Here is a 273126-nt window from a genome sequence, read left to right on the forward strand (position 1 = left end):
ACACCTCATCCAAGAAGATAAACAGATGGAAAATAAACCCTTGCACACAGTGTTTACAGAAAGCTTTATTCACAATTACCAAAATTTAAATCAACCAAGATGCCCTTCAATAGATTACAGATAAGTGTGGTACATCCATGTAACATCATATGTGTGTGGTTCAGTGCTAAAAAGAAATGAGCCCTGGAGCCATGAAAAGACATGGAGGAATCTTAAATGCATATTTCTAAGTGAAAGAAACCAATCTGAAAAGACCACATACTATATGATTTGAACTATATGACACTCTAGAAAAGCACAATGGAGACGGTAAAAAGAGCAGTGGGAAAGCAAGTGACTGCTGCCTGCGTAAGTGTATGAGCCCCCAGCATGGGCCAAGCTGTTTGGGTGGAAATGGAACAGTACGCAGGTCCCCGCAGGACAATCTGAGAGGAAGCTCAATCACTTCATTGCCAAGAAGCTGAAAAAGAAGTTTGCTATAAGGTACTGGGTCCATGTGGTCATGGGTAAGCCTGGCAACGGAGGGCCCAGCACTGCCCACCCACACGCTGCAGGCCTGGCCCTGGGCAAGTAACTTGTTTCAGAACTCAGTTTCCTCACTTTTACAAGGCAGTCCTTACCGCATATGGATGTTGGAAGAAATCGAAAGAGAAACTGGTTTTGAAAAAGGCCCTTGTAACCTCAAAGTGCTAGACTGCACACTTCCTAATGACTCTGCGATCCTGGGTGAGCATTTATCCACTCTGGACTTCAGTTTCCATTTGTAAAATTGAAATAGTAACTGCTGTCCAAAAAAAGAGCAGTAGTTGCCAGAGATTCAGGGACAGGGAGGGATGAATTAATAGACAGAGCTCAGAGGATTTTTAGGGCAGTGAAACTATTCTGCGTGACATTATAATGCTGGATACATGTCATTACATATTTGTCAAAACCTACAGAGTGTACAATACCAAGAGTGAATCCTAATGAAATCTATGGACTTTAGGTAAAATAGCAATATTGACTCATAAATTATAAAAGGTATACCACATTAACATAAGATGTTAATAAAAGGAGAAACTCCTGACTGGTGTTGCTCGGTGGATTGAGCACCAGCCTGTGACATGAAAGGTCGCCAGTTCAATTCCTAGTCATGGCACATGCCTGGGTTGTAGGCCAGATCCCCAGTTGGGGGCCTGTGAAAGACAACTGATGGATGTATCTCTCACACATTGATGTTTCTCTCCCTCTCTTTCTCCCTCTCTTCCCCTCTCTCTAGAAGTAAATAAAACCGTAAAAAAAATGAAGTATATTAATTAGAAACAAAACACATCAACAGAACAGTATAATTAATATGCTACCTTACAATAACCTATATTTTTATTTTGTAAATATGTATCAGTAAACTCTGGAAAGCTACACAAGAAAGTAATAACAATACTTGTGGAAGTTAGAGGAGAATTTAAATACACACCCAAATGTTTACTGAGTTCTTTGCATCACATTAATCTGATTAGAAAAATAAAATTCACACAACAAAAATCCCATTCTTCATTTGCACTGAAGAATGCTGTATGAAATAAACACAGACAAACTGATAACACTTTTAAACTTGGGTTGTCTCTGCAGATGCTGTCCAAAACACCAACTAAATGAAGGTCCATAAAATATATTCAGACCTAATGCTAGACAACCAAGATAATGGTGTTCATAACCAATGTAAGGCACTTAATTAGGCTGGTTTGCATTTCAGTTGCTGGTATTGATCAGTAATATTTACTGTGTTTTCCTTGAGTTTCACTCATTTATACTTTTGTTCCATATTCTGGATCCTTATAAACTTCCTCAAATGTAGCGAAAAAACAAAATTGGGAATAAACAACTCACCTGGGATTTGTTCATTTTCTGCAGCTGCTGGGTAAAGGCACAGATATGAAAGCAGACCTGGAATAAAGCAAAAAGGAAAGTATTGTTATTAAAGATCTGACCTGCCTCAGAATTACAAATCCCTGCATGTCACCTGGGAAAAAAACACCTCCTGGGACAGTCACTTTGCCTCTTCAAAAGGAGCAGAAAGGATCAGAATGACAGCCTTCACCTTCAATCCAATATGGTGAGACACCTGAAAAGGCACAAGTAAGACCTCCCACTACCAAGAAAAGAAGCAATCAAGAGAAGCCTCAACTAACGAAAATATCAGAGAGAGAATTTAAAACAACTATAATTTATATATTAAAGGCTTTAATGGGAAGGATGGACAACACAAGTAAATAGAGAATTTCAAAAGAGATGAATACTTTTGAAAAAATCAGATGGAAATATTGAGAAAGAAAAGCACAGTAACCAAGCTGAAAGAATACCTTCAATAGGCTCATTGTTAAACTCACAAAGCTGAGGAAATTTTCAGGAAACCTAAAGACAAGTCAAAAGAAAATTACCCAAACTGAAATAGAAATTGAAAGTGGAAGGAAAACAAACAAACAAAATCAAACACACAAACAAAAGGACAGAGTATCCAAGAGCTATGGCACAATATCAAATGACCTAACAAATACGCCACTGGAATCCCAAAAGGAAGGCCCAGCCAAGTAGCTCAGTTGGTTGGAATGTTGTCCAGACATGCCAAGGTTGTGGGTTCAATCCCTGGTCAGGGCACATACAAAAAGCAACCGATTAATAGAGAAATAAGTGGAACAACAAGTCAGTATTTCTCTCTCCCCGCAAGATCAATTTTTTTAAAAAAGAAGAAAAATGGGACGGAAATATTTAAAGACACAATGGCTGAGAATTTTTCCAAAGATAATGAATATCAAAGCACAGATCCAATAAGTTCGGACAATTTATCCAAACAAGCTGAACACTCCCCCCCCAAAGCAAAACAAAACAAAGATACATGTGGACACAAGGAAAGTCTTGAAAACAGCCAGAGGAAAAACAGACATCATATACAGAGGAATAAACAATCACAGCTAACTTCTCATCAGAAAACATGCATATACAGGTCAGAAGACAATGTACTGACATCTTTAAAGTGCTTTAGAAAAAGCAAAAAAAAAAAAAAGGCAAACAGAAAAAACCTACCAACCCAGAATTATATACCCAGCAAATATATCTTTCAAAATAAAAAATAAAAACCTTTCAAACAAAAACAGAAATCAATACCACAGACCCGTACTACAAGAAATATTCAGCTCTCTTCCGGCCAAGATGGAGGCGTAGGTGGAAACACTGTGCCTCCTTGCACAACCAAGTGTAAAGACAACAAAGTTTTAGTAACAAAAACGTAACCAAAACACAGAAAACTGAACTATATGGAAGTCTGACAACAACGAATCGTTCAGCCAGAACAGTAAGAGGGGCAGAGCCAGCGGTTGGCGGAGCAGGGTCAGGCAGGAAAAATCAGCCTGTTTGACCCAGGCGCACGCAGGTGGTGGTTGGCAGATCCCAGGCGTCGGGTGGCAACGGGCAGACCCAGTGAGGGATCAAGGCAGTAGGCTGACCGCGGTCACATATTCACACGCAGATAAACCAGGCGAAGGAGCAACCAGTAAGACAGACCACGCAGGCCCAAGTGGCGGGAAGCAGCAGAGGGGGCCGCCATTACTACTCTCTGACCCCACCTCCACAGTGTCACAACCCAGCAACGCTGGGTGAACACCTAAGGCTCTGCCCCTCATACGTAACAGGTGCGACCTGACCAAAACATTATGGTTCAAGAAGAACTCAAAGCCCCAGAGCTGATAACTCTAAGCGACCAAGAAATAGCCAACCTTTCAGATGCACAGTTCAAAACACTGGTGATCAGGATGCTCACAGAACTGGTCGATTTTAGTCACAAATTAGAGGAACAAATGAAGGCTAAACTAATTGAAATGAAGGGAAATGCACAGGAAACCAACAGTGATGGAAAGAAAACTGGGACTCAAATCAAGGGAGTGGACCAGAAGGAGGAAAGAAACATCCACCCAGAAAAAAATGAAGAAATGAGAATTCAAAAAAATGAGGAGAGGCTTAGGAACCTCCAGGACATCTTTAAACGTTCCAACATTTGAATTATAGGGGTACCAGAAGGGAAAGAGGAACAGCCATGAGTGGAAAACTTATTTGAACAAATAATAAAGGAGAACTTCCCCAGTCTGGCAAAGGAAACAGACTTCCAGGAAGTCCAGGAAGTTCGAAGAGTCCCAAAGAAGTTGGACCCAAGAAGGAACACACCAAGGCACATCATCATTACATTAGCCAAGATGAAAATGAAGGAGAGAATCCTAGAAGCAGCAAGAGATAAGGGGACAGTCACCTACAAAGGAGTACCCATCAGACTGTCAGCTGATTTCTCAAAAGAGACCTAATAGGCAAGAAGGGGCTGGAAAGAAGTATTCCAAGTCATGAAATCCAAACACCTACAGCCAAGATTGCTCTATCCAGCAAAGCTTTCATTTAGAATGGAAGGGCAGATAAAGTGCTTCTCAGATAAGGTCAAGTTCAAGGAGTCATCATCACCAAGCCCTTGTTAGCAATAGGGGAGTGGGAGGAGGAGAAGGGAGGAGAAGGTACAGAGAATAAGTAGCATAGATAGTAGGGAGAAAATAGATGGGGGAGGGCAAGAATAGCATGGGAAATACAGAATCTAAAGAACTTGAGACACGTGGTCATAAACTAAAGGGGGGAATTATGGGGGAGGGCGTGTGCAGGGTGGAGGGGAATGAAGGGGGGAAATAGGAGAACTGTAGTGGCATAATCAATAAAATATATTTTTAAAAAAAGAAATATTCAGCCCTGGCTGGCGTAGCTCAGTGGATTGAGCGCGGGCCTGCGAACCAGACGATCTCGGTTCCATTCCCAGTCAGGGCACATGCCTGGGTTGCAAGCCGGTTCCTTGCAGGCTAATTACCAGCAGGGGACGCACAAAAGGCAACCATACATTGATGTTTCTCTCTCTCTCTCCCTCCCCTCTAAAAATAAATAAATAAATAAATAAAATCTTAAAAAAAAAAAAACCCTATAAAAAAAAGAAATATTCAGCCCTGGCTGGTGCAGCTCAGTGGCTTGAGCACGGGCCTGCAAACCACATGATCGCGGTTCAATTCCCAGTCAGGACACATGCCTGGGTTGCAGGCCAGCTCCCAGCAGGGGACTCACGAGAGGCAACCATACATTAATACTTCTCTCCTTCCCTTCCCCTCTAAAGATAAATAAATAAATAAGAAATATTCAAAGGGACTTCCAGTCAAGATGGCAGTATTGGCAAACACAGCTCACCTCCTCGCACAACCGACATCAAAATTACAACTAAATTATAGAACAACCATCATTCAGAACCATCAGAAGCCCAGCTGACTGGAAGTCTAACAACTATGGAATTAAAGAAACCACGTCCATTGAGACTGGTAGAGGGGCAGAGATGCAGAATGGGCTGGTCCCACCCATGTATGGTGGATAAAAATTCAGAAGGGCTATCTTGGGAGGGAGGAGAACCAGCCCCACACCAGGCTCCCCAGTCCAGGGTTCCAGTGCCAGGAACTGGACAGATAAGTCCAGTTATGGCTGCAAAAACCAGTGGGGATTAAGTTGGTAGAAGAAACTTTTGAAGTCCCAAGCAGTTCCTATTAAAGAATCCACAAAGGAATTTATTCAGACTCACTCCCTCTAAGCTTCAGCACCAGGGTAGCAGTTTGAAAGGCACCAGTGGCATACAGGAAGGAATAGAAAGGCTGGTATCAAGGTGGGAGCTGGAGGACAGCCTTCTCCCAGACAGATGGGCAGGCAGAGGCCATTGTCCCTTTTCTGAGCCCTCCCTACAAAGAGCCACAGAACCAGCAATTGGGTGCCAAATCTGAGATATGTCCATCAACCTGGCTAACACTACTGCCCCAACCTGGAGATCCTCTGAGACTCCATCCCACCCAACTTATGGGCCCACCCAAAATGTTAACTATGAATTTTCCATATGGTCTTGGCTCATATTTCACAACTTCCTAAATTCTCTCAAACAAGCAACAGCTGACCCAAGTGAGCCCCCAGCCCCTGTACCTCTTGCTATTTGGCCCCAGGCCTGGCACTAGCAGCAACCAGCCTAGATTCACAGCTTGGCCTCACCTGGGAATCTCCAAGCCCAGCAGAAGTAGCAGCCATCTGAGATTGCTTTATCGTTCACGCAGGGTGGCCCCTGGCAGAACACATGTGGGGGCTGATCTTGGCCTGTACCACCTGGGAAACAATAGTGCCTATGACCCCAGTGGACAGCTACAGACCACCCCGACCACCCTGCCCCTGCATGGCTGATCCTCCAGAGGACAGAGGCTGGTGATCAGTGGTCACAGCCAGTCCTTGCAGCTGATTGGCCTGGAGAGATCCCTCCAAGTGACCTGCCAACAGCAATTAAGGCTCAACGACAAGAGGAGGTGAACTCGGCTCACATGGAGGGTACACCTTGAGTACCCAGCTTGGGTGATAGGGGCCACTGGGCCACTGGACCCTACAGGGCACCTACTACATTAGGCCATGTTACCAAGACAGGGGGGTCACAGCAGCTCTATCTAATACATAGAAACAAACACAGGGAGGCTGCCAAAATGAGGAGACAAAGAAACATGACCCAAACAAAAGAACAGATTAAAACAGAAAAAATAAACAAAATGGAGATAAACAATCTATCAGCTGCAGAGTTCAAACCACAGAGTTCAAGGAACTTAGTGAAGACATCAACAGTATAAAACAGATCCAGTCAGAAATGAAGGATATACTAATTAAAATAAAGAACAATTTACAAGGAAACTGTAAATTGTAGAGTGGATGAAGCCTAGAATCAAATGAATGATTTGGAACATAAGGAAGCAAAAAAAAAAAAATCCAATTAGAATAGCAAGAAGAAAAAAGAATAAAAAAAAAAAAACCCCAAGGATAATATAAGCAGCCTCTGGGACAACTTCAAACATTCCAACATTCACATCACAGGGGGACAAGAAGGAGACGAGAAAGAGCAAGCAATTGGAAATCTATTTGAAAAAATAATGGAAGAACACTTCCCTAATTTGGAAAAGGAAATAGACATGTAAGTCCAGGAAGCAGAGTCCCCAACAAGCTGGATACAAAGACACCTATTCTAAGACACATTAGAATTAAAATGCCAAAGGTTAAACAAAGAGAGACTTTTAAAAACAGCTAGAAAAAAGAAGTTAGTTACTTACAGTGGAGTTCCCATAAGACTGTTAGCTGATTTCTCAAAAGAAATTTTGCAGGCTAGAAGGGGCTGAAAAGAAGTATTCCAAATCATGAAAGGCAAGGACCTACACCCAAGATTGCTCTATCCAGCAAAGATATCATTTAGAATTGAAAGGCAGATAAAGAGCTTCCCAGACAAAAAAATAAAGGAGTTCATCGTCATCAAATCATTATTATATGAAATGTTAAAGAGACTCATTTAAGAAAAAGATAAAAACTATGAACAATAAAGTGTCAATAATACATATACCAACAACTGAATCTAAAAAACAAACTAAGCAAACAAGAAGAACAGAGACAGACTCACATGGATACAGACAGTGTTTTGATAGTTGCCAGATGGGAGGGGGCTGTGGAGGAATGGGTACAGAGGTGAGGGGATGAAGAAGTACAAACAGGTAATTTGTAGAATAGCCAAGGGGAGCCAAAGAACAAGAACTTATACTCACGACTCATGGACATGAACAAAGGTGTGGGGATTGCCTGAGTGAGTAAGGGTGCTGCGTGGGAAGGGCAATGAGGTAAAATTAGGACAACTGTGATAGCATATCAATAAAGTATAATTTTAAAAAAAGAAACACTTAAATACATTCTTCAGATAGCAGGAGTATGATACCAGACAGAAATCTGAATCTATACAAAGGAACAAAGACCTCCAGCATGGTTAAAAATGAAGATAAATAATAGCACAAAGAGTGAGGTAATGAAATTGGAAGTAAGCTGTTTTAAGGATCTTACATTACACAGCATAATATTTTTAAAGGTCTACTGTGATTAACTCAAGATGTTTACTATAAACTCTAGGGCGACCACAGAAAAAATTTTAAAGATGTATAAATGATAAGCCAACAGTGAGGGAAAAGTTGGAATCCTTAAAATTACTTACAAAATCCAAAAGTAGTCAGGAGAAGAGGAAAATAGGAACAAAGACCAGATGGGACATATAGAAAAAAACTAACAAGATGGTAAACTTTAATTAATAACTGGTAAAAACATATTAATTAATAACTGGTAAAGCTCTGTCAATTTAATGACAGAGCTTGTCAAATTGGATTTAAAAAAGCAATACCAAACTATATGCTATATGTATATAAGCAGTCTATTTTAATATAAAAAACATAGCTGGTCAAAAGTAAAGGGATGAAAAAAGATATACCTTGCAAACACTAATCAAAAGAATGCTGGAGTTATATATATATATTATATTTATACCGGAAGAGTAAATTTCATAAGAAATATTACCAGGTATGAAGAGTGATGATTCATAAAAGTAACTGTGTCACGTCACCAAGAAGACATAACAATCCTAAATACATAACAAAAGAACTTCAAAATACAAGAAGCAATGATAGAAAAAGAGATAAGCCCATAATTATAGTCGGAGACTTCAAGACTCTTTTTTCAGTGATAGAACAGATAGAAACCCACAAAGGATACGAAACAACTGAAGCACAGTATCAACTGCCCTGACCCACTTAGTATTTCTAGAAGAATGCCCCACCAACAGCACAATAGTCATTAAAGTATACAGGAAACATTCACCAAAACAAATCATACTCTTGACCATAAAACAAACGCCAGTAAGTTTTAAAGAACTGAAATTTGAGAACATATTCTTTGGAAAACAGAATTAAAGTAGAAATCAATAATAGAAAGAGATCTGGAAAATCCCCAAGTATCTGGAAATTAAACAACAGAATTCTAAATTAGTAATGGAAATAAATTAAACACAAAGCAAGTATAAGGAAGGAAGTAAAAAAGGTAAGAGCAAAACTTAATGACACTGAAAAGAAAAAATCAATACAGAGAAATTCATTGAAACCAAAAGCTGGTTATGTGAAAAGACTAATATCAACAAACCAGCCCTGGCTGGTGTAGCTCAGTGGATTGAGCGCGGGCCTGAGAACCACACGATCACGGTTCGATTCCCAGTCAGGGCACATGCCTGGGTTGCAGGCCAGTTCCCTGCAGGGGACTCACGAGAGGCAACCATACATTGATATTTCTCTCCTTCTCTCCTTCCCTTCTCCTCTAAAGATAAATAAATAAAATCTTTTAAAAAATATATCAACATCCCTGGCTGGCATAGCTCAGTGGATTGAGCACAGGCCTGTGAACCAGAGGATCTAGGTTCAATTCCCAGTCAGGGCACATGCCTGGGTTGCAGGCCAGTTCCCTGCAGGTCAACTTCCAGCAGGGGACGCATGAAAGGCAACCATACATTGATGTTTCTCTCCCTCTCTCCTTTCCCTCCAAAGATAAATAAATAAATAAAATCTTTAAATATATATATATATATATATATATATATATATCAACAAACTTGTAGTCAAAGTTGCCATGGTAAAAAAATAAGAACACAAATATCAAGAATGATCAAGGAGACAATACAGACATTTAAAAAAGTTACTTTGTAACAATAAACACAGATAACCATTAGCTATACTAATTAAGGGGGAAAAGGCAAATCTCAAATATACAAAATTTAAAAGTGGGAGATATCAAATACAAAAGAAAAAAGATAAAATAATGGAAACATTCCATCTTCAATAGCAGTAAAATACTATGTAAGAATGACGTTAAGGAAAATGAAATTCCTTTATGAAGATGATAAAATACTCCTGGTGGGGAGCAGAACAAAAGAGGACATGAACAAATGGGAAGGCCTATAGTATGACCCAACATCATAAGGGTGTACATTCCCCTAATTTAATGTAACCATTAATGGGATCACAATAAGAGTATCAGCAAATGTAACCATTAACAGGATCACAGTAAGAATATCAGCAAATTAAAAAAAAAAAGATTCTGAAGTACCACTGGGCATCATCAGGAAACTTGTATTGGGTTGGCCAAAAAGTCCATTTAGTTTTTGATAAAATAAAAAACACAGTTTTCATTTTCACCAATAACTTTACTGATCTGGATATTTTGAGTGTGCTGGCTGTCTCCTGCTATTGCCTTCTAGTGCGCAGAGGCCAGGGGTGCTGCTAAACATCTTCCAATGCATTAGACAGCTCCAAAGCAAAGAATTATTTGCCCCAAATGTCAATAGTACCAAGAAACTTTGCAAGCCACTTTTGATAGGTTGGATTAGTCACAGCACCTTCTCAATGCACTGCTCAAATTTTCTGCATTTCAGTTGAGCTTTTTAATTCTTGAAATAATACAGCACAATACACTGAAAATGCTGCATATCTTCTTCCATCTTCAATATTAAAATGGCTGCACAAAAATTCACCCAATTTTGATACGTTTTTTTAAAATGCACGCTGATATGACAGCTGTCAAAATACAATCTAACTAAATTGCTTCAAATAAAGTTCAAGACACCTAAGCACTACTAGAGCCATCTTAAGGAAAAAACTAAAAGAAACTTTTTGGTCAACCAATATAATCTCAAAGCGGTGAAGGCTTTGGGTGCCACAAAAGAGAAGACCCGGAGAAAATTCAACCGGAGAAATTCAAAATGCCTGCATGCCAAAAACTATCGGTGAGAACCATCAAAAGGCAAATGAAAAAAGGCTTGCCATTCACAAAACAAAGTACCAGCTGCCTGCGTGACCTGGGCAAATCACTTCACCTTTGTGACCATCCGTTTTCCTTCTCTTGAAACTGCTATACTAGCGAAGCCCACAAGGTAGGTGCGAGGATTAGGTGAACGCTTAACAGAAGAGGCTCTAGCGAGGAGGTCGGAACTTAATCATTCCGGACGTCGTGTGCATCAGAAAACTTGCTGGGCCTTTCAAGTCTCCCTCCACCCAGCGAGGCCCAGGACGCTGTACGCACGCAGCGCCGAGTGCAGCCAGGTGTGTCCGGCCCCGCCCCTGGCCTCGCCCAGCACTCGCCCGGCCTAGCCAGGCGCGCTCTCGGACGGACTTCCGGACTCCCTCCTGCGCTGCCGGACCCTCACCGTAGGTCGGAGGCACTTCTTTGGACAAAGGGAGGAAGGCGAGACTCGCAAAAGCCCGACCCCTCCGCCGTCCCCGCCCTCGCACGTCCGGCCTGGCGGGCCCCGCCAACCCCACGTCGAGAAGAGCGTAGACGGCCCCCCCGATACAGGCCCGAGGGTCACCGCCTCCAATGAGTCGCCGAAGTTTGGGATCCCACCCTGCGCGGGCACGAGCCCGTCCTGCATCTCCTTCCCCTCTGCCCCCCGGCCCTGCGGCGTTGCCTAGCAGCGCCCCTTCATACCTAGAAGGGCAGTCTCTATTCGTGCTTCAGTGTCAGGCAGGGTCACATCGCGGGACAGCGAAGAAGAACGAAAACCGGGGCCCAGTGACCCACTCACGGGTAACGGTGGGGGAAGGGCGGCCACTGGCGCGCTCGCAGCCTTGCACATGCGCAGATATAGGGACTGCTCCCTGTCCCAGGGTCCTCCGAGGAGTGGTCCATCAGATCTTCGAGACTACATTTCCCATAAGTCTGTGGGGCCATGCTGTGGTCGCTCTCAGGAAAGTCTTCGCCTTGTTTAGCGTTTCAGCTGAGCCCTGGCCGAGATATTCCTTTGGCTAAGAGTGTCCATTTCCCCCAGGTCAGTGTATAATTTCCAATCACTATCTCCCCCCAATACAAAAGCCTGTCTTTTAAAGATTACACAGGTAATCTATGATATCTGTATTTGAAGTAGACTATATCTATAAAACAAAGGAGAGCAAACACCCATAATCTCACTTTTCAAAGATAACTGTGTTAAATTCACACCCCCAAAATAAAATTGGCCATAAACGTATCATGTGCTGCAACTAGCTTTTTTTCCCTTTCTTTTTCTTTTTTAGAGCAGTTTTAGATTCACAGTCAAATTTGAGGTGGTACAGAGAGTTCACGAATCCCACCTGACTCCACCTATGTAGAGCCTCCTCCACTATGACCATCCCCTGCTAAAGTGGCACATTTGCTACAATTAAATGTATACTGGCACACCACCCAAAGTCTGTACTCTACATTAGGGTTCACTCTTGGCATTGTACATTCTATGAGTTTTGACAAATAATGTAATGGCATGTATCCATCACTATAATGTAGTACAGAATAGTTCGCTACCCTAAAAATCCCCTGTGCTCCATTTATTCTTTCTTCCCTCCTTCTCCCTGAGCCCTTGGCAACCACTGATCATTTTATTTTCTTCACAGTTTTTGCCTTTTCCAGAATATAAAAGAGTTGAAATCATACCATATGTAGTCTTTTCAGATTGGTTTCTTTCACTTAGTAATGTGCATTTAAGGTGTCTCCATGTCTTTTTCAGGGCTCATTTCTTTGTAGCACTGAAAAATATCCCACCCTGTGGCTCAGTGGATTGAGTGCTGGCCTGCAAACTGAAACTGGTTCGATTTCCCAGTCAAGGCACACGCCTGGGTTGCTGGCCAGGTCCCCAGTTGGGGGCATGTGAGAGGCAACTGAGCAATGTATCTCTTGCACACACACACAAAATCCCATTGTCCGGATGTACCACAATTTATCCATTCACCTGTCAGATATCTTGGTTACTTTCAAGTTTTTTTTTAATTTTTAAAAATTTATTTAAAACTGGCACATTTATTTATCTTTAGAGGGGAAGGGAAGGAGAGAGGGAGAGAAATATCAACATATGGTTGCCTCTCAGGCATCCCCTGCTAGGAACTGGCCTGCAACCCAGGCATGTGCCCTGACTGGGAATTGAACCTTGATCCTTTGGTTTGTGGGCCCACACTCAATCCACTGAGCTACACCAGCCAGGGCTACTTTCAAGTTTTGACAATTATGAATAAAGCTGCTATACGCATCCATGGACAGGGTTTTGTGTGAACATAAAATAAGTTACTCATTTGGGTAAATACCAAAATCATAATTGTTAGATCATACAATAAGAATATGTTTAGTTTTGCTTAAAAACAAAACACCAAACCGTCTTCCAATGTGTCCATACCATTCTGCCTTCCCCCAGCAAAGAATGAGTGTTTCTGTTGCTTCACATCCTTGTCAGCATTTGGTGGTGTCAATGTTGTGGATTTTGGCCATTCTAATAGGTGTGTAGTGGTAGCAACTAGCTTTCAGTTAAAACAATATACAGCTTTGGCTGGTGTGGCTCACTGGGTTGAGTGCCTGCCTGCAAACCAAAGGGTTGCCAGTTCAATTCCCAGTTAGCGCACATGCTTGCATTGCAGGGTCAGGTCCCCAGTAGGGGGCACGTGAGAGGCAAACACACAGTGGTGTTTCTCTCTGTCTCTTTCTCCCTTCTCCTCTCTCTGAAAAGAAATAAAGAGCCCTGGCTGGTGTGGCTCAATGGAATGAGTACTGGCCTGTGAACCAAAAGGTCACTGGTTCATTCCCAGTCCAGGGGCACACCTAGGTTGAGGGCCAGGTTCCCAGGAGACAGCACGAGAGGCAACCAGACATTGATGTTTCTCTCGTTCCCTTTCTCCCTCCCTTCCCTTCTGTCTAAAATAAATAAATGTTATTTAAAAAGAAATAAATAAAATCTTATCAAAAATGTAGTCTACTCTTCTTCACAGTGCTCCAGCCCCTAAGGCTGGCCTCACCACCGGAGATGGGGAGACATATAAGGAATTGGCATAAGACAGTCACACAAAATGGAGCTGGAGGAGCCCTTCTTGTGCACAGAGATACTCTGGAGAATAACTCAGATACTCCATTTGATCTCACACCAGGAAACTGGAAGAGGATAGAGGCAATTGTAAAAAGGTATCCCGAAGGGCATAAAGCAGCAGCTGTGCTTCTTGTCCTGGGTTAATCCAAAAGACAGAATGGATGGCTGCCCATTTCAGCTATGAGCGAGGTTGCAGAAATTTTATGAGTGCCTCCAATGAAGTATATGAAGTAGCGACTTTTTATACAATGCATAGTCAATCCAAAGCCAGTAGGAAAGTACCACCTTCGGGTCTGTACCACTCAACCTTGCATGCTGCAAAACTCTGACAGCATCCTGTAGGCCATTCAGAATCGTCTTGGAATAAAGGCTGGGGAGACTATACCTGACAAACTTTTCATTCTTACAGAGGCACAGTGTTTAGGGACGAGTGTAAATTCACCAATGGTTCAAATAAATGACAACTACTATGAGGACCTGAAGCCCAAGGAGATTGGAGAAATTATTGAGGAGCTCAAGGCTGATAAAATTACAAAACCTGGGCCAAAGAGTGGATACTTCTGTGCTGAGTCAGCTGAGCGTCTCACCTCTTTGACTGAATCACACTAAGGACTTAGTGTCAACGTGCAAATAGGCGTTTAGTTTATATTCACTTGTAAATATGTCACTGGAGAAATAAATATGACTTTCTTATCTAAAAAAGGGGGTACGTGTACACCAGTGTTCATAACATTATTCACAATAGCCAAAAGGTAGATCCAAGTGTCCACTGACAGAAACAATCCAAGTGTCCACTGACAGAAGAATGAATAGATGAATGTGATGTATATAACTCAGCCAAAAAAGAATGAAGTTCTGATACATGTTACAATATGGATGAACCTTGAGGATACACTGAGTGAAATAAGCAAGACACAAAAGGACAAATATTGTCTGATTCAATGTGCAGTAAGTTCATAGAAAGAGAAAGTAGAACAGAGACACCAGGGACTGGTGGGAGGGAGGCCTGGGATGATGAAAAATTCTGTCTGGGATGATGATGAAGTTCTGAAAAGAGACAGTGCTGATGGCTATACTGCACCGCTAATGCATTTAACGTCACTGAACTGCACACTTAAAAATGGTAAATTCCATGTCATGTGTATTTCACCAGAACTGTTTAAAACAATAAATTTTTAAAAAATATTTTATTTATTTATTTATTTTTAGAGGAGAAGGAGAGGGAGAGAAACATCAATGTGTGGTTGTCTTTCTTGCATCCCCTGCTGGGAGTTGGCCTGCAGGGAACCAACCTGCAACCCAGGCATGTGCCCTGACTGGGAATCAAACTGCGATTCTCTGGTTCGCAGGCCCGTGCTCAATCCACTGAGCTACACCAGCCAGTAAAACAATAAATTTGATTGAAGTGATAGTTGCATAATTCTGTAAATTAGTAAAAAATCAAAGTCTCAGCAAGATATTTTTGTTATTTATTGTTTGTACGGTTTTGATTTTTTTTTGTTTGATGAAGTAATTTCATACTTCATCAGAAAGGAAAACAGAACACTCAGGACATTTTTTAAAAAGAGAGACTAATAACCATAAGATACAAAAATGTATTACAAAGCTACAATAATGAAAACTTTTTAGTACTGGCTTTGGGAATACAGGAAGGAAGGAAGGAAGGAAAAGAAAGAAAGTAAAAAGAAAGAAAGACAGACAGACAGACTTAGGAGTATGGCTGCTGCTAGGTAGCTCAGTTGGTCACCCCAAAACACCCAGATTAAGAATCATCCAGTGAGAATCACCCCAAAACACCAAGATTGGGGGTTTGATCCCGGGTCAGGGCACAGACAAGAATTAACTAATGAATGTATAAATAAGTGGAACAACAAATCAGTATTTCTCTCTCTCAAAAAAAAATCAATAAGTTTTTTAAAAAGAAAGCTTTTTAAAAAAAGAACTTAGGAGTATGCATTAATTTTGTGTCTGTTTTCACAGCACTGGTGAAAGGCTAGCATATTCCACGACTGCTCTTGGGTAACTAACAGTTCGGAGGAAAAAAAGGTTGGATTCCGCAGACTGCACATTAGAACAATTAAGTTAAATTTTACAATGGAAATTGTCAAAATAGTTATAAATAAACAATAGGGGAATGTTTTTGATATTCTTTGAGTGGGAAGGCAGGACACCAATGACAGAATTCCTAAAGGAAATAACTGACAAATTCAACTACAGGGAAAATTAAATTTTGAAATAAATACTATAAACAAAGTTAAACTGGGAAAATATATGGGGTACATGTATGCAAGAAAAAGGACAGTCTTAATTTATAAACTCTTAAAAGTTAATTTAACCCCAATAAGAAAAATAAGCTAAAGTTGTAAATAGACAAATTAAAAAGCAATACATAGAATAATAAATTTATCAAAAATGTTTCTCTTTGCTAAAAATCAAAGAAGAGCAATATTATAACATATGTGATATCATTTTGACCTATAAATCTGGCAACATAATGATACCCAAAACTGGTACAATTTGGGAAAATATCTTCCGTGCAGTCCTGGTGGGGCTCTAACACACAAACCCTTTCTGAAGGCTTCCTTGCATCTAAACTTTAAATTATCATAACCTTTAATCCTGTACAAAGATGTGTGTGCATGATAGTCTCACACTGCAGCTTATATCTGCAAAACATTGGGGACAATCTGAAAATCTTTTAATAGATGTACATAAAACAAATTGTGTGGTATGTACATAGGAGGTGGAGAAAGACAATGAAAATGGTAGTGTGTATTAACCACGTGGAGTAGATATATAATACACTCAGAAATAAAAAATGTAGATCACACAAGAGTAGATAAAACATGACCTCATCTTTGTAAAAATTATATTTTGAAAGACTCCTGAGAAATACAAAAAATGTCACAGAAGACCCTGCAAAATTCAAAATTACGTTATTTTTTATTAACTTCCCCTAAAGAATGAAGAAAAGGTGGAGAGAATGTTTTTGAAAAAACTGCATAATTTTTTTCTGACTTTCCACTAAAGTTTCACAGAGTGCCTGCTTCTCAGTCAGCTACCCGGCAAAGCACCCCCCCACCCCCGCCTCGCCCCGCCCTGCCAGCCTGTGGTGAGGTCCACTCGCGTCCCAACAGGCACTCACACCAACACTGAGCACGTGCTCGGATGGCGCAGCTATAGGAGGTAAAGAGGCTTTAATTGTAATAATAGTAACTGTTGAAAGTGGAGCCCATGTCTCAAAGCATATTAATTACAGTGTGGCTTGTTCACGGATGCTGACAAAACTTTTCTGTTTTTGTTTATTTGCTCAAGTACCATTGCTATGGAACACAGTCCACACGTCACAACATGGGGCTTCATCAATGGACTTCTGTACTCTGATACACTAAAATGCATCACTCTCTCTCGTACTCTGAATGAATCATGTATCTTTGAGGGATCATGCATTGGTCATTTGAAAAATACTGGCTGACTCAGGGACATCTTTTAAATGTTGAGACATTTTACTACATAGTATCAAATGATGACAATAATATCACCATTGAGCTCAACAGAAAAGCTTTAAGTATTGGGAAGTAGATTTTGCCAAAATTCTACTTTTCATTTGAAGGTTCCTTTTATCATTGGGTGACAAATATAATCAGCTGTTTTCCTGGAAGTGACAGCTCACTTCATTCATTTTTGAGAAAATGTCTGCCCAACACTCATCCTTCATTTGATGGTCAGCCATTCGAGCAAAAAATGGGGTTCCGCGAGAAAAGCAGTCAATTCAGCTTGCGACTCAAACACATGACTTTCCTGGAGTCAACCTTCGCGCTTCTGTGTGTGGCCCAAGTACTTCGTGCACACTCTCCATTTCATCAGACAAAACACTAAAAAGACACGCACTCAAAGGTTGAGAGTTAATACAATGAATAATTCTGACGGCTCCACTAAGATCATTCTTAAACAAAAGAAACACTTCTTTTCTGTGGTTGCATGCAAGCACAGAATGCAGTGACCACTAGGTCAGCTGGGCGCCCTGTCTGGGATGCTGCTGTGGCACCAGCAGGCTCCCTGGCCAACTGCTCTGGCATCATTAATGCAAATGTCAAGTCAATGAAATTGGAAAATAGTGTCTAGGCATTGCTACCATTACTAAACAATACTGACCTCTGGGATCCCCTGCAAGTGTCTCGGAGAACACAGAGTTCTTCAGATCACACCTGAAGTGCAATCATAAATGTTACACATTGCTTCAAATTTTTATTTTTTAATTTTTATTATTATTATTTTTTAATTTATTTATTTATCTTTAGAAGGGAAGGGAAGGAGACAAGGAGAGAAATATCAATGTATGGTTGCTTTTTGGTGCATCCCCTGCTGGGACTGGCCCCTGCTGGGAACTGGCCTGCAACCCAGGCATGTGCCCTGACTGGGAATCGAACCTCGATCTTCTGGTTTGCAGGCCCGCGCTCAATCCACTGAGCTACACCAGCCAGGGCTGCTTCAAATTTTTAAAACTCAAGATCCAAAAGAGTCCGCATTCTGTGATTGATGTCTTTTAATGCAAGACAGCCTCCTGCGTTTCTTTTTTTTCCTTTGCCATTTATATGCTGAAAATATTGGGTTGTTTATTCTGAAGAATTTCTAGGCAGTTTGAACTTTCCCGATAATCTTTTTAAAAAAGATTTTTAAAATTTATTTTATAGAGGAGGTGGGAGGGAGAAAGAGAGGGAGAGGAACAACAGTGTGTGGTTGTCTCTCGTGCACCCCCTCCTGGGGACCTGGCCTGCAACCCAGGCATGTGCCCTGACTGGAAACAGAACCGGCAACCCTTTGGTTTGCAAGCCAGCACTCAATCCACTGAGCCACACCAGCCAGGGCAGATTTTCCTGATAATCTCACATTTTAATTGTGAATTTCTCTGTTTCTTCATCTGGACTCTGATCTCGAGAAGGTCAAAGGTTAAGAAGTTTGGCCAAATGTTAGCAGTGATTCCCCACTCCTTGCCAGGTCTTAAAATCAGTGGTGGGTTCCAGTTTCTTCTCCTGCCCTCTTTCTTTCATACTCTTTTTTAATTTCATTAATTTTTATTGATTCTAGAGAGACAGAGGAATGGGGGAGAGAGAGAGAGAGGGTAATATCAATTTGTTGTTCCAATTATTCGTGCATTCATTAATTGATTCTTATTTGTGCCATGACCGGGGATCTAACCCACAACCTTGGCATATCAAGATGGTGCTCTAACCAACTGAGCTACTGGCCAAGGCTATTTCCTACTCTTTTATTCAGCATTCAGGCGATCGAGATTTGTCAAGCCTTTTCTAGGTGGCAGGCACTATGCTAGGGTGCAGCTGTGAGCACACATTCTAATTGGGAGGCCAGGCAATAAGCACTAAGTGAAATCTACAGCATGTCAGGTGACATCCACCGCTAAGGAGTTCCTAATCGAGGGTGGTGGCAGTGAGATGGTGGCGGGTGGAGGTGGAGTTTTGAATGGAGCGGGTAGGGAGGTCTTTACTGAGCAGGTAAGGTTTGAGCTAAGACTCCTTCCTTAGTCAGTCAGACATTAGGATCCCTAATCAGATCTCTACTGGCAGATGTTCCTTCCGTGGATTACTTCCAGAGTCAGCTAACACCACTCCCTCCAATCACCAGTTCCTCCTAGCAGTTGATCTGCCTCCCTCTATTGTACCTGAGGTGATGGGAAAGCATGGCACCCAATGACGGCTTTCCCCTCCTCATTTGAGGCTCTAGTAAGTGGCCTCCAATCTATTTTTCTCATGGCAAAATTACAAAGTAGGAAGCCTGCAAACATTCTCCTGATATGGAGAAAAGTGAGTATCTCCTGTTCTCTTTTCCCTTATTTTTGACATAAATTAACTCTGGGGGAAAAACTTTTTTTAGGAAACTGGTTTTGTATTTTATTTTGTTTTGTTTTTCTAGAAAAGCAATAATGAAGAACACTGAGGTAGTATCTATCCTCCCCCTTATCATGTCTTTGTGGCCGGCTGTTGGCCACATTTGCCAAACAGCACGAAGGAAGCTTATTCCTGTCTCAGGAGAATTCAGCACCTCAGTGTGATTTGGAGGTCATTATGAAAGAGAAGTGGCCCCACTGAACAGCCCACCTGTGTCCACACCCCTTGCAACATGATTTTGCAGGTTTTCTTATCGGAAGGTGAAAACTATTTCCCCACCTCTTCAACTGAGGCTGACTGGGTGGGTTTTTTTTTTTTGGCCAGAGCCTTAAAGTCTGAAAGTATCTCCCTCAATATATGTATTAAATTCAAAGAGAAAAAGGCAACTTGACAGGGCAGAAACCCCACAGACACCACCTAGCCTAAGCAATCCAGGTTAATGTCAGAGTAACAAAACAGCGGTATGTTACACTGCTGACCTGACTTACTGGGAGGGGCACATCACCTCTTTGGTAGTCTTGCAAAAACATGTGACCTCAATCTCTTGAGAAAATGTTAGACAACCCAAATTGAGGAACATTCTACAAAGGAACTGATAGTGCTGTGAACGTTAAGGTCAGAAAGAGCAGGAAAGACTGGGGAATGGTCACAGACTGCAGGAGACAAAGACAGCTACATACAGTGGGTGATGTTGGATAAGGTCCTGGACGAAATAAACAAACCAGCGCTCTCCCCCAACGACACAAGAGGATGCCAGTGGAAAATCAGGTGAAATCCAACCTGTAGTTTAGTATTGTACCCAATTCTCTAACGGTACCAATTAGTATTTCACCAGTTCTTATTTTTGATCATTGTACTGTGGTTATCTATGATGTCAGCATTAGTGAAAACTAAATAAAGAGTATATAGGCTCTAGTATTTTTACATTTTCCTGTAAATGTAAAATCATTGCAAAATACAAAGTTGAAAATAACACAGACCCCCACCCTTTATTTGTTATTCATATAAAAAAAGCTTTCCTCTTCTGGCACTATGGTTGACTAGATGCATCTCTGAGCTGATGCCTTAGCTGCACCTTCCAAAGCCGTTCCTTCTATCTCTGTGAGGTTGGTGGCTCCACATGGTGAGGTGGATATTAGGGTGGCTATTGATATGGCTGTGAAAGAATTCACAAAGAGAGGAAAACGCGGAGAGCAAAGTTGTATTCACTTTCCAAGGGAGAAAAAGGGCTTGGCACAGAGAAATGCACCAGTCCTGGGGACTGGGGTCTTGAGCTTTTATTGGATTGTAAAGGGTTGGGGGACGGGGTTTACTGTGGTGTGGCTGGCTGCTGGGCTGTTAGAGGTGTCGCAACACAGGAGGTTTGGGTTATTTTTGCGTAAGCTGCAGTTTGCTCCAATGTTAACTTTTGCCTGCGACTGTGGAGGGTGGTTACTCGAGTTCTTTTCTTTCTTTTGCAGACATGTTCTAGTTCCGGGGACAGAAGCTCAGAAGAGTAAAACGGCAATTATGTATAACAAGGTCACAGGCCTGCTCAGCAGAGGGCACCATGACAGCAAATGGCACCGGCTCTGTCTTTTCAATAGACGATAGAATTCGTGAATGCCCTGGTCAGTGGTGAAGACCACTGGTGTACCTCCTTTGTGGAAAAGTGAGTCACTTTGCCTGAAGTGATGTTATGTCGTATACCATATGGTTGGATCAGACACTGGGAGCCTTCAGAGAGAAGGGCTAGCTGAGGCCATGCAGGCAAGAGAGGCAGACCAATACCCCTAATATGTGTTGTGCTGATGATTTCAGTCAAGATAAATTGCTCCCCTTCCCAAGTGGAATGTAATCAACTTGTTACCACGGGATGTGACTGGCTGGTCTCCCTGAAGAATGGTACCATGTCAGGAAGTCAGGGTTGCAGTAGGGTAGACCCTCAGCAGTGGCAGTAGCTAGATCGGCCTTAGTCAGCGGGTGCCCCTGCTGGTGGGTGCACTATTAGTCTGTATTGCTACTATTATTATGCCCTCATTGGGGTGGCTACTGACAGAGCCTGGCTGATGACAACTGGCTGATTCTTGCTGTCTACTCTATTTAGTCTCTCACATTGTAGATGTTCTTCTGGGTGTTAACATGTATCAGATTGGGTGACAAAGATCTCACTTTGTACCTACTTTTGTAGCTCCAACTACCCAAACCTCTTCCCAAAACCCCCCTGACCCTAATTTTCCAACCTTTCTCCTTACGGGCCCCTGACCAGCCAGCTAAGACATTCACCATTGCCCATGGGCCTGTATATATTCCTTGGTTGGGACACTTTCCTTTCTACAAAAGGGGATGACCAGGTGCACGACCGAGAGCTTTGCCAACTGGGAGGACTTCGGGGGGACCCCTAAGTGGAGCTGTAGGGCAGCATCAGTCCATTTTCAGCTTGCATGCTCATATTGAGCCAATTCATTCATGAATCAACTTGAACTTTTCCTTTCTATCAGCCAGTTATAAGAGTTTCCCTGGATGGCCACAGGTGTGAGCTGAGGGACAAGTGTTGGCCAAGCAATGGGGGGTGATATGGGGGCCTGGACTGCCTGCTCAGGCAGCTTGCTTTGCCCTCTGGCCCCGACTGCACCCCATTTTGTCTGTTCCCCTTTCGTCCAGGATGGCTTGTTTGGGGCCAGCCTGACTCTGTGACTTGGTAGGTCTGACCGAATGCAGCTCATGATGCTCAGCTTTGGCCACATGGTCACTTGAGGTCTTGGGGCCACAGTCACCACCTTAACCAGGACCTAGTAGTAGGCCAGTAGGCCAAGGGTGGCTTTTTATTTATTTTATTGTTTACATATTATTTTATCCTCACCCTGAGGGTATATTTTTTTAAAGAGAGGTGGTAGGGGAGGGAGGGAGGAGAGGAGAGAGAAACATTGATGTAAGAGAGAAACATCAATTAGTTGCCTTCTCATATGCACCCTGATTGAAGATCAAACTTGCAACCTGAGTATGTGCCCTGACTGAGAATCAAACCTGTGACCTTACAGTCTGTGGAACAATGCTCCAACAACTTAGCCACATCAGCTACGGCCAGGGTCAGTTTTTAAAATGCTATATATCTATTTGCATACACAATCTGGCTGCCAGTGTATGTACTGCACTGGTCCATGTACCTGTGCACTGTGTGTACACACTGTGTGCACATACTGTCATGGCTCTGCTCCAGAACCTTAGGGATCTACACGGTGGTTCATTTAGGGTTTGCCATGCTCTCTACCTGGTATCTACTCCCCAACCAGAGATAGATAGCTCTCATATTATTAGCCGCATGAGGCTAATGGCTACCATATTGGGAAACACAGACATAGAAGGTTTCCCTCAGCACAGAAAGTTGTACTGGAGAGCGCCACATGGAGACCCAGCAAATCGTAAGAAAGACAAGATTAGAGAAATATATAAAACAATTTTACAGGGATACAATCATCTGAAAATGGAATGTAGAAAATCCTGCAGAACAAGTGACCCAGTTTCTTTAACAAATAAATGGCACGGAAAAATGGGCAAGAGGGAAATGGTTGCAAATGGAAAGAGATTTATAAGGCATTAAATGAATACGTTTTGTCCAAATGCCTTTTGGACTTTCACTGGATTACGATTTGAACTAACCTTCTGTAAAAGAGGTGTGTTTAGGAGACAAGCCAGTTAAGCAACACAGTGAGAGTGGAAATGTGTACTCATTCAAATGTGGTTGCGGGGAAGGGCCTAAACAGGTGTTTGTATTCCTAATTCAGTTTGGAAGAAAAACAAAGATAGGAATAGCTTTATCTCAGTAATGTTAGCAACGTGCTCCTTCAAATTTGCTGTGGGAGGGAAACTGAGCTTGAAACGCCTTCAAGAGCAGCATCCACATCACTCCAGGGTGGTCCTCCGATCTGCCCAGGTGGGAGGGTGGAAATGAAAAAGATGCAATGGTCTTTTCCTTCACTTATCTGGTGAACTGCTGCACATCCTTAGCCCCCCTCTTCCAGGAAAGCTTCCTGGCTTACCTTACTGCCCCACTCTAACTCACCCCCTGCCCTTCCCCTCCTCACAGCCCTGATTTTGCCTGCTCTGTGACACTGGAGCTGAGACTTGCAGGGTGAGAAAGACAAGTGTGTGTGTCAAGGCCCTGAGCCTGGCTGGAGTTCCAGGTATACAGGAAGACAAAACGAAGCCAGAGCTTTGAGGCCGAGGAGATTGAAAGGAAGTGGGTTACATGGAGAGGTCCGCAGGGGTACACAGAGAGGTCAGCAGGAACTAGCAGGACCTTTAAGGCCATGACAAGGAGTCTGGCTCTGAAGAACCATGGGAAGCCCTGCTATTCTGTTTCCCTTTGTGTTAGGCAAGCCTCACCCTCCTTTGGAAGTACCGGCAGACATACCTAACTCAGCAGGTCTGGCAGGGCCACCTTAAGGAGTGCCACCTTAAGCAACCTCCACCCCGAGCACAGCCAATGAGGTGGTGCAGCTTAAATGTCCACAGTCCTCTAACCACTGCCCAGCCATGGCCTCTCTGCTCCGGGCTGCAGCAACCTGGGGGCTGTTTCCCTGGAGGGGCTACTGCTCCGGGGTAAGGCAGGTAGGCAGGGGAAGCCCCCTGCAGGGTGGGCCATCCCCATGCCAAGCTCCCACCAGGCTCTGTGGGGCCCCAGCACCGTATGACCTTGAGCAGAGGATCAGTGGGTTCACGGTGTGTCAAGTGTGGGTGTGGAGTGAGGTGGGCCGAGGTTCCCACAGCGCAGTGGAGCCCTGGGGTGCCAATGAAAGGTTCATGGGCAGCAGGGGGCCAGGTGTACACCTTTTGAATAAGTGCCTGGGAGGCAAGGACTTGGGTTCTTGGCCAGGCTTTCCTTAACTGATTGGTGTCCATTCCCCATCTGTAAAATTGGGAGAAATCCCTATAAGGGCCCCCAGAAGCTTACAAGCCCCCAGGCGAAGTGGAGTGGGGGGGGCACTGCAGGTGGTGGGCAATAGTTAGCCTGATAACTTTTGACTCCTGTCCTTCAGTTAGCAAGTTCTGTGTGTGCCTGGCTGGCCTCTGGGAAGGGACAGTGATGAGTAACTTTACCAGGTACCACAGGCAGGAATGGCTTCACCCCTGCTGATGCCCCTTTTTGTAGAGTGAATGTGGTTCGTATTTTCATCCAGGTAGCAGTTTTTCCTACGGGAAACACTGACTCCTGAGGCTGTGTTTGGGAAGGGGCATACCCGTAGAGTGGGTCTGCTCCTGGGGGGCCTTGGAGGTGGTGTCAGCTGACAAGGCCCAGAGGAGGCCAGGGGAGGCCAGAGATGTTGGCAGCCCCTCTCCCCCTCCAGCCACACCCCTGCCACCTGCCTACCCCTGTGGCCCCAGCTGGCAAGGTGTTTCTTACGCGCAGGGCAAATTTAGCAAGGACTTTGTGGAGGCCCTGAAGGCAATTGTGGGGAGCCCCCACGTGTCTACTGTTGCTGCTGTCCGGGAACAGCATGGGCATGATGAGTCGATGCACAGGTGTGGGGCCCCCACCTCTGGGAGTGAGGGCTCTGGGCTGGCTTCTTCCCCACCCTTCTGTTTCAGGGTCCTCTGGCACTCTCTCCCCCACACCCTGTCCCACTGTGCTGCCCCAGACCCTGTAACACCTTGAGGATCCTTGAAATGTGAGCAGGACCAGAGAGTCCTATGCCCCGTAAACTTCCGAGGGTCTGGTTCTAGGTGCCAGCCTCCGGATGCCGTGGTGTGGCCCCAGAACGTGGAGCAGGTCAGCCAGCTGGCAGCCCTGTGCTACCACCAAGGTGTTCCCATCATCCCCTTTGGCACTGGCACTGGGCTTGAGGGTGGAGTCTGTGCCATGCAGGTAGGCGGCCCCTCCCGGGCCAGGCTCTGGCCCCACCGCCCGCATCCTGTCTGTGGTGCTCCCTCTGCCACACACAGCATGGGTGCCCAGGTCCAATCCCTCTTACCTGCTTTTCCGAGGCTCTGGTCTGGCTGCTGGGAGGTCAGCTTCAAGGTTGGGGTCCTGGGGACTGTGGCATGGCAGAAAAACTAGGCCAGCGGGCCCCTTGGTGCCCTTCCCTCCAGGGTGGCGTCTGTGTCAACCTGACCCACATGGACCGCATCCTAGCGCTAAGTCCAGAAGACTTCTCTGTGGTGGTGCAACCCGGTGTCACCCGCAAAGCACTCAACACCCACCTGCGGGACTGTGGCCTCTGGTTTCCTGTGGGTAGGCTGGGACTTGTGGCCCTTCCTTGGGGCCCTGAAGACTCCCTGGAGGGAGGACTCTTTCTGGGGCTTGAGGAGACCCCTCTGTCCCTGGGCGCCTGCTCCAGGCAGCCTTCTGCCTGCCCTCTGCTCCGCAGACCCTGGTGCGGATGCCTCTCTCTGTGGCATGGTGGCCACTGCGGCCTCGGGCACCAACTCCATTCGCTACGGCACCACCAGGGAGAACGTGCTGAACCTGGAGGTGGTGCTGCCCACCGGGCAGGTGCTCCACACCGCAGGCCAGGGCCGCCACTTCCGGTGAGCAGCCTCTGCCCGCAGGGACTGGGGCCTCCTCCCCAGGTGGGCCAGGCTTCTGAAACAGTCACTCGGGACAAAGCTGGTGGTGCTGGGGTCTGTTCTTTCACGAGGCCCACGTGGGCTGTCCCGGGGAACACCTGCCTTGGTGGCCGTCTGGGTTGAGGGGCCTAGCTCAGGACTTGGGCTCAGCACCCCACCTGGCAGGGGTGGGGGGTGGGGTGGTGGACACAGTGCCCCAGCTTCTAGCTCCAGGCTTCTGATCGGAAACCCGCTGTCATGGCCTGGTCACTCATCTACCTTGTGTGTCCCTGGGGGCCCAGGAAGAGTGCAGCTGGCTACAACCTCACTGGGCTGTTTGTGGGCTCGGAGGGGACACTGGGTCTCATCACTGCTGCCACCCTGCGCCTGTACCCTGTCCCCGAGGCCATCGTGGCCGCCACCTGTGCATTCTCCAGTGTCCGGGCAGCTGTGGACACCACGGTGCACATCCTCCATGCTGCAATCCCCGTGGCCCGCATTGGTGAGATGGGAACTGGGCAGTCCAGGTGGGCTCCCCAGAAAAGGCTCCCTTTGAAGACTAGCCCTCACCTCACCTGCCCTCTCCTTGGCCCCAGAGCTCCTGGATGAGGTCATGATAGATGCTTGCAACAGGCACAGCAAACTGAACTGCCCCGTGGCACCCACACTCTTCCTGGAGTTCCACGGCTCCCAGCAGGCACTGGCAGAGCAGGTGCAGCGAGCAGGTATACCAGGTGCTGGGGGGCAGGGGGCACAGGTTGCCCAGAGCAGGGCCTGGCGTCAACTCCCCTGCCCCCACAGAGATGATCATCCAGGACCATGGAGCCTCCCACTTCTCCTGGGCCAAGGAGGCAGAGAAGCGCAGCCAGCTCTGGGCTGCCCGGCACAACGCCTGGTATGCAGCCCTGGCTCTGCGGCCGGGAAGCAAGGTGAGCTGGGCTGGGGGAGGTAGAACCCACAGCTGAGCCCACAGACTCTGTGCCCAGCCCACTGTGCTGGTGTGCAGATAGCAGGCCGAGGCCCAGAGTGGGCAGGACTGCTCCCACCTAGCTGTTCCTCACTACCTAGAGGAAAGCAGCCATCTGCCAAACCCTGGTGAGGGAGCCTCTGCACTGAGCCAGGTTGTGGACACAGGGAAGGTGGGGCATGGGAAATGGAGGGGATGGCACTGGCCGGTGGGGAGCAAGGACAGAGTTGTGGAAGTCTCTGCTGGCAGTGCCTGGAGAACATGCCCCAGCCATCATCTTGTGGCACAGGGGAAAGTGAGGCCTAGAGAGGGGCAGACAAGTTTATGCGCGAGAGGCCAAACCCTCTAAGACCTTGAGCCCAGGGACCCCTTACCTCTAGGCCAGGGATGAGGGAAGAACCTCGAGGGCCTGCTTTCTGTCTAGGGATATGCCACAGACATTTGTGTTCCCATCTCCCAGCTGCCGGAGATCCTGGTGCAGGCCAAAGAGGACCTGAAGGCCTCGGGGCTCACAGGTTCTGCCTGCCCACTGCTGGAGTTCGGGAGGAGAGGGTGGAAGGCTGGGTCAGGGGCAGCAGCTCTTTCCTCTGGGCCCCCCAGGAGGCATTGTGGGACACGTGGGCGACGGTAACTTCCACTGCATCCTGCTGCTAGACCCGGAGGATGCCGAGGAGCTCTGCAGGCTTAAAGCCTTCACACACCAACTGTGCAGGCAAGAGCAAGGCCTGGGCCAGGACGGGGGTACTGACAGGAGTGGGAGGAACACCCAGCTGATGGTCTCTTCTCTGCTTCCCAGGCGGGCACTGGCACTCCATGGGACGTGCACTGGGGAACACGGCATTGGGCTGGGCAAGAAGCAGCTGCTGCAGGATGAAGTAGGAGCTGTGGGCATAGAGACCATGCAACAGCTCAAGGCCATGCTGGATCCCCAAGGCCTCATGAACCCAGGCAAGGTGCTGTGAGGGGCTCCCAGCACATGGCCCACAGGCCCCGAGGCCAATGGAACAGCCTGTCTGGACTCTTGTCTTCCCACCACAGAACAGCTCTGCCTTCGCCTCCTATCTGAAGGCGACCAAGGCCAGAGGAGGGGAAAGAAGCCTGAGGCCTGGCTCCTCCCTGGCCCCCTGGCTGTCGTCAGGAGCCTTTTTGGTCCATTAAATGGCTCAGGGTCACTCCTGGTGAAGCCGTTGCCTCTCTGCTCTCTCACACATCCTGTTCTGCTGGTGTGGGTCACCCCAAGGACTAAGACGACTCCTCTCCATCCAGGCCTCCCCACTGCTGGGAGCCTGGACAAAGCCCGAGGAACTAAGCACCCTTTGCCCTACTCCACCTGCCTGCTGACACACTCCTTTCATGTGGGAAGGGACCTTGATAGTTCTCTTTGGGGCCCCCAAATAAACTGGAACCTCATTTGCGGCTGTCTACAGATGAGCAGGCAGTGCCTCCTCCTACTCCTCCCAGGTCATGTGGCCAGTGACACCCCCATCCCTCATTCCAGACCAGTCCTCTGACTTACTGAAGCCTGTGGAGGGTCTGGGGCTCGGGATACAAGTGAAGGTTACTTCCAGGAACCCAGGTCCCTGTCCCAGCTGCTTTGCTGGTAAGAGGAACCCCAGGGTCTAAGGATTTGACCATGGCCAACATCACCATGGCAGACTTGTCCACTGAGTCCCAACTGGGACTTAGACATTGCAAACATATTCTTTAAGCAGCTGCTACCAACCACGGGAAATGGAAGTGAAATTATTCTCATACCATACATCTCCAGGGTGTGATGTTATACGCCCAGATCTTTTGCCCTCAGTCAGAATCTATCCACCAGGTGGCGAGCCTCCTGTCCTGGGATCCCAGGCCAGAGTTACTGTCCGGGTTACCCAAGTTGTTCCCCCTAAACCCACAAGAGGGCGTCCCACACCATAAGCTCAGACACCACAGCACCTGCCGGGGCAGTGGTGCCCAGCAAGCCAATCTCCACCCTCCTACAGGTCTCAGAGTCCTATTGTGTGGGACCAACTCCCTCACCCTCTGGTCCCTTAAAAAAAGGGCTTGGCCCGCCAAGCAGGGGCACCCTCCTTCTAGCCTCACTCTCTGTCCCAAGCCACCTCTCAACTCCTTCCTTGCCTTCCCCCTCAACCCCTCCACCTCTTCCCATCAGCTGTTCACCCTGGGCAGAGGAAGCCCATTGTGACTCCTCACTCCTTGGTTTCAGGAACCCTTCCTCTGGGACTTTTCTGTCCCCCGGCTGCCCTGGATGGGAGCAGAAGCTATGCCAAGGGGCGGTGTGGGGCGAGTCTCTTAGCTCCCTCCCCAAACCACTCCATACAGATCAGCCTGGTGCATTCCACTCAAGACACAGCTCACTAGACCCCACCCCCATTCAGCAGGAGCAGGCTCTCCCCTGCGGGGCAGGGGTCTTCTGATACATCTCCCACTGCCTGGCAACTAGTAGGTGCTCAGCAAATGACCATTTCCCCATTTTTTATTAGGAAAAATTCCAAACATACAGAAGGGTTGAAAGAACAAGTACACTATTCACTAACATATCAGCCACTGAAGATTCAACAATGATTATTTTTGTCCTATTTGCTGTATTTTGGAGAAAGCTATTTGAAATCAACATATTTCTTGGTATCATTCACCTACATAATTCACCATCTTTCTCCTAAGAATAAGGACATTCTCCTAAAAACCTGAGCAATATTAAACGCCACCAGGTGATTTTATAGCAGATGCTCTGGTCCAGGAAGGCCCACAAAGGGAGTGAGTGGAGCCTACCTCCCAGCTCCTCACCATCCCCTCCCCTCCAAGGGGTGAGAGCTGGGCAGACAGAAGAGGACAGATACCAGTTCCACCTGGGACACCCAGGCACCCATCTCGCCCCCAGGAGCTGGCAGTGTAGGTCTGAATTTGGAGGACTGCAATGTGCCAGGTGGGAGTGAAAGTCGCTGGAGTGGGGGGCAGTTAACATCAGCCCCAGGAGCCTGGAATAGCACCTGGCATGGGCTCCAGCCCTTCTCCACCTGGCATACAACCACTCGGTTCACCCAGGATGCTGCCAAGGTCGCCAGGCCTAAGCAAGTGAGGTGGGCATACAGCCCTCTGCCGGCAGGCCCCGGGGTCAGACAAGGAGATCTTCAGGGCCAGCCTTGCTGGAGAAATTAAATATAGAACAGGGAGACACAGTTGCCAGGCAGAAGCAGGCGGTGCTGTGAATAGAACAATGCTCTTTGCAGTGACGAGGCTATGAGGGAGCCTGCTATGCGTGTGCCAGGGGCTTCTGGGCAGACTTCCTGACCCTCACAGTGACCTTTGAGCTGCATGGTTTGGTCCCCAGGCAAGGAATCTGAAGTTTAGACAAATGAAGCCATTCTGCCAAGAAGCAGGGGAGCCACATGCAGACAGTTTAGAGTCCACGTTCTGGCCATCACGGTGATCACTGGTCCCTGGGGTCTCCGCTTCAGATCTGACTCCAAGACCCAGATATTCTTCAGTGTTTCTCTGGACGCGCTGAACGTGCCTGTCCCTTAGCTCACATTCACCCACCAGCCTGCATCGCCCTTGCACAGTAGGTGCTTCAAAGAGCATCCGACAGAAGCTGGCTGCAGAACAGGGCCTGGCAGGGCCAGAGCCCACAGAGGCGACAGCACGTGGAGGCCTGAGACGCACAGAGAAGGTATGGAGTCACCTCCCTGCAGAGGCCGCCTTCGCAGGCTCCGCAGGAGGCTCTGGCACGCTGCTCCGGGAGCCTGCCTGGCACAGGGACAGAGGCCAGGTGTGCACTGTTACCCACTGCCCGGAGCTTCCTGCCCAGCACGAGCTGTGCCAGCTCCTGTGAGCCTCGTGTGCCTCTGGGTTGGCTTAGCCCCAAAACAGGGCCTGTTTCTGGGCTTCAGTGAAGCATGCCCATGAGTCAGCACTGAGCAGCAGGCAGGCAGGCGGGACCCAGGACCGGATGGAGAGCAGAGGATGAAGGGGGGCAGGAGGGTGGGGTGCTGGGCCAACACCCACTAGAACCCACACCCTTGCAGCTTCCAGTGGCTGAAGACCTTTGCCGCTGCATATCTCGCAGTTTCGTCACAACCGCTCCACAGGTGACGGCAGATCGGTTCTGTGCTGCGTGAGAGGGTTAGTAAACCTGGGGGCTGGGGTCTGACCTGCCACATTCCCTCTATCCAGGTATGACTGCTCTGAGAACCCCATCTCATACCTACAGCTCTGCACAGCCTCCCTGAAGGAAGGCTAAGGGGGGGGGGAGGCGAGTGGGAGTCAGGGTGTCTAGACCCCATTTCCTGATTGTGCAACACTATTAAAATAAAGTCACACAATGCATCTTTTATTAGACATGATTTTAATAACATATCAAAACATCTTGACTAATGAAGAAAGCTTTCCCCCAAGCTCTGAACAATTTTTAAACATTTTATAAGGTTTTTTTTGTATTTTAATATATAAATACAGAAATCTATCTTGCATGGGCTGATGCCACGTGTGAACATCAATGGCTAAAACGTTCTCAGAGTGCCTGAAAACGGGTAGCTGCACATATCCCTTTAATAAGTCTTCTGTTTGTCTGTGTTAAGTTTTCTGGGGGAAAAATCCACAAGGGTCTAAGAAAAATGTTCGGGCATTTTTGCAGGACACTTGTGATTGTTAAGTCCTCTGAACTGACCAGAACCAGGAGGAAGGGAGGGAGGAGACTTGGGAATGGGGGGGAGGTCTTCCACGGTTTTTTGTTTTTTGGCAAAGATGTCAAGATCTCAGGGTCCGGAGGGGAGAAAAGTGCAAAACGAAGCCAGAAAAAATGGACAAAGAAAACCAGGGCAGAGTGGTCGGTGGTGGACAGGGCCAACTGACGGGGCGCTGGGCACAGGAGGGCTGTGCGTGCGGGCTCCCGCGCCCCCAGAACGCGAACCTGGGAACCTGGCTCAGTCACTGAGCAGGCTCTGGCGGGGCAGCAGACGGCGATCTGTAAACATCACGGGGAAAAACACCAGTCGACACTAGACTTTTTTTATGATTTTTTTTTTTGTAAACACTTTAGAGACAGCCCACAGTGCCTTTCAAAGGTGAAAAAGAAAATGCCCTTTCCCTCCTGGGATGAGGGGTGAGGGGAGGGATGGCGGCCGATTCTTCTCTCTGACTCGTGGCGCGTCCAATTTGGTATCCTCAGGGAGAAAGGGAGGACCATTCTCTGGAAGCCAGTGCGCGAGGGGTGCCCCGCCCCCACCGGTGTCCCCAGCTCAGCTCTGCCCCAATGTCCGCAGCCTCCGCTCAGGAACAAGGCTGGCTGTCCCTGCATGGACCACAACACGTAAGTCGTGCTCCCATCGGGCTGGAGCCAGCACACGCGGCCGGCCGAGGCGGGGCAGGGGCGCCTGCGGTTGCGGTCCACCCGCCCGAGAGGCCCGACCGCGCTGTGATCCGGACTCGGACTCCAGGCTCCACTCCCTCCGCTCGGCCTCACTCTCACCCTCGCTGCTGCTTCTCCCAGGTCCTCAGTTTCTGAGGTGAGGGTAAAAAGGGCCAATGTCCCTGATTTGTCTGCCATCACCAGCTGTTCTGGGACTTTACTTGGAATAAATAAAATAAACCTAACAAAGAACAAAACAAAACAAAACAAAAACGAGAGCGAGAGCAAGAGAGAGAGCGAGAGAGAGAGTGAGAGAGAGAGAGAGAAAAGAAAAGAAAAAAGGCCCAAAACCTTTGGATGTAAGAGGAGGTGGAACCAGGGTTGGGGTTTCCCTGGGGCTTTTGTCTGCTTCTCAGAAAAAAGGAAGTGCCAGCCCAGAACTCGGAAGGGACAGGTAACTCGGGGGACAGGAGAGGACGGTGGGCAGTGAAGTAGGTGCCCCAGGGAGGAAATGGAAGGTTCCAGAGGGGGATTGGGTGTGCGCATTTTAGGGAGGAAGACGCCTGACTGGCCAGCTGTGGAACTGGGGATCGTGCTGGGGGCGGTGGGCTGAGTCTGGCCTGCACGAGGGAGGAGGGGCCTGAGGCCGGAAGAACCAGCAGGGGAACAATGGCTGACAGCAACCACAGGGGACAGCACACTGTCCCACAGACTGTCTCGTAGAATGAGTATGAAGTCTGTACGGGGGTGGGAGCAAGGACTGGCCCCACCTGCTCAGCAAGCAGGAACAGGTGGCAAGCCCAGGGTCCCGAGCTCCTGTGGCGTCTCCCACCCTGCACATTCCAAGGGGACCTTCTGGAACCTCCGTCAGGGAGATTTGCCCTGGATGTCTGGTACAGACTGGTCTTTCCCCAGAAAATCAACTGTACTGGGCAGGTTTCCTTCATGACCATGCAAGGTTGTGTCTTCCAGCCTCCCCAGAATCTGACCCCTGCCACAGAACCACTAACTGGTAAGGTGCTCCCTTTTCCCCGGGGTGTGTTGAGGGCAACTCAGCTTCCACCCCCAGACTCCAGAGTGATCTGACCTCCAAACCCCAAGCCCAGAGCACCCCCAACCACCAGCGCACCTTTGAGAGGAGTCAGCAAGCACGCCCAGCAGGGTCAGTCCGCAGGGTGTTCTGGACAAGACCTGTTCACTTCGAACCACGAGTCTATGCAGCTGAGGCGGGAGGTGGCAAGGGGAGACACGTTACTGCTGACCGGGGCTCCTTAGGGAACTCGCTCCAGGGGTCAGGTTTCTGAGCAGGGGTTTCCTAAATCTCGCCTGCGAGGACCCCAGGGGAAAACAAGCGTGTCCCCAGATACCCACTTTCTGAAGCAGGAAGAAGGCAAAACACCAAGGTTGATCTTGGCGCAGCCCAGGCAGCCAACATGGTATGGTGGGCACAGATGGGGTGGGTCTGGATGCTGGGCGGGGGGGCGGGGGGTGCACAGGGCAGGGTGTGTGTGGCCTTGAGAGGGACCAAGACCTCACCTGCACAGAACCCAGGGGGATGGTCGCAGCTACTAGCAGCTAGCAGAGTGCCGGGCGGCCTGTCAGCTAGTCCTAGGGCTTGAAGGGCAAGAAGTGGGACCCAGACCCGAAGGCAGCCCTTTACTCTGACTCTAGGGACCTGAGAGAGCCCTCTCTTGGGTCAAAGGAGCAGCTTTCAGGGTCACTCCCCAGGTAGTGACTTCTTATGGGACGCCCCCAAGCCAGCTGGTTCCGTTGGCTGTGTGTGGCAGCCAACTCCAAGCCATTCCCAGAGAAGGACAGCCCTCTGGCTTAGTGACACTGCCAAGCACAGCCAGACAGGAGACAGAGTGAAACCCTGGTCTCCAGTGTTACAGAAAGAGCTGTCTGAACCAGAAAGGGAACGGCGATTGCGCCGAGATGGCCTTCTGATTTGTAAACCAACATCTGGGCACTTTCAAAGGCAGGACCAAGAGAGGCAAAATTCTCCCCAGAGACAGAGACTCCCTTCTTCCGATTCTGGTCGGTGGCTGGTTCGGACACAGGCCCCTCCTCCAGGCCAACCTGGAGCCTCCCCTGCCTCAGCTACATCTGTGTGCCGGGTACCGTGGCTGCCCTGTGGCCAGCGGCTCTGTGAGTCAGGCCTTGGAAAAGCCCATGTGTCAGAATGAAGCTGAGGCTTGAGGAGCAGCCAAGTGCAGGTGGCAGCCTCAGGCAGCACAGAGTGCCCTCCCGTCCGGGGTGGGGAGGTGTCTTCTTTCCAGTTGGAAACAAGAACAAGGCCCCTGCTGGGGCCTGAGGACAAACCCCGGCCCTGCTAATCATAGCAGCTCCAGTGCGCGGCCCCACAGGTAGTGGTGGCCCCTGCCTCTTGGCTCTCTGAGGAGAAGGGGGCGTCTGCACGGGCAGCAAGCATGCCCCTCCCTGCTGCTCTCGCACACAAGCGAGGGGCCTCACCCCGTGGAGCAGCAGGGTCCACAGAGGAAAAAAGGCCTGGGGAGATGGATGAAGAATGAACCAGCCAAAGAAGGGAAACTTTGGCTCTGTGGGATCCTAAGAGCCTCCAATCTGTGCAGCCCCACAGGGCTCCCCATCATCGCCCACCATCCTCAGGGGCCATCAACTTGGAGCAAAACCTCCGGCAATTCGGCTCAGCCCTGTACTCAGCATGGCTGCTGGCCTCTGCCTCAACCCCACTCACGTCCCAGGGAGAGTGGGGAGTTGTCCCACAACCAAAGGAGACAGAATGGCTAGTGATGAGGGTTTGCCAGTCTCCCCTGCCCGTGTAGAAAGAAGGGGCCCCCTGGGAGCTGGGATGTGGCTGCGTGGCCCTGCCATCCTCTCGTACCTTTTGTGATAAATGCACAGGCAGGGCAGCCTGGCTATCGTGTCCCCCTGAAGCAGCTCTTCCAGGCAGATCACACACTCACCCGCGTCTTTAGTCAGCACGTCATCTGCAAAAGGGAACAGGGGAGATGGTCAGTCAGCAGCAGACAGGTGGCACAAAGCAAGCACAGGTCTGGAACGGGCTGGGACTGCCTGGGGCACTCAAAGTGTGCAAGGCACTGTAGGGGACACAGAAGCCCAAGATGGGCCTGGACCTGAAGGCCCTCACTGCAGACACAAGACATGCGTATCACACTGACAACTATGCAAAGACAAAAGGGAGTTAATCACTGAGAAGTCACCCAGGGTATAGTTAGAGGGCGTGCAGAGGGCAGATGTACAGCAGAGGCAGCATGAGACAAACCACGTCCCCGAAGAGTCTTTCCCCTGATCACACACAGACCACGTACACGGATTTCTGGTTTGGAAAAACATGGTGACAGCGAGCGTTGTACCGCAGGATGAGGTAGGGATGAACGGAAGGAAGTGCCCTTCCACTCACGTACAGGTGCTCTCCCAAACACTTGTACAGGCACGTCAATAGCAGCACTATTCACAACAGCCGAAAGGAGAAACAAATGTCCACCAACTAATGAATTGATAAACAAAAGTGGTCCCCCGGCTGGTGTTGGCTCAGTAGATTGAGTACCGGTTGCTGGTTCAATTCCCAGTTGAGGCACATGCCTGGGTTGCAGGCCAGGTCCTCAGTGGGGGACGCACGAGAGGTAACCACACATTGATAATTCTCTCCTTCTTTCTCCCTCCCTTCCACTCTGCCTAAAAACTAAATAAATAAATAAACAAATTGTTTAAAAAATGGTATACCGTTGCAATGGAATATTACTCAGCCATGAAAAGGAATGAAGAACCAATGCATGCTACAGTATGAAGGAACCTCAAAAACATTATGCTAAGTGGGGACCTCCGGCCAAGAAGGTGTAGGTGGAAACACTGCCTCCTCGCACAACCAAGTTTAAACACAACAAAGTTTTAGTAACAAAAATGCAACCAAAACAAAGAAAATTGAACTGTATGAATGCCTGACAACAACAAACCATTCATCTAGACCGGTAAGAGGGATGGTGTCAGCGGCTGGCAGTGCAAGGTTGCGCAGGAAAAAGTGGCCAGACCAATCCAGGTGCACAGGCGGCAGATGGCAGATCCCAGGTGAGGGGTGGCAATGGGCACACCCAGTGGGGGCGCAAGCGGAGGGCTGACTGTAGTCACACATTCACACTCAGATAAACCAGGCAAAGGAGCGAGCAGTGAGACAGACCATGCAAACCAGGGCCCCAGTGATGGGAATTAAGAGTCTAAAAGCACCGATTGGAAAAACTTTCGAGGTTGAGGTGCCGGGAGAAGCTCCCAGGCTCACAGAGAGTTTGTTGGAGAGACCCACAGGATCCCGGAGGGTGCACAGGCCCACATACCCAGGAGCCAGCACCAGGGGGGCCAGGTCTGCTTGCAGGAAGCAGCAGAGGGGACTGAAATCTAAGTGAGCAGAACAAAAGCAATTGCCCATCTCTGACCTCGCTCCCACATACAGCGTCACAACCCAGTGACTGGGTCACCGCACCTGGTGAACACCTAAGGCTCCGCCCCTCATACATAACAGGCGCGAACAGACCAAAACATCACAGTTCAAGAAGAACAGCTCAAAGCCCCAGAGCCAATACTTCTACGTGACCAAGAGATAGCCAACCTATCACATGCACAGTTCAAAACACTGGTGATCAGGATGCTCACTGAACTGGTTGATTTTAGTCACAAATTAGAGGAACAAATGAAGGCTAAACTAATTGAAATGAAGGGAAATGCACAGAAACCAACAATGATGGAAAGGAAACTGGGACTCAAATCAAGGGAGTGGACCAAAAGGAAGAAAAAAACAACCCAACGGAAGAGAATGAAGAAACAAGAATTCAAAATATGAGGAGAGGCTTAGGAACCTCCAGGACATCTTTAAACATTCCAACATCCGAATTATAGGGGTACCAGAAGGAAAAGAGGAACAGCCATGAGTGGAAAACTTATTTGAATAATAAAGGAGAACTTCCCCAATCTGGCAAAGGAAATAGACTTCCAGGAAGTCCAGGAAGTTCAGAGTCCCAAAGAAGGTGGACCCAAGAAAGAACATACCAAGACACATCATAATTACATTAGCCAAGATGAAAATGAAGGAGAGAATCCTGGAAGCAGCAAGAGATAAGGGGACAGTCACCTACAAAGGAGTGCCCATCAGACTGTCAGCAGATTTCTCAAAAGAGATCTTACGGGCAAGAACGGGTTGGAAAGAAGTATTTCAAGTCATGAAATCCAAAGACCTACAGCCAAGATTACTCTATCCAGCAAAGCTTTCATTTAGAATGGAAGGACAGATAAAGTGCTTCTCAGATAAGGTCAAGTTCAAGGAGTTCATCATCACCAAGCCCTTCTACATTTCTCACACTACCCTTGCCCTCCCCATTGTCTATGCTATTTATTCTCTGTACCTTCTCCCCACTTCTCCTCCTCTCACTCCCCTGTTGTTAACCTTCCCTGTGATCTCCATTTCTGTGGTTCTGCTCCCGATCTAGCTGTCCTCTTAGTTTGCTTTTGTTTTAGGTGTGGTTGTTAATAACTGTGAGTTTGCTGTCCTTTCACTGTTCACATTTTTAATCTTCTTTTTCTTAGATAAATCCCTTTAACATTTCATATAATAAGGGCTTGATGATGATGAACTCCTTGAACTTGATCTTATCTGAGAAGCACTTTATCTGTCCTTCCATTCTAAATGAAAACTTTGCTGGATAGAGCAATCTTGGTTGTAGGTGTTTGGATTTCATGACTTGAAATACTTCTTTCCAGCCCCTTCTTGCCTGTAAGGTCTCTTTTGAGAAGTCAGCTGACAGTCTGATGGGAACTCCTTTGTAGGTGACTGTCCCCTTATCTATTGCTTCTTCTAGAATTCTCTCCTTTGTTTTAATCTTTGGTAATGTAATTATGATGTGCCTTAGTGTGTTCCTCCTTGAGTCCACCTTCTTTGGGACTCTCTGAGCTTCCTGGATTTCCTGGAAGTCTATTTCCTTTGCCAGATTGGTGAAGCTCTCCTTTATTATTTGTCCAAATAAGTTTTCCACTTGTTGCTATTCCTCTTCCCCTTCTGATACCCCTATAATTTGGACGTTGGAACACTAAAAGGTGTCTCGGAGGTTCCTAAGCCTCTCTTCATTTTTTGGAATTCTTGTTTCTTCCTTCTTTTCTGTTTGGTTGTTTCTTTCTTCCTTCTGGTCCACTCCATTGATTTCAGTCTCAGTTTTCTTTCCATCACTATTGGTTCCCTGTGCATTTTCCTTCATTTCACTTAGTGTAGCCTTCATTTTTTCATCTAATTTTGACCAAAATCAACCAGTTCTGTGAGCATCCTGATCACCAGTACTTTGAACTGTGTATCTAATAGGTTGGCTATCTCTTGGTCACTTAAAAGTATTGGCTCTGGGGCTTTGATTTATTCTCCCACTGAGCACAGCACCCCCCCCTTTTTTGGTCTGGTTCTGCCAGTTACGTAGTAAAGGGCGGAGCCCTAGGTGCTCACCGGGACGGGGCAATCCAGTCACTGGGTTGTGATGCTGTATGTGGGGGCGGGATCAGAGAGGAAACAATGGCACTTGCTTCACTCTCTCCCATATTTCAGTCCCTTCTGCTGCTTCCCCCAAGCAAATCGGGCCCTTCTGGTGCTGGTTACCAAGTGGGTGGGCTTGTGTACATTCTAAGACCCTGTGCATCTCTCCCATGAACTCTCTTGTGAGGCTGGGTGCCACTTCCCGCACATCAGCCCCTACCAGTGTTTTCAATTGGTGCTTTTAGGCTTTATTTCCCATCGCTGGGGCCCTGGGTTGCACAGTCTGTCTTGCTGCCCATTTTCACCTGGTTTATGTGTGTGCGAATATGTGTCCACGGTCAGCCAGCACCTTGCATGCCTCACCGGATCTGCTTGTTTCCTCCCGGCACCCAGGTCCACCAGCCACCGCTTTTTCTTGCTGGACCCCTCTCCACAGGCTGCAGAGTACACCCCTTTTACCGGTCTGGATGAACTGTTGTCGGACTTCCGTACAGTTCAATTTTATGTCTGTTCTGGTTGTGCTTTTGTTTGTAAATCTGTTGCCCTTAATTTTGGTTGTGCGAGGAGGCACAGTGTTTCCACCTATGCCTCCATCTTGGCCGGAAGTCCAGAGTTTTTTCTTTTTGAGTTAAGAACACCTGACATGAGATCTGCTTTCTTAACAAACACTTAAGTTCACAGTACAGTCTTAATTAACTACAGGCACGATGTTGTACAACACCTCTAGAACTTACTCTTCCTGCATAAATGAAACTTGATACCTGCTGAGTAGCACCTCCCATTTCCCTCTCCCCTCAGCTCCATCAACCATCATCCTGCCCCTGGTTCTATGGGGTTGACTGAACTACCACAGAGAAGTAAAATCATGTGAGAAGTTTTCTTTTGGGGTGATGAAAATGTTTGTAACTAGATAGACATGGTAGTTGCATGACATTGTGAATGTTATAAATGCTACTAAATTGTAAAAATTTAAAAAAAGAAAAAGAGGCCTCCCACCCTCACACCAAAAAGAATGAATGGGAGGAAGCTACTCCATGCCATGGGTCCCAGCAAAGTTGTGACCAGAATAGCCGAGCAGAGCAGAAAGGACACCACAGTGAAGTCAGCAGTCCTTTACTACATTTCTATGACATTCTGGGCACTGGTGACTCAGTGAGTAAACCACTGACTCAGGATGCGAGAAGCTCACAGTCTAGTAGGAGAGGCTGAACAAGAAAAGGAAAATGAGGCCCTGGCTGGTGTAGCTCAGTGGATTGAGCGCGGGCCTGCGAACCAGAGGATCATGGTTCAATTCCCAGTCAGGGCACATGCCTGGGTTGCAGGCTGGTTCCCTGCAGGCCAACTCCCAGCAGGGGACGCACGAAAGGCAACCATACATTGACGTTTCTCTCCCTCTCTCCTTCCCCTCTAAAGATAAATAAATAAATAAAATCTTGAAAAAGAAAAGGAAAATGAACAGTACAGGAATTTCTAAGAAGTCTTATGATGCTTATAGGCTCAGTTATGAGAGGTATGAAAGATGCCTAGTCAGGGTGGGGACTGTTCAGGGAAGGATATACCAGGCAAAGGGAACCATATCTGTGTACCTGGGAAGAGCAGGAGGTTTGCAGATGCCTAGGGCCGTGGGGGCTGGGAGCATGAGACCAAACCCGAGTCCTTTGGTTTTATCTGGTTCACTGACAGGCCCTAGAGACCCACTCTGATCACATCAGGTCCCCAGGAACTGCTGGGGCAGGGACTGGAAGAGCCCACGGATGGGAGCCCATTCTGGAGGCCAGCATATTAATGCAGGGCAGGTGAACTCAGGCCTGCACTGGCAACGGGGCAAGGAAGGGAGGGAGGGTGCGCTTACAAGGGCAGCTGGGCAAATGACAGGCACTTGTCACTAAGAGAGGAAATGCAGGAGGAGGAAGAGAAGCACGGGAAGAAACAGTAACTTCAGAGCTGGGCGGAAGGTGCCAGCCAGCCATCTCCACCAGGACCCCCTGATGGAAATTTCTAGGAGTCTGTTCAAGTCTTCATCTGGGGTTTAGAAGAGAGATGTAGGTGACAGGTCACAGATGTGACGTGAAGCAACTGTTTGGGAAAAAAGTTTAGACTGAAATACAAAGGAGGCAGAATATGAACCTTAATATCCGGAAGGCCAGTGAAAAGGTGAAGTTAAGCTAAGGTTACCCACAAGGTCTCAAAGCCACAGGAGAAAAACCAAGAGAGCAGGGTTAAGGATGGGAAGAAAGGAAAGCTTAAAACAGGATCAATTCTCCACAACTAAGATTGCAACTGTTCGTGAATGTTGCCCATGAAACACGCCAAGATTCTGTGTGTGTGTGTGTGTTCATGTGAGCCTCACAATCTTAGGCGCTCAGCAGGGTACAGGGCAGTGTTTCCACTTTATAAATGAAGATGCAGAAACCAGACACCTTGCCTGAGGTAGAGGGCTCAGGAACCCTGTGCAGGCCTGGGGCCCTCTAACTGGTGTCCTCCTCCGGGACTGTTTCTCTGTGCCCTCTGATTACTCGGGTGGAGAGAGAAACATTTAGGGCCAATAGAATGAGGATTCTTCGCGGCCTAGAAGACAATGGTGACTCAAAGCCCCTCACCAGGAACTCTGAGGAAAAAGCCCAAGATAAAGCGGATTCAGTACGTCAGTTCCCACGCACATGAGTCACGCACACAGAGACGGGAGAGAAGTCACTCTCAGCTTCTTGGCCACTGGACAGGACAATCTGTGGTCATTTGCGGTCTGTTAACCCAAATGACCCAAAGGTGTCTGAGGCCCCTGGGATGGGCCTTGGAACCCAACCACAGAGGGAGGCCGGCAGCGCTCTCACCGAGTGTAGTGCCGGGGAGTAGCCCCTGCCCAGGGTGGGAGGTAGGAACTTGCCCCAGTGAGTCGAGTAGAACTGCCCGTCCTCATCCCTGGGGCCCCGAAAATCAGCAGCCCCCAGATGTCTCTGGGAGCCTGGCAGGGGAGAGGAAATAGCTGAAGCTGATGCTCGACTGTCAGCCAGTTCCTGCAGGAGTTCCACACTGTCAGGTGGGAGGGCCTCAGGGCACAAAGCCAAGGATGCTGGGCCTGACGCAGGTTGCAGCCATTTTGCAGATGGACTCACATGTCCCTCAGCATCCCTAGGTCCCCAGAGGAGGGGGCTCACCCAGTGCTTGTTATGAGAACACAGGAACAAAGTGGTGCTTTCTGCCTCCCTCTTACTGCCACCCAAACCCTTTCCGAGTATCCTGATGTCCTCAGGGAGGCCTATGTGACCGGCTAAGGGGGAGTCTGGAAGTGTTTGGCCAGGCTGGGCTGACACAAAATGGTGCCGATGCCTGTTCCTCCAACCAGACGAGAAAACCAAACCAGCGTGGTGGGCAAAGTTCTCTAGACCCAAATTGGGACCCCCCAGATATGCTGGTGGCAAGGAGAGGGTGGGAAAACCCCGAAAGCTACAGATACATTTCTGCCAGCAGCCAGGAGGGACAGCTGAGAGTGTGCAGCTCACAACCGGTAGCTAAGTGTGGGACTGGACATAATACATTTTCCCTTGTGCCTGACGGCAGCAAAACCCTCCCTGGTAGGAAGGGAGGTGGGGGCCAGAGGGAAAACCCCCAGGGAATGACTTGGGAATGACTTGGGAGGCACAGATGCCACCCCCTTGGCCTCATTCCCAGCCCAGGTGCAAAGGAGCCTGGCCGTACTGAGGTACTGGTCTGGCCTACCGGAAGGCAGGGAAGGGCAGTGCCCCAAACACCAGGACTTGCCAGCCCCATTCTCGGGAAATCCCTAGGCAAAGGGGGGTTTCTTTAAGCAGAGAGAGTTTCCCTACCCAACACCCCAGGATAGTGAGGTGTGACTCCATTGCTTTGGCTTGGTGAGGGGGGAGGAGTGAGCCAGTAAAACTCAGGCCTAAAGGGCTGCAATTACAGAGGGCCCCCCATAGCCACCCCATGCAGGCCCCTCCTTCGGCCTCCTTCCTTCCCGTCCACTCCCCATTCACCCAGCAGCCTGGCCTGCCAATCAGCAGCTGCTGGGAGCACTCTCCTCCCCAACCTCCTACAAGAGGGACACCAGGACAGACACCTCTGCAGCCAGACTCCACAGTTGCCACAGTATCTAACAACAGCTCCTGGCTCCTCCAGACCCAAGAAAAGGCATTTCCACCCCAAATACAGGGTCTCAGTAGACACAGGCCAAATAAGCACCAGTTCCCCACATCTGCTAGCTCAGCTGTGGGTAAACTAGCAGCAGGCATTCTTGCTTTTAGGGGAACCACATTCCCCATCCTTTAAACCTTGTGTGACATTCAGCATTTCAAGAGCCCTGAAGTTGGGGACAATGACCTCTGGCAGACAGGAGAGGAGGGCAGTTAGGACCTTGAAGCAGCAGGGCCTGGGGTCTGTGCCCCCAGAGAAAGCTGAGGAGAGATTTGAATCTTCTGACGCCCGCTGAGCATCCCCAGGCCCTCCTAACACCCTAGGAAAGGAACCTGCCCACGCGGGGATTTCCCAGGGTCAAGAGGCTCTGGCTGCTCTGGGAACCTGGGCTCCCCTATGCTTTCAGGGGCAGTTGGTCATTTGTTAGGCCCCTCCCCTCCCCTGTATTCACCTCTTCTGTTCACAGCAAAATCAGATCCTCCACCCCAAGGCTCACTCTGCCAGCTGAGCAACTTGTTGGTCAAAATTTGAGTGCATATTCTTGAGTTCCCCAGTCTCAGAACCACAAACAGATGTTGGAAAGGGAGGAACATTAAAGGGCCCATTTGAGCTGACCACATTTACCCACAAAAATGGGTCCCTCCAACTCCCTCCGTCTACCCTAGCAGTACGGGCTCCGGAGCTCTGCTGGAAGAGGACAGGAGGGATGTGACACCCAGTGCTCTGGGGTCTGGCGGCCCACCTCCCACCCCTCCAGCCGGGGTTCGCACCTGTCCCAGGAGCACAGGCTATGGTCCACACATTTCTCTCACGCTCTGGACAAACCAGTTGAACTAGTCTTGCCTTCCCTGAACGCCTCTCTGTGTGTGTGGTTTGTTTCTCTTAAGGCTGGCAGATGGTTACTGGAGGCCTTCCAACCGACGCTGAGGCCAACCCTTATAATAAGAAAAATACTACTTTCTATCCTGCCTCATTCAGGAGGTTTCTACTTCTTTTCCTTCGGTGGTTAACTAAATTTCATCTTACATAACCGCCGTAAGTTCTCTAAAAAATTCCCCAATTGGTGCCAGCAATTACAGAAAGAGTGTGTGTGTGTGTGTGTGTGTGTGTGAGAGAGAGAGAGAGAGAGAGAGAGACAGAGAATCTCCAGGGGGGTAACTCGGAGTTCTAGGGAACCTTCCTAAGAAACCAGCACTTCTTTCTCCACCTGCCAGGAAAGCCTCGTCCAGAAAGATTCTGAGAGCTCTGTATTTCACAGACTCTTTTCCCTTACAATTTTTTCTTAAACTAGAAAAGATAAAGTGAAGCCAGGAGGTTGGTATGATAAGAAATCATGGGTAAAGTATGTTACTGATAAAACGGAAATGAACACCGAGAGGTCCTGACAAGGGGCTCTGGCCCTCGGGCCCTGAACAGCCTGTGCTTCATCTGAGTAGGTACAGGACCCAGACTGGCCCTGCAGACTTCCATGCCACACACAAACCCCAGTGGCTGCCGCCTTCTGACCTGGAAGGTCTAGGAGTCTCCAGAAGAGAAAGACAGTGTGAGGAGTCCAACCACAGGCCTCCTTTTCGCATTAACAGTGCACACAGAGGGGCCAGACCACTGTTTCTGAAGCACCTCCGCCACCTTCTGACAAATCCCACAGAGAGGACCCATGCAGCATGCCCTCTCTTTGCTTCTGGTGGCAAAGGAGATCCTTGAGTTTAGTCTCTAGTTCTCACACACACACACACACACACACACACCCTAAGGAGGCGGCTTTTCACTTAGAGGAGGAAAAAAATGGGACCAGAATGAGAACAGGCACAGTAGTGTCTCAGGTTGCTTGGCCAACCTCCTGGTCCCCCAAGGGGACTCTCCCTCTGAGTGCAGGTGACCTGTGTTCAGCCTGGGCCACCAAGCCTGCTCTCCTAGGAGGGGATGGTGAAAGGAAAGGAGGACCCTTCCCCATGGCGTGGGCAGGCAGAGACCTGTGGGCAGCACCGGGCAGCATTCTGGGATAGAGCCTGAGCCCTTCCCCATTCCCTGAACAGGGCCAGTGGGGACTCTGTTCTCAGGAGGCCTCGAGGGCACTCTGCCCTCCACAGCTGCCCTTGCAAAGTCCTCCCTGATGACACCGAGAGCCCAGGCCTCCTGGGTGAGCCCACTCTGAGGCTGCTTTGTGTTCCCATGACACAGGCAGTGTCTACGGAGATCTCGCCCCGCAGCCCCGCAGCCCCGCAGCCCCGCAGCCCCCAGGACAAAAAGCGGTCTTCATGAGGGCGCTGCATGCCATGGGAAAGCAGCGGACCCAGTTCATGAGCCGGTGGTCGGGGAGAGATTCCTCTCTGCCCGCGGTCCCAGGCAGAGACAGGAACGGAACAAAGACGAGCCGGAGCAGCCTCCAAGGGATGCACGCTGACAAGGCTGCCGGGAAGTCCAGTGTGTGCGTGACAACAGATTCAGACAGGGAGGAGCTGTCCCCAGGGGAGAGGATGGCCTCCCGGACACCAGGAGAACATGAAGGGAGAGAAACGCTGGGGACGGAGACAGGGCCACAGTCCTCCCTGCGGCTGGCCCTCCCTGCGGCTGGCCCTCCCTGCTCAGCGAAGGCTACCAGACCGTGTGCAGCTGAGACGGGAGGTGACCGCCCGCCCGCAGGCATCCAGAGTCTTTTGGCTGAGCAAGTGAACAAGAGATGAGACAACAGTAAGATGTGTTTTCAGGAGAAGCGAGTGAATCAGAGTTGCCAGGTTCGTTTCACAGGAAAAATCTGGACTCCCCAGGCCTCCCCAGGCTAATGCTAGGTGTGGGGAGGAGTGTGTGGAGGTCTGACGGGGGAGGAGCCCCAGGACAGGGAGGAGCCTGTAAAAAGGCCACCCAGGAAACTTTCACCATCAGGATGGGGGCTGAGCAACCCAGGCGCACCTCCTGTCCAGGCCTCAGACACTCTGAGACATCACAGAACTCGCCTCCTAAGTACTGCTGTGACTTTAATCCCAGAGGGTGGGACCAGTGCCAGGGTCGGGGCGCACCCCATTAGATCCAGTGCCTGTTCTTGTAGAAGACACAGCTCTCTGATGCACGTGGTTTGGAGACCAGACTGAGTGAGTAAGAAGGGAAAACCCGGCTGCTGCCAGCAGCACAGGGCACACAGCACTAGAGAGGAGCCAGTCCGCTCTGCAAAAGGCCGAGGAGAGGCCACGGACGGTCTCACCTCTTTCAGGGCCACTGCAGCTTCCTGAGCACCGACCAGGCGCCAGGCTCTATGCGGAAGGGTTGTACATGTAACATTTACCTTACTTTATTATGACAAAAACCTTATGAACAGATACCGATACCCCCATTTTGTGGACCAGAAAACCAAGGCTTTGCTAACTAAGCAACTTGTCTAGGAGAATACAGTCAGTAAGTGGAAGAGGCAGGCTTCGAACTCAGATCTGCCAGGCTCCAAATCCTTACCCACACTGCACCACACAGATGTCGACACTCCTATTGTCCAGAAGTGCCACATTACAGGGATTTGGGCTTCACGGAATCCCTGGCCTGGTTTCCCACCCCCTGTGTACTCGGTGCTCAGCTCGGAGGCAGCCCTGGTGGAGCGACCAGGTGGCAGTTTGGTGATTTCACTCCATAAAGGGTGTCCACATACTGCACTCAGTCTGCCGCGGAGTCGGGGCTTGCACACTCCTTGCGACCACTGGCACAAGCTCCCTGTCCCCCAGGGAGAGGTGGCACACACCCTACTGTCAGGTGTGAGAATGGGCAGGAGCTGTGTCACTCAGTCAGGGGTCCAAGGAACCAAGGGGTTGGAAGAAAGGGCAGAGGGACTGAGTGACCCAAGAGACTTCCTGGTACCTTGGACCTGACCCCTGGGGCCTTCCTTTCTTGCCCCATTCCTCTTCCCCTCCGACTGGTGTAGCAAGACTTCCTGAGTAGGAAGGTCTCCTGTCACTGCTAAGGAATTCCTGCCGGAAGGCGGGTGGAAACGCTGCCCAGAGCCATGTGAGGTTGGGAAGACCTTCACTCAGAGGCTCCGGCCAAGCCCTTACCGTTGTAGGAGAGGCGAGGTTTGCTCAGACACATTATAAAGTGCATTTCCATCTCATCGGAAGCCACAGACTTGGAGCAAATGGGGCACTTGAAACCTGAAAAAGAGGAAAACAGGATGAAATGTTCTCCCCAAACCAAGTACGTTCATTACAGATGCGGACACTCTTAAATGACTACAGCCATGTGGGTGAGAGTCGACACGGAGAATTCACACCTAGATACATCCTAGACTTGATTTCTCCTTCATTAAGTCACCCCAAACTTTGTTATTTTATCACAGCTCCCAACTCACATTTTTTTCCCTAGTGCTCTCCCAGCCCTATACCCCTCGTGAAGTTTATCAGAAGTCGCTGACAGCTGACTGGAGTTCTGTTTTCTTCTGGGCCCTTTCACAGGAGGGCACTGGGAATAGGCAGGCACCGAATGCAGGCCACTGAGTAGTCTGGACGGCAGAGTGTCGGACACCCTTCTGCCTCTCAGCCCTCAGACCACTTGGCGGGGCATCCAGCGGGAGCAAGCCCTGTTGTCATCGGCGCCACCATCCTTCACTCGGAGCACCTTTGCCTCCCCCCTGTGGCTAAAGCAGCTGTCTTTGGATGGTGTACGAGCAGTGGGGTGGCCCGCCAGAGTGCTCCGAAATGCCATGCGTGCCTTGGCCATATGCCACCGAGGGTAACAGCTGTGTCACAACACCAGGCGAACATGGGGTTCCATTTCTGAGTGGGAACTGCTTACACAGCCAAGGGGTTTCATCAGATACTATCAGTGTTGGAGATTTCATTGCAGACTCATCTGAGCTGCACTTCATAGAGCAAACATGTTCCTTGATTTATTTATTTTTTAAAAAGATTTTATTTATATATCTTTAAAGGGGAAGGAAAGGAGAGAGGGAGAGAAATATCAATGTATGGTTGCCTTTTGTGTGTCCCCCATTGGGAAATGGCCTGCAGGGAACCGGCCTGCAACCCAGGCATGTGCCCTGACTGGGAATCGAACTGAGATCCTCTGGTTCGGAGGCCCTCGCTCAATCCACTGAGCTACACCAGCCAGGGCTCCTTGATTTATTTTTGATAAATAATTTGTAATGGATAAGCAGATAAACTATTTCCAATTTCCTCCATTTCACTTTTACTGAAATTATTTTCAAATGGATTCTTTTCCATTCTACCAAAAAGATCTGATACTGTTAAAGAGATATTGTTGTAAACCTCTGGCTCTTCTGTTAATTTTTAGCTAAAGTATTCCATACGCAGTTTTATTGGATGCTGGTAACACATATGAGCAACATTTCTTACAAAACCCTCACACCCTCAGCCTGTGTGTTGACTGTTCGCTGCTCCAGGGTGGAGAACTCCACCCCTGCACCGGGGTCTTCCCTCTCCCTGTGGCCTGGCCTGGCCTGGCGAGAGCTGCGTGGGAAGCCCTGGGCACCGACTATGGGCACTGCAGAGACGGGAAGCCAGCCCACTCCCACATTCCATGCAGATCACAAGCACTTTGCTTAAAGTCTTCTCCTAACCCTCCTCTCCTCAGTGACAACTCCGTGAACTACAGGACCAACCAGAAAATCCGTGGTCTGGTTTAACACGGACAGAGTGGGCTTTAGAATCTGTGGCACAGACTCGTACCCCCGACTCCCTTCCTCGGAGATCGTAGCAACTAAGCAACTCAGCTGAAAAGTCTGAGAAGTGCTATTGACCCCAGGACTCTGGCTGAGCTTTGAGAAAGTGCTGCGTTTTCTGATCTCTGTGTGGGTATGAACCCGTTAATAACAAAACTAGAAGACTGAAAAGAAACATGGTGGGAAGGACACACGCCCAATTTTCTGGCAAAATTGGATCTCAGATGTGCCAGGCTGGATTCTTTCCTAGTCCAGTTTGGAAATCTACAGGTGTGGTGGACAGGTGAGTAATAAACCGGAGTCTTGCAGAAGGAGGGTGTCCTCACATCCAACCTCATGCCTGTGCCCTGCAAATAAACCTATACTTATATGAAATACCTTCCACAGAATGACCAGCCATTACAAGATTGTCTCATTTTCTTCAGAGATTGGCTCACCGTTTTTTCTGACTAAAAATACCACAGTTTTGCAACAGTTTAAGTGACTACAGGATACTTTTACTTAAAACTTGCTAAGTCAGCACTGTCTGCTGGCTGAGTCACCAGGAGGTGTTAGAGCGATTTGTTCCTAATAAAAAGCCTTCCACCTCACACTTTCCTTACTTTCCTGGTAACTGACACAGATTCGTGGTTATCAGTGTAAGAGCCTCGGCCAATCCCTGCATCCCACGTGATTCCCTGGGTGAAGGAGAGGGGCCAAGTTACAGCTATGGTGCTGGGAAGTAAGCCACCGAACCAGATCTACAAGGGAATGTCACTGAACATTTATGTCCTAGAAGAAAACAAGTTGAGACTCAAAGGTCCCGCACTGCACAGGTAAAGAAAGAGAACCAGTGAGGCCATCGGGTCAAACTAAGGGAGTGGGGCTGAAACTAGAATCATACTTCTCAGCTCCCAGTCTGAAGTTCTTTCCATCAGAGGAGAGTTGTTCACAAGTGTGATACTACGATTCATAATAAGAAATATATACTTGTTCTTTGTCCTTCTTCTGACACAGAGCTTCTAAAACTCTTGGTATTTCCTAACATCCTAAGATGAATAACATTTGGACTTCTGTCATCGGTTCCTGAAATAGCTACAGAGCCATAGGTGATGTCATAAACAAGCCTTTTTCAACCACACCAGAGTTTATATGAATGAAGCGACTTTTGGGAAGTCCCTCAGTAAACTAAGGATAGGGGCTGGCTGCCAGGGGATCCCACTGCGGATCAGAGATTGGAACGTGGAGTTCCGCCCTACCCCCAACCGCTAGGGAGGGAAGAGGGGCTGGAGACTGAGCTCAGCCACCAATCGCCAATGATTCAAGCATGGCTGTGTAGTGAAGGCTCCATAAAAATCCAAAGGGACAGGGTTCAGACAGTTCTCCAGGCTGGTGAACACGGAGAGATTCGGAGAGAGTGGTACCCCTGGCAGGCTGCAAAAGCTCTGGGCCCTTTCCCCACACCCGGCCCTGTACATCTCTCCCACCTGGCTAGTCCTACCCCTTTATGATAAACTGGTAGTCCAGCAGTGAAATGTTTCTCTGAGATCTGTAAGCTGCTCTAATCAATTAAGTGAAAGTGAGGAGCGGATGGTGGGAACCTCTGGTTAACAAGTAGTTGGTCAGAAGCACAGGTGACAACATGGACTTGTGGTTGCTGTCTGAAGTGGCGGGAGGCGGTCTTGTGGGGCCGAGCCCTTGACCTGTGGGATGTGATGCTATCTCCAGGCAGGCAGTTTCGGAACTGAGTTAATTGCTAGGTGGTGCTGGGAAAACATACCTCGGAACAGGGTTTTAGGAAAGAGGAGGTTCTGGAGGGAGTGCCACTGTAGCAGGAAGAGATCACGACCTCTGGATTGGAGGGAGGGGTATGGCTCAAGACAGAACTCAAAGTCTATTATGTAAATGAGAAATGCCAAGACGTCATGGGTTTTCTGGCCCGAAGACCTTGGCAATAATTTACCCGCCCGGACCTCAGTTTCCTCATCTGAAAAACAGTCGCTTACTTTATTCCTGCCAGAAGCAAATGAGATCAGAAACATGAAAGCACGCTAAAAAGCAGCTAATCGAATGGATGTGGAACCCCATCATCACACATGGGAGCGCTTGACGAGGAGGAAGGAACAGCAGGGCTGGAGGAGGGCCCTGGCACTGAGGGAGGGGTGATGGGGCACTGGGCACACAGGCCACAACCATGCACACTGTGCTAGGGGCCCCAGCTGGTGGGGCTCGGTGGACTGAGTGTCCAACTGCAAACTGAAAGGTTGCTAGTTCAATTCTCCGTCAGGGCACAGGCCTGGATTGAGGGCCAAGTTCCTGGTTGGGGGCGTGAGAGCGGCAACTGACGATGTCTCCCTCATGCATTTTAATGTTTCTCTCCCTCTCTTTCTCCCTCCCTCCCCCCTCTCTCTAAAAATAAATAAAATCTTTGAAAAAATAAAAAGTGCGCCTGGGGTAGGCAGTGGCCACCCTTGCCAGTCCTACCTCTGTTTCCTTGAACTTCCAGAACACCTTGTGTGGCCCTTTCCATGCAGCCAATGTGGAACTGTGGTCCCTGTTTAACCTCTACGGCACCCACTGATGATACCAGGGCATGTTTATTGAGCCACTACTATGGGCAGCCACTGGGCCGTACATGTCTTCTCATTTACATAGTATGATGGGGATACTGAGGGTAACTTTATTTTGCAGGGGAGGACTCAAGGTATGTCACCTGCCCGAGGCAAAGAGCCACAGAGCCAGAGCTGACACGGAGCACCCAGGAAGTCTGGCCGCCTGGTGTGTACCTTGCACGCCAAGCTGTGAGACCATCGGATGAGAAGACACACAGTAGAAACCACCTAAACATGAGACACGAGGATGACGAAACACTAGTCTCAAGCCTCCCATGTTGCCCCAACTTCTCCTGACATACCCCGATCCTGGGTCATTCCATAAACTGAAACAATGAATAATTTTTTCCCGGGAATTCTGTTAGTACGGAAGGATGGAGTTCTGCTTTTCACTCGGCACATCAGACTACAACACTGCTTATAAGATGCCGACTTTGGAAATCACTTTTTAAATGGAAATTTAAAGGCAAAAGTTAAGGAAATGGAAAACTGTGGCGAGCTAAGGGGGAAAAACTGATGTCTTTCCCACATTCTCTCCTGAAAGGTCAGCAGGCGATGACAATGGGTCCCACCACTCTCCTGCCCAGTCTTCCCTCAGTTCGTACAGTCGCGGGTCAGCACCAACGGCCCTGCGGAATGGAAAATACTGTGATCTTTAGGAGCTATCCAAAGGTTAAGATACTTAAGGAAATTGATAGCATTTGGGAAAAAAGTCCAAATCAAATTAAATCAGCCCTGCAAAGATAAACCAAAGGTCTGCAGCACCATCCAAATGGCATGATTGTGTCATATTTCGTGAGACCTTCAGCAGCACTGAGGGAGAATGTGTGAGACACCTGATTTCCCCAAGAAAGTGGCAGGTAGAGTCTCCAGGACTCCCCGTAACTGCACCTGAGACCAGACCCTGCCTGTTGCTCCGGAAGCCAGGCGAACGCACAGTAAGAAGGTACACCCAGTTACACCCCTCTCTCCGATCTGATTTCCTTTCGGAGGCCATGCCCTGCACATGTTGTGTCTTCATTATTTTCAATGCAGGAAGTGAGGGGAGTGAACCAAAAGCCAAGCTCAAGGTTATACAGCTAGAAGAGCCAAGGACAGCTTGATCAGCCAAAACCCAGCTGCTTCCTGTCTTTCAACCATGTCCTGCCAAAGTGGAGAATCCTCGGCGGGACCAGAGACCAGGGAACAGAGCTCCCGAGAGACGATAAGCCTGCACTGGCTCCGCAGGGCAGAGTCTTGACCCATCTTTACTGCCAGGTCAAAGAGTAAGCCCCCCAGTGGGTAAAACCAACAGCGACCCCGGGAACCCGCACAGGGTCATGTGCGCACAGGGTCATGTGCATGAAGCATTTTCCTGGGTCCGGTTGACTGGGCCCCTTGGACTTCACAGAGGCCCTTCTATCCCACAGGGTAACAGGAAGCACAGGAGCAAGTGGCTCAAGTTACAACACTCCCAATACTCTTCAACATTTATCTTGCGAAAGAAATGAAAGTTTTTGTGCTCTGGGGACCATACACTTCTCATTTTGCAAAACTGCAACCTTGTCCTTTAAGACCTGATTTCTCGGGACCTGTGCTCAGCATGTTGCCCCAGTTCCCTCCCTGACCCTCCCTTCTATGCTGATGCGCTATTTTAACGCTGCCCCAGTTCTGCCTGTCTCTGGGATCACCTAAACCGAGAAGAATCAAAAGAAGCAACCAGGGAAAATGAAGCCATGACATCCAGACAGGCCCTCCTGCTCCGGGGAGGTGGAGTGCCTGTGGACCCCTCCAGCCTGGGGGCTCAGAGACCGCTACCCCCAGCACCGCATCCCGGCTGTCCAGTGCCTGGTTTCCAGCCTGGATCTTTCCCTCTCACATCCTGGCGGTGCTTAATGTCTATAAAATGAGACACGACTAAATAACCCGATTCAGTGGAATTTATTATACACGGTAGAGCTAGAAGTAACTCAGGATGACATTTTTTTTTTTTTTTTACTGCAGAGATACAATCCCAAGAGAAGAGGCTAAAGGAATCACATTCTCCTCCCCTACCCCTTTCTCTCTAAGAAATAACTAGGAACCACTGCAGCCTGTGACTTGGTGAGGTGTGGGCTAGTCTCTCCTGGGTAATATTCTGGACTACGGAAAGGCCCAGGAGTTCTGACTTCTGCTTCTTTCAACACTACTTTCCTGGACTCGGCCTCCAGACTTCTGTTCTAGGGCCTGGGGCTCACCTGTTTCCCAGGCACCAAGAACACGCTCATAAGCAGACATTAGAAATAAGCCACACTGGCAATTAAAAGCAATTTACTATATTAGAGAGAGAGAGAGAGAGAGTGTGTGTGTGTGTGTGTGCGTGTGAGAGAGGGAGAGGGGCGAACACCCCCCAAAAAACAGGAATTATCTTCTGGAGGCCAGACCCCTTGTAGTACAGGCTTCCCCCGCTAGGTGAGTGTTCTAGGAACCCATCTGTATCAGTGTACCAGCTGGCATTGCTGTGAGAGGCTGTGTTCAGTCTCAGTAATTTTCCCTGAAGACTCTTTCAGCGGGTTTGCCCAGGTCATGATAGGTGATTTACAAGTGAACACCCACACTGCACTGAGTGTTCAGGAGGTTTTGACCAAAAACAGCATGACCTCCATGCCCTGTCCTCTCTATTCACCTGATCTCACCCTGGGCAACTCTTTTTTTGTTTCCTTGGATGAAAAAAGTCCTCAAAGGGAAACATTTTGCTAATGTGGAAGAAGTTTAACGAAAAACAGCTGAAGCACTAAGAGGCATCAACATCGATGAGTTCAAAAACTGTTCTGAGCACTGGAAAAATGTCTCAGTAGGTGTATCACATCAAATGGAGAGTATTTTGAAGGTGACTGAAATTTAAACATGTAAGAATACAATTTTTTATAAATAAATTCCAGTTTGTGGGTTCCCCTCATATGTGTATATTTTTCTTAATCTATCTATTGGGAGTGAACTTGATGCATAAACTTGACGGGGTCATGGGGTGCCCTGATATTTGACTGAACATTATTTCTGGGTGTGTTTTTGTGGGTGTTTCGGTAGGAAATTAATATTTGAATTGGTAGACTGTGTAAAGCAGATTGGGGAGGGCACAGAGTGGGGAAGTGTTATCCAATCTATTGAAGACTTGAATAGAACAAGAAGGAGGAATAGAGATGTGGGGCTCTGTGCCAACTTGCGCTGGAACGCTGGTCTTCTCCAGCCCTTGGACTGGCACTTACACCATCAGTTCTGGTTCTCAAGCTTCAGACTTGGACTCAAACTAAAGGCAACGGACTCTCCTGGGTTTTCCAGCAGATTACAGGACTTCTCAGCTTCCTTGACTGCATGAGCCAATTCCTTACAGTAAATAATCTCTCTCTCTCTCTCCACACACACACAAACACACCATGGTTCTGTTTCTCTCAAGAACCCTAATATATGTTTATTAAAATGCCAAATAATAAAAATTTAAAAGACGGATAGCATCAAATGTTGGTGAAAATGTGGAGCAACCGAAACTTTCATTTTCTTGAAGGGAGTACAAAATGACAGTCACTTTAGGAAAAGATCTGGTAGTTCTTTACAAAACAAAACATACATCTAGCCTCAGCAAGCAATTCCTCATCTAAATATTTACCCCAAAGAAACTAAAACATGCGCCTACAAATAGATAAGCATAAAGATGTCCATCACAGCTTTATTCATAACAGGCAAAAAATGGAACAACCCAACTGTCCTTCAACAGAATGGATAAACAAACTGGCATAATCACGAGCACAAACACTACTTAGCAATTAAAAGCACTGATACGTGCAACAACACTGATGAATATTAAAGAACATGCTGGTGAAGGACACAAAAGAGCACAGATGGCCCTGGCTGGTGTGGTTCTGTGGGTTGAGTGCTGGCCTGTGAACCAAAGGGTCACCAGTTCTATTCCCAGTTGGGCACATGCCAAGGTTGCAAGCCAGGTCCCCAGCTGGAGGCATGGGAGAAGCAACCGATTGATGTTTCTCTCACATTGATGTCTCTCTCCCTCTCCTTTTCCCTCCCTTCCCTTATCTCTTAAAGTAAATCAACAAAATCTTTTTAAAAAAAGAGCACATTTTATGATTCGAATTATATGAAGTTCTAGAACCAGGAAAGCTGATCTACAGTGGGGAAAAAACAGACAATAGCAGAGATTGACTGAAAAAGGGATGAGAAAACTTCCCGGGGGGATGAAAATGTTCTGTATCACGGGAGGATCTGGGCTTCACATATGTATGCAGTTGTCAACATTCAATGAATGTACTATTAAGATTTGAGAATTCATTGATTGTAAATTGTACCTCAATCAGAGAAAAGTTTAAACAAATGCTAAACCGCAGTTAATGATAAACATGATGAAGCATTCAGAGGGAGGTGTACTAATGTCTGCATTAAAAATGAAATGCTTCAAAAATAAGATGCATTAGTTAAACTTCTTTCAATACTTTTGTATGTTTGAAATTTCCATACTAGAACACTGGAAAGTGCCAAGCAGGGAGATATGTGTGTGTGGTAGGGAAGGCCCCCCTGAAGCAGGGCAGGTATGCAGACACCTTGGCGTGCTAGAACAGCAAGGGCCAAGCCCCTAGGCACAGTGAGTATTATGGCAGTGGGCAGTCGTGGGCTCCCTGACTGTCTAATGCCCAGTATCTTTCTTCTATTCTGGCAGCTGAATGAGTATGTCTAACCTCAGAATTCTTTTTTTTTCTCTTCAGCTTTATTAAGGTAACATTGACAAATAAAATTATAAAGTGCACAGCATGATGATTTGATATAGGTATAAGTGGTGAAAGAATTCCCACAATCAAGTTCATTAACATATCCATCACCTCACAAAGTTACCCTTTTGGGGGGGGGCAGTCAGAATGCTTTAACATCTCTGTAAAGTTCAATGATATAATACAGGATTTTACGGTTTCAGGTTTTATGCTCAAGTCTTTAATCCATTGTGAACCGATTTTGTCTATGGTGTAAACTAGGGGGTCTGATTTCAGTCTTTTGTAGGTAGATATCCAGTTTTCTTAATACCATTTATTTGAGAGATTATCCTTTCCGCATTGTGTATTCTCAGTACCTTTGAAAAAATTAACTGACCATGTCTGGTTTTTTTTTCTGGACTCTATTCTGGTCCATTGGTCTGTGTGTCTGCTTTTATGCCACTGCCCTACTGTTCTGATTACAATAGTTTTGTGACGCAGTTTGAATTCAGGAGTATGATGCTTCCAGCTTCAGTCTTCTTTTTCAAGATGGCTTGGCTATTTCTAAACTTGGGTTCCCGAGGGGCAACGATGAGAACAAGTCCCCTACTCCTCGCCTGCCCTGGATACTGCAGGCCACATGAATTTTAAACTTGTTTTTTTTCTGTGAAAAATGTCCCTGGAATTTTGATAGGGATGGCACTGAATCTGTAGATCACTTTGGGTTTGGACACCTAACAATATTATTTCTTCCAACCCACGAGCACAGGAATATGTTTCCATTTATCTGTGTCTGCTTCAATTTCTTTCGATGTCTTACAGATTTCAGTGTACAGATCTTTCACCTTGGTTAAATTTATTCCTAAGTATTTTGTTCTTGTTGATGTCATTATAAATGGAATTGTCTTAACAGTTTATTGACTTCACCGACTTTGGTTTATTAGCTGTAACAGTTTTTGGTGATTCTTTTCCCTTTGTAAATAATATGTTCCTTTGGCCTGAAAGTCTGAAACACTGTCCCTTTCGTCCTTGGAGTTCAGTAATTTCCCCAGAATATGCTTAGATGTGTCTTAGTTATTCCCCACAGTGGCAAGTCATGAGTCCCATTCACTAAATCTCTCCAGCTTTCCTCCTTCCAGCTATACGGTAGGACTGCATTTGCCTGCTCCTTTTGAAGTTAAAAGTACATTTATAATTTGCTTTGGCCAGTGAAACGGGAACAGAAGTAATGTACATACTTCCAGGTGGACACTGAGCTCCAGTTCATGGTTCCCCACGGTACGTGTACTGCTGCAGTGAGATGAAGCTTCTGCCACCTTGGGTTCCCGAGTGACAACAATGAGAAGAGCCCCTACTCTTGGCCGGCCCTGGATACTGCAGCGTGAGGGGGGAAAATAAGTTGTTGAGTTTAACTACTGAGCTCACACGGCCACTTTGTTATTAGAGTTCTACCAGCCTGTACTGACTGATACTCCCTCCCTCCGCCTTTTCCTCCCTCTAGCACTCCTGCTCCTGATGTGTCGAATGTCTTGATCCCATCTTCCAGGTCTCTTATCTTCTTTACAACTTCTGCCCTGGCATTTTCTCAGGAGCTCAGCCTTTCTGACTCTTTCTAGGGCCTGGCTGCCTGCCCCTGGCTTGGCATTGGAAGAGATCAAAGAAATAAGACATGCATTCCAGCCACTACTTTCCCAGCGTCCTCTCTGCCTGGATAGTCATATTCTGCTCTTTAAGCATACATACTTCTTTGTATCAGCCACAATACACATACTTGTCATTTGCAATGTCTATGCATTCTATAGTGATAATACGTTGCACTTAGCTATTTTCTTCTGTGGACATTGGGATTTCCAATCTTTACCCACTAAAAAGACTCAGTAGTGATCTCCATTCTCTACTCTCAGCATGGTATATTCCACCCCCAACATATTTTTTGCTGTTTCTGGATTCTAGGCTGACTGGTTTGGAAGAAAGAAAATCATAGGAGTCAGAAGAAACAGGCTCTCCCAATCACTAGCCAGGTGACCTGGATCACTTGCACAAGTGACTTAAGCATATTTGCATAGTCCCTGCCTAATATCAGTATTGTTCTCATACAGAACAAAGCGTGTGAAGTGTGTGTGTGTGTGTGGGGGGGGCATTTTACCAGGGTAAGTACAAGTTTTTTGCATTCAGTACAGCTCAAATACACTGAGTCGTGTTGATAAAATTGCCTATTTGAGGAAATGCACATATTCTTCAGGCAAAGAAGAAAAATGAGCTGACCTTACATAATGTATTTTGTGGACTCTAAGATGCCACCAATTTTAAGAGACAGCATCATGAACCTCCAAGAGAGGAGGAAAAAGATGCCAGTGGCAATTTTAAGATGTGATGATATGATACAACCTGACTTCAGAGTCGTTAAACTGTGAAATGAATGTGGCCTCAGAATTAATGAATATGGGAAAAATACATATATGGATATTTAATAATAGAGGCTGAATCCCAATCACAAAACCAATCCATTTATTCCTGTTCATTCACTGCAAACGAGGACGGGCTCAGCGAAGACACCCGTAGCAGGAACAGAGGAAAGACGGGCAGGGTGTGCACACAGATGGGTGCCTGGCAACACCCAACCCATGCCGCTGGCACCACAGGTCCAGGCTGCAGCCCTGACAGGCGGAGCCGGCCCAACCACGGCATTCCAGCCAAGGGAAGAGTGGGGAACGCGCGTCTGCCAGGAGCAGAGACTACGGCCACTAATTGGTCCTGCTCCCTCTGCTTCTCTAGCCCATTTCTTTAGAGAGAGGAACGTTTAGGACGGTGATGGCGGGGAGAGGGGGATATAGGGACATGACGGTCTGATGACCAGAGCCTGAGCAGGCACCAGTACAAAAAAAAAATGGACGCCTCAGCACGTGATCAAGTGCCCAGCTGGCCAGGAAAGATGAATGCTGAATTCTAACCCCTCGTTACCTAGCTACCATGCTTGGGCAAGTTGAGGGGCATCCAAGTATGACTCAAAAAGTGTGGATGTAGTCTCCAGAGCAACATTTGGCTTTTATTTTAGAGATGTCTTATTTAAAAGATGGACCATCTGTTCAAAGAGGAAGATTGTCTAGTATCCAATGCCAGAATTTATTTAAATTCTTAGACATCAGGGATTACCTACAAGCTAGACAATGGGATAGACGGATCTGGCCAGGAAATGCCTAATAAATGAGCTGAATACCATGCTTTATCTCAAAGGCTGCCCCACCTTCCAATACCCTACACACCACACACCCATGCTCCTGGGCAAGGCTTGAGAACACTCCCAGGAAAGAGTGAAATTCCCTAGGTTTTTCTCACAAACTCAACAGTGAGGGATGGGGCCAAGGACCATCTCCCCCTAAAAAAGTCGAAGGGACAATAAAATCTGGTTCTTAGGCAAAGAAGGAAGTTAGCTCCCGACCCCCGTGGAGGATTTGTGGATCGCCTCCACAACAGCAACAGACGGAAGCCTCGCTTCTTCCAGTTCTGGGTGTGCGTGCGCTGGCTGAGCAGGACATCGGCCGTGCAGGTCTAGTCTCACTCTGCAAGTGCCCTCAGCAGGCTTTCCTAGGAAACAGGATGGCTTGTTTCTCCTCTGAATATATAATATTTTCCAAGTCCTGGCATCTTTATTAACATATTAAAAAATTCCAACCTTTAATTGACCGCTTTTTTCATTGTGTATGTGTGCATGCATATGAGTGCTTAGAGGTGGGGTTGGAGGAGAAACGGAAAGTTGGGGATGGGGAAAAGACAAAAAAGTTTCACATAAAATCTACACAGGACCAATAGTTTATGTCTGGGTTCCTGGAGGCACTGCCTACCCCAATGTCCATATGAATGATAGAGATTTTTCAGTGACAAGAAGGAAAATGCTTGAATACACACCTCGCTGCTGTTTGGCCAGCATCTGACTCAAGAGGCAAACAGATGTGGCATTCAAATCTAAGTGACTGCTCATACTGAAAAACACCACTTGCTCGGCACCATGGAGCCTGCACCTATTGATGCCGACAGCCCTGGCCTTCATGTCCCTGGCGTCTGCTAGAAGCTTCACAATATAAGCTCAGGATGCAGAACATGTATTGCTGTATTTGCGCCATAAAAACTGTCAGCTCCGGCTGGGGCCCTGGCATGCAGCAACAAACACTGCAGGCTGAGCTTGTCTGTTTGGCAGAACGGACATGGGCTGGCCCCTTCGTGGCAGGGCATACTCTGCTCAGCTGTACCTCCAACACGGAAGTAGGTGGAGGCGGAAGGCAGAGGACCTGGTCCTCTAGGCCACAACTGTGCTTTGGAATGTAACCTAGAGAGGAAGAAGCGAAAGGAGTAGAGTGGGATTGTTGAGAGCCCCATGGCAGTGGAGTGATGAGTTCTATCAAAGGGAACTAACGACTGTCACTGTGTGAGGAGGCTTTAGTGCTCCCTTTTTGTCACCCACAGCTGAGCACCATACAGAAAGAGACGGGAAGACCCCGGAGAGCAAGGCGCTACTGCTAGTGAATTCAAAAGGATTTCCCAGAGACCCTCCTGGAACAAAGCATGAGCCAAAAGGGTTGCTCACTAATTCTAAATTCCCTAGAAGACTGAAAGACCTCTATCAAGACACACAACGTATGCTACTTCACTGGTTTTCCTCCTTTCTGGTTCAGATTATTTCAAGTCTGGTAGACAAAAATGGGAGAGGAAGAAGGGGGAAAGCAAGAGGAAGAGACTCCAACAAGGGAGGGGGAACACGGATGGCAATACTTCAAAAACCTTTATTCATAATAATGGTTCCTAAGTTAAGAGAGCAAGGGTCCCCTAATGACAGACAAGAGGTAATCTGGCTGGCAAGCAAAACATGTGACACGGTGCAATGTTGAAATCAAGTGCATGTCAGTGGACAAAACAATCAGCCAGTAAGCAGTCTCTGTACTGGACTTATAAACATAAATTTGTATGAAATGGAAAAGCCGATAAACTGGGAATTCCTTCTTCACGCTAATATTTTGCCTTGACAACTATTCTTACAAAGATTTTGACATTTTCCCATTTTAAGCCAGCACACTGACTTCCCAGAATATTAGCATCAGCGACCTGCATATTCACAAATACCAATTATTGAAATCCATGGGCAATAAGAAAATTAAAAAATAAGCAGCCAATTAGTGGTCTGGGTGCCAGCTTGAGAACTGAAGCATTGTCAGTTCGATTCCCAGTCAGGGCACAGGCCTGGGTTGGGTCCAGGTCCCAAGTTGGGGACATGTGAGAGGCAACCAATTGATGTCTCTTTCAAACACTGACATTTCTCTCCCTTTCTCCCTCCCTTCCCCTGTCTCTAAAAAGAAATAAAATCTTTTAAAAAAATTTTAGATATAAGAATAAAGCATGCTACAACAGATGCTTTGAGAACAGTCCGAATGTTTAAAGCTTACTTTTAGTATGGAGAAGAGGGAACTCCAAGGGAGACAGAAAACTGATCTACGCCCTCAAGGGCCCTCCCTCCTGAGCAGGTCATTCAATATTTGCTGAAGCGCCCAGGGGTCATTCACAACAAGCTCCATTAAACACATTTTCCTCCTCTGAGTCAGCTCATCCCTGAGTGTGCCAGTCTCGACCTTACACAGCTTCCGAAACTGCTCCATTTACAATGAAAAGCCCCTTGCAAAGAGCCCTCTGCAATGGCTTCCTTTGCTTCCTCTTCTTCTATTCCCTCTTGAACTACCCCAATCCCCTAAATTGCCCTTTCCAAGGTTACCAGTGACCTCCACGTAGTCACATCCTAAAGTCAATTCTCCAACAATCAGCAGCATTTAAGAAAGATGACCCCTCTCCTCCTCCACCTGCTGCCTCCCCTCCATGTTGCACTTGCTTTTTGGCTCCCACAGTGCCCCTCTCTCACACCTGCTAGCTCCCTCTCACTTCCTTGCACAACCCATCTAAAAGAGCCGTACTCAACCCACCCCCGCCATAGCTCAATTTACTTTCTTCTGAGCACCTACCACCGCTGCACCTGCTCTCAACCCCATTACAATACAAGCTCCTTGAAGGCAGAGTCTTTTGCTTTTACTGTGTCCCCAAATCATGGCACATGATAGGCTGCTGTAAACATCTGTTGGATGAATAAATATCACTTGGTGCACTTGTGTGGAAAGGCCCAGCTGTACAACCGAAGAGAGATAACAAATGAGGGGGACACTAGATGGTTGTTTGAGTCCCTTTCATTCCAGTAGAGGCTGCCTTACACCATTCAACGGCTCCAGCAACTGCCACCCCACAGCGAGGGTTAAGTGGGGTGGCACAGCGTGTGAGGCAGAGTGTCAGTTAGAACCCCCTGTGGTCATGCTGCTTCCTGCGCAACCCATGACTCTGATTATGGGTGCAGATAATAATCACATGTGCACATGCATGTGTGCAGACTGCAGGCGCCCCTGCTACCAGCAATGCGGTGTATAGCAGATGTGAAGCAATCTGCTTTGGTTAACACCTGGGCAGCCCTTGAAAGTCCTGGAGGCAGGGAAAAAGTCAGCCTGGCTGGGTGCTCAACCTGCAAGAGCAGGCCGGGCCTCCCTCCTTCCCCCTCCCCACACTGTCCCATGCCCCAAGGTGGTGGAAGAGCAATACTGGGAGACTCGGGCTTCCTACTCCAGGCCTGGGATGCCTAGGGACCCAACAGCTATTCCTGCACAATGGGAACTTCTGAATACTTCAGCAGTCTGACAGATATAATTCCTTTAAAAAAAACACCTTTTTATGCCCTGGCTGGTATAGCTCAGTGGATTGAGCATGGGCCTGTGAAGCAAAGGGTCACCGGTTCGATTCCCAGTCAGGGCACATGCCTAGGTTGCAGGCCAGGTCCCTAGTAGGGGACACATGAGAGGCACCCACACACTGATGTTTCTCTCCTACTCTTTCTCCTTCCCTTCCCCTCTCTCTAAAAATAAACAAGATATTTTTTAAAATCCCTTTTTATTATGGAAATTTTCAAACAAAAAAGAGTTTGATGAGCCCCCAGTTATTCATCACCTAGCTTCAACAATGATGAACTCAGGACTGATTCCAAATGAGACAGAATCACCTCATTTCCTCCTGGGGTGTCCACATCTTGCTTTGCTTGGGCAATCTTGGCTTAAGCGTGTTGTTCTGGTATAATTAGCAGCCCCCTCTTTCCATCTCAAACATGCCTGGGATCGGACCATAAACTATATGGTCACCTGATCTTTGACCCCCACGCATTTTCCCTTGTGCCCAGATTATTTTGAAGCAAGTTTCAGACGTAAATCCATCCGTAAATATTTCCTGTTGTGATACCAAAGATTTTAATATGGTCCAACACCTTCAAGACACCAACTCACGTAGCACTGTGTTCCTCCCAGTAGTGTTACTGGGAGCTCTCATGTCTCATAAATGTGGCGCCGGGAAAGGGGGAGTCGGAGCGGCCCCAGACAGGCTCTGTGCTGTGCACCAGCTTGTGGGCCCCCCACACCCTCGGGTCAGCGGTGGGACCCCAGCTCATGGATGGACGTATGTGAAGATGCCCAGCGTATGCTGTGCCAGCTTCACTGCTCCACACCGTGGGCCTCCTTCCGCTACACTACACTGCCCCAGCCAGCAGTCCAGAATCAGTCGCCAACAAGAGGACACCAGACCAGACCACTGCAGTCGCCACTCATTGCCTTTGTGGACACAGAAGGAGCAGGCTGAGTTTGAACGATTCAACTCAAACTTCAAAGAGAATAAAACCCCAACTTCTGCCTCTGCTTTGCTGGATAGTATCACTGCAAGATTCCAGAGTCGGGGAAATGTAAGCAACCTACCTTCCTAGCACTTAGGATACAAAAATGGGATACGAAAGGTTGAGATGAAGACGCAATCTTTTGAATCTCCGGAAGTGATCCTAGAAAGTTCACTGGTCTATGATCCAGCAGGCCCACTGCTGGGTATGTTTCCCAGAGAAACTCTCCCACAGGCCAATCGGAAGGCAGTACGGGATCGAGAGGGGAAGCAGTGAGCGGCAGGCAGCCCAGATAACGAATGGGGATGGGTCGAGACCATGCAGAGCACGCACACTACGAAGTAGCAGGCAGCAGGCAGCAGCAACAGACTGACCACTGGGTAGACCTGAACACAGTGCCGAGTTAAAAATAAATGAGTGTCTGTGGCAGCAACCCACTTACTTAAGTGAAAACCGTATGCACATGATTAACTAAAGCCCAAATCTAAAACCATTAAAAAACCCTGCACATATCCACACAGGCAGCAATTTAAAATATTCGAATAGGAGAATAAAAGCACATTGACGTGGTTGGCTATAGGAAATAGGAATAAAAGGAAGTGTGCATACAAATGAACAAAACCAAGAACACAGCCTTGCCCAGGCCAATGATGATAGGCCACATATTGAGGAACAGTATTAACTCGACCTTCTACACCACAGCAAGGTCTGAGGGGAAAAAAGCTTACTTCTAATAAAAGCCAAGCAAATAATCAATGCTTATGAAAAGAAACCTGGCCTTGACTTTTTAGGTGCTTTCTTTCACCCAAAAGAGTAAGTGGTTGAGGAGCGGTCCAGGACCTGGGAGGGAGGGAGAGAGCGGGGAGACGGAGGGAGGGTGCCTCACTCCTTGCTGCTGACACACGGGAAGGGCGTGGTGAACAGCAGGATCCAGGCGTTATCACTGGTCTAGCACAGGCCTGTGACTCAGAGGTGAAGGTGGGGGGAGGGGCTCCCACCCACTGGAATGCAGCCCCTCACACTATGGGCCGAAGACCGTGGGCCCTGGAGGCACCTGCTTCCAACTCCTGTCATAGCTCTGCATTTGTTTCTCACCTGCAAAAGGAGGGGGTCTGATGGGACAACCTACACCTAAAATTGCTCCCTGTTCTAACACTTGGTGCTTGTCCCTAAGTGTGTATGTCCTACAACGCTGCTAATTCTATGTACCAAACTAGAATTGTATCTAGTATCAAAGTTGTATCTAGTTTCTATGTACCAAAACTGTGTGGATGCTCAGTTTTGGGCATATGTCACTGTCTCCAGTAAGTGGACACTGAAGGCTGAATCCATTTTCTCCATTTCTGAGGGTTACTAAGTGCCAGGCACTGATCAGCATACAAAGCAGAAAGAACTCTTTCATGGAGCTTAAACACTGTTGGGGCATACACACAAACATACAAGCACAGGCACTACCTCATAAGCACTGTTACGATAGGGACAGAAAACAGTGTCAAGCCCTGGCTGGTGTGGCTCAGCTGCTTACGAACCAAAGGGTCACAGGTTTGATTCCCAGTCAGGGCACATGTCTGGGTTGCAGGTTTGTTCAATGCCCAACTAGGGTGCGTGCAAGAAGCAACCAGACAAAAGCTTCATCTCTCCCTCTCTTTCTCCCTTCCTTCCCCTCTGTCTAGAATCAATTTTTTAAAAACCTTCTAAAAAGCACTAAAAAGAGTATCAGTGTGGCTGCACCAGAAAGGTAAACAACTACCACCAGCTGAATGGTGCCGCAGGCAGTATTTTTCAAAAAATGGCCTCAGGATTATTCCCCAGCCACAGGCCTTTCCAGAACCTATGGCTCTTTGTCATGTGCTGGGGTCTGTTTTCCCTTCCCTTAAACTTGGGTGGGCTTGGGACTGTTGTGACCAACTGCGTACAGCCAACATGCTCTGATTTGTGAGGCTGTCCTATGAAAAGATACCGCTGCTGCCTAGTTCTCTCTCAGACCTCGCTCTTGGACCAGTCAGCACACCCTGAGGAAGCCCCCAGAGCACAGGGAGCAGCCTCACATGCCAGCGCCTGGCTCACAGCCCGTGGTGGGGTCTTGGCCATACGTGTGCGTGAAAGGCCATCAAGAGACACAGTGCCTGGCCTTCCAGTTTCCCGGCTGAGGTCCCAAATATCATGCAGCAGAGACGAGCTGCTCCACAGACAACAAACAGCTGTTCTATGCCTCTGAGTTTTGCGGTATTTTGTTTTGCGGTCCTAGTTCAAGAACAAACGGATAGATAAGATAGTGTTTTCACATAATGGGGAACTATTACAGCAAAGTGAAAGGGACGCCTGCAGCTGCAACCAATGACCTGGACGCCTCTCACGACGTACAGCTGAGTGAAGGATTCAGCCATAAGGGCGTCTGCCAGAGGGGTCTGTCCACCTGAAGCACAAAGCTAAGACAAGTCTGTGGTGTCACATGTCAGGGCAGCTGTGACCTGCTACAGGGGCAGTAACTGGACAGGGCAGAAGGTGTGGGGGTCTCCGAGGATGCCAGTGACAGGGTTCAGTCTGTGAAAAATCAGTAAGATGTATATTTACGATGTAATATAAGCCCTTTTCTGTATATACATTAAAGTGCAATAAAAAGAAGTTTCCTTTTTTAAAATGTTGACAGAGTGACCAGAAAATGTGGAAGCTAAAGAAAGAGGTAAGTAGGGAAAACACACCAAGGACCTGGGAATGTCACTCCAGCTACAGTGTAAAGCCACTCAACAGTTCTGAGACGGGCCACATTCTAGAAATGCCACTCTGGGCCCAGTTCAGTGAACGGACTGGGGCAGTCTCAAGGCTTGCCAAGCAGTTAGGAGGATGCGAGAACAATCACCGAGGCCACAGGCGGTGTGAATGGAGAGAAACAGGCTACTCACTGCCCTGGTAAACATTAAGGTCCCCTATGTTGTTAAGGCCTCTAGACAGGCTGCCCAGTGGGCCATCTGACATACCCCACTCTGAATAATTATTTATCTTGATTACTGAGGTTTGGGGGGCACTCCTTTATACTGTTGTGCCCAACCCTGGTAGGGAAGTACATGGATTTAAAAGAAATTTAAAGTGTTCATTCTCAACCTGACCTGTGTGGCTCAGTGGGTTGGGCATTGTCCCTGAAAGTGAAAGGTTGACGATTCAATTTCCAGCCAGGGCATGCGCCTGGGTTGTGCGCTTGGTACCTGGCTGGGCTGTGTACCAGAGGCAACCGATTGATGTTTCTCTCTCACACATCAATGTTTCTCTTCCTCTCTCTCTCCCTCTCTAAAAATAAATTTAAAAATCTTTTTAAAAAGTGTTCATCCTCTTGGGCTTGTTATCTTAGAAGTCAGAGGATGGGTGCAGAAGAAGTTACCAGTGATGTTCACGTTTCTGGCCTCAGAAAGTGGGTAAACGGTGGTTTTCACGGACACACGGATTCCTAGAGTAAGGGTGCATTAGGGAAGGGAGCAGGAACAAAGGTAATGGTTCTGTTCAGGACAGATCCAGCTGGGAATCTGAGAGGCAAGCAGGCGGAGATATTTGGTGTGTCTGGTGTAAGAAGCTGAGGCCCAGAAGGGAAATCTGGACTGAAGACAGGAATTGGGCTAGAAACAATTTTTTTTAATCTTCACCCGAGGATATGTTTACTGGTTTGAGAGGGGGGTGGGGGAGAGGGGGAGAGGGGGAGAGAGGGAGAGATGGAGAGAGAGAGAGATTAGTTGCCTCTGGTACGAACCCCAAGCAGGGATCAAAGCCACAACCTTTTGGTGTATGGGACCACCTCCAACCATCTGAGCCACGGGCCAGGGCTTTAAACAGTTTTTATTTTTTTATATTTTATTTTTATTTTTATTTTTATTTTTATTTTCATTTCATTTCATTTCATTTCATTTCATTTCATTTCATTTCATTTCAATCTTTAGAGGGGAAGGGAAGGAGAGAGGGAGAGAAATATCAATGTATGGTTGCCTCTGGTGTGTCCCCTGCCGGGAACTGGTCTGCAACCCAGGCATGTGCCCTGACTGGGAATCGAACCGAGATACTCTGGTTCGCAGGCCCACGCTCAATCCATTGAGCTACACCAGCCAGGGTGGCTTTAAACAGTTTTTAAAACAAACACACACACACACATCATGGAAATAGGTGCGTCCACTGCAGGAGAACATGTAAGGATCCAAGTCTGGGCTCTGAGGGGAAGCCCCATTTCAGGACAACTTCAACAAGGTGCGCGGACGGCAGCCCCCAGTAAGTGCGAGGGAGCAGCTGAGAGTAACGTTTACAGCACACATCCCTGGGGCTCAGGGTGACCACAGCAAAAATGTCCCCAAACTACAGGAGTCTATCTGCAAAGCTACTTCCTGTCTTCCTTCTTTACTTTTGCTCCTTTTTTCCCCCCAAAGACCATAGCGTCATAACTTGTAAACTTCACTCAGATCTTTAAAGTGACATTCAGCCCTCTGGCTAAGAGCAGCTGAAAAGTACCACTTTTCTCCCTTTCTTTCGCCCCATTGGTTCTCCTCAGGCATCAGCTTGATTCCATCCATTTGCTGCATGAAACCAGGGAGGAGGGAATAAACCCTCGTGTTTACAAGCGCACGCAAAACAACTTGGAGAGATGGCTTCGGTTCTCTTACAGGAGAGGAAACGGCTCAGATAAGCAAGGAAACAGCGCAAAAAGGGATATGTTCAGCTCTGGCCACCAGGGTCAAATTTTGACTTGGATCAGGGAGATTAGGTTTCATGCCCTGGAGGGAAGTAGGGTACCTGGCCTGAGAGGCACCCTTGCTGCACAGGCTCCAGAAGCAGCCTCCACTCTGCAGGGCAGCAGCTGGGGTCAGAGGCCCTCGCACAAACCTGGGCAGTCTCCCTCCAGGGGTCACACTCCAAAACTAGACCACTGGGGCTTTGACTTTTGGACCGATTACCTGTTTCAGTTTGGCTTTAATGGGCAACACCAATCAGCTAGACAGTCCGTGGAACAGGAAGAGTGGGCGTGGACTAGAGCCCAACCGGGCCTCCTGAGAGAGGCATTTGTTTCATGCGTGCCACTGCTCAGCACACAGACCAAGACTCCCCCAGGCCCTGGCCCCGTGGTGGCACCTTCTCTCTGCTGGGGATGGTGTAACACTTGAGGGTTTTTCCCAATTGCTTCAGCACATTACAAAACGTCCGCCAACTCTGACCACCATCTTCCCCCAGCTCGAGGCCCTCCAGGTGTGCTGCACTCTTGAGAAACGCCAGGGCCGGGCTCTAAACTTTGAGGCCCTTTTTTATGTGAAAATTCTTTTCTCCACTGTATAAGAGAATTTTGCTTTAAAAATATATTTCTGGACTAAAATTCCTTCTTTTTACATTTATGCTTTTTATTTTCAGTGCTTTTAGAGAGAGAGGAAGGGAGAGAGACAAACGCTGACGCGAGAGAAGCTCCAATAGGCTACCTCCTGCACACACCCAGACAGGGAATTGACGCCCAAATGGGGTGCATGCACTGGGGCCGGGATCAAATATGCAACCTAGGTATGTGCCTGACTGGGAACCGAACCTGCAACCCTTTGGCTATGGGATGACGCACCAACCAGGGCTACATCTACACTATTTTGAAATCTGCCTTTTTTTCTTTTAAAAATTCATTTTCTTTACACAAAACAATGTAATAATCCTCATCTCTTTTACAAAACACTTATGTACTATTCTACTATATGGAGATGTAATTCATTTATCTAATGTCCTACAGACAGACATTTAGGTTTCCAGTTAGCATTAAATGCTACACTACATCTTGGCAGCTCTTGGACATTGTCCGGTCTCATCCCTAATGTCACAAAGTAAAACTCTTTAGTTAAGGCATAGATAGTCTACAGCTACTACTATGAAAGGGTGCAAGGAAAAAGTAAAGTCCCATGAAGTACACAGATATCTCCTTCGCTAGACAACCCTTTCATGGATTCTAGGTAGGTTTTCCTCTATCTTGGTTTACACCCTCATTAGGAGTGAGTACATCCTTCAGCAGCTATCTGGAGAATGGAAAGTTTTTTGCGACCCTGCAAATGACTTTATTTCAGGCTTCCACGTGTCTGTGGGTGGGGCTGGCCAACTGGTTTCATTGCAACCTGTCAGAGATATCTGGCTGCTGTTACCCTTTGTTTTTATCCTCCGGTCACAAGGGCTGATCTGTTCAGTCTCCCCAGTTCACTCCTTTCCTGCCTAGAGTCATTCTTTCCATTCTCCTCCCTGCAGACCTCCTTCTCCAGAAGCAAACATTTAAATGCACTTGGTGTGCATCCTCTGGATTATAGCTGTGCTTGCAAAACATGGGTTGTCACTTCGGCTGTGTGACTTCTTTGCTTTTTACTGGCTCGTTCCCAGCAGCAAACAAATATGCTGCTACGTCTACAATTTAGGAAAAATGCCTTCCCTTGACTCCCCTTTCTGACAGCTATCTCCCCATTTCTTTGCATTGTTTTACATCAAAACTCCTCCAACAGGTTGTCTATACTCGCTAACGCCTCTTCTCCTTCACCCCAAACCCACTTCGACCAGACTTTAGCCTTCATAATCCATCAAACTGCTCAGCATGGGCACCACCAGCCCCCATGCTGCTAAACCTGACAGTCCACTTTTGGTCCTCATCCACCTGATCCCTCACAGGGGCACAGGTCTGCTCATCAGTCCCTCCTCTTTGAGGTTCTGTCTTCACTCGGCTTTCATACTGTAGTACTCTCTTGGTTTTCCTCTTAAGCCACTGGTTGCTCCTCAGTTTCCTCTTCTGTTTCCTCCTCTTCCTCTCAACCACTTGATAACAGTCTGTGCCTTAGAGCTCAGACCTGGCCCTCTACTCTCCCTCCCTCCCTGCCTTCCTCTTTTTGAATCCTCACCCAAGGATACGTCCATTGATTTGAGAGAGAGAGAGGGAGAGACATGGATCAGCTGCCTCCCTGCCTGCCCAGGCCAGGCATCAAACCTGCAACCGTTAGGTGTACAGGATGACGCTCCAACCAACTGAGCACCCAGCCAGGGCTCTGCTATTCTCTTTTATATCCTCTCCCTTCCAACTCCGAGGCTTTAAATACCACCTGTGTGTTTCTGTCTTATTTGTGCTTCAAAAAGTCCTTCCCTGCTCTTGTGACACAAAGATATCTTGCATTTTTTCCTACGTGTTTATAACGTCTTGGCTGCAAATCCTGGGGCCAGGAGTTAAGAATGATTGTTCCAGACTTAAGAAAAGTGTGGCATGTAATACCCCTATTAACCTATAGGACAGCACCACACAATTTTACACATCAATAGCTCTGAAGTGACCCACCAAAGAAGTATTTGTTTCAGGCAAGTGCCATCACTGAATTTTAAAACCATTAGATTTTATCATTAGAATGCTAAAAATCATTTGGCTTTTGGAGAACTGAATATTAGCAAGTTACCAATGAATCACCCTCAAAGTAACTTGCTAACTACAAAGGGGGTTGAAGTACTTTTACAAGGGAAAGATCTGGCAGTCACCATCTTAACCAAATGATCAAACTTGATAGAACTAATGGTAGAAAAGCCTTGACATTCATTACATGTCTCCTCATATGATACAACATGAAGTATGGAGCAATAACACCTGCATCCTTGCCAAAAACATTTAAACTGAAACTAATCAAACCTTTAGACCTAGCCTTCAGTTTCTAGAGAGATGCAAGGGGCAATATAAACAGGTTAAATGACACCATGATGACACAGCCAGTCAAATCCAGAATGAAGGCCATTCTTTACAAGAAGTCATGTCACACACATGTGCGGGCATGTGTGTGTGCGCGCACACACACAACTCTAGATCAAGAGAAATGAAAGAAGCGTACCAACCAAATGCAATGTGTGAACCCCGACTAGATCTCAGCTCAATAAAGCTATCTCAAATACATATATTTTTGGTCTCTCTAAGGCCAAGTATCCCTCAAACTGGAGTCATTCTGAGGCCTGAGCAGAAAGGGAACTGGGTTAAGACTAGGCAGAGGAGGTGGCAGTTGCCTCAACACACTATAGCAGGAGGAGGAACCAACGATTTCCTGCCCTGTGTCCTCACAGAGCTTTGCTTCTACCAGCTAATGGAACTCACTGCGGTCTGTCTTGCACAGTATTTTGTGTGTTGGCAACTCCTATACTAGATTGTTCCTGAGGACACATCTCATTTTCTCTTCTTTCTAAATGTTGACTTTGTTACTTCAAGTGCATTTAAGAATTAAGGTTCTGTTTTTAAAAATCCAATTAAAATTCTGAATGGGACTGCATTTGTGGCAGACTGTATTTTCCCAAGATAGCTGCACCGAGATATGTCTCATCCCACATGCTCTTTTCCCAACGTGATGTTAACATTCCCCTATCGACAGATGGGGTCTGTGTTTCCTTTCCTTTTACCTAGAGTGACTCTCACCCCTGCCTCAACAGGTAATGTGCAAAGGGAACAACGAGCAACTTCCATAGCTGGATCAAAAAAAAAAGCCATATAGCCTTCTACTTGGTTCTCTCTGGGTCAAGGGCTGTGTGAGCCCTGGGCCAAGACATAATTATAATTAGTCCAGCTACTACCCTGAAGGAACCATGCTGAGCCCACATAGCAGCTTGCCTATAAGGAGAGATGCCCAGGGATCCCCAGCTGTCCCGGTCCCCAGTGGCTTGAGTCTTCCCAGACCAGGCACAGAGCACATGAGTGAAAAAGCCTGCGAGATGGTCTCATCCACAGCCCAATGCAACCTCGTGAGAGGCCAAGAAGCCAAAAGTGCCTGGGAAGACTGCTCCCGAATTACTGGCTCATGAAAACTGTGAGAAAGAATGATTATTGGTTTTGTAAGCTATTACGTTTTGGGGTAATTTGTTACTCCACTGTCAGCCATAGCACTGAACATATACGTCAATGTGAAAGGAAGATTATCATCTTTATAATATTCCATTTCACACAAGGATATCGAATGTCTTTCCATTTATTTGGATTTCCCACAGAGGTTCTACATATTCCTGTTTCAGTTAAATACCAGGAACTTGACAGTTTCTTCCGCTGTTGTTTCTTAATTTCTAGTCGATTATTGTTGGCATAGGAAAATATGATTTGATTTGATAGATTCATCTTGCATCTGATTACATCATGTGACAATAAAAAGTGTTATCTCTTCCTATGAAGATAGTTCTTACATTTCATTCATTTTTTCTTCCTTAACCTGTTGATCAAGACCTCTACCACCTGACATTTAATTGAATATACTGCTATAGATTTTTGTTACTTAACTCTGTCAAGTTAAAAAAGTACCTTTTATCATTATTTTACTAAAAATTTAAAACATAAAATGGCACTAAACTCATCAAATTCTTTGTATCAAATGACATCATATTTGCCCTCCTTTGGTCTATTGATATGATAGGTTTTCTGATGTTGAACCATCCTTGTATTCTGGGGGGAAATAGTACCTGTGATGTACAGGTTCTCAACACACTATTGCACTGGTCAGCTAATCTTTTTCTTGGAATTTCTGCAAAAGAGTGGGCCAGCGAGCTTTTTCATTTGTGACCAAATGGTATGTACCGGTCTTTTTCATGTAGCAGTTCAATTTCTTCCAAGAAAGATCCTCCAAACTCTTGTCCCTACTCCTGGAATTGAGCAGGAAAGGAATTGGGGGCTTCACAGAAGAAACGAGACTCCTGTCCGAACCTCCCGCCCCTGGTTTGGCACCTGACTCCCAACTTCCCTGCGTGGGTGCCTGGCGAGGGCCACAGACTCCCACTCTGTTTCTCCAGAGACGGCACCTCCCAACCACTGTGGGGCTGGGGAAAGAGACACACCCGACGGGGACGACACAGATGGGTCCTTGTTCAGACTTTCAAGCTACCCCCTTTTTTCAAAGTTACCAGGGGTCTGGCTAATAATCTGTGCAATCTATGTAATGAGCTATTATTGGACAGCCCAAATAGAAAGGTAAAACTTCTGCAGACTAGTCTGTCCACAAACTGGAATTTTTAATGACAGCTGCAGGACAATATGCAGAGTGTGACATCCTCAGAGAACACAAACCCACGTGTGCCTCCGGTGGCACACGCACAGACACACCTGTGTTTCGCACCGGCTGCCATGTTACCCATGGACAGGGAGGCTGAGCGGGAGGAGGGAAATAACCTTTTACTTTAAACACTCTGTTGCTTTTTTTTTCTTTTGATAATGAACTCAAATTACTTTCACAATTACAAGAACCAAAAGAGATATTTTCCTAAATCCTCCTACTCCCTAACTCCACCCCAATATTCCTGGGTCTTGACAAAAATCATGGCGGTTGGGACTGCTACTTACTAAGAAGGCAAAACCAAAGGTCCGGGCACAGGGGAGGGACGGGCTGAAAACCCTGGGGAGCCTGCCGTCAACAGCAGACTCTGGGGCCAGCCCCACAGGGGAGCTGCTGGACACAACCAGCACTGCGAAATCGTTGTCAGAGCCGCCTGGCCAGCCCCAGCACTAGGGCAGTGCAGAGCCTCTCCCAGCCCTTACCATTTTTGCTTCCCTCTTCTCCATTTTTAGCTCTGGCTGCCTGGTTTAGCACGTGCAATACTATAACCAGCACAGCAATGCGACTGGTGTGGACAAAGGCACATTCTGTTTCTCCCTATTTGGGGGTACTAAGCGAGGGCCACAGGGACATGGCCTATCCTTCACGGAAGTTAAGGTGAACCCCTAGGAAATGCAGCCTCATCAGTCTGAACGAACTGAACAGTACATTCCTGCGTGACCACGTCTGAGCCCAGCATGCCAGTTGCTGGTGTTCCACACTGCCCTTCACAGGGCCGTCTGAGGGCACAGGATAGACACATGTGCCACCGAGAAAGGGCATATGTGCCAAGGGCAGGCTCAGATGGTCAGTCCTTCTCAAAAGCCCTTCTGGTGCTCACCAGTATAAGACACACAGGTGCTAAATACAGCAGGAATCACCAAGAACAGCCAGAAAAAGTCTCAATTCTCCTGCCACAGCAGCCCTGAGCCTGCTGCTCATTTAGCTTTTCCAACTACCCAGGAGCACAGTGGGAGAGGGCAAGGTAGCCTGCATTTCAGGAGCCACTCCTATGTGCCAGGCATGGGTTCTGTGTGCTTTTTCGGCATTACTGCATTTGACCTCTTGAATCTTGTGCTAGGCACTGTTCTTACTTCTCCTTTACAGATGGGAAAATGAAGGCACAGGGAAGTGAAGGTCAGACAGTGATGAGTGATTTGGAGCCACGATCCCGACCCAGGCAGAGTGACCCCGGGACAACATGAAGAACCAGATGGAGAAGAGGGGTGGGGACGGGGCGGGGGCCGGGGGGGAGTCGTGGAATGAAACTAGCTGGCCAAAACTGGGACTTGCTCCTCCTTTTCAGCCAAGATAAGAGCAACTGAGTTTTGGTTTAAAATCAGGACCTTATCGCAAAGATTAGCTACCGTGAGACTCAAGGTAGGAGAGAAATTTCCCATAATAATGTTCCTATGCCCCTTTGGGTGATCTAGAAATATAAAGGGACTGGACCCCTGCATTTTAACAAAAACCACAAGCTGGGAGACAACCTACACTCCTTCACCAGTCCCACCTAGCGTGACGTGACGGAAGAGGGCACTTGCAGGAAGGGCATAGCCAACTCAAAGGAAAGTCACCTGCCCCTCACCTTCATTCCTTCATTCGTGAGGACAAAAGCAGTGACTGCTTTGTGCCTGGAGTGCTCTCCCCCCTCATTCCCATTCTGACAGGAACGGGTTCTTCTCTTAATCACCCGAGCCAGGTGACAGGGGCCACGTACCGTGTGCTCACAAGTGTTCACCTCCCTCACAGCTGCAGAGCCTCAGCCCTCACAGTAACTTCACAAACTTCATTGCTCACTCTCAAAAACACCAGCCCAGTATCTCCATTCATTTATTAATTCAAATACTTTCAAGAATAGATCAAGATCCTTGGGCCAAAATGTAAAGCACACAAAGGAAATGGTACCATCAATTTTTCAAACAAAGCTGCATAACATGAACACCTGTCCAAAGCAAATGCTGAACGGAGAAGGGGGATGGAGGTGGGGGTGTGGATGGGGCAGAGGGAGAGATAAGGGAGGTAACGTACAAGTAAGAACGGGCAGAGCCTGGCTGTCTGTACCCACCCCGGTCTAGGCCAGCGTCTGCCCCTGGACTGCGGGAATGCGAATCCCCACCCCTGCACCAGGCGGGGGCGCCCTTCCAGACCTCCCTGAAGGCACGCCTCCTCGCACAGGATCTGGCTCCGAGGGTCCAGCCTGGGGCAGGTTTGGTGTGGGGCAGGGTGGTAGAAAGAGGACTGAGCAGGGAGCTAAGACTATGTGCATCCTCAAGGGCTTGTCTCTAACCTTTGTGTGACCTGGGACAAAAAGTGTTTCTGAGTTTCCATTTTTCACCCCAAAGTGAGGAGACTGGCTATGCCTCTAAGACTCCTTCTAATTCTAAGGCTCACAGATTTAAAATTAGGGATTTCTGTGGTATGTTCCCCCTACTAGGGGTCCCTTACTGTGAGTTCTTCTGCCCCTTATGAAAATCAGTACTATTCCCAGGTGAACAAAATGAGTTAGGAACTCCCGCCTGGCTTCACACATGGCAAATGCTCTAAAATATTTTCATAATTGATACCCATTTTTAAAAGAGCCTAACAGAAATTAGGGAAGGCAAAGGGATACTTGCTATTCACACAGTGACTGTTAAACTCCAGAAGATACCCCCTTGCTCCTTGCCTGACACTTCCTGTGGACGACCTGTGTGGCATCCTAGCCCCAAGTCCCACGTGAAGCCACCATCACCCACAATGACCCGAAGGAGAGAGACTCGGGGGTTAAAGACTGAGAAGCACAGCAGTGACATCCACCTTGCTACAAGTACCAAGAGGAGAGGAGAGGAGACCGATATGGGAACAGACCAGACACTGGATGGCCCTGTTACCCACGCGCTGCTATGAACACAGATGGTGAAGGAAACGCAGGTGCATGTGGCCAACACTGCTATGAAAAGGTGAAGACGTACATATTTGCACTCCCTCTTACTTAACTCCCTCTCTAGTTTTTCATCCTCATCCGAGGACATGCTTATGATTTTAGGGAGAGGGGGAGGGAAGGACAGAGACATCGATTGTTGCCTCCACTTGTGCCCCAACCAGGTGAGAAGCTGTTACAGAGCTGATTCCTCAAATTGACACTTTAAACCAAGCTGGTGACCACCAGGGACCAAACCCGAAACCCTAGCATGCGCCCTGCCAGGAATCAAACCCGAGATCTTTCTGTTTAAGGTACGGCACTCCAACCAACCGAGCCACACCACGCAGGGCTACTTAGCTCTTAATAGACTCTTTCTAATAAATACAACTTTAGCAAAAGGTCAAAGCATTGGGAATGCAAATCCCCACCCCTACACCAGGCCAAAGGCGTCCTTCCCCACCTCCCTGAAGGCACTCTGTGGGTAGAAACACCTCCAGTGTCAAATAAGCCTTCAAACAGGACTTGAGGAGGTTTAAGGAGGGAGAAGTATTTCCCACGTGACTAAGAAATGCATTTTCTAAAGAGACCTGGGGTGCCCCTAGCCTCCCAGGGTTGGGCTTAGTAGAGCCTGCTAATGGGACAACTACAAAGCATTACCTTCTTCCGAGATGCTCTTAAACAAATAAAGTTCTAAGCATGTTATTATAAATGAAATATAACAGATCTGTCAAAGCAAGTTCTTTAAACTGTCTCGATTCTTTTGAAGTTGCTGAACAGCCATTTGCTTAGATCCTTCTAAGCGGCCTAACAGCGAGAACAGTGATACATTGTCAACTCAAAGTGTAACCTAATTTTAAGTTTCTGTCACAGATTGACTTGAGGGAAATACAATACAAGCCTGCCTTTCCACGGTCTCAGCAGTTAGGCTCCCAGGAAAGCGAACCTCTCAGTATTACTCCACTTGCGCCAATTTTCATTAAAAGGCCTCAGCCAGGTCAGAAGCTGTTACAAAGCTGATTCCTCAAACTGACACTTTAAACCAAGCTGGTGACAAGATGACTAATTCTGCTAAAAAACCTGGCGGAGTGAAAGTTACACCAGAGTATAGGGATCAATGGAGAAGTCTCGTTCTTTTTAAATCCTCTTTCCTGGGTCACTTCTGACTAAGCCATCACAAAACCTGCTGGCAAGAAAGTCCAAGCTTCACTGCAGGGTCTGAATCCACTGTGTCCCTGGAAGGGAAGTCGCCACTGGGCAGCCTTACCAAGACCTCTTGCCTCATTTTCTCGACTTCCTCGTGCAGTTAAGAAACTCCAGTGCCCTCTCAGTATTGAGGAGAAATAAAGAAATGATCTTGGAAGTCATCCCCCAAATCAAGGGTGTAGCCAAATTCAGAACTGAGGTTTCTAGACTTCTAACCTCTCCTTTGAGGCTGGTTTGCTAGAACAATTTCATAGTCTGGGTGCGCCAGTGTGTCGGCAGGACTTACTTCCCCACCACAGGCAAGGTCAGATCGCCCCAATTCAGCTAACAGCCCCATCCCCTTGGTTTAGCAGTGGCCAAATGTTTCTGAGTTTTCTACAGTTGAGAGGGGATCTTCACATCCTGGACTGTACCAAATAACCGAACCAGAGAATGTTATGTTGTAGAACCCAACCCAAACTCTACCCAGTCCTCCAGATTCTGTAAGTCCAAAGGAATGAAGGGAGAAATGGGAAAGGGGGAGAGGAAGGAATAGAAACATTACCATTTCCAAGGGTCCGATGAACGAAGTCAGCCTGAAAGAGAGAGATCAAATCTACCAGCCTAATACCTTTAGTCCACTTCTTACACTGATTTATGCAACTTCCAACCATCACGAGTAGAGTAGAAAAAGCACGTTTGCTTCCAATACTTCTCTGCTTACATCTAGAAGGATCAAACGGGATCCAATAAGACCTAAGGGCACACTTTAAGAGACTAGTCTCCTGAATGCAGAAAGACGGGGTCCTATGCCATCCAGCCATTTCACCACAAACAAAAAGAAAACAATTAGTTTTCTCTGATACCCTCACAGTATCGGAGATTTATTCAGCTTGGTCTTGATTTATTATGCTGCTCTTGTTTAAAGTGCACGGACATTTGATGACAGCATGCAGTGGGGAACGGTAACTAACGTCCAAGCATCCGTTAGAATGAGCCCTCTTATTTAATCTGAAGACAGCTCCGAAAGCAGGCTCTCCCAACTGGCAGGCAGGTCTGCAACACTTTGAGGCCTTCCTTCTCAGGTCCCAAATGCTCATGCAGCTGGAGATGAAGGCCAGTAACTAGTCATTTATATTCAAATATGAAAAGCCTAGCAGGTAGCAGCCCCTGAGATGGTGGTAAGCAGCTCAAAATCAGAACAAGAAAAAAAGAAAAAAAACTAATGTGGTTGAAAACTCCAACTAACTTGTAAAGGAAACCCAATGCATCTTCTGGGTGATGAGACTTGATTTATTTAAAGGAGAAAAGGAAGGACATCATGTCCTTCCAGGACAATAATTATAATAATTATTCTCCTTCCAGGAGAATAATTCTCCTGGACCCAACCAGCCAAAGCTGCACCCAAAGCAAGTGTAACTGCCACTCGCTGCTACCTAACCTCTTATCAACTTACCAAACTCAATCCAAACACTCAGTCTTTCCAAGGCAATGGGATGAGATGCGCTTACTTCCTGCTCCAGTGCGATGTGGGGGCTGGGGTCCCCACTGTGCATCAGGGCTCCAGCGCCTTCAAGCTGTCCCCATTTAAACCACTTCTCCCACTCTTTCTCAGGGCCTTGGCCACTTTTCCTCCTGTTACCTCTGCTGCCTGCAGGGGTGCTGGGCCAGCAGGTATGGGGAAATAACCCTGGATGCAACTAACTGTTGCCTGGTGTTATTCTCAGGGTGCCCCCTGCGACAATGCTACTGAAAGCCAAAAAGAAAAAAGCTGAATACCACTGAGAGGAGCCCACTTCATGGAACAGTCCCAGGCTCTCCTCAGAGAAACAGAAGGTGAAGTATCAGAGTGTTTCTAGGAACAGAGGGACAGGAAAGAGGTTGTCCTCTCTCAGTGCCCTCATTGGTTGAGGGGCTTACAATGGTCCCCACCCTCTCCACACACAGCTCACTGCTGAAAGGGCAGCTACCAAGGCAGACAGAACCAAGCCGGCTGACTTCCTGGCCGAGCAGCTGCTGCTGACGGTCCTGGGGCCAGGGCTGACTGCATTCCTTGGTTGTGTATGAAGTTTTCATTTTCTCCTGTGAAGTTATTTTCAATCCATATCCTAAGATCTCCCTGACTTTGTAAGTAGAACTAGAAGGTTCAAAAGTGATAGCAACCCAGAGAAAGCACGTGGAAGAAGAGAAGGAATCTGGTCACCTGGCTGCCCTAAGTCAGCCAGCCCTCGGCTGTGCGAAGGCTCCGGAATCCCTGCACTGAAGGGGCTTGTCTGCCTCAAACCCTTCTCAATCCAGCACAAATTAAACCACTTTAAAATCTCCAGGTTTTGATCAAACCTGGTGATTCTTGCTGAACAAATAAGAAAACAAAACTCTGTCGCCATCTCTATTTGTACTGGAATAACCTCACTGAAGTCTGTTTGGTCAGAAATCTGCTTGGCATGAGTAAGCGCAAAACAAGTATTTGAGTTACACAGGAGTCAAAGGAGCAGGGAACCGGAGGAGGAGGCTGGCAGGGCGGAGGTTTTCAATGAAGCCGGGGAGCCAACGGGTTCCAAAGGGTTCCGAATGCAGAAAAGCCCTCTGGAGACTGTGAACAAATCCAAAAGAAAATATAACAGCATGACTCTCTGAGGAGAAATGTCATCATAGCAAGAATCTTAAATCTTAAATTCCAACAACCCAAGAGACTGAACAGAAAGATGCCACGGGAATGAACGAACGCATCAAGGGGAGGTAAGTTTTCCTGAGAAAACTGAGAAGGTTCAACGAGAGCCAAGGGTCATCACCACCACCCTCAAGAAAACGCAGTCCCAGGGTGTCGGATGGAATGCCCCCTTGCCCTGCAAAGATTCGACACTGGACACACTCAGTGGCGTGTCGCTCTACGAATACCAGCCGGGAAACTTTACCTCTGGACAAATGGACGGATGTCAGTTGATCATCAAAGCAATAAACCAGGAGATGCTGATTCACTTTCACTTTGGTGAACTATAAAAACAAAGGGTGTCCGTGCACTGCAATCCTGTTCACCTTATTTTTCTGGCAATAAAACGGCCAAAGCCAGAGGACTCTTGAGTTTTCTGTTGCTTCTCTAGGGGAAGATTCCCACAATGGGTGGTTAGAACCTAGTGGTTTCAAAACTCTGGCAAGAGAATTCCATGAGAATCTGCTCTCCCACAAACGACTGGGGAACTTCAATATCTTTAAGTCTTGCATAAGCATACAGTTCCCATTTCTGCTAACAAGCGCCAACGCCAGATTTATTCTTCAACCAAGAAAGGTAAATACCAACATCAGACAGAACTCTACACCTGACTTTTGAACCTGTTCCAATCACGACAACTAGAATTTATGGGCAGTATCATCACTGAAAACAACGAAATCCTGAGCCCAAAATCCAACTGCCAGGGTGCATTGGCCAGAGCTGCCTGATGGAAATGCAAACACAGTCACTGTGACCTATGGGAGAAGATGGGTCCTTTTAGAGTCAAATTCCTTAAGCCTTGACCTCTGAAGAGGGAGATTCCAGCTCATCCTTAGAGATCCTTATATTTAAAAGTGTATGTGTGTGTGTGTTATGTGCATATGGTGACTTCTAAGGAGGTATGGGGAGAGGGACCTGTAGAAATAACCACTGGCCAGCTATGAATCGTAGCTAAGATGACCGCAGCTTTCAGAATACTCTCCAACAGCAAAGAGTCCCAATTACACGGAAATTATAAACTGCCAGATCAGCAAAGGAATGGATCTAAATTCCGAACAACTGAGTGATGGCTTTGGGTCACCGGCTAGCAAATGTCACTACTGAGGAACACTACTTGTTTTCAGAAATATTACTTGTTTTCTTTGAAGCTTGGGATGCAAGAGACACTCTCTTAATCCTTCAAGGATATGCCCCATTAGGGGCGGGGCTGACTGTCCGAGGGAAAGCTCATTTCACTCAGAAAGGCAACAATCACCCCCACAAGATGGCATGTGTAAGCTGTTTCTCTCCTTTAAAATCAAAGTCCTTGGTCTCCAAGCTCACCTGAAGAGGTCAACCATGTGGCTGTAAAAGAAAGGTGAAATTCTAAATCCTGGTGAGGGACTGGAAGAGAGGGGTGTGTGTGCACGAAGGCAGGGGTGGTTCTCCATTCCAATCAACTGGCGCTGCCACTTTATTTAAGTCAGAGAAAGAGTTCCTTTAGAAAACGCTAAAATGAGAGCAGGGGGAAAAGTCCAAATGATGTTCCCACACTTCTCAGTTCCCCTCCTGCCTCAGCGTGGCACAGGGTGGTGCCTGGCCCTGCCGGTTCTGTTGGGAGGGAAGCCCCCGCTCCACAAATGACATGGATCCACCCACCCGGTCTGCTACGAAGGGTCTTTCTGCATTTGCTCTGGGGAGCTGATAAGATCAAGGTAACAGGTTCATCCAGATGACCTCCTCCTTTAATTACCGCTGGAAAACAAGAGAGCTACATAGGAGAACAGACGAGGAAGAGAGTCAGACCCTCTTGTTTGGACTTGACCAGTATGAAAGACCAGGTGTGAGAGACAAGGAGGGGCTGAGACTGTTCAACAGACGGGCTCAGTGAAAACCACCTCCCCGGCGCGGTCTCACGCTCCACGTGAATAGGCAAGCCAACCTCCCGGTGGAATCAGTATCAGGAGAGAAATCACTGGAGATACAGTAATGCTGTCCCAGAACTCAGATGGAAGAGACGGTCAGGGAAGCACAGAACACTAGTATTACTGACTGGTAAATTATTAAACTGCTTCTTAAAGTAAAAAGCAATGATTCTAGATCCTTAATCATATGTGCCTGATGTGGGGACCAGAGTCAAGGCTGAAAAGCCAGCATGAGACCTGAGCTCCCAGTGATCTCCTTTTTGCCTGCTCCCATCCCTGGTACCCCCTATCCCCACCACACACACAGCCATTCTTTCCTCTCCCCCAGGCCCTATGGGGAAACCTGTCCAGGATCTCAGACTACAGACCCTTAGCCAGGGACTGGCTTGCCTCTTGACTCACAGGGGTCAGTGAGGCAGCAGAACCGTCAGGGTATCAGGAAAGCCAGGGAGTCCCAACAGCTCCCGGCAGGGCCACCTCACTCCCTGACTGGACTTCCAGGCCAGACTCCTGAGAGTGCCCAGCCCACATGGCAACAGTTACGGGGCTTTATTTGCCTTCTCCAAACCAGGAGCCACGTTTCTAGATCAACACAGTCGACAAGGCCTTCACTCTGGAAAACAAGAAGTGCAGGTAAAAACGCTACGCTGCTGCAGACACACGGAGCTGGCCAGTCATTCTCTCCACGGGCCCTGCCACTTCCACAGGAACCGAGAAACCAGGGGAAATGGAAGGGCCTTGCATGAGGGAGGGGGTGCACAGAGTGAACTGTCAACAAGGAGGGAAGAAGCAATTTGAAATGGAAGCAAACCTGCAAGTGGAAGGAAGAGACACAGTTAATTCACCAAAAGCGAAGTTTTGACCTAGGCTTGGGAAGACAATGACCACCAAAGGGAATACAGGGAAGAAGCTGAGTCACCAGGATGAGTCACACAAGCCAGTGGACACCACTGCAGGTGAGATCTGAACCAGGAACCAAGAACCGATAGGACTTACCCTAAAGGTTCTTTGCTGAAGTCTAGATTTCCTGGAAAATGTGACATGTCATACCCAAGGACAAACTGAAAAGATATAAACTGGACTTATGAGGAAAACTATTTACGTGAGTCAAGTTTGTTTATTTAACTTGTGAATTGCGTTTTGCAGTACGAGGCTCACCTATGGCGGGAATTACAGCTGCAAAGGGAAAGCCTCCAGGCCCACAAGGAGGCCTTGGCGGCTGCAGACACTGGGCACTGCACTTTTTATCTTCCCAGCTGGAGTCTCAGGTTGGAGAATAATTCTTTTCTTACCCTCTGTTCCCACCTGGTATGTATATTTTGAAAACTGGTGTTTAATGTGAAGATACTAACCACCTACCTGAACTAACTATATAAGGGAAGGGTGGGGAGTGAGCCACATTCCCTCTAGGCTCTACACACAGAGCTTGTGGAAGGCAGCCTGCCTACCCGGCACAGGACACCAAGAGAGAGTCCACTTCTTCAGGAGGCTTCTCCCTCACTTCCACTATAGGTGCCGCCTGGAGCTAAGCCACAGGACGTCTAGCTTTGGGAATACACATGTCATATCCCCAAAGGCAGCAAACAAAAATGTTTCTCACACCTGCGGTTCGGAATCTCCTCATTTCCACATGGGTCACCAGCTGTTTTAATTCTGTCAGTTTGTGCTGCAAAGGAGCAGAATCACAGAGAGGTTAAAACTGCATTCGGAGAGACGCATCGAAACAGCAGGATGGGTCAGTGCAGGATGGCGCAGAGGCATCTGTGCTAAAGCAAATACGGGAACATGTCGACTGTCGAGGCCGGGTGTTGGTCACATGAACGTGCACTGCACAGCTCTCCCAAAGTTACTGCCTCTGGCAGAACCGTCTGTCTGAGGAGGGAGGTGGCTTTGCAGGAGTATGGATGTAACTCACACCCTTGAGACAGAAACCCTGGCCTCAACTTCAACAAGCCTGCTGGGCTGAAGGAGGCTGCTTTTCAAGTGACCAAGGGTTCTTTACAAGGGCTTCAGAGGCCTTTACAAAGGCCTCCTCCAAATGAGGGGCCTTTCAGATGGCTACTAGGCTTACTGAGGTATAGCTGAGGTATATAAATGTCTAATCACTATGCTGTACACCTGGAACTAACATAATTGTCAACTATAATCGAAAAAATAAATTTTAAAAAGATGAGGGACCTTTTACAAACAACTCATGCTTGGTCCCCACTGTAAACCTAATGGCCTACAATCTAGGTTAACAGGGTGACATAATTTTTCCATCTTGACAGAACTGTCAGTCATACTTGTGTATGCATGTGCCAAAAGTCAGTGAATGTATACTTGAAATGTGTGCACTTCATTGGGCGTGAATTTCACACCAAGAGAAACTGTAAACAAATACTGAATTCCAGGTAATGCTGTACCCAGGGGTGGGCAAGAGCAGGTCCACAGTTCTATGTGAGACACGGAGTCCATCCTTGGGTTAGTCATTAATTATTGTACTATTTATTTATATAATAACTGTTCACCTACTCTTGCCCACCCCTGTATGTTGAAATACTTAGAGGGAAGTATAGATGTCTGCAATTTACTTTGAAATGAGCTGGAAAATCAGATTGATGAGTGGATAGGTGAAAAGATACGTGATGATAAAACGAACACAGTAAAAAGAAATGTATTTGGGATGGGTCATGGCGGAGGCGGCGCTACGATGGTCCCAACAGACAAGTATTTTATAAAAGTTCCTCAGTTAGGTTAAACAAACTGGTCCAGCCACACCATCGAATACAAAAATAGCAAAAAAGGTGGGGAGGGGGCAGAAGGAATGAACTACAGATATAAATAACTTGGAAAGAGAATTATGCTAAGTGCAAAAAGCCAATCCTGAAGCTTACATACGGTATGATTCCATTTATATAGCATTAACAAAGTGATAACATTGCAGACATAGAGAACGGACCAGTGGTACCCGGGGGCGGGGGTGGGGGGGCGGTGGGGGGGGGGGTGGCTACAAAGTGAAGCACCAGGGAGCTCGGTGGTGATGGAGCACTCTGCACCTGAGCTGCAGTGACGGGTGCTCCCACCTACACAGGGGATGAAGCTGCCTAAGCCACACACGAGAATGGGTGAACGGAACCAGTGACATCTGAGTAAGGCCCGTGGACCGCGCCCAGGTATCGTTCTGGACTTGCCTGTTGGATCTTGCACCGTGGCCAAGTAACGCATACCAGTGGGGGAACTGTGTGCAGGGCTGTGGGGCCCCTCTTTTTGCAATTTCCTGTGAATCTATAATTATTTCAAAGTAAAAAGTTAAACACAAGTTCTTCAGATGATGACAAAACATCTCCCTTGTTAATAAGAACTGCTAGTCTAGTCTAAGCACTTACTGTAGAAGGGGAAAAATAAAATCTCGAAGCCCATGGAAGTTTCTCAGTCACAGAAACTTTCATTTTCTAATTCAAAAACTAAAGGAAAGTTAAGTGCAAAAAATGTTCATTTAATATTTCTGAGCCCTTTATTCCCAGAGACATCATCTCTTCATTTTTGGGGATAGCAACCTTGGCGCTACATGAAATACTAGGATTGAGATCACCCAAATAGGTAATTTTTAGGGGGAAAAGGTAGATCAAATGGGCCAAAAGGAGGGGGGAGAAAAGATGATTTCTATAGTTACATTTGCTGTTGCAAATTTACAAACTGAAAATCATGGATAAGTATTTTTAAAAACAGAGTGTTTCACGCTCATCATACCCAAGTCTGGGTTTGTCAACATGGGGTTCTCTGGGCTCTGAGAGCTCCTGAACCCCTACTTGCTGGTAAACGTCACAAGCAACATGAAGGAACATGTTCTGGACAGCTGTTTCCATCTGTGTTGTTGAAAATAAGATCCTGTCTAAAAAAAGAAAATGTTAAAAAGTCATAAATCCTTCAAACTACAACCTCAGCAGGGGAGTGAACCACAATTCTTTTCATCTTTTAGAATGTAATAACTTTGCTCCAGCTTGACCATTTTGAAAAGGAAACCATTATGACACATTTCAATGCTAATATACTAATGCCCTTAAGAACTGAAAGATCAAGTAACACAAGAAACAGTAGCTTCTACAACTTAACAACTTCACTATCCTCCTTACTACTTCCCTCCACCCCATCTTTTCTCCAACCTCCCAGCATCAAAAAAAATGATAATTTGTAACATCACTGTAATCAGGATGAATAATAATTAGAGAAGCTAAGACTCCAGGACTTGTTACATTGTGAGGAAGACATCAACTTCAGTCACTTGTTGGAAGTTCACAGCAGATTGAAACCTAAGCCTTAAAAAGTCTTTGACGTGTCAACTCTCAATTCTGAAAATGAAAATCAGGGGAACTTCCAGTAACAGTAATATGACAACTTACATAGCCAGGAAACCCTACGGCTATAAAACAAAGAACTGGAAATCCCCAGTGCCAGAAACTGAGACAAAACTGAAAAAAAAAAAAAGAGAGAGAGAGAGTCAGGTAAGGAAAGGGGCTTCTCTTTGTGCTACATACACAGGAAAGAAAAGTTTTTCCTTGGAACTATAACCATGGGCTTGTACCGCCAGTGATAGGCTTGTTGTAGTCACAATTTACAACACACAGGGCAAATCCACTGCGGGCCAAGAATCTGGAAACAGAACAATCCAAAAAAACCTGCAGAATAAAAAGGTTAGTACATAAAAAGACTCATAATTCCAAAGAGTAAGATACTATGGAAGGGAGAGTGGGAGGGAGGGAGGGAGGGAAAAGGAAAAGATAAACAAGAAAAAGGACATTTTGGGGACAACTGGAAATTTGAATAAGGACATAATGTTACATAATAATAATTGGTAAATGTCACAATGTCTACAACTTACTTTTCAAATGGTTCAGAAGAAAATACATGAGGGAAGGGAAGTTCGAAACAACAAAATGCTAATTGGCTGAATCTAGGGGAGGGTATATACAAGCGTTGTCCTCTCGCATTCTCTGTAGGACTGAAATTTTTCTAGACAAGTGGAAGGAAAATACATCTTATACATTTATTAACGTAAAAATCTGCATGTGCATCAGGGCAATTAAATACGGCGACGAGTGTAGAGGTAAAAAGAAAGGATGAAATAATTGGAAGCACTTAATGACTTAATATGGTTCCAACCTAAGGAAATGTGATCAATAAGAAAGTCCCCAAGACAATAAGTAATGGAGAACTCATTCATTTATTTCAGGGAATTTCGGTCCCATGCCACTTAAAACAAAGCAGATAACACTTATGAAGTTGTACTGGATCATCTAAGGAAATACAACTGCCAATTTCACCAAAAGATCTAAAAATGATACTTTCACTATATATTCTACGGCCATGATTCCTGAATACTAAATTAACATAAGGCTTCTTATGTTAATATCAAAGTAATTTTTAGGGGGGGGGACAAGAAAAGGGGATGAAAAAGTAATTCTTCTATGATTAAAAAGAGCTTGTGGGATACAGCAAAGCAGAGCCTAGGGGAAATTTAAAATGCATGAAATAGAAGAGGCAATTTATACCGATAGGAAGCATACCGCCTAGTACTGGGAGACTTGGGGGGATGGGAGCCAGCTAGAGGCTGCAGATTTTCTTTCTGGGGCAATGAGAACGTTCTCAAACACTGACAGTGGTGATGACTGCACAACTGTAAATACATTTTAAAAACCCTGCACCATGTACTTCAAATGGGTGAAGTGTATGTGAATTACATCTCACTAACATTGTGCAAAATGCACCTAAGATAACAGAAAATCGTCAGTGTCCAACTCAACAATCCAGGAAAGACCTGGAGAGCATTCCCAAAGAGTGGAAGGGAGAATAACCCGGCCAGAAAAGGTTCCTTGAATCAACCAGCAAAAAAGAACCGGGGTGATTAGGCAGAAAAAAAAGGTTGATTAAAAGGATGGTGGCAGAGTAACATGGACTAGAAGAAGCTAAGCTTCCAGGGACAAGGCCAGAAACCGGAGCACAAAACAGGACTGACGAGGCGCAGTCTTCAGCCTTTCAGAAAAAGGCCACCATCACACCACCCCCGATGCCATTCACATGCTAGAGCTTGACCCTGTCAACACGCAGTCTCCACCACTCAGTTGCTCTTTCCAACTTAGCCTTTGGACTGAGCCCAGGCCATCTCTCTGCACCCTGCAGTGAGGAAGGCCAGGTGCCTGCTTTTCCTGAGCTTCAACTTGAGAAAGCGGGGTTCATGGGGTTGTAAAGTCCCCAGTGTTCATCCCTAACTGCAAACTAGGGACAGGAAGGAAAACTTTCTAAAATTGGTTTTAGAGAGATTGATGGGGCGGGGGGTGGGGGGGGGTGAGCACAGTGGACAGAGAGAGAGAAAGAGAAACATCAATTTCTTATTCCACTTATTTATACATTCACTGGTTGATTCTTCTATGTGCCCTGACAAAGGATCGAACCCACAACCTTGGCGTATCAGGACGACACTGTAACCACCTGAGCTACCTGGCCCGAGCCAGAAAGGAACTTTTTTAACCCAGTGCAAACTATCTACAAACCCACAGCAACAATCACTTTAGTGGTGGGACTTTAAGGATCATTTTTTCTGATCAGGAATGAACTGAGAGCGCACACCATCAGTGGTTTAATTCAGCAGTGAACTAAACAGCCGAGCTGTGAGCCCCACAAGTCCCAGGTTGAAGTCTTAACCCCCAGTCACCCAGAACGTGACTGTTTGGAGACAAGGCCTTAAAGAGGCATTTAAGGTTAAATGAGGTTAACACTGAGACCCTAATCCAAAATGATTAGGGTCCTTACCATGGGCCAGATCTGTATAGATACATTTCAAAAGTCTGAACCAAAAACAAAACAAAAAAACAAGTTACAAAGAGATACATTCTATTTTTCACTTTTTAAAATATTTTACTTATTTATTTTTTAGAGAGAGGGGAAGGGAAGGAGAAAGAGTGGGAGAGAAACATCAATGTGTGGTTGCCTCTCATGTGTCCCCCATTGGGGACCTGGCCCGTAACCCAGACATGTGCCCTGACTGGGAATTGAACCGACGACCCTGTGCTTCACAGGCCTGTGCTCAATCCACTGAGCTACACCAGCCAGGGCTATTTTTTTACTTTTAACACACACACACACACACACACACACACACACACAAAATCATGGGTATTAAGTGGTATAAGCACAGATTTAAAAAAAAACATGAGCATTTCATCTTGGTGATAGGCACAGAGACATTTGCCATATTATTTTCCATATTCTGTATATTTCAAATTCTTCATTTTGTGTAAAGACAAAAGCTCTTTGAGGTCTAGATGAATGTAAACATGACATTTCATGGGGCTCACAACTTTTCATGAGCCTCTCAGTGCTGTCCACCACCACCTGCACACGCCTGTCTTCCAGGGGCACTGCCTCCACCCGGCAGAAAGACGAAACCACAAGAACATGACTTAATTTCCAAGACACTTGTTTGGTTCTTTTTAACTTTTTCAAGTACAGTTTATGTTCAATATTATTTTGTATTAGTTTCAGGTAAGCAACATGATGGTTAGACAATCATACTTTTCAGAGTGTTCCCCCCAACAGTCCCAGTACCCAGATGGGTTTTCCATCTATTCCACTGGGTACGATGCCAGTACCCAGACACAGCTATTACAATATTAGTGATTATATTCCTTGTGCTGGACTTCATATCCCTGTGACTATTTTTTAACTTCCAATCTGTACTTCTCAATCCTTTTATCTTTTCACCCTTGCCCCTAAAACCGCTTCCACCCCATACCCCAGCAACTCCAAGGTGCTTACTTTTAAGTCAGAATAAAAATCAACTTTAGGTAGTGCCCTCCCTTAAAAATTTTTTTAATTCATTGATCTTAGAGAGAGAAGAAGAAAGAGAAAAAGAGAGAGAGAGAGAGAGAGACTTGGATTTGTTGTTCCATTAACTTGTGCATTCCTTGGTTGCTTCTTGTCGGTGCCCTGACCAGAGATGGAACCTGAAACCATGGCGTAGAAGGGCTGCGCTCTAACTGGGCTACCCGGCCAGGGATAGGTAGCGCCCCTTTTTCATGGCTTTTGTGATACCCTATAATCTGGAAAATGTCCACCAGGGAGTACTCAGTGAGATCATTAAAGAGAAGATTTAGCTGAGTCAAAAGAGCAAAGCAGGCTTACAGGCACCAGAGGAAATATGGCTCAAGTTCAAAGTCAAGTTAAGACGCTAATTGGGATCAGTTGGATAAAGCCAATGATTGATAATATCATGGAATCTCTATTGCTGGTTTAAAAAAATCTCAGATCCAGGAAAATATGCCCTGGCCCCACCCATGCTTATTAGCAGTTATCTTTCCCACTCATCCAGCCCCTCTCTATACCTAGAATAATGACTCAAACTTCTATTTCCCATCCTTTTCCTAAAGGGGAGAAAAACAGTCAATAATACCTAACAAAAACCCATAATGCAAAGGGCAGGCAGAGTTCATACATTTAATTTTAGGTCAGTTACCAGGTTTTTCTTGAGCCCTGGCCAGGGTTATTCTGGCACTGGCATGGGGAACCTGGTTTGCATGGGTGTGGGTCAGATTAAAAACAAACAAACAGACCAGGAACCCGTCCCTAACCCGGATCCATGAGGCCACCAGACAAGCGACGCCCACTGATCCAGCCAGGACACCTAAATGAGATTTCTGCTGAAAACAGCAAGGAATTGAAAGGGACGGGGGAGGCAGCTAACAGAATCATTATTTGAATCCTCTGCCATGTCCTTCTTCAGGCGGAAGTATCACACAATGTCAGAGAAAAGAATCCCACTTTCAAGAAGCTCTGTGGGTTTAAAAAAAAAGAAGCTCCGTGGGTGACAGACCCATATACTAAGCTCCCCTTGGGGAATAATATATCAACTAACAGGTGAGATACTTAAAATATTATGTTACTCCATTTAAGTACCTCGCTCTGGTTCATTTGTTACACAAGGGGAGACCCCCAGAAACCCATAATTTGTTTATTAAAAAATTGTGTATTCATTCTTTTTTTATAAGAGTTTATTTCTGAGTGTATTTCTGAGTGCTCTATTGTATATCTGCCTTTTTTTAATGCTAGTAACACACTATTTTGATTATTTTAGTTTTTTTTAATCTTTTTTAAATCTTTTTAAAAAGATTTTATTTATTTATCTTTAGAGGAGAAGGGAAAGAGAGAGGGAAAGAAATATCAATGTATGGTTGCCTCTTGTGAGTCCCCTGCCAGGAACTGGCCCGCAACCCAGGCATGTGCCCTGACTGGGAATCAACCAAGATCGTGTGGTTCGCAGGCCCGCGCTCAATCCACTGAGCTATACCAGCCAGGGCTTTGTATTCATTCTTATATGTTTAAACTTCAGTCACTTTCAAAGTACTCTCTATTTGATGAAATATACCTATCGAGACATTTTTTTCACTGCCCAAAAGTTTTTGAACTCATCGATTTTGATACTTTTTAGTGCTTCTGGCGGTTTTTTTGTGTTTGTTTGCTTCACCTCTTCCACACCGGCAAAATGTTTCCCTTTGAGAACTTTTTTCACCCAGGGAAACATAAAAAAGTCACTTGGGGAGAGATCAGGTGAGTAGAGAGGGTAGGTCATGGGGGTCATGATGTTTTGGTCAAAAACTGCTGAATATTCAGTGCAGTGTGGGCAGGTGTGAATCACCCATCATAAAGTAGGCAAACACCATTGAAAAAGTCTTCAAAAAAATTCATTGAAGCTGAACACAGACTCACGATGCCAGCTAGTACACTGATACAGATGGGTTCCTAGAACACTCACCTAGTGGGGGAAGCCTGTACTACAAAGGACCTGCCCTCCAGAAGATAATTCTGGGTGTTTTTTTTTGAGGGGGGGTGTCTGCCTTGTATATACAACCCTGTTTCCCAAGGGAACAACAATGCCCATCAAACAACTTAATTAAAAGTATATCCTAAGGCTCAGTGGATTGAGTGCCAGCCAGAGAATGGAAAGGTCACAGATTCGATTCCCAGTCGGGGCACATGCCTGGGTTGTGCGCCAGGTCCCCAGTTGGGGTGGGGGTGTGCAAGAGGCAACCAATCAATGTATCTCTCACACACTGATGTTTCTCTCCCTCTCTTCCCCTCTCTTTAAAAGTAAATAAATAAAATCTTTTGAAAAAGTATATCCTAGAGCCTTGTAAAATTGGTGGCAGGAAAGTGTGTTAACAGGAAGAAGAGGGCTGAAATTCAAGCACTCCATCTGTCCTACACTCAGCAAGGCTAATAGCTAAAGCACCACAAGAGGTTTGCAAGGATTAAATCCGGAAAGTCAGGAGCATAGTTTCAAAACATGAAGCAAAAGCAGCCCGGATTCACAGCAGTTTCCTTGGAAAGCCAGCACCCCATCCAACCCTGAGATCCTCCTAGTCTCTTACACACTTCCTCCTATAGCCATTTGTGTACTCACACTACCGGTCTCTGACAACAGTGTAAGTCCCACAAGGACAAGAACCATCTTTTATCCATTTTTGCACATCTATTAGGGCCTAAAATGATAGTGTGCATATAGTCAAACACTCAGAAAGTACTAGTTGGGTTTAAGTGAATTCAGCACAAAAAGGCCTGGGCAAGTGGAAGGAAGATAAGAACTACACAGTTTGGAAGGCAGCCTGTTCAAAAGACATACATATTTAAAACGTGAAAAGATGAAGAGCCAACCTTTGCAAGGAGATAAAATGTTCCTCTAAGTAAAACTGAGGAAGGGAAGCACCAGAGTTGCCTCTCATAAGCTTCTGGGAAGATAAAAGCACATCTGGCTTGAGTGATAATGTGTTACAGGCTTAAGCAAGAGCAGGTGAAAAAATCTGATAAAAGCAATGAACCACGAAGATGCCCTCAGTGAGGAAGAAACCAGACTTGGCCTGGCTGCTTCAAAAGTCACTGATACAAAGGTGGCTTTAAAATAACGAAGGGTCAAAAAGAGAAAGAGAAGATAAACACATCATCCTCCACTTATTCTTTACGGTAGATGCTCTTTCACTCCTATTAAGTATTTATGGTGTGCCAACTACCAGGGTGCCGCTTGGAAACACCCCAGTCCATTGCTGCTCTGGAGTTGGCCTTGGCCTGAGCTCTCTAGCTGCTAAATGTAACATGGCTAAACTGGAGAAAGGCCAACAGATCTGGTCTCTCAGGAACCCTTTACTACAGCCTCTCAAAGGGCAGTGAGTCAGTTTCAGTTCCTCTGAGAAGTCACAAACACTCCTGAGTGAAAAGTATCAGGATTCAAAAAGAGGTAAGAGTCTTGTAGAAACCAAGAAGTTAATCCTAAACTTTAGAGAGAAATACAAAGGACCTAAGTATAGCCAAAACAATTTTGAAAAAGAAGAACCACATGGACAACAGGGTGGTGACTGTGGGGGTGAAGGAGTGCGGGGAGGTAGAAGAGGGAGTAAGATAAATGGTAGTGGAAAAAATACAATAAAAACTATTAAGAAAGAAAGAAAAAGAAGAGCCAACACTATCAGATTTCTAACTTACTATAAACCTGTAAGTAACCAAGATAGCGATAAACATGTACATCAATGGAACTAGACTAAGTCAAGAAATAATCCTTTACATTTATGGCCAATCGATTTTGCCAAGAGAATTTAGTGGGAAAGGATGGTCTTTTTTGGCACTAAGTCAACTGAATGTATCTGAGTAAAGAAATAAAATAAAAATAAAAGGAACTTAGACCCTTACCTCACACCATACCCCCAAATTAACACAAAATGGTACACAGACATGTTAGGAGCTAAAACTATAAAACTTTTAAATGGAAACATAGGAGAAGATCTTTGTGACTTTGAGTTGGTAAAAATTTTTTCCTATATAACACTAAAAACATGACTAAACAAATGATAATTGAATTTAATAAAAATTAAAAATGTTTACTCTTCAAAAGACAACATACAAAAAAATGAAGAGACAAGCCACACACTGGCAGAAAATATTTGCAAATCACATATTAGATGAAACACTGGTCTCCAGAACACATAAGGAACTTACAACTTAGTAAGAGACAACGAATAAAAAACAAATGGGCAAAGATTTGAACAGACACTTCACCTAAGATAAGATATGAATTGCTAATAACAAGTCAATGAAAAGAGGCTCAACAACATTAGCCGTTAGGGAAAAGCACATTAAAACCACAACGAGATACCACTACATTCCTACTAGAATGGCTGTAATCCACAGGACGGACACAAAACCAGGCGGTGGGAGGGTGGCAAGAGTGGGATCCTCACACATGACTGAAACGCACAGCCACTTCGGAAACATCTGCTGATTTCTTAAAAGGCTAGACACAGACCTACCACATGGAAACACATTTCCACACAAAAACTTGTATGTGAATGTTCACGGCAACAACATTTGTCATTGCTGCCAACTAAAAACAATCCCAATGTCTAACCCCTGGTGAATGCACAGACAAAAACCCGGTAAATTCATACGATGAGATACTATTTAGCAACAATAAGGAACAACAAGCTCGACGTGGATGAACCTAAGTGAAGAAAGCCAGAGGAGAAGGACCACGTGTTCAGTATGCATTTACAGCAATCTCCGGAAAATGTAAATCCAGAAGCAGCAGATCGGTGGTCACCTGGGGCGGAGGGTAGGGGCAGGGACTGACCACACAGACGCAACGGCACTTGGGGGTGTGAGAGTGTTATCAAATGGGGTTTTAGTAATAGTTGCACAACTATATGTTTAATAAAAATCACTGAATTATACACAATGGATACATTTTATGGCATGTAAATTATACTCCAGCTTAAAAATATCTTGGGGTAGGGGGGAGTGGGGGGGGGGAGAAAATGCAAACAACTGTAACAGAACAACAATATAGTAATTTCAAAATAAAAGATCACCGCCCCCGCCCAAAAAATCCCTCCCATTATCTGGAGGGTGCCTGACCACACATTTGTACACAGTGAGAACTTTTGGGGGGACACTTTCTAATAGAAATGGAGTTTTCAGGCAGAAAACTAAAAAATGGATTTCTTTCTAATAGCGTTTCTCCAATTTTAACGCATGTATGAATCACTGAAAAAACAGTTACACACAGACACCCCAGACACCCCTCATCCCGATGTGAGTTCAGTAGGCCTGGGATGAGGCTCATTAATTTGCACTTCTAAAAAGCTCCAGAAACACTCAGCAAAAACACAGGCTGCGAAGTCCCACCAGAGACCTGTTACACGGAATCTTTAGAAAAGGAGGGCCTGAGAATCCATACTTCATACAGGCACAGGAGAGTTTCATGATTCCTTTCTCATGGCCTAGCCACGCCATGAGCTACGTAACACTCACATAGACCATTAACTCCAATGATTTTGTAAGTAGTTTCAAGAGTAAAACTCATGTGTCCTATGCTGACAATGACAAGATAAATGTCCTATATTTGAAATGGTTCAAAGTCAGAAGGGTTCTGCCTTAGGCCTTTCTGAATAAAGCAGTTTGCAGGGAAGTAAATGATATTTATTCAAGGTATTTTAAATATGCTTCCACATTTAAAAAAATGTTTTCTCCTTTAAAAATGTTTAGGCCACTTTGCAAGTTGAATCTAATTTTAAATCTGTTAAGTGCAAGGTTGCATGTTTTTCTCAGTTCTCAGCAGGGACATGTGACTGACTGGTCCACAGGATCCCAGTTCTGACAAGCACTGGGTAACACCCAGCCACAGTGCCGTTTTCAAGGGTTCAATTCAACGGTTTCCCGTACCCCTGCTGGGGTCCGCTGTTGTGCTATTACAGAAGAGGGCCTAGTCCTTACGAGGAGTTCACTCTACATTTGACCATCCCACAAACAACAGTGTTCAACATCAGTGTATGCAGGAGCAGGAGGGGGAAAATTTTATCGAAGCAGGACTGTGTCCTAGGAAAAAATGCAACAGCACTTAAATTATTTTCAGTTTCTCTTAACAATATGGTGGCGGGGGGCATGGTTTCACACACTGCAGTGCCATGTTGGCATGAGCCAGAAAGAGCCAGACCGAGGACCTCAACGGGAACATGCTCAGAAGGGCACACACACAGGACTTCCCTAAGAGCACCCCAGTTTCTTCAGATTTTGACTGAAATGGCCTGGGGTGGGGCCCAAGCTCTCCAGGGAAAGGATTCTCTTTCACATTAATGTGCCTCTCTCTCTTTCTCTATCCCTTCCTCTCTAATTTTTTTTTAAACTTAAAGTTAGTTGCAACAATATTTTCCATCCCACGGGTTCCTCTGCCCTGCCCCTCCCCTCATCACAGGGCAGCCCCGGGTTCTATTCTGGCCCACAGAATGTGGAGGGAGCGACAGCATGTGACTTCTGAGAGAATGTCAGCTCTGCCTTTATCACCTGGAATCCAGCTCCCATAAAGTGAAACCTAAGCTGCAAGGGGTGAGAGAGCCTCCTAGCCTTTCCCACCAAGGTGCCAGATGTGTGAGTAAAGCCATCTCAGATGCCCCACCTCCCATTTCTGACTACAGTTAACCTGAGATGTCCTGTTGTGGCCACACAGAGAATGACCAGCTGGGCCCTACCTTAATTCCTGAGTCATAGAATTATGAGCAAATGTATAAATGGCTGTGGTCCACTAACTTTTGAAATAGGTTTTATGACATAACAACAGACAACAAAAATAGGTTTCAAGTCTCTTCTTGAACATTTTCTAGGTAAACGATAAGCAGATTGCAGTCAACTTGTATAAACTTGGTCTCTGCATCTCAAGGGTAGGAGAAGCCTGAAGTTTAGCTACCAGAGGGAAGTAAGTAAGTGTTCACAAGACCCAATCTACTTTCTTATTATAGACTTTTCCAGGTCTGTTGGCAAACGTTTGGTTACTTTCCAAATTTTATGTGAAAAAAGCAATTTAATGAATGTTTTATGTCCTTTCTGAAGGCCACATGAGGCACAGGACAGCCATTACACACCACCTATCCGTGTGGTTCCGCCCTTTGGAGTTTTCCAAAAGGAGAGGAACAAAAGATCCTGAAGATGTAGATTTCTTTTTTTTTTTAAGATTTATTTATTTATCTTTAGAAGGGAAGAGAAGGAGAAAGGGAGAGAAATATCAATGTATGGTTGCTTCTCATGCATCCCCTGCTGGGAACTGGCCCCTGTTGGGAACTGGCCTGCAACCCAGGCATGTGCCTTGACTGGGAATCGAACCGTGATCCTCTGCTTCACAGGCCCCTGCTCAGTCCACTGAGCTACACCAGCCAGGGCTGAAGATGTAGATTTCAATCGCATCCTCTGTTCCGCTCTTCCCTCTCCATGGCAGCACCTCTTGTCAATTTTATAATAGGAGTGAGATGTTTAAACCCAATCACATCTAAAATGCCACCCATCACTAAAGCTGCAAAAGATGATGCTGGAGTCAGGCAGATTGAAACTCTGTCTCTGTCATTTCCCATCTTATTGATGAAAAGCCTGGCACCGAAAAGGCATACAAGAAATGCCAAGTTCATGTTTCCCATCGCTCTTCCTCCCGAATCAATGCAACTGCACCTATAAAGTGTTGCACAGCCCAGGGATTTTCTTGAATGTACTCCTGGCAAACACAATGAATAAACTGAATTACATGTAGCTTAGTTCACAGGACTCGGGGGAATTAAACATATGTTGTACATAAACACATATCCCCCAGGTGCACTGGACAAATCCTACTCATCCAAGTACCATACAGGCATTACTATCCCTTTAATGTGTTTAAAATTCCAACATCTGGGAAAGAAAATGAATCCAGCTACTCCTGTACTTCTGGACAGGTTGTTCAAAGGTCTCTGGATGAGAGAGCAGACACCTTCACTGCCAGAGAACAGGCTGTGCTTGTCTAGAGATGGGTCCTTAAAAGGAGAACTGCTGAGACGAGCTCTCAGCCCAAAGCAGCCACGCACGTCTTAGCGATCTCAACTCACAACCGGGAGCTGGCTAGCGAACACTTGAGCACTGGGGAAATAAGGCGTCCTTGGGTCCGCAGCTGGAGAGAGAGGAAAGCTCTGGTTGAAACATGGAAAGCAGTCTTCATGTTCAAAAGGATGCTGACAGAGGAGCTCCGTCCTGCTAGGGTTTAGGAAACCTAAAATGCTCAGGGTGATCCTTCTTGGTTCTTACATAAGGTAGTTTGAATCTTCTACCCTATCTGGCATTAAACTGATAATTAGGAGTAATGATAATATACTCCTAATTATAGCTCAGTCCTCACCTGTTTCTGTTATACTGCAATTTCCCTCGCTCTTTTAGCCATTGGAACCAGCAAAAAATGAGATTATATGAGCTTCTCAGATCTCAGCTTCTTAGGATTTGCTCGGGGTCTTACAATGCCTGCTACATGAACTGTGAACTCTGAATGCTATTATTTAGGGCCTACTCATTCACCATCCTCTCAGGTATGGTGGTTGAACTTGGGGCAGTGATAAAGGACTTAAGACATCTTCCGTGAAAGGCAAATAAATGAAAACACTGTTGCAAGGTTCTTACTGTACACATGAAATGATGGAATAATGCTAACTGAAGGTACACTGTGATAAGTTAAAGATGTATAAATTGTAAAACCTAGAACAACCCCTTAAAAATAAGTCAGAGAGGTAAAAAGTTAATAAGTCTGTAGTGGAAATAAAATGAAGTAATCAAAAAAAATTCTCTTAGTCTAAATGAAGTCAGGAAGAGAGAAAAAAAGAGACAGAAAGATAAGCAAGATGGTCAACTTAAACTCACTTACATTACTAACTGAATTAAATACAAGCATTTCAGTTAAAAGCATATAAAATGTTATGCTTTCTCTAAAAAACCCACTTTAAATAGGAAGCCACAGCCCTGACCAGTGAGTGTGGCTCAACTGGTGGGGTGCGGTCCCTCAAAGCAGAAAGTCACTGGCTTGATGCCTGGGTCGTGGGTTTGGTCCCAGGTGGGGGCACCTGCAAGAGGCAACCAGCTGATGTTTCTCACATTGGTATTTCTCTCCTTCCCTTTCCCTCTGTCTAAAAATAATAAAATCCTTTTTAAAAAGTAAAATAAAAAGTAAATAGGAAGACACAGATAGGTTAAAAGTAAAAGGATAAAAAATAACCGTGCAAACACTAATCAAAAGAAAACTGGAATGGCTATAATTATTGCTAAAGATTTTAACACTGCCTCTGTGATTAATAAAACAAGTAGGTAGAAAATCAGTATAGTTCTAGAAGACTTAAAAAACACCATCAACCAAACTGACCTAAGTGACAATGACAGGAAATCCACTCAAGAGCAGCAGAAAACTCTTTCTTCCCAAATGCATGTGGAACCTAGACTAGAACACATTCTGAGCCACAAGACAAGTATCAAAAAAATTAAGCCCTGACCAGGTAGCTCAGCTGGTTGGAGCATTGTCCTGATAGCCAAGGTTTTGGGTTGGATCCCTGGTCAGGGCACATATAAGAATCAACCAATGAATGCATCAATAAGTCAAACAACAAATTGATGTTTCTCTCTCTCTCTCTCAAATCAATAAAATTATTTTTAAAGAGCAAATTGAACTAAAAAGGTGAAATAAAAAGCAGAAATCAACAAAACAGAAGGCAGAAAAGCAACAGATTAAATCAATGAAACCAGAAGCTGTTTCACTGAAACAATTTATAAAATTAATAAATCTCTAGTCAGACTAAGCAGAAAAAAAGAGAAGGCACAAATCATCAATGTCACGAATGAAAAATGGGCCATCCCTAAACCTCCTTACAGCTACTAAAAGGATAATCAGGAAATATTACAAATAGTTTTTTGCTAATATACTTAACAACCTAGATGAAATGGACAAGTTACATGAAAAAGACAAACTACGAAAGCTTACTTGACACAAAATAACCTGAATGGTCCTATATCTTTAAAGAAATTAAATTTTTAGTTAAACTTTCCACAAAGAAAATTCAGACCCAGAAGACTTTACTGGTGAAATCTATCAAACATTAAGAAAGAAAAAAAAGCCCTGGCTGGTGTAGCTCAGTGGATTGAGCGTGGGCCGAGAACCAAAGGGTGGCAGGTTCAATTCCCAGTCAGGGCACATGCCGGGGTTGCAGGCCAGGTCCCCAGTGTGGGCCATGTGAGAGGCAACCACACACTGATGTTTCTCTCTCTTTCTCCCCCCTTCCCCTCTCTCTAAAAATAAATAAATAAATAAAATTTAAAAGAAAGAAAAAAAAATACTACACAACATCTTCATCTTCCAGGAAACAGACAAGAAACACTTCCCAAATCCTTGTATGAGGCCAGCATTACTGATACCAAAACAAGAAAAATATTTCATGAAAATTATGAATACTCCTCATGAACATAAAAGCAAAAATCCCTAAAAAAACTTTAACAAACTGATGTGAATGACATGTAGAAAGAATAACACATCACATTCTCTTCTTCCTCCAGGACTCCTGGGTGATCATGTGGCAGCGGCTGGCACTTCCCAGTGGACGGGATTTCGGGTGGGAGGGACCCTCAACAGCCCCAGGTCAGGCTGGCCTGGCAGAGGGTGGCAGGGCTATTCTCTGAGTGGTCTGGAGGGGACCGGCTCTGAGGCGGAAGCCTGACATTCTTCCAAAACTGTGCAGCTTTTGTGTCTTACGTTGTTTTAGTTTGTAAACCAATCCTATAGAAATAAGATAATTAAAAACTAATAGCAGGAATGGCAAAAGAACTGAGGTGTTAAGAGGTTAGCCTTAATAGAAATGCTTAAGCAATTAGAGCTGTAACCAGAGTTAAAGATTTTAGCCTTAACTGATAGTCTTAAGTGACCAATGCGTATGGGAAAGCTGTTTTTCCAAAACTGTGTAGCTTTGAATAAAGACTCCTTTCCTTTATCACACAAAAAATAATACATCTTGACCAACTGAACTAGTTTACACTCGGAAATCAATGTAATTCATCATAGCAACAGAACAAGTGAGGAAAAACTCCCATGATCATCTCAACAGAGGTTGACAAGATTCAACAGCCACTGATAACCAGAAATAGAAGGAAACTGGACAAAATACCGACAGCTAGCATCACACTTAATAACGGAAGTGCTTCCCCCGGGATTGGGAGTACTCCAAGGAGATCCGTCTTACTACCAGTCAACACTGTACTGGAGATCTCAGCCAGGGCAATAAAGTAAGGAATTCAGGTTTGAAAAGAAGTAAGGCTGCCTTGATTTGCAGATGATGGAATTACGTAGGAAGAGTTCTATGGACTACACAAAAGCTACTGAACCAGTTAAATTAATTTAGCAAGATCACAGGATACAAGATAAATATATATACATCGATTGTATTTATACAAACTAGCAGCAAACTATAGGAAAAAGAAGTTTTTAAAATGCCATCAACAGATATGATAAGAAAAAAGAAAATACAGGCAACAAAAGCAAAAACAGGTGAATTGAACCACAGCAGAGTTAAAAACATCTGTGCATCAAAGGGGCCCGACAGGGTAGAAAGCAACATATGAAATAGGAGAAAATGTTTTTGAATCATACATCTGATAAAGAGTTAATATCCAGTATACATACAGAGCCTGTACAATTTAACAATTCAATTTTAAAATGAACAAAGGCCCTGGCTAGTGTGGCTCAGTGGACTGAGTGCTGGCCTGTGGACTGAAAGGTTGCCAGCTGGATTCCCATTCAGGGCTCGTGCCTGGGTTGCAGGCCAGGTCCCCAGCTGGGGGACGTGCGAGAGGTAATGACGGATATTTCTCTCACATATCTATGTTTCTGTCCCTGTCTTTCTCCCTCTCTAAAAATAAATAAATAAATAAATAAAATCTTTTAAAAAATGAACAAAGGCCATGAACGGACATTTCTCCAAAGAAGACATACAAACAGCCAACAAGCACATGAAAAGATGCTCAACACCACTGATCCCCGGGGAAGTTCAAGGACAGTGCCTCACACCTGTTAGGATGCCCAGTATCCAAAGGACAAGGGCTAACAAACGCCAGTGAGGATGTGCACTGCCGGTGGGAATATCAACTACACAGCAACTGTGGAAAACAGGATGGCAGCTCCTTGAAAAGTTAAAAATAGAATCACCATATGAGTCAGCAATACCACTTCTGAGCATGTACACAAAAGAACTGGAAACGAGGCCTCAGAGAAACAGCCGTACACCCACATTCACAGCAGCGTTATTATTCGCAGTAGCCAAAAGACGGAAGCAGCCCAAGTGTCTGTCGATGAGTGAACAACGTGTGGTGCGCACGCATGTGGAGGAATATTAGTCAGTCTTAAAAACGAAAGCAGCTCAAACACTTGCTACTGCATGGATAAACCCTGAGGATATTCCGCTGAGTATCCTTGAGGATGTTCAGCCAGTTACAAGATGACAAACGCCATGTGATCTTAACATGAGGCAGGCAGAAAGAGCAGTCAAACTCACAGGAACAAAGTAGAATGGTGGTCGCCGGAGGTGGGGGAGGGAGACATGAGGAGCTGAGTTGTTTGATGAGAACAGAGCTTCAGTTTTGCAAGATGGAAAAGCTCTGGAGGTTGGTTTCGCACAACAGCGTGAATATCGTTAAGTTTTGCTATATGAACTTTATCACAATTAATTTTAAATAATTAAAAAAAACAAACAGGAAATACTGTGCTTAGAGGTAAATGTTTTAAAATGTGTGAAAGGCTTTTATTATAGAACTATGAAACATTGCTGAGTTTATTAAAGTTCACTTAAATAAATGTAGAGAAATACCACTTTCATGGATTGGAAGTTGCAATATTAAGTTGTTAGCTCTCCCCAAATTTATTCATAAATTTCACTGAGTCACAAATGAAGAGTGAGACCAGTGAACATGCTGGGTGTTTCCTGCAGCCCCAGAGCTCGCCCACAGCATTGGCGGTCTGGGATTTAACCGGGGCTGTGGTTTGGCTGAGCAAGTGTGACAAAGCAAAAGAGGGGAGGGAGAATGACAGGGTATTACATGAGGCAGTGATTATAATGACTGACTCTGGAATTTAAGCTATTTGAAGAAAAAAAAAATAAGGGCACAAGGGGGAAAGAGCCAGGAAGAAGGGAACAGGGTCAATGGACCCAGGGTCCCGCTGGAATCAAAGATTGTCCAGAAGGCCGATGTTACAATAAAGAGCAGAAAAATGCCATCGAGGGCAACACTTCTCATGGCTGAGATAATAACATGTATTTCATTTCTCCACCATTTTTATAAAACTGCAAAGAATGCTATAAGCTCTTAACCGGTAGGAAGGACGTAGGGCTGAAGATCCCTACAATTTAATTTTTCTGGGGCATGACCAAACTGATTGCAGTCTCGTGACTGTACAGATACCATTTATTAGAGCCACACCACTTTCTAGCTGTGGAATGTTGAGTGAGTTCCCTCACCGCTGGGGCTCAGCTGGCTAATCCTAAAACGGGGATGATAACAAATACCCAGCTCACACGGTGAGAACTGAAAGGGTTAATACAGGTGAAGCATTTATATAAGCTGTGCCTGGCACTGAGTAAGCAATAAATACATGTCTGTTATTAAAATACTGTTATTTAGGCTGTTTTAAGAGTGTGCATGTTTCTTACTTCTAAAAGGAACTGACAGTTAAAAAGAAAGAGTCTCAATAGGGAAGAGTTCAAAGACTCAAGTATTAAGCCTGGCTGAAGTTCAAATCGTTACAGAATTTTTCCAAGTACTTGTGCCACTCTGTTTCTGCTTCCCCACTTTCTGGGGCACAGGAGAAATGACACATGCCATCCAGAAGGGCCGTGAGCTCCCAGGAACTCTATCACCATCCACCTTGCGGCCGGATAATGGTTCAACTTCATCATGAACTCAATTTGCAGCTTCAGGGCCAGCACCTTCACTTCCTGCCCACAGCTGGCTCTGACGGTCACACAGAACAACGACATCTCTAAAAAAACACCTGGGAGAATGCTTTTTCTTATTTCGGAATATTTCACATGTTCATTTAGGAACAGGCTATGACTTCTTGTACACTTCAAGTAAGATGCTTGGTTATTAGTAGTTTTATTACTGCACAGATCACAGGAGGAGGAGAGGAGAATCAGACAGTGCCGGCCAGTCCCCTGACGGCCGCTCGGACTATGAGGCTGTGGGACTTGAGCCCACGAACAACTCCCTTGTGGGGTGTAATCTCAGACAGTGTCTGGGTCCCAGTGGATTGCTGAGGGCCCCACTTTGCTGCGGCCACTGGCTTTTCGTTTCTGTCTGCAGCACCCAAGGGAGCAAGAGCCCCTGGCTGAGAGCAGAGCCATGACTGCCTGGCTTGGAACATCTCCACCCCCACTCCTAGCCCCGGGGTCTCTACCCAGTATTTCCTTTTACAGTAGCTCAGACTGTGGGTCCAAGATAAAAATTTCCAGGCCCTGGCTGGTGTAGCTCAGTGGATTGAGCGCGGGCCTGCGACTCAGACAATCGCGGTTCGATTCCCAGTCAGGGCACATGCCTGGGTTGCAGGCCAGTTCCCTGCAGGCCAGTTCCCAGCAGGGGACGCACAAAAGGCAACCGCACATTGTTGTTTCTCTCCCTCTCTCCTTCCCTTCTCCTCTAAAGATAAATAAATAAAATCTTAAAAAAAAAAAAAAAGATAAAAATTTCCAGCTCTAAGTCTAGCTATGGCAGAAGCAATCATCCCATCAAGAAGAAAAATGGGACAGAGCTGTGAACTCTAGAGCAAGTTAGACATTTGCATTGCTTCAGAAATTAAGGCAGGGAGAGACCTAACCAAGGGCTCCTATGAATCCTGCTGCCTGGTGTAATTCATTTGCCAAATGCCCTCTACAGTTGGGGCTGAGCTCCAGGCTCTTTCCTACTGGATCATTTAATTACTCTATGATAACAGACTACATTTCCAGGAGGGGACTTTGTGATCTTTCTCTATAGTCTTCCTATCACAACTTACAGAGACGTTTCGAACAAATAGTAGATATGGTCTCTCTGGCAAAGAGATATACAGATAAGAGCATTTCTGGGCAAACTTTGTGGACAACCTATTACCATTTTATCATGACTTCTTCACCTAAATGGGCACCTAAATGGCTGGGGATGGGTAGGACGTATTTGCTGTGAATAGCACCACTTTCAAGTACAATTAGTTTCTAGAAATTACAGGGGACCCCCTCCAAAAAACAACACAACATAAGATCCAGAGGCAACTGATAGATGTCTCTCTCAAATACCAATGTTTCTCTCCCTCTCTTTTCTCCCTTCCTCTCTCTCTAAAAATAAATAAATAAAATCTTAAAAACAAAACAAAACAAAAACAGAGTGAAATTTTAGTGATGTCTGTCCTGGGCGAAGAACAAGGTCACGGTCAGTGGCTCTTCCCTCTCTGCATGGCCTGCTGGGGCAGGGCTGGTGTGACCCACATTGCTCCTATTCTCAGTCTATCTGGAGCCCAGTCCCTGTGAAACGTTGCTATACTTGAAGAAGGTGTGGGTGCGTGTATGCTGCAGGGGAAGGAAGAAGGCCTCTCTTCTTGAGAATCTTTAACTGTTCTATAGCAACTCCGAGGAGAATGAGATGGCAATTTAAGGGGGAGGAGAAAGATGATTTCATCACAAGGAATTTCCAGCCTGAGTCAATTTTCAAGTAATAAGACCTTGGGCTGGTTTTCTCGTCACCTCACAAACCCATCCTCCCAGTTCTCCGTTTAATTACAACTGCATAAAATCAGTACCCCAGGCAGTAATGCTTCTTCATGGTCCTACCGGAAGTTCATTCACCTTTCTACTTAACCGGCTTCCTCTCTTCCCATGGCACCAAATTCTAGGTAATACAAGGACGCTTGGGACCAGCATTTCATCCAATAAGTCGTTTTCAGAATGCGACGTCCTCTCAGAATGAGGACGTCTTCCTACAATTAGACGGCTCAGAGCGGCGGTAACTCTAAAGGGAGCCTTCTAGATTTGGGGTATCAACAGGTTCACTCCACCCACTTTTTGGAACCACACGTTTATCCATTCTCTACGTACTGTCAAGAATACTGGGGGCATGGGAGGGAGGGGAAGAATACTGTGGAAGAGTTAGTTAACAGAACTTTCTGCAATGACAGAAATGCTCTTCCTCTATGCTGTCCAATCAGAGTGGTCCCTAGCAATTTGCAGCTATTAAATGAAATGTGGCTACTGTGACTCAGAAACTAAATTTTAAATTTTAATTCATTGTAATTTAAATATCCACATGTGGCTAGCTGCTACTGTGTTAGTGCAGTCTAGAAGAGAATAAATCCAGCCTTCTGAGAAATTGGAAGGTTTATCCTGTAACTTCCCTCTGCATATCCTGAGTACAGAAAAAGATTAAGCCTCCTGTTGCCATAGAAACAGATCCTTGCCACAGCTGTGATCTCCCAAGAGGTACAGTGCTGAAAGGTTTCCCTACATGACTCAGGAGCAGCTCTTCCTCTGGGAGTAGAGAACAACATGATGGGCTTCCAGCTTCCTGCCTCCCCACACTGCTTGTGTGCTCAATGGTAGAATGCCAGTGATACAGATTCATGGAATTTTTGAACAGGAGGAAAAAGAAAGCAACTAACCAACCCCACCTAACTTTCCCAAAGAGGAAAACTAGAACCACAGAAACAAGTGGTTTACTCATTTTTGTTTGTTTGTTTGTTCTTACACAACTAAAGGCAATAAGTAAACATCCACCAGGTTGTTCCAAGAATATCAAAATGTAGTTCAATAAAATTTTAAATTCAGTGGGTGGGCTACAGAGCAGGCCAAAAACTAGTGTAATGAAAGGTGGAGATAGGAAATTGCCCAGCGTGGGGCATACAGAGACAAAGAATTGGAAAGTACAAGAGTTTAAGAAATGTAAAGGATGTAACAAGAAGGTGTAACATCAAAGATTTCCAGAAGGAAAGATGGGAGAGAATAAAGAAAAAATGAGAAGAGATGAGTGGCTGGGAGTTTCTCAGACGCTTTGAAAGACACGAACTCTCAGATTCAAGGACAAATAGCAAGCAGGATAAATAAATCAAACCCTGAACACACAGACAGTAAATTTGCAAAACATAAAGAGAAGATTAAAAAAACAGGTAGAATTTTAAAAATCCAGTTGTGGCTGGTGTGGCTCAGTGGATTGAGCACCGGCCTGTGAACCGAAAGGTTGCCAATTGGATTCCCCATCAGGGCACAAGCCCAGGTTGTGGGCCAAGTGCTGAGTTGGGGGCATGCAAGAGGTCAATACATCTCTCACACATCATGTTTCTCTCCCTCTCTCCCTCCTTTCCCCTCTCTCTAAAAATAAATAAATGAAATCTTAAAAAAAAATAAGATACAATTGGAACCATACTTTTACAGTGGACCAAACTTGGGAATTAAGAGAGTCTCAGGTTAGGGTGGAAAAAATCCGACTGTCATTTATAGAAAACACACGTAAGACATCAATATATAAAGACTGAAAGTAAAAAGATATGAAAAGATACCAGGCAAATATTTACAAAAAGAAAGTTGGCCTCATTACCAAACAAAAGAGACCCAGGGAAAGTAGTATTAGGGATAGAGATGCTCTCTACAAATAAATCCTCCAGAAAGATATAAGAAATTCCAAAAAACTATGCACTTGAAAGAACCCCAAATCATATATAGCAAAATTTGACAGAACTATAAAGTGAGATTGGCAAATCCAGTCATAGAGAGATTTTCAGGAATTTGGTAGATTCGAGTACACTAAAACTTACTAAGATAAAGATTTGGACAACAAAACTGATAAGCTTGACTTGGCTGGTGTAGCTCAGTGGATTGAGCACAGGCCTGCGAACCACACGATCGTGGTTTGATTCCCAGTCAGGGCACATGCCTGGGTTGCAGGCCAGTTCCCAACAGGGGACTTACCAGAAGCAACCATACATTGATATTTCTCTCCTTCTCTCCTTCCCTTCCTCTCTAAACATAAATAAATAAAATCTTAAAAAAAATAAAATGTCTTTAAAAATATATAAAAAAATTTAAAAAAAAACAACTGATAAGTTTGACCTGAGTGAACTCTCACTCAACATTTAGAACAAAATCTTAAACACAAATACAATATAAGATCCAAAAAGTATCCAGCCATGTAATATGAAAAATAGACATTTATTGAAAAAGATACAAGAAAAATTGCACATAGGACAATGATGCCTCAGTCCCCTTCGAAGTAAGCACTTTGAGACCTCATACAGTTCTCCCAAACACCATCAGCTACCCCGTCATATTTTCCTGAATCTCACTGAGGGGTCTGAAATCCCTTCCCTTTCAAAGAAGATTTGAGTTTTAGGAAAAGCCAGAAGTTGCAGGACATGAAATCTAGGTGATCCTAGGTAATCTGATGTTTTGACAAAAAACTCTGCATGAGATATGATGCATGAGCAGCCTTCTGAATCATCCAAATAGTTTCCATGGAGGAATGTTCAAGCTTAACACAAAATCTAATGCAAGTTCATTGCTATACTTGCTCAGTCATTTTGAATGCTACAGCCACACAGTACACATGCTCATTCAACAGTGTCTACCGCTCCCACTGACTAGTACAGTGAAGTCATTACTGTTCATGCATGCACATTCCAGTCTACTCTCCTTGGCTGCCAGGTTCTGTGTCATTAAAACCATTTTTGTTATATTAACAATGGCTGGCACTGGCTGGTGTGGCTCAGTGGATTGAGTGCCTGCCTGAGAACCAAAAGGTTGCCAGTTCAATTCCTAGTCAAGGCACATGCCTGGATTGCTGGCCAAGTACTCAATTAGGGGTGAGAAATAGATAACCAATCAATTTCTCTTGCACATCAGTGTTCCTCTTCCTCTCTTTTTCCTCACCTCCCTTCTCTCTAAAAATAAATAAATAAAATATTTTTGTTAAAAAAAAAGGCTGGACTTTTTCCAGACAGACATTATATATGGAAACTGACCATGTAGTAATATGCCACAAATTGACTATCAATAAAAACCCCCAAATCACTATCCTACAGACTGCTCTGTGACTATAATGCAATTAAGCTGGAAGCCAACTTAAAAGATGTTTGAAAATTTAAAAATATACTTGTAAATAACTCATGAATCAAAAAATATTAGAAATTATAAAATACCTAGAACTAAATGATAAACACAAATATCAAAAATCATGGAATTCGGTTGAAGAAATATTCAAAGGAAAATTCTAGAGCCTTAAAGGCCTTCATTAGAAAAGGAGGTTGAAAAGTCAGTAACATAGGGTCTATCTCAAGGAGTTAGAAAAAGCCCTGGCCGGCCCTGACTGGTGTACCTCTCTGTTGCAGTATCATCCCCTTATACCAGTAAGTTGGGGGTTCAACTCCCAGTCAGGGCACTCATGAAAACCTAAACTGCAGCTCAGATCCCCAGTTCAGGCGTAATGGGAGGCAACCCACTGATGTCTCTTGCTTACATCCTTATTTATTTCTCTCTCTCTCAAATCAATAGCCATATCCTTGGGTGAATAAAAAATATCTACCAAAACAAACATAACATTTCTTCTTAATTTTTGTTTATTGATTTTTGAGCGAGAGAGGAGATCGATTTGTTTTTCTACCTATTTGTGCTCACTGGTTGATTCCCAAATGTGCCCTGACAGGGCACTGAACCTGCAACCTTGGTGTATGGGGACAACACTCTAGCCAACTGAGCTACACGGCCAGGGCTCTTATATATCTGTAAGTCCACTTTCCTCAAGGTCATGGGTAGACTCAATTTCAGAGCTGACAGTTAATAAATTCAATAAATATATTAATTAATTAATTAATAATTAATTCCAATAATTAATTCCAATAAATATACAAACGGGTTTCCCCCAGAGAAGCTGACAAAGCTGTTTCTAAAATTTATATTGATGCAAAACATGCCCAAAATAGCTAACCAGTGTTTGTTGCTTTTATTGTTGTTGTCTGTGACATACAAAACTGTTTATTCTGCTGTTTGCAATACAAAGAAATAGGGAAATGTTATTGTTTGTGCACTATAGTAAGGGAAAAAATCTGAAACTGCCCATTAGGGTAGGTTTGCCAGATGTCCTGTCATTAGGAATCCCAGCTATAAACAAGGCAGTTAGTTCCCAGCACTTTGTACTTCATTTTGTTGATTCTCTCCGGATTCCGTATTTGTCCCCTAGAAAGCTTCACTTAGACAACAGAGCTTTGAAAAAGAATGAACAGATGAAAGGATTTGCCCTTCTATACAGCAAGACAAGACTCTAGTAATTAAGTATTAGCACAAGGATAGGCAAGTTGACTGGCAGAACAGAATGAAAAGCCCAGGAATGAGTCCATCCTGGAAAGAAGCTTGGTTGTTGGTGGAGGTGGCTTTGCAAATCCACAGAAAAAGTCCTCACTGATCCTTCCCCACTTGTGGCTGAGAGAGCTGGTAATTCATATGGAAAAGAAGAAGATATATCCTTATATTACAATCTAATTCTCTATGGATTAATGACTTAAATAAAAAAGGCAAAATTTAAAACCTTTTAGAATAAAATACAAGATTATATCTTTATAACCTCAGGAAAAAAATCTTCCTTAAGACACAAAATATACAGGTCACAAGGGAAAACACTGGAATATTCAATTACATTAAAATTGTTAACCATAAGAAATGCCAAAAGAGATAATCCACAGATGGGGAGAAATGCATCTGAATTACACATGACAAAGAATTATCCCAAAACAAAACAAAGCACAAATTCCTATAAACCTGTAAGTAAAGGACGAACCATCTGATGTAAACATGGGTAGAAGACCTGAATAAGCATTTCACAGAAGAAGAAACATGATGATTAAATATACAATATTAATATATTAACTTATGGAAATACTCATCATCAAATATATGAATAACATCAAAACAATGTATCATTTCACACTTATCACAGCTTGACAAGAATTAAACTATGACAATATCAAGTTTTGGCAAGAAAATAAAACAAGTGAAAATATGCTATTTGGAGAGTGTAAATTGATACAAGCACACTGGAGACCTACTGGTCAATATTAAATTAAGAGTTAAAGATGTATATACCCTATGACCCAGTTGTTTCCTGACTAAGGCTGTACCCTAGAAAAACTCTCATTCAAGTATATTAGGAAACAGAAAGACAGTCTCAAAGCAATTGAAAATAACTTCAATATTCATTGATAGATAATGGATCCATAAATAGTAACATTTGTGGCATATTAATATAATAGAGTACAACAGTGAAAATACGTGTAGTAGAACAGTAAGCAGCACAATTGATTTACAGATTGCAGATCTCTTTCGAGGTAAATACACACAGGGACATGAAAGGACAGAGACATTACAAGAGTTTATGTATTACATAAACGCTGTTTTGGACAGTGACATGCAATGCAACTATGAACACAGGCAGGATGACAGACAGGAGAGTCAGCACAGTGGCTACCTTTGGGGAGGGAAGGAGAGAAACGAGAATGGGGGGTACATTCAATTGCCTCTGTAATGTTTTATTTATTAATCTGCTTGGCAGATAAAGTACACTGTCCCTTTTGAATGCCTGAAATAGTTCATTTTTTGAAAAGATTCCAAGAGACCCCATTACCCCAGAGCTCCCACTCAGAGTCACGCCACTATTTGATGTCCTGAAATGTGCCCATGAAACCAAGTTTGAAGTGGCACAAATCCGTGTGACTTCCCCTTTTCTGCCACCACAGCACTGAACCACTTTACAGTCCAACTCATAAAAGTGAGTGGACAGGAAAAGGAAGGGTCAGGCTCCAGCCCGGTCCCGTGACAGGATGTACCCTGAGGCCCACACAGAACACAGAGGCAGGGAAGTCATTCCTGCTATTTTGTGAAAGATAATTTTTTTTAAGTGTTTGAACTGCCTAGGCAAGATAGTTTGTAATTATACCACCAGTTAAAAATCTGGAGCCTCTACTATACAACCTAAGAAAATCAATCCTCTCAAAGCAGAGATTCCTATTGCTTTTTCCCTTGTTTGAAAGAGTTGGTTAAAGTCATCTTTGAAAGATGTCTGCATCCTGCAGGCCTCATGCCTCCAGACCCAGAACCACCCTCCCAGTTCTGTGAGTGCGTGCGTGCGTGTGTCCTTTTCTCTATTAGTTATTGCTGGCTCTTAGGCACCAAACACCAACTTCCTGTTCCCCTTTATTGAACTCCAGAGGCTTAGAACTGGTAAGCGGCTTTGAAGAAAAGTACAAAGCCAGGAAAACACGGAGTGGAGATGGCTATGACTTTCCAAAGGAAAGCAAATCTTAACACAGTTGTAACAACCTTTCAGACTCTCTGTCTGTAGCTTACATAAGACAGTGGTTCAGACATGAGGATGTACAACTATAAGTCACTGAAGTTGGCAACAGTCAAAAGTCAGGTTTGGGTGGGCCGAGAAGTTGAGGACAGGCATTCTAGATGTTGATATTATAATCCTGGCTTGTTCTAAACTCTTAATATCTCTAGTATTTCCTTTTCACAATCCTACAAAGAGACTGACTGGGTGATGATCACTTTGGGTGTCATTCTAAGTGATTTATTAACCTGAAGTCTTTTAAGACTTTATTTATTTACTTTTAAAGAGAGGAGAAGGGAGGGAGAAAGAGAGGGGGAGACATCAGTGTTCGAGAGATACATGGATCGGTTGCCTCCCGCACACCTGAAACTGGGGACCTGGCCTGCAACCCAGGCATGTGCTCTGACTGGGAATCAAACCAGCGACCTTTTGGTTCCCAGGTGGGCACTCAATTCACTGAACCACACCAGCCAGGGTTTAGAACTAAAATCTTAAGAGCACAGATGACCTTGAATGAATCCTCTCTTTGTAAAAAGTCCCACGGCCAGTGCCAAGCACAGTGCCACTATTTCACAATATGAAAAAGAAGGCACATGTGTAATTCTTAAATTCTCATCATTAGGTCCACAGCCATCCCTTAATCCAGAAATATGATCCTTTTCCTGCAAATGGCCTCAGGTCCTCTGACCCAAGGCCTACTTTCATGATCCTATTATACTACTATGGTGTTTTAATGAACTGAGTTTGATTGTTAAAACTCCAATCTCATTGGTCATGCTGCGGTGGCAATTCCCTGAGCACAGGCCTCCCATTCTATTCTGTGGTCCTGCACTGTGAATTCAGGGCTCACAGTCAGCATGGAAAGCACCAGAGTTCTGATATGGCAGCCTCTGGTTATGTTCCACTGAGGGATTTATCATCTACAACCTACTCAAATCCCTCCCCCAACAGCTACCAAAAATTCCCTGGTGAGAAATGCTATTATGAGGAGTGCCTACTTTGTGACTCACACTGTTTCATTAAGAGGATATTTTTTTTCAAACAGATTTTCAGTAGAAGAATCCAAAGGTTTTCCAAAGGCACAGCAAACACAGAACAGCTCATAATACTATTCCTCAAAGGTCTGCTACTTCATAGGAGATCCCTACACCTCAAAATATGGGATATGCCTAGATTCACTATCTTTTTATGTTGCGCTTGGCCTCTGAGCTGAGAGATGAGGTAGCAAATGGATCAATTTAACAGAGCCAACATGACTGGGCTCGTCAGATATTAAGATAGGAGGCAGTCCTGGTTGGTGTGGCCCAGTTTTCTGGAGCTGCATCCCATAACTGAAGGGCTGTGGGTTCAATTCCCAGTCAGGGCACATGCCTAGGTTGCAAGTTCAATTCCCGGCTCAGGCATGTATGATCTCCTATCTGGGCATGTACAGAAGGCAACAGATCAATGCTTCTCTCTTGCACTGATGTTTCTCTCTCTCTTTCTCTCTGAAAGCAATGAAAAAATGTCCTCAGGTGAGGATTTAAAAAAAGAAAAGAAAAAAAAGATGGAAGGCAGCTGGCCTGCAAGCCAGTCCTCATCATAGGCCTTAGGCTTCCATAGTTCAAGAACAAATGGCTGCAATGGCATGACTGGTTCAGCCATGGCTGACCAGGACAGAGGAAATCTGGTAACATGTGGTATACACGGGTATTTGTTGATGCTCACTACAGTAATGGGCAGTGTTATAAAAGTTTCTTTTGAAAAGCCGACTTACATGGCATATACCTTAGAGGGCATTAAAGGTGTAAATGATCTAAAGAGAACAGAACAATATCACAGAAAGCCAATTTGAATTTACGGTAGTCCAAGTACTTGACTGGTTTAGGTTGGACTCACTCAAATCTTCACAGGACTCCCAGAGAATCTGGGCAGGCCTCAGCATAAAAGAATCTTAATAGCTTTCACTAAGGAAAAACACCCTTTCAACAGGACGAAGGAAAAAAAGATTTTTAGGGATGGAAACAAATCAAAGCTCTCCAAAGAGCTGAGAAATGTGGGCAAAATGACCAAGCCAGCTGGGGTCTAGGGTCTCTGTCCCAGATCATCTGGGTGACCCCAGACCTAAGTTTCTCCTACGTGCAAACCAATCAACTTTAACCTTAAAAGATAATGTAATATCACCTGGCTGGCGTAGCTCAGTGGATTGAGCGCAGGCCTGCGAACCACACGATCACGGTTCCATTCCCAGTCAGGGCACATGCCTGGGTTGCAGGCCAGTTCCCAGCAGGGGACTCACAAGAGGCAACCATACATTGATATGGCTGCCTTCTCCTTCCCTTCCCCTCTAAAGATAAATAAATAAAATCTTTAAAAAAAAAGATAATGTAGTATATATTTTTTAAAGACATTACAGAACAACCCTTTAGTATTCTCATCGAGAAGACAAAGGACCACCTGTACTGGGACATATGAGGAATTTCTTAGTAGGCACTTGACTGGAACCAAAAAGAAAAGGCCACCTGCCCAACTCACAACTAGGGTTTAAGAAAGAATGAATAGTGTGAGTGAAGAGTAGAGAAGAAATCATCCATATAGCAGTCTCATGGACAAAACCCTGCTTTTCTGTTTACTCAACGGAGGAACTGAAGAAGAAGGTAAAATCTTACCACAAGCTGCAATATTCAGACTATCTAATCCTACCTGGGCCCTCATGGCGGCGGTCAGGCCCCAGGCACATTATACCTTCTTTAGTAAAAGGCTTATCTCTGCCTTCAGCAAGCCCTGCCCATTGTTTCTGTGCATCCAGGTTAACACTCCCTTAAAGTGGCTCTTTTCAGACCCCTCCTTCTAAAACCACTCTTGCAGCGCACAGCACACATTCTTGTTAACTATCCTGTAATCTGATTCCCATATCTGCTTTTACCACCTTCAGGTAATCTTAAATTTCCTCAATTCTAAAGGCATAAAAGCTGCAAACTGTCATTTCTTGGAAGCATTCATCTCAGTAGGAGAGATCTTGCTTCCAGGGGTATCTTCCATTTGGCTCAAACAAATTTTATAAAGATTCCCCATGGGTTTGGACATTCTTGTGTGGACGAAAAGAACAAAGTAATGTTAATCACCCTGCTAATACAAATATATTCCCCGCATCTAGCACAGGTCCCAGAATACTGGAGACACTCAATAAGTACCAGCTGAATAAATGCCTTAGCACAACAGATCACACACATACACAAAAAAGTCTCATACTGTTGCCCTGGCTGGTGTGGCTCAGTGGATTGAGCACTGGCCTGCAGACTGAAAGGTCACTGGTTGGATTCCCGGTCAGGGCACATGCCTGGTTTGCAGGCCAGGTCCTCACACATTGATGTTCTCTCCCTCTCCTTCTCCCTCCCTTCCCCTCCCTCTAAAAACAAATAAAAAAAAATTAAAAAGAAAAGAATAGACTATGTGCTAATGAGAACATAAGAGTCAGAAGTTAAACCAGGTGAGTCTAGCCCTGACTGGGTGGCTCAGTTGACTGGCGCATCCTCCCGTGCACCAAAGAGGTTGCAGGCTCAATCTGGTTGGGGCACTGACGGGTAGCAACCTATCATTGTTTCCCTCTCCCATCTGCTCTCTCTAAAAATCAATAAAAATATCCTCTGGTAAGGATTTCAAAAAACAAACTGCTGAATCTATTAAGTTCTTTCTCCTAGTCAAACCTATATCCATGGTAATCACTAGGAACATTTGATTCAGACTAGACCATGAAAAAGCCTGGAAAAGAAACAGATGGAAGTGTGTTAATTTATACTGATCCATCATTTTAAAAAACTGGGATTAGGATTTAGGTTTTGGGTTAACTTCAAGATTCTAGTACCACAACCTCAGCGACCCTCTGTCATTAAAACAACCTCCCTTAAGGCTTAGCAGGTTCAGAACCCATTTAAGTTACCACCACTTCCCTATAAAGGTGTTTCAATTTTGAAACTGTCAAAGAAGTTTAGTTTTAGAATTGGGTTTACTGAAATGCTAGGGTCCAATAAGCTTCGGTGGAGTATCACATTTGTAAAATACAAAGCACATTCCTTTTCCCAAAAGGAATTAAGAGATGGGTTGCTTCAGTTAATAGCGGTCTGGCTGGTCTGGCTCAGAGCACTCCTTGTGACTGACTCGGGGTGTGTCTTTGTACAGTAGCAAAATGCACACATCCCATTNTGAAACTGTCAAAGAAGTTTAGTTTTAGAATTGGGTTTACTGAAATGCTAGGGTCCAATAAGCTTCGGTGGAGTATCACATTTGTAAAATACAAAGCACATTCCTTTTCCCAAAAGGAATTAGAGATGGGTTGCTTCAGTTAATAGCGGTCTGGCTGGTCTGGCTCAGAGCACTCCTTGTGACTGACTCGGGGTGTGTCTTTGTACAGTAGCAAAATGCACACATCCCATTAAACAAATACTTTTAGGGTGAAACCTGTTTCTTGCAACACCCTTTCTCAAACCCCAACAAGTAAGAGTTAACTTGACCTCCAAGAAATCACCTTGCCCTGGCTGATGCAGCAGTGGATTGAGCACCCATCGGCAAGGTTCGATTCCCAGTCAGGGCACATGCCTGGGTTGCCTGCCCAGTCCCTTGTTGGGGATGTGCAAGAGGCAAGCTACTGATGTTTCTCTCATACATCAAGAGTTCTCTCCCTCTCTTTCTCCCTCCCTTTCCCTTTCTCTAAAGATAAATAAATAAGATCTTTAAAAAATGATCTTCTCCTCGAGGGAACTTCTTTTATTTTATAGAAACCAAGCCCTCATGGTTAATAGAGAACTGAAAACTCTGCTAAAAAAAAAAAAACTTCATTAAAAATAGAACTTTTGCGGGGCAGGAGAGACCCATCATGCTCCTTGGAGACCACTGGATGCATTTTGTCCTCCGGAAACCATGTAAAGGCCCATTACCTCTAGCACATCTATGGCAAGGCACAAAACGGCTTTCTGATCCACCCCAATGGAGTTGGCAACTCTCCCTAATTATTTAAGAATCCAGAAAATCAAGCCCTGGCTGGCGGCGTAGCTCAGTGGATTGAGCGTGGGCCTGCGAACCACATAATCGCAGTTCAATTCCCAGTCAGGGCACATGCCTGGGTTGCAGGCTAGTTCCCAGCAGGGGACTCACTGGTCCCCTTGAGAGGCAACCGTAAACTGATATTTCTCTCCTTCTCTCCTTCCCTTCCCCTCTAAAGATAAATAAATAAAATCTTAAAAAAAGAATACAGAAAATCAAATCACTTGAGAACCGAGAACCCTAGAATGGCAGCAAAACTGAACCCATGAGACACCCTGCTAGCTTATTTAAAGACTTATGAAAAGTCACCTTTCCAGTAGCCCCAGTTGATGGCTTCTTGACATCAGAGCATGGTTCAGATTTTTCTGCATGTGCATGTGTATACATACACATGACTAACAAGTTGGAGTGAAACCCTCAAGCCATTTCACGCCATTTTATAGTAGGACTCAGAAAACAGGCAACCTCTTCCTTCCAACATGGTGGATCCTCTATTGTGTGCCCCCCCCACTCCACACACCTAGAATTCCATATTCTGAGATAAACAGGATACAATTAGGAGTTAAGCACCTTACAGCAAAACTTACGTTTCAATGTGGAAAGGAATGGACTCTCTAAGTCTGACCCTCTAAAGCAGCTCTTCTCAATGGCAGTCATTACCATGAACGGCCTATCCGTGTAGGCTGGATCTCAGTAGAAAGCGCTCAATTCCATTTTGGGGAACCAGCTCTAAATCTCAATGCCGAGGAAACTCTAAGATGAAAGAAGGCCAAGATCTATAGGAGAAATGCCCCCAAAGGAACATCACTCTCTTTATGTTACATGGCTGTTCTAAACACTACTGTTGGGTCAGGAGACCCAACACGGTAAACAGGAGACATATACAGAGAAAGATATAAATTTATTGATGTATGAGAGAGAGAGAGACATCGATTTGTTGTTCCACTTATTTATGCATTCACTGGTTGATTCCTGTATGTGCCCTGACCAGGAGTTGAACCTGTAACCCTGGCATATCAAGACGGTGCTCTAACCAAATGAGCTACAGGGCAGAGTTACATTTTCTTCACCTGCAAGATGGAGATAATATCTATCCTGTACCCTGGCCAAATAGCTCGGTTTGTTAGAGCACAATCCTGATATGCCAGGGTTAGGGTTCAATTCCCGGTCAGGGCACATACAGGAATCAACCAGTGAATGCATAAATAAGTAGAACAACAAATTGATGTCTCTAAAAAATCCATTAAAAAAAAGAAAAAAAAAGAAATGGTGACCCTGCAGCTAAATGACCTACTCGCCTAAGGCCACAAGTAGGCAGTCAGTTAGAAACCCAACCAGGATAAGCACAGTCCTCTGACTCACGACCAGTGCAACTTCCAAGACCCTGTCAGCTTCCTTGTTGTGGGATGAGGAGCAGTCAAGTGTAATCGTTAAGAGCCCAGGTTCTGACTGTGGCTAGACCTGAATTCTAATCCCAGCTCCACCACCTGTTAGCTATCTGTTCCTGTGGAGGTTCTTTAACCTTCCCCTACACCTCAGTTTCCTCACCTGTAAAATGGGAATAAAAGTCTTATCTCACAGAGTTATTGTGATGATTACATAAGATGATGGTCACAAGGAACTCCGTTCACTCAACCAATATTTGTGCTGAGCACACACAGTACAAGAGTTACAACACAGATCAAGAGGCACAGTTCTGTTCCTATGGAGCTTAAAATTTAGTCAAACTAAACAGGAAAGTAAACAGGTAAATAAATACTTATAAAGTATAAATTCTAAAAAGGTAACAGGTGAGTGACTGAAGAGAGACAGGAGGGAGCCAGTTTTTCAGACCAGTCTCTGACAGAAATTTAAGTTGAACCCTAAGTGATCAGAAAGAGATATCCATCTACAGAATGAAAGGAAAAGCACTCCAGGCATAGGGAACAGGGTGAACGAGGGTCACAGCCCAAGAAAGTGTAGGAACAAAGAGAAGACAAATGTGACTGCTATGAATCCTTACACAGTTTGAGAAACAGCCTTATGAGGCTGGCAGTCCAGGATTATACATCTATTTTTAAAATAACAAAGATGAGGCTCAAGAGAGATGTGTCTCACCGGAGGTCACAGCTACTCCTAGGAGCTGGGACCCCCTGATTCTACCCCAATACAACATCAGCTCACTCCCTTTGAGGAAGCCTCCTGCACACTGAACTCCCCTGCTTATCTGACTGCCACGAAGTGTTCCAAAGCACCTTGAAAACACAAGCAAGAGCATCACATTGACTTCCAGGCATCCAGTCAACTGTGCACCAAAATCCTTACCCTTCTGCTTTTACAACACAAGCATAAAAACTGCTCAGACCTTACTCACAGGCTCCAGAATAGAAATGAGTGTCTTCTTACAACACTGAACAAGAGAGGAAAGGGATGTCTTGGAAGATCCCTTGGCATGTCCCAGAAAGGAAGACAGAACCACCACTGCAGAACAGCGGAAGCATGAAGGTTCATCTCAAATAAACTGCACAGGATAAACTAATTACTTTATTTGAATTAAAAGAATAAGTTCTTTTTTTTAATTTTTAGTTATTGATTTGAGAGAGAGAGGGAGAAGGGGGAGANACAAGAGAGGAAAGGGATGTCTTGGAAGATCCCTTGGCATGTCCCAGAAAGGAAGACAGAACCACCACTGCAGAACAGCGGAAGCATGAAGGTTCATCTCAAATAAACTGCACAGGATAAACTAATTACTTTATTTGAATTAAAAGAATAAGTTCTTTTTTTAATTTTTAGTTATTGATTTGAGAGAGAGAGGGAGAAGGGGGAGAGAGAAAAACAACCATTTGTTGTTCATTCATTGGTTGCTTCTTGTATGTGCCCTGACTGGGGACTGGGTAGCCATCCAACAACTTCGATGTAACATGTGGTTCTTGGTCTGGGTGGTACCCTCCCCTGCACCCCATGCTTCTATCAAGGGCATCTGGAAATTCCTGGGGGCATGTAGTGGGCAGAACCAGATATGCTCAATGTCATTCAAAAGGAGAGAATGGTCCCATCAAGAGAGTTATTACCCAAAATGTTAATAGCAGCCCCCAATGCATGCTTTAATATTACTCCCTTAAGGGATTAATATACTCCAACTTTTCCTGTATTCCCATGGTTCAGTGGCTCTTCCTGCCCTCACCACAACTGAATGGAAAAAAAAAACCCTAAGATTTCACAGCTGAGGAATCTGAAATTTTGGAATCCAATTGTAAGCTCACGACTCTAGCATGAAACTTGGTGGAAAAATAATTTTCTAGTAAAAGACATACAAGGAATTTTAGCAAACTGGGAACTCCTTCCCCAGACAAGCCTCTGACTGCATTTGTTTTACAACACATGAAATTCTGTGATTTTAGAGAACTTTCTTACAGTGCTTTCCAATTTAAAATCTGATACTTACGACAGTTCTTTTAAACACTTAACCACATCATCTCACAAATACAGCTAACTCTGGACCAAATTTTATGAAAAAGATGATCAATTTCAAGACGTCCACCTAAAGCCAATCACACATCTCTCTACAAGTGCCACAGGCAGTCCTGCCTTGCGTCTCATTCAGGGAAGAGTCTGATGCAAGTCCAAGAAGCTTCAATGGTATCTAGAGACCTCTACATATAACAAAATGCCATCCTAGCAACTCAAAAGACATTTTCAAGTGTCACTACTCTCCCCCCTAAATTTTTTTTTCACAGATTAAAGTTTATAGAATTGAAAATTTAAAATCCGACCTATTCCCCCAAGTAAAGAGCAATTAGTAAACAGTGGCTACACACCTCTTTTGACCAATTTTCTAGAAGCCTAACCTGGCTTCTCAGATTAGCTGAGCAGACAGACCTGTTTTCCTCCAGAAGCTCCTCCTGCCAGACAAAGCCTGGGAAATCCTCCTCCAGCTTTTCCCTGGCCAGTCACCAGAAGTTCACAACATGAATTCATCCAGATTCTTTGAATCCTCCTCTTCCCCTGTCATGTACCAACCACCTGGCAATAAAATCCCACCTCTCCATACAAAAAGATGCAGATTACCTGGAAGACCAGCACTTAGCATGGAGGGGAAGAAAAAAAGATGGAGGGATGTGAGAGTCATTAAGTCAAACCTACTGCATGCAGCACAGGTGACCACAGCCCTAGTCCTGCAAAGCCTGGAAGGAGGCTCCCTGGCTGGGCCTCCATTCGGCAGGCCACACCTGTCTATGCCAGCAGCCTGCTAGCTGCTCCATTTTAAACGATTCAAAGAGATCTCCAGTATGGTGGCAAAACTGAGCACCCCTCTCTCCCAGCTAGAGTGAGAGCCCTAATCCAACCACCACTTGGCCCCAATTTTATTTCTTTTCACACTCTGTTTTGGGGGACACCGCCCAGCTCGGTCAAATTGGTAATTCTGTCTGTCTGGTAATGGTGAGGTCGGCACGATGCTGCAGAAAGCACCGAGGCTGACTGTATATAAGCAAGACCTTTTCTCTGAGGCTGAGGCTGTCAATAAGTGGGACTTAAATAGGCAGGTTTCACTCTGCCCATCCACAAGTGAACCAACACCTTAAATCCAAAAACGCTCGGCTCCATAGCCTCACAGAAAACCTCTTTTCTAGAGGGTCGGTATCCCATTCGTCCCTGGCTTCTGGAACCAACGGGACAACAGACAGATCCAGGTCGTGCACTCTACGTCGAAACCTCCGCACGCGCGCCCTCCTTTGCACTCCACCCTCCGAGGCCTCCACCACCCGCGGACTCACCACTGTGCGAGCTGAACCACCTGGGTGCGATGTGCAGAGGTAGAGCATCCGCCAGCGAGGCTCGGGAACCTAGGTACAGCATCCCGTCTCTATGGTGACCGCCGCCCGTCTCCTGGTAACCATTGCCTTGGGCATAAGTGGATTCGGACGCGGACCCTCCGCCGCCCGGCGCCCTGTCGGAATCGCCGGTCCCGCGGGAGGCGGATGTGTACAGGCCAAAGGGCACTCCCCCGGCCGTGCTGGGGTCCATACCCATGCCCGCCACTGAACTGACCGAGCGGCTGCGCAGCCCCATGGCCCCGCCGCCTGCCCGGTAGTGCCCAAAGTGGGGCGCCCCTCCTGGCGGGGGCACGGCACTGTCATCAGTGGAGACCCCCGGGAAGGGAGCCCGGGAGCGGGCCGCCGTGCTCTGCTTGCCCCCCATGCTCGCCCGAGCCCCGATGGGGCGGGAACCTGGAGGCCAAGACCCTCCCCCACTTCTCAGCAGCAGGGGGAGGACTGGGCGAGCATAAAGGGGTTGGGAGTCAAAAAAGAGATCGGGAGGGGAAAAAAAGAAAAAAGAAGAGAAAACCCACGGGGCGAAAGAGGCAGGCGGGCGGGGATCCCAAACTAAGAATTTAAAACGATCCAAGCCAAGCGCATGTTTCCCCTCAAGGTCCAAAGAGGCGCAGTCCGGCGCAGGCTCGGAACGCCACAGGCCGCCTCCGGGCTCCCCAAAGCAGAGGGAGCCGCAGGGAAGAAGGGAGGGAGGCGCCAGGCGGGCGCGGGGAGACGCCGGAGGAGGCCGCCGGCCCGAAAGGAGGAGGCAAGGAGGCTAGGGGCTCCGGGCGCGTCCCCCGCCTGAGGACGCCGCAACTATGGACGGCGACCCGGACCCCTCCAGGCCTTGGGCTGGCTGCGGCGCTGGGCGGCCAAGCGGAGCTCGGGAAGCTGCGGTCGCGTCACGTCGCGCTCTCGCTCCAGCTGCTGCCGGCCCGACCAGCCGCACCACCCCGCTTGGTCGCGGGTTGCGCTCGCCGGCGCTGCTCGCAGCCGTGGAGACAATGGAGGGCGGCAGAGCGCAGGCGCGGCCCGCGCCCCCTCCCCTTCCCCCCCGCCGGCTTAACCCCTTCGCGGCCCCTGCAGCGCTTCGCCGCTGACGCCCAAGAGGCCCCCACCCAACCACCCAGCCCCTGCGGGCCTGTGGCTTGAGTGGCCTGAAGTATCAGGCGTCAGAAACAGGAGCTAGGCGTCTTTCCAAAGAGAACACTCTTTAAGTCCCTGAAAGTGGTTAATTATGCAGGGGGAACCACCTATGGGGGAAGGGCGGCGATGGCTCTAGGGGGTGGAAAGGAAATACAAGAAAGACTCAAGATTACTCAAGACGCCTACCTGGCGCTGAGGGTCACTGGTCAAGCTCCCCTCGGGGCTCACATTTGCCCCCACAGCACCCTCTGCTGGGCACTGTGTTCGTTCTTTACGAGGTTCTCCATCCGAGCACCCCTAAGATCAGGAAGCTTAACATTTGGGGGATTTTTTGCTGTTTAGAGATAAACGGGCTCTGGCACATTGTCCATAATTTGCTGACAGCAGATAAAAACGTCTTTTGGACTTAAATAAATGAGTAGGTACCTTAGCTAAAATGTGATCCTGAAAATCATTAGTTGTGTGATAAAAGATACAGACATAGAAAGGGAATAATACAATAAAAAGTAATGCTTTTAGAAACTTCTTAGTCCAAGGAGAGTTTCCTGTTTCGTTACCTTTCATCCGGCATGGACCAAAGGGCCTGGGACACAATGTGTTTCAATAAATTGGAACAAGCCTGCATTCTGTTCACCAAGCCTGCATTTTGCTCTCACATACACACCCGTATGCTCATTCCTTCATTCACTCACTATTTTTCAAGTACTGAATGCTAAAAAAAAGCATCACTCAACCCCTGGTCTGACTTCCAAATCAAGGAGCTGAAATAGTGTGGTCAAAAAAGAGGTGCTGTGATAAATCTAACTGCAAGTAACCTCACAGGGTGATCCAACCATAAATTCCTAACTGGGCAGTCACCCCAGGCATATCATTTCATTAGTAAAAGTTTTACCTTTCCCTGGGTGGAGGTGGGGAAAGGGAGAGAAAGTGAAAACAACTGTAATTGCATAAGCAATAAAAATAATCGTTTTTAAAAGTTTTATCTTTCTCTTAAGCAAGCCCCGCCCATTGTTTCTGTGCATCTGGGTTAACACGTTTTGAAATGCCTCTTTTTCAGACCACTTGAAGGAAGGTGTAACCATCCTCAAGGGAGCACATAATGTTTACTATCCTGTACATTATTTCCTCCCACCTTCATGTAATCTTTTCTATGTTCCTCCCTTAATTCCAAATGTATAAAAAGAAACTGGGAAACTTATTCTCTGGAGTATTTGAGATCTTGCTCCCTGGTAACTGTCATCAGTTTGGCCTAAATAAACTCTCATAAAAATTCTCTACGGGTTTGGATGTTTCTTATGTCAACAAGGGTATAGAGAAATATTGAAAGAAAACAAACAAACAAACATGGCTGGTCTGTCATAGGTACTGATTGTCCCAGTGTGACCAGCTTGGAAGGAAACAGGAAGAAGGCTATTTGCAAGCATGGAGTGCTTGGGAGTCAGCAAAAAGCCCTGCTGAAAGAAGTGAAGAGTTCTGTAGGAGATACGAACACAGGGAAAAATAAAACATTCCAATACCCAAGAAATTATCTTTAAGTGTGCCTAAATGAGAAGATCTTAATAACCGATGTGAAGAAGAAAAAAAAAGAAGGCTTAAATTTAAACCAAATTTGTCCCTGAAGAAAGTCTGTGCTAACAGCAGGGGGAAGGGGAACAAGGGAGATGAATGGTAATGAGGAAAAAAGATACAACAAAAAGAAAGAAAGAAAAAGAGAGCAGGAGGCCGGGGGTGGGGGAGAGCAAAAGAAAGAAAGAAAGAAAGAGGAAAAAAGGAAGGAATGAAGGAAGAAAGAGAAAGTTCTACTGTAACAGGAAAAAAAGATTACCAGATCCCCTGACAGAACTCTATGGGGGAGATAAATAGAGATCTCTATGGGGAGATAAAAGCTTTCTTATTTTTCTTCAGATCATTTGTTAGGATCTAAGTGTGCATAAATTTCTCATTTAGGCACTTAAAGATAATTTCTTGTGTATTGGAACATTTTGTTTTTTCCTACATTCCTACAATCAATAAGTATTGTAGCCATCTAACTAGCTTTCGATTTACCTATTCATTCAACACTTTTCAGTATATAGAACAAAACGTGAATATGTAATAAGTGCCAGGTACTGCATCAAGTTCTGGGATATGGTGGTGAGCCAGACAGATGAAGGAGTCCTTGTTCTCACGGAGCTTCAGAGGAACCTGTTCACACCCATGAGGATGGCTAAATCAAAGAGGACAATAATGTGTGTTGGTAAGATGTAAAGAAATTGGAACCCTCATACCTTGCTGATAGAATATAAAATGGTATATCTGCCATGAAAAATAGTCTGGTAGTTTCTCAAAAAGATTAAACGTAGGCCTTGGCCAGGAGCTCAGCTAGTCAGTGCATCAACCCCATACACCAAGGTTGCACATTGGATCCCTGGTCAGGGCACATATAAGATGCAACCAATGAATGCATAAATTTATAAAAGTGCATAATGCATAAATTTGTTGTTTTGGAACAACAAATTGATATCAGTTTCTCATTCTCAAGTCAGTAAATAAAGTCAATAAAAAATAATTTTTTAAAGACTTTATATATTTATTTTTATAGATAGGGTAAGGGAGGGAGAAAGAAGCATCGATGTACGAGAGAAGCATTGATTTGTTGTCTCTCACACAACCCCAACAGGGCACCTGGCCTGCAACCCAGGCAAGTGCCCTGAGCAGGAATCTATCTGGGGACCTTTTGTTTCGCAGAACAATGCCCAACCCACTGAGCCATACCAGTCAGGGCAAAAAAAAGATTAAACATGGAGTTATCATATGACCCAGCAATACCACTCCTAGGTATATTTCCAAAAGAAATGAAAACATATGCCCCCAGGAAAACTTGTATGTGATTATTCACAGCAGAATTATTCAAAATAGCCAAAAAGTGGAAACAACCCAAATGATCATCAGCTGAGGCATAAAACAAATATGCTATAGTCATATAATGGACTATTATTCAGCCATAAAAAGAAAGAAAGTGCCTGGCTGGTGTAGCTCAGTGGATTGAGCACGGGCTTGTGAACCAGACAATCACGGTTCAATTCCCAGTCAGGGCACATTCCTGGGTTGCAGGCCAGTTCCCGGCAGGGGCCAGTTCCCGGCAGGGGCCAGTTCCCAGCCAGGGATGCACAAGAAGCAACCATACATTGATGTTTCTCTTCCTCTCTCCTTCCCTTCCCCTCTAAAGATAAATGAATAAAATATTTAAAAAAAAAGAAAGTGCTGATACATGCACTTTCTTTACACTATACAACATGGATGAACCTTGAAAACATTATACTTTGTAAAGACAAAAGACCACATATTGTGTCATTCCAGTTATATGAAATATCCAAAATAGGCAAATTTATTGAGATAGAAAGCTTAATGGTTGCCAGATCCTGGGGGGAGAGGAGAATACTAATGATTTTCTTTTTGCAGTGGTGAAAAAGTTCTGGAATTAAGTAACAGTGATGGTTGCCAAACTTTGTGAGTATACCAAAAACCACTGAATTATATACACTTAAAAGGGCAAATTTTGTAGTATGTGAATTACAGTGCAATACACACACACACAATTTATTGAAGCAGGCAGTGACAATACAGTGTAATAGATAAGCCTACAACAGTGCTTAGCATGTAGATGGCACTCAGTAAGTATTTGTCAAACGAATGAATGAGTAAATGCTATGAGAGTGAAAGGGCATGGTGCTGCTGGAAGCAGACAGACCCAAACACAGTGATTCTAAGCCCAAACCTTGTTAAAAAACATAATTCAGCCCTGGCCTGGCTGGGGTGGCTCATTAGGTTGGTTCATCACCCCATAACTGAAAAATTACAGGTTTGATTTCCTGTCAGGACACAAACTTAGGTTGCAGGTTCCATCCCCTGTCCTAGAATGTATTGAAGGCAACCCATTGATGTTTCTCTCTCTCCCTTCTTATCTCTGAAAACAGTGAAGAATGTCCTCAGGTGAGGTTTAAAGAAAAGAAAAGCACATAATTCAGCTCTGGCTGGGTAGCTCAGCTGGTTAGAGCTTGATCAAATAGTCCAAACCCTGGTCAGGGCATATGTAAAAATCAAACAAGCCCTGGCTGGTGTAGCTCAAGGGATTAAGTGCAGGCCTGTGAACTAAAGGGTCGCTGGTTCAATTCCCAGTCCAGGGCATATGCCTAGGTTGTAGGCCATGTCTCCAGTAGTGGGGGCATGTAAAAAGCAACTGCACACTGATATTTCTCTCCCTCTCTTTCTCCTTCCCTTCCCCCCTCTCTAAAAATAGATAAATTAAATATTTTTAAAAGATTTATCTATTTTTAGAGAGGGGGGAAGGGAAGGAGAAAGAGAGGGAGAGAAGGGAAAAAGAAAGAGGGAGACAAACACCAATGTGTGGTTGCCTGTTGAGCACCCGCAACTGGGGACCTGGCCCACAACCCAGGCATGTGCCCTGACTGGGAATCCAACTGGCGACCCTTTGGTTTGCAGGCTGGCACTTAGTCCCCTGAGCCACACCAGCCAGGGCTAAATAAATAAAATCTTAATTTAAAAAAAAGAATCAAGCCCTGGCTGGTGTAGCTCAGTGGACTGAGCGCGGGCCTGCAAATCACACGATCGCAGTTCGATTCCCAGTCAGGGCACATGCCTGGGTTGCAGGCCAGTTCCCAGCAGGGGACACAGGATACATTGTGTGTCCTCGGCAGAGGCAACCATACATTGATATTTCTCTCCCTCTCTCCTTCCCCTCTAAAGATAAATAAATAAAATATTTTTTAAAAAGTTAAAACATACTTGAACAACAATAAAAATGTAATTAAAAAAAGAAGTTAAAACAAATGGATGAGAGTAGGACTAAGAAAAGGGTGGATTATTTCAGGCAAGGACACCTTTTTGAGGAAAAGGTAGGGGTCTGCTCAGGCAGAATACCTCGTTAGTATTGATCAGAAAATTCCAGACTGGTGGATTAACATTATCCTTCTGGGAGAGGTTGAAACTGCAGTTGGAATCAGGTATTAAATCTAGATTTGGTATCATGGGTTTTGAGCAAGAGTGATGTCATTTTAGGACTGCGGTTTTCTGTTTAACAACCTGAAAAATGAGTTGGTGATTAGCTGGAGAATGAGGTGGGAGGGGAGAACAGTATTTCAGGAAGACTATTCCAAGCAGAGGAAACAGCATGGCCAAAGGCCTAAAGAACACGGCATCTTCAAGGAACTGAATGATGCCAAAGAGCTATGAAGAAAGGAAGTGGGGGCCGAAGATGAAGATGGTCTTCAGGGCAGACAACAGTGTCCTGTAAGCCATGGATCACATTCTGAGGGGATGGAAAGTGGTAAAAAGATTTATCAACATCACTATCATTAAAAATAATAATGACCAACCCTGGTTGATGTGGCTCAGTGGATTGAGGGCCAGCCTGCAAACAAAAGGGTCGCCGGTTCAATTCCCGGTCAGAGCACATGCTTGGGTGGCAGGCAGAGTGCCCCCTACTGCTGGGGGCATATGAGGGGCAACCAATCAATATTTCTCTCACACACTGATGTTTCTCTCCCTCTCTTTCTCCCTCCCTTCCCATCTCTCTAAAAAAATCAATCAATAAAATATTTTTAAAATAACCATGACCAATGATTAATGAGCACCGACGATGCCGCCTTTCCAAATGAAGGTCTACATTTTATTAGCTCATATATTCATGAAGATACTGGATGGGAACATGAAACAACATAATGTAGTCCCCTTGGGGGTGAGCAGCAGGTACTGGAGAATTGGGACGGATGAGAATAACATCCTTTCATTATATACCTTCTTGTATTTGTGTTTGAGCCATGTAAATTTGGAGAGAGGCACAGCGATAGAGGTATATATGGAGTATATATCACATGAACACTAAAAAGTCACATGGCTGGGAAGAGCAGAGTCAGACTGCTCAGCTATACAATGAACATATATGTGCTCATCAAGGAATTTCGGGGTGACGATTTCATTTTCTCTGTAGGGAAAATGAAAGTCATATGTGGATCTCAGTCACATGTGGATCTCAGAGGTACACAGCAATGAAGCAAGGGGGTGAAAAAGAACAGATCTGCGTAACAGCTATATTTCTTTTTGTAAATTAACAGTTTGCCCTTCAAGTTTATATTCCAGTCTAAGGCTGTCATAAGCCAGTCTCTCTCACACCTGGCACCAGCGAACAGCTGAGAGCCTGAACTGTCAAGGTGAAGCCTCTACTCTCTGCCAGCTGATGACACTAAACTTAGGAGCCCTGTGGGACGGTGAATGGCAGCTTCTCTCAGACAATGCCCTTGTTATCTCCTTGTGCGCTTTTTCAAATGATAATTTCCCTCTGAAATGAAAATATTGAGATACAGAGTTCTCCATTCAGGAGCTTGATTCTACCCTTCACCCCTTAGAGTGAGCGACTCAAGGTGGAGCAACAAGCACCCACTGGGACCTGCAGCTTCAGATTAGTTTCAATTTGTCATATGTTACGTCAAGAGTCCGATATGTGTTTTGCTCCAAATTTCTCCTGTGTGTTCTGTGTTCTTGGTTTAAAATGAATGGGTCTGGAGAGGTATCAAGTCATTTTTGGATGCTCTCAGTGCACGGATATCAGATACAGAAGTGGCCCCAGCTGGATTTGGGACTCTCTCTATTTTTTTTTACCTTCATATCTTCATCCTCTCGCTGACCCTGGGTGAGCTGCTGCTTGGCTCTTCTTTGGCTATGAAACAGGGTTAATAAAGCACTGACTCCACCTACCAGAATAGTCAGGAGAAAGACCTGGTAAGAGTGTTGCCAGAACCTGTAAAGAGGAGCGCATAACGATGCTGCAGAGCCCAGTTTTAAGCACCTCTGGAAGAATGCAAGTCTAGGACATAAAGGGTTCAGAAAATTAGGGAAATTACTTGTTAGCGCTGCTCCTGGGGAGCCTTGGGAATCCCTCACCCACCCCATCCCCTCTCTGTCTCCATAAGCCAGGGGGTGGGGAGGGCTTCCTACAGCTTCAGAGGGAGCACCCAGCACCTTCTCTGGGGGTAGGCAAATATTTCCCAGTAAGAAACTTCCTCCCAAATCTCTCAGAGCCCTTTTACATTGTCATTGTTTTGCTTGAAAAGAGAAAACTTAAACAGAGAAGCCAGGGTACTGGGCAAATGAGTGCACCTAGAAAGGAGCCTGAGCTGGTGGGTATGTCCAAATCTTTGTTGACTAATGAAGAGAGGGAAATTACAGCTGGGGCTCAAGGCAGGATTCCAATGTTCCCTCCCAGATGCAAACAGATGGAAGGGTCAGCTAACTCCACATTCTGCAGAAGAGGAAACAGAGGACTAGAAAGATAAAGGATCCTGTTCAAATGTGCAAGGCCAGTTTCTGATAAGAGACTGCCAAAGCCCTGGATTTGTAGTTGGCCACAAATCCTGCCTTCCTAGCAAGTGGCCTTCTGGAAAGACATTGTTTGGTGATAAGGGCCCTGTGACTAGGTCAACAAGTTGAAGTCTGCTTAACAAGGGACTCCCAGGGGTCCCCCGTCTCTGATTCAGATAGGATAGTCACATGTGGATCTCAGAGGTACACAGCAATGAAGCAGTAGCCAGAGAGCTCTGCAGGAAGTTCCAGAGTCCCCACTCTTCTATGAAGGCAGTGTGGGTGGGAGATGGAAAGGTAGGGTGCTAAGCAGTGTGAAAGGTGCTCATGTTCCCCTTCTCAAAAATTCTACCAGGCCTGGCTGGTGTAGCTCAGTGGATTGAGCGCGGACCTGCGAACCAGACAATCGAGGTTCGATTCCCAGTCAGGGCACATGCCTGGGTTGCAGGCCAGTTCCCTGCAGGCCAACTCCCAGCAGGGGACGCATGAAAGGCAACCATACATTGATGTTTCTCTCCCTCTCTCCTTCCCTTCCCCTCTAAAGATAAATAAATAAAATATTTAAAAAAAATTCTACCAGGCTCTTTTCACATTTAAGAAAAAAATCACTGAGAAAACACAGAGCACCATGTATTTGAAACCCAAAGTACTTTCTGTGCCTATGGACTATGACAAGCCGATTTTGCCAACTAGATAAACATGAACTAGAGAGGTGGGAGTGGGGGAGGGTTGCAGAAATTCTCAAAGGCAATTGCACTGGTTTAAGTGGAAATCAGATTACTAAAATCTATATATGTATATATACATATATATATATACACACACACACATACACACACATATATATGTATTCCAAAGACAAGAACTTTGGAATATATTTATATCTACATCTATATCTACAAAAATAAAACAAACCTCAAGTGACTAAGCAAGGTCACTCTTAATTAGCTTTCTCCTATTTTTCTAGCTGTACTTCTTGCTACACCTGCCATATACCCTGTTTGCTAATCACTCATTCAGTGGATATTTATTGAGCACCCAGGATATCCCAGGCAGTAGGCAAATAAACAAATAAGACTGTGGTGTGTTAGATGAATTAATTAATTCATATTGAGGGCCATAAAGGGATTCTATGGAAAGATCACAAGGTGATCTGATCATAAATTTCTAACTGGGCAGATTATGATGAGTAGTCACAACACAGGCATATCACCTTTTTAGTAAAAAGTTTATCTTTGCCTTGAGCAAGCTCTGTCTATTGGTTTTGGGCATCTAGGTTAACACATCTTTGACATAAGGGTAATGACCCTCAAGAAATAATCTTGTTAACTATCCTATAATTTATTTCCTGCCTTGTTTTTCTCTCACCTTTATGTAATCTTTCTTACCTTCCCTCCTTTATCTCAAATTCACACACACACAAAATAAATAAATAAAATAAAAACAACCTGTCAAACTGCCATTCCCCTGAGCATTTGTGTTTGGCTCAAATAAAATCTTACAGAAATTCTTTACAGGTTGGGCTGTTTCTTAAGTCGACAATCTATGTCTACATGGTGGCATTAGCATGCATAGAAAGTACTTTTATTTTTTAAAATATATTTTATTGATTATACCATTACAGTTGTTCTATTCCCCCCTTCATTCCCCTCCACCCTGCACACCCCCTCCCCCACCATTCCCCCCTTTAGTTTATGACCATGTGTCTCAAGCTCTTTAGATTCTATATTTCCCCTACTATTCTTGCCCTCCCCCCTATCTATTTTCTACCTACCATCTATGCTATTTTCTGCACCTTCTCCCCCCTTCTCCTCCTCCCACTCCCCTGTTGCTAACCCTCCATATGTTCTTCATTTCTATGGTTCCACTCCTGATCTAGCTGTCCTCTTGGTTTGCTTTTGTTTTAGGTGTGGTTGTTAATAACTGTGAGTTTGCTGTCCTTTCACTGTTAATATTTTTCATCTTCTTTTTCTTATATAAGTCCCTTTAACATTTTCTATAATAAGGGCTTGGTGATGATGAACTCCTTCAACTTGACCTTATCTGAGAAGCACTTTATCTGTCCTTCCATTCTAAATGAAAGTTTTGCTGGATAAAGCAATCTTGGCTGTAGGTCTTTGGATTTCATGACTTGGAATACTTCTTTCCAGCCCCTTCTTGCCTGTAAGGTCTCTTTTGAGAAATCCGCTGACAGTCTGATGGGTACTCCTTTGTAGGTGACTGTCCCCTTATCTCTTGCTGCTTCTAGGATTCTCTCCTTCATTTTAGTCTTGGCTAATGTNCTCATGGCTGTTTCTTTTCCCCTTCTGGTACCCCTATAATCCGGATGTTGGAATGTTTAAAGATGTCCTGAAGGTTCCTAAGTCTCTCCTCATTATTTTGAATTCTTCTTCCTTCTTTCTTTTCAGGTTGGATGTTTTGTTCTTCCTTCTGGTCCACTCCCTTTATTTGAGTCCCAGTTTCCTTTCCATCACTATTGGTTTCCTGTGCATTTCCCTTCATTTCAATTAGTTTAGCCTTCATTTGTTCCTCTAATTTGTGACTATAATCAACCAGTTCTGTTAGCATCCTGATCACCAGTGTTTTGAACTGTGCATCTGATAGGCTGGCTATTTCTTTTTCACTTAGAGTTATCGGCTCTGGGTTCTTCTTGAGCCATATTTTGGACTGTCTGTGCCTGTTACGTATGAGGAGCGAGCCCTAGGTGTTCACCAGGGCGGGGCCACTCAGTCGCTGGGTTGTGATGGTGTATGCGGGGTTGGGGTCAAAGGAAAGCAGTGGAGGTCCCCTCTTCTGCCTCCCGCCGCCGGGGCCGTGTGGTCCATCTCACTGCTCATTTCTCTACTGGTTTATCTGCGTGTTAATGTTTGACCATGGCCAGCCAGTCCTGCACCCTCACTGGGTCCGCGCTGCTACCCCGGCTGCCTGCGTGCCTGGGGTCGGGGGATCTTTCCCGCCAGACCCTGCTCCGCTGCTGGCTCCACCCTTCTTACTGGTAGGTTGAATGGTTCATTGTTGTCGGACTTCCGTATAGTTCAATTTTCTATTCTTTGGCTGTGTCTTTGTTTACTAAAGCTTTGTTGTATTCAAACTTGGTTGTGGGAGAAGGCACAGTGTTTCCACCTATGCCTCCATCTTGGCGGAAGTTCTCTTTTTTCAGAAAGTATTCTTTATCTTTCCTTCTTCCTGCTCTTGAACCTGGCTTGCAGTTTTTCAGAGTAATCTTTGACCTTTTGTGTTGGAGAATTCGGAGGAAACTGGGAGACTGAAAGGAAAGCCAATGCAGGAGGGTGGAGGCCAGGGCCAGAAGAGTTTTTTTAAGGAATGTAGTTTGTGAGATTAACTGACAGATGGATGGGAAACAAAGCAAAGAAATTTTAACGGGAATGATTGGTGATTCTATATGCCCTTCTGGGTGTAAACAATTACAAGTAAAGACTGTGGACAGTTTTAAAATTACTTTTTGGTTCCACGGAAGGCATCCTTATTATTTTGTTGAATACAGCACTCTGGGGACATGACTTTATACATGACTACGTTTTCCACATCCATTCATTGGACAAATATTAATGGAGTGCCTCGTATAAGCAGTTGCCATATAGGGCTGAACAAGACAGACCTGGTCCCTGTCCTCCTGAAGCTTAAAAATATGAAATCAACAAATAAATATTGAATTACAAATTGTGATGAATTTTGAAGGAAAGAAAGAAGCACCATGCCATGAGTATTAATTGAGGAACTGCTTTATGTTCCCCATAAATGCATCCTGTTCTTCACACTTCAGGGTCTTTGTTCACACTTTTAATGCTGAAGTACTTTTTTGATAGTGCACTCTATCAAAATCCTAATATGCTGAAAAACTTACATGTTACCTTTATGCTATGTCAGGTCCTCTCAGGCCCTCCATTTACTCTGTCCTCTGTTGACTTATTGCTTGCAAGTCTTTTATGAAACCAAATTCATTTTGCAGTTTGTGTTGAGTGAAGGATTTCCTGGAATGGGTTGGTCACCCTAACTGTTGCTAAGGCTGTCTTTCCTATTATACCCAACACTCCAATACATCCAACACTCTAGAAGGGGAGAGAAGCCCCTTTTTTAAAAAGATTTTATTTTTTCAGAGAGAGGAGAAGGGAGGGAGAAAGAAAGGGAGAGAAACATTGGCATGTTAGAGAAACATCAGTTGGCTGCCTCTTGCTTGCCCCAACTGGGGACCTGGCCCACAACCCAAGCATGTGGCCTGACTGGGAATCGAACTGGAAACATTACAGTTTGCAGGCCGTTGCTCAATCCACTGAGCCACACCAGCCAGGGCTGGGAAGAAAAGCCTTTTTATCTCTATTCATTCTATGACTTTCACATAGAAATAGTGATAATATTGACAACAACAATAATAGTTCACACTTCAGTATTGTTTACATTCCAGGTCATGTGCTCACTTACCTTGGTACAACAACTGAATGAATGGAGTAGGTCTTTTCCTCGTTCTATAAAAAAATTGAAGCTGAGCAGTTAAGCCAGTATTTGAGAGGGCAAAAGAGAAGAAAACACACCACTCATCATGTTATCATGGCAATTCTCAAACTTTTCGATCTCAGGACCTTTTACACTCTAAAGAATTATTAAAGACTTCTTCCCCACTCCAGCCAAATTTTTAGGTGGGCTACTTAGATAGTAATTATTAGAAATTAAAACAGAACTTAGAACATTTACTTATTATTTTACTTAAACATTAATGCATATTAAAATTAATAATACATTTTATAAATGGAAAAGAACTATATTTTCCAAAACAAAAACATTTCAGTGGGGCCCTGGTGGGATAGCTCAGTTGGTTAGAGCATCATCCCCATATTCCAAGGGTGAAGGTTTGATCCTTGGTCAGGGTACATTCAAGAATCAAATACATAAATAATTGGAACAACAAGTTGATGTTGCACTCTCTCTCTCATCAGTCAATTAAAAAAGAAAGATTTCAGCGGGAAAATTGGCAAATCTCTTTAAAATCTGGCTTAATTAAGAAAAACTGGATAAGCATTTGAGATCTTTCTCCCTGGTGTATGTCATCAGTCTGACTCAAATAAACTCCTATAAAACTTAAAAAACAAAACAAAACAAAAAACAACCCTCTGGATTCTCACATCTGCTTCTACCATTCAATCTATTACAAATGTGTAGCCTCTAGAAAGCTCCACTGTACACTGGTGAGAGAAAGTGAGAAGTCAAATAAAGTCTTAGTATGATTATCAAAACCGTTTTGCCTCCGGAAAAGCCTTGAAAGGGTCATGGAGATCCCCTGGGGTCCCTAAACACTTTGGCAGGTGCCGCTGTACTGTATGGTACAGTAAATCGCACATTCAATGCCTTTATGGCAGACGTCAGGGGAAGAGGTAACTTCAGGTTTGTAAGAATGTTGGGTTTTGGTTTGAAAACATCCTAGACCTTGCCCGGGACACGAGCGAGGAGACTGAGAGGACAACGCCCCCCGCACCGCCCCCCCCCCCCCCCCCCCCCCCCCCCCCCCCCCCCCCCCCCCCCCCCCCCCGCCAAACCTTATTCTACCCAGGTTACCCATGCGCAACTCGACCTTGGACTACAACTCCCAGCAGATCTTGCCCTAGGGGGGCGTGTGACCGCAATCTCCCGTTTGGGTGACTTTAGCTGGGTGACGGTAGTGGAGGGGCGTGCCTGTTCGGGTAGGCGTGGTGCCGCAATTGGAGGAACGGGGAGGAGGGGCGGAGCCAGTATTTGGGTCAGCCAATGGTTTGTAGTCCGATGGAGGTGGGGCGTGGCGTGGCAGGGTTCTCTAGCAGGCTGCGTGGGGCCCGCAGAGGCCAGGAACGTGGGTTTGGGTGGTAGGAACGCGCAGTCGTGGGGGCCAGGCTGACTCCAGCGGGAGATGGCGGCGCGATGGAGCAGCGAGAACGTGGTGGTGGAGTTCCGAGACTCACAGGTGGGCCGGAGACCAAATGGAGCCTTCTGGGCATGCGCCCTCCCGGATTCCCCTCCCCCATGCTGCCGGGTCTGTCTCAGGGCGGCGGGGTGACCCCCCACAGCCTCCTCGGTGTTGGGGTAATGGAAAAGAGGGTGTCCCTGAGTGATCTGACCCGAGAGTGTGAGGGGAATCTTGATGGCTGTTGGTGATTGAGCCAGACACGAGCAGGGGTTCGGGCTTACGTGTCGGGGTACGGGGAGTGGGGTCTGCCTTGGGACACCGAAGCTCAGGGGTGGTGCGCGAGTGGGCAGGGGTGCTCTTCCCAAGGCCAGGGTGGGGAGTGAGGGAGTGTTTGCTCTTCGAGGCCGGGGCCGTACTAGTGACTTTGGTCATGTCGCAGAACTTCTCTGAACTTCGGCAATGGGACTTAACCCTGCCTCACAAAATTTCAGGGTGAAGTTGATAGAGAACTGAATGAAAAGTGCCTGTTTCAGCAGCTAAACTTTAAGTGGTTGCTGATACTAGAATAGTGGAAAATACTGTATAGTGAGTGAATAGAAGTGTGCGCTGCACATATTTCCCAGGTTCGAATCTCGGCTTTAGTCTCTGGCCTGTCATCACCCACTGTGCATAACTTTTTTCTTGCCTGTGAGAAGGTGTGAGTCGTACCTACCTGAGGGTTGGCGTGAGAATTTTGAGGTCGTACATTTAGAATGTGTGACACAGTGGTAGGCACATAGTAAGCCTCAGTGAACGTTAGCGCTTACTAGGGATTTTTACCATTTTTCTATTTCCTGCGTTTCATATGCTGTACTGCCATTTATCTGCATTTTCTTTTTCTAATTCATGAAAGAATCAACCAAGATAAGTGGATGCTATCCCTTTTTTCCAAACAGCAAAGCTGATGCTGGTTTTGCTGATCCTGTGACCTGACCAAGGCCTCCCATTGTGTGGTGGCCTGGGGATATGAACTCAGGCATCTGGCCCCAGGACTTATGCTGGCCGCATTACACTGCCCTGCTTCCTACTGTATGAGCCTATACAGTTGTTCCTCAATACATACTCTACTCAGCCACCCCTTCCCCAGCACCTAAGACACTGGGTGATTTTCTTTTCTTTATTTTTTAAATTATAAGAAAAAGTTTATTTAGAAAGTTACAGAGGTACTAGAAGTGAGCCAGCTGGGCTGTGTAGGCTCAAGAAACAAGTCACAGAAGCAAAAGAAGGGCCCTTGGAGCCTAGGAGAGGGAAAGGAAAAGGTAACGAGCCTGGAGGAAGAAGAGTAGGAAGGGAAAAGCGCAGGCATGCTTCTGAGAAGAGAGCATGCTGGGCGATTCTCTTTTTATTCAACAGGTATTTCTGGAATGCCTTTTGTGTGCCAGGTTTTCTACTCATTTATTCAACAAGATTATTGAGCTCTTTTGTAAGGTGCACACTGTGCCTGGCATTGTGTCGATTCTCATGTGATTTATTCTGAAGAGACATCTGAATTATAACAAAGTGATATGCTTTCTTCTTTCTAAGACCCCATCCTGTTTTTCCCATAAAGACAGTGTGTGGTGGATTCACTGACCAGTTTGCCCTGTGGTGCTCTCTGATACAGTTCCCACAGAGAATTTGAGTAACAGCATTCTGATTAAAGGACCCTGAAGCACTTTGTACTGTCAGCATGGTGTCTCTGGGAGGCCAGCTCTCCCAAGGGAGGTGCCAGACTCTTAGGGAAAAAGATCCACATTCCTGTTATCCTTGTTAATTGCTTTCAGTGGGGACTAAGAACAAAGTCATATATGGTACCTCTGAGCCTGCTAATTTGGAAGCTACTAATCTGTAAAGCCTTTAATTCTCATAGAAACCCAGCCAGTCTCACCTGTACTTCTCAATGGAAATATAATTGAACAGACCTGCAGAGAAGGTGCTGACACATGTTTTAGGATGCTATGAAGTAGTGTCAGATAAGTAAACCAAAACAGCAGTTGTCAGAGTTAAAGAGGACAAAGTAAATTGGGTAATTTAACTGCCTTGTGGGAGTTTCTGTTCTTTTTGATTTTTGTATTCATTTGGAAGGGTACATCTTAGCATAAATTAGCATGGTTTTGTGGTTGAATTTGGTGCTAATTAGGAGAGGGTGGGAACCATTTTATTAGCTGTTTCATTTATGTAGAAACAAAAAGTTGAAACTCTTAATATTGTCTTTCTGAAAAAAAAAAAGGTCAAACAATAAACTTTTCAAACACTCTTCTTTTAGAAATCATTTAAGAAAATTTACACTTTTAGGTGTTTTAGTGAAAACCCCAGCCTGAAAAGTAAAACTCTTTTTCTTAACAGTTTATACAAGCATCATTCACTTTATAAAACAGTGCCTTGTATTAGTGAAGAACCTGTGCTTCTTGGCAACTACTCTGAAGTGGTCCCTGGAATCAATGAGTGGTAACACTGTAAAACTTAGAGATAATCTTCTCAGGCAACATCATCCAGTAGAATTTTCTGTAATGATGGACATGTGGCCACTGAACACTTGCAAGGGTGCTAGTGCAACTAAGATACTGTATTTTAAAATAAATTTTAGCCCTGGTGGTGTGGCTCAGTGGATTAAGTGCTGGCCTGTGAACCAAACAGTCGCCAGTTCGATTCCCAATCAGGGCACATGCCTGGTTGTGGGCCAGGTCTCTGGTAGGGAGCATGTGAGAGGCAACCAGGTATTAATGTTTCCCTACAGCTCTTTCTCCCTCCCTTCCTCTGTCTCTAAAAATAAATAAAATCTTTTAAATTAAAAAAAATTAATTGCCATTTAAAGAACCATTTATGGCTATTGTCTGTAGTATTTGAAAATGTAGTAGAAATTGAGTAGTTTGAATTCGCAAAGAGTGGTAAGGTGGCAGAATGTGCAGCTAACAGGTCTCTAACTCAAGAATAAGTGCAAAAATACTACAGGATATGATTATTGTGATGATGATAGGAACTTTAGAGTCATAGCAACTCTCTGCTGAATGTCTCTACTTCAGCATCTGTGAGATGGCTGAAACTCTATATATCCAAAGTAGCTGGAAGAATAGAGGTTCTGGCCAAAATGGAGGTGTAGGTAGAAACCCTTTGCTTCCCCTCACAACCAAAAGGAGGATAACGACCAATCTCAAATCAATAAACAACCAGAATCACCAGAAAGTCAAACTGCATGGAACTCCAACAACCAAGAAATTAAAGAAAAAAATCAGCCCTGGCTGGTGTAGCTCAGTGGATTGAGCACAGGCCTGCGAACCAGAGGATCGCGGTTCGAGTCCCAGTCAGGGTACATGCCTGGGTTGCAGGCTGGTTCCCTGCAGGCCAACTCCCAGCAGGGGATGCATGAAAGGCAACCATACATTGATGTTTCTCTCCCTCTCTCCTTCCCCTCTAAAGATAAATAAATTAGTAAATAAAATCTAAAAAAAAAGAAAAAAGAACAACCAGACCAGTAAATTGGACCCTACGATGCGGGCAGACTCAGAAAAACCACCATGAGGAGGCTGAGGGGCAGAGCTGTGCAGGAGAGACTGACTGAAGGGGGAAACTGAGACTCAGAACTGACTGTGGGCTACAGCTGGAGTTGCTGCGGTGGAAGATACTTCCAGTCTGACTCAAGGATCTGTTGGACGGTGTGCTAGGAGGAGCAGGCAAGCTGCTTTGCTCCCTCTCTGGCCCCTCCCCCACAGGCAGCACCTAAGGCCCCGCCCTTTACAACTTATCAGGTGCACCAAGACAAAAAAATATGGCCCAAATGAAAGAACAGAGCAAAACCTCAGAACTAAGCGATGAGATTACCAACCTAATTGATGGAGAATTTAAAGCCCCGGTAATCAAAATGCTCACAGAGCTGATTGAGCTTGGTTAAAAAATGGAAGAACAAATGAAAGATACCCAAAATGAGAGAAGGCAAAATATTTAGGGAACCAGCAGTGACAAGAAGGAAACCAGGATTCAAAGCAACAATTTGGAACAAAAGAAAGAAATAAACATCCAAGTTGATCAGAACAAAGAAACAAGAATCCAAAAAACTGAAGAAAGGCTGAGGATTCTCTGGGACAACCTGAAACGTTCCAATATCCAAATTACAGGGGTGCCAGAAGGAGAAAAGCAACAGGAAGAAATTGAAAACTTATTTGAACAAATAATGAAGGAAAACTTCCAATCTGGTGAAGAAAATAGACTTCTAGGAAGTCCGGGAAGCCCAGAGAGTCCCAAAGAAGTTGGACACAAAGGAATACACCAAGGCACGTCATCATTAAGTTACCAAAGAATAAACACGAAGAGAAAATCCTAAGAGCAGGAGGAGAAAAGGAGACAATTACCTAGAAAGGAATTCTCATAAGGCTATCAGCTGATTTCTCAAAAGAAACCTTACAGGCAAGAAGGGGCTGGAAAGAAGTATTTGAAGATGTGAAAGGCAGGGACCTACATCCAAGATTGCTCTATCCAGCAAAGCTTTTATTTAGAATGGAAGGGCAGATAAAGTGCTTCCCAGATAAGGTCAAGTTTAAGGAGTTCATCATTACCAAGCCCTTACTATATAAAACTTTAAAGGGACTTATCTGAGAAAAAAGAGGATAAAAAATATGAAAAATAAAATGACAACCAACTCATAACTATCAACAAATGAACCTAAAAGAAAAGAAAAATGATGAAAACAAAAACTAATCAAACAGCCAGAACAGAAACAAAATCAGAGAAATGGACATCACACAGAGGGAGTTCAGTGGGGAGGGGGAAGGGAGGAATTGGGAGACAAGGTACGGGGAAGAACAAGCATAAATAGTAGGCATAAAGTAGACAGGGAAAGATAAAAAAATGGTATAGGAAACAAAGGACTCGAAGAACTTACATGTACAACCCATGGACATGAACTAAGGGTAGGGAATGCTGGAGGGTGTGGGAGCAGGGTGGAGGGGGGATAAATGGGGAAAAATTGGGAAAACTAATAGTATAATCAATAAAAATACTTTAAAAAACAGAGTAGCTGGACATACTCTGGGCCTTATCGCCCTGCACCCCAGCTTTTTGCCCCCTTCCAGTATACCCTCCACATAGAATGATTTTTAAAAAACTCCAGGTTTATTGAGGTATAATTAATGTACAATAAAATTTACCCTTTTGTGTGTATAATTGGTTGAATTTTGACAAATGTATGTAGCCCTATAGCTACCGCCATGATTAAAATGCAGAACATTTCCATTACTCTAAAACACTCCTTTGTGCCCCTGTGTAGCCAGCCTTCTTCCCTCACTCCCATCCTCTGGCAGAGGCTGATGTGATTTCTGTAACGCAGTGTGTCACCTTTTGAGTCTGATTTCTTTCACTGAACCTGTGCTTTTGAGATTCATTCATGTTGTTGAACATATCTGTTAGTCCATTCCTTTTCACTGCCCAGTAGTATTCCATTGTATAGATCACAATTTGTAATTACATTCACCTGTTTATGGGCATTTAAGTAGTTTTCACTTTTGGGTAATTATGAGTAAAGCTGTGATAAATAATCAAGGCGATTTTTTTTCTGTTCTTTTTTTTGGGGTTTTCTTCAAGGTGATTTTTTTAAAGATTTTATTTATTTATCTTTAGAGGGTAAGGGAAGGAGAGAGGGAGAGAAATATCAATGTATGGTTGCCTCTCTTGTGTCCCCCACCGGGAACTGGCCCGCTGCACCAGCCAGGGCTCAAGGTGATTTTTTTAAAACAGATTTCTTTGTATCTCTTCTTTGGTGAAAATCCTTCAGTAGCTTCCTGTTGCACCTAGAATAGAATATGAGTTCCTTATTTTAGATTGTTTTGTGTGCTGGTCTCTGCCTCCTTCTCAGATCACATCTTGTACCACTTTCCCCTCACTCACTATTTGTTTATTTTCATCTTTCTCCCTTACTGTAGTGTAAGTTCCCCGAGGGTGAAGACTGTTTTGTTGACTGCCGTAACCTTAGTGCCTAGAATAGCGCTTGGTATACAATAACACTCAACAAATGTTTGTTGAATGGTTAAATTTTTAATTTTTTAAAAAGATTTTATTTATTCATTTTTAGACATGGGGAAGGGAGGAAGAGAAACATCAATGTGTGGCTACCTCTCACGTGCCCCTCACTGGGGACCTGGCTCATGATACAGATACGTGCCCTGCCTGGGAATCGAACTGGTCACCCTTTGGTTCGTAGGCTGGTGCTCAGTCCACTGAACTACACCAGTCAGATGAATAAATTTTAAAAGTCAGTTAAATTAAAAGCCCTGGCCAGGTAGCTCTGTTGGCCAGGGCGTCATCCCTGTACATCAAGGTTATGGGCTCAATCCCTGATTAGGGCACATACAAGAAGTAACCAGTGAGTGTATAAATAAGTGGAACAATCAATTGATGTTTCTCTCTCTCTTCCTCCAACCTCCTTCCTTCCCCTTTCTCTCTAAAATAAAAAAAAAAGCAACCAATGAATGCATAAATAAGCAGAACACAAATTGATCCCTCTCTCTTGCTCCCCTTCTTTTTTCTCTTTAAAATTCATAAGTACAAAATTTAGGGACTTCTAGACAAGATGGAGGTGTAGGTAGACACACTGTGCCTCCTCCCACAACCAAAAGAAGGATGACAACAATTTAAAAACAAAAAACAACTGGAACCGACAGAAAACTAAACTGTAAGGAAGTCTGACAACCAAGGAATTAAAGAAGACACACTCATCCAGACCAGCAGGAGGGGTGGAGTTAGGCAGCCAGGCAGAGTGGACTTGTGGCAAGGTGGTGGCTGGAGGACCCAACAAGGCGGCGGATTGTGGAGCGGGGTGTGAAAGTCTGCAGCTGGCTGGCAAGGCAGCAGGTGGTGGAGCGGGTAGCTCCACATTTGTGCGCAGATAAACCGGGAGAAACAACTGGGGAGTGGGATGGACTACATGATGCAGGGCCCCAGGGAGGGGAAATAAAGCCTCAAACCTCTGATTGAAAACCTCTGTGGGGGTTGAGGCGGCAGCGGGAGAAACTCCCAGCCTCACAGGAAAGTTTGCTGGAGAGACTCACAGGCCCCAAGAATGTACACAAGCCCACCCACACAGGAGTCAGCACCAGAAGGGCCCAATTTGCTGGTGGGAAGTGGGGGAAGTGACTGAAATCCACCAGAGAGTGGAGCGAGCGCCATTGTTCCCTCTTGGACCCCTGCCCCACATACAGCATCACAGCACAGTGATGTGAGTTACCTGCCCAGATGAACATCTAAGGCTCTGCCCCTCACTACTTAACAGGTGCGACAAGACAAAAAAAAATGGCCCAAATGAAAGAACAGATCAAAGCTCCAGAAAAAATACAACTAAGCAATGAGATAGCTTATCAGATGCACAGTTCAAAACACTGGCAATCAGGATGCTCTCAGAATTGGTTGTGTTTGGTTGTAAATTAGATGGAAAAATGAAGGCTATGCTAAGTGAAATAAAGGAAAATGCACAGGGAACCAATAGTGATAGGAAGGAAAATGGGACTCAAATCAACAGTGTGGACCAGAAGGAAGAAAGAAACACCCAACCAGAAAAGAATGAAGAAAGAAGAATTCAAAAAAATGAGAGGCTTAGGAACCTCCAGGACATCTTTAAATGTTCCAACATCCGAATTCTAGGGGTACCAGAAGGGGAAAAGAAACAGCCACGAGTGGAAACTTATTTGAACAAATAATAAAGGAGAAATTCCCTAATCTGGCAAAGGAAATAGACTTCCAGGAAGTCCAGGAAGCTCAGAGAATCTCAAAGAAGTTGGACCCAAGGAGGAATACACCAAGGCACATCATAATTACGTTACCCAAAATTAAAGTTAAAGAGAGAATCCTAGAAGCAGCAAGAGAAAAGGAGACAGTTACTTACAAAGGAGTTCCCATAAGATTGTCAGCGGATTTCTCAAAAGAGACCTTACAGGCAAGAAGGGGCTGAAAAGAAGTATTCCAAGTCATGAAAGGCAAGGACCTACAGCCAAAATTGCTCTATCCAGCAAAGCTTTCATTTAGAATGGAAGGGCAGATAAAGTGCTTCTCAGATAAGGTCAAGTTAAAGGAGTTCACTTTTAACTAAGTCCTTATTATATGAAATGTTAAAGGGACTTATCTAAGAAAAAGAAGATAAAAAATATGAACAGTAAAATGACAGCAAACTCACAGTTATTAACAACCACACCTAAAACAAAAACAAATTAAGATAACAACTAGAACAGGAACAGAACCACAGAAATGGAGATCACACGGAGGGTTAGCAACAGGGGAGTGGGAGGATGAGAGGGGGGGGAAAAAGTACAAAGAATAAGTAGCATAGATGGTAGGTAGAAAATAGACAGGGAGAGGGCAAGAATAGTATGGGAAATGTAGAAGCCAAAGAACTTATATGTATGACCCATGGACGTGAACTAAAGGAGGGGAATGTGGGTGGGAGGGGGTGTGCAGGGAGGAGGGGAGTGAAGGGGCGGAATGGGACAACTATAATAGCATAATCAATAAAGTATATTTAAAACAATAAAATTGATAAATACAAAATTTTTAAAAATTGGCCCTGGCTTTGGTTGCTGTGGATTGAGTGCGGCCTGTGCATCAAAGGCCACCAGTTCAGTTCCCAATCAGGGCATATGCCTGGGTTGTGGGGCCAGGTATTTCCAGTTAGGAGCTTGCGAGAGGCAACCATTCAATGTACTGTATATCTCTTGCATATTGATGTTTCTCTCCCTCTCCTCCTTCTCTTCTCTATAAAAATAAATAAAAATTTTTTGAAAAGATTTTACTTATTTATTTCTAGAGAGAGGAGAGGAAGATAGAGAGGGAGAGAAACACCGATGTGTGGGTTGCCTCTCACGCACCCCCAACTGGGGACCTGGTCCACAACCCAGGCAGGTGGGTGCCCTGACTGGGAATGCAACCAGCAAAGTTTTGGTTCACTGGCTGGCACTCAATCTGCTGAGACACACCAGCCAGGACAATAAAATCTTTTTTTAAAAATTTAAAAATCAATTATATTGATTAATAAGAGTAATTAGAAAAAAGTTCAGATTTTCATGGTCTTCAAATTAATTTTTATTTTAGAATAGTTTTAGCTCTATAGAAAACTTGGGAGCACAGTACAGAGGATTTCTGTACACCTGTACTCAGTTTCCCCTATTAGTAACATCTTACCTCGTATGGTATATTTTCTGCAATTAATCAGTATTGATAGATCGTCCTTGATTAAAATCCATACTTTACTGAGCACTTCTTAGTTCTTACCTAGTGTCCTTTTCCCTGTTTGGGGACTCCGTGCAGAACACGACATTGTATTTAGTTGTCATGTTTCCTCTCACTCCGCAGGGGACCCACAAGAGGCAACCATACATTGATATGTATATTTCTCTCCCCCTCTCCTTCCCTCTAAAGATAAATAAATAAATAAATCTTTTAAAAAATAATTTATCAAATTAAAAAAAAGACTAGACCACAATATAGAGAAATGAGAAAGCTTGCTTAAAAATGGTGAAAGTGGCCCTGGGTGGTGTAGCTCAGTGGATTGAGCTTTGTCCTGCAAACCAAAGGATCATGGTTCAATTCCCAGTCAGGGCACATGCCTGGGTTGCAAGCCAGTCCCCAGCAGGGGCTAGTTCCCAGCAGGGGACACTCGAGAAGCAACCATACATTGATATTTCTCTCCGTCTCTCTTTCCCTTCCCTTCTAAAGATAAATAAAATCTAAAAAATAAATTTAAAAAATGGTGAAAGCGTTAGTAGAATCTGTAAGACTAAAGAGAAAAGAAACTGTATATAAGCACAGTACTCTAGCTGATAAACTAGTTTCCTTCAAGGGTACAAGATAACAATTCTGAAACCGGAATTGAACAATTAAGTAAATGGATAAAAGATGGCAGGAGCCAGATTTCTGTTAAAGTGGGAAGTTAATGATAAGCAAAGGGTAGGGGTCAGTATGACCTGTGTGAAAATGGATTAGGGTTAAAAATATAAGTATAAACTCATATATGCACATAAGGTATATATACAGACAAAGTATGCAGATAAAAGAGATATATATATACAGGTAAAATATAAGTATAAATACAGGTAAAGATGGCTACATACAGAAATATTTAGATATATGTATATACATGGGTTAGTACACCCATGTATATTTCTTATTTTATCAGTTGAGGGGGCCTAGAGGCAATGACACCCCCAAAGCTATGAGCGCATCTAGTACCAGGTCTTGGTTTCTAATATAATTCTCCAACTGAAAAAAATAGAGCTCCTTGGAGAAATGGCTAATTTAAGGCCTGGGGCAAGAAACATAATGAGAGTTGAGCATCTTATAGTACCAGAAAGTATTTTAAAAATTAAAAAACAAAACAAAACATGGGGTTATGCCAAAGAACCACCTGAAAGCGATCCCAGCGGTGAAAGGTAGAACAATTTGGGCAACAAAATAATGAGATTACAATGCAAAGCATAAAATAAATATCTAGGAGTTCATACTGATATAAACAAATAATTCAATAAATAAATAAATTGGGGAGAATAACTCCCGTCTCCTTAAGTATGGGCTGTATACAGAGAGTATTTTCCTAAGAGTATAGCTGTCCCCTACTTATCCATGGGGAGGTGAATGTTCTAGATCGCCAGTGCATGACTGAAACTATGTGTAGTACAAACCCTCTACATACTATGCTTTTCCTTATACACACATACCTATGACAAAATACTTAATTTCTAAATTAGGCATAGTAAGAGATTACAACACTAATAATAAAAAAGAACAATTATTACAATACACTTTAATCAAAGTTACGTGAATGTGGTCTCTCACAAAATATCTTACTGTACTGTACTCATCTTCTATGGGATGCTACAATGTCTACACGACGAGATGGAATGAGGTAAACGACCTAGCATTTATAGTGGCCTAATGCTACCATAAGGGTTACTTGAAAATAGGCACTGTGATACTCCACAGTCGGATAACAATTGCTACTAAATGACTAACAGGCAGGTAGCATATCCAGCCTGAATACGCTGAACAAGGAATGATTCACGCCCCAGGCAAGATGGAGAGGGACAGTGCAAAATTTAAACATGCTATTCAGAAAGGCACAAACTGTAAAACTTATATATTGTTTACTTCTGGAACCTTCTGGCTAATATTTATGGCCCCCACTTGACCACAGATAACTGAAACTGTATTAAGTGAAACTGCTGATGAGGGGGTGGGAGCTACTCAGTAGTCCAGAAAAGGGTGAAAAGAGTATGTTTACAGTAGGGAAACCTGGCAAGCCCTGATGGGGCCAACATCAGCAGTGGTGCGACAGGTTCACAGCATGGCACCTGATATGATGTGATGAGAACACCTTGTAAACCCTGGGGTATTCCTCTAAATAAAAAACCATAATCCCAGTCTGATCATGAGAAAGACATAAGACAAATCCCAACTGAGGGACATTCTATGGATGGTCAAGATCATGAAAGACAAAGAAAGTCTGAGAAATGATCACGGCCAAGCGGAGTGAGAGGAAATGTGACAACTAAATACAATGGGAACCTGCCCGCAACCCAGGTATGTGCCCTGACTGGGAATCGAACCGCAATCCTCTGGTTTGCAGGCCTGCACTCAGTCCACTGAGCTACACCAGCCAGGGCATATTGTGGTCTAGTCTTTATAAGGCATTTTAAATATTTTAAAATGTTTGCCCATAAAAATGATCTATTATGGAATATATCAGTGATATTATACTATGTAAAGAAAAATAATAAAATGTACCTTCCACACACCTTAAGGAATAGGCCATTTTAGTTATTCTTTAAAGCATGAATACATTTTCTCCAGAACATGTCTCTATCTTAATGCCTTTAGAGGAAGTGACTGCCCTGTATTTTGGATTATTTCTTTGCTTTTTTACTGCACATATGTAAATGTAAATGACATTTTGTTTTATTTTGATAGTTTTGACTTCAAAATTTTGGCTTACTAATTTTGCTATGATGTCCGGTTCCTTTGTATGAATGTGCCGCAGTCAATTCATCCCTCGGTCCATGAAACACTTGGTTGTTTCCAGTGTTTTGTTTTTTGTAGGTGGTGATAAGTAACCATGGTATTTACATAGGGGTAGAATTGCTGGCCAGTGGGATATGCATATTCGTCAGCCTTATTAGCAAATGCCACGTTGTTTTCCAAAGTGGTTGAGATTTGGTACTCCCTGTAGCAGTGCTTCAGAAATTCCTGTTGGGCCGTATCCTAATCAACACTTGGGGTTACCACATATTTAAATTTCTCATCCTTTCAGCAGTTCTTTATTGAGAGTCAATTGTATAATAGATCCCTGGGACCTACTGTGGGTATAGCAGTGCAGTGCTCTGTGCTCTGTATGCCCCCACAAATCAGATGTTGAAACCTAAACCCCAAGGTTTTGGATTAGGAGGTGGGGCCTGTGGGAGGGTCAAGAGGGTGGAGCCCTCCTGAGCGGGATTAGTGCTCTTTGCCAGGAGAAAGCTCCCTGCCCTTCTGCCCTGTAGGGTTACAGGCAGGCAGTCTAGGAAGAGAGTCCTCACCAGACACCAAATCTGCCAGCACCTTGATCTTGGACTTCCCAACCTCCATGAATGTGAGAAGTAAATTTCTGTAGTTTATAAACCACCAAGTCTATGATATTTTGTTTTAGCAGCCTGAAAGGATTTCGATAAACCATGCACAAAACAGACAAAAATTTCTGTCCACATCAAGTTCTTCTCCTTACATCTAACAGATTTCCACTTATCTAGTGCCTATGAAGTGGTCTATCATATTTGCTTTAGTTTGTATTTCCCTGATACTGTTAAAGATCAATATCTTTTCATATGTTTAACTGGCAATTTGATTATTCTATGAAATTCTAGTTTCTATCTTACACCTTTTAAAATTTAAAAATTTTCATTTTTAAAACAATTTTATTGATTGATTTTTTTTTTTAGGGAGAGAGAGGAAGGGAGAGAGAAAGAAGTGAAAGAGAGGGAGAGATTGAGGGAGAGATTGGGAGAGATCAAAACATCAATTTGTTGTTCTACTTATTTATGCGTTCATGGGTTGATTCTTACATGTGTCCAGACTGAGGATTGAACCTGTAACCTTGGTGCGTTGGGACAGCGTGTAACCTTGGTGCGTTGGGACAGCGTTCTCACCAACTGAGCTTCCTGGCCAGGGCTTAAATGTGACATTTGGATGAAACCTAGAAAGGGGTAGAAGTATCCACTGTTGAGAACTGATGATACCTGGAAGCTGGAACTACCATGGCCATGGGAAGAGGAGGACCCAACCACGACGGACTACCTGCCTGTCACCTCCAGCCTGTGCCTGCCTCGCTAGCAGAACTGAATCTGTTTTCTCTCTCACAGGCCACTGCAATGTCCGTGGACTGTCTGGGGCAGTATGCAGTGCTTTCTGGGTAAGTGCGTTTGCTATTTGTCTGTCATGATTGCTGGGAACAAATAGCAAATTAAGAGGTTTCTGGGAAATTGGAAAATACTCTTACATTTAAGGGTTACGGTCATAGGGTTGAGTTCTGCTACCCTAGTGATCTCAGGGATACTTCTAGGGATTATTTGCTGTTATTTTTGTCTTTGCCCTGATAGGTGAGCAATAAAATTCCTTTGAAAAAAATTAAAAAAAATTTTTTAAAAAAGATTTTATTTATTTATCTTTAGAGGGGAAGGGAAGGAGAGAGGGAGAGAAATATCAATGTATGGTTGCCTCTGGTGTGTCCCCTGCTGGGAACTGGCAGGCAACCCAGTCATGTGCCCTGACTGGGAATCGAATTGTGATCCTCTGGTTCACAGGCTCATGCTCAATCCACTGAGCTACACCAGCCAGGGCAAATTCCTTTGAAATTTTAGTGACTGGCAGTTTGGTCTTGAAGTTACAGTTTTCTCTTTACCGCATGCACTCTTTACAAGGATGCCGGCTGGTCTGGGCTGACATGTGAAAGGGATCTTGGCTCTCATTTGGCAGAGCCATTGATTGATCCCTTGGACATTGACCTCTTTGGACTTGGCTTTCTCATGAAGGAATTCGATTTCATTGTGAATAAATTGGACTACCTAATTTCTGTAGTGTATTCTGGCTCAAAAAATGTAAGATTCCCTGAATTTGCTAATTACCCTAACATCGTGCCAGTGTGGGAGCATTTTGTGGGCTCTTTTGTGGGCTCTTCTCTTTTTTTCATAGCTCTCTGGATTAACACCCTACCTCTCAAATACGGCTGTATTTTTGTTAACTTGGTTATGAGCCCATTTATAGATTGATGAAGTATTTTCTGTTAACCTCATTATTTTATTTTGAAATCATGTTTTAATTTACCTTAAAAAAGCACATAGCAAACATTTAAATAATTAAAAAGAAAATGCAATGAAAAATTTTCCCTCTTCCCTCTGACTTCCCTTCCCAGCGACAGTGATCAGTACCATTTTCCTGTGTCACATTGGGTGCATAGGAAAGGAAAAATTGGTATGTCTCTTTTCTGCCCCCTCTCTACTTACTTAAATAATTTTTTTTAATCCTCATCTGAGGACATTATTGATTTCAGAGGGAGGGAGAGAGACAGGGAGAACAAGGTTGATGTGAGAGAGGAACATTGATGGGAGAGAGAGACGTCAGTTGGTTGCCTATCATACATGCCCTACAGGGACCAAACCCACAATCTGGGCGTGTGCCCGGACTGGGAAATGAACCCATGACCTTTCAGTTTATGGGACAGTGCTCCAGCCAACTGAGCCACACTGACCAGGGCCTTACTCACTTTATTAAAAACAGCTTCATTGAGCTATAATTCCCATACCATACAATTCACCCACTTAAAGCGTACAGTTCAGTGGTATGTGTTATTAATCTCCTATCCAGTTTTTAAGCTTTTTTAAAAAATTGAGTTTAAAAAGACAACTGGCATTACAAGGCTTATATTGTCGGACAGTAGAATCCAACCTCACCGTTTCACTACTCCTGATCCTATTTACCAGTAGCAACTACTTGAGACGTTTTTAGCTGTTTCTTTTAGATTGCCTCCAGTTTTCCAAGTAGTGTACATATATTGCTCTATCTTGATTTGTCTGTTGTAGACATTACAAATTGACGTATTACAACAGAAGATGAAGATTTAGCACTTGTACTTTGCTCTGGGTCCCTTTTGTATGTACTTGCCCTCCCCCTCTCTTCTAATGTAGTCATGTAACCGTTGTTGGGTTGAATTGTATTTGGGCGTTCCTTTTCTAAGTTATTGTTGAGGTTTTATGCCATTCTGATTCCAGACTCTGTGTGTGATCTGTTTCTCTCTTGGAAGCTTTCAAATCCTCTCTTTGTCTCTAGTATTCTTTATTTCCAGTGGGTGTGAAATTTTCATTGTGATTACTTTTGTGTGTGGCTGTTTTTATTCATGTGTGGGCATTTACAGGCTCCCCACTTTCTTTACTTTATTACTTGTTTTATCTAAACAATAGAATCATAACTTACACCCTGGCTGGTGTGGCTCAATGGATTGAGCACTAGCCTGTGAACCAAAATTCACTGCTTCAACTCCCAGTTGGGGCACATGCCCGGGTTGTGGGCCAAACATTTGGGGATGTGTGAGAGGCAACTGATCAGTATTTCTTGTGCACATCAATGTTTCTCTTTCTTTCTTCCCTCCTTTCTCCTCTCTCAAATAAATAAATAAAATCTTTAAAAAATTATAGCATACATCATGTCGCTGTGTCAACATTTCATAAAATACTCTCAGATGTCCTGGACTATCTGTGTCTCGAATATTAGAATTCTCAACGTTCACTAATGTGGATGTAGCATGTAGCATTCTAGCAGAGAATGGGGTTATGTAAATGGATATTATGTAAATGGGATTATGTAAGTGTTCCTGTTATGTGTACAGCCATATTATTTTCAACGTGAGCTTGAAGTTCACCATTTCATTTTCTTTCTTTCTTTTTTTAAAAATTGATTTGATAAAGAGAGAAACAGAGACAGACAGACAGAAACACGAATTTGTTGTTCCACTTGTTTGTGCATTCTTTGGTTGTTTCTTGTATGTGCCCTGACTGAAGATTGAACCCGCAACCATGGTGCATTGGGATGATGCTCTAACCAACTAAGCTACCCAGCCAGAACCTCATTTTCTTATATGGAACTTTAAAGTATGTATAGTAAAGGGGATAAAGTGAAAAGCTCAAATAAGTTTACAAATATATATGCCCATGCGATCAACATTCCAATTAAGTTACAAAATAATTTTTAGCACCTTGGAATACCATTTCAGTCTGAAAATCTGTATTTTATTTTATTATTTTATTTTTTTCTTGGTGTGGTGGTGATGGTTGTGGTGGGTGTGAAAATCTGTGTGCTTTAGTTTGAGTAAATTTTTCTGCATTATGTCTTCAATATTTCCCCCCCTCCTTTATTTCCTCTTCTCATGCTTTGTGGAGCTACTGTTAGGTGAATATCCTATATGGATTCTCTTTCTGTTTTGCATTCTGGGAGTTTTCTTTAACTTCCAACCTTGCTATCAGATTTCTCCATTTCAGTTATTATTTTAATTTCCAAGAGTTCTTTCTTGGTCTTTGTTCTTTACATTGTCTTCCTTTACCTCTCCGAGAATGTTAAATCCAGGTTTTTTTTCTCTTCTCTGTGCTAACCTCCTTTCCTTTTTCTTTCTTTTGATCATGTTGGTCTCTGTCTTTGAGGTTTCCTCTGGTGCCTGATGCTCCTGGGCTCGCTGTTAGTATTAGAGTGTCGGAATCTCCGTTCAGGTGGGTGGCGATGGGGTTCACTGGAGGGACATCAGGTGGAGCCCAGGTCCTTTTGTTGGAGGGTGCCCTGAGTGTCACTATCTCCAAGGTTTTGTTGTTGTTATTTGTTTGTTTGCTGTTTCTTGGGCTGGTCATTTCCTCCTGAGAAGAATCCTGTGGCTAGTCACTGAAGACTAAAAGCCAAGCAGTGTGAGTGCTGAGTAGGGGGACAGGCCTTCACATCCTGTTCAGAGCACAGCCCCTCTCACTTACTCTCTGCTCTGCCTCTTGTCCCAGGCCTGGGCTCCTCAGAAGCAATCTCTCTAAGCACCCACCCTCCAGGCAGGAGGAGGAGAGGTGGAGATGCCAGCTCTGTGGGGCGCTCTTAAACTGCTCTCCTTAGTTCCTTCAGGTGGTTCTTGTTTGGTTTGGTTCTGCTTTTGGTTCTCCAGTCCCTCTCTCCTTTCCCTGTCCTATAGCCTGAAGCCTCCAGCTCCTGAGCAGTCCTGGCAGTGTGAGCCAGCTGGTTCTTAGCGCTCTTTTCTGCAGGCACTTGGGTGTTAGCTTTCTTTACTCTAACTCAGTTACTGCTTGCCCATCCGTTTCATCTCTCATTTTCATTGTCTTTGTGGGCTTCTGTCTTTTATGTTCTTACTCCTATTTTAGTGGTTCTTTAGAGGGGAATGAAGATAAACAAGCATGTTCAGTCGGGCATGTTTTTCCTAAAGTGCCCACTTTCTTTTTTGTATTTGCTCTGCAGTGTCTCTGAACTCCCCTGATGACACGCACCTCTATGTTTAGCTCTTAGCCTTTTTTTCTCATTTTGTTCCGATGGCAAGATGCAAGCCAGCCAGACGATCTAGATCTTAGTTCTGCAACAACTTTTTTTTTTAAATTTTATTTATTTATCTTTAGAGGGGAAGGGAAGGAGAGAGGAGGGAAATATCAATGTATGGTTGCTTCTCGTGCATCCCCTGCAGAGAACTGGCCCCTGCTGGAAACTGGCCTGCAACCCANAAGCATGTTCAGTCGGGCATGTTTTTCCTAAAGTGCCCACTTTCTTTTTTGTATTTGCTCTGCAGTGTCTCTGAACTCCCCTGATGACACGCACCTCTATGTTTAGCTCTTAGCCTTTTTTTCTCATTTTGTTCCGATGGCAAGATGCAAGCCAGCCAGACGATCTAGATCTTAGTTCTGCAACAACTTTTTTTTTAAAATTTTATTTATTTATCTTTAGAGGGGAAGGGAAGGAGAGAGGAGGGAAATATCAATGTATGGTTGCTTCTCGTGCATCCCCTGCAGAGAACTGGCCCTTGCTGGAAACTGGCCTGCAACCCAAGCATGTGCCCTGACTGGGAATTGAACCTCGATTGTCTGGTTCACAGGCCCGTGCTCAATCCACTGAGCTACACCAGCCAGGGCCCTGCAACAACTTTTTAGAAGTTTCAGAGTTCAGTGAATTTGAGTCTTACCTATGTATTCCTTCTTCTCCCTTAATCATCCTTTTTCAGATTTCTGCTAGAGTTTTCCAGGCATTTTGACTTTTCATTTCCTGTCTTTTCTGAGCAGTAACTATATTAACCTTTTTCTTCATGTTTGAGCTTACCTACCTTCACTGATATCCAGGGGCAGGGAGTGCTCTCTAACAATGAATTGATAGCTGATGGCAGTTGAGATGTTAATTCATACACCAAGGATTTTTTAAATTGTATTCTATTGATCATGCCATTACAGTTGTCCTGATTTTTCTCCCTTTGCCCCTCCTGCACCCAGCACCCTCTGCTCCCTCAGGCAATGCCCCCTCACCCTGTTCATGTCCATGGGTCATGCATATAAGTTCTTTGGCTACTTCATTTCTTATACTGTTACTTTACATGCCCATGGCTATTCTGTAACTACCCATTTGTACTTCTTAATCCTCATCATTTCCCCACAACCCCTCCCATCTTGCTTTCTGTATCCATGATTCTGTCTGTTCTTGTTTGTTTTTTAGACTCAATTATTGATAGATTGACCTTTTGAGTAGACAGCCTGCAAGGGAATTTAAGATTTTCTACAGGATATTTAGTTAAGTGATAAGTGATGTGTTTAATTTAACATGCATTTGTTGAATACAAAGCATTGTGCCTAGTGATTCTGAACATACAAAGGTATTCGAGACTTGGTCCCTGCTCCAAACAATCAGTGGGGTCAGGACAAGAGCCTAGCAGTTCTGCTGCAGAGACAGGTGCTGCAGTCTAAGTGCAAAGCGTTGTGTTGGGAGTACTGGAGAAGCAGTTCCTGTCCTAGCTGGGCCATCGGGAAAGGCTGAGAGAAGGGCAGTGATGGAGCCGAGTGCAGGGGCAGCGGGTGGAGGTGGGGGTCAGAGTTGCATGGATGTGGTAGAGAAGACTCTCACAGGGGTGTGGCTTCTGCTTGTCCAGCAGCCACCTTGAGTTACTCTTATCACTTGCATGCCTTTCTTTTTTTTTAAAGATTTTATTTTTATTTTTTAGAGAGAGGGGAAGGGAGGGAGAAAGAGAAGGAGAGAAACATCAGTGTGTGGTTGCCTCTCACGTGGCCCCCAGTGGGAACCTGGCCTGCAACCCAGACATGTGCCTGACTGGGAATCGAACCAGTGATCCTTTGGCTTGCAGCCCACGCTCAATCCACCGAGCTACACCAGGCAGGGCACTTGCATGCCTTTCAGAGTAGATGAATGGTCAAATGCATGTGCAGGTATTCTGAGCACTGTGTGCAAATCATAGGTAATTCTAAATGTGCTTTTCTGTCTTAATGCTAATGCTACTATATTGTCACTGTGTTGATGTTGTTCTCCTAGCCGCCGGTTCCTATACATCGTTAATCTAGATGCCCCTTTCGAAGGTCACCGGAAGATCTCTCGCCAGAGCAAATGGGACATTGGAGCCGTGCAGTGGAACCCTCACGACAGCTTTGCGCACTACTTTGCAGCTTCAGTGAGTTTGTTTAAGGACTACAGAAAAAGGCTTTTAAATGTGTGCTCTGGGGCTGCAAAGTACATGTCCTGTGTGGAGAAGAGAATGTTTCCACCCTCATTTGTCAGGTAGAAAGAGGTGTGGCTGGTTCTAGGAGGAAGATACACAGATTAAAAAAAAATGTATGAAAAGGTTTTATTGGTACTGTGGGTGCCAGACCTTGTGTTTCTAGGGACTAAGTCCAGATTTTGCAAGGGAAGCGGGCAGGTGCCTCTGTTTCTGTGTGTGATGGGAACCTGTTTTCATCAGCAGCAGTGTAACCAGCCAGTGACTCTGAAACACGTCCTGAGGGAGGGCTGGTGAGCTCGTCCGTGGCTAACCCTCATTGCTCTCAGATGGACCGGACGATTCCATACACCCTTCACAAAAGGAAGGGGTTCTTTCCTGATTGGGACCCATTAGATTGGTTAGCCCCAGGAAATTTTATGTGCCTGGTTTACCTGTAAGTTTTTCCAGGGAAAAGATACATACATTTTATTAGGTTTTTCCTAGGAGCCCACGACTGTGAAAAGATTCTGCCATGTGCCCTCTATCACTTAGGGATCTCAGCCTTTGGCTCCTTTTATACCAGGCTGGAAGGGCAATATTGAAAGGAACGCTTCTTACTGTCCAGGGGATGTGACCGTTCACAGTGCTGTCTGGGGCTTTTCTTACCGGAAATGACAGTTTGTGAGAAGAGAGCATCTGAGAAGAGAAAGAAGGGTGGTTAGCTTCAGAGGGAACCAAAGCTGCTCTTCCCCATCATCTCTAAAATAAGGATCTGACTACCTGACTGGAGCCAGAGAGGCGTGTTAGGGAGGGTGCTCTTCTGTTGGCTTACACCCTGAGGCCCTGAGGCCCCCCTGTCACCCCCAGTCCCTGATCATTTGGCCCAGGTTTCTCAGCCTTGGCACGATTGACCTGTGGTGCCAGGTCATTCTTTATGGCGGGGTCTGTCCTGTGAATTGTTGGAGATTTAGCAGCACCCCTCTCGTCATGACAACCCAAAATATCTCTAGACATTGTTAAACGTCTCCCAGGAAGCAAAATCGCCCCTGACGGAGCAACACTGGTGGAAGCCGACCCTTCCAGGTAGTTTAACTGCATTTGCTTAGGAGTGGCAAGGGTTGGTGAGCAAGACAGCCCCTCCTTTGTTCTTTAGAGTCATTTTAAAGTGAAAATTCAGTGTCATTTACTTCATTTACAGTGTTGTACAACCACCACCTTTATCATGCTTACAAATATCCATCACTCCATAGTCAAATCCCTCACAATTAAGCTGTTTCTCCCCATTCTTCCTCACAGACCCTGGCAGCTACCAGTCTGTGCTCTGTCTCTATGGACTTATCTGTTCTGGATATTTCATATGCATGGAATCACATAGTGTACGACCTTTTGTGTCTGGCCTCTTTGTCCATGTTGTATCAGTACTCCACTCTTGTATGGCTGAATAACAATCCATTTTGTGGATAGACCACATTTCGTTTATACATTCGTTCACTGATGGACTCTTGGGCTGGCTTTTGTGAGTAGTCTGATATGAACATGTGTGCACCCACACGTTTTTTGAGTACTTGTTTCCAGTTCTTCTTGGTATGTACCTAACAACCAGAGTCGCAGGGTCATGTGGTAAGTACGGTTAATTTTCTGAGGATCCATGAAGCAAACGGGTTGTTACCGTGACTGAACTGTTTGCAGTCCTGCCAGCAGGGCACAAGGGTCCCAGTTTCCCCACACTGTTACCAAAATTTGCTATTTGCTGTTTTATTTTTTTTAATTAAATTATAGCCATCCTCGTGGGTCAAGTAGTGCCTCACTGTGGTTTTGACGTGCATTTCTCTAAAGCCTGAGCATCTTTTCACGCACTTGTCGCCCATTTGCATATCTTTTATTTTCTCCCCTCCTTTATATCTGTCAGTCTGTCTATAGCTAGAGATCTATCTATCTCTCTAGATATATTCTTAGAAATGTCTATTCTAGTCTTCTGCCCATTTTTGCATTCGGTTGTTTATGTTTTTTTGCTTTTGAGTTGTAATAGTTTTTTTATATGCTTTTGATACTAGATGCTCATCAGATATATGATTTGCATATAATTTTCTCTAGTTCTGCAGGTTGTCTTTTCACTTTCTTGGTTATGCCCTTTGATACATATTTAATTTTAGTGCAGTTCAACTTATTGCCTCATTCATGTGAGATGTGGATGGTGACATCCACTGTATTGTGTGGTGGGAAAGTGCAGAGGAGTTTGTTACGGTGCCTAGTTCAGAGACCGCCACTAGCAAACCCTTTGGGAATGTTATAAATGAGGGTGATTTCTTATTTTGAACTTCTGATTTTAATTATTTACTTATAGAGAGAGGGGAAGGAAGAAGAAACATCAAAGTGCCAGAGAAACATCTATAAGTTGCCTCTTGCATGCTCCTAACTGGAGATCTGGTCAGTATACTGCCCAGGCATGTGCCCTGACTAGGAATCGAACCAGTGACCTTTCAGTTCTCAGGCCAGTGCTCAATCCACTGAGCTACACCAGCCAGGGCTGGAAGCTATTTTGAATCCTAATCCTTTCACAAGAATCCTACTGATTTAGAATTAGAATCAGGCATTTTAGGCTAAAAATCTCAAAATGTTGTACATCCATCTGATTCTGAGCTAACTTGAAAATTAGTCATATACCTATCAGTATGGAAATTATTAAACAGACTTGTCTTTTAGTAATCTTTATTCACTGTCAATATGTTTCATAAACTTGTGATAGTAAAGGAGTCTTTGCTGATTTTTATTTTTAAGTGAAATACAGTTTGATCAAAGCTTTTTTTCCCTTTCCTTTTTCCTACTGTAGTTTTTCTTTCTTCTGGCCCATTTTCTCTGTGACCTCCTGCTTAAGTCTTTACGAAATTTGCAATAGGCCTATTTTAAGGAGTCTTGTGTAATTTTGCTTTCTAGGGCACCCTTTGGGTGGTGTTTCTGTTTCCTTCTTTGTGCATCTGTGTTTTTAAAGCGTGGTAGATCCACTTTAGGCACTTGATAATGGGAAGAGTGAGCTAAAAAAATCTGGTGTGACAGCAGCTGGAGAGAGAGGTGTGTGACCTTCAGAAGGCAGAGCAGGTTCCTCTTGAGGTCTGGGGACAGCTCCATTACCAGTTACTCGCATGCTCAGTCTGTAGGATCTTTGCCCTGCAGCTTGGTTTCTACATGGCTTCCCTCTCTGGGCCTTTAGCAGAGTGTGGGGAGAGCATGTCTTCTGATGTACCGCCTGCTGCCTTCTTTCCCTTGTTTCTTTTCAGAGTAACCAGCGGGTCGACCTCTATAAGTGGAAAGATGGCAGTGGGGAAGTTGGCACAACCTTACAAGGCCACACACGGGTAATCAGGTAGGCACCAGCCCTCCACAGCTCCCTGGGTGGTCTCACTTTGCCATAGTCCTTTGGGGAGTGAAATGGAAACACCACTTCCTCCCACAGCTTAACTCTCCATGTTGTGTTGGCCCTGGGTGGCTCTTAGGTCGTTAGCTTGTATGGAGGTGACGCCTTTCACAGTGAAGGACAGCTGGCATTTAGGAACCAGCAGCCATGCAGTGTTAACCCTGATCCCAGAAAATACTTGGACAGGTACAGAGTAAGGATTAGGGCCCATTTTTGCCACAGGAGGGAGATGAAATTATGCCAGCAGAACCCCTCAGGTCACAGTCGACGGGCCCAGGAGTGGACATCAGGGGGCAGCCCTGGGCCCTTTCTCTGCAGCAGAGTCACCACACAGAGCTCCTGAGTTACAGTCCCTAATCCAGCTACATGGTTGCCTTTCACGCGTGGCCCTCCAGTTGGTTCCTGGAGTGTTCTTTGATCTACTGGTTCCCTGAGTCCCCGTTTCTGGGTGGGGAAAACTTGTTCTGGGAAGTAGCAGCAGGGAGTGCAGGGTGGTAAAGGGGGACCTAGGGAATGATGGGGAAAGTTAGACCCCCTGCCTGTGCCAACTGTTCATGGAGTAACTGCCTTTCTGGGAAGGAGGGCATGAGCACGGGAATCGGGGGCCTGCTTGCCTTCCTTGAAAGCTGTGTGGCAACACGGCAGTTTGCCACTGCTTTAAGGGGTGTTGGGTTTACTCAGTGTACCTGTGGTTGAGTCTGATCTAGAAAGTGAAAAGTCAAAATTTTTGTTTTGTCCATACAGTTTGTGCCTGCATGTGTGTGCGCATGCCCATGTGTGCGTGTTTTAAGTCGAAATGCTTCATTTCTTTTTGGGGAGCACACGTAATGTAGCTGGAGATGACAAAGGGAAGGACCTAAAAGTTTCTTTCGGAGCTCAGTTGGCTCTTGTTCATTCCCAAAGAACTTTGGAGATTCCCAGTGTAAATATGTTAAGAGGCCCATTAACAGTGTCTTTCTCTTTTTGTGTAAGCTGCAGATTTGCCTTGTCTGGCCCTCCCAGCCCTGGGGTGCTACCCAATTTTGTCATTTTACCATTAGTAGGGAGAGCCTCTCCCAGAGTCTTCGGTGTATCCAGGAGTAGGTTTATTTATTTAAAGATTTTATTTATTTATTTTTAGAGAGAGGGGAAGGGAGGTAGAAGAAGAGGGAGAGAAACATTGATCAGTGGTTTTTCGTATGCCCCCAGCAGGAGACCTAGCCTGCAGCCCAGGCATGTGCCCCAACTGGGAATCGAAGCCACACAGGGGTGTCCAACCTGCGGCCAATGGGCCACATGCAGCCTAAGGTGCTGTGGATGCGGCCCAACACAAAATCATAAGTTTACTTACAACATTTTAATTTTTTTTTGTGATTACATGTCACGATGTATTTAATGTGTGGCCCAAGACAGCTCTTCTTCCAGTGTGGCCCAGAGGCACAAAAGGTTGGACACCCCTGCCCAGAGATTAAACCAGCTAATGCTTTGGAGCGAGACTCTGAATTTTTTTCTCTGCATTGTCTGTTCATTTCTGTGTTCCCAGCGACTTGGACTGGGCAGTGTTTGAACCAGATCTCCTTGTTACCAGCTCTGTGGACACCTACATCTACATTTGGGATATCAAGTAAGAACAGTTAAGAGGTATAACCACATGGCTGTGGGATGGTTTGCTGCCTTTGTTTTAGAGATCAGGTGTCTTAGAGGCAGACCCTGAGACAAGGACAGTTTGCAGAAACATTAGGAGGTGAGAGAAACGCCATAGGGGTGGGAAGAGATGGGACGGGGAAGGCCTCAAATAGAGGGCGCATTGTCTGTGTGTACTACTGTGTACACTACCGTGTATATTACCATGTATACTACTGTGAGCAGATGAGTCTTACCGGGGACTGCTAGGTGCTACTGGAAATCTTCCCCCTCAGAGGTGTCCCACCCTGAGGGCTAACAGAGTGGGGGTGCTGTTCACTGTCAGTCATTGGTTGTCCCCGGGGGCCTTAATGCTCTGGCACTTCAGTCCTGTCATGATGGTTTGCAAAATGGGCTTCAGCAGCCAGGGAGAGTCCTTCAGCAAAGAACGTAGGTGCTGGCATTCAGAAGTCAGGCTGAAGTTTACTGAGGTGGCACGAGATGGTGGGGGAATTATGATGGGCACAGACACACACGTGTCCCAGCAGGCAGTGCTACGAGACACATCTGCTCAGCTCTCAGCTGCTTGGTGAGGCTTCAGTTTCCCATCGTAAGAGGGGGCTGGGTGGTAGCGTTACTCTTCATGGGGCGAAGAGCACCAGCCCAGGGTCCGGTACCTTGTAAATTCCTTTTTTTAAAATTTAAGTTTAAATTTAAAACATTTGTTACTGTCTTTTTTCCATTACCATTTATTCCCCCCATACCCACTCCTGCCTCCACCCCCCGCCCCCACAATCACCACCTGGTTGTCCATGTCCATGTCCATGAGTTCTTTCTCTTTTTTTTTTCATTTTTGCTTCATCCCTCCCACCCCCTACCCTCTGTCCAGAGCTGTCAGCCTGCTCTCTATCTGTGAGTCTCTTGTAAATTCTTAATAAACGTCTATTCCCTTCTCCCTCTGTAGAACAAAATTCCCTTTACCATAAGAGTTAGGGGGGACTGACTAGTGGGTATCATAGAGTCCCCCAATGGGACACGTTTTCTCCTCACAAGGCTGCTGTGCTTCCGAATGGCAGTGGTTTTGTACTGAAAGGTGGACTGTAGGCAGGAGACAAGCCAGGTGTTGAGGTGTGACAAATCTGACAGACGGTGAGAGTAAGGGTGTACATAGCTGATTTCCCCTGCCTTCCGTGGAGATCAGTGCAGCACCAGAGGGAGGAGAGGAGCACAAATCCAGGCAAACGGAAGAGAGAAGCTCTTAAAGAAACAGAACCCCCAGGATTACTACCTAGTATCCCTCTATCTAACCCTGAAACAATTGTTTGCATAACTCAAAGATTAAAAGATTAAAAATGAGATTCCTTTTCAGGTTTTCTAAATAGTAAGTGTAAGCTGCAGATTTGCCTTGTCTGGCCCTCCCAGCCCTGGGGTGCTACCCAGTTTTGTCATTTTACCATTAGTAGGGAGAGCCTCTCCCAGAGTCTTCGGTGTATCCAGGAGTAGGTTTATTTATTTAAAAATTTTATTTATTTATTTTTAGAGAGAGGAGAAGGGAGGTAGAAGAAGAGGGAGAGAAACATTGATCGGTGGTTTTTCGTATGCCCCCAGCGGGAGACCTAGCCTGCAGCCCAGGCATGTGCCCCAACTGGGAATCGAACTGGTGACCCTTTGGTTTGCAGGCCTGCACTCAGTTTGCTGAGCCACGGCAGCCAGGGCCAGAGTAGTTTTTTATTCTACCTTTGAAATGCTGTTAGAAAGGTTCTTGCATAGTTATGCATCCAAGGCTGTCCCCGTGTTCCATTAGGAGAAATGACGGCAGGAAGGTATTCCTTTGGCTTTTCTGCTCCTACATTGGGGTCACCCAAGCCATGCTGAATCATGTAATTCATTTTCTGTGGACACAGCTGTATGATTTGAAATTCATACTCAGCCTCGATTGAAGTGACTAACAGTTTATCTACCTAGAGGGAGACAAGCTTCTTCCCTTTCTCCCTCTTTCCTTCCTTTTCTTTTTTCCTTCCATCTATGGAGGGAGACAAGCTTCCTTTCTTTCTCCCTCCCTTCCTTTTCTTTTTTCCTTTCTTCCTTTCTCCCCTTCTCTCCCCGCCCTTTCCATTTCTTTCTTTGTATGTATGTATTCCTTACCTGAGGACATTTTTTCCATTGCTTTTAGAGAAAAAGAAAGGGAGAGAGAGAAACACTGACATGAGAGAGAAACTTTGATTGGTTGCCTTTTTGTATGCATGTCCACCAGGCATTGAATCTGCAACCTGGGTATGTGCCCTGACCAGGAATGGAACCCACGACCTTTCGGTCTATGGGACAGTGCAGGAGAGAAGCTTCCCTTTATGCTCTTTTTAAGGCCCTCACATTCCCACTGAAGTCCAGGTACCTGCTGAAAGGAAAGTGCAGAGGGTGAAAAGCACTGGGTGGATGTAGCATTTGAATCGGACATTTGACTTCGGACTTTTATATTTCAGAGACACAAGGAAACCTACCATTGCACTGTCTGCTGTAGGTGAGTGTGTTCTCCCCCCAGGTTGTCTTTATTCTTTCCCTTCCATTCTTGCTCTCACACTGACTGCCCTGTGCCCCATGGTTCATCAGGGCTAAGTGAAATTGTCAACCCCATATTGCAAGGGGCTTGCTTGCTTTAGGCTGCTCTTAAAGGTTAGAGTGTTGTTGAGTTAAGGTCAGGAACTTACTTCACAATGCAAGGACAAAAACCAAATTGATTTGTTTTTAAACTCTTTACTGGGAAAATTTCAAATGTATATAAAAATAGAATTAAATGAAGTGTCCTATGCTCATCATCCAGCACCAACAGTCGTCAACATACTACCAGTCTTGTTTTGTCTTTATCTCCATCCCCTGTCCTCTTTGGGATTATTTTGAAGCAAATCCCAGGTATCCTATTATTTCATCAACAAATATTTTAGTAAGTATTTTTTTTGCAAGAGAAGAATTATTTTAAAAAATACTATTAACATATCTAAAAATATTAATAATAGCTCTTTATTATCATCATATATTTAAGCAGTATTCAGATTTCCACAGTAGTCTCTCTCTGTTTTCTTTTTTTTTTTAACAATTATTTGAATCAGAATCCAAGTAAAGTCTGCACTTGGAAGTGGTTGATATATTTCCCATCTTTTTTAATCGGCAGGGTTCTTCTCCCTCTCCTTTTTTGGTTTGTTTCTTTTTCTGCAGTTTGTTTATTGAAGAAACCAGGTGGTTTGTCTTGTGGTTTCCCCACAATCTAGTGATGCTGATTGCGTCTCCACAGTGTCATTTTATATGGACACACTGAATCTTTGAAATTCCTTTCTGGGCTTCCTGTTTTCACCACTCAGTTGGAAGGGACTGCTGTTGGGATTCTGCACCGGGGCTGTTGCGGAGTGTGCCCACTAGTTCCTGAGACTTGGAACTGGGTGTGGAACTGGTGTGCCTTACTCACAGTGGTGGGGTCCAGTCATCAGTATGCATTTTGGCATCCTTGATAAAACATGTATTATCTGTCTCTTAAATCCTGCCTTGATGCCTTGGTTACATTGATCCTGTAAATGCCTTCATTACATTCCTCTGACTTTGTAATTTCCATTTAATAAATTTCTAAGTTAGATTGGTCATCGAGGAACCTTGAAAACAAAGATAGTTCTTTTTTTCAGCCCACTTGTTTGAATTGTCTTCTTTCCTGTTATAGGTCCTTCTGAAAGATAAAAGTGGGAGACTTCTTTCGTTTTTGCACCTAAGTGAGGTGGCAGGGCTGCTTTTGGCGGAAGGAGGCACCTGAGAGGCTTGGAGACCTTTGTTAGCTGCCCCATCCAGTAAATGTGTCCTGCGAGTTGCAGCCTCGGATGCTGCTGCTCCCCACTTCTGTGACCCCCAACTCTCTGGGAGCTCTCTTCAGAGCGGGGAGTCAGTAAGGACACGTCTGTGTGTGCTCCCGAGTGCTGTCTGTGTCTGAGGACTCATAGTTGGGACCTGAGTGACCCTGTGTGACCCTGGCATCCCGATCCTAGTACAGCAGGGTGGATGAGGGGGCTCCCTGGCCTGACAGATCCCCCACTGGGAAAAGTATTTTCTTAGAACTTTAAAAAAAATCCTCACCCAAGGATATGTTTACTGATTTTGGAGAGAAAGGAAAGGAGAGGGGGGTTATCGATCAGTTTCCTCCCATATGCACCCTGCAACCTAGGTACGTGCCCTAACCTAGGATCACCCCGCAACCTTTTGTGTATGGGATGACGGTCTGACCAACCGGGCTACCTGGCCGGAGCTTTTCTTGGGACTCTTTGAGTTACTGTCATGTGGAGATGAAGCAATTTCTTGTTACTCATTCTCTAGCTGATACTGCTTTCTTACAAAAACAAAACCACCCTGGGTCTACTAAGTAATACGCTGCCTTTCTTCATTGTAAGGGGTCTCTACCACTTATTCTTAGATGACTTATGATGCCCTGTGTCTCTAGGGGGGAAAAACACAACAAAAGACAAATACCTTCACCAAAACAAAGCAGAGATGAGTCTTGGGCCTTGGCTCTGTGTCCTGTTAGACTCTGGGTGTTTGTTTTATCTGTCATGCTCCCCAGGCTTCTTGGATCACGTTGCTCTGCCAAGCGCAGATCTGCTGTCACCACAGCAGTTTATTGTTGTCCTCAATAGTAACCACCCACCCAGAGGGAGAGCTGTCAAAGCAGAGACGGCATGTTATCTGAGCCAGAATAGCAACAGGTGGGAAAGAGGACCGTGCTTTGGTTCTGGTGTAACCCAACTTGATCGTTTTTAAGAGTCAGCTATAGTTGCTCTTATATCCCAGTTTTCCACATTTCTAAGCCTCTTCTCTCATCTTGCATTGTGCCTCCTCTCTTGATTAGTAACTCTTTTGTCACTGTTTTCTTTGTGTTTGCAGAGTGGGAAAGGCCTGGGTGTTTCCTATGCCTGATTCAATACAGGGCCAGCGGCTGAGTCTGTCCACGGATGGGGAGGCGGGGAGGGGTGCACATAACCCTCCGAGGGCAGAATTGGGCAACACTGGGGCTTATTTTTCATCAGAGCTTCAACTGTGGACTTTGTTTTTCAAGACTGTTTCTCAAACAAAACAAAACAAAACAAAACAAAACAAAACAAAAAAAGGTAAGGAGCAGGCGTTGAGCTGAGGCTCCTCTGGTGGAAGTTCAATTGTGGTCATTGGACATGATGAGGGCCAGGTTGTGTGATGAGTCAGTTACCAAGCAGCCACGTTCAGCTTCTCTCTAAGAAGCTGCATTTTCTTCTCATGCTGTTTGAAAGTAACCTATGGATTTTTTACCAAGGGAAGTTACTTCCTCAATTAGCTGACTCTGATCCTGTTCCCAGGTGTTATTTAAGTCATTGATTTTGTTGGCTTTATTTGCACTTCATGGTAGAATTGGTGCAGTTACAGAAACTTGAGGGGTTCTGTGCTTATTTCAGCCAGAGCTCATTATCCAGCACCTCTGGAGGTGCTGCCCTCTGGTTCTGAAGGTGTTGAGAGCAGCAGCTTTCTCCCCCTGATCTTTCTTTGCAGCGGGTGCCTCACAGGTCAAATGGAATAAAAAAAATGCTAACTGCCTTGCCACCAGTCACGATGGGGATGTACGGATATGGGACAAGCGGGTGAGTAGTCTCTCTTTCCCCCCAGTTGGCCTTTAATTGCTCCCAGAGGGTATGAAGAGGTGTTGTGAGCAGCAGGACCTGTCTTGAGTCTAGGGTGCCCTATGCAGCGTGGCAAATTGCCATGTTAAGATCACAGTCCCAGATGACATTTGCTTCCTGACCAAACTGGTGTTGAAGGAAGATAGGGAAGTGAGGCGTTACGATCAGTGGGTAAGAAAGTGAGCTTGGCCTCACTGAAGCTAGTCCCATTTTGCTGCCTCCTAGGTGTGGTATCAGGTGAGTCACTACACTTCTCCATGCCTCTGTTTTCTTATTTTTAAAGATGATGATAGTGAGTGTATCATTGAGGAGGGCAAGCCTGGGGGACCTGGCACTATGCTAGGATGCTCAGCTGCCCCACACTGCAAAGTGAAAACTAGTTGTTCTAGGGCATACGCCATCCTGAATATCTCCGGTATAAATCACTGAGGCACCGAGTACTCAGCTGCATAAATAAATCCTCCCTTAGAAGCCTAGCTGTCCTACTAGCCTCGAACGAGCCTGCAGACCACGGATTCTCCCTGCAGCAGCTCATGTGCATGAAAGAGGTGGGGGCCCTAGATGGCCGTTGTAATGCAAAGTGTGTTGACATCAGTGACAGTAATGATGTAGGGAAGGGGCCACCGCCAAATCTAACTGCCAGGTGATTGGGTAATAGTGCGGGAGAGCAGTGGGCTTCTGTAAGATCTGGGGTCTAACTACCACTTCCTGCTTTGTGAAACCCCAGCGCTGGAGATCCTCAACTGGGCATCCTAAGCTGTTGTGGGGAGACTCTACTTTGGGGTTTTCCTGAAACTTGTTCAGGGACTGTCCCAACTCAGGTGTTGACTGGAAAGTCTCAGTTCTGTTTCTGGCTGCCCTGCTCCCTTTCCCTGCTAGCAGGGAATGAAGTCTTTCCGTTGTAGAGCAGACAGGGAAGTGAAGCGGAGACGGGGTCTGCTGCACTGGGTGCCAGCACCTGCTGGGGAAGTGGTGTGCTGGCTGAAGCTTGCACTAAGGTAGCTTTCACTAAGCCTCGGGTAGCTCTTAGTGAGAAGGTAATTTTATAGTCAAACTGGTAACCCTTCTTTGGTTCACAGGCCAACACTCAATCCACTGAGCCATACCAGCCAGGGCTGTAATATCCATTCTTCTGTCCTCTTTATTTCTTAAATTGGCAATTGGTTTTATTCCTTTTCCTATAGTATTCCTATAGGAAAAGGAGTACTAGCATAGCATTTAAATACAGTATTGGTATTTAAGTGGTACAATGGTAGTATACCAAATACAATGGTAGTATACCATTTAAATATAGTGAATGGTTTAAATAAAACGTGTGGTCAGTTGCAGTGCATCCCTATTTGCTACAGACCGTGTTCAGAGTCATAGGCAAAGGAACTCTGTCAGTACGTGTTTTTCAGAGCGGTACCTGTCTTCCTTATCTTGTGGTACGTACCACCAGACTCTTCCCTCCCACTCTTCTCATTGGTCCACCCTGACCCTGGGCAGCTCACCCTGGCTGCCCTCAGCAAGCCTTTTATCTATTTTGTTTAAAAGGCTTTAACTTCATTTTTGGCTGTTAAAACCTAGGACGTCTGCTCAGACGGATTGTAAACCCCGTCAGTTTTACTTCTCCAGCACTTTGTAGAGTCAAAGCAGCACCGACAGCAGCAAGCCTCAGAGGCTCTGAGAAGTGCAATGTCGGTGGTACTGCTGGATTCTAGCCAGGCTCCTATGTGACTGATAGTACTGACGCTCACTAAGCACTTATTAGGCACAGGCATTGTTTTAAGAACTTTGTGTGTGTTGGCTTATTTCTCTCTATAACTAGTCTTTAAAGTGGGGACTATTTTTATCCATGTTATAAAGATGAGTAAACTGAGGCACAGTTTGTTGCTAGGATTTAACTCAGGGAGGCTGGTTCTGGAGACTGTACCCTTTAACCTCAGAGATTAATTTTTTTCCTCAGAGACTAATGTTAATTATAGAAGTGATACATGCTCTTTGTAGCAAATATGAAAGAGAAAATAATAACTATTCATAGTTCTATTGCCCAGAGACAAATGGTAACATTTTCCTTTTTAGATTTTATTTATTTATTTTTCAAAAGAGGGAAAGGAAAGGAGGTAAAGAGGGAGAGAAACATTGATGTGTGAGAAACAGCCATTGTTTGCCTCTCGCATGCCCCCAGCCAGGCTCTTGGCCTGCAACCCAAGCATGTGCCCTGAATGGGAATCTAATTGGTGACCTCTCAGTTCCCAGGCTGGCACTCAATTCACTGAGCCACACCAGCCAGGGCCAAATGCTAACATTTTGATATTTTATTTTATTCTGCCTTTTTTTTAAAACATGGTTTATCCTATCACACACATAGTTATATATACTTTTTCATTTAACATTATAAGATGCATTTCCTCATGCTATAATCAATCTCTAAGTATAACTGTTTTTTCATTTTTCTAAGTATAACCTTTTTTTAAGATTTTATTTATTTATCTTTAGAGGGGAAGGGAAGGAGAGAGGAGAGAAACATCAATGTATGGTTGCCTCTGGTGTGTCCCCTGCCGGGAACTGGCCTGCAACCCAGGCATGTGCCCTGACTGGGAATCACCGAGATCGTGTGGTTCTCAGGCCCGCGCTCAGTCCACTGAGCTATACCAGCCAGGGCTTTCTAAGTATAACTTTTAATGACTATATCATATTGTAATAGATAGCTGTGTTATAATTGATTTTAAAATTTTAATTATTCTCCACATACTATTTGTATTGTTTCTGGTTTTGTGGTGTTCCATATAACACCAAGATGAGCATCTTTTGTGTCTAAAACTTTTTGTGAATTTGTACTATTCCCTTAAAAAAGGAAAATTTTAAGTCTCTTGATAGAAATTGTCAAATTTTATTCCCAAAAAGATTGTGGTATTTTATATGTACACTCTCAGTGATAAATGCAGACTCACTGCATTATTATCTATAGATATCTTCTAATTTGATAACTTAAAATATCTTTTAACTTTTTAAAAGATTTTATTTAATACTTTTAGAGAGGGGAAGGGAGGAAGAAAGGGAGAGAAACATCAATGTGTGGTTGCCTCTTGTGTGCCCCTACTGAGGACCTGGCTTACAACCCAGGCATGTGTCTGACTGGGTATTGAACCAGTGAACCTTTTGTTTGCAGGCTGGCACTCAATCCACTGAGCCACACAAGCCAGGGCTCTTTTAATGTTTTAATACCTTTTTCTGAGGTTTTCTTTTGAGTTTGTTTATTTTATATATGCTTATTAATCGTGTATTATTTTCTTTTGAGATGGGTGTTCATTCTCCTTCGGGGCTTGGTCTCATTAATATTGGCACTTTTAGCCATAGGATTGAGGTTGCATCTGTTTGGATGTCACAATCCCTCTTCTTAGGTGATTGTGAGGAAGGGAAGCAAGCATTACGGACTGAGATACTGAAGGGCAAAAGCACCCATTATCTCTTATCCTTCATTGAAGCCATGCAGGGGCTGGAGCAGAGAGAAGTCAGGCTCCCAGGCCCATATACAGAGCATGTGTGAAGGAGAGCTGGATAAGTATTGTTGTTTGTTGTAAACAAAAACAGTGGCTTTTTAAAAATAGAGGCAGTATCTGTAGTAGTTTTGTATTTCTACTTAGCACCCAGCAGACTGTCATATGGTAGACATTCAATGAATTTTTTCTAACTCACCAACACTCTGTGCTGATCCTTTACAGAAACCCAGTACGGCAGTGGAATATCTGGCAGCCCACCTCTCCAAAATCCATGGCCTGGACTGGCACCCAGACAGCGAGCACATTCTTGCTACCTCCAGTCAAGACAATTCTGTCAAGGTGAGTGGTTGGAGAAGTTGGGGAGCTGTCTTGGGGAGATAGCACTGGCCTCTGGAGGAAAGCTATAGGATGTCAGCATTATGTGTGTGTTTCAGGGGTTCATGTGCATCTTGGGGAGCTGAGCAAGTAAACCTGGCTAAGTAGACCAGCAGGAGTGAGGTAGTAGCATATATCTGATGTAGCTCCTGGACTTTGTTCCTTTCCCATTGTGAAAGGAAGTCAGAAACAAAAGCTTTTAAAGGAAAAGATGTTTACTGGCAAAGCAGTTGCCAGGAAGTCAGATTTCAGAAGGACTGGCTCAGCAAAAAAACAAAACAAAAACAAAAAAATCCCCCCAAACCCCACAACAGATATGTATGTAAAGGAGAAAAGCCCACAGACTTGTTAAGGTTACCAAGTTTACCATTAGTCTCTTGGGGGTGGGAAACCAGCAGTTTTCTCCACATGATTATTGTGTTGGCAAAATTATGACATCTTCAGACATCAGCATTGCAGAAGCCAGGAAGAGAGTTGTTTCATTAGAGTCTCTAACTTACAGGGAATGTTGAAGGTTTTGGAGACCCTATTATTTTTGGTTTATTTCAGAGTGTAGTGTTTCTTGCTGTTTGTGTTTCTTTTGATGGGGCGGGGGGCAGATGTGATGTGCCTCCGTGTCCAAAAGGATGCAGGGCCCAGAGTCAGCCTTGCTCTACATTCCTCCTTGTGGTCAGGTCTGTGCCTGGAAGGACAAGAGATTGGACCACAGAGATTTGCTTAGCAATTTTGTGATTCAGCATCATTAATTTACTGCTTTGTTTTATTAAAATAGACACGTACCTTTTGGTCTGGTTATATAGAATCCTATACTACGGCTTAGAAGTTAGCTTCTGTTTTGAGGTGTATAAATCTCCTAGGATTGCAATTTACATTTATGTGCCAGAAGTGTTTTTTTGTTTGTTTTGGATTTGGTTTTGTCCCCATTCCCCTAACCTTTAAAAACTAAGGATTAATTTTTGCCAATTGTCATGCCAGTCTTTGTAAATGACCATAGATGTACTTCTTTCTAACCTGAAAAGTCAACAACTGAAATGCATTCACAGTAATACTACTGTACTTGTAGATAATTAACTAGGGGAGGTTGAACTTCGCTTTTATTTGCTAGTTTTTCACATATGGACTTGATAGTAGGAAAGCATTGTAATGAACTAATTAAAAATCTGGAGAGTGCCAAGCATACCTAATTATTTCTCATTTCCCTTCTTTTGTAAGTTGAAGGAGCAAGTTACAGTTTACCCTGTAGCCATCTGGGAAACCCAAAAGTAATATAGAGGGAAAAGACATCTTTTAACAATTTTTTAACTTTGAACATGGGACCTGAATTTGGCAAAAAGGAGTTGTCAGATGAACCAGAATTATCGCATGCCACCCTTTATAGTCGCTCTCTCCCCCAACCCTGACTTCTGCCAACCATGGTCTGTTCTCCATCTCTGTAGTTTTTGTTCTTTTGAGAATGTCATTAAAGTGGGATTGTGCAGTATGTAGCTTTTTGAGGTTGACTTTTTTCATTCAGCCTAGCATCTTTAAGATTTGTCCAAGTCATCTTAAGAATCAGTGGTTCTTATACCTTTTATACTACACTTTATTACCTATCTGTTGACCCGCTGGGTGACATTTGGGCTGTTTCCAGTGTTTGGTGGTTGTGAATAGAGCTGCTGTAACCATGCATGTGTAGACTTTTTCATGAGTAGAAATTTTCTGTTTTCTTGGACAAATGTGTAGGAGTGGGATTGCTGGGTCTTGGAGTAGGTGTGTGTTTAACTTTTAAAGAAACTACCAAACTTTTCCAAATTTAGAGATGGGGGAAGGGAGGGAGAGAAACATCAATGTGCAACAGAGATACATTGATCAGTTGCCTGTCATGTGCTCCCAACTGGCGACCTGGCCCACAACCCAGGCATGCACCCTGACTGGGAATCGAACCGGCAACCTTTCAGTCTGTAAGCCCGTGCTCAGTCCACTGAACCATGCCAACCAGGGCAATGTTTTTGAAAATAATTTTTAAAAACTCGATTTGAGAGAGAGGGAAATTGATTTGTTCCACTTATTGATGCATTCATTGTTTGATTTTTTAAAAAGATTTTATTTATCTGCCCTGGCTCAGTGGATTGAGCACGGGCCTGTGAAGCAAAGGGTCGCTGGTTTGATTCCCAGTGAGGGCACATGCCTGGGTTGCAGGCCAGGTCCATAGTAGGGGACACATGAGAGGCAACCACACATTGATGTTTCTCTCTCCCTCTTTCTCCTTCCCTTAAAAAAATAAAATAAATAAAATATTTTTAAAAAGATTTTATTTATCTTTAGAGGGTAAGGGAAGGAGAGAGGGAGAGAAATATCAATGTATGGTTGCCTGTCGTGCATCTCCTGCTGGGAACTGGCCTGCAACCCAGGCATGTACCCTGACTGGGAGTTGAACTGCAATCGTGTGGTTCACAGGCCTGTGCTCAGTCCACTGAGCTACACCAGCCAGGGCCATTGGTTGATTCTTGTATGTGTCCTGACCATGGATTGTATGTGCCCAAAACCCATAGCTTGGCACTCAGGGGTGATGCTCTAACCAACTGAGCTCACCAGCCAGGGTGAAAACAATTTCTTAATACCTTAATAGTTCAGAGTTCCAGCCTTGGCCCTCCTGCCTTCAGTGCTCTGCCACCTTGGGCTTTCATGACAAGTACTCGAACTCTAAGTGTATTTATCTCTGCATTGAGAGCATAGGCACCTCTAAGGTAGAGTTGTACCTGGCTCACCTTTGTGTAACTGCAACTTCAAGTTCTACAACTTTCATGTAGGAGTGGGTGAATGAGTGTGTGTGTGGGAATGGGTTGGTGGGCATGCAGGCTGTCACATAGCCACCTTTTTCCTGTGTGACCTTGGGAAAATTACGTGGTTTAGTAATTTAGCTTCTCCACTTGCAAAAAAGATTCATAACACCCGTTATAGGATTGCTGTAATGATTTAATGGGATAAAAAACTTTAAACTCTAAACATTTGTCTGAAGTGCAGTAAGTAGTCAGTACATTTCAGCTGTTGTTATTGGTTAAATTACCCTACTTGGTGTAAAAGTGATACAGGTTGAAAACATGTCACTCTCACCTTTCAGCTAGAATCTTGTTGAACAGCAGACTGGCAGGGAGCTGCCCCAAGGGTGGTCCTCTTGAAGTCCAGAAGTTCTCCTGTAAAGTTTATCGATGGGAGATGGAGCTTTTCTTTGTCTCTGTCACAGTACTAAGGCCTGGTGGCTAACTAAAATGCTCTGCTGAAATGCACCTTTAGGGCAGCGCTCCCCAAACTCTTTGGTACCAGGGACCTGTTCCTTAGCTCACTCACCCGCCACTCACCTCCTGCTGTATGGCCCAGTTCCTAACAGGTCACAGACTGGTACCGGTCTGCGGACAAGGGCTTGGGGACCCCTGCCTAAGAGGACAAAACACATTGAGTTCTTATTTCAATAGTTGAGTTTATTTTTTAATAGATTTTATTTATTTATTTATAGAGAGAGGGGGAAGGAGGGAGAGAAGCATCGATGTGAGAGAGAAACATTGATCAGCTAGTTCTTGTATGTACCCTACCTGGAAACCAAACCTGAACCCAGACACGTGCCCCGACTGGGAATCAGACTGGTGACCTTTTGCCTTGTGGAATGATGCCCATCAAACTGAGGGAGCCACACCAGTCAGGGCAGCGGTTGAGCTTTTTGATGACATTTATTTCACAATTATCCTGCTTTCTTTCTTCCAGTTCTGGGATTACCGCCAGCCTCGGAAATACCTCAGTATTCTCCCTTGCCAGGTGCCTGTCTGGAAGGCCAGATACACTGTGAGTGTGACCCCGTCTCATGCTGGGGGACTTCCATCTAGGCTCAAGGGTCCAAGGGCCATTTCTAACCTACTTTATGAGGCTGTTTTCTCTTTCTTTCTTGATTTAGGGGTGGGACCAAAGGTGGTCATGGTGGCATAAAAGGTGTTATCTATTTGTAGTTAAAAATTTGCCCTTGGAATGTTGGGTAGGAACCTGTACTAGCATTGCTAATCATAGCTAAACTGGGAAGCTAGGCGGTGTGAGGGTGGTCCCTAACAGCAAGGGAGGAGGGCGAGATGGAAGCAGAGGGCTGAGGGCTTGGGGTCAGTGGGTTGCGGTGGGAAGAGCTTTGGCTTTAGATTCAGAAGACCTGGGTTCGGGGCCCAGCAATGCCACTTAATTTTTCCCCCCAGCTTTCCCAAGCTATGATTGACATGTGGCGTTGTGTAAGTTCCAAATATATATGTTGATCAAAACAACCACTGCCTTAGCATTAGCTAACACCTCTATCACATCATTATTTTACAAGGAGATGCATGCATCTTTTTACCAAAAATTACTTTAAACAGAGGTCGTGATGCATTTAAAACAATTCATTTTACAAAAATGGTATTCATCCCCGGCTCCTCTGTTCCTCATCACTTTCAGGTATATAATACAATGTTGGTGTGTTTAGTCACTATACTGTGCATTAGAGCCCCTGAACTTGATCATGTAACTGGAAGTTTGTACCCTCTTGCTAACATCCCCTCTTCTTTCTCACCCCTCAGCCCTGCTAACTGCTATTCCACTTGCTGTTTCTATGAGTTCAACTTTAAAAAAATTTTTTTTATTTATCCATTTTAGAAAAAGAGAGGAGGGAGGGAGGGAGAGGGAGAGAGAGAGAGAAACATCATCAATTTGTTGTCCCACACATTTGTGCATCACTTGGTTGATTTTTGTGTGTGCCCTGACGGGAATTGAACCTGCTGCAACCTTGGCAGGTCAGGACAGTGCTCTAAGTGCTTGAGCTCTGCTCCGCCAGCGCTGAGTTCAGCTTTTTTAGATTCTACGTGTAAGTGACACAGCACAGTATTTGTCTTTTTGTCTGACTTTTGTCTGTCAATTTTTGGTAATTGGAAAAAATTTTCCCCATTTGGATTGGGACCTTCCTTCCATCATCCAGTTTGTTCTAGGAAAGAATTCCAACTTAGTTACTGACACAGTATTCCCTGGAATAATCATCTGCTTTTCCCTTTCTTGCCACAGCCTTTCAGCAATGGATTAGTGACCGTGATGGTTCCCCAGCTGCGGAGGGAGAACAGTCTTCTCTTGTGGAATATCTTTGACTTGAACAGCCCGGTCCATACCTTTGTGGGGCACGATGATGTGGTTCTGGAGTTCCAGTGGAGGAAGCAGAAGGAAGGTGAGTGCGAGCTAGGACCGCCAGCTGATGTCCTTCTGAGCCCTGTTCAGCAGCGCTCGGTGAGGGCTGGCTCTGTGATCCAGTGTGGAGGGCGTCAAAACAGGGCTGGGTTTTAGGAATGAGAGAATCAAGGGTCTGCTGCCTTTAATCACAGGTGAATAAAGGGGTGTGTGGGCTGTGATTCTTCTGAGTTTCCTCTTCTCTTAGGTACAGTGTAGTCTTTCCCCCATGTGGAACTGGTTTATACAGAATTGATAGACTTGCTGTTGGATCATTTCTAGGGCTGAACACTCTGGGGTCACTACCCTCAGAAGCTTCTAGCAGTAGCCCTTTGGCACTCTGTTGGCAGGGGAGACCAGAGGTCATCACTGCTCACCACGTAGTCCTGGTCTCATCACAGATACATTGTAGTATATTACCTCCCATTTCCTTGAAGATAGACTTTTCTTTCTTTCTTTCTTTCTTTCTTTCTTTCTTTCTTTCTTTCTTTCTTTCTATCTATCTATCTATCTATCTATCTTTCTTTCATGGTCAAATGACATGCTTTGAACATGAAACATGAAACATCATGTGGTCTCTTCTGGGTTGAAGTATTAACAGCCAGTGTGCAATTACATGCTCTCTTGCCTCTGCTGTGGCAGCTGGTGAAACTCCAGGCGGAAATGCTCTGGTCAGGAGTGAGGATGAGGTAGATGGTAGAGATACAGAGTGAGCATGAAATCCTCGCTGTAAAGCTACTGAGATGTGGGGTTGTTTGTTATTGCAGCTTAATCAGCCAGCCCTCACTAATGCCGGGTCAGAAGTCCAGTGGGAGTTAGAAAGCCCCCTGCTTCAGTTTCTCCACCAGCTCACCTTATGGTTTTAGTTGCAGCCTCTCTTTTCTTGAGATCTTCCTGCTATGCTCTCTAAATGTTTTACAGAAGTCTATTTCTTCGTCTTTCCATATTGTAGGAAAGCCAGGCAGTGGAGTGGTGTGACTTGTCCAGAGTCCAGGAGAGGTCTCTGGTAGACCTGGGCTTAGAGCAGCTATCTTCTTACCCTAGCTTGTTTGTGACGCTCACAAACCTCTTCCAAGATTTTTTTTTAACAATAGCCATTAAGTCTTTTTTTTTTAAATTGTTGGCACCCAGGGTTGTTTTTTGAAAGGACTCTTGATCATCCTCTTAGTTTTCCTTTCTTTATTTCTGTAATCTCTCTTGCTTCTAGAAACATGAGTCTACTTGGTCTTTACCCCATTAGTTTGCATGCTTGACTTTGTCTTTCAACTTACTCTCGTGCATTTTGCCCTAGTGGACAGATGATGTTGTTGCCCACTGTCTGGCAGGGAGAGGTTGGACTGTAGCTTTGGATAGAAATAAAGTGTTTAGTAACCAATTTTCAGTTATCTGTATCTATATGCCAGTGGGATGAATTGTGGAAATTGGGACTGTCTAGCCAGTAGTGAAGTTTTGAGTACAAGTTATAGGTGTTTTATTAAATTCCTTTTTATTGTGAAATACATCATCCATCTAGAAAATTGCATAAAACACATAGAATTAAAAGAAAATTATAATGTGAAAATCTCTGTAACCACAGCCAAGGTCAGGAAAAAGAACATTGTTGGAACTCCAAAAGCTTTCTGATTACAGTCCCCTCTCCTTCTCCAGAAGTAAACACTACCCTAATGCTTATTGTGTAGTGATTTATTTTTATCTTTTTAGCTTTACCACCCATTTTTGCATTCCTCAAAATTGTTTAGGTTTGCTTGTTTTTTAACCTTTGTGAATGTAATCATCCTTCATGTATTCTTGTATTTTACTTTTTATGTTTATGGCCATATCTTCTTTGTTTTTACTGGACCGCCTAAAGCTTTGACTTTGGTTCTCACTGTGGTGCAGGAGCTCACAGGGTGGTGGAAGGGAATCAGAACGTTGTGGCCAAGGGAAGAGGGAGCCTCGTGAGGGAGGTGGCAGCCCTTGGCTTCAGGTATTGCTGAAGGATTAACATGCAGAATCGGGAATGGCCCTTAATTGTGCACAGGGGAAGCCACAAAACCATTAAGAGAGGAGTTCCAAAGCCAGATTGAGGATAGAAGCTAGATTGTAAGTAGCTTAACAGAGGCAGCAGGACTGGTTTTGTGAATGAAGGAGCCTCCAGAGGCAAGGAGTAGGCTGGGCCGACTGGCAGAGGCTGTTGCCCTCTCTGTTTGAAGGCAGGGAGAAGACAGCGGGAAGGGAGTATGTGGCACAGCAAGGGCCGTTGGGAATGAGAGGGGATTGGGCAAAGGCACAAGTAGAGGCGTTGGGTTTAGAAAGGACTTAGGTGCAACTTTTCTTCAAAGTCAGGGACATGAAAAGAGGCCAGATGGGCAATGAGAAAATTGTTGCCATGAACCTGAGTCTAGATGGTGGAACTCGTAACAGGCAGTAGCTCAGAGTCATTTCTGTCTTGCTTGGTTTGCACAGGGGCATGGTAAAACGCTGACTGAAGGCAATGACAGAGAAGGAAAGGGACTTTTGTCCCTCATTCACCCCGTTTACCTTGGATAGACCATGGTCTCTGTTTCCTCAGTTTCCCATCTGTAAAATGAGGGGATTGGGGGTGGGAGGAGGGAGAGGGAATTGGGTGAAATTGGTTCTAAATTCTTTACTTCCTGAAGATGCGTGGAGATTCTAGATAATTACCTGACATGTCCTGATCCTTCATAAAGCACTCTGAGCCTTTCAGAATAACGTCCCTTTGACCAGACCTGATATGTGAAAATATAATTTGGTCAGCTCAGAACATTAAAGATTTATTTTACAAGGAGATGCATGCATCTTTTTACCAAAAATTACTTTAAACAGATGTCGTGATGCATTTAAAACAATTCATTTTACAAAAATGGTATTCATCCCCGGCTCCTCTGGAGCATATGAAAGAACATTTGGGGAGGTGAAAGTTTAATGTGATATTAAACCCCAGCATCACTCTTCACCTGCTAATCAGCCAGTTATTATTTCACTTCATTTAAGGTTCTGCTCACATGTGACTTCCTCAGGGAGTCCTGTCTAAAAATAGCTCCCCCATCAGTCTTATGCTGTTTTTTTATAATAACACTGTCACCAGAAATTTTATTATATATTTATTTCTTTGTTTCTTTCTACAATTGGAATGCGAGATCTATAAAGACAGAGATTATTGTATCCCTGCTATACTCCTAGTGGCTAGAACAGTGCCTGGCATATATATTCAATAAATATTTGTTGAATGGATGGATGAATGAGTAACTCTCACTCCATTGCAACTGGCAGCAAAATTGGTGTTGAATCCAGAAAAATTTCCAGGATTTTTATTTGGTGATTTCTAGGGTCCAAGGACTACCAACTGGTTACATGGTCCCGAGATCAGACCTTGAGAATGTGGCGGGTGGATTCTCAGATGCAGAGGGTATGTATTCATTGCTGTTGTGGAGGAATGTAACTGGATACAGTGCAGCCTTAAAAAAATACAGAATGTGGTATTTGTGGAAGTTAGAGGATACTGGATAGGTATTTAATACATACTTGCCGGTTGGCCCAGTGGCTTGTGCATGCCACACTAAGGCTTTGAGGTCTTCAAGAGCCAACTTCAGTATTCAGCACTTAAGGGCTGAAAAACCTGAATGTCTTTTCTTCTTGTGTTCTGGTGTAAGACACTGTGGGTAGCATATGGAGCAAATGACCTGTGGGCTTCATTTCTTTGTGTTCTAAATGGGCTGGGAAGTTCACCCAGTGTTTAGAGCCTTCTGTGTCCATCAGTGACACCTGTTCTATGAAGCCTTTTCCAGTTTTTGCCCTGTGGGTAGTATCTGTTTTATGAACCACAGGGTACCTGGTATGAACTGCTTTGCTCTGCCTCATATCCAGGTCTGTCTTCTCATTTGGTGGCTGCTTTTCTGAAGGCAGGACCCATGAGTCACTTGTATTGCCTTCCCCACAGCAGTCTGTATAGAATGGATAGAAAATGCTGGGTAAAATTTGCACTTCATACGAATTTGCAAATTTGCCCTGCTTAGTGTGAAGCCATTCGTGAGCATTTTGGTCGATTATCCTCACCCTATTGCCTTTTAAATTTATTTGCTCCAAGAAGTACCATTTGCTCTAAATGCTCTGAAGGTTATGATATTTTTGGGGTTCACTGAATAACTCCAGCAAGGCTTAGAATTTAAAATAATGTTTTCTGAGGCTTGCATAAATGATGAACAGGATAAAAAATTCCAGGGTAGAATAACAGAGTCTATTCTTCTGTATATTTAACCAGAGAGAGTTGGCGATGGGTGAAAGCTGTATTGATTGTATCAGTTTTTGTCTGATGAATCTATCCTTTGCGATTCCCATTTTTAAGTCAGAACTCTAACCACATGTGATAATCGTTTCCACTGGCTTCTCTAGACCTAGGTCTTCTACCCTTTGTTGCAGCTTTGTGCGAATGACATACTAGATGGTGTTGATGAGTTCATTGAGGGCATCTCTCTTCTGCCGGAACCAGAGAAGATCCTTCACACTCAAGACACAGAGCACCAGCACAGCTCAAGCCACGGAGAGGAAGAAGGTAATTGGTCACACTGATGTTCTGGAGGCGGCGCCCTCTACGCAGTTCAGAGCTGTAGGAGATACCTGAGAGCTGCTCTCTGACTCAGTATTAAAGATGCTTGCCAACAATTGAACCCCTCTCTCTTGCTAGTCTTAAAGGAAGACCCCCTGAGCAGTCTTCTGGAAGAGAAGAAATCCGATCAACCAGGACTGCCTCAGACTCTGCAGCAGGAGTTCTCCCTGATCAATGTACAGATCCGGAATGTCAACGTGGAGGTACTCCAAGCTTAATGTGTGGGTTGTGTGGGTGGCAGTTGTTGGGAGAAGGGACTATTTCAGCTATGATTTCGGCTAGCAAATAGCTTTGCTTCTCTAACAGAGAAGTCTCTCTTTATTTTTTTATTTTTAGATTTTCTAAAGCAACTGATGTTTTACAAATGCAGATTTTTTTTCTAACCATATTACTTTCTCGTAAGATGAACTAAAGGATTAACTGATGGGCATGTGTCTTTAAATCTCAGATGCTCCAACACCCCCTTTTACTGTATATGAAGATACTTAGATCCAGGAGGGCTTAGTGATTTGGCAGGGGACTGGTGAAGTTAATGGCAGGGCTGAGTTTGGAAGCCAAGCCTCCTGGCTCATCGGGGCTTTTTGTGCTTTGTTGTCCAATCTTCCCTTGAAGCTGATTATGTCTTTGATGATTTAGATTCATAGTAAGAATCGGTAGTAAGTGGCCAAACCTCTTTGTTCATTTCACACATGGAGAGGTTTACTCTTTTCCTTTTGGGCAGATATTGAAATTCTTTGCTTTGGAGAATTGTCTCTCTCTCTCTATAAAGGAGTTTGAAAACTCAATTATTTTTTCTTTTGCCCAGATTCAATGAACAGTAGTTGTAGATATGTACACTTACAAATCATCTCATTCGGCCTTTAAAACAACTCTTCAATAAGTGTTTTTTACCCCCACTTTACTGATGAGGACGTGGAGACACTACAAGGTGAAATGACTTGTCCAGTGTCAGCAGCTGTTTGGTGGAGGAGGTAACATTTGGACCCAGGTCTCCAGATTTGCCACACATGTGGCTCTTTTCACTGTGCCGTGTGTGTCTTCTCTAGTTGGCAGCACAAGAAATCGAAAGAGATAAAGGATTCTTAGATTAATTGGTTATCTACATCAACCCAGTTTATATACCCTTGTCCCAGTGAAAATAGTGCAGGTATCTGGCGATCTAGTTTAAGAAGGAAACCTTGATCCCTTTCCCTGGAGTGCTTTTAAAAAATTACTGTGATATAATTCATGTACTATAATTTACCCTTTTAAAGTGTATAGTTTAGTGGTTCTCAGTGCATTCACAAGGTGTGCAGTTACCACCACTGTCTAATTCCAGAGCATCTTCATCATCCCAGAGGAAACCCTATGTCCTTTCGCAGCTGTTCCCCACCCTCCACTCTCTCCAGCCCCGGCAGCCACTAATCCAGCTATTTCTGTGGATTTTCCAAGGAGTTCTTTTTAAATCGAGTCAGGTGTTTAACTTCTTGCTTTCTTTTTCTTTTTCAAAATAATATGTTTCAGTCTACCTCACAACTTCAGGATGAAGCTTTAAGTCATAATTTTTTGAACTTACTAATTTGGTGCTGTGGGGGCTGGGTGGCAGTGGCAAAGGATATGGGACAAGAAATGGAAATAGGAAAAACATAATAAAAAAATAAATGAATTTTTAAAAAGAGGAAAATAAATCAGTGCTGAAATTAATGAGTCATCCAAATCTTCTAAATTAATTTGTTTTTAGAGATTCCGCTTTCATCTTTGGAGATTTCAGGAACTAAGAGCATTCATTAGTGAATTTAAATCCATTTGTATCTGAAGACCCTTTCCGGCACGTCTCCAGAATGGTTGTCGATTTGTCCTTTGCAGATGGACGCAGCGGACAGGAGCTGCACGGTGTCTGTGCACTGTGGCAACCATCATGTCAAGGTGCTGGTCAAGTTCCCCGCACAGTACCCAAACAATGCCGCCCCTTCCTTCCAGTTTATCCATCCCACCACCATCACATCCACGATGAAGGCCAAGCTACTAAAGGTGGGGATCCTCATTTGCTTACTCTCCTTGCTGTTTGTGAGAGAGCTCTGCTCGTGAGCATGAGTACCTGAGTAGAGTAGCAGAGTCGAACGAAAACGCTGTTAGATAAGATCTGGAAGTCCTGACACACTGCAGTGTTAACACTTGCTGTTCATTTTGTGTGGAACACATTAGAGCATTTGACCTTTTTGGGTCATGGGCACTCTTTGAATGTCTAGTGAAAACTATGGACCCTTCCCAGAAACATCTGCACAATGTTGCACATAATTTTGGAAATATTAGATATGAATGATATGCAGTTCTATAATTGTATACAAACTGTTCAGAGATCTCATTAAAACTAAATATCAATCCCAGGTTAAGAGCCTTGTAATACAATTTCATTTACCTGGAAACAACATGCAAAGCGTATTCTGAAGATAAAAGTTATTTTATTATTATTATTTTTATCCTCACCTGAGGATATTTTCATTTGCTTTTTTTAGAGAGAGAGAGGGAGATAGAGAGGAAGGGAGAGAGAAAAACAGTGAGAGAGAAGCATTGATTGGTTGCCTTCATACGCTCCCATACCAGGGATCCATGCTGGGATGGGGGATTGTACACTTCGGACTGGGGGTCACACATGCCTTTATCTGGACCAGGAATAAACCTGCAACCCAGGTGTATGCCCTGACCAGGAATCAAACCCACAACCTCTTGGTTATGGGACTGTGCTCCGTCCACTCAGCCACACTGGCTGGGGGTAGAAAAGATATTTTATAATCAGGGGGAAAAAAGCATAAGGTCATTTTAAAAAATCCAGCCCATAAAAAGAGATAATGCTAGCCTCAAGGGACCCTGAGTGTGTGAAAGGATGGCAGTGCTGAGTGGAGAAGGTGCAGCCCAGCATCTGGTCTGTACCCTGCAGGTTCAGAAAGCCAACTTGTCAGTTCATGCAGAGTGCACCAGGCAGAATTCCGGAGAAAGCCCCATAGCTGGGGATGACACACCCTCTTAATTGCGAGTAGCATCTTGAGTGAAGTAACTGAGATGTCCTGACAAAACCAAGTTCGCCTGGAAGCTGTTCACCTTTGGCCTGATTTGTCTCGTATGCACTTTATCTTCTTGGAGTATGATCTGCAATAAAATTTTTATTTTATTTTTCAATTAAATTTTACATTCAATGTTGTTTTTAGTTTCAGGTATATAGCATAATGGTTATACAGTCACACACTTTACAGAGTGTTCCCCCTGGAATTTCAACTATACGTCTGGCACTGTACCTAGTTATGTAGCCAAGAAATTTTTCAGCTATCGTAAGAATCTCTGAAATGCTAAATATTCAGGTTTTGTGGTGTTTGACATTTTGTATTTGGAATTTGAGTATTTCATTGTCTTGTTTAGATATACAAAAACCAGATTTTTCTTTTGGTTATAAAAATGGTAGGATTAGGAGTGTCTTTAAAGTAGGATTTGGCAGGTTGGAGTTGGCTCAGTTGATTGAAGCATCGTCCCATAACCCGGAAGGTCTCGGCCCAGTCACGGCACATGCTTAGGCTGTAGGCTCAGACACCAGCTGGGTGTACCAGAGGCAACCGATCCATGTTTCTCTCTCTTATTGATGTTACTCTCCCTCTCTCCCTCCCTTCCCCTCTCTAAAATCAATAAGCATGTCCTCAGGTAAGGATAAAAATAAATAAATTTTTTAAATGTTTAAAAGTTGAATTCAGTGCTATCTAATAGAAATATAATGCATGCCACATGTAATTTCAAAATTTCTAGTAGCCACACAGAAAATTTTTTAAGTAGGAGGTTAATTTCAATAGTATTTTTACTTAATCTAATATACCCAAAGTATTAGTGTATCAACATGCAATCAACATGAAAATTAACATTATTGAGAGAGTATACACTTTTTTATGAAGTCTTCCACATTGGTGTGAATTTCACACTTAACAGCACACCTCAGTCCCGACAGCTCGCAGGCTCGGCGTGCCCATGCGAGTGATGATGTCCGTGTTGGGCAGCATGTGTCCAATCTGCATGTCTGTCTTCATATGTGTATGTCAATTTGTATGTACAGCATGTGCCTTAAAAGGGTGGGGTTTGTATTGTTAAGCAACCGAGAAAAGGATACATTACTCCTTTCACTGATGTGAAGTCTGCTCCCTCGGCTTATATGAGTATGTGTCACTCAGAGCACTTTGCAGTTCGGCCCAGAGGGTGTTACTTCTACGGTACTGAGGTTTCTCACGGAGCAGGGGAGGAGGAAGGGAGTGGAAGTCACTACAAACAGAGTATTCATTCCATTGCTAGCACTGTGCCCTCTCAGAACCAGCGTGTGTGCCTGCCCTGGCTGGGAAAGGGGCTTCTCGAAGTGGACTCAGAATCGAACCTCCCCTCTGAGCCTCTGGAGGTGGAAAGTAGGATGTTTGGGAAGCCTCAGGCATGGCCGTGTTCCAGTCTGCCGGTGTCTTCAGTGCTTCTGACTGCTTCGAAGAGTAGAAGTGAATCAGGAGAAAGCATGTTTGCTGTTCTTGACCTGGTTTTGTGCCTTTTCCAGATTCTGAAAGACACCTCCCTACAGAAAGTGAAACGCAACCAGAGTTGTCTGGAGCCCTGCCTGCGCCAGCTCGTCTCCTGTCTTGAGTCTTTCGTGGTGAGGTTCTTATGCCAGCCTAGGCTTTGGTGTTTTGTTTTGTCTCTTCCTCCGTTAGCTCCTGGGCACTCTGGTTTGTGATAATGGGAGTCAGTTTGTTTATTTTGTAATTCAGCTCTGAGACAGGTTGTGGTTTTTAGTCTGTTGATTTTTAAATTTCAGAATCAAGAAGACAGTGCTTCCAGCAACCCCTTTGCACTCCCAAACTCTGTCACACCGCCCTTACCCACGTTTGCCCGGGTAACCACTGCCTATGGGTCATACCAGGATGCCAATATTCCCTTTCCTAGGACTTCGGGGGCCAGGTTCTGTGGAGCAGGTTGGTCTCTTTGTGGTTCTCTGATTCTAGACTGTTTAGAGAAGATTTTATTTATTCATTTTTAGAGAGTGGGGAAGGGAGGGAGAAGGAAAGGGAGAGAAACTTCAACATGCAAAAGATATTGTTTGCCTCTCGCACGCCCCTGAGTGCGTGTGCCCTGGCATGTGCCCTGACTGGGATTGAACTGGTGACCCTTTGGTTCACAGGCCACACTCAGTCCACTGAGCCACACCAGCCAGGACTCTGATTCTAGGTTTTGAGAGAGAACAATTTTTCTTCATTTTTTATTTCCTGAGGACTCAAAAGACTTGTGCAGTAGTGTTACATGGTTCAGCACCAGCTGGTGTCTGTGAACATGTCCAGTGAATGTTTGCCAGAATTACTGTCTTGATAAGTGAGAATCTGAGTCTTACTCAGAGTCCTGATTCTCAGGAGGGAACAGGCCCCCTAGCTGGGGGATGTAAAGTGCTTGTGAAGACCCTTCACACCCCATACATCCCATCTCTCCTGGGTCCTGGAGATTCTGACCTTTGTCCTTGTTAAGTATGGCTGCAGTCATGGGCCTCTGCACCTCACAGAAATGTGTCTGTCCTTCAGGTATATTGAAATAGACAAAAGATTGACCAGTGCTGCCTTAGGATACCCCACATCTAGCTCACTGACCATGTGCACATGTGATGTCTTCTTTGTCAGGGTACCTGGTGTATTTCACAAGGCCTGTGACGATGCATCGAGCAGTGTCTCCGACAGAACCTACTCCGAGGTGAGTCTGGGGATGCAGATGTAAGCTATATTCATTCATAAAGCGGATGGACACCTGGGAATGACCACTGAGTTTGTCTTTGGACAACTTATTTTGTCTTTAAGTATTAGGTATTTTACTAAATACCTCTTAGATTTATTTGGAAAAGATAAGATTCATTAAGTTGCAACTAAGCTTTCTACTGTGAAGTTATGACCAAACCACTAGAAGGAATAGCTTGATAAAAGCTGTCAAAATAAGGCAAGTTTATTTTTCATGTGCTTTCCCCTGTTGCTAAAGTATTAGTTGAGCATTAAATACAATGAAGAAAATAGTAAGTGATCGTCTGGAGCCCCCAACAGTAACATGCCACTGCTGACTGCAGTGTGTTCACATTCTTTTTAACTATGTGGGTCGTATGTGGGAAAAACCTAAACAATAAGGGAGTTTTAAATGAAATAAGAAAGTTTTTTTTTTTTCAAACTCATCCCAGGGAAAGCCACTGTTAATAGATTAATGTGTGTGTTTTCTGTTTAGTCTTCATTACTTTTCTTCTTTTTTTTGAGAGGCAATCTAGTGTAGCCAGTGGGAATATAGACTTTAGAGAGAGGGAGAGAGGGAAATATTAGCGTGAGAGAGAAACATCAATTGGTTGCCTCCTGTGCGCACCCTGACTGGGGACTGAACCCACAACCTAGGTATGTGCCCTGACTGAGAATGAAACGCATGGCCTTTTGGTGTACAGGATGACACTCCAACCAGCTGACCCACCTGGCCAGGGCATCTCTGTAGTTTTATGACCTGAGGACTGTGCTTGATTTTCCTCAACAATAATTAGGGATGATAATGGCACCTACCTCCTTTACTTTGAAGATTAAACGAGTAACTGCATTTCTTCTTATTACTACTTTTTGAAAAAAGTTTTTATTAATAGTCTTATTGATATGTAATTCACAGAGTATACAATTGACCCATGTATTTATTTTATTTTTATCTTATTTATTTTTTAAAAGATTTTATTTCTTTATCTTTAGAGGGGAAGGGAGGGAGAGAGGGAGAGAAATATCAATGCATGATTGCCTCTCAAGCATCCCCTGCCGGGAACTGGCCTGCAACCCAGGCATGTGCCCTGACTGGGAACTGAACTGCAATCCTTTGGTTCATAGGTCAACGCTCAATCCACTGAGCTACACCAGCCAGGGCCAGTTGACCCCTTTAAAGTGTGTAATTTAGTGGCTTTTAGTAAGTTCACAGATATGTGCAGCCATCACTACAGGCAAATTCTAGAACATTTTCATTATTCCAGAAAGGAGCTTTGTGTCCCTTAGCTGTCACTCCTCCCCCCAAATCCCCTATTCTTTCAGCCCCGAGCGCACGCTGTTCTACTTTCGGTCTATAAATGTGCCCATTCCAGACATTTCATATAAATGAAATCATACAGGATGTGGTCCTTTGTGGCTGGCTTCTTTTATCCAGTATAATGTTTTAAGGATCATACATATTATAGCATGTATCAGTACTTTATTTTTTGCCACATATTCATATATCTATGTATCACATTTTATTCATTCATTAGTCTGGACATTTGGGTTATTTCTACTATTTGGGTATTATGAATAATGCTGCTATGAACATTTGTATATGAGCTTTTGTGTAGATGCACATTTTTGTTTTTCTTGGGCATTACCTAGGAGTGGAATTGCTGGATCATATGGTAAAGTTTTATTTTTTAAAATTTAATAAACTTTATTATTTAGAGCACTTTTACATTCATAATAAAATTGACTGGGAAGTGTAGAAAGTACCCATATATCCCCGTTCCCCTCACCGCCCCCACACAGCATCCCTCATAGTACTGGTTTTTAAAATTTAAATATGGTGAGTCATATACCATAGACTTCCTGTTCTACAATATGGTGACCATGATAACTTCTAACCCTCCTGCTACAAACACCTGGAGGTATTGGTGTGATATTTTAGGACACTTACGAATGAATAGCTGAGCTAACAAGAAAGGAGATTGAGTCAAGTGCATGAGCGCTGCTGTCCTGGGAGTTTGTCAGTCTCTGCAGTAACCCAGGCAGATGAGACCTTGGCCCTGCAAGAACTAGGAGTTAAGTGCTGGACACCCCTTACATTACACTGGCCTCCTTATTTGAAAGATCGGACTGGAAAACAATCACTCTCAAAGAAAACAAATATATATTTATGTCTGAACTTTAGATCAGGGGGGAAAATGTTCCTGTTAGAAGGTTTTTCATGCTAACAGTGTTTTTTGAAAGATTTTGTTTACTTAATTTTAGAGAGGGGAAGGGAAGGAGAAAGAGAGGGAGGGGAACATTGTATGGTTGCTTCTCACGTGGCCCCTACTGGAGACCTGGCCCGCAACCCAGGCATGTGCCCTGACTGGCAATCGAACTGTTGACCCTTTGGTTTGCAGCCTGTACTCAATCCACTGAGCTATACCAGCCAGGGCCTAACAGTGTTTTATTGAGTTATAATTTATAGCACAAAATTGTGAAGTGTGTATCTTGGTGACCAAGCACCCAGATCAAGACACAGAGTATTGCCTTCACCCTGAAACTTCCCTGGTCACTTTGCCCAGAGGAAACTGCTACTGTGTCTTCCATCATGGCCATTTACTTTGCCTATGCTTGAATTTCATCTAAATAGGCTATGCAGCATGTGCTATTTTGATTTTATTTTTATTGTTTGAGCTGTTATAGTTCCCACTTTTTCCCTGTCCTCACCTCTATCCAGCCCCACCTTTTCCCCTCCCTAAGCCAGTCCCCGTATTGTTGTTCGTGTCCACCTGTTGTGCATGAATGTTCCTTGGTTAATCCCTCTACCATCTTTTATTTCGTGTGCCCTCTTCCTCAACCCCACCCAGCGTGTACCATTTTATGTCTGGCTTATTTTGCTCAACTTCACGTTTTGGAAATTAATCCTCATTGTCGCAGGTACCCATAGGTTCATTGAATGAAAATAATACAGTTTGTTTATTCACACACATATTTTCTGTGGACCTACAAATATAAGTCCCTTTATGGATGTGTGTATTAATTTCTGTACCTAAGGAGTCACATCCCTGGGTCATAGGATAGTTGTATGTTTAATTTTATTAGAATTGCCAAGCACAAGTCTGCGCCCAGCAGTGTATTGTACCATTTTACACTCCACCAGCAGTGTTCTAGAGTTTTGGTGACTCCACATCCTCTCCAAAACTTGGTATTTTCAATTGTTTTAACTTTAGCCATTGTGGTAGGTGTATAGGGTTATCTCCTTGTGGCTTTAATTTGCATTGCCTGTGATGATGACTAGTGGTGTTGCGCCAGGATTGTGTGCTGACTGAGCATCTGGGTGTCTTTTGAAAATGTGCCTGTTCAACTATTTTGCCCATTTTTTGGACTATTTCTTATTATTCATTAATTTTAAGTTTTTAAAAAAGATTTCATTTATTTATTTTTAGAGGGGGGAAGGGAGGGGGAAAGAGAGAGAGAGAAATATCCATGTGTGAGAGAAACATCGGCCAGTTGCCTCTCACTCCCCCAACCAGGGAACTGCTCTGCAACCCAGGCATGTGCACTGACTGGGAATCAAACCGTGACCTTTTGGTTTACTAGCTGATGCTCAGTCCACTGAGCCACACCAGTCAGGGTTTATTATTTATTTATGGTAGTTTTTCATTTTGGTCGAGTCCTTAGCTATGTGTATGTATTGATTTTCTTTTAATCTGTGGCTTGTCTTTCTCTCTCCTTAGTGATTTTTGATGAATAGCATTTTTAATTTTTATAAAATCCAATTCATAAGTTTTTAAATCTTATGGTTCATGCTTTTGTGGTCTGTCAAAAAAAATATTTGCCTTCCCCAAGGTCATGAAACTCTTCTTCCGTATTTCCTTTCAAAAGGTTATAGTTTTAAATTTCTTATTAAAAATCTAGAATTAATCTCAAATTAATTTTGATATGAGCCAGAAGTCAAAGTTTACTTTTTCTTCAGAAGAGGTGTATCACTGATCCAGCACCATTTGCAGAAAAGATTTTTCCTTTCTCGTTATGCGTTGCTATGCTTGTTGGAAATTAGTTGCTCATGTTTGTGGATTTATTTCTGGATCTTTTTTCTTTAATCAGTTGGTCTCTTCTGATGCTAATACTACTCTTACTGTAGCTTTATATACTAGGTCTTCCAATCTGTCTAAGTCCTCCAAGTTTATTGTTTTTATTTAGGATTGTGTTGGCTATTCTAGGTCCTTTACATTTCTATAAAAGATGCGATCAGCTCATTGGTTTCTATGATAAAGCTCAAATTTTGATTGGAATTGTTTTGACTCTGTAGATCAGTTTGGAGAAAATCGAGATCTAAACAATATGTAATTTTCCAGTCCACTAACATGGAGTACTTTTCTGTTGTCTTGGGTCTTCTTTAATTTCTCTCAGCAATATCTTTTATTTTGTATTTTCAATGCATATTTTTAAATTAAATTTATTTCTAGGTATTTGATGTGTTTTGATGCTACTGTAAATTAAAATTTTAAAATGTGTATTTTCCAAATGTTTGCTTCTAATATACAGAAATGCAGTAGGTTTTTGTAGCTTGACCTTGTGTGTAAACTCATGTACTAGTTTTAGTAGTTTGTAGATTCCTTTGAATTTTTTATGTATGTATATATAATCGGGGAAACATTCTCTGCTTCTGCAGATAAAATGTTTTTCAGTTCTGAAAGTTCTCTTTGGTTCTTTTTTGAAGTTTCCATTTTTCCCCATTTTATCCATCTTTTCTTCTTGGTTTCATCAAGCACTAAGAACAGCACTACTTAGAAATGTGGAGAGATTGAAGCCAGTGTGGATAATGTTGCATTTTCAACCACAGATCTCTCTCGGCCTTGTCTGCTTATCATACTGGCTTGATTGCGCCAATGAAGATCCGCACAGAGGCCCCTGGGAACCTTCGTTTATACAGTGGGAGCCCCACTCGCAGTGAGAAAGAGCAGGTCTCCATCAGCTCCTTCTACTACAAGGAGCGGGTAAGCAGCAGAGCCACAGCCCTTGATTCTTATTCATTCCCTGATGCTTCTTTGTCTTCCTGCCTGCCATGCTCAGCAGCTAAATTAGTAGTCTTCTCTCACCTTTCACTTTCATAAATAGTTTGTTAAAGAAAGACCATTGTTTGGTGCCTTTTCATTGGTTTTAACTGCTGTAAATTGTTTGTGTGTGTGTCGGGGGGAATGTTAGTTCTTATAATCCGGAGTCTTCTCTTCTCTCCATTTAACCCTGTTTTTGTCATTCCCATTCATTAAGTTGATTCTCATGCTTTCAGACAGAATAATTTAGCTTCAGGTCTTCCTTGGTATTCTGATCTTCATCAACAAGTTAAGGGGTATTTCTGAAGGCTTAGGATCTTGATATACTTGGAACTTCATATCTGTGAGAAATTTTAAAGTTGGTCTCTAAGAAGTTTTATAATTTTCCTAAGTCTACACTGAAGTACCCATTTGAATGAACCATTTCATGTAAAAATCACCTGAACCTGTCCTTTCGCTCCTGGGTTCTCAAAGAACCCATCATCCCTCAAGCATATGAAGAGCCAGAAGCCTTTAGTGACAGCAGTGGAGATGTTGGCACAGCGTGGGAAGGACTCTGAGACCCTTTCTCATGAGATGGAGAGTCTGGCTTAAACGGGCTTTTAACTGACATGGGGTTTGAGCTACTCACAAACTCATTTCTTAGGGATTCTTTGTTGTTTTCCTCCACTAATGAAGAAATGATGGATTGACTTCCATTAAAATTTTTTAATTGAATTAGTTTAAATAAACCAGTTTCTAGTAAGTGTTGGAGATGTCTTCACTTTGTTTGCACTTACTGTCTAATCTTCTTGGTTCACACTGATAATCTGCCCTCTCTGACGTTGTCATCTGAAATGGGTGGCAGTAGCTGATGCTTAAGACAGGATCAGAGTTGGGCAAAATCATTCAGTCAAACATGGACAGTGATTTTTTTTATTGCCTTTCTGGCCAGCTTTCTATAGTCCCTTCCACACATCTCTGCTGAAATGACTTCCACTCCTCTGGCTGTACAGACCTTCTTGGAATAAAAAAAAATTTTCTTTAATGCCAGCTAGACACTAACTGGTTAGATGATTTGATAAACTGGTGGGAACTAAGGCATTTTTTAGTTGACATGCATGCTAGCCACAGAAACTCATGGTTGGGTAACTGGGGATTTTCTTTAGTGTCACAGCCAGGTTGTGGAAATCTTTTAGTCAAAGAGGCAGTTCTGAATTCCCTTAAGTCATGTCATGTGCCGCTTGTGCTTGGATTCAGATTGGGCACAATGCCTGGACTAGCACTTTTGACTCTGTGACAATGTGTAGAGGCCATGTTCAGTCAAAATAACTCAGGTTCCAACTTGGGACTTCTCCTAATGCAGAAGTGTTTGTAATTCCTACCCGCATGGTTTTGGTGGTCTGGCCTATTTCACTGCAAACAGCATAGTCACAAAGAGGGACCCAGGAAGGAGTGTGGTGTTTCAGTTTGGCGTAGGTCCCACTGTACTGCTTCTCTGCAGAAAATGGGCTATGACCCCCTCTAGAATGACATAGAGTGGTCTTTAGGTTTTACTTCAGATAATGAGAAGTAAAATGGGGGAGACACTTTTATTATAATTTTGTATGAAACTTTTATATGGCTATATAACATACAAACAGGAAAGATCACAAATCATAAGCATGTAATTCAGTGAATTAACAATCATACTGGCCAGGAAATAAAACATTACAAGAACCCTAGAAGCCCTGGGGGAAAGAAGGCACGTTTCAATGGATGACATAATAATTTTTAGGTGAAATCAAATGAAATTGGTGATACTTGACTATTCTCAGTCTTTTTTTTAAAAGAAGAGTATTTACTTTATTTTATTTACCTTTAGAGGGGAAGGGTTAGGGAGAGACATATCAACGTATGGTTGCCTCTCCTTCGTTCCATGCTGGGAACTGGCCTGCGAACCAAGCATGTGCCCTGACTGGGAATTGAACTGCAGTCCTTTGGTTCACAGGCCTGTGCTCAATCCACTGAGCTACACCAGCCAGAGCTATTCTCAGTCTTAAAGAAAAGTTTCAGTTGGTTCAACCTAATAAAACATTAAAATGAGCGATTCAGTTATTTTGTGATGAATTTGAAATAAATTCATCTCTCCTGGAAGTTGTTCATGCCCATCCCATTTGCATGGGGTGAGGAGGGAGGACTAAAGCAGGGCACACAGCCATGACGCTGCACAGAGGCCCTCTTCTCTTCCTTGTGGACGGTGGTACGGTTTTGTGCCTTAAGGAGTCTAGTTTCACAGGTCAAATAATACCACTTTCATTACTTTTGTTCTGGAAATGATTCCAGTTTACTAAATTTCCATGTCTTTATTTTCAGCCTAGATTTTTGTCCTACACATCTCTATTCTCTCTTAGATCTCTATCCCTGAGATCTTTGAATAACATAAAGGAAACTAATACAACTGCCTGAAAGTGTAGCAAGGACGGTATTGTAGCATATTTTGGCAGTTACAAAAAAAATGTGGAGCCATTGTGCATCATTGTCTCTTGCTTTTGTTTTTGTGTTTTTAACCTGCCCTGCTTAGGTTATGTTATTATATTAAGCTAAATGTTCTCCAGATGTAATTCCATGGTTGCTTCCAAAATTTTTTAAAAACATGAGACACCTTTTATAGGAAGTTAGGAAACAGAGAGATGCTAGCATTCATTTGGTAACTGGACTAACTATTAAAAGTTGATGAAGTATTGCTTATTCTAAGGGTGAATTGGAAGGCCCAGAACTTCAGAGAAACATTCGGCATTACCCTATAAACATTTAAAATTTTTTCTTTTTAAAGTTTTTTATTGAGAGATTTTTTGTATTTTAACATTTTTAATTAAAAATTTTAAATTATATTTTTCCATTACTATCTATCCCCCCACAGCCCCTTTCCCCTACACCCACCCATCCCTGCAATCACCACACTGTTCAACATTTACAAAATTTTGCAACCTCCCACATTTACTTCAGTTTATGTTATTAAAATAGCTGTAATATAAATAACTGGGGAGGTCTCGAAGTTGCTAGAATAACTTGATTTCCATAAACAGTGCCTGCGTTCCCAGTCTCATACCAATTGTCACGTTGTTAGCAAGAGTGACCTTAAGTCCTTCACCATAGCTCCTTCTTCCCCGCATTTCTCTGGGGCTCTTGCTTCCCCATGGCTTCATTCTAAAAATAGTCCTGCCATCCCAAGGTCAAGATTTCCAGTTTCTCCAATGTCCTTTAGCCACACACTAAAACAGTGTGGTACTGAGTGTACGGAAGAACTTCTTCCTTCTCAGGAATGAGACCCTTCTCACGCATACCCACTCCACTGTCAATCCCCTGTCACTCCACTTGCCCGGTGGCCCTGATCCTCGTTAGAGAACCACGGACCCTGATCACAGTTCCTGTGTCAGAGCAGTGTGGGCGTCAGCCTCCTTATACCCTGAGAAGTGTTTTGGGCTGAAGAACAAGGACGTTGGAGCTGGGTTTGGAGTGTGACGGGTTGAGAGGGAGGTGAGGGAATCCACCTATCGCTGTTTTACATTCAGATTTGGTAGTCATTTCAATCCCAGTTTTGCAGTATGTTATGGTGCCTTTTAATCCGTCAGATGTATGGGAAGCTTTCATTTCATTCTATATTTTTCCCTTTTAATTTTCTTGGTGTTTTTCTTCCCTCCTCCTGGGTGTAACGTTTTCACGCACAGATGTCTCCTCGCTCTGCCCGGCGACGTTGGTCCATACAAGCAATTAACGACTTCCCGGTACTGTGCGCTGTGCAAATGCTCTCCTTGACTAATTCTGTCTCTGCCCAAAGGCCCAAGAATAAAATGCCACCTGCCTGGCTTTGAGGAACCTGAAATGACGAGCTGGCTGGGCTTCAGGACCAGCAACAGTAAATTTCCATTCTCGGGAGTCATGTGCCAACGACTGCCTCCCCGACAGTTTCAGACGGGTGAATACTGGTCCCATTAAGGATCGTGAATGGACTTCTGAAAATGAAGCTCAGTACTGGGTTTCTTGGGAAGAAACCAGTTGTAAACCTTGAGCTCACCTGATTTCGTTTGGAGAATTTGTATAATTTCATAGAGCTTTTGAAAGCCCACCTTTGGCATTGGGGAAGCAGAGGAAGATATAAGAGAGTTTCGGTTTAGAAACTCTGAACTGAATGGTGGGCTTCCACCATTCAGTCTGTTTTTATCATCTTGGTCTAATTCAAAGAAGGAAGTGCCCGCCTGTTTCATTGGCATGACACATAAGCTAGTGTTTCTCCTTTGGCAATTACCTGTAACAGATTTTTTCCCCTTACCATCAGTATTTTGCACTGGCAGTAAAACCGTGCTATGGACATCCTCTCTTCCTGTTCTACCTTTCCTGTCCTATTGGCCATCTCCCCTCTTCTGTCTTCCTCTCCCGCCCCCTTTACATGCCAGCAGTGCCACGGTGACCTCAGGCTGTGCAAGGCAGCCTTGAGGCTTTAGAGTAAATTTCATTTGGTTTAAAAAAATACTTAGGGGAATAGTTACAGCCTTTTCGTATAAGAACCAGTTGAAATCAGGAGCCCTAATTAGCAAGTACCACTGCTGCCAACAGTGTGCAGGTGGAGCTGCCAGTGTGGCCGCCTTTCCTCAAAACGGCTGCCCAGCCAAGCCGGCTGCTGAATTTCCACAGATTTTTCCCGCAGTCCTGCTCCTGCTGCCATTTCAGCAGGAACTCCTAGACCCACTGCCCACTCTGCTGATTATCCATTGTTGACGGGGTTGCTGCAAAGCAGTTGGTTACTTATTCTTGGGCTGTTTTTGCATTTAACCCATTTATCGGCATTGATGTTGCCTCCAATTGTAGCAGTAACACTGGTGGTACAGTCGCAAGCTGGCTGTTGGTTGTCATTCAGTGCTATTTGCACCAATGCTTCCCTCGCTGTCCGTCCCACCTGACTCGTTTCTTTCCTGTCCTCTTTCCCGTAATTCCATGAACCCCTTCTTGGTATGTTCAGAGGAGCATCCCAGTGCTCATTATGTGATAACTGTCTGTGTTGCTTTGTCTCTTTTCTCAATCTTTGCTTATAATCTGTGGGGAAGGGCATTTTTTCTTGACGGGGCATTGAGAAGACCTAAGAGAAATGCAGAATCCTTTGCTTCCCAGAGATAACGGATTTTACTGTGCAGAAAAGCATCTGTGTTTTAGCCCGTCAGAGTGAGACTGGAGCAAGGCAGTAGGATGAGGGGACGTTTGGGCCCGAGTGCCCTCCCCACATGCAGACTGGTGTGTCATTGTTCTCTCCCTGTCATCACCTGACAGTTGCACAGATGAGAGGGACTCCTAAAATCACACAAGATTTTAGGGGGAAAGGAAGTCTTGGGGAAGTGTGGATGGAATACAAACCCTTTTTATCGCCAAAGCTCTAGAAAAACACCCTGAAAAGTTGTCCATGCTCATTAGGGAGCATCAGTGATTTGAGATTTAGCATATCTTCATTCAGGCAGCCTTGTTTTATTTGAATCCCTAGAGTAATCAGCCACTAGACAGGATCACTGAGTGACCCCTGTAGACTGAAGGGGAGGTATTTCATATTTTAAGACCACCAACCAACAGATTGAAAAAGAAACTATTTTGTGACTGTTTAAAGATGTTTGATAAAGTATTTCTTGCTGGGTTAAATGAATGAACACTGGTGTCCCATAATTGCTTTTATAGTTTGATTTTTGGTGACAGCTATAATTAGGTGTTTGGGGGAAACTTCTATTATAGGCTGGAAGGCAGCCTTTCATAAAACAGGTTTCATAAAAAATCAGCTATGCATCAAACAGATCAAACAGAGAAGCACCTAGAAGCCTGGTATGTCTCAGGAAGTTGACAAGGAAGTCCCAGGGAATACAGACTCTGCTTCCCATAATCCCGTGAAGGATAATCATAGATAGTTGTCCAAGACCACTATCTTTACAGTTTCATCAAGTGCTTGTTAATGACTCATATTGATTTGTTTCTACTGATCTCTGTAAACCAGGACTGCAGGTGGGGGCAGAGTCCTAATACATCTCACTGGACTCCGAGACTTCTCTATGAATGCACCTAATCCCAACAAATCCATAAAGGTGATTAAACAGAGTGAGGTGCAGGCTCTTGAACCTGGCCTGAGATGCAGCACCTGGGGCTGAGTGTGGTGTGCCCTATGTGAAGCCATAGCTGCAGGAGCTGCTGGCCTCTGCTCATCTGCAGCACACTGCTCTGGCTCAGTGTGACCAGTTACAGTGCCTGGCAGAGAAGTGACCGTAGAAGTGAGTCATTGTAGAGGATAGGCCTCATTAGAATCAGATGCTGTCCTCCTTCTCTGCAGAGATGGATCCATTTAAAAATGGACCAAGCTATTTCCATATTGACGGGTAGCTTAATCAGGACTTAATTTTTTTCTCCTTTTAATCTAAAATCATACTTTTCAATAAAACAGGTTAACAAATATGGGCTTAGTAGCCTGACAGCCCTGTGTTTGAATCTCAGCTCTTACAAGCGTGGCCTTGAGTAATGGAGGCCACAGCCCCTTCTCAAGGGAGCTGTAGCGAAGGCTAATGCTCGCGTAGTAAGCAGTGCGCAGCAGGAGCTAAAGTTACTAATGGCAGGCAAGCCAATGTCTGTACACTTGGACTTGTGTCCAGACATCTCTCATTTCCTGCATATGGGAGCCTGCATAACCATTTGTAGGTAAGGCTCTAGGGAAATAAGATAATTGCTCATGATATTCCATGTCCATTACCCACTCTGTGCAAGTATATTCGACATTCTAAAATGATCACTCTTAGAAATTGCTCAAGTCTACCAGGAAAAACATTTTAAAATGAGCTAGGCTATTTGCAAATGAACCACTTTCAGCACATGGGTCTTAATATTATATTTTTATTGGGTTTGCTTAAAAAGTCTGGGTATTGTGGTGGTTTTCACTGTGGTCTGAGAGGTATAAACCCGCTCCCTTGTGAACCTCTGTTTATTACCCCTATTTAGTTAAACAGAGCTAGTTTATTGCTCAATTGTTTAAGTGCTTTTCATTTTCTCTTTGTATTAAGGAACCAGAATGACTACCTGGAACAGTGTTTTAGAAGCCCAGAAGACCAAATTAGGTGGATCATACTCCCTTCCTAGTTGAATCTCTATAGTGTAGATCTTTTCCTTTCTTTCCTTTCCTTTCCCTTCCTTTTCCCTTTCCTTTCCCTTCCTTTTTCCTTTCCTTTCCCTTCCTTTTTCCTTCCTTCCTCCCTTTCTTCCTTCCTCCAGTACCCTAAACTCATGTGAAATGACCATTTATGTGGGACCTCTGGGTCTGTCATTTTCTGGAATTTTTAAACCGTGGAACCTGGATGAAAATCATAGTGAAACGAGTGTGTGTACTTACACCCTCCCTGTTCTAGTTAACCACACTGCTGTTCCAGTCTCTGCCAAATTGCCCTCCCTACTAAAACCAGTCATATCGTAATAATACCAGTGTGCACACTACGGCATCATCTGTGTCGGTTAACACTGCCTGGCTCCAGTCCATTCTGACAGGTTGTTTGCTCTTTAGCACACTCTCCCCTTACTTCCATCCACCTCAGGATATTTATGACTAAAAGGATAGTGCTTTTTGTGAGTATGCACATAATTCAAACTTCTTCACCTACCTTTCTTGAACTAAGCCCAGGTGCCCTGGATTTGGTAGGTTCCGTAACACTGACTAATCCTGGAAGGAGTTACATGCACTGGGCAACTTCGGGATTAGATGAGACATCGGAGGTCAGAGACGTCGGAGGTCAGAGACATCTGACTGTGGACCATGACTGATTTGTGGAAGAGTGATTACATAAAAATCACTTGTGGAAAATGAATTTGTGGGTCATCTAAATAATGATCAAATCTAAATCTCTGAAGGTTTATACACATTCATAAAAATTATGGATTTTAAAATGACACTTTTTCAGTTTATAGTGTGCACTTTCCTTTTTACTGCACCCTTATTAACCTTGTGAGATTGGAACACAGCTCATCTGAGCCACATGTTTTCAATGAACGAAGAGAGAGTGACCTGAGACTAAATTCACAGCAAATGAGTAATTTGCCCAGGGTTACCTTGAACCAGCACATGTGGCGAACGGACCTGTAACTTGGTTTTTGGACCCCAATGGCAGGCCCTTCCACTGGCTCCTTTTCATCCTTTGTTAACAAACATGTCTCCTCCCTCAGCTGAGTCACTTTGGTGGCCCCCTTATTAATTTCTGGCAATAAAATAAAAGAGATTACCACTCTCTTGGTTGTCATTTTAAAGATACCAGATGGTGCTACTCTCTCTAATAATTTCCATTTTCTGAGCCATCTCTCATTTCCCACAAACGGGCTCCTGTGTAGCCATTTGTAGGTAAGGCTCTGGGGGAATATGATAATTGCTCGTGATCTTCCATGCCCATTACCCACATCCCTCTCTCTGCTCAAGTATTTTCCACATTCTAAAATAATTACTTTTAGAAATAATTCAAGTCTGCTAGGAAAAACAGGATAATTCTCTTTGAGCTACTAAGTTTTTCTGTCTGCCTATCATAGATTACAGTTTGCAGAGCTCACACTATGTCTGTTAAAACTGTCTTTAGAAGGAAAAAAAAACTTTGATTAGTTTCAAGCAAGAACTTTGAACCTAACCTTAAAAGTCATTATTCCACATTTTTGTGGTCTTTACTAACTGATTTACCTGCTGTTCTTTTTTGTCTTTATTTGTAAAATCCTGCCTTCCAGATGTCTGTTTCTGAGCACCTGCAGAATGTACCCAGTTCTGCAGCAGGTGCCTGTTTTCCTGTTAGGCTTTGGGGCCAGGAGCTCAATGCCCTTTGTTATCCTTTTGTTTCCTACAGATGCTGATTCATGTAATTGTGGGCATGATGTAATGCAAAGTCTCTGCAACTTGCCAGTGACCCAACTATGATGTGCTCTGCAACTGTAGGTTTCCATTCATCAAAGTCCCCATTAGTTATATCTTGTCATCTCCCCCAGAAATCGAGGAGATGGAAAAGCAAGCGTGAGGGATCAGACTCAGGCAATCGACCGATCAAGGCTGCCGGGAAAGTTATCATCCAGGATATCGCATGCCTTCTTCCAGTTCATAAGGCATTGGGAGAACTATACATGTAAGTTCAAAATTTCAAGTGTGCCATGCCTATCATTTAGTCAGGATTATCGAAGTTTTTGTTTTGTTTTGTTTGTTTAAGTATTGGAACCCTTTCTTCAAAAGCGGTTTTAGGAGAAGCCCAATGTGTTAGCTTTTCATTTGTGCATGACAAACTACCACAGACTTAGTAGGTTAAAACAGCGCACATTGTCTCACAATTTCCGTGGGTCAGGAGTTTGGGCCTGGCCTCGCTGGGTTCTTGCTCAGGTCTCACCTGGCTGAAATCATGGAGTTCAGCAGGCAATGTGCTTATCTAATGCTCAGGGTCCTCTTCCAGCTCATTCAGGTTGTTAGCAGGATTCGGTTTCTTGCAGCCATTGAACTAGGTGAATTTCATCTTCTTTGAGACCAGCAGGAGTATCTCGCTGTCACTACAACTTCTTTCTAAGGTGTCACCTAGTTAGGTCAGGCTCACTCAGGGTAATCTCCCTGTTGACAGGTTTGAAGACTGATAAATGATAATCGTGGGAGTGACATTCCATCAGTAGTCACTGGTCTCGCCCACATTTAGAGGGAGGGATTTCTAGAAGGTACTATGGCAGGGGTCAGAAATCTTGAGAACAGCCTCAGAATTCTGCTTCCCAGGCCCAGTCAGTGAAATGGATAAAGCAGAGCCACTTTGGTTGGAGGGAGTTGGGAAGTGAGTGACAAGCATTGAGAGGTTGGTCTGCGGTTTCCTTTTTTCTTGAACTTGAACACGTAACAAAAAGTACCATATTTATTGGGTAGTATATATACGCAGCACACTATTCTTTGTGTTAGAAACTATGCTATTGTATGTATTTCAGTCCATTTTTATTCAACCCTCAAGCCTGGGGGGCTCCACAGAAAAGTGGGTTGGCATATTGGTCTTTGAGTCTGGCCGCCTCTCCTGGCTTCCAGGAGTGAGCGATTTCACCTTCCCCAGCCTGAACCCACACACAGCATCAGCTGGTAGATAAACATTTTCTTCATGTTACATATAAAGGTATGTTTAGGCCAATACAAGTAAAACACTTTGAGTGACAACCAAAGAGGCAGTTTTTTATCTGTTGGTCAAAGCAGGAATCATTGATTTAGGAAGTTAGACTAGAAAGAATTGTTATTTTGTTTTTAGAAAGAAACTTTTAAATTCTTTTTAAATTTCAGATTAAATGTAAATGATATTCAAGAAACGTGTCAGAAGAATGCTACTTCGGCCTTGCTCGTTGGAAGGAAGGATCTTGTCCAGGTACGTCCGTTCCTGCTGGAGATCTGGGTTTTCCTCTTTGAGCAGGTTGTTTTCACATGGTAGTTACAGCTTAGTAACGTTTCAAGGTCTGTCTCCTATTTTGCAGTTTCTCACCCATTTTCTTTGCCAAACTACAGGGCTAGAGCAGCTTTCTAAGTCTCTTGGATGCTTTTCTTATTAGTGCTCAGTCGAGAGGACCCTAAAGTATTTACTAAGTAATTTTTATTGCATCTCTTTTCAGTACCGTGGTGATTGTTACATACCTAAATTTGGGTATCAGTACCTTTACCCTTTGTATTCTCAATTCTATTTTATTTTCCTTTAAAACATGCTTCATTTCATAACAAGTTTACAAAAACATTCCTTTAGAATAGACATGTTCAGTTTTAAAATGTGTGATCTTACAAAAATTTAAATCTTCATTTTTGCAGGAATACATCGGTGTATTAAAGCAAACTGCTCCTACATTGTTTTTTAACAGCTTTATTGAGATATAGTCCATGTACCATGCAATTCACCCGTTTAAAATGCACCATCCAATGACTCTTAGTGTACTCACAGAGTTTTGCAACTATTGCCACAGATACTTTTAGAACATTTTCATTACTTTAAAAAGACACCCCACACCCCTTCGTTCTCAATCCCTTCTTCCCCAACCCAGCCCCAGGAGACCACTAATCCGCTCTCCAAGTCTGTTGCACTGTAGTCTTTAGTGTGAGGTAATCCTCACACTAAAACACAATTGAGCAGTGGAAACTGCTAGCTGTTTTCCCTATTCACTCAGGTGTTTCCCCTTATAACCCTCCAAATGACTTGAGCTAAGGCCTTCTTTTGATTTCTATTTGTAAAAAATTCTAAGGATTTCCATTTGTCTCCTAATAAGCACTGTCAAGTTTTTGCTCAAACCCTATTAGGTGAAATTTGAAGTCATGAATATAATCTATTTCTATAAGGACCCAGCCACGTAAAGTTCTGCAAACGCTGAGAAGCAAAATACAGTCGTATAAATACTGGGGAATGTGTAATAGGATGCGTAGGTCCCGCTCAGCGTCCTGGTGCTGTGCTCCTGGGCAGATCATTTCAGGCTCTCTCAGCCTCCGTGTACTGTTTGTGAGATGGGAACTACAAGAAGAATCGCCTCATAGGGTGGGTGAGGAAACTGGTAAATGCAGTGCCAAGGCAGACCCAATGTTCATGTTCTGAAAAACATTCTCTGAGGAAAAATTACATCCTAAAGTGCTTTGCTTTGTTGTTTAAGTTTTTATTAGGTTGAACTGGAGACTCAGGCTAGTGTGAGGTATGATGAGAAAGCCTTTCCCTTGAACTTCGACAGACCGGAGTTTGAACCTAGGCTCTGTTACTTTTCTGTTATGTGATTCTAGGCAGCCCCCTCATCCTCCTGAACCTTGGTTTCCTCGACTGTAAAGTAGGAACAATACGTCTAAGGCCCTGATAGATGGTAACTACCCAATATATGGTACATTTACTATGGCTGTTCTTGCAATTATCTTTGTGATTTGTGGTATGGCACTGTTTCATATGGGACAGATGTGACATTGATGCAAATGGTTGAAAAACATTTTCTATTCTTCATGCACAGGTTGACATTGATGTGCCTACTATTTTGCAATGAATTGCAGAAATAAGTCTAAGTGTCAGCTATTTCCGTCGAAGCTATTAGGAAGTGTGTGTTACAAGAGAGGAAATAACAGATCTAGGTTGTCAACCAGGGTAGTAAACATCCTATCCCATCCTTTCGGCAGCTGTGCACATGAGTCACTTATTAGAGGTGAACATGAACATAACCTCTGGTTTCTCATTTGAACCGGTACTTGCATGCATTAACAATATTGATGCCACATGACTAATTTACACACCTGATATGTTTCACTGACTGTTTTTCAGTATTTTTATTTGCTCATTCTTTTTTCTTAGATTTTAAACTCCTTGTTTAAAGACTGCATTTCCCTTTTCTAGTTTTCCACAGAGTCTAACGTAGTGTTTTCCTGTTAGTAGGCTACAGTGATCTGTTGCTACTAAGAAATATTTCTGGAAAGTGTATTCCATTTTTAAAGGTGTGGAGGGGCCCTGGCTGGTGTGGCTCAGTGGATTGAGTGGCTCAGTGGATTGAGAAGCAAACGGTCACCGGTTCATTTCCCAGTTAGGGCACATGCCTGGGTTGTGGGCCAGGTCCCTGGCTGGGGCCATTCAAGAGGCAACCAATCAGTGTTTCTCTTCTTCTCTTTCTTCCTCCCTTCATTTCTCTCCAAAAATAAATAAAATATTAAAAAATAAAATAAAGATGTGGAGGGGAGTGGGCTCTGTGGATGGCACAATGTATTTAGCGTGTGCTACATCTCAGGTTTAACAGACACTTAAAGCACATTGGTTTCTGCTTGATGGCACCAGGCCCCACGAGATGTCAAGTTGGGAGGGAGCTATTCCTTAGATTTGGTGTTAACACAAAGAAAGCCAAGTCTAGTTTGTCTTGGCCTGTTTGTCTATAGTTTCAGAGAGTGTACTGAAACTTTTGTGAGGAAAGCAGCTGCTTTTCACTATTTGCTAAAGAAGGACAGGTCTTTGATGTGATACCAAATGCTTTTTCCTCCCTGCCAGTTCACTAATGAAGCAGCAGAAGGTCACGGGAGTTAGTGGTTAAATAGGCAACCTGTTGAAGTTGTTGCAGCGTCATTTCTCTGAAATTTGCTTAATCCGAGTGTGTTTGGTTAGTGTTTCCGAAATGCTGCAGTCCCCTGAGAACCTCTTTAAAATGCCATTCCTGATTCGGTAGGCCTGGGGTGGGGCCTGAAACCCTGCCCTTCAGGAAGCTTTGCAGCTCTCAGAGTAGCAGGGGGGCGTGTATGGGGGGTTCTTTCACGCTTCCTGTTCCTGCCCTCACCACTCTGAGTGTGGGTGTTTCTCTTTCATTTGTCCAGGTTTGGTCGCTGGCTACAGTAGCTACAGATCTTTGCCTTGGTCCGAAGTCTGATCCAGATTTGGAGACACCCTGGGCTCGGCATCCATTCGGGCGACAGCTGCTGGAGTCACTGTAGGTTTGGAGAGCTGAGAGTGAGGAAAATGAGCCATGGGAAATTTAGGTCTGTCAGCATTGCAAGGTGTTTGTCTGAGAAGAAAGTGCTGCGGCCCGACCAGGAGAGGTGGAAGGGAGAGCTTTCCTTTTTGTGCTACAATAATTTCTGTCCCAACTGACTTTTTACAGCAGAAGGACACTATTTGTCATCTTTAACAAAGATTTGAGGCTCATGTGTCCTTGTTTATGCCTAGCCCTAAGTTCTATCGGTCTGAACTCAGGAGTCTGAGCACTTGAGATGGTACATTTCTTCGGCGCTGTAGAGTTTCGTCCCTGAGAACACATTAGAGAATCGCATGTTGGCTTTTGTCTTCTCCAAAGGCCATGATGCTTTCACCTGTTAGACAATTTATGAAAACACTGAATTTGTATTTGACTTATTGCACTGAGATAGAGCACACTGGAAATATAATGTGCAAAAAGATTTACAGCCAGGTAAGCTGCTTGAATCTCCCTAACAGTGAGGCCAGATGCAGACAGAGAGACAGGAAAGCTCTGCCTTTTTTCAGGGGGGCTTTGCTTTCTTTACTGGTCAAGGCCAGACCTGGGACATCACATACTCACACTTCAGTTTCCTCAGAGTAACTCAGGGATGATAATGCTTGTTCTACACACTTCATATGAGGCTCACGTAAGATAGTGAGTGTGAAACACCTTAAGAAATATTAGACAGTGCTTGATGGGAAAAGTATCAATATTATTCCATCACAAAGGCCAAGTCCCTCTGGTCCCTACCTTGCATTCTAGCACGGTGGTCCTAAAAGGAGCAAAGGGGATATGAGTACTTAAAAGGTGAAACTATGCCTCATTGTTCTTATTTAATAGCTCGTATTCCTAATCCACCTCCTGAGTCTGTTGCCTGCTTGCCATAGTGCAGCGTTCTCTGAGCGCCATCACGTAGCTTTAGGTTATATGCCTGAAGTATAGAGGAGCATGTAGAAAGCATTGTGCTTCTGCCTTGGGGCTTGGGAGGGAGCATGCATGGCCTCACTCAGACGGTAGTTTAGTGTCCTTAGTTCCTGGAGAAGCCGTGTTCAAGTGTGAGCCCATGCCTGATGCCAGCCAGAAGCTTTCAGAGTAGTTTTCTAGGTCCTTTGTATTACTTTTATATATTCTATTCCAAAGCAAATTTAGCCAGAATCAAAGTAGATCAAGCCTCTGGGTCTGTAGGAGGCCCTGGTACCTGAGAGGGGTTTTTGAGGTTGAAGTAAGCATCTTTTCTTCTCTATTCCTGAGGCAACAACCTGCCATGATTGTGATAGTGTCCTCCCTCCAGCTCTTCTCTTGACTCGTTTTCTCTCCTCTCACCTTATTTCCCAGGTTGGCTCATTACTGCCAGCTCCGGGATGTCCAGACGTTGGCTATGCTCTGCAGTGTGTTCGAAGCCCAGTCTCGGCTTCAGGGAATACCAAACCCTTTGGTACCTTTCCCCAGTCGTTCATCTAATCTTGTGGTGTCCCATAGTCGATACGTAAGCTTTTGGTTTTCTGGTTTGTATCTAACTTTTCCTAAAGGTAAACCCCCATGGAGAATGGTATTCTGACGCTGCTGCTGTTTGTTCTGCAGCCCAGCTTTACCTCCTCTGGTTCCTGCTCCAGCATGTCAGACCCAGGGCTCAACACTGGTGGATGGAACATAGGTTGGTATGGAACTGACTTAGCCCACGTTGGACGTTTAGTTCTTGGAAAGCTGCATGTGAATTGCTAATAATACATAATATTTAGTTGATGAATAGTCTACATTTTTTTTCTTTGTCATTTTTTTTAAAATTTAGTAGGATGGCAGTACTGTAGTCAGAAAGACCTGGACTTTCATGTTTGAACAGGCCAGTTTCTGGAAGGTCTTTCTGTGCCTTTCTGGTTGTTTTATATCCCATGACCTTCAGACACTGACTGTGAGACTTCCCAGTGTTCACCCCAAGATCCTAGCCCTGTACTTCTTCTATCACATGTGCCCCTGCCAAGGACGTCTGCCACTTTGGTTTACGTACCTCTCTCAACATCGAGGAGCAAAGCAGAGTCTGATTCCAGCTGATCAGAAAGATCTGTTTAATGAGTGTTTGTGTTTTCTGGACTTTCAAAATTTCTGTTTAAAGATGATCTTCATTTTCCTGATTGTAAAAGTAATACATGCACAGTGAAGAAAAAACACAGCAGAGTGTCTGAGAAGATAGTGGTAATCATTTATTGCTCCATCTGGAAATAACAAGTGTTAACATTCCAGAACATTTTCTTCCAATCTTGGTGTATGCAGGGTAGAGGAGGGCTCATTCTGTGTACGTGATTTTCTGTTCTGCTTTTAATTTTATCATGAGTGTTTTCTCATGTCACTTAAAAAATCTTTATAAATAATGACTACTTAATATGCTACGAAATAACTATACCATTATTTGCTTAATCCCGAGAAAGAAAAACAAAGTTGGAGGAATCACACTAGCTAATGTTAAACTATTCTATCAGGGCATAGTAATCAAAACAGCATGGTACTGACATAAAAACAGACACATAGATTAATGGAACAGATCAAAGAGCCCAGAAATAAATTTACGCCTTTATAGTCCAGTAACATTTGACAAAGGAAGCAAGCACATACAATGGGCTAAAGATAGTTTATTCAATAAATGGTGTTGGGAAAAATTGGACAGATATGTGCAGAAAAATGAAACTATAGCACCTTATATCACACACAAAAATAAATTCAAAATGGATCAAAGACTTAAATGTTAGACCTGGAACCATAAACATTGTAGAAGAAAACTTAGGCAGCATAATCTCGGACATTGCTTGTACCAATGTTTTATTGGATATATTTCTCTAGGCGAGGGAAACAAAAGAAAAAATAAATAAATAAATGGGATTACATCAAACTAAAAAGTTTTTGCAGAGCAAAGGAAATCATCAAGAAAATAAAAAGATAACCCAGAGAATGGGAGAACATATTCTCCCATATTCTCCCATATTCTCCCGATGATATATCTGATAAGGGGTTAGTACCCACAATTTATAAAGAACTTAGAAAACTCAACACCAAAAAAACCCCAAAACCCAATTTAAAAATGAGCAAGGGATTTATCCAAAGAGGACACACAGATGGCCAAAAGACCTATGAAAAGATGCTCAATGTTACTAATCATCAGAGGAACAGAAATTCAAGCCACAATGAGATACAATGAGATACCATCACACACCTGTCAGAATGGCCATCATCAATAAATCAACAAACAACAAGTGCTGATGAGGATGTGGAGAAAGGGGGACCCTTTTGCACTGTTGGTGGGAATGCATATTGGTGCAGTCACTGTGGAAAGCAGTATGGAGATACCTCAGAAAATTAAAAATGGAACTGCGTTTTGACCCAGTGACCCAGCTTCTGGGACTATATCTGAAGGAACCCAAAACACTAATTCAAAAGAGCATAAGCACCCCTATGTTCATTGCAGCGTTATTTATAATCTCCAAGATATGGAAGAGGCCCAAGTGCCCATCAGTAAATGAGTGGATAAAGCAACTAGGGACATTTAAACAATAGAATACCACTCGGCTGGAAAAAAGGAAAGTTTTAGTCTTTTTGCAACAGTATGGATTGACCTGGAGAACATTATGCTAAGCCAGTTGGAGAGAGACAAATACCATATGATTTCACTCATACATAGAATCTAATGAACAAACTGAACTAACAAGGAAAATGGAGACAGACTCATAGATGGAGAGCAGGCTCACAGCGAGTGGCCTGGCGGGGAGGTGAGAGGGTGGAGGGATGGGGCAAGAAGGGAAAAGGACTCACAGGCGTGGACAACAGTGTGGCGACTGGTGGGGGCTTGGGGGGGACTAAAAGGTAATAGAAAACAATACAAGGAAAATTAAATTTAGAAAGGCTTTATAAACAATGACTGCCTAATACGCTACTATATCACTGTCCTATAATTTGCTTAATTATTATGTGCGTACTTAATTATCGTATTACCTTAATAATAAGAACCTAGACAAAGAGGTTAGGCTAGGAAACGGTTCTGTTTGATAACATTTCTCAGGATCTTCAACTTATTCTTCTGAGGAATAAATTGGATGCGCACTGCTTTAGGAGTTTTTAGATTTTTTTTTTTACGCCTTCTCTGATTTTCGTTTTCCTTCCCATTTGATTCTCTTCAGCGGGGAGAGAGATAGAACACACATCTTCACCTTGGGGCGAGTCCTCACCCGAGGAAATCCGCTTTGGGAGTCTGACCTACAGTGATCCTCGGGAGCGAGAACGGGACCAGCATGATAAAAATAAAAGGTAACCACCTTCCCAGGTGAGAGCTGCCATTTCCCAGTGCTTAGATTCTCCCACATTGGACTCTTGCATTTAAAAAGGTGTATAAAGTGCCATTTGGTATTAAGCTTTTTTAAAAAAGATTATTTATTTATTTGTTTTTAGAGAAGGGGAAGGGAGAGGAAAAGAGAGGGAAATATCAATGTGTGGTTGTCTCTCACGCCACCACTACTGGGGACCTGGCCTGCAACCCAGGCATGTGCCCTGACTGGGAATCGAACTGGCGACCCTTTGGTTCTCAGGCTGGCGCCCAATCCACTGAGCCACACCAGCAGGGCTAAGCTTGTGTTTTCTTGAAGGGACTGGCAGGAAATCTTTTTAATTTTATCCAGGCTCCTGGACCCCGCCAATACCCAGCAATTTGATGACTTTAAGAAATGCTATGGAGAGATCCTCTATCGCTGGGGTCTGAGGGAGAAGCGAGCCGAAGTGCTGAAGTTCGTTTCCTGTCCCCCTGATCCTCACAAAGGCATCGGTGAGCATGCAGTTTCTCCTTTTCCTGTCATTACCTGAAAGCTTCTATAATTGAGCTTGTCCATAAGACTTGGAATGAAGTTGTAGTTTCTTGTTTATAAGCAGAAATTTTGAAGCATTTTGAGTCTGTTTTAGTCTTCTGAAAATCCTTACATTTCATGATAAGAGTAAATTTTAATTGTTAACAGAAGTAGTTTTCTCTACAATACTCAGATACTGATCAAAAGTTGGAATATTTATTCATTTATTCAGCTAATATCTATCAAATTCCTCTTAGGCACAGTGCTAACACATTTTTTTTCTCTTTATGGGACTCATGGACTGGTGGGGGAGAAAAATTAAGTAATTAAAAATTGTGGTCAGTATTTAACAGCATACAAAAAGGATGTGGAGGCAGGGAGAGCAAGGAGGTATGGTGTGAAGGCCTGTCCGCACATTGCTGGGGTCTGAGGGCGAGGAGCTGTCTGGGCAGAGGCAGCAGGAAGGGCATCTGGGTGGAGGGAGCAGGCCTCTGGGAGAAGTGACTTGTTGTTTGGAACAAGTGAAGGAAGCCTAGTGTGGCAAGAACACAGCGACTGAGAAGAGTGGTGTAAACTTAAAATTAGATAATTAGATTGTAACTATAGTCTGTATTGTATTTGTAAATAAAAAGATTAGTAGGATAATTAGGATCTTCTGAGTAATGAATTTGGGTTGTATCCTAAGTCCAATGGTAAGCTTCAAAGGGCATTAAGAAGTTACTTGCTCTGGTTTCCATTTTAAGAGGAGCACTTTGTTATATAAAGAAAAGATTGGAGGATCAGAGCAGAGATGGGAAGACTGTTTGAAAACTGTCCGAGTTGTCAGAGAGACCGATGGCCCAGTCTAGGGGTGATATCAATGGCACTGGGGAGAGACGGATGGATTAAAATATATGTTAGAGGTAGACTCATTATGACTTACAGACAGGTTCAGTGTGGGACCGAGGAAAAGAGATGAAGCTCAGATGACTCCTAGGTGTTCAGCGTAAGCAGCTGGGTAGATGCTGGTGCCATGTTCTAAGATAGAAAAGACTGGAAGAAAATTGAGAGCTCAGTGTGGGACAGTCAGACATGATGTGTGAGGCGTCAGACTGTAGAAGTCGTGTAGGCAGTCAGATGTGAATTTGGAGTTCAAAGGAGAGATTGGGGTTAGAATTAGGAATTTGGGAATCTTCAGCACATAAACAGTATTTAAGCTGTGAGAATGGGTGCATTTGCCTGGGAGCTGGTGGTGGGGAGGAAGAGTACGGGAGAGCAAATAAGAGAGCCACCCACCCTGGGCCTTGAAAGGAAACTGGAACATGGAGCTTGAGGCTTGGAAGAAGAACCAGAAACAGGGACTTAGAAGGAGTCACTGCCCTGCCCAGTGTGGCTTGGTTGGGTGTCATCCCACAAAGCAAAAGGTCCCCAGTTCAATTCTCAGAGCACATATTTGGGTTCTGGGTTCGGATCCCAGTCAGGGTGTGTTCACGGGGCAGTGAACTGATGTTTCTCTCTTACAGATGTGTTTCCCTCCTTCTTTTTCTCCCTCTTTTCCCCTCTCTCTCAACTAAGTAAATACAAAATCTTAAAAAAAAAAAGAATGAGTCACCAATGGTCAAGACTGTGGTATGAAAGAAGCTAAGAGAAGAGACGGTTTTTAAAGGGCGAGATGAAAGACCGCTAAAGGGGGTGGGCTGAACACACACTGGTTCCTCTCTCCTTTAAGTGTCTGTGTGGAGCTTTACTGAAAAGGCATAACCATGCTAGGAAATGTAATGTTGGCAATTAAACTCGGGACCTGGGAGGTAGATACATTAGCGGTAGCTGATTCTGTAGGGCCTGAGAGGGCAGAACCCCAAACTAGCAGGCAGAAAAACAGTAAGACATGTGGCAGAACCTCCAGATGGCTCATGAGTTAGGGGTACCTGGTACCTCTGGAAGTGGCATGAAGGTGAGATTGAAAACTGGGATATTGTTTGGTGCCCTTTGCCGGGTCCCAGGTCCCTGCTACTGGTTTGAAGAGCAGGTCCTTACCCTTCCTCCACCCCTGCAGAAAACTGGAGGTTCATTCGCCAGAGAAGGGAAACGCATTTCCAGATTGAAAGGGCCTTTCCCAGCACCTAGCATGATGAGTGAAGAAAGACCTAGGTTAAAGAGAAGACCCCAGAAGCTTCCAGAGACAGAATGCAGGTTACTCACAAGGAACTAGATGACACTGGAAGCAATGAACTAGACACTAGACACAACGCAGCAGTGCCTTCAGAATTCTCAGGAAGATGATCTCTGACCTAGGATTCTTTCCCCAAATGACCAGTTGAGTGTGAGCGTGAGTGTGCGGTCTATTCAAAGGGGGGGATGGATCCTACCCTGGAAAAAAAAAGAAAAACTGGAGGAAGCCAGGAAGCCAGGGAGTCAGGGTGACGGCGAAGGGAGACCTATGTGGCAGGCCAGGAGGTAGACCAGTCCAGCTCAGAGTTTCCGGAGCGGTGTCTCCAAGAAGAGAAAACTGGAAAAAACATCTAGTGTATTTCAGTGTTCAGTGTCTTTATAGAAGATTCAGGTATTTAAGGGAGAGTGTAGAGATGAATTACTGATAATTCACAGCAGACTAAGCAGATGAATGAAACAAGAGTATTACCAGCTCCAGAAAAGGTAAAGTGTGCAAGACAGGGGAAGTTGTCATGGTACACAGCTTGAATAACGTGAAAACAGGACAGCGATCCAACCAAGTGGTGGTAGGACTGTCTGGGGAAGATGAGGGACAGGTGGTGTGTGTGTTTGTGGTTGGGGGGCTGGAGGTGAGAACACTTCCACTGCAGAAAGTCGATAGATAATGCATAAATGAGAAAACTAAGAAGTAGCTTTATAAGCAGGTTGTTTAGAGACAGGGGGGTGAAAACAAAAGAAACAGTTAAATGGGTTGAAAGGCTTATTCTCGGTAGTGGTGGGGGTGGAAAGCAGTGCTGGTTTTGGTAATGCAACATAGTGTGTAGAATATTTCACTCTTTAAGTTGTGTGTGTGCGGCTAAGAGGCATAGCTATTGTTAGACGGCAATTTTCAAGCCAGTCTGATTTGGCTCACAATTTGCCTTCACTAGACGTACTATAAAATTTTCTCCAAAGTGACTGTGTGTTTAAAAAGTATTTGTTGGTGTTTTTATGGTGGCCCGAGGAACTGCCTGTTAAGTAAGACAAGAGGAACAAACCAAGGGAGACTTGAAGATTTGGTGGCAGAGGGGATGCGGGGGCCCCTCATGGAAGAGGCTTTTGTTCCCTCGGGGAAGTGAGAGACGAGGCCATCAGATGACAGGGGAATGTGGGCATGAGGGAGGCGTTTTTGGAATGTGGCCGGGGTATGAAGTGGCCACCTAGGGAGTGGAAGAGAAACAGAGTCAGACCACTGCACAGCGCTCTGGGACACGCACCGCGATGGCGGGCCTTCTCTCAGGACCACTCAGGGCAGACGAGCAGACAGGTGACAGGGCTCAGCCAGGGGGCAGGTTTGATCGGGTGGTACCGTGGAGGAGGAGGAGGGCAAAGGCATTGGCGTGTTTGCCAAAAAGTGAGGATAAAGTTGGACCATGTAATTCAAGCTACCACTTAAGGGGAAAGTGCCATCAGAGGGAGGCTGATGGGATGAAGTAGGAGCGAAGGTGGGAGACTAGAGGTGAGAGGGCAGTGACCTGAGAGGCTGGTGTGCAGAGGGTTAGTGGCATGAATTTTGAAGACACCAAGGATCATGCCGAAAATTAAGGTGGAGAGGAGATTAATAACCAAGAGAAGTTTTCAGTGTTTGGAAGTGTCATCAGTAGGTAACAGCTGAGACAAGGAGGAAAGGCTGGTGAAGCCAGGTGGCATTGGCCTCAAGAAGAAAAGTGACACTGTGGAGGCAGTGACAGGACACAGTGCCCACCCGCCCTTCCCCTGCTTCTCCTGACAAGAGTATAGAGAGCACAGGTGAAGGTTTGCACTGGAGCTGGCGCTGGGATGGATGGGGCTGGGATTAGCCCTTGGGGTCTTGTCCGGGAGGCTGGGGACCAGTCGTGGCAAACCAGTCCTGGCACCTTCCCCAACGGTGCGGGGCATTGCGGGGCCTGACCTGCTGCTTGGTCACCGGCGGGCAGGTAGGGAAGAGATAGGAAGACCAACCAGCTCTCATCTGGGTGTTCACCGAGTCCTTCAGTGCTTTCAACACACACTTGTTCATCACGCTCTGTGTGCCAGGCCCCTGCAGCAGTTGAAGGTGGGAAGAGGAATGAGACGCTGCAGGTGCTGGGGTGTGACTGGGATCTGTGCAAGCCAGGCACCCGCCGCACCCTCTGCCCGCACCCTGCCACGCAGGGACAGCAGCTCCGTTGCAACACTTAATGAGACAGTAAAAGAAGGTGTTCTGCTCATTAAAAAAAGAAAATTGAAAATCATTGGCCTAGTAGAATACTACAGAGTCCTAAGGTGTGTTCATCTTCCTTAGCTCACAATGCCCAGTGTGCTTTTGCAGAACTCAACTCACGTGTCTCTTGTTTTGGCCATCTCCAACCACTTCCAGAGTTCGGTGTGTACTGCAGCCACTGCCGGAGTGAGGTTCGTGGCACGCAGTGCACCATCTGCAAGGGCTTCACGTTCCAGTGTGCCATCTGCCACGTGGCAGTTCGAGGATCGTCCAATTTCTGCCTGACCTGCGGGCATGGGGGGCATACCAGCCACATGATGGAGTGGTTTCGGACCCAGGAGGTGTGTCCCACTGGGTGTGGGTGTCACTGCCTGCTCGAAAGTACTTTCTGAACTTACAGACCGTGGGAATTGCCGGAAATCCAAGAGGACCCCACAAGTGCCACACGACAAGCTCTCTGCCAGGAGAGAGGCCAGAGAACCCATGCCCAAGTAGCCCGGGGTATGTTTCCCTCACCAGCTGCGTGAGGGAAAAGAGCCTTGGCCCTCTCTTCAGCGTGGTGGTTGGTGGTGTGGGTGTCGCTGAAGGTGGATGAGGGCAGGTGCGCAGAGCTGTGCAGCCAAATAGAAGTTTTCTCGAAGAAAAGCACCTGCCTCCTGAGCCAGGTTAACTTTAAAGGTGTTAGCCTTAGACCACCGAACAGCATCCTTTCCAATGCCACTACAGAGACCAAGATCAGAAGCAAAGGACAGTCTCCTGAGCCAAAGGACAGTGGACGTTAATTTAGTTGACAAGTGGGCCGATGATATATGTTGGTACATTTCATGAACTGATGTGTTGTCGTCTTTTAAAATTAGAATGCTTAAATTGTAAATATATGGTGTACTTAAGGGTTCTTAAGATGTATTTTTTGTTCATTATTTCTATTTCAGTTGGTCTCCCTTGACTAATAAAATTCTAGTAATTGTTTTTTTAAAAAGGAAATTCAGTAATGATTTAGTGAATCTTTTTACTCTACTTCTAATTGAAGTCAGCTCTTGGACAGGAACAAATGAGTGCTCAGATTTTCAACAGAAATGCTGATTTACTTTGGTCATCTGGCAGAAGAAAATAGAATTTGACATTTAAGGTTCTTCTCAACTCCAAGAGTCTTTTTTTCCGCAGAAGGAAAATGAGGGGCAATGTGGCAGCGCTGAGGTAACAATGTCCGGGGCCTCCGTGCAGGCTGGCCGGGCTCCCGTGCGCATCTTCGCTCTCTGCTCAGGCCCCTGCGCAGCCCTTGCCCCCTGTTTATCTGCGCTCCACCGCTCATGACTCCCATGTCCACCCACTCTTCAGAATCACTCTCAACACTTTGCATTTGGTGTGTGCCCAGGAAAAGAAATCTGTTTGATATTGCTACTGAAATTTATATTTGTTTCTTAGACTTGCACCATTTCAAATTGATTCACTTAAGAAGTGTCGCACATCGTTGTGTTTTAAAGTACGGGCCAGGATTCACCAGTGGGTTGTGAAATCAATTTAGTGGGTAAAAACCAGCATTACAAAGATGAAATCAAGTAGAAGAAGAATGATCAGCATGACCGTTCATGGCTAGGGTAAGTACCGTTCTGTGTAACTTGTTTATGAGCATACATGTGAAAACCTGCCCATGTGTAGAGTGGGTCACAATGTGAATTCATTTCTTACCGAGGCTTGCGGTCAAAACATTTTCAGAACACCATTTTGGATGAGGTCTATACTTTGTCCCTTGTGTTACTTGGTGCAAAACAACGTGACGTAAGGAAAGCCCAGTGAGGCTTTCCTGCACAGTGAGAACCTGCACAGTGAGAGCAGGGACTGAACCCTGCCCTTTGCTCCGAGGTCAGAGGCCAGCGCCTGCGCAGAGTGAACTGAATAATGAGGTGCAGCAGGCACGTGGGAGGCAAAGGCGGCAGCCGAGGAAACCTGAATTTGTTCTCTTGGCCTTCCTCTTGGTGGCGGTGATGCTGCTGTCATGGCGATCACAGGGTAGATTGACCAGTGACACTGACGTGAAGAATCTGTTGTGTTCCTCTGTGAAATCGCACTATCTGCAGAGAACAGTGCTTCCCGGTGCCCCGCTGTTAAACCTAATGTAAAAATATGTCCCTATCTGTCCCCATCAAGAATTAGATGTGTTTATTGTCTTAATTTATGTGTTTATAGGAATCTTGTCTTCTAAACTGAAAAAAACCTTAATAATGGGTGTGAAGAACTTGAAAGCTTAAAACATTATATAACGTCTTCTTTCTTAAATTAAATTTATTGGGTGCCCTTGGTTAAAACGATTGTATAGGTTTCTAGTGTAGAATTCTATGATACGAGATCTGCATATGTACACTGTGTGTCCACCACCTGAAGTCATACCATCTCTGTCTTTTTTAAATACATATATTCCTTTTGAATTTCTGAGTTACCAGAACAAAAGTCTAATAATTTAAAAATATTCGCTATTGGAAACATGTTGTTCTGGGTGTTGGCCATGGTTGGTATTCTCCATGCCTCAGAATAGATTATTACAGGCACCTAAGTCCTTTTTTGTTTGTTTGTTTAAAAAAATAATAATACAAGCTATGTTCCAAAGTATCCTTGAACTTGGCAAAGAAAACAGAGCTAGCAGCCTTATTTGTACACCAGAAACAAAGAGTTGCTCAGGTGGCCTGCCAAAAGAGTATGGGAAGGGCTGAGCCTTCTGAGTAACCATCAGCTTGACTTTGTTCCCCTGTGCAGAGGCCCCCATAAAACACAGGTACTTAGCGTTTCCTTGGTAATGCCATGTAGACAGAATCAAGGTTGCTTTAACTTTTTTTTGGTAGACTTTCACCTAATATAAAAATATGGTCAGTCTGAGGTGCTGAGTTCGCATACTGGGAGCTCCTTTCCTTAGTGCTCAGTGATTCCCTGGTTGGCTGGCAGAATGTAGGGGAACGCTGGTTCCTTAATGCAGCAGGAACTTGAGGGAAAGATAGGAGTCAATCATTTTGTCAGAAGACCGACGCTGAAACACTGAAGGGTGGGGCAGCTCTGTGGTGGTCTCTCTGCTGCAGAACAGTTTCTTAGGAGATTGATTTTACTGTCAGTGGAAAAAGAGTTCAGAAAACAGTGTTATAAATAACACCCTCTACTTTATGGTTTACTGTTTCATGCCTTCCTCAGAGTTGGAGCTGGCAACAGGGTCCCATACACACACTCAAAGGACAGGTCCTGGGGACAACACACACACCTTAGCTTCCTCGTTCTCCTTCAAGCTCACTGTCCTCGTCAGAATGAGGACTACATCTGTCCTGTTGGCATTCCATAATGCTTGCACATTTATTCCACAGTTTCTCTGACTTGGTATTTGTCCTTAAGTCTAAGGTCTGATTTAATTCATCAAGTATTTACCATGAGATGAGCACTTAGAGGTGAATGTAAAGAAGGTGGTCTCTGCCCTGCTAGAGTATAAACTACAGCAAGAATTCGAGTGTTTATATAAACGCTTACACTGCACTGTGCTATTGACCTCCACGGGGAGGAAGGATTCACTCCACTGAGGGCAAAGATTGTACAGAGAAAGAGGCTTGGCTGAGTTTAAGGGTGAGTGTTCTTCAGGTGGGTAAGAGAGGGAAGGCAAGGATGGGAAGGGCTAAGGCAAGGGTGGGCAAGCGAGCATGGCACTGGGAGGCTCTGTATGTGGTTTCTTACAGGCAAGGCTTGGGCTGGTGCAGAGAATTGAAGCTGGGGAGCAGGGCAGGAGTCAGAGCACAGTGGGTCCCGACAGTGTGCCAAGGAGTCTGAGCTTTACCTGTAATTAAGGTCGTCTCCGCCTTTTATTGTCTACCAACAGCATAAGGGATGTTCTGCACAAATACAGAGCACCAGTTTTAATTTTTTTTAAATTACTAACAGAAGTGTTTAAATCAGTCACACCAGTCATTACCAAAGAACATCTCTTTGGCTTGATGTGTAACATAAAGGATGAGTGAGATGCCATGTCTGGTCTATTTTAATTTTTACTCTCTTTTCCCTGTTAAGTAGGAAAATCCTAAATGCGTTCTGACAGATCATTGAGGATGCAAACAAGTGTTTGGTGGTTATTAAAAACTAATTGGTGTTTCTGTCTACAGTCTCTTGAGAGTCTTGATATTTTGATGTGATAAAATTCTTGATATTTTTTATTTAAACATGGATAATAAATTATGGGGAGATTTCCCCCTGAACACTTCATTCAACCTTTTATCCAATGGGCAAAAAATGATCACATTTCTCAGAAGCTGAAAAAGCATTGGATTCTCATTCCTGTTTTTTTTTTTTTTTTTGTGGCAGCATTTGGCTGTGCCTTTAAAGATATGCACAGTGATAATGTCATCTGTTCCTTTCTCTCACAAGCAAAGAAAATCATCAGATTTGGGGAAGACTTAAATATTCATGAACAGGTTAAACCGTTAACCTGTTGAGTTGTTGAAGTGAAACTGGAAAAGTCTGCATTCATGCTGCCTGTCACTACAAGAACCAATAAGTAGAGACAAGGATTGAATCTTTATGGGAGCTTTAGTCAGATGCTGGCAATCTGAGATGTTGGGTCATATACCCTAAAAAGTGTCTTAACATCTTATCTCAAGCCAACCTTTTTTGTAAGGAGTAGAAAAGGGCAAGTAAGGGGTTTGGAATTTGGGGGAAAAGGTTAATCAGTTAAAAGTTGCAGTCTGGTGATTTTCCTAGCATCCCTTCATCTGCTGACCAGCGATTCTTTAGCTGTATCCTGGTCCACAATGGCTAAGGTACCATCTTGATTGCTTGAAGTCCTCCAGGGGCACGAAGTTTGAATTGTTGGCAGGCCCCCTGGAGTCAGGGTAGGTCTGGTCTTGCATTCCAGTTCCTGGAGCAATAGCTTTCTATAAGCATTAATCAATAAGCCTATTAACAATAACTAAAACTAAAAAAAAATTATTGTTTTTAAAGATTTTTATTTATTTATATTTATCGAGGGGAAGGGAGGGAGAAATAGAGGGACCTGGCCTCGAACCCAGTCATGTGCCCCGAATGGGAATCAAACCAGCAACTTTCTGCTCTGTGGGATGACACCCAACCAACTGAGCTATGCAGGTCAGGGCTAAAGATTTTTAACTCTTGAGTTTCCCCATCAGAAGAACATTGGGTTGTTTCCAGTTTTCAGAATTGACTTTTGAAAATCATTTCTTTAGTTTCTTTAAAAACAAAGATTACTGAGGTCAGTGAAACAATATAAGGAAATAAATAAAATTCATGATCTTCCTGCTGTCTCCCCAGCAGCCAGCTTATTCTTGTATATTTTTCTCTCATACAGATGTGCAAATACTAGAAGGAATTTTTTGTATGTAGAAAAATGTGGTTTTGCGCTTTATACTACGGTTAGCTTCTCACTTGAAAATACGTTATGACATTTTCCCAGCAGTGGATATAATGTAAAAGAATAACTTTCCATTTGATATTTGAAATATTAAAACTGGATATGGTAGTGTGTGCCAGGACTTTGCTGCCCCTCTGTGCAGAGCGTAACTGCTAATCCTGGAAATAACACAACAACCAGAGCACTCTGAAAGATGAACTGGTTAGGGACATCAGTGCTGGAGGAATGACGTAGAGGGAAACTGTTTTATAACCCTCCACCCAAAAGAAGAAAGTGACCTGTACCCAGCATTTCATGGCCCCCAACCTAGCAGTTGGGGCCCAGAAGGAAGGAGAGCCCTGTAATGCTAGCTGAACTGGGTAGCCCCAGCAAGAGGGATTGGCTGACATCCAGTAGCTGGGCAGTCCCATTTAGGTTCAGCAGCTGGGCACTCTGCCTTACCTCTGATCTGAGACTCTTCCCCCACTGAAAGGCAGCTGGTGACCTAACACTCTCCTTGCCTTCTGGACCTGAAAATCCCCTCCCCACTGAGACACCAGGTGGCTGGGAGCAATGGCAAAGGATCTCTCACCAGACCCAGTGCCTGGCTCAGAAAGCTTCTTTGTCCTCATGTCCCTGGAGGTGCCAAGCAGCTGGCCCACAAAACTCCTTTGGCCCCTCAGGCAGCACCAGTAGGAACCAGTGGCACTCCTGGTGGCACCAGATAAATTAACCAGATCATAGTGACACAACAAAGGCTCTGAAAATTAAATTGTCTTTGGAACCACAGCCCCCCAAAGTAGGCCAAGCCCACTTATCAAAGATAAGCCTAAATACGGTGAGTACCTGCTAAAATATTGAACACGAGATTTAAATAGGAACCAGAATCTCCTAACCTAATAGCCAAAATGTTCAGGAAACAATTGGAAACCACATATTATACCAAGAAACAAGACAATCAGAACTTCAATGAGAAAAGACAATGAGCCTATGCCGATACTGGTGAGTGGGTGTTGGAATTACTTGACAAGGATTTTGAAGCAGCCGTCGTAAAAAAGCTTCCACAACCTATTACAGATGCACTTGAAACACATTTAAAAGACAGAAAACCTCAGCAAAGAAATAGAAGTTATAAAAATAACTAAATGGAAATTATAGAGCTGAAAATAACAAATTAAAAAACTTGTTGAATTCAAAGTGCAGAGTGGAAATGATAGAATAGAATCAACAAAATTTGGGATAGAATTTAACCAATTAGAACAGAGAAAAAATTGCCAGGGGGAAAAAAGCAATCAGAGCCCTAGGGACAGTAACAAAAGATATAACAGTTGTGTCATCAGAGCCCCAGAAGGGGACCCCAGAAGAGAGAGGGGATGGAAATGTCATTCAAAGAAATAATGTCCAAAGAATTCTCAAATTTAGTGGAAAGCATAAACCTACCAGTTCAACCAGTTGAGATTTATTTGTTGTTTTAAATTTATTAATTAATCCAAATAGGATAAATCCAAAGAAGTCCATGTCAAGAGACATCATAATTAACCTTCTGAAAACTAAAGACAAAAAATGTTGAATGTACCGACTCAAATGACAATGAGTTTCTCAGCATAAACTGTGGAGGCTTGAAAGAAGTAGACAACAGCACTGACCAATGTGTCTCAGTTGGTTGGGAGTCATTCCACAAAGTGAAAGGTCAGTGGTTCAATTCCTGGTCAGGACACAGTCCTGGGTTGGGGGTTCAGTCCCCAGTCAAGGTGCATATGAGAGGCAACGGGGATCGAAGATTCTCTCCCTTTCTCCCCTTCCCTCCCTCTCCAAATAAAATACGTAAGAGTAGATAACAGTTTTTCAGAAGTTGGAAGAAAACTGTCAACCTAGAATTATGCATCTGTCAAAATTGTCCTTCAAGGGTGAAGGGAATTTTGTCACTAGCAGACTTACCCAGAGAGAATGGCTAAAGGAGGTTATTCAGACAGACATGAATGACAAAAGAGGGATATTGGAGCAGCAGGAAGGGCGAACAATGGAAAGAGCAGAAATATGGGTACATATAAGTTATAGAAATCATATTTGATGAGTAAAGCAAATTGTAACATATTTGGTACTCAAAAAATGATATTTAAAAGTGGGGAAGGTAAAAGGACCTAAATGAAGTTTTCCACACTTCACCTGAAGGGGTGAAATGTTAATACCAGTAGACCAGTAAATCACGTGTATATTGTAATACCCAGAGCCACCCCTAGGGACACTATACAGAATGATATATGCAAAACAGTAAACATAAAATGGTACAGCCAGTGTAGAAAAGAGTATGGATGGCATTCATCAAAATCTAAATTATAAGTGTCGTATAATTCTATATAGAGTTATCAGCAATTCCAGTTCTGGGTATATACCAAAAAAGAATTGAAAGCAAAGTCCCAAAGAGATATTTTTGTATACATGTTCACAGCACTATTACTCATAATAGCTAAAACATGGAAGCAAACCAAAATGTCCATCGATGGATGAATGGATAAACCAAATGTGGTATATTTATACAATGAAATATTCAGCCTTAAAAAGGAAGAGAATTGTGTAATATGCTACAACATAGGCAAACGTGGAGGACATTATGCTACATAAAATGAACCAGTCATAGACAGACAAATGCTATATGATTTCACTTACATGAGGTACTTCATATACTCAAAACCATAGGGAGAGAAAGTGGAATGGTTGCTGCCTGAGGCTGGGAGGAGAAGAGAGTGGAAAGGTATTATTGAATGGATTTGGTTTCAGTTTTATAAGATGAAGAATTATAGAGATGGATGGTGGTGATGGCTGCATGACTATGAATGTACTTAATACCACTGAGCTGCATACTTAAAAATGGTTACGATAGTAAATTTTATGTTATGTGTATTTTGCCACAATAAGAAATTGGACAAGACTTGAACAGACACTTCTCCAAGGAGGACATACAGAGGATCCAGAGACACATGAAAAGATGCTCAATATTGCTAGCTAAGAGAGAGATGCAAATTAAAACCACAATGAGATACCACTTTACACCGGTGAGAATGGCTATCATAAACAAAAAAATAAACAAATGTTGGAGAGGTTGTGGGGAAAAGGGGACTCTAGTCCACTGTTGGTGGGATTGCAGGCTGGTACAACCATTATGGAAAACGGTATGGAATTTTCTCAGAAAACTAAAATTGGGCCTGCCTTTTGACCCAGCAATTCCACTGCTGGGATTATATCCTAAGAACCCTAAAACACCAATCCCAAAAAACCTACGCACCCCAATGTTCATAGCAGCGCAATTTAAAATAGCCAAGAATTGGAAGCAACCTAGATGCCCGTCAGTAAATGAATGGATCAAAAAACTATGGTACATATACACAATGGAATTCTATGCAGCAGAAAGAAAGAAGGAGCTCCTACCTTTTGCAACATCATGGATGGAACTGGAAAGCATTATGCTGAGTGAAATAAGCCAGGTGTTGAAGGACAAATACCATATGATCTCACCTTTAACAGGAAGCTAAACAACAAAACAAACAAACAAGCAAAATATAACCAAAGACACTGAAATAGAGAACAGGGGGACAGCGACCAGAGAGGAGAGGGGAGGGAATTTCAGGGGAAATAGGGGAGGGATTTAGAGGAACAAATACAAAGGATACATGGACAACAACTAAGAATGGTGGAAATGGGAGGGAAGGGGGGAGCATGGGGGGGTGGGTTGGGATAGGAGTAATAGACAGAAAACTGTACTTGAAAAATAATTAAAAAACAAAAGAAATTGGACAGAAAAAAGCTAAAAATAAGTCAAGATGGTATTCTAAAAATCTTCAAGTAGCCCACAGGAAGACGGGACAAATAGAAAATGAAAAGAAAACAAATACCAAAGTGGCGGATTTGTAACAACCCACTGGAATTGGCCCAATGGTCTGTCAATTAGTGAGTGGTTAGATAAACTGCAGAGCTAGGGGTGCACGTAACCACCGGGATGATTTCCGTGGGAATTGTGCCAAGTGAAAAACGTCAGTCCATAAAGGTTATATTCTGTGTGATTCTTGCTATATACCACTCTTGAAATGACAAAATTATAAAGCTGGAGAACAGTGTTCAAAGAAGAGGAAAGGTGGTGAACAGTTCGGAAACTATAAAATGAAAAATTGGTCCTGAGTGGTATGGCTCAGTGGATTGAGTGCCAGCCTTTGAACCAAAGGGTCCCCGGTTCACTTCTCAGTCAGGACACATGCCTGGGTTGCTGGCCAGGTCCCCAGTAGGGGGAGTGCGAGAGGCAACCACACATTGATGTGTTTCTCCCTCTCTTTCTTCCTCTTCTCTAGAAAGAAATAAATAAAAATTTTAATTAAAAAAGAAGAATTATAAAAATTGGAAACTTTTAACCTGGCAAAGAAGATGTAGAGGAGACATGAAATATTGACTTACAATGTCTAGTTTCTTGTTCCAATTTTAATCTTTTACTCTGATCCACTATGGTGGTTGGAATGACTTGCCAGTAATACTCCTGGTGGTTGGAAAGCAGTTAGAACTTTCAGGAGTAGATGATACATGTAGTTATCTGCCGTCACTTTGAAAATACACAACTGATCCTGGGAGACTGGTTATCACCTCCCAAACCAGATGCCAGAAGTCCCCAGTACTGCCACCAGAGAAGGTGCCCATTCATATGTGGTGAGGCCCACAGGTAAACTCAGATTGAATGAACAGAGAATAAGGTAAGAAGAGCAGAGACATGAGTTTCATAAAAATACTTATACTAGTATAAATCTTTTTAAATATATTTTATTGATTATACCATTACAGTTGTGCTATTCCCCCCTTCATTCCTCTCCACCCGCACACTCCCTCCCCCACCATTCTCCCCCCCCCCCTTAGTTTATAACCACATGTCTCAAGTTCTTTAGATTCTATATTTCCCCCACTATTCTCGCCCTCCCCCGTATCTATTTTCTACCTACCATCTATGCTATTTTCTGTGCCTTCTCCCCCCTTCTCCCCCTCCCACCCCCCTGTTGCTAACCCTCCATGTGTTATTCATTTCTATGGTTCCACTCCTGATCTAGCTGTCCATTTGGTTTGCTTTTGTTTTAGGTGTGGTTGTGAATAACTGTGTGTTTGCTGTCCTTTCACTGTTAATATTTTTCATCTTCTTTTTCTTATATAAGTCCCTTTAGCATTTCATATAATAAGGGCTTGGTGATGATGAACTCCTTCAACTTGATCTTATCTGAGAAGCACTTTATCTGTCCTTCCATTCTAAATGAAAGTTTTGCTGGATAAAGCAATCTTGGCTGTAGGTCTTTGGATTTCATGACTTGGAATACTTCTTTCCAGCCCCTTCTTGCCTGTAAGGTCTCTTTTGAGAAATCCGCTGACAGTCTGATGGGTACTCCTTTGTAGGTGACTGTCCCCTTATCCCTTGCTGCTTCTAGGATTCTCTCCTTCATTTTGGTCTTGGCTAATGTAATGATGATGTGCCTTGGTGTGTTCCTTCTTGGGTCCAACTTCTTTGGGACTCTCTGAGCTTCCTGGGTTTCCTGGGAGTCTATTTCCTTTGCCAGACTGGGGAAGTTCTCCTTTATTATTTGTTCAAATAAGTTTTCCACTCGTGGTTGTTTCTTTCCCCCTTCTGGTACCCCTATAATTTGGATGTTGGAATGTTTAAAGATGTCCTGGAGGTTCCTAAGCCTCTCCTCATTTTTTTGAATTCTCATTTCTTCATTCCTTTCTGGTCGGATGTTTCGTTCTTCCTTCTGGTCCATTCCATTGATTTGAGTCCCAGTTTCCTTTCCATCACTATTGGTTTCCTGGACATCTCCCTTCATTTCAATTAGTTTAGCCTTCATGTGTTCCTCTAATTTGTGACTGTACTCTACCAATTCTGTGAGCATCCTGATAAATAGTGTTTTAAATTGGGCTTCTGAGAGGCTAGCAATCTGTTGGTCGCTTAGAGTTATTGGCTCTGGGACTTTGAGTTCTTGCACCATCTTTTGGGCTGTTCATGCCTGTTAAGTATCAGGAGCAGAGCCCTAGGTGTTCACCAGGGTGGGGCAACTAAGTCGCTGGGTTGTGACTCTGTATGTGGGGGCGGAGTCAGAGAGGAGCAATGAGATCCCGTCTGCAGTCTCCCTCCGCAGCCCCCACAGGTGCAGCAGCTGCCACCGTCACCGGGTCCATGCGTTTCGTCCCACTGCACTCGAGTGTGCCACCACTGTCAGCCCTGCGTGGTCTGTCTCACTGTGCTCGAATGTGTGACTGCGGTCAGTCTGCCCCACACCCTGACTGGGTCCGGGCCACTTGCGCGCCTAGGTCTGGGGATCTTTCCTGCCCGACCTGCTCCGCTGCTGGCTCCGCCCCTCTTACCGTCCCCGTTGAACCATTAGTTGTAGTCGGACTTCCGTATAATTCAGTTTTCTGTTTTTTGGCTGTGTCTTTGTTCTCCAAACCTTTGTTGTATTCAAACTTGGTTGTGGGAGAAGGCACAGTGTTTCCACCTATGCCTCCATCTTGGCGGAAGTCCTCTTACAGTAGTATAAATCTCAAACGGCCTCCTATCACTACCTTTACTGTGCTACATTAAGTGGAGATACAATATGAGAGTTGAGAAAACAGTTAGAAATGACATATCTTTTCTTATTGCGCTCAGCTTTTTGCTGTCTCCATTCTAAACGACTGCCGTTCAAGAAAGCACTCTCTCACTCTCCATGCTTGAAGAAGGTTGGAAGGTTTGCTGCACGAACTGGCCCCGTGCTGCTGGGCGCTCTGGTGCCTTTGTGCCCAGATGGGGAATGACTCGGGTTTCCAGGCTGGAGCCAGAACAGATGTTGCTTTCTTCTGTCTCGTTCTTAGTGTGGAGAGACTCTAACGGAGAGCACACTCAAGACTGTCTCTGTTTCTTCTTCTTTTCCTAATGGAGATCAGAAATGGAAGAAAGGAAGAAGAAAATCAATGCTAGTTTCTCAAATAGGTGGATTTTCTTTTCTCAGCAGAATGTCCCAGAACTAATATGCTCAATGGCTTTAGAAGGCTTGAACCAGTCTGAATCCTAAAGGAATCAAACACTTTTCCTCTGTAAACATTTTAGATGCATTTGGTCCCATAGATCTTAAAGATATACTCTGCCTTTTCCTCACAAGAGACTTTGACAGAGTTGGAAATCCTGAAGTAGATAAGGCCTAAGGAGCTCTGAGTGGAATTAGTAGAGACCGAACTTCAACGTTTACATCTGCAAAACAAATTGTTTACACTAGGTGGCAGCAGAGATCTAGATTTGGTGAATCGAATTGATTTTTTTTTTTTTTTTAATTTAGTTTGAAATAAGGTTGAGAATGCAGTTTGGTCCAGACTAGTCTATATCTGTTTCTCTAGTTGTGAAATAAAGGATCTACTTAATTGTAATTTGCCTTCGAATCATTGATCCAGTGATTGGACAACCACACACCAGCAGAAAAGGAAAAGCCCTTTGAAATCTTGCATCTCACCTTCTTAAGTATGAATATTCGCACACATTATTGCTAAAATCTGAGCTTTTAACATTAATTTTAAATTAAATTTTTAAATGAGAACCCTACCTAGAACAGAGTTATTAATAAGGGTGTGGATGTAGGCAAGGTGACATCAGTCCAGGAACCTGGTCAGTGAGGTGGTGCAGAGAATCCCACCAGTGTTGATTCTATAGGTGAAAGAGAAAGGCAGAAGCAGATGAAGGAGAAAATAAAATAAAATAAAATTACATTAAAATAATAAAAAAGTAAAATGTCAAGCTGAAGTCAGGTAGATGTCTGTTTTATGTACTTTTACTATTTCCAACATTGACCTTCCCACAGGAAAACAGCCCGTTTTGCAGTTGGTGAGACTGAGACTCAGAGACTTTGTGCTCAAGGTGACAGAAAGAATGGCAAAGCCAGATCGGAACCCGGCTTCCGTGTAATTTGGCCTGATGTTTGCTGTATGGCGCTGTTACACCAGGAGGATGTGCAGCAAACTAGGATGGATGGCTCACTAGGAAACATGTGCCTTTCAGATGGGCCCATAAAATGGATCTGAGATGGGTAATTCATGTCACATAATTGCATTAGATCAAGATTTTAAAAAACTCAACAAATGATGGTCATGGATTTGGACTAAAAAGAGAAGGTTTGTGAGGGATGAGTGTGAAGTCTGAAATTAGGAACAATGAACTGCAGAAGTTCAGGATGAGGGAATTCATGTGAAAGAGACCTGGAAATTTTAGCTGTGTGCTCAATATGGGCCGACAGTGTGCATCTGTAGCCAAAAAGTCACTGAACACAGACTTTCTTGTTTGGATGGGGAGAGGTAATAGTCTTATTTGTCACCTTATCACCTCACATGTAGTCCATTCTGTTCAATTCTGGGGCATTTTACAGGAACAGTGTTCAAAAAATAAGAAAGTTGGTGAAGTACCCTGGCTCGTGTAGCTCAGTGGTTTGAGCATAGGCCTGCAAACCAAAGGATCGTGGTTCGATTCCCAGTCAGGGCACAAGCCTGGATTGTAGGCCAGTTCCCGGCAGGGGACTCACAAGAGGCAACCATACATTGATATTTCTCTCCCTCTCTCCTTTCCTTTCCCTCCAAAGATAAATAAATAAAATCTTTTGGATTTTTTTTTTAAAAAAGAAAGTTGGTGAAGAGTGTGGAAACTGTATACAATGAAGAAATTATTACAAAAATTGGAAAGTTTTGACCTGCCCAAGTGAAGCTTTAGAGAAGACACGAAACACTGACTTATAATGTCCAAAAGTGAATTAGATTTATTCTGTAGTCCTAGAAGTCAAAAGTAGGATTAATGGAAACAGATTACAAGGAAATAGATTTCAGTTCAGTATCAGTGGTAGCCCCCCAAAATAGTTGATTGCCATGACATTAGTAATTTACATATATCATTTTAGAGTATTTCTATGTATATTTTGCTATGTAGGAAAATAACCCTGATGAGCTTTTTTGAGTATGAAAGGTGAGCTGCCTCTGGTGTGGTCAGAGAGAAGATACAAAAGGTTATAAAGAGATATAGAGATAAAAAGAGCTCAATATTCCTCTCTAATGAGATGAGAGGAATTTTTATAGAGCTGTGGGAAGAAGGGAGAAAGGTAAGGAGTGCTGGGGGGAAGCAACCTGGCAGAAAATGTAGCCCCTGGTGGGACACCTGAGTGAGAAACTGGCTGAGGTGGGGAATGGCTGAACAATTTCTCGGAGCAGTGATCCTTTATGTTCAATTTGACGTTATTTCCTATTCCGTGCCATAATTGCCCTCAGCTGCCACTAACCCTACAGTAAGTCTACCACACACAGTGCCTTTGTGTCCTGGGGGGTTTGGGGGATGGAAAAAGAGGACTAAGATTCAGGGTGGTGTGAAGTGACTGGTAAGACAGTGAAGGTGGGCGCAGAGGTGCGAGCAAACAAACTCTAGCCTGGGCCGCCGAGATTCATACCAGTGTCAGAGAAATCTGTGAGAATGTTGCAGGGGCAGCCTAGAACTGCCTTCCGTATATATTAAAGATAAAGGGATTTCAGCAGGATGGAGGCGTTGGGAATGTGTGGATCACACTGGAGGAGGCTTAAAATTGTCCAACATAATGTAGTGAGCTCCCCATCACTAGAAGAGTTCTCTTGGTAGCATCTGTTAAAGGTGTTGTAGAGAGAATTTTTGCATTGGTTAGGAGGCTGCACCAGATGGACTGTAGAAATCCTGATTAATGAAATTCACCGCCTTTCCCTCTACCTGCCTTATCATGTGCTTTCATTTAAAGATCCACTTTGAGTTGGCAAGAATTTAATGTGCTTTAACACATTAACACTTAAATAACAGATTACCTCTTATACATCTGATTCTACTTTTCTATCCATCCATTTAACAGGTATCTCTTTCATTTTAGGCCTTGTGCCTACGCTTTGTAGGAGCACATTTGTTAATTAGACACGATTCCTGCCGTTTTATCAGCCTACATTTTAGTTTGCCCTAAGCTTAGTATAACGAGGGTTCTCTGGGTTAGGGATTTGGAGTAGTGGGAATAGCATCTGTGAATCTGGGGACCTTTGTGCTCACCCCAGCTTCTGCCATGTGACCCTACGGAAGGCACGGTCCCTCTGCACATCTCTAATTGCTCACCTGTAAAGTACAGGTGCACAGCTCTTCTGGATGTCGCAAAGTCCAGAGCCAGTAAAGTTTAGACACGTAACATAAAGCCATGAAGCAAACAGATGTTAGGACATCTTAAGGGGAATTCTCAGGGAAGGCACTTTGCGTTAGGCACAAGACACTGTTCTCTTACACCACGGACTGTATTCACTCCCATTTTTTTCTTGAAACACAACCTTCAAGATCTTTTGTTCACCATCCCACGCTGACAGAGTCACGGTGTGAGGGGTTTCAGTGGTACACAGTGGACTCCACCAAGACCATTTTTAAGCAAGAAAGAGGTTTATGAAAGTGAAGTAACTCAGAGACTCTGGGGGGTGGGGGGCAGGAAAGTCAGGCCCGAGGGATCATACAGCCAGGGAGTGGGTTGCCAGATAAAATACAGAATGCCCAGGCAACTCTGAATTTCAGTAGTAACATACTTATCTGTTGTTGTTCATCTGCAGTTCAGATTTAAGTGGGGATCTTGTATTTTAGTTTACCAAACCCAGCAACCCAGCCGAGGCTCATACCTAAATTACACCCTGAGGGGATTCCTGCTGCTGGCACGGGCGATAGTGTGTTCCTGGGTACCCCGTCTCACTGGTCGTCCGGGAAGTACAGGTTCGGACGGGAGACAGCAGTGTGGGCAGTGGTGAGAGCCGGGGCCCTGGGGCCCAGCTTCGTGACTGCACCTCCGCCTGCCTGTGTACCCTCAGCGTCCCCCTTCCGAAAGTGTGAGTGACAGAGCTTCCCCCAATGGGATTGTTTTGAACAATGTGTTTCTTTTAAAAAAAAATTTTATTTTCTCAATTACACTTGACGTTCAGTATCATTTTACATTAGTTTAAGGCGTACAGCATAGTGGTTGGACATTGATATAATTTATGAAGCCATCTGCCCGGCACCGCAAATAGTTATTACATTCTGTTGACTGTACTCCCTGTGCTGTACTTTACCTGCCCTGAACAATGTGTTTCAAAATTTCCAGTATTGCTTCGAAGTTTGTTACGCTCTGGCATAGAGTTCCTTCTGCTCCCTTAGCAGGGTTTGCTGGAGAATTGGGGGTCTCCTGCCCCTAATCACATCATCGTCAAAGGGTTTGCTTTGGAAACCCTGGGGACCCAACTCATCATGTCCTATATATTCGCTTCTGTCAACACAGGAAGTTTCTAAATGTGTTTCACTCGGCCAGGTGATCAAGGTCAAAAGCAACAGTAATTAGTCACAGGGACAGTGCGATGTGATAGTAGATATGGTGTAAAAACTAGGGCATTTTACCCCTCAGGTCATCCTCCCCACTCCACCCCACCCCCGAGCCATAACCTCAGACATTCTACAAAATACCTGGTAGTATTTTCAGCTGTTAAGGTCATCAAAGGCAAGGAAAGCCTGCAAACCTGTCACAGCTAAGAGGAGCCAAAGTTACAAGTAAATATAACGTGGCAACCTGAATGGGACCCTGGAATAGAAGAACAATTAAGGAGATCTGAATAAAGTGTGGACTTCAGTTCATAGTAGTGTATCAGTACTGGTTCATTGATTGTGGCAAATACAATGTAAGATGTTAATACAAAAGGCAGCTGGTGTGGAGTGTATGGGAACCGTCTGTACTCTCTTTGTAATTTTTCTGCAAGTCTAAAACGCTTCTAAAACAAACAAGTTATTTAAATGTATTTCAGTAAGGGATTTACAACTTCTCTCAGTGGCAAGAGTTAGTAATTTTCAAAGCTGTTCACAAGAGGTGAAAATGGGTTGCAGATTTACTACGCTCACTTCATTTAGCCTATTCTTGACACTGCTTTTTTCTCGTCAATATGCAATATGAATTGTCCTCATTATCAAGATTTCAAATGACATGTGCTGACATTTCTAAATAATCGAATCCAAACTGTAATTATTCCTAGGTTTATCTGGAGGATAACATATAAATATTATAAGCTTTCCTTGCCTTAATTCTTAGCTTGACATTTTCAGATCAAGGAGTAATCAGAGAGTGACGCCAAAGCACTGCTCAGTATATGATCGTTCCAAATTAGGCTGAAAAACTAATTAATCATCTTAGAAATAAGGACGCACTTTTGAAACAGTATCCTTCCCTGTTACTCCCCTGATCTCATTTAATTGGGTCACCGTGTTCAGAAATGACAGGAACCTTTCACTCCTGGGGTGCTGGCTAAGGGCATGCGCGCGTGCTCCCGTGCAGAGGAAATGCTATTCCCCACTGGGACTGGCGAAGGTGAAGAAGCTGGGAACACACATTGTCGGTGTGGACTTCTCAGATAAGAGTTTGGCAGTGGCTTTCCACCTGTTCCATGCCCACCCGTCTGGCTCGGTTTATTCTATAGATGTACTTCCACAAATGCACAAAGACGTTTGTGTGAGACTGGCTTTCATATCATTTATCATAGACAAAATGAAACAACCTAAGTGTTCATCGCTAAGGGACCGTTAACCCATGGGGGTGCTCGTGCAGTGGAATTCTGCACCCCATTAGCAACACAGGTGCAGATTCTGTGAGCTGCCATGTGCATTCAATGAAAGAACACACGGACAGACTGTGTGTGAAGGGTGGCCCTATTTCTGTTTCTTATGATATAGACACTTATAAATGCATGGAAGTTTTCTGGACTATTAATAGAAACATTCTCTGGAGCACAGACCTAGAGTGGTTTGGGGTGGGAAATAGCTTTACTTTTTAATTTTAATTTTTGGTAGTTTGAGTTTTTAATATGTTGCTTTGACTTTTCTTTTTTTTTAATTTTTATTTTTGTTTATTATTTTTAAATATATTTTATTGATTATACCATTACAGTTGTTCTATTCCCCCTTCATTCCCCTCCACCCGCACACTCCCTCCCCCACCATTGTCCCCCCTTAGTATATAACCACGTGTCTCAAGTTCTTTAGATTCTATATTTCCCCCACTATTCTTGCCCTCCCCCCTATCTATTTTCTACCTACCATTTATGCTATTTTCTGTGCCTTCTCCCCCCTTCTCCCCCTCCCACCCCCCTGTTTCTAACCCTCCATGTGTTATTCATTTCTATGGTTCCACTCCTGATCTAGCTGTCCATTTGGTTTGCTTTTGTTTTCGGTGTGGTTGTTAATAACTGTGAGTTTGCTGTCCTTTCACTCTTCATATTTTTAACTCCTTTTTCTTAGACAAGTCCCTTTAACATTTTATATAATAAGGGCTTGGTGATGATAAACTCCTCTAACTTGACCTTACCTGAGAAGCACTTTATCTGATCTTCTATTCTAAATTAAAGCTTCACTGGNGAGTCTATTTCCTTTGCCAGACTGGGGAAGTTCTCCTTTATTATTTGTTCAAATAAGTTTTCCACTCGTGGTTGTTTCTTTCCCCCTTCTGGTACCCCTATAATTTGGATGTTGGAATGTTTAAAGATGTCCTGGAGGTTCCTAAGCCTCTCCTCATTTTTTTGAATTCTTGTTTCTTCATTCTCTTCTGGTTGGATGTTTCGTTCTTCCTTCTGGTCCACTCCCTTGATTTGAGTCCCAGTTTCCTTTCCATCGCTATTGGTTTCCTGGACATCTCCCTTCATTTCAATTAGTTTAGCCTTCATATGTTCCTCTAATTTGTGACTATAATCCACCAGTTCTGTTAGCATCCTGATAAACAGTGTTTTGAATTGTGCTTCTGAGAGGCTGGCAATTTCTTGGTCGCTGAGAGTTATTGGCTCTGGGACTTTGAGTTCTTCTTGCGCCATCTTTTGGGCTGTTCGTGCCTGTTCCATAGCAGGATCGGAGCCCTAAAGTGTTCACCAGAGCAGGGCAACTCAGTTGCTGGGTTGTGATGTTGTATGTTCGGGCGGGGTCAAAGAGGGACTATGGTGTCCCGTCTGCCGCCTGCTGCCTTGGCCATCACCGGGTCCACGCGTTTCGTCCCACTGCACTCGAGTGTGCCACCACTGTCAGCCCTCGCCCCCTGGGGCCTGTGTGGTCCGTCTCACTGTGCGCGAATGTGCGGCCCCAGTCAGTCTGCCCCGCACCCCAACTGGTTCCGGGCTGCCTGCGCGCCTAGGTCAGGGGACCTGTCCTGCCCAACCCTGCTCGCTGCTGGCTCCGCCCCTCTTACCATCCCTGTTGAACGGTTAGTTGTAGTTGGACTTCCGTATAATTCAGTTTTCTGTTTTTTGGCTGTGTCTTTGTTCTCCAAATCTTTGTTGTATTCAAACTTGGTTGTGGGAGAAGGCACAGTGTTTCCACCTATGCCTCCATCTTGGCGGAAGTCCCTGACTTTTCAATGTAAAAAGAAGTAGTTAAACATTGTAAGGTTTCTGTGCCAAAATCAATTTTTAAAAACTATAAAGCAAAGTTTGCTGACCGCTTAGGGCCTGTCTGAGAAGAGTTGTGTGTGCGGGAGGCAGCCGAGTGCAAAGCATGGCATTTCCTCAGTTTTGTTTTGGACAGGAGTGCAGTGCCTGGGGCAAAATGCTTAAATGAGTTAAGAAAGCACATGCCCAAAGATATGCACTTATACTTTTAAAGTTTTATTGAGCAGATTTATTACTGGGTAAATCTATGGGTGTGTTCTGCATTTCAGATGTGGCTTCTTGTTGTCTGCAAGCCATCAGCCTGTCATTACCTTGAGGTTTATAGCTTAGTTAATAGGTGCTGACAATTAAATTTATATTTTATAGGTCCTGCCCTAAAGAATTTTGTCATTGTGTATATATTAGGTAATCCCTTGGAATAATAATGCCACCAAGAAAATTGGACTCTTCTTCCACAGTAGTCTCAAAAGACAATTATAGAGAGTAAAAGAAGAGATTTTTACCTCAAATAGGCTAGCTGAAGACCATGTCAAGAAATTTGAATTTCCAGAAATTTGGAACAATTTGGAGCAAATAATGATAATACATTAAGTAGAAAGAGCATGGTAAAGAACTTATATTTATGTTAGTATTTCAGTTTTATAAAACAAAAAACTGTGCATCTATACATTTTTAGTAATGGAACAATAACAATCCTGTTTCCGACTCCAGGGCATCTGCTGTTCATATACCCAGCAGCTGCTGGGGGCTTTGGGCTGCTGGTTGTAGCACAGACTAGCGCCTGCGTGGCCTCAGGGAAAGTGCGTGGCAGCTGGCTCAGAGGGCCGTGCGGGAGGTCCTGGGCACCCACAGGGGGATGTCTACCCTGGCCTCATGTGAAGGATCTGAGCCTGGGGGACCCCTGGAAGCCAAGGAATCGAACAGGTAGGCTGAGTGGGGTGGAGGAGGCATTTCACCCAAGAATGAAATTAGTGGTGGTTACCAAGAGAGATGGGAGGTGCATGCTGGGAAGGAGATCACTAAATCTGCTGTGGAGGCAGTCATTAATGAGGGTTGACCTATCAGTATTCGTTGCTTTTAAAGTTTTTAAGAACCTCCCCCCGCCGCCCCAGCCATCAATACCACCTAGAGGAAGATCAGCACACTGGCGGTGAACAGTCAGGCTCATGGCTCCTTGTGAAGAGGGAGACCGCTCAGAGTGGAACCTGGTGTCTCAGTGAGAGGGTGTGACGAGGACCTTGTGACAGGGTTTGCACTGGCCTTAGGTGATTTTGATGGGGGTTCATGGAATTGGAGGTTTGGTCTGGGTTGGATACTATGTTCCCGTCAGAAGCAAGGATGATTCTATGATTGGATGTATTAACAAAACTGAGTTATAGGAAGAGGAGGCCAGAGTGGGGTGACCGCTGTACTTGGTGAAGAGGCAGCACTTGACTTCCAGCCAAGATGGAGGTGTAGGTGGAGACACTGTGCCTCCTCGCACAACCAAATTTAAGGGCGGCAAAGATTTAGAAACAAAAACACAACCAGAACAGACAGAAAATTGAACTGTACTGAAGTCCGACAACAATGAACCATTCATCCAGACCGGTAAGAGGGGTGGAGGTGGTGGCCTGCAGAGAGGGGTCCAGGCAGGAAAAGGCAGTGGTTGGCAGACAGGGGTTTGGGGAGGAAATGAGCAAACCCAGGGAGACACACAAGGTGCTGGCTGACTGTGGACACACATTCGAGTGCAGATAAGCCAGGCGAAAAATGAGCAGTGAGACAGACTGCACAACCCTTTATTTTCCCCAGCGATGGGAAATAAAGCCTAAAGGCACTGATTGAAAACACTGGTGAGGGCTGAGTTGCCAGGAGAGGCTCCCAGCCTCACAGGAGAGTTTGTGGGAAAGACCCACAGGGTCCTAGAATGTACAAAAGCCCACCCACCCGGGAACCAGCACCAGAAGGGCCCAATTTGCTTGTGGGAAGCAGTGGAGGGGACTGAAATCCAAGAGAGAGCAGAACAAATGCCATTGCCCCTCTCTGACCCCACCCCCACATACAACATCATAACCCAGAGACTGGGTTGCCCCGCCCTGGTGAACACCTAAGGCTCCACCCCTTACACATAACAGGTGGGAACAGACCAAAAATGGCTCCATCAGGAGAACAAATCAAAGCCCCAGAGCCAATACTTTTAAGCGACCAAGAGATAGCCAACCTATCAGATGCGTAGTTCAAAATACTGGTGATCAGGATGCTCACAGAACTGGTTGATTTTGGTCACAAATTAGATGAAAAAATGAAGGCTACACTAAGTGAAATGAAGGAAAATGCACAGGGAACCAATAGTGATGGAAAGAAAACTGGGACTCAAATCAAGGGAGTGGACCAGAAGGAAGAACGAAACATCCAACCAGAAGAGAATGAAGAAACAAGAATTCAAAAAAAATGAGGAGAGGCTTAGGAACCTCCAGGACATCTTTAAACATTCCAACATCTGAATTATAGGGGTACCAGAAGGGGGAAGAGGAAGAGCAACAAGTGGAAAACTTATCTGAAAAAGTAATAAAGGAGAACTTCCCCAGTCTGGCAAAGGAAATAGACTTCCAGGAAATCCAGGAAGCTCAGAGAGTCCCAAAGAACTTGGACCCAAGAAGGAACACACCAAGGCACATCAGAATTACATTAGCCAAGACCAAAATGAAGGAGAGAATCCTAGAAGCAGCAAGAGATGAGGGGACAGTCACCTACAAAGGAGTACCCATCAGACTGTCAGCGGATTTCTCAAAAGAGACCTTACAGGCAAGAAGGGGCTGGAAAGAAGTATTCCAAGTCATGAAATCCAAAGACCTACAGCCAAGATTGCTTTATCCAGCAAAACTTTCATTTAGAATGGAAGGACAGATAAAGTGCTTCTCAGATAAGATCAAGTTGAAGGAGTTCATCATCACCAAGCCCTTATTATATGAAATGCTAAAGGGACTTATATAAGAAAAAGAAGATGAAAAATATTAACAGTGAAAGGACAGCAAACACACAGTTATTAACAACCACACCTAAAACAAAAGCAAACCAAGAGGACAGCTAGATCAGGAGCAGAGCCACAGAAATGGAGATCACATGGAGGGTTAGCAACAGGGAAGTGGGAGGAGAGGTGGGGGAGAAGGTACAGAGAATAAGTAGCATAGATGGTGGGGAGAAAAAAGAGAGAGGAGAGAGGGCAAGAGTAGTGTGAGAAATGTAGAACTTACGACACATGGATATGAACTAAAGGGGGGAATGTGGGGGGAGGGGTGTGCAGGGTGGAGGGGAGTGAATGAAGGGAGGGAATGGGACAACTGTAATGGCATAATCAATAAAATATATTTTTACAAAAGAGATGGGAGAGGGGGTGGTTGGTGTTTTGTGGTTCAGGTGGTGGTCAGGTATTATCTGTGTTCAGACATGATTCCCAAGTGGCCCGCCTGACGTTGACCTTCTGTGAAATTGTCTGTGTTCACCAGGAGAACAGCAAAACGTGGCCAAGGGTACTGGGCCAGCCTTCGGGCATCAGCCCTGCTTTCCTCTGTCTCACCCACAAGCATGACACATTTTTTTTTGTTTGGACTAGTGCAGCTTTCAAAGTAATGGAGCAAGTTTTTATCTATTTAGCTAAATCCTTAGCATATTGGTAGCTTGTCTTTTTTTTAATAAAGATTTTATTTATTTATCTTTAGAGGGGAAGGGAAGGAGAGAGAGAGAGAAATATCAATGTGCTGGGAACTGGCCTGCAACCCAGGCATGTGCCCTGACTGGGAATCGAACCGCGAGTAGCCTGTCTTATCTTAAAAGTCATTTTTTGAAAAAAAAAAAAGTCATTTGTTTTCAGCAAATGATGTATAAAAGGGTCACAGATCAAATTGTTATGAGTCAGTAGCTTAATAATCACTTAACATTTAATCAGGGTTATTTAACAAATGACCACAAGAAAAAGATGCAAGACAAGCAGACAGAAGTCCACAATATGATGCTATGTATTTTCTATTGGTACATGTGTATGTCTATACATAGAGAACTTTCTGGAAGGATACACATTAAGCCAATAACTATGGTTACCTTAGAACAACAGGGAGATAAAGATTGTCAGTGATTATCAAAGGGAGCCTCACTTTTTAAAAAAGCTTTTTTTTAGTTTTAGGTTTATAGCAAAGAGAGTGGATAGTATGGAACTCCCATACACTCCCTCTCCCCACACATACACAGCCTCCCCCACTCTCAACACCCCCCCACCAGAGTGGTACTTTCGTTACAATCAGTGAACCTACACTGACACACCACAGTCACCCAAAGACCATAGTTTACCTTACAGGTCACCCTTAGTATACATTCTGTAGGTTTGGTATATGGTATAATAAGTATATGGTAACATGTATCCATCATTATGGTATCCTACATAAGTTATGGCACAGGTGGCAAACACAAGGCCTGCAGGCCAAACCCAGCCCTCCACCTTTTTTTATCCATCCCGGCACCTTGTCTCTACCCAACAGCAGCACCAAGCTCCTTGCCCCTAGTTAAGGAGTAGTTAGTTACATTTATACAGTCCTAAAATTACACTTGGCCCTTTGAAGACAACTGCAAGGCTGATGTGGCCTCTGGTGAAAACGAGTTTGACACCCCTGAGTTATGGTGTTAGAAATGAAATATTGTGGGAGATGATTTGTAAATATTTGCTAAATCGTCCTTTCACCCAGTGTGGTGGTGCACCAATAGCATGCTTTTATTATTTTCAAGTTTTCTTCCTGAGTGCTAGTCGGCTTCTGACTTCAGGTGTATTTTCTAGCCATTATGAAATTAAAGAATGTGGGGTGTCAATTTTTCTATTTCTATCATGTCTCTTCCACTTAGTCCACCATCCTTAAGGTGGCTGTACCCATGTGCATTTCAGTTCCATTCCTGGGAACTTCCAAGACCTTTTTATTTGTTTTGTGTTGGGAACTGCCCTGCCTGGTTTCAGAAGCTGTAACCCCCACCATGGCTAAGGCTGAGTGAGCAACCTTGGGACCATATGCCACTAAGGAGACAAAGCTTATCTCCCTGGCAGGAGTGCTGCTTCTGCTCCTTTTACTTCATCCATAACTGGCCTCCAATGCTTGACCAGTTAGCCAATGATGGGCAAGATTCCCCAAGGGGGAAACAAACTAAGACAGGCACAATCATAGGGAGGCCCCAGGGAAGGACTTGGGGGGGGCTATAGCAAAAGGGGGTGATGGACCCTCGCCCCTCGGCTTTGACAAAGCCTGAGTCCTCATTTCTCCTAATTCCTTGGCTATCTTGCCTCCTCTGCCTGACTTAAGCCTGAAAGGATGACAGAGGGTGGTACAGACCTGTACTGGAAAGGGCAGGTTCCCCAGGTGATCAGGCCTAAGAAAGAATACATAAAATCCTGTGAAACCTGCTTTGCTAAGAATGTTCTCAATTAAATATGGGTCCAAGCAGGAAGTGAGTTTGTTCCCCAAAATTTTATGGCCATTTAGCTATCTGACCCTGACTCAAAATAGGCCCTCAGAGTTCTTTGTATGTTATCTATTGTTTGATCCTTACGGCCTGATAATGATTAATGAACTTTACCTGTATTCCTGTGCAAAATGAACCCAATAAAAGCCCATTGAGGAAAAGGGTCTTGGCCCTTGGCCACCTTTCCTCCCCAAGCAGGTTATGCCTTGGTAGACTTATTCTCATCCATGGCGGCCAGGGGGGCCCTGCAGGTGGAGCCCCCCCACAGTTTTGCTCAAGTTTGGAGTTCCTAATCTGTGACCCTTGGGGTTCCAGAGGTGTCTCAGGGTAGAATAAATGGGTCTGTAAACAGATGGGGAAAATATAGTATATTTATTTTCTCTAAACTATAATTTAAATTTATCATTCAAATTTCTGTTATTATGAAGCATGCAAATTTATAGTTCATTGAGTCTTAACATTTTATTTAAGTTCTACGTGTAAGCCTTAGTTTGTTTTAAACACCCACCTTTTAAAAACTTTTTAAAACTTTCAACTATATACAAAGACAGGATAGTATAATGACCCTCACATACTTCTCACCCAGCCTCAACGACTGTTGGCACCTGCTAACCTCACTTTGTCTCTATTCCTGTCACCTTTCCCATCCTGCTTTGCCAGGGCATTGTTTTGAAGCAAATCTCAGACATCATACTGTTTCATCCATAGCACTTCAATATGTTCTTTAAAAGATAAAAATTCTTTTGTGAACGCAACCATGATACTTACTATTTTTAACGGTAATTTAAAAATATTTTATTAGTGCATGCAGGCCTCCATCCACAGAATCAACCCATCTATAGGTCAAAGGTATTCAGAGAAAAAGTGTCACACTATTGCTGATGTATATATACTATGTAGGTAGACATTGCATCTGTACCGAACCTGTGCAGACTTTCTTGTCCTCCTCTGAACAATGCAGCACAATGACTTACATAGCATTTGCATTGCACTAGGTATTGTAAGTAATCTAGAGATGACTTAAGGCATGTGGGAGGATGTACATAGATTACATGCAAATACTATGTTATTTTATAAAAGGGACTTGCGCATCTGTTCATTTTGGTATCCTAGAACCAATTCCCTGCAGGTTACGAAGATAATGGGGATCCAAAGTCCACACATCAAATTTATTGCTGTGCCTCGAGAGTCTCTTTTAATCTTAAGGATCTATGGGCTTCTCCCATTCTTGCAATTTATCTGTCAAATAACAAATTATTTTTTGTCAATCGGCAAATAAATTATTGTTTGCAATTTATTTATGTTTTTAACTGTTTTATTTACTTATTTTTAGAGAGAAGGGAAGGGAAGGAGAAAGAGAGGAAGAGAAACATCAGTGTGTAGTTGCCTTTACTGTGGCCCCCACTGGGGACAAGGCCTGCAACCAAGGCATGTGCCCTGACTGGGAATCGAACTGGTGACCCTTTGGTTCCCAGCCTGTGCTCAATCCACTGAGCTATACCAGCCAGGGCCTGCAATTTATTTATTGAAGGACATTTGTCCTGTGGAGTTTTTCCATTCCAGAGCTCGCTGATTACACTCCTAGGTATTTTCTGTGAAATACCAGTTAGGGCTAGAGCAGGGTTTCCAGGTAAAACACAGAACTCCCAGTTACATTTGAATTTCGACTAAACGATGAGCATTTTTTTAGAGTAAGTATACTTCATGAAGTGTTTGGTCATCTTGTATTTTTATTTACTAAATGTGGCAACTGTAATTTAGAGACTTGATCACATTCAGCTTTGGTTTTGACAAGAATACATTCAATGTGGTGCTGTGTATTTCCACCAGGAGACACATAACATGTGGTGGTTTCCCTTTTTGTGATGTGAAGAATGACCCATGGGTTCCGGTTTTGTCAGCCGGATACATCCATTGTTACCATAACGCCCCAGCTTCCCACCTGATGGTGTTGGCAGTGAGGGTCATTGCCCAGCATCACTACTTCGTTAGGGTGTGCAGAAGGATGCTATTCCTTTCTTTCATTCTTTCTGTATTCATTAGCCAGTATTCTTCTCTAAAGAACTATACTTTCCTCCTGTACAGCTCATGGAGGAAAGTTAAGCTCTTTCCTTTAATCTGAATACTGCAGGCACCTATGAGAGATCCTTACAAATCTAACAATACTTGCTAGGGAGCCCTGGCTGGTGTGGCTCACCACTGAGCCAGCCTGTGAACTGAAGGGTCGCTGGTTGGATTCCCAGTCAGGGCACGTGCCTGGGTTGTGGGCTGGATCCCCAGTTGGGGGCATGTGAGAGGCAGTTGATTGATGTATCTTGCACACATTGATGTTTCTCTCTTTCTTTCTCCCTCCCTTCCCCTCTCTCTAAAAGAAAATAAATAAAATCTTTTTTAATAATCTTGCTAGGGATTTAGATAATTCTTATAAGTCCAACAAATCAAAATATACATTTAGTAAGATAAAAATCTGAAAGCATTTCTGTATGTTAAAAATCAAACATCTACATTTAGAAAATCAGGTTTTTCTGCATTTAAATGTTGATTGTACACTTACTTAGTTAAACTTTTCTAAGGATTACAATTAAAATTATATGTTAAATTCTCTAGTATATCAGATTGTCTGATGTGTTTCAAACCACTGAAAAATGAATAAAACCTGTAAAAAGAAGTACAATGATTATACACCTCATCACATTTGGGTTGACACAATTTATATGAAAACTTTATTTCCTCATCATCTTTGTGTTTATTACTTATGACTTTCTAGGATTGCAAACTAACTAATCCACTTTTTAAAAAAATCCTTACTCAGGGATATGTTTATTGATCCTAGAGAGAGTTGGAAGGAGGAGACAGAGAGAAAGAAACATCACTGCCTCACGGGCCCCAACTGGGCATTGACCCCACAACCCAGGCATGTGCCCTCACCAGGGATTGAACCCACAACCTTTTGGTGTACTGGAGAATGCTCCAACAAACTGAGTCATGCAGCTGGGGCCTCATTTATCTGTTTAAGGGGAGCTGAGTAAGCATCTCCAGCTTGTCACCACACCTGAGAGAGATTCAGGGCAACTGGCCAAGAAGGCAGCCGGAACATGGGGACTCGGATCCACCAGACTATCGGGGGATAAGCTCAGGGCTTTTCCGTGTCTGGCTCTCAACTCCACATCTTTGAACTGGGTTCATTATAAGTTTCCTGACCCAGGGCATCACACATTTTGGTCACCTTTCAGATTTCATCCTTACCTATCTTTACTTTCTAATTTAGGGAGATGGAATTTGGTACCTCTTCTCTTACCCCCAACTTGAGTTGCAGCCAGTCTTGCTGCTGCCTGTAAGAGTTCATTGAACTCTGTACTCTCCTTCTGTTTTGCTTCTGTGTCCACCTCATCAGCCCCCATTTCAGAGTCGTTTGTTAACAAATCAAACTTAAAACTCCAAATAAAATGTGTTCCCTGGTCAAGTTTTTTTTTTTTTTCTATTGAAGTTGGTATTCAGAGTCGCTTAGGCCAGAAGACACCAGACAGACACAGCGAGCCATGGAGCAGGGTTTATTAGCGGGGAATGCAAGGGGGAGTGGAGCCAGCCAAGGGAGGCTGGGACTCTCTTGGTTGTTCTTAGGGCAGGGTTTTTAAGCACAAAAACACATGAAGGGTATCTGTTCTGGGTATCAGAGTCTGATTGGCTAGAGCTGGTTGCTGGGTGACATTTCTGCTGACCATTGTTCTTGATACATCTCTCAGCCTCGGGTTAAAGCTGCCTTCTGTTATGCTGGATCGGCCAGCCCCAGACCCCAGTCTTAGCTGGGCATCTGTTTGTCCTGCGTAGGGTCGGCAGGCAGCTTCCCACAGTACAGTTTCCTGCCTGGTGATTTTCCATTCCTCCTAGGCCTGCCTAGGTCTGTCATTCGGCGTTCATTATTATTTTATGTTAGATTCCAGGGTACGGCATAGTGGTTAGATATTTATGTAATTTACAAAGTAACCCCCCCCCCCCCGTAGATAAGGCTCATACCTGCTTTGCACCACACACTATTACTACAATGCTATTGACTATATTCCCTGTGCTGTACTTACAACCCTGTGACTGTTCTGTAACTACCAATCTGCACTTCTTAATTTCTTTACCTTTTTCACCCAGAAAGTTTCTCATTCTTATTGGTGTTGTTTTAGGTAAAGAAATAGCCACTGAGGAATTAAGCAAGTGCTGCTCATGATAAGTTCTCCCTTGAAAAGCCAGCTCTATGACTCAGGATTGCCTTTCCACTGTATTGCTAAGTCTGAAGGAGGCAGTCCGTGACCTGGTGCTGGTGTTTAGTACACACCTCAGTTGTCTCAGGTCGATGTCCTCTCTATTCGAACTTGCTACCCTTCCATTTCTTCATGTTTGTAGGTGAAAGAGCTACCGAAAAGAGCTCATTTACACAAATACTGTGGTGCAACAAATTGATTGTGACATCTGCATACCTTGAACACAGAAGTATCTTTACAGCCATTGTTCACTCAGTTGTGCGGAATGGTCACATGTGCTCATTGTTGGAATGGGCCTTGGGGCTTTTGGGCAAAGGTACTGTGTAAAGTAACCTCTATTATTTCCTTTACTATTAAGCAACACACCTAAAGTTGGAGATTACTAAGGTCTCCCAGCTCAGGTAGCCCATTTCTACTGTTGGCTTATCTTTGTCTTACAGGAACGTTTTTAGTTTCTATTCTATAGATTTGAAATCATCTATTCTGTAAACTTTTAAGTACAAAAAATTATACACTTGCTAAATTCTATATAAATGGTAGCTTTAAAAATTCTATGTACTGGTACTTCTTTAAAAGAATGCAAGCTGGACTCTAAATTATGGCATTTTAGCTTGAGACATTATTATTTTCATAGGAGTGACTATAAAAAGATGGCTATCATTTTTATTATAGTAGTTTTTTTCCCCCTTATAGACTCTGATGATCTTTCAAGACTTAGCCATTAGGAACATTGTGAGTGATCTTGGGAGTGTAGCTGGAAATATCCCAGAGAAGTAAGCCAGCTGTGCCTTGCTCAGCTCACAGAGCAGAGAGGCTGTTGCATCCATTCTAACCTTTCCAAGTGATATTTATGCATCTCAGTCCTGGAGGGTTTTTGCAAACTCTCAGGGGTTCCCATGGCTGCTTAACTCTGGTCAAGTTGGGATGGTCAAGTGAGCTCTGGTCAAGCTCACTAAAAAAGTGAGCTAATAAAATCAAGGCCAGAAGTAAAATTTCACTTTCCATTTATTTGTAAAAGCATTATTGTAGGCAGCTTACAGTATAAAATCTCTTTGGTAGGCTGAAGAGTGGTCCCCCAGAGAAGTGTGCATCCCAATTCCAGGACCCTGTGAATACATTGTCGTACATGGTGGTGTAGTCAGTTCGGGCTGCCATACAAAATGCCATAGACTAGGAGGCCTCTAAACAGCAGAAGCTATTTTTTATGGTTCTGGAGGCTGGCAGGTTCAGAGAACTTGCTTCCCGGCTCTTAGACAGCTGGCTTCTTCCTGTGTCTTCACATGGGGGAAGGAATGAGGGAGCTCTTTTATAAGAGCTCCAAATTCATGTGGGCTCCCCTGTCATCCCCTATTTACCTCCCAAAGGCCCCATTCTGAACTATATCACATTGGGGATTAGGTTTCAATATATAAATAAGGGGGGTGGTGGCAAAAGCATTCAGTTTATAGGACATAACAAAAGTGATTTTGCATATGTCATTAAGGATCTTGAGATAGGGAAATTTTCCTGGATTAACCAAGGTGGGCCCAGTGTCTTAAAGGGCATCCTCACCAGAGGGAGGCAGGAGAGTCAGAAGCAGAGAAGAGATGCAAAGATGAAATTGGCTGTGGAGTGATGTGTTGTGAAGATGGAGGAAGGGGCCACAAGCTAAGGGGTGTGGGCAGCCTCTGGAAGCTAGAAAAGGCAAGGAAACATGGTTCTGCCAAAACATTGACTTTGGCCCAGAAGACCCCTGTTGGACTTCTGACCTCCAGAATTGTAAAATAAGAAATCTGAAGTCTTAAGCAAACATGATAGATAGATAGATAGATAGATAGATAGATAGATAGATAGATAGCATTGTTATAGGTTCTTTCCCTGGCCCAGAGCATGTAGATTGAGGCAAGGACAAGAGAGCAAAAGAGTCCTGAATGACGCGGTAGGTGTACGGTCCTGTTTGACTGTAGCCTGTCCATCTTTTAGGAGGAGAAATTAATGACCAAGGACAAATAAAACAAGGAAAAAACTTTCCAAAGCTAGAACCGCAGCCAGGATGGCGGGTCGTGCAGATAAGCAGTTGATACTGTTAAGGCTGGTGTGACAGTTGCTGCCTTAGGAAAATGACAACAGTGTAACTCGAGGTCTTTCTTCTGTAACTACTTTCTTGTGGGTAGAATAAGCTTTCGTTAATTCTTCCTCTCAAGCTCTTTATAACTCTTTATAACTCTGCAGCACTTTTAAAGTTAATAGTTTAGGCCCTGGCTGGGTAGCTCTGCTGGTGAGAGCATCGTCCTGATTCACCGAGGTTGCGAGCTCGACCCCAGGTGAGGGCGCAGACAGGAATCAACCAGTCAGTATGGAAGAGAGTGAGACAACAGACTGGTGTCTCTCGCCCTAAAATCAATCAATAAATAAAATTAACACTTTAGGTTTAAAACTATTATGAGAAACCATAAAATAAATGATAACTGCATGTACTTAAGGAAAAATCCTGGAGATTAATTCTGCACATGGAAGCAAAAAACTCCTGTTAGCAGGTAATATGGGTCAACTAATTCGTTAGACTCTACTAGGTTTAGCTAGAAATGCTTTTCAAAAAGTGTAATTAGAAAGAATCTTTGCTTTGTTTGAAAACATTCTCTTCTTTTAAACTATATAGATTCTAAAGATCTCATGAGGGGAGGCTTGGTTGGTCATTTTTGAGTAGCTAATAAATATCTAGGTTCTAAATGGGTGCATTTATTGAGTATTTAGTGTTAATGATTAACAATATTGTTAACATAATTAATAGTGTAATTGCTATCATCAGGTAACTAACAAGGTATTATCAATAAGGTAAACATGGTTATTTGTAGGAGATTTGTCCTTAATTATGTCTCTCCTTTTCTCTGATTTATTCTAAGGGATAAATATTTGGTTACTTATTACTCATTGAATGACTCTACTACCAAATTTTGTAAGCAATGCTCAATCTTGTTTAATGAGAGTAAATATTAATGATGTATTTTTTCAATTTTTAAAATTGAGATATAACTGACATCTAACATTGTATAAGCTTTAGGTGTACAACACAGTGATTGTATGCATGTACATGAGGTCATTCCAGGGTATATCCAGCCATATAATATCAAAAAAAGACCTTTATTGAAGAAGATACAAGATATGAGAAACACTGTGCATAGGACAATGATGCCTCAGTACCCTTCAAAGTAGGCACCTTGGGACCTCACAAATTCTCCCAATTGCCATCAGCTGCTCCGTCATATTTTCTTGAATCTCACCGATGGATCTGAAATCTCTTCCCTTTCAAAAGTGATTTTAATTTTGGGAAAAGTCAGAAGTCACAGGTCACCAAATCTGGGTCACAGTGGGGCTGAGTCACCTGGGTGATTTGATGTTTCATCAAAAAACTCTACATGAGACTCGACACATGAGCGGGTGTGTTGTTTTGATGAAGCTGCCAATCACCAGTTGCCCGTAGCTGTGGCATTCTGAATCATCCACATAGTTTCTGAGGAGGAATGTTCAAGCTTAACACAAAATTTGATGCAGATTTGTTGCTCTATTCACTCAGTCATTTTGAATGTGACAGTCACACAGTAGACATGCTCACTCAATGACATCTACTGCCCCCACTGACTAGTACAATGAAGTCAACATTGTTCACGCATGTGCATTCCAGTCCACTCTCCCTGGCTGCCAGGTTACATCAATGTCATGCAAGCCATTCTTGTTATATTAACAATGGTTGGACTTTTTCCAAACACATGTTGTATATGGTGAAACGATTAGTTTTGTTAACATTCATTATCACACATAGATATAATTTTTTCCTTGTGATGAGAACTTTTAAGATTTACTCTCCTAGCAATTTAAATGTACAATGCAATATTGTTAACTACAGGGTGGAGCAGAAGTAGGCTTACACTTATTCCTATGGAAAATAATACAATAATTAATAAGTGACAACACAAGAATAAATTCTGTTTCACATACTTCCAACACAAACCTACCTTCTCCCCACTCTGTATAGTTACCCTGCTGCACTTTACATCCCCAGGATTGACTTCTCATACAAAGTCTGTGTCTTTTACCACCTTCAATGGTGTATTTTTCAAGAGTAACCTAATGAAGATAATATATAGGCTTCCCATTTTTATCCTGATAGAATGTGTGAGGTTATATGTGGTGATCATAAGAATAAAGCAATGGAACAGGACCACTGAGGAGGAAAACTGGCTTTCTGAGAAGAGAAGAGAAGCCCTTGGTGGGTGTGTGCTTTTCCTCCCCCCCAGGTTGGGTGCCTCTCACCACCCCTCCCCAGGCTTTCCTCCCCTCCTAGTTTGGTCTCGTCCATATTGCATCTCTTCTCTCTCTGGACCATAAGCTTCCCAGGAAAAGACCCACTTTTATCCCCTCCACATCCTCAGACCAGGCATAATCCCAGGTACATGGTAAGTATTTAAATAAACATTAGCTGAACAACAACAGAAAATGTAAAGCAAAGTGTAGAGAATTATCCAGAGGGGTCCTGGCTGGTGTGACTCAGTTACATTGACTAGTAACTGAAAGGTTGCAGGTTTGATTTTGGTCAGGGCACATACCTAGGTTGCAGGCTCATCCTTAGTAGGGGTCCAGACATGTGCAACCCCCATTCTGGACAGATACGATACCCAGTCCCAGTGTGGATCCCCAGTCTGGGTGTGTACAAATGTGGCCAGTCAATGCTTCTCTCACCTTGATGTTTCTCTCTTTGCCCCGCCGCAAAAAAAGCAAACGAAAGTGTCCTCAGATGAGGATAATAAAAAGGATTATCCAGAGAAAATAAAATTAAAGTAGGAAAGCTGTTTAGAATCAGTTTTCCGCTTTTTAACACCAAACCAGAGGCAGGATATGGGAACTTTCAAGGAGTCACATTAGCAGTTATAAACCAAAATCTACAGGTTCTTGCCCTTAGGCATTTCTAAGAGCTTCTGGGGCCAGGGTGGTGGTGATGGTGGTGGTGGAATCTCATCTGTGTGTGTGCATGTGTGCACAATCCAGTCGGCCCCTGGCAGGTATCCACGTGGTGGACTTTGGATATGAGCACAGGCCTCCTCCCTTCCATTCATCAATCCCCTGGTTCCCCACGTTAGAGCTGCTCTTGGGAGAGCCCATTGCTCATCACAGCCTGCTGCTGTTCCCACCAGCTCCCACCAGGGTTGTAGTGATGCTCTAGAACCCTAGAGAGACCAGGGCTACCTCGTGGCCTGACATGAACTAGGAGTGTGTGTCTTCCTGCTCTCTGACAGAGAGGGCCTGAGCTGCTAGTGCACTGTCTCAAATAACCCTGCTTCAACCAATCAGATGAATCATTTCCTACCCTAGGATGCAGACCTGGGTCTTGGATTTGGCCAGGGGGGCACTGAGGGTGAGGCAGCTGGGAGTGCTGGGGATGACTCGGTTCTGTGGCTAAGGCTTTGGTTTCAGTTCTGCTTCCCCTTCCACTGAAGGTAGCCTCTCCCATGAGCTTTTCAGCCCTTCATGCAAACAGCTACCTGGTATTCTGGCTGCTGGCTCTTTTCTTTTCCTAAGGTTGCCAAGATAGGCCTAGACATAGCTGAGTCTCAGTGGTGGACAGAATTTAGACCTAGGCTGGAACATCCCTCCTTCCCCAACTAGCATCATAAATTTGACAGTGAAGTTGGGTATGCATTCAGATTGTTCTGTAGGCTGCTCTTAACTTCTACCACAGCTACATCAGTAGGAAGGAAGAAGCAACCTTGTTGGTGAACTGAGGCCATCTCCTTCCTGGGGTTCTTTTGTACTGTGAGTGCCTAGTTGGCAGTATTCCATTCAAGTATGTTAGATGTTACTCCTTTTGTGGTATATGGGGTTTGTATTATGCATGGTCTGCAAGTTCCTTGGGATGCAGGGAATGACTTGCTTAAACAGCACAGTAACAAAGGGCTGCTCATGTTGATGAGAACTGGGGGGATGTCGTGTGGGCACTGGAGACAGGCTGGTTCAAATCTCAGTTATACCACTTTCTACCCATGTTACCTGTGACATGTTGCTTAACCTCTCTCTGCCTCTCTTTCCTTATGGGGGCAACAACAGTACCCACTTCATAAGATGGTTGTGAAGATTAAAATGAGTTAATTAATGCCCAGAAGAGGCAGACACAGAGACAGATAGTATTAATGGCCCCAGGGGCTGGGTGCTTGGTGCTTGGGGGAAAATGAGAAGCGATTACTAACGGGTACAGGGTTTCCCTTTGGGGTGATGCAGATGTTCTAAACCGATTGTGGTGACAGTTGCTCAACTCTGAATATACTAAAAATCACTGACTTGTATACTTCAAAATGGGTGAGTTATATGGTATATATATATATATATATATATATATATATCTTTTTTAAAAGATTTTATTTATTTATCTTTAGAGGGGAAGGAGAGAAGGAGAGAAACATCAATGTATAGTTGCCTTTCATGCATCCCCTGCTGGGAGTTGGCCTGCAGGGAACCCTGTAGGCAGGGAACCGGCCTACAACCCAGGCATGTGCCCTGACTGGGAATCGAACCCTGATCCTCTGGTTCGCAGGCCTGTGCTACACTGAGCTACACCAGCCAGGGCCTATATACTTATATCTTAATAAAGCAGTATAAAATGAGTCACATAAAATGCTTAGAACAACGTCTACACAAAGTGAGGGCATCGTAAATGTTAGTTATTATTGTTCTTATCAGTAGAATGTGTTCCCCACTGAACTTATTGGAAGCTATTCTGCCATTACCCAAGTCATGTACCACTGTCCTTTCTAAGGGTTCCTTCTTGGTTCTTGTATTAGGGTTCCACACACACACACACACACACACAGAGAGAGAGAAATATATATATATATATATATATAATCAGACATATTCATAAGAATATAAGGAGGAAATAATCATGGCAATTGCAATCCTCATTTCTGCAACTGGTCACATGGTTGTTGCTGGTATTTACAACTACCTTCTACTACCCATTTTGTATTCCCTTTGCCTTCAGTAGGCGCCCCAGCTGGTGGTCATGGTTCTCCACCTGTCAGGGTGACCCACACCCTCCTTCCTGAAGGGTCTGGGCCAGCAGTAGTCCAGCCTGGATTTGGTTGTTGTTGTGTTCCCTTGACCTTGCTCCCAGGGCCTGGTACAATGTAGAGACACCCTACGGGATCTCCTGGATTGCAGACACTCTCTTCCTTACGTTCACTGTTGGAACAGCAGTCCCGTTTCCCCTTGGCAGTCAGGATCAAGCACCCAACATTGCAACTCCTTCTTTGCCTTTTGATTCAGAGGGATGAGGAGGCCAAAGTGGCCGGGTGGCAGGCTGAAACTTCCAGGTCAAAGGAATCATTGTGGTGTCTCCTGCTGGAAGCATTTCTCCCTCTGGAACCAAGACTTCCAGGCTAGCAGAGTATAAAGTTATGGGGAGAGGAAGCAACGATATTGCTAGGGGGTCACTGGGGTAGTAGTGAGTGCTGCCACTCCCACCCATTCCCACCCCTTGCTTCCTGGACCAGTGAATCCAGGCTATTGGAGAGACAGCACCATATATTAGACACTGACTCAGAGCACACATAGCCTTCTGATGAGCCTTGCCCCAGCCCTACAAGGTATTGCTACCTAGCTGGTACTGTAACTCAATCTTAAAAAGGCTGGCCCATCATTCTATCAAGCCAGCTGCTCCTGGATGGTGGGGAGCATGGTAGGACCAGTGAATTTCATGAGCCTGATCCCATTGCTGCACTTCTTTTGCCATGGAGTGAGTTTCTTGATCAGAAGCAATGCTGTGTAGAGTACCATGATGATGGTAAGACATTCTGGAAGTCCACGGATGGCAGTTTGGGCAGAAGCATTGCACACAGGGAAGGCACATCTGTATCCAGAGTAATGATCTCTTGCAATAAAGCAGAATGCTGCCCCTTGCATGATGGAAGTGGTCCAATGTAATCAACCTGTCACCAGGTGGCTGCCTGAGCAGCCAGCCAGGGAACAGTTTCATGTCAAGGGCTCAGGGTTGGTCTCCGCTACAGGTAGACTGGGCACTCAGCGGTGGTTGTATCCAGGTCAGCCTTGTCGAGTATAAGTTCATGTTGCTGAGCTCATGTGTAACCTCCATCCCTGCCACCATGGCCACTTTCTTCATGAGCCCACTGGGCGATGACAGGAGTGGGTGGGGAAAGAGGCTGACTGGTACCCACAGAATGGGTCATCCTGTCCACTGGTCTATCAGATAGGCTCTGTTCAGGTCACTCTTGGTGAGCATTCACATGAGACACAAATATCTTCATATTTTTTTGCTCACTCAGAGAGGTCCACTTACATACCTCTTTTCTCAGATTTCTTTGTTACAAATTTTCCAATCACGTTCCTTCCAAGTCCGTGACCGTCTGCCCAAACCATGGCTACGGACCATGAATTAGAATGCAACTTCATGATGGCCATTTCTCCTTCCCAGCAAAATACACAGTCAGTTGCACTGCCTGAGGTTCTGACCACTGGAAGGATTTCCTTTCACCGTTATCCTTCAGGGATGTCTCAGAAAGGGGCAGAAGAGCCGCAGCTGTCCCCTCTCATATGGTGCCCACAAAACCTACAGAACCACCTGTAAACCAGGCCCGAGCCTTTCTTCCTCTGTCATCCTCTGTCAGCTGATTAGAGGGAACTCCCCATGAACTCACAGATGCGGCCTAGGAGGGGGAGGGCGATGTGGTAGGAGTGCGGACCACAGGTGTCCAGACTACTACATCCTGCAGCTCAATAGCTGGGGCCTGTGCTGGTCCGATCACATACATACCAGCTGCTTCCATCTGATGGAGAAGTGTTGCTGTGCACACCCAACCTAATGGCTTGGTGAGCCAGAAAACAATTACCAGGTTTGTGATGATGGGCAGCCCAGGTTGTGTGGGAACTTGGTGGCTCGTGGTCACATTCAGTCTCTACTAAGGCCCAGTAGCAGGCCAAGAGCTATTTCTCAAAAGAAGAATATTTCTCTATGCATGATGGCAGGGTCTTGCTCCAAAATCCTAAAGGCGTTGTGATTCCCCCTTCCTCCGCCTTTTTCTGTGGTGCCCACCCACCGTGGTGAGGGTGATCTTCTTTACTCAGTCTGCTGATTCCAACACTAATTGCTCCCAGAAACACCCTCATAGACATACCCATAAATAATGTCTTACAAGCTATCTGGGCCTTCTGTGGCCCATACAAGTTGACCTATAAAGTTAACCATCCCACATGGTGACCATTTAGCCGCATGTGGCTGCTTTAAATTTCAATTAGTTGAAATTGAAAGTTCATTTTCTAAATCACACCAGCCATATTTCAAGTGCTCAATAGCCAGTGGCTACCGTGTTGAACAGTGCAGACCCGGAACATTTCCACTGTTGCAGAAAGTTCTAACAGACAGCGTTGCTTTGGAAGAGAAAACCAAGGTATAGAATCATTGTCTGACTTTACACAGAGCACAGGACAAGCCTGTAGAAGCATAAGGAGAAACTCTTCTCCTAACCCCAGAATATTAGACAGTGGCCAGATGACAGAGGGCCAGGGAAGCAGGCAATGTTTTTAGAATTTCAGCCAGCCGCTTTGGACACGTAGAGCTTGGTGTGTGCTTGCGGTTCCCGTTCCTCCCCAGCACCGTGGCTCTCAAAAGCCTCCTGCACAGCTTCTTGCCAGTGCAGAGGCTCCCAATTTTGTTGATAAAGTTGCTAAACCTTCTGAGAACCTGATGCAAAAATTATAACTCGTCTCCACCCCACCCAGTTCATTTTTCTGTGAGTTAAATGAAGTACTGGGGGAAAGACTGGAAAATGCAATTGTGGTTTATGGCCCTGCTTTAGACAGGGTCACTTATCCACTTCTGAAGACAAAGTTAAAAATGAGTAGATTGAACCCTTAGGTCTGAGTTTTGTGTGAGTGGTCAATAACTTTTCAGCCAATTCCAGGAGCACCCCCGTGGCCCTCTGTAACAATAACTGTTGCTAACATTTATTGGGGTATCACTGCATATCAGGCACTGTGCTAACTGTTTTGCATACTTTATTTAATGACAGTCCTCCAAAGAGATTACTGTTACTAACTTCTCTTTACCAGTGAGGAAGCAACCAGAGGGTATACCTAGCAGAGCCAAGACTTAGCTCCAGTTCATCTGAATCCAGAGCTTGGGCTCGGAACCTTGGTGCTGTACTTTTACTTGATCATGTCTCCGATATTGTGTTTATCTTTCTGTGTTGAGTTTGGCTTATTTATTGTGTGTCTCCAAGACTAGAAATCTCCAAAGGACAAGTTCAGTGCCTTACTTACCAAAATGTGTAGCTGTTTCTGGCTGCCAAGGCCCTTCCTATTTCTGAGCTCCTTCTTCCCCCTGCCATTGTCACAGTTTACCTCCCCACCGTGGAAGCATAAAAGTGCAAGACCCACTCTTTCCCTGTCTTAAGCCACTAGGGCATGGACATAGGACCTGGCTTGGCCAATTACTTTTCCCACCTGGGGCAGGCACAGGATATTGAGCTGGCAAAACAAAGACGATGAGATGGTTGGACCTTGTCCATGGGGATGGTGGTGTCCAGCGGTGGCCTGTGGCAGCGTGCCGGGCCTGTGGCATCCTGACCAAGTAGTTTCTGCTAAGAGGTGATGATTGCCTTCCTGCTCACTAGTTGTTTCCAGCTGCCCCGTTTCCTGTCCATTTCCCAAGGCCAGTTCTCCTGCCTTCCGTCTACTTCTCTCTTTGTGTGGAGTTGTTTCTGCTGATGGCAACCAAAAGTCATGACTAACACAGTCATCCCTGGATACCTAAAAGAATGAGGCAGGACATGAATAAATGTTTGTTGAATGAGTGAATGAAATCCCATAAGTGGTCAATGTGCCTTAAGAAGGATGGAATAAAGGGGAGAAGCAGGATAAGAATGAATAGAGGAATTGTGGAAAGTAAGGTGGGGAGGAACATTTCCCATTTGAACTCTTCTCCTTTTAACTCTCCAGGTGTTATACTTGTAATGTAGAAGCTCTAACAAGGACAAGGCATGGGGCACAAAGAGTCATTCTTAAAAGTGCAGTTAGAAGAGAAAAACCCCTTTACTTAAGTCTTACGTGCAAACCTTCAACCTTCTCTGAAGCTTCCTACGAGTTCCATTCTGAGTCTCCTCAACAGCTGCTTTTCAGACACAGCAACCCTGGCGCCTGCAGGTCTCCGATGACTCAGCTCACTGGGTGACACGCTAGCAGGCACTTGCTCTGTTCCTGTTTCCTGCAACTTTGATGAAGAGCAAGAATTAGTGTGGCTTTACCTCTTGTGAGTCACACCAAGACATAAGGAAAGTATTTGGTTCAGGCAGTCACCTAGAAGTATTTTATATTGCACAAGAAGTATTTTATAAAATCAAGCCTCATTAGTGAGCACAGTGATACTCCAAAAGGCATCCAAGTGGACATTTGACTTCACAGCAAATACAAATGAATAAATGAGGAGTGTGAGCAAGAATACAGAAAAATTATTGAAAATTCATATAGCACTCTGGCTGGTGTGACTCAGTGGACTGAATGCTGGCCTACAAACCAAAACATCGCTGGTTCAATTCCTGATCAGGGCCTATGCCTGGGTTGTGGGCTAGGTCCCCAGTTGGGGGCATGCAGGAGGCAACCAATCAATGTTTCTCTCTCGTCTTTCTCCTTCCCTCCCCCTTCCACTAAAAAAAAATTATTTTTTAAATCTTAAAAAAAATTGTATAGAAAAATGTTCACCTCTATGGCAACACAGCAAAACAGTTATGACAGTTAATTGTACATTATCCTTCTGCCTAAAAGACAATGTTCTTTCTTTGAATAATTATTTGATGGTGTAAATCTAGCTGGACTTTCTTAGTTTGGGTCTACACGCTGTTATACTTGTATCAGTCAGGGGTCTCCAGGAGCTGGGAGACAGACAGACAGACACAGACAGACAATGTGCACCCCCAAGACCAGAATCCACTGAGCAGACCCACACTCTGTGCCATAGTTCACGAGGCTTTGCATGACCAGTGAGATCCTGCCCACATCTCCGATTTTATCTTCTTACACTGCATCATGGCAGTTCCAGAGAAAATAGCAAGAAGAATATTTTAATAATAATGAGTGAACATGCCCCAAAGTTGATTTAAAAATTAGTCTTCTCCATGGTGCCTGGTCCTCTAACTCTTCCTCAGACACACCCCTATTACTGCCTTTGTTTGTGTTAAATAGACATCTTCCAGTGTGCTGTTTTAATTCCTTTGTCATTACTTTGACTGGGTTTTTGAGGTGGTGTATGTGTGTGTGTGCTCGGGGAACTACAATTAACATCTTACCCTAAAGAATCTAGTTCTGATGAGCACAACTGAATCTTAATAGTACACAAATCTCTGCTCCTAGGTAGCCTCATCGTCTCCCCTTCGTTTGTGCTATTATTGTCGTATAGATTGTATCTTTATAAATTACACGCACATCAATACAGCTTTATAATCATTGCTTTATGCAGTTGTCTTTCAGATCAGATAGGGAAAATTTTAATAAAAAATACCTTAATAATGTCTTTGCTGTCTACTTACATAGCTGCCTTTACTTTCTTTATTTCTTCACATGGATAAGTTACTGTATAGCGTCTTTTCATTGTAGACTGAAGGACTCTGGTGTGTCTTGTAGGGCAGGTTTGTTTGTAATGAATTCTCTCAGTTTTTGTTTTTCTGAGGACCTATTATTCTGTCCTTCATTTTGCAGGACAGTTTTCCGAATATAGAATTCTGAATTAGCAATTTGTTCTTTCAGCACTCTGAATGTGTCATCCCATAGTCTTCTGGCCTCTCTAGCTTCAGATGAGATACGGGCAGTTAAACCTGCTGAGGCTTCCTCGAACATAATGAGTTGTGTCTCTTTCAATGCTTTTGAGATTCTCTTTGTCTTTTTCTTTCAAAAATTTCATTATGATGTGTCTTGGCATGAACCCTTTCCTGTTTATTCTACTTGGAGTTTGTTGAATTTCATGGATGTGCAGATTAATTTTTAAATCAATTTTGGGGCATTTTCAGACATTATTCTTCAAATATTGTTTTTGCTCCTTTCCTTTTTTCTTGCATATATTGTCACACTTACTGGTGACTCAGGTTTCCGAGGCTCTGTACATTTTTGTCCGTTTTTCTTCCTCTTCCTCAGACTGGATAATCTCAGTGACCTATCTTCACATTATGTGACTTTTTCTCCTGCCTGTTCTAATAGGTTGTTGGGCCTTTCTAGTGAATTTTTCATGGAAGTTGTCATGCTTTTCAACTCTAGAATATGTATTGGCTTTTTTAAAACACAAATTCTATCTTCTGCCATTTTCTAATTTTAATTCTTTGTCAGAAAGTTCAATGTCTGGACATTGTCAAGAAGAGTTTCTTTTTTTTTAAAATATATTTTATTGATTATACCATTACAGTTGTTCTATTCCTCCCCTTCATTCCCCTCCACCCCCACACTCCCTCCCCCACCATTCTCCCCCCTTAGTTTATAACCACGTGTCTCAAGTTCTTTAGATTGTATATTTCCCCCACTATTATTGCCCTCCCCCCTATTTTCTACCTACTGTCTATGCTATTTTCTGCGCCTTCTCCCCCCTTCTCCTCCTCCCACTCCCCTGTTGCTAACCCTCCATGTGTTCTTCATTTCTATGGTTCCACTCCTGATCTAGCTGTCCTCTTGCTTTGCTTTTGTTTTAGCTGTGGTTGTTAATAACTGTGAGTTTGCTGTCCTTTCACTGTTAACATTTTTCATCTTCTTTTTCTTATATAAGTCCCTTTAGCATTTCATATAATAAGGGCTTGGTGATGATGAACTCCTTGAACTTGACCTTATCTGAGAAGCACTTTATCTGTCCTTCCATTCTAAATGAAAGTTTTGCTGGATAAAGCAATCTTGGCTGTAGGTCTTTGGATTTCATGACTTGGAATACTTCTTTCCAGCCCCTTCTTGCCTGTAAGGTCTCTTTTGAGAAATCCGCTGACAGTCTGATGGGTACTCCTTTGTAGGTGACTGTCCCCTTATCCCTTGCTGCTTCTAGGATTCTCTCCTTCATTTTGGTCTTGGCTAATGTAATTATGATGTGCCTTGGTGTGTTCCTTCTTGGGTCCAACTTCTTTGGCACTCTCTGAGCTTCCTGGATTTCCTGGAAGTCTATTTCCTTTGCCAGACTGGGGAAGTTCTCCTTTATTATTTGTTCAAATACGTTTTCCACTCGTGGCTGTTTCTTTCCCCCTTCTGGTACCCCTATAATTTGGATGTTGGAATGTTTAAAGATGTCCTGGAGGCTCCTAAGCCTCTCCTCATTTTTTTGAATTCTCATTTCTTCATTCCTTTCTGGTTGGATGTTTTGTTCTTCCTTCTGGTCCATTCCATTGATTTGAGTCCCAGTTTCCTTTCCATCGCTATTGGTTTCCTGGACATCTCTCTTCATTTCAATTAGTTTAGCCTTCATATGTTCCTCTAATTTATGACTATAATCCACCAGTTCTGTTAGCATCCTGATCACCAGTGTTTTGAATTGTGCTTCTGAGAGGCTGGCAATTTCTCGGTCACTGAGAGTTATGGGCTCTGGGACTTTGAGTTCTTCTTGCGCCATCTTTCAGGCTGTTCGTTCCCGTTCTGTAGCAGGATCGGAGCCCTAAAGTGTTCACTAGAGCAGAGCAACTGAGTCGCTGGGTTGTGACGTTGTATGTGGGGGCGGGGTCAACGAGGAACTATGGCGTCCCATGTACCACCTCCCGCCGTTGTCCCCACAGGTGCTGCAGCTGCCACTGTCACCGGGCCGGAACGTTTCATCCCACTGCACGTGAGTGTGCCACCACTGTCAGCCCTCGCCCCCTGAGGCCTGCGTGGTCCGTCTCACTGTGAGTGAATGTGTGACCGTGGTCAGTCTGCCCCACACCCTGACTGGTTCCGCCCTGCCTGCGCGCCTAGGTCTGAAGATCTTTCCTGCCGGACCCAGCTCCGCTGCTGGCTCCGCCCCTCTTACCGTCCCCGTTGAATGGTTAGTGGTTGTTGGACTTCCGTATGATTCAATTTTCTGTTTTTTTGCTCTGTCTTTGTTCTCCAAACCTTTGTTGTATTCAAACTTCGTTGTGGGAGAAGGCACAGTATTTCCACGTATGCCTCCATCTTGGCGGAAGTCTAAGAAGAGTTTCTGTTGATTGTTTTTTCTTGTGTATGGGCTATACTTTCTTGTTTCTTCGTATGTCTCATAATTTTTAATTGAAAATTTTTAATTTTTAATTGGACATTTTAAGTAATTTAATTCCACAGATCTGGAAATCAGATTCCTCTACACTCTCCCACCAGGGTTTGTTGCTGCTGCTAATGTTGGTTTTGTTATTTAGTGACCTTTTGAAAGTATTTCTGTAAAGTCTGTATTTTTTGTCATGCTTGGCCATTGAGGTCTGTGCTCGGTTTGCTTAGTGTCAACTAATAATTGGACAGAGATTTTCTTTAATTCCTGGAACCAATAAGACTTTGCCAAAGGGCTGTGTGTGCCTGTAGGGGCTTGCTTTCAACACTCAGCCGGGCAGCCGATAGCTCCATCTCGGCCTTCACCTCCTGCTTGTGCAGCACTTCAAGGTCAGCGAGTGGTGAGAATTTAGGGCTTTCTCATCTCATTCTTGAGCATGCGCACAACCTGACACAATGCATGGTTTTCTAAAGGCCCAAGGATGTACTGGAGCTCATCACAACTCCATAAAATCTCATAACCCAGCTTTTCCTTTTATATACCTTTATAAAATAAAGCATGTTGTTTGCCCCAGCCATTATTCACCACCTCAAGCAACTATGAAATGAAATAATTGTCTCTAAATGTTTTTGACAGATGTCCCGGGGGAAAAGGCTTTTTGTCAATGGGTGCGCTCTGAGTCAGGTGAAATAAGACAACTTTGCAAATGGTCTTCCAGGGAACCACCATCAGATTACTGGGTCTCTCCATTATTTCAGGCTGTTTTTTTTTTCAGTGTTACTGTGGAAGTGGAAAGAGAGGGTTAGGACTAGGGCAAGTTAAAAAATGCCGCAAGGCCTGCCAAAGATTTGGCCACTTTTCTTGAATGAGTGTTCCCTGGATTGCTGTAAGATTTGGGCTAATTTAGAGAGCTCTGGACAATTTTGCCTGTTTTCTAATTGTGTTATGGAGGAGAGAATTTTGAGAGGTTCTCCAGATTTACAAGTTTATCCTAAAGATATTGAATCAACATCTCAGAGGGTTGGGGCAAAAGTGTGCATTTTTATAAACATCTCCAAGTGATTCTTGCCAAACCCTAAGATTTGAGAAACCATTACTTCAAAATCGTGACTGGGCCACCATGTTTTAAAATCAGCCATGACGAGCAGGCAAAACAATGGAATTTACTTGGCACCAGAAATTTTAAGAGCTTCAGAATCTGCGACTAAGGATCATATCACTCTTTTCTTGCTTTTTCCTCTCCTAAAGGGAATAGAAAACCTCCCTAATATTAGGGACCCCATGTCCAAATGGAAGAAGTTGCCACAGAGCTTAATGCCCTTGCTGTCCATCACACTGTTATTTTTGCAAGGCCCCGTGTGCTGCTTGGAGAAGATTGAAGGTGATGTGCTTTAGGGCTCTTAGCCTTTGTGAGAACCATTTAAAACACATTGCAAAACAGGGTAGGATTAAAACACATTGCAAAACAGGGTAGGATTAAACAGCTATTTCCTGTTCTGATCTCTTGCTTGAAAATTAACAACCTGTATAACTGGAAATCATAAATCAAATTAATAGGGATGTAAATTAATGGTCTTTTACTTCTGAGTTAAAGGCGAATAAATGGATACAATTGAGCTCACACCCTATTTTTTAATAATACAGGGTCCAGCACAAAGAAATGCCTCTTTTTATGTGTTGATAATCTATACCAAATCTTTTATTACAAAATAATAAGCATGTAATTAGGTAACATAACAATATCACACTCAAGCACACCATATGACATGTTAGGTGAAATGTTCGAGTTCCTGTCCATTTCATGCAAGACATTCACGCACCCTACCACCCACACTAGAGCAGGCGTTCCTCCTGCCAGACCCTGTATATTAGTAGCCAGCGATTTTATGGTGGTGAGGATAAAGCTGGCCAAAGCAAATGCATATTTATTTATTTATTTTTAAGTATCTTATTTATTTATTTTTAGAGCAAGGGGAAGGGAGGGAGAAAGAGAGGGAGATCAGTGTATGGTTACTTCTTTCTCACCCCCTCCCGGAGACCTGGCCCGCAACCCAGGCAAGTGCCCTGACTGGGAATCGAACCTACGACCCTCTGGTTTACAGGCTGGTGCTCAATCCACTGAACCACACTTGCCAGGCCAAAACAAATGCATGTTTAAAGTTCAGTCTTTACTAACTCAGTCTGAAGGGTATACAGGTAGACGTATTTTTCAAAAAGACTCATAATATGAACCTGCTTTGCAAGGTGGGTGTGGGGATTTTAATTAACCATGTGGAAGGTTTTTGTGAATGCAGCTTCTGCCTGGAGCATCTTGGACTGACTCCTTTATCCAGTAGCTGGGCAGCTTAGGGCTAGTTTGTTAACATTTCTGATCCTCGATTCCCTTGTGTGGGAAGTGAATGTAAGGATGGTTTGTAATCACAGTTCTGCTGTGAAGATTGGTGCAGTAATCCAAGTGAGGCTCCTAGTATGATGCCTGCCACAGCATAAGTGTGAGGCTTGCAGTGCAGGCTGATTATAGCTGTTTTTATTGTGGTGATGTGGATATAAAGTACTCAGCAGAGTGGCTACCATGTAGCAGGTGCCCCACATCTGTGCTGCATGATATGGTGGCTGCTGGCCAGGTGTGGCCGCTGAGCTCTAGAAACGTGGCTGGTCCACATTAGGGTGTCCTGAGAGTATAAAACACATACTGTACACATACTGTGTTTCAGAGACTTAATGCATCAAAAAAGGAATAAGATGTCTCGTTGAAATTTATGTAGTGATGGGGGGACTTCCGCCAAGATGGAGGCATAGGTGGAAACACTGTGCCTTCTCCCACAACCAAGTTTGAATACAACAAAGATTTAGTAAACAAAGACACAGCCAAAGAACAGAAAATTGAACTATACGGAAGTCCAACAACAACAAGCCGTTCAACCAGGACAGGTAAGAGGGGCAGAGCCAGCAGCGGAGCAGGGTCAGGCAGGAAAGATCCCCCGACCCAGACGACCCAGGTGTGCAGGCAGCCGGGGTAGCATCGCGGACCCAGTGAGGGTGTGGGGTAGGCTGACCCCAGTCACACATTCGTGCACAGTGAGACGACCGCGCAGTCCCCAGCAGGCAAACCCAGTGGCAGAGGACTGACTGTGGTTGCACATTCGCGTGCAGTGGGATGGAACGCCTGGGCCCTGGCAATGTGGCAGCTGTGGCGGCAGCAGCGGGAGGCGGCAGACTGGACGCCATTGCTCCTCTTTGACCCCACCCCCACATACAACATCACAACCCAGAGACTGGGTTGCCCCGCCCTGGTGAACACCTAGGGCTCTGCTCCTGATATGTAACAGACACGAACAGTCCAAAATATGGCTCAAGAAGAACTCAAAGCCCCAGAGCCAATAACTCTCAGTGACCGAGAAATTGCCAGCCTCTCAGAAGCACAATTCAAAACACTGGTGATCAGGATGCTAACAGAACTGGTGGATTATAGTCACAAATTAGAGGAACATAGTCACAAATTAGAGGAACATATGAAGGCTAAACTAATTGAAATGAAGGGAGATGCACAGGAAACCAATAGTGATGGAAAGGAAACTGGGACTCAAATCAATGGAATGGACCAGAAGGAAGAACAAAACATCCCACCAGAAAGGAATGAAGAAATGAGAATTCAAAAAAATGAGGAGAGGCTTAGGAACCTCCAGGACATCTTTAAACGTTCCAACATCCGGATTATAGGGGTACCAGAAGGGGGAAAGAAACAGCCACGAGTGGAAAACGTATTTGAACAAATAATAAAGGAGAACTTCCCCAGTCTGGCAAAGGAAATAGACTTCCAGGAAATCCAGGAAGCTCAGAGAGTGCCAAAGAAGTTGGACCCAAGAAGGAACACACCAAGGCACATCATAATTACATTAGCCAAGACCAAAATGAAGGAGAGAATCCTAGAAGCAGCAAGGGATAAGGGGACAGTCACCTACAAAGGAGTACCCATCAGACTGTCAGCAGATTTCTCAAAAGAGACCTTACAGGCAAGAAGGGGCTGGAAAGAAGTATTCCAAGTCATGAAATCCAAAGACCTACAGCCAAGATTGCTTTATCCAGCAAAACTTTCATTTAGAATGGAAGGACAGATAAAGTGCTTCTCAGATAAGGTCAAGTTGAAGGAGTTCATCATCACCAAGCCCTTATTATATGAAATGCTAAAGGGACTTATATAAGAAAAAGAAGATGAAAAATGTTAACAGTGAAAGGACAGCAAACTCACAGTTATTAACAACCACAGCTAAAACAAAAGCAAAGCAAGAGGACAGCTAGATCAGGAGTTGAACCATAGAAATGAAGAACACATGGAGGGTTAGCAACAGGGGAGTGGGAGGAGGAGAAGGGGGGAGAAGGTACAGAAAATAACATAGACAAGTAGGTAGAGAATAGATAGGGGGGCAATAATAGTGGGGGAAATATAGAATCTAAAGAACTTGAGACACGTGGTCATAAACTAAGGTGGGGGGGAATGGTGGGGGAGGGGGTGTTCCAGGTGGAGGGGAATGAAGGGGGGGAATAGAACAACTGTAATGGTATAATCAATAAAATATATATATTAAAAAATAATAATACAACTAAAATTTTTTAAGAAAGAAATTTATGTAGTGATGGAATATTGTCTTGATGATATTTTAGGTATATTGAGTCAAATAAAATGTATTGTTAAAATTAATTTAGCCCATTTCTTTTTATCTTCTTAAATGGGGCTTCTAGAAAATTTAAGTATTCATAGGTGGCTTGCATTAGTGGCTTTCATTTGATTTACATTTAACCAGTTTATTGAATATCTACTCTAAACCAGGCTATGTGGAAAGGAATGTGCCAACTACCACAAGAGTACACATGGAGGAGAGCCGTGTCCAACGCATCAGGAGGCCTTCCTGGAGGGGGTGGCGTCTGAGCTGGTGCACACTCTCTGCAGGCATCAGCAGGAGACTCGAGGGTGCTCACTTGCTGTGGGCTCTACTCCCTTGGTCCACATTTCAAAAGCATGGAAGACATCATCATGCATCTCTCCCCTAAGAAAATTTGACAGCCAGACAAGTCTTGACTTTCCAGTAAGGCACCAAATCAAGGTAAGGGATGTGCTGGTATCTAAGCTTTAATCTTAATATTTGGCCTCATGTGCTTAGTATTTCTGTCATGTAGTAAGTAGTAGATAAACGTTGATGGAAAGGTTGTTTGCCTTTTAAGGACATCTCAGCAACAGTTTATAAAAATGCAGGAAAGGATACTGAGGTTTTTGTTGTTGTTGCTGTTTACTCAGTTTGATTTGGGAATTCAGTACTCAACTGCTACTATGATAACCTTGAAGTTCTAACAGACTTTGAAAAGATAGCTAATGAGCCAATTTTCTGTCTTTCTGTCAAAAACCACCTTGCAAGTGACACAGTCAATAGCTATATTTTCAGGGACTCTTACTATGCTGGAGATTCAGGGACAGAGGCAATGCTCTGTTTGTCTGTTGTTTCTAATCCATGTAGAGGAACAGGTCTCCATAAAGGAAAAGGTCTATTACTCATAGGAACAGGTGGCGCAATAAGACGCTGTGACTCTTTTTTAAAAAAATAAGGTAGAATTCACGTACCATACAATTCACCCATTTAGAATGCACAATTCAGTGGCTCACAGTATTATTCACCAAGGTGCGCAACTATTTCCTCAATCAGTTTTAGAATAACTCTATCACCCCAAAAGAAACCCTGTACCCTGTAGCCATCATCCCCTGGAGTGGGCTGAATTGAGGCCTCAAAAATATGTCCACCTGAAATTTCAAAATGTGGCCTTATTTGGAGTAAGAATCTGCAGATGTCATTAAAGACCTTGAAATAATGTCATTCTGGATTAGGGTCATTAAACCCAGTGATGAGTGTTTTTCTAAGAGACAGACAAGGTATACGTGCAGAGACCCAGGCAGAGGGCAAAGTGAAGGTGGAGGCAGAGAGCAGAGTTAATAAAGCCCCAGGCCCAGGGGCACCAAAGGGTTGCCAGCACCCAGCCAGGAGAGAGACACGGATTCTCCCTCAGAGGTCCAGAGAGGACCAGCTCTGCCACAGCTTGAGTTTTGACTTCTGGTCTCCTCAGCTGGGAGAGAATAAATGTTGTTTTAAGCTGCTAAGTTTATGGTAATTTGTTCTGGCTGCCCTAGGAAATTAATCTAATCTGACCTCCTGATCTTCTTCCAGCCTCTGGTGATCACCAGTCTACTTTCTGTCTGGTTTTTTTTTAGAGAGAATAAAGTTTTTATTCACTCTCCAAGAACGGAGAGGGGCGTGGTGTGGAGAGATATATTAGCCTCTACTTTCTGTCTTTATAAATTAGCCTCGTTTGGGCATTCATTATAAATGGATCATACAATATGTAGTCTTTTGTGACTGGCTTTTTTGACTTAACACGATGTTTTCAAGAGTTTCCATGTTGTAGAATGCACCAAATCTCCTTTCTTGTTATGGCTGAATGGCATTTCATTTTTTGGACACACCACATTTGTTTATCCATTCATCAGCTGATGGGCGCTTGTGTCTGTCTGCCTTTTGGCCGTTGTGAATAATGCTGCTGTGAACATTTGTGTCAAGTTTTGCTGTGGACCTATGTTTCCACTTCTCTGGAATGGATACCTACGAGTCAAATTTCTGGGTCACGTGGTAACTCTAGGTTTAACCTTTTGAGGAACTGCCAGACCGTTTTCCAAAGTCACTACACTGTTTTACATTCCTACCAGCAGTGTTTAAGGGTTCAATTTTTCCACATTCTCACCAGCACTTGGTATTACATCTTTTTTATTAGACCTGTATCACTTCTAGTCAACATGGGTTTGTATTCTGATCAAGTTTATTTTTATTTTATTTTTTTTCTCAGACCTGCCTCCAAGCCACTGGTTTTCATGGCCTTTTCACACCTGGGGACAATTCAATTATTGGTTAAGTATAAGCTGGTTCATTCAAGTCAATATGTGATATTATGTTCTTAAGTGGAATTGTATAATCAGGTGTTCAGACACTTCAAATTCTTCTCTTCAGTGTGTTTTGGCTTTTTATTTGCAGTTTGCAGGTTTGGAGGCTCAGAGTTTTCAGGGTGGCCTCGGAGGTTGGGCCTGGAAGCCAACTCCCTCACTCAAATGCCCGTTTCAAGCCTTGAGCTCCCCAGAGTAGGACCCTAGGCACTGGGGGTCACCGCTCATCCAGTTAGGCCCAAGTTCCTCCATGAGCGGCAGACAGGGAGTGCTAGTTGTCTGGCCAGATGGAATGTACTGGGCAGCCAGGCCCAAGAAGGAGGGTTACGGACAGCTCCCAGGGAAGTGGGCCCTGGCTCCAGCATGTGTCACTGTCGCCCTGAATCGGGGGCCGGGGAAGGGTAACTAGAAGAGATCGGTTCTGTCTTGCTTGCCCTGCCCCCTTCAGGACCCTCGGGTCTTCCAGGACTGCCCTGTTCTTGTGGGTCTGACTCCCTATCGCCATTGCCGTCCCACCCCCTTTGTTGGTGGAGAACAGTCTCTGCCTTCTTAGAGCAGAAAGAACAGAAGAGGGACTATGATGAATTCTTTTCCTAGATTGAATTTGGCCTTGGAAATTCTTCAATTCCGAAAAAGCCAGAAGTTCCTTAGAGTTAAATGATACTCTTCTTATTTGTCAGTGAAAGGAGGAGAGGTGGCCCATCTGTGTGGTCCCTGGGGACAGCAAGGTACAGCAGTAGGTCAGCAGGGGAGCCAGCAGGGTGACCGGAATGACGCTGCCACACCATCGGGCTGGTTCAGCCTTGTCGTTTGTGTTCAGGGTTGGACTCAGGTCACTACTGGTCTGGAAGATTCCCCAGGGTTACAAGTGAGTCACAGCACAAATCCTCTCTCTAATCCCCAAACTGAGTCCAACCCCCTAGGCCAGCCTCACAATAGACTTAGTCTCAGAATATTCTAGATCAGGGATTCTTCCGATATTCCTTTCCTGCCTGACCCTGCTCCTCCTGAAACTTGACTGGCTCCTTGGGGCCCGTTGCTAGATGAACTTTCCTAAAGTATGTCATGCTAATAGGTGCTAACAGAATTAAGCACAGTTAAACAGGCTTGTTGCCATATTTCTCAGAACTTTAAATGTACATTTTGACTCTCTAGGAGGGAAACAAAATTTGCAGTTGCTCAGACTGTTCGGTCATGGAACATTTCTTGTTGATCATCTTACAGGACTGGTATCAGGCAAGACACTCTTCTAGGAATGTTTTTCCCCCAGAAGCAGCACCTAAAGTGGTTATTCTGGTTCTAAGGAAGTGAGGGAAAGGCACGAGCCAAGACGTGGGCTCAGATTAAGGCTAGTCTCAGTCTGACACCTGTGGAACGCTGGCACGTGCAATGTGTCACAAAGGTTGTCCCCTACATATACCAGAGGCAAGGTTGTCATGCCCAAACACCATCACTCATTGGTTATAGACTGCCTCCAGAGGACGGGACACCATTTCCCACCTCCAGGCAGGGTAGCCTCGGTCAGCCAAGGGCAGGAGGAGGTGGAGGTGTGAGCAGTTAGCAAGCAATGCCCAGCAGCTGCAGGACAGGTGCAGCGGCCTAGTGAGGAGATCTGCTGCAGTCGCGCTAGGGACAAACCGGGCCAGGCCTCAGTCCCGTCCAGCACTTCTCCCCAAGGCTGCACAAGAATCAGACTAGTTTTCCAGTTCAGCTGGCCAGTCCCGCTCCATGTCTCTATTGTCTCCAAGATAGAGATAAATTATCAAAATGAAGGGGAAATATCATCTTGAAGATGTAAGACTGTGAGTCAGAATGAAAGGTTCTCATCTGCGTGAATGCCTATATGGAGTGGAGGAGATTTCTTAGGGAAATGGGTTTTTAGCCAAAAACTGGGCTTTCCTATTTTAGAAGGAGCAGGTGGGAAGGATAGGAAAATGTCCATGCTCCCAGTCCCTGTTAGAGCAGTGCCGGGTCGGTGGAGATGGGAGTTCTCAGCCCGCTTTGCTGGGCTGGCTCCACTTCTGGGAGCAGAGGAGGCAGCACCGTTTGTAGTTCTGGCATGTGCGATGGGGGTGCTGCTGGTGTGACGCCGGCTGTCAGAGAAGCCTGAGGAGGCACTGCTGCCCAGGGGGTCGTCCAGGTCAAGGCAGAGCTCCTGGGTTGTAATAGTTAGCATTTGTCCAACTGTCTTCAGAGACAGCATCAGACCACGGTCATTGTCCCCTTTTCCTCTGCTTCCCCCAAACAAACTGATGGGGACCCACTGTGCCTCCAGCTCATGTTGGGGGGCTCAGGCTCAAGACTTCTGGGGAGTCCTGGGGCCTGAGGCATTTCAGGGCGTGGATGATGCTTGGACCTTCCTCCTTTAGACTTTCTAAGCTTGAGCCGTTGTCATGTAGAGGCCTTTGCAGAATCTTAGGCAGCTGCTGTTAGGTTTCAACATATTTGTTCCTGGTAGAAATTGGGGAGTAGAAATGGGGGATTTCCTGCCCAGCCCCAGCCAAGGGAATTGGCAGAGGTAGCCACCTTGTCCTCGCAGTGCCTTCTCCTCAGAGGTCTGGGCCCCAGGTCCCCAGAGCCCTCCCATAAGCTCTGAGGTTCCAGTAAGCCCCGCCTCTTCCCTTTGTTCTCCCAGCCCTCTGAATGGGAGTCACTTCCTAAGATTTACCGACGGTGTTATGCCAGAATTTCCTTTTTGCTTTTTATTCCCCAGTACCTGGTGAATTCTCTCTGTTAAAATTGGTTTAAATGAGTACTTCTCCGTGGTTGCTGATTTCCTGAATGGACCCTGGCTGCTACTCTTACTACTAAAGAGTGCAATGCTTCTTGGAGCTCAGATCTAATGAGATGGATTAGAGCAAAGATCATAAACAAACACACACGAAGAAGAATGAATTAGGCCAGGCTTCACTGATGGGAAAGAGAATCTGCACCTGGATTGTGGGGAACATCTGGAAGAATTACTATCTTTGCCTAGTTACCATCATGATTTTCTAAGCAAATACCCTAGGAGACCCCCCAACTCCTCTTGTCTTCCCAGCCCCTTCCTAAGCAGTATCCCCACAACCCTTGACTTTGGCCTTTGACCTTTCTGATCCTCATTTCTGCATACCTGTGTCACTGTGCATCGCCTTCCTTAGGCTTTGCTGGACTTTCAGTTACCCTACCAGACTGGGTTAGTGCAGGGCAGGAGGCTTCTGCTACCTTATTCATTTCCACAGTGTTCCTAACTGGCCCTTCACCTCTGGATTCCCATCAAGAACCATTTCCTTTCAGGTGGTTCATTCTGTGTCCACCCTCTAGGGTTTCTGCAGGTGTCTTACCAAATAAGATCACTTGGTCCAAGTTTCTAGATCACCCAACAGCTTAAAAAAGATACCCACTGGTTCTGACATGCTCACTTTTAATAAGAAGTTTATCAGAAAATAAACATTTGGGGACTTCTGATCAAGATGGCGGCATAGGCAGACATGGCTTGCCTCTTCCCACAACCATATCAAAATTACAACTAGAATATAGGACAACCACCACTCAAAACCATCAGAAATCAAGTTGAATGGAAGTCTGACAACTACAGAATTAAAGAAACCACATCCATCCAGACTGGTAGGAGGGACACAGAGGTGGAATGGGCTGGTCCCTCACCCACATGTGGTGGGTAAAAATTTGGGAGGCATAGCTTGGGAGTGAGGAGTCCCAGCCCTGTACCAGGCCCCCCAGCCCAGGGTTCCAGTGCCAGGAAGATAAGTCCCCACAACGTCTGGCTGCAAAAACCAGTGGAGATTGAGTCAGTGGAAGAAACTGCTGGAGCCCCAAGCAGTTCCTCTTAAAGAACCCACACACGGACTCACCTACTCAGACTCACTCCCTCTGAGCTCCCACAGCAGGATAGCAGCTTAAAAGGCAGCAGTGGTACAAAGGGAGGAACTGAAGTATCTGGCATCAAAGCAAGCAGAGGCCATTGTCCCTTTTCTAAACTCTCCCCGCACAGAGCCAGCAAGCTGGTGCCATACATGAGACTCCAGCAACCTGGCTAATACTGTTTGACCTGCCTTGGAGATCCCCAGAGATTCCACCCCATCCAACTTATGGACACACCCAAGCTGCTTTTCCATATGAAGGGCTGGTCTTGGCTCCTGCTTCACAACTTTCTAAATCTTCTCAAACAAGCAACAGCTGGCCTCAGTGAAGGTCCAGCCAAGCACTAGCAGCAGCCAGCCTAGATTCACAGCTTGGCTTCACCTGGGAATCTCCAAGTCCAGCACAAGTAGCTGTGCTGGAAATGGTACAGTATAGGAAATAGAGTAGCCACAGAATTTACCCACATGACCCATGGACATGAACAACAGTGGGGGGATTACCTGAGGGACTGAGGAGTGCTGGGTGGAGAGAGGCAAAGGGGGACAAATCAGGACAACTGTAATAGCATAATCAATGCAATATAATTAGAAAATAAAATAAACAACCCTGGTTAGTGTGGCTCGGTGGATTGAGTGCCAGCCTGTGAACCAAAGGGTCGCTGATTCGATTTCCAGTCAGGGCACATGCCTGGGTTTCCAGTGAGGTCCCCAGTAGGGGGCACATGAGTATAACCACACATTGATGTTTCTCTCCCTCTCTTTCTCCTCCCCTTCCCCTCTCTCTAAAAATAAATAAATACAATCTTAAAAAAAAAGAAAAGGAACATTTGCAGCTGCATCCTGGTGGAGGTGGAAATTGAAATTTAGGGTTCTGTTAACCTTGGCTTACGTCCTCTTTTCCTTTCTCACACACATGACCTTTACTCCTTGGTTCCAGAGCGCTATGGCACACCTTTCAGTTATAGACAGGCTGACCTCCTGGCTGTGTGGCCTGTGTCATTGTGCAGGACTTGGTTTAAGGCTCTCATGTCCCCATCTCAAAATTTCTAGCAATTTTTTAAAATGCAGGCCCTGCATTTTGCACTGGGGCCCAGTGCCAAATGGAAATGCAAATTTTGGGTCCAGGGATCTTCTCTGATAAAACACCTGCAGGAACCCTGGGGGTGGACATGGAAAGAACCTGCTGAAAGGAAACAGTTCTTATGGGAGTCTAGGGACATGAGAAGAGAAGTCACAGGATGAAGGGCCAGTTAGGAATGTTGCAACCATGAATAAAGTGCCCTGTAGGTGATCTCGCTAAAACAACTGTGAGTTACTTTGCTTTGAGAGGAAAAAGGAATGCTAATAATAATCACACTGGACAACAGGAGTAAGTCAGTACTAGCCCCAGCAAACCAGAACCTGTAATCATGTTGGTTAAAACAGAAGTCAGGTTGTGTTCCTTCTCCGCTCAAAACCCTCTCCAGGGTCCACATTTCACACGCATAAAAGCCAAAGTCCCACCAAGGGGTGGGTTGCATTTCTAGACATGGTCTCTGGTCACCTCTGTGACCTCATTTCCTGTTGTTCCACCCCTGCTCATCCTGTGCTCTGTCTGCTTCAGCTGCGTGGCTTCCTTCTGGCATCACTCCAGGCGTATTGCCAACTCGGCACCTTCTAACACCCTCTTCCCTCTGCTATCCTCCCGGCTCAGTTCCTCCCTTTTTCAAGTGTTGGCTCAAATGTCATTTTCTGGGGGAGGCCTTTGTGAGCCCCTCAGAATTTCCCACAGAAACCAGACTCCCCATTAAGGTTCTCTGGGGACTTAGCGCGGCTCTGGAGAGTCCCCTAGTCTGGTCTTCCAGATCTTCCCTCTTCAGGGAGGTCTTCCACAGCATGTGCCTCCCCATATGTCCTCTAGCTTCAAATGGGGATGTGGACATGGAAGGTGGACCCTTGGCTCTGCCCCTACTGAGTGCTAAGACACTGGGCACTTACTTCCTCCTGGGTCTCAATGTCTGGAAACCAAATGGGTGCACGTCCTAAACGATATTTTAGGCTCCTGCCAATCTCTGCTTATTTTAGAAATGGCCCTGCATCCCTGGTGGCCTGGGCTCTACTTTTGTCCAGTGGTAGAGCTCATAGCCGGCTTCGCAGAGTCAAGGTCAAGGAAACACCGAGTGCTGAGGCTGGGACAGCTCAGAAAATTGTCTACAAGCCCTGGCATGGAGGGGCTGAAGCTACCGAATGTCTGATTTAAGGTGCTCAGTTTTCTGATCTTTATGATCCCTGTTTTTGCTAAGGGTTTCTTAACCTGGCGTTCACAGATAGAATTCATGAAGTCACTGACCCTAGGGGAAAATAATTAAGTCTTTATTCTTACTAAATATTCTAGTTGATATTTCAGATTTTTTTTCAATGATGGATATAGGCAACAAATAACGATGGTGGTATTAACAGCACCAATAGAAACTGAAGACATTTTCAGGTCATATTATAGGCATTGCAGAGAGCTAGAGAAGTCACCTGCACCCATACTTTTTTAAAAAGAATTACTAGACCTTGTTATTTATTCCTATGCATTTGAAACCTTTACTCAAAGAGCACCAGGGCTTCACCAGGCTTCTAGAGGTGATGTATGTACAAAAATGGTCAAGAATCCTGGTAAGGGTCACATTCATTTCCTGGTGTTCTGGAATTTGGTTTTGAAGGGGAATGTGACTGAATTCCTCGTCCCTGGAGCCTTGCCATCTGAAGGGCCCTTGGGCAAGGTTGTGACAGGGGCATGAGAGCAGCAGATCCGGGGTGCAAGGCAGCCACTGCGCCCCAGCCCACGCTTCTCCCGCTGGGAGCGCGAGTCCGCCACCCAGTGGTGAAGGGCAGTGAGCACGGGCATCGCATCTGCCTTGCAACCATCCAGCGCCCCAACAAGACCACTGCTCCCAG

General features: G+C 44.5%; 4 protein-coding genes and 1 pseudogene across 10 annotated transcripts in view; 3 read left to right on the forward strand and 2 right to left on the reverse strand.

Annotated features, from left to right (window-relative positions):
- The window catches only part of ZFP1 (ZFP1 zinc finger protein), a 41649-nt gene extending 30105 nt beyond the window's left edge, over positions 1 to 11544 (reverse strand). The window contains exons 1-2 of one of the 2 annotated variants that reach the window (XM_037063619.1): positions 11395 to 11544; positions 1867 to 1923 (exon numbers count right to left, since the gene is read on the reverse strand). In XM_037063619.1, coding sequence (XP_036919514.1) covers positions 1867 to 1881 — 15 coding nt within the window. In that variant the 5' untranslated portion in view covers positions 1882 to 1923; positions 11395 to 11544. Of the gene's footprint in view, positions 1 to 1866; positions 1930 to 11394 lie in introns of those variants that run through there. The other variant, XM_037063618.1, reaches the window with a different exon arrangement.
- A 2182-nt stretch (positions 11545 to 13726) lies between these two features.
- Positions 13727 to 14480, forward strand: LOC118999267 (NADH dehydrogenase [ubiquinone] flavoprotein 2, mitochondrial-like; annotated as a pseudogene).
- Positions 14481 to 24165: 9685 nt separating this feature from the next.
- On the forward strand, positions 24166 to 28367 carry LDHD (lactate dehydrogenase D). The gene is made up of 11 exons (XM_037063620.1): positions 24166 to 24282; positions 25082 to 25194; positions 25396 to 25537; positions 25762 to 25903; positions 26040 to 26199; positions 26520 to 26719; positions 26814 to 26942; positions 27019 to 27146; positions 27609 to 27699; positions 27785 to 27896; positions 27981 to 28367. Exons 1-11 carry the CDS (start codon positions 24208 to 24210, stop codon positions 28144 to 28146), a joined length of 1458 nt encoding a protein of 485 aa, XP_036919515.1. The 5' UTR covers positions 24166 to 24207; the 3' UTR covers positions 28147 to 28367.
- A 3543-nt stretch (positions 28368 to 31910) lies between these two features.
- ZNRF1 (zinc and ring finger 1) lies at positions 31911 to 123979 on the reverse strand. 3 transcript variants are annotated; one of them, XM_037063621.1, is made up of 5 exons: positions 122646 to 123977; positions 47223 to 47318; positions 35398 to 35503; positions 33664 to 33755; positions 31911 to 32477 (listed from the first exon to the last, which is right to left on the reverse strand). In XM_037063621.1, the coding sequence occupies exons 1-4, from the start codon at positions 123067 to 123069 to the stop codon at positions 33698 to 33700; spliced, it is 684 nt and encodes a 227-aa protein (XP_036919516.1). In that variant the 5' UTR covers positions 123070 to 123977; the 3' UTR covers positions 31911 to 32477; positions 33664 to 33697. The 3 variants fall into 3 exon arrangements, with proteins under 3 accessions (XP_036919516.1, XP_036919517.1, XP_036919518.1); XM_037063622.1 differs by lacking the exon at positions 31911 to 32477 and adding an exon at positions 32486 to 32686 and having other exon boundaries at positions 122646 to 123979; XM_037063623.1 differs by lacking the exon at positions 31911 to 32477 and adding an exon at positions 32754 to 32775 and having other exon boundaries at positions 122646 to 123979.
- Positions 123980 to 136973: 12994 nt separating this feature from the next.
- WDR59 (WD repeat domain 59) lies at positions 136974 to 215496 on the forward strand. Of its 4 annotated transcripts, XM_037063628.1 has the most exons (27): positions 136974 to 137136; positions 150459 to 150508; positions 156652 to 156787; positions 160090 to 160175; positions 161749 to 161829; positions 164309 to 164346; positions 167376 to 167464; positions 171211 to 171327; positions 175102 to 175179; positions 176410 to 176566; positions 179895 to 179974; positions 180985 to 181117; positions 181250 to 181374; positions 183017 to 183181; positions 185724 to 185819; positions 185982 to 186138; positions 186832 to 186901; positions 191750 to 191903; positions 195650 to 195706; positions 200949 to 201082; positions 202252 to 202333; positions 205270 to 205382; positions 206745 to 206895; positions 206991 to 207063; positions 209573 to 209699; positions 210068 to 210210; positions 214758 to 215496. In XM_037063628.1, the coding sequence occupies exons 1-27, from the start codon at positions 137083 to 137085 to the stop codon at positions 214991 to 214993; spliced, it is 2982 nt and encodes a 993-aa protein (XP_036919523.1). In that variant the 5' UTR covers positions 136974 to 137082; the 3' UTR covers positions 214994 to 215496. The 4 variants fall into 4 exon arrangements, with proteins under 4 accessions (XP_036919523.1, XP_036919519.1, XP_036919521.1 ...); XM_037063624.1 differs by lacking the exon at positions 195650 to 195706; XM_037063626.1 differs by lacking the exons at positions 191750 to 191903; positions 195650 to 195706; positions 205270 to 205382; ... (3 more) ...; positions 210068 to 210210; positions 214758 to 215496 and having other exon boundaries at positions 202252 to 202337.
- The last annotated feature ends 57630 nt before the right edge of the window (positions 215497 to 273126 follow it).

This window comes from Sturnira hondurensis, unplaced genomic scaffold (assembly GCF_014824575.4).
Source record: "Sturnira hondurensis isolate 20B ecotype Veracruz unplaced genomic scaffold, ASM1482457v3 Scaffold0014745, whole genome shotgun sequence".
Lineage (NCBI taxonomy): Eukaryota > Metazoa > Chordata > Mammalia > Chiroptera > Phyllostomidae > Sturnira > Sturnira hondurensis.

Coding starts and splice junctions, on each gene's coding strand:
- LDHD (XM_037063620.1), top strand. CDS start 24,208: ATGGCCTCTCTGCTCCGGGCTGCAGCAACCTGGGGGCTGTTTCCCTGG. Junction 25,195..25,395: donor CATGATGAGTCGATGCACAG/GTGTGGGGCCCC, acceptor GTCTGGTTCTAG/GTGCCAGCCTCCGGATGCCG. Junction 27,147..27,608: donor CTCTGCGGCCGGGAAGCAAG/GTGAGCTGGGCT, acceptor CTTTCTGTCTAG/GGATATGCCACAGACATTTG.
- ZNRF1 (XM_037063621.1), bottom strand. CDS start 123,069: ATGGGGGGCAAGCAGAGCACGGCGGCCCGCTCCCGGGCTCCCTTCCCG. Junction 47,319..122,645: donor GTGGTTCAGCTCGCACAGTG/GTGAGTCCGCGG, acceptor CCTCTTTTTCAG/GTTTCAAGTGCCCCATTTGC. Junction 35,504..47,222: donor ACCTCGCCTCTCCTACAACG/GTAAGGGCTTGG, acceptor TCCCTTTTGCAG/ATGACGTGCTGACTAAAGAC.
- WDR59 (XM_037063628.1), top strand. CDS start 137,083: ATGGCGGCGCGATGGAGCAGCGAGAACGTGGTGGTGGAGTTCCGAGAC. Junction 150,509..156,651: donor CAGTATGCAGTGCTTTCTGG/GTAAGTGCGTTT, acceptor TTGTTCTCCTAG/CCGCCGGTTCCTATACATCG. Junction 164,347..167,375: donor CATTGCACTGTCTGCTGTAG/GTGAGTGTGTTC, acceptor CTTTCTTTGCAG/CGGGTGCCTCACAGGTCAAA.